The sequence below is a fragment of the Pongo pygmaeus genome, chromosome 19 (genome assembly GCF_028885625.2).
Source record: "Pongo pygmaeus isolate AG05252 chromosome 19, NHGRI_mPonPyg2-v2.0_pri, whole genome shotgun sequence".
Lineage (NCBI taxonomy): Eukaryota > Metazoa > Chordata > Mammalia > Primates > Hominidae > Pongo > Pongo pygmaeus.
The window spans coordinates 25,155,284-25,442,076 of record NC_072392.2 but is presented as its reverse complement, the minus strand read 5'-3'; the positions used below and the strand labels follow the sequence as shown (position 1 = coordinate 25,442,076).

Here is a 286,793-nt window from a genome sequence, read left to right as displayed (position 1 = left end):
GCAAAGCAGGAGCCCTCCGTGGCAGGGCTTCGGTGTCGGGGCTCCGAGGCTCCGGCCTGACTTCTCCACGGGGTCCACAGGAACGTCTCCGGATGCCAGGACTTGAAATGGGCCAACCAGGATGGCGAAACCACAGGCAGAGTCCGGGGAAGCAGAGCGGCATCCCATCCTCAGGCCTGACCGGATGGTGTTCGGGTGAGTCTCCCCAAAAGTCATTCCCCCGTAATCTGGATGACAGGTCTGCCTGTGTGTCCGTGGGCTGCTCTCTCACCCGAGGGTCATTCGCGTGGAGAGCAGAACCCGGCAGCCTCAGGGGTTGCCTGAGGGCTGAGGTGGGGGTGTTTCCGTGACACCGCTGTATGACTGTGTGTGTGTGTGTGTGTGTGTGTGTGTCCCATTCTCTCCTCTCTCGCTGTCACTCTCTGTCTACTTCTTTCCGTCTCTCTGTCAGTTTGTGTGTGTGTGTATGTGTGTGTGTGTGCCATTGTGCGTGTGTGTGTTTGGACGAATGTGCCCTGTGCGCCAGAAAGCGATTTCTTGCATGTCGGCCGGTCTTTGGTGAGCCTCTTTCTGCATCTCTGCCTGGGTCATGTGGCCGGTTGTCAATCATTTTCCTGGCGGTTCCACTTTGGGTTTGTGAAGGCCTCTACAACGTGAGGAGATGCGTGGGTCCTGGAGCAATTGAAATCTCATCCCCATCCTGAGTGGCCTCTTTTCTAGGATCAAGATGACCACACTCCAGCCAAGGATAAAAGCCCCACAGGAGCTCACTCTCCTGCAGGAGAGGAGCAGACCCACGTCCAAGAAGATGGCTGTATCTTTTCACCGCTCTTCTCTGAGAAATGAAGCCACACCATGATACAGTCTTGAAGAGGAAGCTGAGAATGGGAGATGGCAACAATCTCTGTCATGGTGGCCTCTCTGGACAAGTTACCCGTTTGGCACCCCTCCCCTTATGCCCGTGGCAGTGGCACAGTGCTGTATCCTGCCTGGGCTCTGGCCCCTGCTCTGTCCTCCCTCTTACTCTGTCTCCCTTGTTTCTGAGAGGCCTAGAAGCTTCTAGGTCTGGCTGAATGTCTTCAACAAAGATCACTTCCCAGTCCATCATGGAGTCAGTTGGTGGACATCCATTTCATGATTGTGTCTCTCTCCAAACCTGTTTCTGCTTGATTGGGCAGGTTTGATGACCCTGGGCTCTTAGCTTCCATATGTGTCTCAGACAGGGAAGCTACCTTGGTCTCCATGTTTCACCTCATGGGTGGGTGGATTGCCTAGAAGCAACGGTAAACGACCATGGCTGGCCTTGTCTTCTGTGACAGCTGTGGTGTCGCATTTCCTCTGCATCTCCTGTCTCATTCTTGAGGGACGTCCTCTCCTCTGCTCCTGGGTAGACTGACTCCCTGAATCTTTTGGCCTCCTGCTGGATCCCAGGTGTTCTTTGATTTTGCTTGGCATTGATGGAAAGGTCACTTGTACCCCCCTTCAGCTGGGTACATGCCTGGACACCATTGGTTGTTTCGCCATCGCCCCATATGCCCTCAGTGACACACATCCACACCATCTGCTCTGGGATACGCCACTGCCATGCGTGGTCGCCTTGGTTCCACCTCGGAATAGCCCCGTCCCTGTTTGCCTGTGTCCTGGAAAGTGGTATCAGCTTGCAGGAGCCCCTGGGCTTTTAGAAGCGGGGCAGGCCACTGCTCTTTCAAAGGAGGAGGGAGGCAGAGGGCTCATGGGTCAGTGAATTTTCAGCTGACACTACAGTCTTCAGGCCCATGGGAACATTCTGTGCTGCAGCGAGGCCCTGCCTGGTCAGCGGATGTGGTGAGCCCATCCTTTCTCACCCAGAGGGGTCCAAGATCCGATCCAAAGAGGAGTCCTGAGACTCCAGCAGGAGCCCTAGAGCTCTCTCTTCACTAGTGGAAGTTGGCTCAAGGAGGTCCTGAAGACAGGACTCCTGAGGGTTTGGCCCTAGGTCACCCGCGGACCCCTCTCCCACGATGCCCCCTACTGGATCCCGGATCCAGCCGCGGCCGAGGTTACACCAGGAGCGCGCCTGCCGCCGCGCAGCCTCCATTGTTTCAAGGGGGCGCAGCCTGACTGCCAGGAGCCCAGCGCGAGTCGGCCCCACCAATGCGCATGCGCGAGGCGCCAGCAGCTTCTACCTTCAGTGATTCCCACGGTTGTCTTAGAAACCAGTCCCCCAGGCTTGGCAAAGCCGGATCCCTCCGTGGCAGTGCTTGGGTGTCGGGGCTCCGAGGCTGCGGCCTGACCTCTCCACGCGGTCGACAGGAACATCTCCAGATGCCAGGAGTCGCAAAGGGCCGACCATGATGACGAAACCACAGGCAGAGACCTGGGGAACCAGCGCGGCATCCCAGCCTCAGGCCTGCCAGGACGGTGTTCGGGTGAGTCTCCCCAAAAGTCCTGTCCCCGTGATCTCGAGGACAGGTCGGCCTGCGTGTCGCTAGGCTGCTTTCTCATCCAAGGGTCGTTCTCGCAGAGAGCAGAACCCCGCAGCCTCAGGAGTTGCGTGGGGGTGTATGCTTCTGTGCCACTGCTGTATGACTGTGTGTGTGTGTGTACGTGTGTGTGTGTGTGTGCGTGTCTCCCATTCTCTCTTCTCTCTGTCTCTCACTCTCTGTGGGCTTCTTTCTCTCTCTCTGTCATTGTGTGTGTGTGTGTTCCCATCTGCGAGTGACTTCGGAAGAATGTGCCCTGTGCGCCAAAAAGCGACTTCTTGATTTTTGGTCTGTCTTTCATGAGCCTCTTTTTAGGTCTCTGCCTGGGTCATGTGGCTGGTTGTCAATCGTTTTCGCCGCGGTTCCACTTTGGGTCTGTGAAGGCCTTGACCACGTGAGGAGATGCGTTGGTCCCGGAGCAATTGAAATCTCATCCCCATCCTAAGCGGCCTCTTTTCTAGGATCAAGATGACCACACTGCAGCCAAGGACAAAATCCCCACAGGAGCTCATTGTCCTGCGGCAGAGGAGCCGACCCACGTCAGAGAAGATGGTTGTATCTTTTCACAGCTCTTCTCTGAGAAATGAAGCCACATCACGATAGAGTCTGGAAGAGGAAGCCGTTAAAGGGAGATGGCAACAATCCCTGTCACTGGAACGCTGGCCTCTGTGGACAAGCCACCCTAGTGGCACCCCTCCCCTTATGCCCGTGGCGGTGGCACGGTGCTGTATCCTCCTGGGCTCTGGCCTCTGCTCTGGCCTCCCTCTTGCTCTGTCTCCCCTGTTTCTCAGGGGCCTGGATGCCTCTCACTCTGGCTGAATGTCTTCAACAAAGATGACTTCCCAGTCCGTCAGGAAGACACTTCCTGGAGACCTGTGTCGTGATTGTTTCTCTCTGCAAGCCTGTTTCTGCTTGACTGGGCAGGTCTGATGACCCTAGAGCTCTTGGCTTCCATATGTGTCTCAGACAAGGAAGCTTCCTTGCTCTGCATGTTTCCCCTCATGGGTGGGTGGATTGCCTAGAATGAGCGCTAGGCGACCATGACTGGCCTTGCCTTCTAGGACAGGTGGTGTCGCATTTCCTCTGCACTTCCTGTCTCATACTTGAGGGACATTCTCTCCTCTGCTCCTGGGTGGAAGGACTCCCTGGATCTTTTGGCCGTATTGAACGTCACGGAGCCAAAACGACTGGGCTGGGGCTGGGGCTGGGGCTGGGGATGGGGGCAGGGGAGGTTGCATCAGGGCTACCTGGACGGTGGAGGGTTGGGGGTGGGGTGAATGTTGCAGAAACCTCTTTGCTCCTCTGGCAGATGTTTCAAAATGTGGCTTGGACTCAGGCACAGGCCACCTCCTGGTTCCCAGGTGTTCTTTGATTTTCCTTGGCATTGATGGAAGGGTCACTTTTTCACCCCTTCCATTGGGCACATGCCTGGACACCACTGTTTGTTTCAACATCGCCCCAGATGACTCCGGTGACACACATTCACACCACCTGCACTGAGATACGCCAGTGCCACGCGTGGTCGCATTGTCTCCACCTCGGATTCCCCCCTGTCCGTGCTTGCACGGGTTCTGTAAAACGGTGTCGGCTTGCAGAAGCTGCAGGACTTTTAGATGCGGGGCAGGCCACTGCTCTTTCAAAGGAGAAGGGAGCCAGAGGGCTCACGGATCAGTGAATTTTCATCTGACACCACGCCTTGAGGCCCATGGGGTCATTCTGTGCTGCAGCGAGGCCCTGCCTGCCTCACCAGATGTGGTGAGCCCATCCTTTCTCACCCGGAGGGGGCCAAAATCGGATCTGAAGGATCCCCAGCAGGCGCCCTGAAGCTCCCCCTCCTTTCTCACCGGGTGGGTCCAAGATCAGACCTGAAGAGGAGTCCTGAGACCCCAGTAGGTGCCCTTGAGCTCCCTCTCCACTGGTGGAAGTCGGCTGAAGGAAGTCCTGAAGACAGGACTCCTGAGGGTTTGGCGCTATTCACTTGCGGCCTCCTCTCTCACGCCGCCCCCTACTGGATCCCGGATCCAGCGGTGGCTGAGGCTGCAGCAGGAGCGCCCCTGCAGTCGCACAGCCGCCATTGTTTCAAGGGGACGCAGCCTGATCCCCAGGAGCGGAGCCTCAGTCGGCCCCGCCAATGCGCATGTGTGAAGCACCAGCTGCTTCTGCTATCACAGTGATTCCCACGGTTGTCAGAAACCAGTCCCCGAGGCTTGGCAAAGCAGGAGACCTCCATGGCAGTGTTTGGGTGTTGGGGCTCCGAGGCTCCAGCCTGACCTCTCCACGGGGTCGACAGGAATGTCTCCGGATGCCAGGACTCGCAAAGGGCCGACCAGGATGAAGAAACCCTCGGCGGAGTCCAGGGGAAACACCGCGACAGACTAACCTCAGGCCTGCCCGGACGGTGTTCGGGTGAGTCTCCCCAAAAGTTGTGCCCCCATGATCTCTAGGACAAGTCGGACTGCGTGCTCTTGGGCTACTCTCTCACCCAACAGTCGTTCTCGTTGAGAGCAGAACCCCGCAGCCTCAGGGGCTGCCTGTGGGCTGAGGAGGAGGTGTTTCCGTGCCACTGCTCTGACTGTGTATGTGTCTGTGTGTGCGTGTGGGGGGGGTGACTCCCATTCTCTCCTCTCTCGCTGTCTGTCACTCTGTCAGTTTTTTTCCCTCTCTCTGTCGGTTTGTATGTGTGTGTGTGTGTGCCCTTGTGCGTGTGTGTCTTTGGACAAATGTGCCCTGTGTGCCAGAAAGCGATTTCTTCCATGTCGGCCGGTCTTTGGTGAACCTCTTTCTGCGTCTCTGCCTGGTTCATGTGACCGGTTGTCAATCATTTTCCTGGCCCTTCCACTTTAGGTTTGTGAAGGCCTGGACACATGAGGAGATGCATTTGTCCCGGAGCAATTGGACTATCATCCCCATCCTTAGCAGCTTCTTTTCCAGGATCAAGATGATGACACTCCAGCCTAGGACAAAGGCCCCACAGGAGCTCATTGTCCTGCAGGAGAGGAGCAGACCCACGTCAGAGAAGATGGCTGTATCTTTTCACGGCTCTTCTCTGAGAAATGAAGCCATACCACGATACAGTCTTGAAGAGGAAGCCGGGAATGGGAGATGGCAGCAATCCCTGTCCCTGTGACGCTGGCCTCTCTGGACAAGTCACCCATTTGGCACCTCTTCCCTTATGTCCATGGCAGTGGCATGGTGCTGTATCCTCCCTGGGCTCTGACCTCTGCTCTGGCCACCCTGTTACTCTGTCTCCCCTGTTTCTGAGAGGCCTAGATGCCTCTTGATCTGGCTGAATGTCTTCAACAAAGCTCACTTCCCTGTCCATCAGGGAGACAGTTGGTGGACATCCATGTCATGATTGTTTCTCTCTCCCAACCTGTTTATGCTGGATTGGGCTGGTTGGATGACCCTGGAGAGCCTGACTTCCATAGGTGTCTCAGACAGGCAAGCTACCTTGGTCTCCGTGTTTCACCTCATCAGTGGGTGGATTGCCTAGAATGAGCAGTAGGCCACTGTGACAGGCCTAGTCTTCTGGGACAGGTGGTGTTGCATTTCCTCTGCACTTCCAGTCTCATTCTCGAGAAACATTCTCTCCTCTGCTCCTGGGTGGACTGACTCCCTGAATGTTTTGGCCCCCTCCTGGATCCAGGTGTTCTTTGATTTTCCTTGGCATTGATGGGAAGGTCACTTGTGCCCCCCTTCCACCTGGCACATGCCTGAACACCATCTTGTGTTTTGCCATTGCCCCATATGACTTCAGTGACACACATTCACACCATCTACTCTGGGATACGGCAGTTCCACATGTGTTGGCATTGGCTCCACTTTGGAGTTGCCCTTGTCTCTGTTTGCATGTGTTCTGGAAAGAGGTATCAGCTTGCAAGGGCCCCAGAGCTTTTACAAGTGGGGCAGGCGACTGCTCTTTCAAAGGAGGAGGGAGAATGAGGGTTCATGGATCAGTGATTTTTCCACTGACACCACGCCTTGAGGCCCATGCGATCATTCTGTCCTGCAACAAGGCCCTTCCTTTGTCAGCAGATGTGGTGAGCCTAACCTTCTTCACCCGGAGGGGTCCAAAATGGGATCTGAAGAGGGGTCTTGAGACGCCAGCAGGTGCCCTGAAGCTCTCTCTCCACCGGTGGAAGTCAGCTCAAGGAAGTCTTTAAGACAGGACTCCTCGGCGTTTGGCCCTGGGACCCCCGCGGCCCTCTCTCCCCTGCCGCCCCCTACTGGAACCTGCATCCCACCATCGCCGCAGCTGCAGCAGGATTCCCCCTGCCACCGCCAGTCGCCATTGTTTAAAGGGGCCACAGCCTGACTTCCAGGAGTGGAGCGCGAGTCGGCCCAGCAAATGCATATCCACGAGGCTCTAGCTGATTTTCCCGTCACATTGATTTCCATGGTTGTCTTAGAATCCAGTCCCTGAGGCTTGGCAAAGCAGGAGTTCTCCGTGGCCCCGCTTCATTGTCGGGGATCTGAGCCTCCAGCCTGACTCGCAAGGGTTTCAATACCCTTCTCATCCTCAGCTGCCTCTTTGCTAGGATCAAGACGACCATACCCCAGCCAAGGACAAAGGCCTCACAGTTGCTCATTGTCCACCCGCAGGAGGGTGCCCACAGACCTTCAAGAAGATGGTTTCCACTCCTCTCGCACTTTGCCCTCCTTGAGAAATCTAGCCACAGCTAGACACAGGGACGGAGAAGGAAGCCGGCAACGGGATGCGGCAAGCATTTCTGTCACCCAAACGCTAGCCTTCCTGGCCAAGTCACCCGTTTGGCACTTGTTCCCGGATGCCCGTGATGGTGGCATTGTGCCGTATCCTGCCTGGGCGCTGGCCTCTGCTCTCTGCTCCTTATTTCTCTGTCTGCCCAGTTTCTTGGAATCCTAGAGGCTTCTTAGTCTGGCTCAACGTCTTCAACAAAGAACACATCCCAGTCTATCAGGGAGAAATTTCTTTGGGGTCCGTTTCATGATTCCTTCCCTCTCCAAACCTATTTCTGGATGATTGGGCAGGTGTGATGATCCTGGAGCTCTGGGCTGCCATACCTGTCTTGGACAGGAAGCTCCCTTGGTCTCCATGTCGGAATTGAGGGCTGCGTGGTCAGTCCAGGAAGAGCGGGAGGCGACCCCACCGTGGCTGACCTTTGCCTTCTAGGAAAGGCAGTGTTGCATCCCACCTGTGCTTCCTCTCTCATTCCTAAGGGCCATCCGGTTGCTCTGCTCCTGGGGAAAGTGCCTTCAAGCAGTGAATCTTTTGGCTGCCACTGATGTGAGGGAGCCAAAGGGACTGGGTTTTGCTGGGTTTAGGGGAGGTGGCGTCAGGGGTTCCTACCCGGTGGCGGGGTGTCAGTGTGGTGTCGTTTGTCGAAACCTCTGGGCCCCTCTGGCAGGCATCCCTGAATGTGGCTTGGACTGGGGCACAGGCCCTGCCTCGCATGTTTTCAGGTGTGCTTGGCTTTTCCTCAGCTTTGTGTGGAAGGTCCCAGTGGCCCACGGAGGCATGCCTGGACGTCACTATCTGTCTCGGCATTGCCCCATACGGCCTCAGAGACACACGCTCACTCCATCTGCTCTTGGGGGACGTCAGTACCACGTGTGGTCACATTGGCTCCATCTCGGACTCACCTCTGTCTCTCTTTGCACATGTGGCAGAAAGCAGTTTCGGGATGCCAGAGCTCCGGGCCTTGGAGATAAAGGCAGGCCACTGCTCCACCCAGGAAGAAGGGAGGCAGTGGGCTCATGGATTGGTGCATTTTCAGCCTACAGTATGCCTTGCGGCCCTTGGGATCTTTCTGTGTCCCACCGAGACCCTTCCCGCCTCACTACATTGTAACCCCATTCCTGATCACCCGTTCGGATCCATAATCAGATCCGAAGAGGAGTCTGGAATGCCCAGCCGGCACCCTGAAGCTCCTCCACCACTAGGAACTGAAACAAAAGACCGATCAAGAAGGTCCTGATGACAGGACTCCTATGGGTCCAACCCTGGGTCTCCTGCAGGCCCCCTCCTAGTACTCTTCCCACCCGCCATCTCGGACTTCGCCGCCGCCCCAGTCCCCGCAGCCCGTCGTGTCGCCGCCATTTTTTAAAGGGTCCGCAGCCTGACTGTAGGGAGCAAGGGGGGAGTCGGCCTCGCCAGTGCGCATGCAGGAGGCCCGAGCCACGGCTTTGGTAACAGTGACCGCCACTGTTGCCCAGAAGTGGGTCCCTGAGACTTGGCGATGTAGGAGCCCTGCGTGATAGTGCGTCAGAGTGGGGGCTGAGATCAGTCCTGGCCAGGGTGTTAACAGGATGGTCTCCGGAGACCGGTATTCTCGGAGGGTCAAAAACCAGGAAGAAACCTCAGGAGCAAGAAACCTCAGGCAGATCACAGGGGAGGCAGCGCGAGATCCCAGCCTCAGGCCAGGATTTGCCGAGGGTCGATGAGGCCCCTCTCCCAATCTTCACCTCACCAGCCACCGCCCCAGTCCCCGCAGCCGCCTCTCCACCATCATTTATTTTATTATTTTTTTTTAACAGTCCGAGTCTCGCTCTGTCACCCAGTCTGGAGTGCAGTGGCGGGATCTCAGCTCACTGCAAACTCTGCCACTTGGGTACAAATGATTCTCTTGCCTCCACCTCCCGAGTACCTGGGATTAGAGGATTAATCAGAATCGGGGCTAAGACCAGTCCTGGCCAGGGCATCAGCAGGATGGTCTCTGGAGGCCGGGATTCACGGAGGGTCGTCCAAGCGGAAGAAACCGCGGACAGAGGGCCGAAGAAGCAGCACGGGATCCCAGCCTCACGCCTGCACAGACGGTGTGCCAGTGAGTCTCTTCATAAAAGGAGAGGCTTGCTTGTGTGCCCGTGGGCTGTTCTCTCACCGGTGGGTCATAGTTGCGGAGAGCAGAACCCGGAAAATTCAGGGACTGCCTGGGGGTGGGTGTTACAGTGCCACTGCCCTACGTCTTTGTGCGTTTGTGTGTGTGCGTAAGTCTCTCTCTTATTTCTCTCTCTCTCCTTTCTCGCTCTTTCGCTCTGTGTCTGTCTGTGTGCGCGTGTGTGTGTGTTGGGACACATGTGCCCTGTGTGCCAGAGGGCAGTATCTTGTACGTCGGCCTTTCTTCTGGTCAGCCTGTCTCCGCCTCTCTGCCTGGGTCCTGTGGCCGGTTGTCAGTCATTTTTCTGGTGGTTCCAGTTTGGGTTTGTGAAGGTCTGGTGAGGTGGGGAGCTGCGTCTATCTCATAAGGATTTAAATCACCTCCCCACCCTGAGAGCCCTCTTTTCTAGGATTAAGGCCTCCACCCACCAGCCAAGGATAAAAGCCTCACCGGAGAGGTCATTGTCTACCTGCAGGAGCTGTGTAGAGCGACCTGAAAAAAGATGGTTCTCATTCCTCTCTCTCTTTCTTCTCGTTGAGAAATCTAGCCACAGGGTAACACAGGTTTTGAGAGGATGGGAACGGGACATGGCAAGGATCTATGAGTGTGCAGGCTGTGTTTCACATATCATTAAACGTAGTCTAGTGAGGGTTCTGCAGATAGCTGGCATTTAAGTTTGTTTTATTGAATCAAGGAAAAGAAAAAATGCTGAGAAAAAATGACACATCATGACTGCCAGCCCATCTGATTGTTACAAATTTAATAGTAATTTTAATTTATCTTCTCATGTAAAGGTCCTTGGCAGTGATACCTAATTTCCTAAGATAGCCTTGCTTTATTTCCTATGATTAAGATGTCATGCTTATCAGAGTATCTGGAAATTCTTCCCAATGCCCTTGACATATGTGATTAATCACATTCCCAAAATAACATACCAAAACAAACAACAGAAAATTATTTGTTACTTGGTTCCTTCAAATTTGTTTATCTAATTTGTGGTTCCTTCATACACAAAACATTTCTTGTGTGTCTGGCACTCTTCTGGTCACAAATTTCATCTTAAATAACCTAAGTATTGAAATGCTTGTGCCCTTTGATTAATTTTTACTAAATAAATACTTTGATAAAAAGCTACACTGAGGCTGGGTGCAGTGGCTCACACCTCTAATCCCAGCTCTTTGGGAGGCTGAGGCCAGCAGATCACGAGATCAGGTGATCAAGACCATTCTGGCCAAGATGGTGAAACCCCGTCTCTTCAGAAATACAAAGAATTAGCCAGGAGAGGCCAGGCACTGGCTCATGCCTGTAACCCCACACTTTGGGAGGCTGAGGTGGGTGGATCACCTAAGGTCAGGGGTTCAAGACCAGTCTGCCCAGCATGGTGAATCCCTGTTTCTACTAAAAATACAAAAAATTAGCCAGGTGTGGTGGCAGGTGCCTGTAATTCCCAGCTACCCAGCAAGCTGAGGCAGGAGAATCACTTGAACCCAGGATGCGAAGGTTGCACTGACCTGAGACCACGCCACTGCACTCCAGCCTGGGTGACAAGAGTGAAACTCTGTCTCAACAAAACAGAAAGAAAGAAAAGAAAAGAAAGAAAGAAAGAAAGAAGGAAAGAAGGAAAGAAAGAAAGAAAGAAAGAAAGAAAGAAAGAAAGAAAGAAAGAAAGAAAGAAAGAAATGAAACCTTGTCTAAAAATACAAAAATTAGACCCTGAAGGTCACATCTGAATGAGAAAGACATTGTTTGGCTCAAATTGTCTGACACTAAGGAATAGTGCAGACTGGACAAGTGAGGTGACTCACACCTATAATCCCAGCATTTTGGGAGGCCAAGGCAGGTGGATTACCTGAGGTCAGGAGGTTGAGACCAGCCTAGCCAAGATGGCAAAACTCTGTCTCTACTAAGAAGACAAAAATTAGCCAGGCGTGGTGGTGCACATCTGTAATCCCAGCTACTTGGGAGGCTGAGGTGGCAGAATCACTTGAACCTGGAAGGCAGAGGTTGTAGTGAGCTGAGATCATGCCACTGTACTCCAGCCTGGGCGACAGAGCGAGACTCCATCTCAGAAAAAAAAAAAAGAAAAGGTCACTAATGTATCAAATAAAACAGTCATTCATGTATTGCAAATAAATACTCAACCAAGACAAAAAGGCATGTCACATCTTATGGGAAAAGATTGAAATGATGGTGAGAAGAAAACTGTGACCCTTGAATGTAAGACAGAAAAAAATCAGGGCACGATGTTAAGGAATTGGAAATAATTCTCCATATTAAAGGGATACAAGAGACAGAGAGGAGAGAGGGACACGGTAGTCACAGACTGCAGGGGTGTGGGTTAGACGGGAATCAAGGAGGCAGAGAGAGCAGTGGGAATGTACATAAAATCACCCTCCAGAGCTGTGTTGTCCGATAAGGTTGCTGAACAGTTGAAAGATGTCTATTTCAATCTGAGAAATGCTGTAAGTGGAAAACACATTTTAAAAAAATTCTGAATACTCAGTATAAAAGAAAGAATGGGGTGGTGTGGGGGCTCACATTTGTAATCCCAGCATTTTGGAAGGCCCAGGTGGGAGGATTGCTTGAGCCCGGAGTTTGAGACCAGTCTGGGCAACACAGCAAGACCTCATCTCTTCAGAAAAAAAAAAAAAATTAGGCCAAGTGCAATGGCTCACACCTGTAATCCCAGCACTTTGGGAGGCCAAGGTAGGTGGATCACTTGAGCTCTGGAGTTCGAGACCAGCCTGGACAACATGCCAAAACCCTGTCTTAACAGGGTTTTTTGTATTTTAAAAATACAAATTTAGTCAGGCGTGGTGGCACATGTTTGTGGTCACAGCTACTTGGGCGGCTGAGGTGGGAGGATCATTTGAGCCCTGGAGGTTGAAGCTGCAGTGAGCTGACATTGTGCCACTGCACTCCAGCCTGAGTGACAGAGTGAGACCGTGTCTTTAAAAAAACATTAGCTGGGCATGGTGTTGGTCAGGACCAGCCTGACCAACATGGAAGAGCCCCGTTTCTACTAAAAATAGAAGTAGCCAGGTGTGGTGGGCCATGCCTATAATCCCAGCTACTCAGGAGGCTGAGGCAGGATAATCCTTTGAACCCGGGAGGTGGAGGTTGGAGAGAGCCGAGATTGCACCACTGCACTCCAGCCTGGCAACACAGTGAGACTCTGTCTCAAAAAAAAAAAAAAAAAACAATATATATATATATACACACACACACACACACACACACAATTTTGAAGCAAAGTTTCAAAATCAATCAGTAAGCACCCCCCGAGGTTTATCCTTACGTAAAGTGCCCCCTCTGCACATGCAGGATTAAATGAACCTTGAAAATATGCTAAGTGGAAGAAGCTAGTCACGAAATATCACATGTAATTCCATTTAAATAAAATGTCCAAAAAACACGAATGCATAGGACAGAAAGTAGATTAGTGGTGGCCCAGGGTTAGGGGAATTGGGGAAATGGAGGGATATGGGGTTTACTTTGGGGTAATGAAAATGATCTAAAATTTATTGTGGTGATGTTTGCACAATTGTGCAAATATACTGAAATCATTGAATTTTACACTTTAAATGGGTGGCTTCTGTGATATGTTAATATTTCTCAATAAAACTTCAAAGAAAAAGAGTACCTGTGTGCCTCCAGAGTCCACATTTTTACACTTGATGAAGAAATCAAGATATTGTTTCTTCTTCTTCTTTATTTTTATTTTATTTATTTTATTTTTTGAGGCAGAGTCTCCCTCTCTTTCCCAGGCTGGAGTGCAGTTGCACGATTTCAGCTCACTGCAACCTCCCAGCTAATTTTTGTATTTCTAGTAGAGACAGTGTTTCACTGTGTTGGCTAGGCTGGTCTTGAACTTCTGACCTCAAATGAGTCCACCACTTTGGCCTCCCAAAGTGCTGGGATTGCAGGCATGAGCCACTGCACCTGGCTCAAGATTTAGTTTCCATTGTTTCAGATGCCTTAGGACCATTTTATTCAACTTTAATTTCTGATGCATCACCTCAGTGGAAAGTTTACATTAGTTCCCAAAGTATTTTACTCTGTTTAAGATTTTATCAGCTGGGTACACTGGCTCACACCTCTAACTGCAACACTTTGGGAGGCCAAGGTGGGAGGATCAGTTGAGCCCAGGAATTCAAGACCAGTCTCTGCAACATAGTGAGACACCTATCGCTACAAAAAAAAAAAAAAAAAAGTTGTTTAATTAGGTGGGTGTATTGTTGCATGCCTGTGGTCTCAGCCAGTAGGTAGGCTGAGGTGGGAGGATCACTTGAGCCCAGGAGGTCGAGGCTGCAGTGGCCGTGATTATACCACTGCATTCCAGAAAAAATATTTTTAATTACATTTTTTTAAGAAAACAAAATATACGCTTAGTGACTTGATACAAATGAATGACTTTTGTAATCTACAGAAACCAAAAAATAACAATAATATAAACCCACAGCCATTCTTCTTATGTGAGTCTCTGGTGTCTCTGAGTTGTAAGAATTGTGAATTATGATTAATAACAAATATGCATGACGAGGACTCAATAAGGGATAGGCATTGATAAATTGCAAACCACACTTACTGAACTAAGCTCTTTAACGTTGTACAAGAAAAAGAAAAGGCATTGAAAAACTGCATTGGCTACCAAAATGCTAAAGTTCACCTAAGTCCATTAATCAGCACACACACACACACACACACACACACACACACACACACACACACAATGGATGTGTAAAATGGTCAACACAGTCTCCCGTGAATGTATCCTCTTATTAATAGGTCTGTGAGGATAAGAGATGAGGTTCTATAGATCCTGGAATCAGGGATGGGGAAATTGTGGGGTCCCTGGGGTGAGAGATGAGGGTCTGTAGATTAGTGATGGGTGGTCTTTTGGATAGTGATGAGGTCCATGGAATCAATTCTTGTGGATATATAGGGTCAGTGATGAGGGAATCTGGTGTCAGTGATGGGATGTGTGTGGAATCAATCTGTGAAGGCCAGATTTGTAGTGTCATCTCTCAGGCTGTTGCATCCTGATCTGTGTGTCAGTGGTGGAAATTCTATGGGGTCAGAGTGTGACAGTCAGGTCCCTGCCACTGGGTGTTCTGGGTCCAGTCAAGTGCACAGATTCCCTTACCTGATCCTGGCTGGAGAGGTCCTTCTCACGCACTCCTCATGTGAAAGGTGGGTTGTCGGCAGTTTTTGTTTTTGTTTTGTTTTGTTTTGTGATAGGGCTGGGTGGGTTGGCTTTTTCTTTAGGGTTTGGTTTTGCCTCTTAGAGACCACAGACACATGCAGCTTTTAGGAAGACATTTTTGTCTGGGCGATCTCTAGGTCCTTTGGGCCAAGCCATCTAATGGGAACGAAGCTGACCATTTCCTCAGAGCAGTTCAGATCTAGACGGTCGCTTAAAGGTGTCCACAAGGGGGCCTGCAAGTGGATTGTGGCTTTGAGTGGCAAGTGAGCGGAAAGAAACAACTAAGAAAGACACAGGAGCTGTCCTCAGGCTGCATCTGGCGTAGCTGGAAAAACAGCCTCCCTAACCCATCAGGCGCCAATAGGATGTGCCTCTGGGCTGTGTGAGGCTGCGGAGGCGGGACTTCCAGACCCAGAAAGTCTGGGCACAGAAGCCTATTACTGCCAGACACTGAGGCGTTGCCGTGGGAACCAAGGGCCTTTTGAGTCAGATCAGAGCCTTTCTCAGACAATTCTTTGGGTAACTGGAGAGCTACTGTCCAGCGCACGCCCCTGTGAATGCTTATGTGCCCTCTCGGGCAGAGTCTTCTTTGGTCTGAGAGCCACTTGTTTCTTAAATCCCTGCGCTGATCTTGCCGTCTGCTCCTACGTAGCCCAGGCATTTGCTGCATGCTGATCCTTTCTTTCCTGACAGGCGGGCCGCCTCTCCAGCTTCTGGGAGGACAGTTCAAATTATGGAGGAGGGAGAGGTGCAGGGCAGCAGTGCGGAGGGGAGTACGGAGGAGTTGGGGGAGCAGGGGCTCATTATTCTTTGTAGCTCAGATTCCCAAGCCTGTGACTTTGAGAATCTCTGTCTTCCTTGCAACGTTTCAATCTGAGGCTCTTGGGGAGAGGGCAGAGTTGGAGCCGGGTGGAAGAATGGTGGGGAGAGGAGTGGGTGGAGGGAACGTAGAGAATGTGTCAGGCGGTGTCTTTATTCCTGGCACCTTACTTTGCCTACTAGAGTTTCCCAGTCTGTTCCAGACGCACTCTCTGGACCCTGAGGGTGCCTGAGGAGGCCTGAGGAGGCTTGTTAGTTGCCAGTGTGTGCTCCCCTGGACTCGATTGGAATTGGTCCCACAAACTTTTTTTTGAGGGAGTCTCACACTGTCACCCAGGCTGGAGTGCAATGGGGTGATCTCGGCTCACTGCAACATCTGCCTCCTGGGTTCAAGCGATTCTCCTGCCTCAGCCTCCCTAGTAGCTGGGACTTCAGGTGTCCGCCACAACACCTGACTAATTTTTTTCTACTTTTAGCAGGGACAGGGTTTCACAATGTTGGTCAGGCTGGTCTCAAACTCCTGACTTCAGGTGATCCACTGGCCTTGGCCTCGCAAAGTGCTGGGATTACAGGTGGGAACCATCACGCCCCACCAATCCCACAAATTTAGACATTATGAGACATTGGAGCCACCACGCCCCACCAATTACACATATTTAGGCATTATGATATATTGCTACTTTTAGATCACTTGGTTTTTATATTGTGTTTTTTCCCCTCCATTTGTTTGTTTGTTTGTTTACTTATTTATTGAGACAGAGTCTCACTGTGCCAGCCAGCCTGGAGTGCAGTGCACGATCTAGGCTCACTGCAACCTCCACCTCACAGGTTCAAGCAATTCTCCTGCCTCAGACTTCCGAGTAGCTGGGATTACAGGTGCATGCCATCACCCCCGGCTAATTTTTGTATTTACAGTAGAGACAGGGATTCACCATGTTGGCCAAGGTGGTCTCAAACTTCTGACCGCAAGTGATCCACCTGCCTCGGCCTCCCAAAGTGCTGGGATTATAGGCATAAGCCACCGTGCACCGGCATCCCCTCTTTTTCATTCAGGGATTTTAAATGTTTTATTTGCTCCGTCGGTTATGTATGATTGCCTTGACGATTTCAGCTTGAATTAAAATTACATATTTTTGCCTGTGTTTATTAATATTTAAACATATTAAAATAATACATGTTCATAATGAAAATGAAACATTACAAATAAATGCACAGGAAAGGCAGTATTCCCCCTCCAGTTCCACTCTTGAAATAACCAGATAACAAGATGATGAACATCTTTCCATGATGTTCTCCAAGATTCATATAATTATTTGCGATCATCCAATGGCATATATGGGCCAGGTGCGGTGGCTCACACATGTAATCCCAGCACTTTGGGAGACTGAGCCGGGTGGATCATTTGAGGTCAGGAGTTCAAGACTAGGCTGTCCAACATGGTGAAAACCCATCGCTAAAAAAAACACAAAAATTATTTGGGCGTGGTGGCGGGCGCCTGTATTCCCAGCTACTTGGGAGGCAGAAGCATGAGAATCACTTGAACCTGGGAGATGAAGGTTACAGGGAGCCAATATCGCATTACTTAACTGCCACCTGGGTGAGAGAGTGAAATTCCATCTCAATAAATAAATAAATAAAGATAAAGAAAGAAAGATGAAAGAAACAAAGAAAAAAGAAAGAGAGAGAGAAAGAGTCAGAGAAAGGAAGCAAGGAAGCAAGAAAGCAAGCAAGCAAGCAAGCAAGCAAGCAAGAAAGAAAGAAAGAAAGAAAGAAAAAGAAAAATAGAAAGAAAGAGAGAAGTCGTGTGCTCAGGTTGCTAAGATCGATGGTAAGAACAAATCCTTTAATGGTGAAAGTGTAAGAAGGAAAAATAAATTTCTGTTAGTCTTGTTTGTTGCACCCCAAGCTCTAAAAAGTACAGCCATGTGTGTGATAAGTGCTTAGTTAAGATGAAAAAGGCATTAAATTTGTGCGTGGAAATCGTAAACAGAAATGCGCTCTGATTGACGGCAATTGGGTCAATGCGATCCAAGGTTCAGGCATCCACTGCGGGTCTTAGAACGTGTCTCCTGCAGATAAGGGAGGGCTACTATGTAACATTTCTTTCTTTTTTTCTTTAATTATAAAGCATTCTCTTTTTTTATACAACAATTTGCCATTGATATCACTTTAGGTATAAAGGTATTAGGATGTCTTTATAGTAGATAAAAAGCTAACTCATTATTTGTAAGAGTTAAAGTATCTTCAGCTTGACTCAGTTTTAAGAATCCTTCTAATCAATCACTGAAGTTTTGGGACCCCAAAACACAACGTTGTTTCTTCTTTAATTGAATTTTCCATGTTATGTAAGAAACCTATGTGCATAACTGAAAATCCCACACTAAGAAAGAGCTTTCCATGCAGTCTACTCCCCCACCGTTTCTCCAATGCTCCCAAGTCTACTTTCTGAATAATCAAATGTTTAAATTTTCTCAACTATTTATAATCTATATATCTGAGTGCTTATCTCTGTTATATAATAGGTAGATCCTCTTCCTTCTGTTTTTTATTTTTATTTTTTCTGAGACAGAGTCTTGCTATGTCACCCAGGCTGGAGTACAGTGGCGTGATCTCAGCTCACTGCAAGATCCGCCTCCCAGGTTCACTCCCTTCTGCTGCCTCAGTCTCCCCAGCAGCTGGGACTACAGGTGCCCGCCGCCACACCTGGCTAATTTTTTTGTATTTTTAGTAGAGACGGGGTTTCACTGTTTTAGCCAGGATGGTCTCGATCTCCTGACCTCGTGATCTGCCTGCCTCAGCCTCCCAAAGTGCTGGGATTACAGGTGTGAGCCACCATGCCTGGCCCCTCCTTCTTAATATATCAACTTGATATATTACCTGATGGCTTCCTGTTCTGATAGCTGATGACTTGGCTGACACTCACCCCTTAATCCAGTGCCTGAACCACTTTTCTTATGTGGTGCTCTCACTATTTTCTTTTTTCTTTTGTTTTTTTTTTTTTTTTTTGAGACAGAGTCTTGCTCTGTCACCCAGGCTAGAGTGCAGTGGTGCAATCTTGGCTCACTGCAACCTCTGCCTCCCAGGTTCAAGTGATTCTCCTGCCTCAGCCTCATGAGTAGCTGGGATTACAGGCATGAGCCACCAAGCCTGGCTAATTTTTGTATTTTTAGTAGAAGCGGAGTTTCACCATCTTGGCCAGTCTGGTCTCGAACTCCTGATCTCGTGATCCACCCACTTCAGCCTCCCAAAGTGTTGGGATTACAGGCGTGAGCCACCGACCCGGCCACTGTCACTATTTTCAATGGCTCTGTTGGTTACCATTCACAACATTCAACAATTAGACATACCTCATTTATTTATTTATTTTTAATTTTTCTATTTTTATGTTTAAGGGGTACATGTGCAGGCTTGTTACATGGGTAAATTGCATGTCACTGGTGTTTGGTGTACAAATGAGATCATCACCCAGGTAGTGACCACAATACCCAATAGTTTTTTGGCCCATAGCCTCATGCCACCCTCCCCACTCAAGCAGGCCCCAGTGTCTGTTGATCCCATCTATGTGTCCATGTGTACTCATTGTTTAGCTCCCACTTATAAGTGAGACCATGGGGTATTTGGTTACCTGATGCTGCATTAATTCGTTTAGGATAATGGTCTCCAGCTGCATCCATGTTGCTTCAAAGGACATGGTTTCTTTTTCTATGGCTATGTTGTGTTCCATGGTATATAATTACCACATTTTCGTTATCCAGTCCACTGCTAATGGGAATAATATATGCACCTTCAAACTATACTACTAGGCTACAGTAACCAAAATAGCATACTAGTGGTACAAAAACAGACACATAGACCAATGGAATAGGTTAGAGAACCCAGAAATAAAGTCACACACCTACAACCATCTGATCTTTGACAAAGTCAACAAAAGTGACCAATGGGGAAATGACTCCCTATTCAATAAATGATTCTGGGATAACTGGCTACCCACATGCAGAAGACTGAGTCTGGGCCCCCTAACCAGACACCATATACAAAAATTAACTCCAAATGGATTAAAGATTTAAATATAAGACCTCAAACTATAAAAATCCTGGAAGACAATAGTCTAGGAAATAGTCTTCTCAACATCGGCCTTGGCAAGGAATTTTTGGCTAAGATTCCAAAAAAGCAATCACAGCAAAAACAAAAATAGACAAGTGGTACTTAATTAAACCAAAAGCTGGAGGCCAGGTGGGGCGATCACAAAGTCAGGAGTCTGAGACCAGCCTGACCAACATGGTGAAATGCTGTCTCTAATAAAAATACAAAAATTAGGTGGTGGTGGTGCACACCTGTAATCCCAGCTATTCAGGAGGCTGAGGCAAGAGAATCCATTGAACCCATAAGGCAGAGGTTGCAGTGAGCTGAGATCACACCGCTGCACTCCAGCCTGGGTGACAGAGCGAGACTCTGCCTCAAAAAAAAAAAAAAAATTAAAGTAAAATAAAAGTGTAAACACAACAAGACAAACTATCAACAGAGCAAAACTACAGAATGGGAGAAGATACTCTCAAACGATGTATCCAACAAAGGCCTAATAATATTCAGAATCTATAAACAACTTAAACAAATGGAACTTAAACAGAACCCTTACTCTGTAGCAAGTTCTGTATGCATAAGCCTCTCTTTGTTCTTATTTTGGTGGCCTCTGTTTATTTACACAAAGAGAAAGGACTGCTATTCCTATAAATCATGGCTTTGAAAATGGTCACAGTTCACTGGGCATCCTTGCTCATGCCTGTAATCCCAGCATTTTGGGAGGCTGAGGCGGGTGGATCATGAGGTCAGGAGATCGAGGCCATCCTGGCCAACACGGTGAAACCCCATCTCTACCAAAAATACAAAAAAATTAGCCGGGATTGGTGGCATGCACCTATAATCGCAGCTACTCGGGAGGCTGAGGCAGAAGAATCACCTGAATCTGGGAGGCAGAGGATGCAGTGAGCCGAGATCATGAGACTGCACTCCAGCCTGGAAGACAGAGTAAGACTCTGTCTCCAAAAACCCAAACTGGTCAGGCTCGGTGGCTCACACCTGTAATCTCAGCACTTTGGCAGGCTGAGGCAGGTGGATCATGAGGTCAAGAATTCAACACCAGCCTGGCCAAGATGGCGAATCCCCAACTCTACTAAAAAATACAAAAATTAGCCAGGCACGGTGGCAGGCACCTGTGATCCTAGCTACTTGGGAGGCTGAGGCAGGAGAATCGCTTGAACCCAGGAGGCAGAGTTTGCAGTGAGCTGAAATCTCACCACCGCACTCCAGCCTGGGCAATAGAGTGAGAATCTGTCCCAAAAAAAAAAAGAATAAACATGGAGAAACTCCATCTCTACTAAAAATACAAAATTAGCCAGACATGGTGGCACATGCCTGTAATCCCAGCTACTTGGGAGGTTGAGGCAAGAGAATCACTTGAACCTGGGAGGCAGAGGTTTCAGGGAGGTGGAGGTTGAGGTGAGCCAAGATCGTGGCATTGCACTACAGCCTGGGCAACAAGAGTAAAACTCTCTCTAAAAAAACAAACAAACAAACAAAACAAAACAAAGAAAAATACACACAACTTATTTCCTGGTTTGTGATAATCTGTGAAATATATTTTGAAATGAATTGGAATTCAATACAGTACTATTCACACTCCAAATACTCCTAGTATTTCCTTTCCCAGATGATGACCTTGCACTCTTCCTAGCTCTTGGCTTCTCCCTACAGGTCCCCAGTACAAGTATTTGTGATTCTGAGTCAATTCATTGTCTACATGTGTGACAATGCAATGCTCTTGTTGTAGAGTACCAAGACGAGTCAGGTCCAAACTGCACATTTGTAGAGAACATAGTATATGTGCAATTGAACTTGTATGTGGTTGTGATACTGAAAACAATACGAACATAGGCCAGGAGCAATGGCTGATGCCTGTAATCTTAGCACTTTGGGAAGCTGAGGCATGGAGATCACCTGAGGTCAGGAGTTTGAGACCAGCCTGGCCAACCTGCTGAAACCCCATCTCTACTAAAAGTACAAAAAATTAGCTAGGCGTGGTGGCAGGCACCTGTAATTCTACCTACTTGGGAGGCTGAGGCAGGAGAATCGCTTGAACCCGGGAGGTGGAGGTTGCAGTGAGCCAAGATCACACCACTGCATTCCAGCCTGGGTGACAAGAGTGAAACTGCGTCAAGAAAAAAAAAAAAAAACCACTGGCCTTGGGTATTTCTTTAGGTTTGCTCCTGTGTTCTATTTATAGCATGCCTTTATCAGGGGGTTGGGGTGTGGGACTAAATCCCAACTTTCTGGCACCATAAAGTGTTTTGATTCATCTGGTATTTTCCCTGACCCAGATGTGGAATAAACCATTTATTAAAAATCCTTGGTTTCTTTTATGGAAAAGTATTATTTACAAAGCACCAAAATCTTGGGCTGGGTGAGGTGGCTCAGGTCTGTAATCTCATCACTTTTGGAGGCTGGGGCAGGAGGATCCCTTGAGGCCAAGGGTTTGAGACAAGATTGGGCAACACAGTGAGACCCCCATCTCTATTTTTAAAAACAAAACAAAAACAAAATCACCAAGATCGGGGTGACACGTGTGCTCATTGCTATGGGTGTGTCATTGCTTCTAGGCCCTCTTAGTGAGCAGAACTAGGAAATATATCGTACGTATACTAACACACATGCCACATGCCTAATTTGTATATTTATTTAGCCTTACTGGAAGCATTTTTTTTTTTTTTTTTTTTGTTTTTGAGACAGGGTCTCACTCTGTCACCTAGGCTGGAGAGCAGTGGCATAATCTCGGCTCAATGCAACCTCCACCTCCCAGGTTCAAGTGATTCTCCTGCCTCAACCTCCTGAGTAGTTGGGACTACAGGTGCATGCCACCATGCCTGGCTAATTTTTGAATTTTTAGTTGAGACAGGGTTTCACCATGTTGGCCAGGCTGGTCTGGATCTCCTGACTTCAGCGGATCTGCCCCCCTTGGACCCTCAAAGTGCTGGAATTACAGGCATGGGCCTCTGTGCCTGACCAAGCATTCTTAATGGGAGTGATATTGCCCCTAAGAGGGTGAACATTGGTTATTGAAGGTAAAATGAATTATAGTTGTTGCAATGGTTTGTGGCCTTCCACAGTTATTTTTTTCGGAGATGGAGGCTCACTCTGTCACCCAGGCTGGAGTGCGGTGTTGCAATCTCTGCTCACTGCAACCTCTGCCTCCTGGGTTCAAGCGATTCTCCTGCCTCAGTCTCCCAAGTAGCTGGAATTACTGGCATACACCACCACGCTCAGCTAATTTTTGTGTTTTTTGTAGAGATGGAGTTTCACCATGTTGGCCAGGCTGGTCTAGAACTACTGATCTCAAGTGATCTGCCTGCCTCAGCCTCCCAAAGTGCTGGGATTACAGGTATGAGCCACCGTGCCTGGCCTATTGCACAAAATTTTACTCCTTGGTATTTAATTTCTCTCAAATATTAATAATTAATATTTTATGGAAGCATTAATCATTTTATGGAAGATAAAAAATCCATGCAAGATCAGGCCATGCACAGTGGTTCACACCTGTAATCCCAGCACTTTGGGAGGCCAAGGAAGGTGGATCACTGAAACTCAGGAGTTCAAGACCAGCCTGGCCAACATAGTAAAACCCTGTGTCAACTAAAAATACAAAACAAATTACCCGGAAGTGGTGGCACCTGCCTGTAATCCCAGATACATGGGAGGCTGAAGCAGGAAAATCGCTGGAACCCAGGAGGCAGAGGTTGCAGTGAGTGGATCGTGCCACTGCCCTTCATCCTGGGTGACAGAGTGAGCCTCCACCTCAAAAAATAATCATTGCAAGATCAGTGCTACAAAATGATGGCAAATTGATGGCTATACCTGGAAGACTTTTTCTTAATTGAATGCTCTATCCCAAAGTTATATGAGAGGTGGTCTGTGTGTGTCTGTTGGCTGCCTTGTGGATAGTATTTATGATTGATCCTCAGTGCTTTGGGAATTATGTAAAATAGTTTATATTTTATATTGAAAGCATATATTATGAAATATATACTTTATTTCATATTATGAAATAATTTGAAATATTATTTTATTATGAAAGTAATTCAACCTAGCATTAATTGTTTTAAGTGTTGAAAATGAAAAGAGTTGACTACATCTGAATGAGTGAATATCTGGCCAGCTGGTTTTGTTTTTTGTTTGTTTGTTTGTTTTTGTTTTTAGAGATGGAGTCTCACTCTGTTGCCCAGGCTGGAATGCAGTGGCATGATCTTGGCTCACTGTAACCTCCACCTCCTGGGTTCTAGCAAGTCTCCTGTCTCAGCTTCCTGTGTAGCAGGGACTATAGGTACATGCCACCACAACCAGCTAATTTTTTGTATTTTAATAAAGACGGGGTTTCACCCTGTTGCCCAGGCTGGTCTTGAAATCCTGAGTTCAGGCAATCCACCCACCTCAGCCTCCCAAAGGGCTAGGATTACAGGCATGAGCCATGGTGCCTAGCGTAGCTTATGGTTGTATTGAAAACCCCATTTAACTCAAAACAGCTTGTTTCTTATGAATAATAGCTTTTATTTGTTTGTTTTTTGTTTGTTTTTACAAACAGGGCTATGAAATCATCAAGATTTGTGGATCATCAAAAAAAGAAACATCCTGATAAAGTCGAGAAACAGAATATTTAAAAAGTTTAAAATAGAATTTTGAACTGTAACACTGTTACTTCTTATTTAAGAAGGACATGCCGCGGGGTGTGGTGGCTCACACCTGTAATCCCAACACTTTCGGAGGCCAAAGTGGGTGTATCACATGAGTCCAGGTGTTGGAGACCAGCCTGGGTAATATGGTGAAATCCTGTCTCTACTAAAAACACAAAAACTAGCCGGGCATGGTGTGTGCACCTGTAATTCCAGGTAATCGGGAGGCTGAGGCAGGAGACTCGCTTCAACCTGAGAGGCGGAGGATGCAGTGAGCCGAGATGGCAGCACCATGCTCCAGCCTGGACTATACAGCAACACTCGATCTCAAAAAAAAAAAAAAAAAGGATAAGCAAACAAATTATGATGAAATAATTGCCTTATAAAATTGCAGAAATAGGCCAGGCGCGGTGACTCACACCTGTAATCCCAGCAATTTGGGAGGCCGAGGCAGGCGCATCACCTGAGTTTGGGAGTTTGAGACCAGTCTGGCCAACATGGTGAAACCCTGTCTCTACTAAAAATACAAAGTTAGCCGGGCGTGGTGGCACACGCCTGTAATCCCAGCTACTCGGGAGGCTGAGGCAGGAGAATCACTTGAGCCCCGGAGAAGGAGCTTGCAGTGAGCTGAGATCATGCCACTGCACTCCAGCCTGGCTAACAGAGCGAGACTCTGTCTCAAAAAAAAAAAGAAAAGATTACAGAAATCATTGTAAAACTCCATAGTGCTTTATACTTGCTGAAACTGTCATAAGACTCACATTAGAGAAGGTAACTTCAATAGTGATGTAACACATTGCCACTATTTCACAATCACTCCTATTGAGCAATAATTCAATTCAAAGATGCATTAATGAGATGTCAGGTAATACCAAAGAGTAGCTGATTAATCAAGTAAGTTTAGTATTCAGATCAATGAAATCAGTTACTGAGAGTAAGGCCTGACAATAGGATTATGTTTGTTATTTCAATAATGACTGCAAACTAGAAGAAGAGATATTGTTTGTAAAATCTTTAGACGCTGACCCTACCAGAACATCTATTCTTGCTGCTATAAAAACTTGGTTTGGGGCTGAGTGCAGTGGCTCACGCCTGTAATCTCAGCACTATCATTTTCTCATATGAATTGGAAAATGCCGACCTCTGCATCCTAAATCTAAACTAATTTCCCACTCATTTGCTAAGCTTCAGTCACACCAGGCTGCTTTCTGTTTCCGGAACGCTCCAAGTGCTCTCTGATTTTTCAGGGTCTTCAGTGTAACTGTGCCTCTGCTTGGAATACCCTTCCACACTGCTGGCTCCTCACCACCAAAGCTCGAGGGTTCTCTCTCAGACACCCGTCCTATCAATGCTACGGGAAGTATCCCTCAAGTTACTGCTTATACCACCTATTGATTTATTTCATAGTATTTATCACAATATAAAATTACTTCATTTTCCCCTTTTAATTTAAAATCTTTTTTTTTTCTCCAGACTAGAATGTAACCTTCACGTGGGCAGCAGACACGTCTGCTTACTTTTTTTTTGAGTCTCGCTCTGTCACCCAGGCTGGAGTGCAACGGCGCGATCTTGGCTCACTGCAACCTCCACCTCCCAGGTTCAAGCGATTCTCCTGCCCCAGCCTTCCAAGAAGCTGAGATTACAGGCGCCCAGCACCAGGCCCGGCTAATTTTTGTATTTTTTGTAAGGGAGCAGTCGGGCTCTGGACATTTCCCAGAGGATCCCGCAGGCCAACACCAAGTCTCGCGAGATTTCGGCTTCCTCTTAGCCAGGTGGCAGAATCTTTCGCTGGGCGCAATTAGCTGCTGCCGCGCCTTGGAGTCCGGAGTCACTTGGCCAGGCTGGCCCCGAGCGGAACTAGAGAAAGCTGAGGATGAGGAATCCAGCTCCGGTCCTTTTGTGTGTGGAGGGCTGAGGAGAGGAGTTTGCGTGTGTGATTGCGATGGTTGTCGTGGGTCTTCGTGGTCTGTGACTGTGGCTGTGTGGTGCTGACTCTGGGTGATCAGGTGGGCGCTTGTGACTGTGTGCGCTCGTAGTGGATGTGTGTGTCCTGGACGAGCCGCGTTGTGTATGCGGATTGGGACAACCGGTGACTGTATGGTTGGGGCTGCGTGTCCCAGGGTGGGTGTGTAACTTTGCGTGTGTGCAGTACTGTGTGTGCGTGAGTTGCAGGTCTGTGGCCGTGCAGGTGCAACTTGTGTGGCCCCGTGGTCTGTGTGAGAGAGGAGAGTGTGATTGGCTGTGAGGCAGAGGGTAAGTGGATGTGGGGAGGCATGTGTGCGATTGGAACTTTGTGTGTCCCCTTGAGAGAAAAAACCCTTTAGGGAGTTAGGGTGGGTCCTTGGTAAAACTCCTTTAAACAGAGAAACAGCCTGAAAAATCAGGCTGCAGGCACAGAGAAGGAAAACTAGCAAAGGGGGTTGTCCTAAAGACATTCTTCAGCTGCATTGATAAGGGACCGAGGCCCACCATAGAAATGCCTTTGTCCTTTGTGTGACCAGCGGGCTTCCAGGAAATAGTAGCTTTTTTGTGGGCATGTATACGGTGAGCTCTGTTAGATTTTGAAGGGAAGGTGAAGGTTAAAGAAAGAGAGAGTTGGCGGCTCTATGGAGGGAACCAACTAAATGCCAGAGCCCACTGCCGCTTACAGGCTGGAGTAATTATAGGCCTGGGCAGGAGGGGTCTGGGCAGTATGGCTTGTTGCCTGGGAGAATGTTGATAAGGATGTTTCTTGGGCCTTTTCCCAGCAGGATGTGATAAGGAAGTCAGGCGGTTGGGGAGGATGTTTCTCGCAACCCAAACCCCAGTGGAATGTTTCCCTCTGACCAGGGTCTGTGAAATGGTGGGGGCTTACAAAACGGTGCAGCTTGGATTAACAGGTTCCGGCGGCCACTTTCCTTTTCTGGACATGCTTTGGACTGTGAGCCGAACCTCAATGAATCATCACTTCAGCCCCTGATTGGTCCTGGGCCCAACTTTCACTTAAGCCCCTGATTGGTCCTGGGCCAAGCTTTCACTTCAGCCGCTGATTGGTCCCAGGCTAAGGTCCCGGGCCCAACGAAGTAGTGCTTTCTCCAAGACAGCCCACAGACCAATGAACACATTCTTCCCCTTCCCAGTTCACAAAACCCCCAGATTCAGCCTCTTAGTTGGCAACCCTCTTTCGGGTCCCCTCTCCGCTGGGGAGAGCTTTCTTCTTTTGCTTCTTAAACTTCTGTTCCAACCTCATCCTTTGTGTCCTCCTTCCTTAATATTCTTGGCTGTGAGAGAAAGAAGGCAAAGACAAGAGTCTTTATCCTAACAACTCAATTGCTGGAGAGAAGATTCGTGCATATTCTATGTGGCATCACACGCCATAGCCCTGGGATTGAAATCCATGCAGTTTATGGGATGGTGCTAATCTCAGTCCAAATAGGTAATAAGATCTTTCACTTTGCTGTATTTTAGGCGTAGGAATGAGATTAGGGGTTTGATCAATAGTTTGTACCCACAGGACCAGGGATTTGCCCAGTCATCTGTGAGTAAATGCTTGGGCCAGTTTCCATGTCTGTATTGAATTAAATACTCATACGGTTCTGTGATTTTGTCAAATACAGATTCGGTCTTTGTCCCAATTTCCTGGCATACAACTCCTAAAATCCTTGGAATGTCCTAAGGTCTTGCTTTTTTTGTTGTTTTTTGTTTTTTGTTTTTTTTGAAAACGGAGTCTTGCTCTGTCACCCAGGCTGGAGTGCAGTGGTGCAATCTCCACTCACTGCAACCTCTGCCTCCTGGGTTCAAGCAATTCTTCTGCCTCAGCCTCCCGAGTAGACTACAGGCATGTGCCACCACACCCGGCGAATTTTTGTCTTTGTTTTATTTTTTAGTAGAGACGGGGTTTCAACATATTGGCCAGTCTGATGTCAAACTCCTGACCTCAAGTGATCTGCCTGCCTCAGGCTCCCAGTGTTGGGATTACAGGCATGAGCCACTGCACCCAGGCTTTGGCTTTTTATATGTTAGTGATTGAGCAATAGCTTCAGGATGTGGGCTGGTCATCAGAAAGACCAAGTCAGGATTAGAGGGTTAGGACTTTCAGCCCCTACCCTCCCACCCCTGGGGAGTGGAGGGGACTGAGGATTGAGTTGATGGCAAGTGGTCAATGGTTTAATAAATCATGCCTACGTAATGAAGCCTCCTTACAAACCCAAAAGGAGTGGATTCGGAGAGCTTCCAGAGAGCTGAACACGAGGTTCCTGGAGGGTCATGCCCAGGGAGGGGATGGAAGCTCTGTGCCCCTTCTCCTATACCTCACGCTAGGCATCTCTTCATCTATATCCTTTGGAATGTCCTTATAATCAAACAGTAAATGTGTTTCCTTGAGGTTTGTGAGGCATTTTATTCTAGCAAATTAATCAAACCCAAAGAGGGGGTCATAGGAACTCCAAATTAAACCCATCAGTCATAATTTCCAGAGGCTGGGACTTGTGACTGGTGTCTGAAAGGGGGGCAGTTTTGGGGGCTGAGCCCTCAATCTGTGGGGTGACACTATCTCATGGTAGATAGTGTCAGAATCGAATTGGTAGACACCCAGCTGGTGTCTGCTGCAGAACTGATTCCTTGCTTGCTGATAGGGAGAAATCTCATATTTTGAGGCCACAGAAGTCTTCTGGGTTGATTGTTGTGGTTTTGGTGTGAAGCAGAGGAAGAACACAGGTTGAGTTTTTTCCAAACGGGTACACGTTGGGGGTCTTCAAACTCAAGTCCATCAACTCCATCGCTGAATTTTTATTCATGTATTTATTTTTATTTTTGAGGTAGGGTCTCACTCTGTCTCCCAGGCTGGAGTGCAGTGGCACGATCTCAGCTCATTGCAGCCTTGATCTCCTATGCTCAAATGATCCTTCTACCTCAGCCTGCCAAATAAGCTGAAACCAGAGGCACACACTAGCACTGTGGCGTAATTAAAAATAATTTTCAGTAGGGAAGAAGACTTACTATGTTGTCTGGGCTGGTCTTGAACTCCTGAGTTCAAGTGATCCTCCCCCTCTGCCTCCAAAGTGCTATGATTACATGCATGAGGTGACTCACCTATCACTGATTTTCTTTTTCTTTCTTTCTTTTTCTTCTTTCTTTCTTTCTTTATTTATTTATTTTTTATTTATTTTATTTTATTTTTTTGACAAAGTCTCACTCTGCCTTGTCCAGGCTGAACTGCAGTGGTGCAATCTCGGCTCACTGCAGCCTCCGCCTCCCAGGTTCAAGTAATTCTCCTGTCTCAGCCTCCTGAATAGTTGGGATTACAGGTACCTGCCACCACACCCAACCAATTTTTGTATTTTTAGTAGAGACAGGGTTTCACCATATTGGCCAGGCTGGTCACGAACTCCTGATCTCAGGTGATCCACCTGCCTTAGCCTCTAAAAGTGCAGTGGCAGGATCATGGAATACTGCAGCTTTGACTTCCAGGGCTGAAGGGATCCTCCCTCCTCAGCCTCCCAAGTAGCTGGATTGTAGGCGTATGGCACCATGCCGGGCTAATATTTGTAATGTTTGCACAGACGGGGTTTTGCCATGTTGCGCAGTCTGGTCTTGAACCCCTGAGCTCCAGCAATCTTCCCACCTGAGCCTCCCAAAGTGCTGGGATTACAGGGAAGAGCCACTGCACCCAGCCTATCACTGCATTTTTAAAGGGAAGGAGGACTATAGTGAGATTCACTAAGGCTTACAGAAAATGTAGAACCCTAGATAGATTTAAAGACAGAGATTTTAATATCCTTGAGATGATAATATCCAAATTTAGCTTTCATAGATAGGGAAATTTGAAGTACATCAGACTATAAGGTGGCATTTTGTGCAACTAATTAAAACTATGTTTGAAAGGGAGCAATTGCATTTTCATTACTAATATTAAGCAACAATGAAAAAAGTAGAAATAACCAAGAAATTGTTATATTTAAATCCTCCCTCCTTTTTTGGAAAGACAAGTATTGATATTTTTAGATTCTAATCAAAACTTCTCTTTTAAAAAAAAATTGATGATTCTATGGAGATGGGGAAGGAATAACCTATGTTTATTGAACACCTAATATTCCACTTACCCGAATGTCATTTATTCTATATTCTAGTTTTTTTGTTGAGACAGGGTCTTTCTCTGTTACACAGCCTAGAGTGCAGTGGGGTGGTCACAGCTCCCCGATGTATACCACCATGCCTGGCTTATTATTTTATTTTATTTTTGCAGAGACAGTGTTTCCCTATATTTCCCAGGCTTGACATGAACTTTTGGGCTCAAGCGATCCTCCTGCCTTGGCATCCCAAAGTGCTGGGATTATAGGCATAAGCCACTGTGCTCAGCCAATATTATAGTCTTGATAGTAGAAGTGTCTCAGTGTACTGGAAAACTTTGTCTAAATTTTGAAAAAATATTTAAAAACACGTTGGTTTTATTTAGCCAATAGTGATTTCTTTGTTCCATCATTATTTATTGGCTTTATGAGCCTGTTGACTTTCAATTTCCTTACATCTCTTTCACTCCATTTCTTTTACTTTGTCCCCCAAATAGAAATTCTTTTTTTTTTTTTAGATGGGTTCTCGCTCTTGGCTCTTGTGACCCAGGCTGGAGTGCAGTGGTGCAGTCTCAGCTCACTGTAATCTTCACCTTCCAGGTTCAGGTGATTCTCCTGCCTCAGCCTCCTAAGTAGCCTAGATTACAGGCATGTGCCACTACACCCCACTAATTTTTTGTATCCTTTTTTTTTTTGAGATGGAGTTTCACTCTTGTTGCCCAGGCTGCAGTGCAATGGCACGAACTCTGCTCACTACAACTTCCGCCTCCCAGGTTCAAGCGATTCTCCTGCCTCAGCCTCCCAAGTAGCTGGGGTTAGAGGGTGAGCCACCACATCTGACTAATTTTTGTATTTTTAGTAGAGACAGGGTTTTGCCATGTTGGCCAGGCTGGTCTGCAACTCTTGATCTCAAGTCATCCGCCTGCCTCGGCCTCCCAAAGTGCTGGGATTACAGGCATGAGCCACTGTGCCTGGCTTTTTTGTATTTTTATATTTATTTATATTTTGGTAGAGAGTCTCGCTCTGTTGCCCAGGCTGGAGTGCAGTGGCACAGTCTTGGCTCACTGCCACCTCCGCCTCCCAGGGTGAAACAATTCTCCTGCCTCTGACTCTCGAGTAGCTGGTATTACAGGCACCTGCCACAATGCCTGGCTACCTTTTGTATTTTAATTAGAGACAGGGTTTCACCATGTTGGCCAGGCTGGTCTTGAACTCCTGACCTCAGATGATCTGCCCACCTTAGCCTCCCAAAGTGGCCTTGCTTGAGGCCACGAGTTTGAGACCAGCCTGGCTAACATGGTGAAACCTGCTCTCTACCAAAAATACCAAAAAAAATTAGCGGGGTATGGTGGTGTGTGCCTGTATTCCAAGCTACTTTGATGGCTGAGTCACAAAAATCACTTGAACCCAGGAGGCAGAGGTTGCAGTGAGCTGTGATCACCTCACTGCACTGTAGCCTGGGTAACAGATTGAGACTTGTCTCAAAAAAAAAAAAAATCTTGGCAGGATGTGATGGCTCACACCTGTAATCCCAGCAATTTGGGAGGCCAAGGTGGGTGGATCACCTGAGGTCAGGAGTTTGAGACCAGCCTGACTAATATGGAGAAACCCCGTCTGTCCTACAAATACAAAATTAGCTGAGCGTGGTGGTGCGTGCCTGTAATCCCAGCTACTCGGGAGGGTGAGGCAGGAGAATCGCTTGAACCCAGGAGGCAGAGGTTGCAGTGAGCAAAGATCACACCACTGCACTCCAGCCTGGGCAACAAGGGAGAAACTCCGTCTCAAAAAAAGAAAAAAACTTCTTTACTTTGGATAAATACTTAGAAATGGAATTTCCAGGTCAGCCTTTAGATATTATTAATGGATTTAATATGAAAAACCTTTACTTGAGGATGTATAAAGCTTTAAAAGACAGGGTCCCTATTCTTAAGTTATAAATAAAGGAGCATTTGTAAGGTAATATTCAGAAAACATCAGATAATATCCTATAAAGTCCTCCTGTTCATGCTGATGACATTGGATGGCCAGTTAAGGATGACACTCCATTCTGTCCCCTGCAACCATGGTCCTGACATGTCTAAATGATACTGGCCCTATGAGAACACTGCGGATGTGAAAGCATTTCCTCAAGTTATCTTTTTGGCCTGTTGGTTTTAATCTAATGATGGGATATTGAAAGTGAATCTAATGGAGTGACATGATTGTGCATCTGTTAGGGGGAATGAGAGACAGCTAGAGCAAGGGCAGAGCTCTTGTCTTAAGAGCTGAAGCAAGCAGCAGTGTTACTAGCAGAGCTACTGCACATCTGTACACATGGCTCCAATGGCTCTGACCTGTTTTTTTCCCAGTATGAACCTGATACATGAGGCAAGTTAGAAAATCAGAGTTGGCCAGGCATGGTGGCTTATGCCTGTAACCCTAGTACTTTGGGAGCCAACGTGGGTGGATCACTTGAGGCCACGAGTTCGAGACCAGACTTGGCAACACAGTGAAACCCCATCTCTACTAAAAATACAAAAATTAGCTGGGTGTGGCGGCAGGCACCTGTAATCCCAGCTATGGGAGGCTGAGGTTGCAGTGAGCCAAGATCAGGCCACTGCACTTCAGCCTGGTTGACACAGCAAGACTGTCTCAAGAAAAAAAAAAGGGAAAGGAAAGAAAATCACAGCTTGTTAGCCACTGGCAGCTAAACACATATGCACAAAAATTATTCAGTAAAAGCAAAACAGTTTTGGTGTATTTTGAGATTTTGTTTTATATCCAAAGGAAGACAATATCTTTTATCTATGAACTACTGTTTGGAAAATGCCTTCTATATAACAAATGTTATGGTTTTCTTCTAATTGGATCTTGAGGTCTCTCAGGAGAATGGCTATAAACTCTACCTCACTCTAATGGAGCTCTAGGGGAGGGGCCTGTGGGTCTTTAGAGTAGCCTTTCACCAGAAATTTCTTTTTCCTGGCCCACAGCCTAATGCTCAAGTGTCTGACCCATGACCAGGTGTCTCACAGGAAGCTTGTTTATACTGGCAGAGGCCCTTGTAACTTTTGTCTGACCTGTGTGCAGTTTATTCCTACCATGATACCCACACTTTTTTTTTTTTTTTTTTTGAGATGCAGTCTCGATCTGTTACCAGGCTGGAGTGCAGTGGCATGACCTTGGCTCACTGCAACCTCCACCATCTGGGTTCAAGCAATTCTTCCTGCCTCAGCCTCCTGAGTAGCTGGGACTACAGGCACGCGCCACCATGCCAAACTAATTTTTGTATTTTTAGTACAGTCAGAGTTTCACCATGTTGGCCAGGATGGTTTTGAACCCTTGACCTCATGATGTGCCCTACTCAGCCTCTCATAGTTCTGGGATTACAGGCGTGAGCCACCGCGCCTGACTTTTTTTTTTTTTTTTTTGAGACAGGATCTTGCTCTGGTGCCTAGGCTGGAGTGCAGTGGCAGGATCACAGCTCACTGCAGCCTTGACCTCCTAGGCTCAAGCAATCCTCCCATCTCAGCCTCCCAAGTAGCTGGGACTAGAGGCATGTCCCACTACATCTGGCTAATTTGTATATGATATATATTTTTGTAGAGATAGGGATTTGCCATGTTGCCCAGGTTGATCTTGAACTCCTGAGCTCAAGCAGTTCACCTGCCTTGGCCTCCCAAAGTGCTGTGATTACACGTGTGGGTTACCACACCCAGCCAATGTACATTTAATTATCAAAGTACTATCTATACTATTTTATGGAAGTACTAATTATCAAAGTGCAATAGAGGTTTTGTTGTTGTTGTAATTGTTGTTTTTCTTTTGAGACAGAGTTTCACTCTTATTCCCAGGCTGGAGTGCAGTGGTGCGATCTCGGCTCACTGCAACCTCCACCTTCCAGGTTCAAGCGATTCTCTTGCCTCAGCCTCCCAAGTAGCTGGGATTACAGGCATGTGCCACCACACCCAGCTAATTTTGTATTTTTAGTAGAGACTAAAATGGTCTCTCCATGTTGGTCAGGCTGGTCTCGAACTCCTGACCTCAGGTGATCCATCCACCTTGCCCTCCCAAAGTGCTGGGTTTACAGGTGCAAGCCACTATGCCTGGCCAATAGAGGTTTTTAAACTTTTTGTAGATATTTTTGAAAGATCCTGTCTTCCTTTAAGAAAAGAGACAAGGCTGGGTGTGGTGGCTTATGCCTGTAATCCTAGCACTTTGGGAGGCCAAAGATGGATTGCTTGAGCTCGGGAGTTTGAGAGCAGCCTGGCCAAATGGCAAAACCTCGTTTCTACTAAAAATACAAAAAAAAAATTAGCTGGGCATGGTGGCGCATGCCTATAGTCAAAGCTAATACAGAGGTTGAGGTGGGAGGATCACCTGAGCCTGGGAGGTTGAGGCTGCAGTGAGCTGTGATTGTGCCACTGTACTCCAACCTGGGCAACAGAACGAGACCCTGTCTTAAAGTGAAAACAAAAACAAAAAAATGAAACGAGAAAAAAAAACAAGAAAGAAAATGGTAAGGGGGAAGTGCCTATTTATTAAGCTTTTGTTGTAAATAGTAACTTGCATATCAGATGTTTACTGTAATATTCTTGAAGCTTTGCCAGGCCTACAGCTTGCTGTGTGCTTTTCAACTCTATTTCATTTATTTGGGAAATAATATTATATATCAATGTACTTTATTCATTCTAAGCTCTAACCATGGAATACTGGGAATGTCCCATTCTATGAAGGAGGTTTGCTGGCCACAACAGGAATATTCATGAACACGGAGGTACTTTGTTGAAGTTACACTAATTTTTTTACTCTTCCCCACTCTCAGCCTAGCTGGTCCACTCACTATATTCTCTCCATCCTTCAGCACCTTTCCATCTCTTCCTTCATCTTAAAAACCTTTCCTTTAATTTCAACAGTGCTGCCTAGGTTTGTCATTTCAGGGGTTGGGCATGTTCCAGGATCTGTCTATAGACTTCTCTCAGGAGGAATGGGAGTGCCTGGACGCTGCTCAGAAGGACTTATACAGAGATGTAATGATGGAGAAGTATAGCAGCCTGGTCTCACTAGGTAAGGATGTCTATCCCCAAAGAACTCATGAATTTTGGGTGTAGCTTTCACTTCTCTGGGTGACTTTTCACCTGCTGCCTAGGGAATTGTTTTATGTTTTGTAGATTAATAGATGGGGAGCTCTTTGGGGTCACTCCATCTTCTCCATGCTTCAGAACTTTACACCTTTCTCTAGTCCTTCATGAGTACTAAGGGACTAACTGAATTCAGGTACAGCACGAGTATGTCTTACTTCTTTTCTTTCTTTCTTTTTTTTTTTTTTTTTTTTTTTTTGAGATGAAGTCTCACTCTGTCAGCCAGGCTGGAGTGCAATGGCGCGATCTCAGTTCACTCCAACATTCATCTCGGGTTCAAGAGATTCTCATGTCTCAGCCTCCTGAGTAGCTGGGATTACAGGCAACCGCCACTAGGCCTGGCTAATTTTTGTGTTTTTAGTAGAGACGGGGTTTCACCATGTTGGTCAGGCTGGTCTTGAACTCCTGACCTCAAGCAATCCACCTGTTTTGGCCTCCCAAAGTGCTGGGATTACAGGAGTGAGCCACTGTGCCTGGCCATCTTACTTCTTTTCTTATAAACAGGTCTCTCTGTCCAAAGCCTGAAGTGATTTCCTTACTGGAGCAAGGGAAAGAGCCCTGGAGGGTTTCAAGGGATGTACTGGGAGGATGGTGCCCAGGTGAGTAAGGACTGAGAAGATGGGGAAGGCACTGCTGTTTAGAACCCAGCCCATCAGGGAGGCAGCACCGTAAAGGTATTGGTTGAGGAATCTCTTCCACAAGGTACCATGTAAGAGTTGTGGCCTAAGACACATGGAGAAAATCAAGATACCCCCACCACACACACTTTTTAAAAAATTTTTTTAATTTGAGAGAGAGTCTTCCTCAGTCACTCAGCCTGGAGAACAGTGATGCTATCTCGGCTCACTGCAACCTCCGCCCCTGGGTTGAAGCAATTCTCCTGCCTCAGCCTCTAAAGGAACTGGCATTATAGGCACCCACCATGCCCAACTAATTTTTGTATTTTTAGTAGAGACGGGGTTTCACCATGTTGGCTAGGCTGGCCTCCAACTCCTGACCTCAGGTGATCCACCTGCCTTGGCCTCCGAAAGTGCTGGTATTACAGGTGTGAGCCACTGTGTCTGGCCAAGAACTCCCTTTTACCTCCATCTCTTCAGTCTGTGCTACCCTCTTGTCATAATTTCTTTCCATTTCAAAGAATAATGTTCCCTTTTCAGAAGCCATCCTGTTTCCTCTCTCTCAGAGCTACTTCTTTCCCTTTAAAATTTAAACCCGCGTTGTTGCTTTAAAAATAAATCTTTTAAAATATATTTATTTTTCATACTGATCCTTGACTTTTTTTTGCCTTGTCTTTTCTTGGCTAGTTTTCCTTTAATGCAGCCATTTCATGCGTCAATGGATATTCATTCACTATTTTTTTTTTTTTTTTATACAGAGTCTCACTCTGTAGCCCGGGCTGGAGTGCAGTGGCGCGATCTTGTCTCACTGCAAGCCAATAAGAAGCTCTTGGGGATGACCTGCCTACAAGCGCAGCAAAACCTTTCCTGCGCATTTCTGCTCTGGAACGCCTACCCGCCCCACCAAACCAAAACTTTACTATCACCCTTAGTGCCGTTTCCTGCACTTTCTTGCAGATTTGTACCAGGCACTGGAGACCTTCCCACCTGGTTCACGCCCACCGCCCGGTGAGCACCCAGACCAACCTTGAGCACCGCCAGTCTTGTTATCAACAAACAGGCTAGTAAATTATAAAAAATAAAATAAAGGAAATGTAGCTGGGCATGGTGGCATGCGCCTGTAATCCCAGCTACTCCGGAGGCTGATGCAGGAGAAGAGCTTGAACCCAGGAGGTGAAGGTTGCAGTGAGCCGAGATCGCGCCACTGCACTCCAGCCTGGATGGCAAGAGCGAAACTCCTTCTCGAAATAATAAATAAAATAAAGGAAATGGGGCTGGGTGTTGTGGCTCACGTCTGTAATTCCAGCAATTTTGGTGGCCGAGGTGGGCGGATCACTTGAGGTCAGAAGTTCGAGGCCAGTCTGGCCAACATGGTGAAACCCCGTCTGTACTAAAAATAAAGAATTAGCCAGGCATGGTGGCGGGCGCCTGTTATCCCAGCTATTTGTGAGGCGGAGGCACAAGAATCGCTTGAATCCCGGAGGCAGAGGTTGCAGTGAGCCGAGCTCGTGCCACTGCGCTCCAGCCTGGGCTACAGAGCAAGACTTCATCTTAAAATAAAATAGGCCGGCCGAGGGTGCTCATGCCTGTAATCACAGCTCTTTGGACGCCGAGGCGGGTGGATTGCCTGAGCTCAGGAGTTCAAGACCATCCTGGCCTACATGGTGAAACCCCATCTCTACTAAAAATGCAAAAATTAGCCGGGCATGGTGGCGCATGCCTGTAATCCCAGCTACTTGAGAGGCTGAGGCAGGAGAACGGTTTCAACCCAGGAGGCAGAAGTTTCAGTGAGCCGAGACCACCACATTGCACTCCAGCTTGGACAAGAGGATTGAAACTCCGTCTCAAAAAGACACAAGTAAACAAATATAAAAGAAATAGACAAAGCAGACCTTAATGCATGAACTCAAACAAATGCTTTCACTGCCAGACTCCATCTTTGCAAAACTGAACCTAGGACAATGTGCACGTTTCTAACTAGCAATTCTGGAGGACAGATCAGGGAGGCAGCGTGAGCTTGCTTTTCTGCAATTTAATTGAATGGTCAGTAAAGTCAGTGTTCGCAGGCATTTTCGATGTTCTGTAGTGGGCTTCAGTTACTATGGCAGTGTGGCACGCCAGGTTTCCAATAGCAACCGGAACAGTTTCTACTAACCCTTTACTATAATTTTGATGAATGCATAAGTTAACGTTAAAGAAATGAAGAAACTGGTGCCTGAGTATCAGGGATGGAATGTGAAAACCAACCCATTGAGACCCCACCTGGGTTTTCTCCGACCCTAAATTCTGAATAGAACAATGATAGCATTCTTACACATTCACCTGGGCCTGTCTTAAGATTCAGAAACTTACCAAGACTCTAGAGAAATCTTTCCAGACGCTAGACCCGAGTTAAAAATTAGCTGCTGATTGAATGAAACACTCCTGCTTGTAGGTGCAATCCCACATGGAGCTTAAGAAGTATATAAGCACTAGAAAAAAAAAAAACTTGTAACTTTGAGTTGATCTGGTGAGTTACCCGGTGCTTCTCCCTGTAAGTGGCTGCAGAAATAAACTTCCTTCTTTCCCAGTCTGTCTGTGTCTTGTTATTGAACCATTGCGATGGACCTGCCCAGCAAAGTCCTCTTTTGTGTGGTTATCTGGGACTCCTTTTGGAGGGAACATTTAAAATTTTCCATTTCAAAGCATTCTGTTGGCACTCTTCCACTGTTTTTCTCTGCCTACCCTGGGACCTGTGTTCTCCTGGACGCGAATCTCCAGCCACAGAGCCTAGAAGCCCATTCTTACACATTCTGTGACTGTTCCCCAAACACAGGGAGAATTTGCAGAAAATAAGCCTAAAAGTCTTGCCATTCTTTGCGATAAAACCCCACATTACAAACTGCTGAAAACAGGATTCTAGCCTGAATAGGTTTTTCCTCTATTTGAAACCAATCATTTCCCTTTAGAATTTTGGAGGGAAGTTTCCAAATCAATCAGTAAGCACCCCCCATCCCAGGTTTATCCTTATGTAATGTGCCCCCTCTGCACATGTAAGATTGAATAAACCTTGAAAATATTATGCTAAGTGAAAGAAGCCAGTCACAAAGGACCACATGTTATGTAATTCCATTTAAATAAAATGTCCAAAATAGACCAATACATAGAAACAGAAAGTAGATTAGTGGTGGCCCAGGGTTAGGGGAGTTGGGGGGAAATGGAGGGATATGGTGTTTACTTCAGGATAATGAAAATGATCTAAAATTTGTTGTGGTGATGTTTGCATAACGGCAAATATACTGAAAACCATTGAATTTTACACTTTAAATCAGTGGCTTCTGTGGTATGTTATCAATATTTCTCAATAAAACTTCAAAGAAAATAGTGCCTATGTGTGTTTTTGTGTATTATTCCTCCAGAGTCCAGTCCATATTTTTTACATTTGATGAAGAAATTAAGATTTTGTTTCTTCTTCTTTTTTTTTTTTTTTTTTTTGAGACAGAATCTCCCTCTATTGCCCAGACTGGAGTGCATTGGCACAATCTTGGCTCAGTGCAACCTCCAGGCTAATTTTTGTATTTTCAGTAGAGACAGTGTTTCACCATGGTGGCTAGATGGTCTCAAACTTCTGAGCTAAAATGAGTCCCCCACCTTGGTCTCCAAAATTGCTGGAATTAGAGGCATGAGCCACCGCACCCAGCCCAAGATTTAGTTTTTGTTGTTTTGGTGCCCTAGGGCCATCTTATTCTACCTTAATTTCTGACGCATCATCTCAGTGGAAATTTTACATTAGGCCCCAAAGTATTTTCCTCTTTTTAAGATTTTGTCAGCTGAGTATAGTGGCTCACACCTGTAATCTCAACACTTTGGGAGGCCAAGGTGGGAGGATCAGTTGAGCCCAGGAGTTCAAGACCAGTCTCTGCAACATAGTGTGACACATATACCTACAAAAAAAATTTTAGTTAGGTGGGCATATTGGTTCATGCCTGTAGTCTCAGCTACTATGTAAGCTGAGGAGGGAGGATCACTTGAGCCCAGGAGGTTGAGGCTACAGTGGCCATGATTATACCACTGCACTCCAGCCTGGGTGACAGAGTGATACCCTGTCTTAAAAAACATTAATTGGAATTTTTTTTTAGAAAACAAAGTATACGCTTAGTGACTTGATACAAATGAATGAATTTGATAATCTACAGAAACCAAAACAAATAAATAAATAAAAACCCAAAGCCATTCTTCTTATGTGAATCTCTGGTGTCTCTGAATTACAAGAATTGTGAATTATGATTAATAACAAATATGCATGACAAGGACTCAATAAGGGATAGGCATTAATAAACTGCAATGCACACTTACTAGAGTAAGGCCTTTAAAGATGTACAAGAAAAAGAAAGAAAAGGCATTGAAAAATTGCATTGCCTACCAAAACGCTAAAGTTTACCTAAGTCCATTAATCAGCACACACACACACACACACACATGCAATGGGTGTGCAAAATGGTCAACACAGTCTCCTATAAATGTATCCTTTTATTAATAGGCCTGTGGGGGCAAGAGATGAGGTTCTATAGATCCTGGAATCAGGGATGGGGAATCTGTGGGGTCCCTGGGGTGAGAGATGATGATCTCTAGTGATGGGTGGTCTTTGGGATAGTGATGAGGTCCATGGAATCAATTCTTGTGGGTATGTAGGGTCAGTGATGAGGGAATCTGGTGTCAGTGATGGGATGTGTGTGGAATCAATCTGTGAAAGCCACATTTGTGGTGTCATCTCTCAGGCTGACACATCCTGATCTGTGTGTCAGTGGTGGAAATTCTATGGGGTCAGAGTGTGACTGTCAGGTCCCTGACACTGTGTGTTCTGGGTCTGGCCAAGTGCACAGATTCCCTTGCCTGGTCCTGGCTGGAGAGGCCCTTCTCAAGGACTCCTCACATGAAAGGTGGGTTGGTGGTGGGTTTTGTTTTTGTTTTGTTTTGTGGTGGAGGTGGGGGTGGGTTGGCTTTTTCTTTAGGATGTAGTTTTGCCTCTTAGAGACCACAGACGCATGCAGCTTTTAGGAAGAATTTTTGTCTGGGTGGTCACTAGGTCCTTTGGGCCAAGCCATCTAATGGGAGTAAAGCTGACCATTCCCTCAGTGCAGTTCAGATCTAGACGGCCGTTTTAAGGTGTCCTCAAGGTGGCGTGCAAGTGGGTTGTGGCTTTGAGTGGCAGGTGTGTGGGAAGAAACAACTAAGAAGACCCGGGAGCGCTCCTTGGCTGGATCTGTCACAGCTGGAAGAACAGCCTCCCTAACCCATCGGGCGCCAATGGGGGGTACCTCTGGACTGTGAGAGGCTGGTGGAGGCAGGACCTCCAGACATAGAGATTCTGGGCACAGAAGCCTGTTACTGCCAGACGCTGAGGCATTGCCACGGGATTCAAGGGCATTTCGGGTCAGATCAGAGCCTTTCTCAGATAATTATTTCGGTAACTGGGGAGCTCCTGTCCAGCGCACGCCCCCGTGAAGGCCTAATGTGCGCTCTCCCGCAAAGTCTTCTTTGGTCTGAGAACCACTTGTTCCTTACATCCCTGTGCTAATCTCACCATCTGCTCCTACATACCCCAGGAATTTGCCACATGCTGGTCCTCTCTTTCCTGACAGGCGGGCCATGTGTCCAGCTTCTGTGAGGACAGTTCAAATTATGGAGGAGGGGGCAGGTGCACGGCAGCAGTGCTGAGGGGAGTACCGGGCAGTTGGGGGAGCAGGGGCTCATTTTTCTTTGTAGCTCAGATTCCTAAGCCTGTGACTTTGAGTATCGGTGTCTTCCTTGCAATGTTTCAATCTGAGGCTCTTGGGGAGAGTGCAGAATTGGAGCCCGATGGAAGCCTGGTGGGGAGAGGGCTGGGTGGAGGGAACATGGAGAATGTGTCAGGTGGTGTCTATTCCTGGCACCTTACTTTGCCTGCTGGAGTTTCCCAGTCTGTTCCAGATGCACTCTCTCGACCCTGAAGGGATCTGAGGGGGGATGTTGGTCGCCAGTTTGTGCTCCCCTGGACTCAATTGGAATTGGTCCCACAAAGTGTTATTTATTTATTTATTTATTTATTTGGAGGGAGTTTTGCTGTCACCCAGGCTGGAGTGCAGTGGGGCAATCTTAGCTCACTGCCACGTCTGATTCCCAGGTTCAAGTGATTCTCCTGCTTCAGCCTCCCTAGTAGCTAGGACTACAGGTGTCGACCACCACATCTTGCTAAATTTTTTATTTTTAGTAGAGACAGGGTTTCACAATGTTGGTCAGGCTGGTCTTGAACTCCTGACCAGGTGATCGACCCACCTTGGCCTCTCAAAGTGCTGGGATTACAGGCGGGAGCCATCACACCCTGCCAATCCCACAAATTTAGGCATTATGGTACATTGCTACTTTTGAATCACTTATTTTTTACTTGTGTTTTTCCCCCTCCTTTTATTGATTGATTGACACAGAGTCTCACTGTGTCACCCAGGCTGAACTGCAGTGGCACAATCTCAGTTCATTGCAACCTCTGCCTCCCGGGTTCAAGTGATTCTCCCGCCTCAACCTTCCAAGTAGCTGGGATTACAGGTGCATGCCATCATGCCTGGCTAATTTTTGTATTTTCAGTAGAGACAGGGTTTCACCATGTTGGCTAAACTGGTCTCGAACTTCTGACCCCAAGTGATCCACCTGCCTTGGCTTCTCAAAGTGCTGACATAGGCATAAGCCTCCTTGCCCGGACTTCCCTCCTTTTACTTCAGGTATTTTAAACGTTTTCTTTCCTCCATCTATTTAATTATATGTGATTGCCTTGAGGATTTCAGCTTGAATTAAAATTACATATATTTACCTCTCTTTATTAATATTTAAACATATTAAAATAATGCATGTTCATAATGAAAATGAAACATTACAAATAAATACACAGGAAAGGCAGTATTCCCCCTCCAGTTCCACTCTTGAAATAACCAGTTAACAAGATGATGAGTATCTTTCCATGATGTTCTCCAAGATTCATATAAGTATTGGCCAGCAAACAACAGAATATATAGGCCAGGTGTGGTGGCTCATGCCTGTAATCCCAACACTTTGGGAGACTGGAACGGGTGGATCTTTTGAGGTTAGGAGTTCGAGACTAACCTGGCCAATATGGTGAAACCCCATCACTATAAAAAGTACAAAAATTATTTGGGCACGGTGGCGAGCACCTTAATCCCAGCTACTTGGGAGGCAGAGGCACGAGAATCTCTTGAACCCAGGAGGAGAAGGTTGCAGTGAGCCAATATCACATTACTGCACTCCAACCTGGGTGACAGACTGAGATTCCATCTCAATAAATAAGTAAATACATAAAATAAAGAGAAAAAAAGAAAGATGAAAGAAAGAAAAAGAAAGAAAGAAGAAAGAAAGAAAGAAAGAGGAAGGGAGGAAGAAAGAAAGAAAAAGAGAGAAGTCATGTGCTCAGGTTGCTAAGATCAATGGTAAGAACAAATCCTCTGACGGTGAAAATGTAAGAAAGAAAAATAAATTTCTGTTAGTATTGTTTGTTGCAACCCAAGCTCTAAAAAGTACAGCCATGTGTGTGATAAGTGCTTAGTTAAGATGAAAAAGGCATTAAATTTGTGCTTGGAAATCATAAACAGAAATGTGTTCTGATTGACAGCAATTGGGTCAATGCTACCCAAGTTTCAGGCATCCACTGCGGGTCTTAGAACACATCTCCTGCAGATAAGGGAGGGCTACTATATAACGTTTCTTTCTTTTTTCTTTAATTATAAAGCATTCTCCTTTTTTAATATAACAATTGCCCACATATATCACTTTAGGTATAAAGATATTAGGATACCTTTATAGTAGATAAAAAGCTAACTCATTCTTTGTAAGAGTTAAAGTATCTTTCATTATATGAGCATTTTAAGATATTAAAGTACTTTTGCCACCAACAATAGCGCTTCTGTAAATATTCTTCTACTTATATCTTTATTAATTTTTACTTCTGCTGAAACAAATTGCATGAGGAAACAAGTGTATGTGTATAAAGTGTAATATAAGTATATATATTTAATATGTGTATATACAACTTAATATATACACATACATACAATAACATACAATTTTTTTGTTTTGTTTTTTTGAGATGGAGTTTTGCTCTCTCATCCAGGCTGGAGTGCAGTGGTGTGATCGGCTCACTGCAACTTCCACTGTTTGGTTCAAGTGATTCTCCTGCCTCAGCCTCCTGAGTAGCTGGGAATACAGGCATCTTCCACCATGTCCAGCTAACTTCGTTTTTTTAGTGGAGATAGGTTTTCACCATGTTGGCCAGGCTGCTCTCAAACTCCTGACCTCAAGTGATCAGCCCACCTTGGCCTCCCAAAATGCTGGAATTACAGGCATGAGCCACCGTGCCCGGCCTAACATATACAATTTAATGTATATACAAATATAGGTTGGGTGCAGTGGCTCACTCCTGTAATCCTAGCTCTTTGGGGAGCTGAAGTAGGGGATTGTTTGAACCCAGGAGTTTGAAATCAGCCTGGGCATCATGGTGAAACCCTATCTGTACAAAAAACACAAAAATTAGCTGGGTGTACTTGCAGGTGCCTGTGGTCCCAGCTACTCAGGAGACTGAGGTGGGAGGATAGCTGGAGCCTGGGAGGTCGAGGCTGCAGTGAGTTGTGATCATGCCACAGCACCCCAGTGTGGGTGACAGAGTGAGACCCTGTCTCAGACAAAAACAAAAACAAACCAAATATAATGTTTATGTGCTACACACTTGATTTCTTTCCAAAGGGTTATATAACACTGTACTTTCACCAGCAATATATGCGAGTAATCATTTCCTACATACTATCACTTGTGTGCATTCAAGGAAACTTAGTAGGCCTGAATTGCCCAAACCTGGCACACTCCAAAGAAAGGTTTGGCTCTAATCTAGCTCCAGGGAAATAACGTCTAAGTCCTTGGAATCTTCTGCCTATCTGGGAGTTAACAACGTGATTTATGATGGAGACCTTGGACCATGCAGTGTCAGCTTGACCTTGGGAAGGGTGGAGACAGAGAAACTAAGGTCATCCAAGTGGGTGCTCTTGTCCATGTGACCAACCTCCAGTAAAATGCTCAACACCAAGGCTCAGGTAAGCTTCTTGTTGGGGAGTATATTCTGTACTTTTTGCCACATATCACTGGGTGAATTAAGCACTGTCCACACGATGTCACTGGGAGAGGACAACTGGAAGCTTGTGTTTTGTCTCTCCTGGACTCTGCCCTGTGCACCTTTTTTTGCTGCTGATTTTAATTTGTATCTTTTTGTTGTAATAAACTATGAATATAACAGCTTCACTCGGTTTTGTGAGTCTTTCTAATTAATCACTAAACATTTGGGACCTCAGAACACAATGTTGTTTCTTCTTTAATTGAATTTTCCATGTTATGTAAGAAACCTATGTGCATAATTGAAAAATCACAAACTAAGAAAGAGGTTTCCATGCAGTCTACTCCCCCACCCTGTTTCTCCAATGCTCCCGGGTCTACTTCCTGAATAATCAAATGTTTAAATTTTCTAAACTATTTCTAATCTATATATCTGAGTGCTTATCTCTGTATTATATAATAGGCAGATCCTCCTTCTCAATATATCAACTTGATATATTACTTGATGTCTTCCTGACAGCTGATGACTTGGCTGACACTCACCCCTTACCCCAGTGCCTGGACCACTTTTTAAACATGGTGCTGTCACCATTTTCTTTTTCTTTTCTTTTCTTTTTTTTTTTTTTTTTTTTGAGGCAGAATATTGCTCTGTCACCCAGGCTAGAGTGCAGTGGCATGATCTGGGCTGACTGCAACCTCAACCTCCCATATTCAAGTGATTCTCCTGCCTCAGCCTCTGGAGTAGCTGGGATTACAGGGGCACACCACCACACCTGGCTAATTTTTGCATTTTTTGTAGAGACGAGGTTTCACACTCTCAGCCAGGCTGGTCTTGAACGCCTGACCTCATGATCCACCCATCTCAGCCTCCCAAAGTGCTGGGACCGCACCCGGCCACTCTCACTATTTTCAATGGCTCTCTTGGTCACCTTTCACTCGGGAGAGTAGCTGAGGCAGGAGAATCACTTGAACCCGGGAGGTGGAGGTTGCAGTGAGCTGAGATGGTGCCATTGCACTGCAGCCTGGGCAACAAGAATGAAACTCTGTCTAAAAAATGAATAAATAAATAAATAAATAAAACAGAAAAGGAAAGAAAAGTAGCTCTTCCTCCATATACCTGTAAGGATCTTTGTCTTAATTTTCTTCATGTCTTAATATCATTCTTGTCTTGTCAGAGATCATCCTATCTGAAATTGAAACTATTTACTGCTTCCCTTTTTTTCCATAGCACTTAAATTTTTTTTTTTTTTTTTTTTTTTTTTTGAGATGGAGTCTCGCTCTGTCACCCAGGCTGGAGTGCATTGGTGTGATCTTGGCTCACTGCAACCTCCGCCTCCCAGGTTCAAGTGATATCCTGCCTCAGCCTCCCAAGTAGGTGGGATTACAGGCATCAGCCACCATGCCTGGTTAACATTTTTTTTTTTTTTGTATTTTAGTAGAGACACAGTTTCATCATGTTGGCCAGGCTGGTCTTGAACCCCTTACCTCAGGTGATCCAAACCACCTCGGACTCCCAAAGTGTTGGGATTACAGGGGTGAGCCACCACACCCAGCCCTGGCTAATTTTTGTATTTTTAGTGGAGACAGGGTTTCACCATATTGGCCAGGCTGATCTCGAACTCCTGACCTCAAGTGATCTCCCTGCCTTGGCCTCCCAAAGTGTTGGGATTACATGCATGAGCCACTGTGCCTGGACTGATTTTTGACAAATCATCTCTGTTCTTCTATTATGTCCACTAGAATGTAAACTTGATGAGAGCAGGAGATATTGTCAGTTTTGTTCAATGCTATTTGTCCCTAGAGCATAGAACTGTACCATGCACATGGTAAGGAGACAAATATTTGTTGAATGAATATATTGAGCAGCTGTTCTCAGACTTTTTGGTCTCAGAAATTCTTTACTCTCTGTTTCTTTACTCCCGACGTCAGGTGATCTGCCCACCTTGGCCTCCCAAAGTGCTAGGATTATAGGAGTGAGCCACCACGCCAAGCCGCCCAACTAATTTTTGTATGGTAGTAGGCACCGGGTTTTGCCATGTTGGGCAGGCTGATCTTGAACTCCTGACCTCAAGTGATCACCCACCTCAGCCTCCAAAAGTGCTGAGATTACAGGCATGAGCCACCGCACACGACTAAATACACCAAAAACTTTAGATAAGTGAATTTGGAGGAAATATTTATAACAGATAAAATGGACAAACAGATAATTCTAATTTACTGTCTCTCTGACTTAATAAAATATTAGTCAATACCCTAAGAAGAAAGGAACAAAATCTAAAAATTCACCCTTCACAAACACAAATAGTCGGAAAACAAAGTCAAAACCTAAGAACTTGTTGACCACTTATCTCTCCGTTGAAAACAGCTCTTGAATGTTTTGAACTAGGATGGAATTCAGATTAGGAAATTTTTAAAATATTTTTTAAAGTTTCACTTTTTGGAATTTAAAATTAATCCAAATTATGTAATATACAACATTTGGAATTTACCAATCAGTACTCTATCATTTTATTTTTCACTCTTCAAATGATTTCTTGTTCAAGAGTTTAAAATGCTTTTAAAATTAATAGCTTCTGCAGGCTATAGTCTGTAGAGACTGTCTCTACAAAAAATAAAAATATATATACTTTTAAATATATATAAATTATATATTTATTTAAATGTATATGTTTTAAGTATATAAAATATATTTTTAAAATTTCATTTTTTTGCCAGATCGTATGGTAAGCATATGTTTAGACTGGCAGGAACTTGCAAAACTGCCTTCCACAATGGCTGTCCCACTTTGCATTCTCAGCAGAAATAGAGATGAGTTCCTGTCACTCCATATCTTCACCAGCATTTGGTGCTGGTATTTGCATTCAAGCCAGTCTAAGAGATGTGTAATGGTATCACATGGTTGTTTTAATTTGAATCCCCTTGTGATATATGGTGTTGAGCATCTTTTCAGAGGTCTAAGAAATGTGCTGGGCATGGTGGCACATGCCTGTGGTCCCAGCTACTCAAGAGGCTGAGGCGGGAGGGTTACTTGAGCCCTGGAGGTTGGGGCTGCATTGAGCCATGATTGCACCACTGCACTCCAGCCTGAGTGACAGAGATAAAACCTGTCTCAAAAAGATAAATAAGGCCAGGTGTGGTGACTTATGTCTGTAATCCAAGCACTTTGGAAGGCCAAGGTGGATGGATCACGAGGTCTGCAGATCAAGACCATCCTGGCTGACACAGTGAATCCCCATCTCAACTAAAAATACAAAAAATTAGCCAGGTATGGTGGCTGGTGCCCGTAATCCCAACTACTCAGGAGGCTGAGGCAGAAGAATCGCTTGAACCCGGGAAGCAGAGGTTGCCATGAGCCGAGATCAGGCCATTGCACTCCAGCCTGGGTGACAGAGTGAGACCATCTCAATAAATAAAAATAAATAAATAAATAAATGACTTAATTTTTAGAACAGTTGTAGGTGTACAGAAAAATAGAGCAGAAGGCATATTGAGCTCTAATATCTACCTCACACCATAGTACACACACTTCCTCTATTATCGTCTTGTTAGTGTGGTAATTTGTTATGCTTGATGAGCCAATATCGATATTATTAAGTTCATGGCCAATATTAAGATTCACTCTCTGTGTTCTACCATTTATGGGCTTTGACAAATGCTTAAGAACATATATCCACCATTATAGCATCACACAGAAAAGTTTCACTGCCCTAAAAATCTTCTGTGCTCCACCTATTCATCCTTCCCTCTGCTCAAGCCTCTGGCGACCACTGAACTTTTTATAATACCATCTGCCTGGTTTTGCCTTTTCTAGTATTCCATATAATTGGAACTCTATACTATGTGGCCTTTCTGTATTGGCTTATTTCACTTAGAAATATGTGTTTAAGATTCCTCCATGTCTTTTCATGCCTTGGTAGTTCATTTCTTTTTATTCATGAAGAATATTCCATTGTATGAACGTTTCAGAGTTAGTTTATCCATTTCTCTATTGTAGGATATGTTGGTTACTTCCAGTCTTTTTCAGTTGTGTATAAGCTACTGTAAACATTCACGTGCAGGATTTGAGTGGATATAAGTTTTCAAATATTTGGGTATATACCAAAGAATGCAATTGCCAGATTGTATTTAAACATACAAGGATGCAGATGCCATACACACAAATATGTATGTGTATGTCATACTCATATACAATTTTAAATACATATATATGTTCTATGGATATGTAAGTATTTCTCTATTTTCACAGAAATGTCACTCTAAATCAGTACCTAGGGAGGGTCATCATTTTCTTAATCTACAAATCAAGACACAGTATGAGTGGCTGCACCCTAGTTTAATAAGTCCTCTATTATTGAGGATGTTTTCCTGTTTCCTTTGTCATTGTTGTTGTTGTTTTGTTTTGAGACAGAATTTCACTCTTTTGAGTCAACTGGTGTGATCTCAGCTCACTGTAGCCCCCTGAGTAGCTGGGATTATAGGTGCCCACCACCACGACCAGCTAATTTTTGTATTTTTAGTAGAGACAGGGTTTTACCATGTTGGCCAGGCTGGTCTTAGCTCCTGACCACAGGTGATCCATCCACCTCAGCCTCCCAGAATGCTGAGATTACAGGCATGAGCCACCACGCTTGGCTGCTTTCACCATTTCAGACTGAGCTTGGAGAAGAACCTGAGGAAAAACATGACTTTAAAATTTTGATGAATGGAGAAATCTCTTTCCATTCACCTTCCTTTCCTCTATTTCACTCTTATTTTAAAATATACAAACAAAGATATGGATACATAGTTATTAAATAAACATCTGTGTGATACCTATCCTGGTGAAGAAATAGAGCACTATCACCACCGAGAAGTCCTCTGTATGCCCCTAACTGATCCTAAAGTCTTCCTTCCCCTTATTAGTAACAGATATAACAGATATCCACATTACCTGTGGATATCTGCCATCCTCTCCTTGGTTCTCTTTATAATTTTATTATGTATTTTATATCTTTTTTTTTTTTTGGAAATGGATCCTCACTTTGTCACCCAGGCTGGAGTGTAGTGGCATGATCTTGACTCACTGCAACCTCCACCTCCCAGATTCAAGCGATTCTCATGCCTCAACCTCCCAAGTAGCTGGGATTACAGGCATGGGCCATGTGCCACCATGCCTGGATAATTTTTGTATTTGTAGTAGAGATGGGGTTTTGCATGTTGGTCAGGCTGGTTTAGAACTCCTGACCTCAGTGCCTGGCCTTATTATGCATTTTTTATATGCCTAAAGTAAAGTCTGATTTTGCCTGGTTTTTCTCTTACATAATTGGAGTAAAAGTCTGTATCCTGGTGCATCTGGCCCCTTTTACTCAATATTAAGTATTTAAGATTCACACTTAGCATTGTTTCTGCATTCTATTAAAACAGTACACCAGCCAGGCATATGGCTCATGCCTATAATCCCAGAACTTTGGGAGGCCGAGGCAGGCAGATCACTTGAGGTCAGGAGTTCCAGACCACCCTAGCCATCATGGTGAAACTCCATCTCTACTAAAAATACAAAAATTAGGCCATGTGGTGGCTAATGACTGTAATCTCAGCACTTTGGGAGGCCAAGGCACGTGGATCACAAGGTCAGGAGAAGGAGGCAATCCTGGCGAACACGGTGAAACCACATCTCTACTAAAAATACCAAAAATTAGCCAGGCGTGATGGCACATGCCTGTAGTCTCAGCTACTCAGGAGGCTGAGGCTGGAGAATCACTTGAATCTGGGATGCAGAGGTTGCAGTGAGCCAAGTTTGCACCACTACACTCCAGCCTGGGTGACAGAACAAGACTCTGTTAAAAAAAAAAAAAAAAGATTAGACAGGTGTGGCGGTGTGTGCCTGTAATCCCAGTTATTTGAGAGGCTAAGGCAGGAGAATCAGTTGAACCTGGGAGGTGGTGGAGGTTGCAGTGAGCCAAGATGGCACCCTGTACTCCATCCTGGGCAATAGAGTGACAGTGTCAAAAAAAAAAAAAATACCCAGGCGCAGTGCCTGCCACCTGTAATCCCAGCACTTTGGGAGTCTGAGATAGGTGGATCACCTCAGGACAGGAGTTTGAGATCGGCCTTACCAACAAGGTGAAACCCCATCTCTAGTAAAAATATAAAAATTTACCAGGAGTGGCTGCATGCACCTGTAATCCCAGCTACTGGGGAGGCTGAGACAGGAGAATTGCTTGAACCCGGGAGGCAGAGGTTGCTGTGAGCCGAGATCGCACCACTGCACTCCAACCTGGGCGACTAAGTAAGACTCTGTCTCAAAAAATATATACAAATTTATATTTGTATACATAAAATAAATATAAAAAAATAAATAAAAATAGAGTACACCAGAGTGTATCCCTTCATTGTTGGTGGACATGTGGGTTGTGTTCATTTTTGTCAGTTACAAATGATGTTGTTGTGAACATGTTTGTATTTCTATTTGGTTACCATTAGTGAGTATTTATGTACAGTATAAAGCAAGAGGTGAAACCATAGGTTACAGGGTAAACATATCTTCAGTTTTACTAGGTATTATTGGTTTCATCCCAATGTTAACACACCAACGGACAGTCTTACAATGTCTGATAATTCCCAAATCTTTGCATTCTTCTTGACACTTAATTTTGTCAAAATTTTAATTTGAGTCTTTTGGTGGGTATGTGGCAATGATTGTGATATTAATTTACTTGGCCTTTTCTTCTCTGTAACAGGCCCTGTCAAGATACATGTGTGACGTGGCAGGGGTAGGAGCCCCTAGAGGTAGCATGGGCTCTGGAATCCTTAATCATCCTATGTGAAAAAGTTGGTGGGGCTGTGATTTTTTTTTTTTTTTCGAGACAGAGTTTAGCTCTTGTTGCCCAGGCTGGAGTGCAATGGCACTATCTCAGCTCACTGCAACCTCTGCCTCCCAAGTTCAAGTGATTCTCCTGCCTCAGCCTCCCAAGTAGCTGGGATTAGAAGCATTGCCACCACACCCAGCTAATTTTTTGCATTTAGTAGAGATGGGGTTTCACCATGTTTGTCAGGCTGGTCTTGAACTCCTGACCTCAGGTGATCCACCCACCTCAGCCTTCTAAAGTGCTGGGATTACAGGCATGCATCACTGCACCCCAATATTTCCTGTGTGCAATGGTGTAGCCAGGGTACAAAGCCAGTTCTTAATGATTCTGCCATCCAAATATTATATCTTCTCGATTCCCCTTGAGATATGCTCATTCCTCCATACAATTAAACAATCTCAATTACTCTTGAAGGAGCATAAAATCCTCCCTGTCTAATCATGGGTCCTTCCAAATTATTTGTTGGCTTGTGTTTAAAATATATAAAACAGAATGTAGATTTTGTTTTCTTCTTTCTGCTTAACCTGAACAAAATGTCATAGATACCTCTTAGCCTGTTGCTAAACCAAGAAGAGTCACTTGAATAATGAACAAGAGTGGAGGGAAACCACATGGATAATTTATCATTACACTATCATCACATACATGGAATGCATCAATGAAACTTATGAAAAAAATTGAGTCATTTGTGGAAAAGTGTAAAGAGAATATAGGAGATGTCTCAAGTGAAGAGAAAAAAGCTGCAGAAAATAATTACAAAAAAAGAGTGTTAAGATGTAAATACAAATTCAGAGATTCAGGAGCATGAAGGGCTAAGTTAAGGGAAAAAATAGTTATCAATATTTTCTTATTCATTATGGAGAGCAGGATGAATTCTTAAAAGGTCAAATAATTGTGAGTCTGATATATCTGATGATAATTTGTATTTTGTATTTCTAATGTTGTAAATGGTTATAAATTCACAGTCATTATTCCTATTTCCTTTAGACTAGTGACTATGGGTTTGATTGACAAAAACCCATTGGGTTAGTATCATTATCTATGTGTGTTCATCATGCTGTATGTTAAAATAAGTCCATCAATTTTTGTCTTGTGTTTGCTTTCATTTCATTTTAGTTTAGTTTCTTTGGACAGGGTCTCACTCTGTCACCCAGGCTGGAAGTGCAGTGGCATGACCAAAGCTCACTGCAGCCTGTATATCTCCAGGCTCAGGTGATCCTCCTACCTCAGCCTCCCAAGTAGCAGGGACTACAGGCATAAGCCACCACACTTGACTAATTTTTGTATTTTTTGTAGAGATGGGGTTTTGATATGTTGCTCATGCTGGTCTCAAACCCTTGGACTCAAGTGATCCCCAGCCTGTTTTTATTTTATTAATTGGCTGATTCATTCAGACACATAATTATCAAGTCAAATCTCACTCTCTCCTTAGCATTTCCCTTCAGTTTAGCTGAGAAAATCTATTCCTATTTTAAAACCTATAGGATTATTCGAGTGTGGTGGCACATGCCTGTAATCCCAGGTACTCAGGAGGCTGAGGCAGGAGTATCACTGGAACCCGGGAGTGATATAGTGATTATATATAGTATATAACTATATAGTGATTATAGTTTATAATTTTAACTATATCATGTCTTCTGCCTCATAAGTACCACTGGACAAGGTCCCTTTTATGTACTCAGCTTCTGTCAGAGGTAAGTGTATTTTGAAGTGGAGAGCAAAGATAAGTGCAAAATTGGCATGGGGAACTAAGGTAATTATGAAAGTTCCAGATACAAAGAGAGAGGGCTCAATATGCCAGCAGTTCTCTACCAATCCATCCTAGCATTCTTCTTTTAGGATTGCCTAAATAATGCAGGAGATGGGTGCAAGACACACAAGTGTTCCAGAAACATCTAAACAAGGTACAGAGAAGAGGATAAGATAAAATAAGATGAGATAAGAATATTAGGAATGTCTTGTTCAGAAGATTGCCTACAGAGGCAAAAGGGACAGTTTCATTTTGCTGAGGGAAACAAGGTGGTAAGAACCCTCCTGGGGAAGACCCCCGCTTACCCTGATACAGAAAGAAGGTGTAAAATATCATAATGGGAGAGCATCAGGCTGAGATAGCTCCCATGGCCTGGGTTTCTACATAGACAAAATGAAACAAGCTTAGCCCATCAACAAGTGGCCCACTGAGTATTAGCTGTGTAATGAGAGACCTACCACCAGGATAGTTCAAATAATGCAACTGCCCAAATTTTTGCCAATCAAATAATTTCTCTACTCTACTTCTATATTCACCCTATAAAAGCCTTCCTTACAAACACCTTCAGTAGATCCTCCAACCACTTTCAGTTTGGTGCTGCCTGATCCATGAATCTCTGTTTGCTCAAATAAACTCTTTAAAATTTTATAGGCTTAAGTTTATCTATTTTTTTTCTCATTTTTAAAAATTGAGATGGAATCTTCCTATGTTGTCCAGGCTGGTCTTAAACTCCTGATCTCAAAGGATACTTCTGCCTCAGCCTCCTGAGTAGCTGGAATTATAGATGTGTGCCTCCACACCCAGCTTACATTTATCTTTAAACAAGGGTTTGACCCCTTTCTGAAATATATTTCTGTGAAGACCTGTACCCTCAGTGACACGGCAGGCTCATTTTAGACCATCGAGCACTTTTGTCTCTGGACCACAATTTGCCCTTTGTGACCTGCTCTACTAAGAAATTCAAGTGTAATTCAAGTTAATTTACCCTCTGCTGATCAGGGGAGATTGCTCTGGGTGCAAGTTCAAGACAGGCACTCACATCTTCTTTGGTACCCAAATCTCAGCATCACACAATACACCCATGTAATAAACCTGCACAGATTCCCTCCGGAATCTAAAATGAAAGTGGAAATTCATTAAAATTTTAATTTCACTTTATTATAAAACAAAGATAAATTTACTTCTTTCCAATTTTGATATATATATTATACTGATGTACACTCTGTATTCTATGATGAATTATACTGATTGAATTTCACATTTTAAACTAACACTGAATTACTTTGAAAAACTCTATTGGGTCATAATGTATTATGTTTTTAATATATTTTAATACAATTTGCAAAAATTCTGTTTTAAAATTACATCTATGTTCCATAAATAAATAAATATGTAAAAAATAATAAATGTATTATTCAAGTAAAGATTATAGCAATATTTTTGAATATCTACTTAACCTCAACTAATTTTAATTCAGAAGTGGCAACTCCATAGAAATTCAACTTATTACTACCTTATTATTCATACTTGTCTCCTTGAAGAAGCTTCATTGCTATCATCCAGTTTAGACTGGGATGCCATAAATCTCTAGACTGAGTAGTATAATATTCACTGTTCAAATAAAGTCAAATTATTATTATAATGTTATGACACCTCCAAATACAAAAAGCAAGCCCATGGATGTCAGGTTAAGGTATAGAGACAAGTATTCCTACTTAATATCTTTTAGGGCAGACATATCCCAGCCAAGCTGATTGCAAAATGAAATGGACACCATATGGTGGAAGGGGACTTGGGACTCACACAGATTGGATTTTCATTCCAGCACTTACATACACAAGCTGCATGACTCTGGGTAGATTGCATATTCTCTCAGAGTTTTAATTTCCTCATTTGTGCAATGGCAGTTAATGCCTATGGGCTATGGCTGATGTGGGGATAAAAGAACCAACATGGATGCATGAGCAGGGCCTGGTCCATAGAGCAACTGGCATCAACAAATGGAAGACCCTTTCCCATCTTGTCTTTGCGTGCCCTACAAAATCCAGAATATGTGGGTATAAAAAGTACCCTTAAAAGAGACAGAATTGGAAACTCTTGCAAAAAGAGATTGGAAAGGTGTCACATCTTGTGGCATGAGGAGTTGTGGGCATACACTTGAACTTTGTGCTGTAAGGTATCCACAGAACTTCAGTAGCCTCAGAGAACAGTTTAGATGTCATTTTATTCATCTACCATAGAACTTCCTCTTCTTTTTTTTATTATTATTATACTTTAAGTTTTAGGGTACATGTGCACAATGTGCAGGTTAGTTACATATGTATACATGTGCCATGCTGGTGTGCTGCACCCATTAACTTGGCATTTAGCATTAGGTATATATCCTAATGCTATCCCTCCCCCCTCCCCCCACCCCACAACAGTCCCCAGAGTGTGATGTTTCCCTTTCTGTGTCCATGTGTTCTCATTGTTCAATTCCCATCTATGAGTGAGAACATGCGCTGTTTGGTTTTTTGTCCTTGTGATAGTTTACTGAGAATGATGATTGCCAATTCCACCCATGTCCCTACAAAGGACATGAACTCATCAATTTTTATGGCTGCATAGTATTCCATGGTGTATATGTGCCACATTTTCTTAATCCAGTCTATCATTGTTGGACATTTGGGTTTGTTCCAAGTCTTTGCTCTTGTGAATAGTGCCACAATAAACATGCGTGTGCATGTGTCTTTATAGCAGCATGATTTATAGTCCTTTGGGTATATACCCAGTAATGGGATGGCTGGGTCAAATGGTATTTCGAGTTCTAGATCTCTGAGGAATCGCCATACTGACTTCCACAATGGTTGAACTAGTTTAGAGTCCCACCAACAGTGTAAAAGTGTTCCTATTTCTCCACATCCTCTCCAGCACCTGTTGTTTCCTGACTTTTTAATGATCGCCATTCTAACTGGTGTGAGATGGTATCTCATTGTGGTTTTGATTTGCATTTCTTTGATGGCCAGTGATGATGAGCATTTTTTCATGTGTCTTTTGGCTGCATAAATGTCTTCTTTTGAGAAGTGTCTCTTCATATCCTTTGCCCACATTTTGATGGGGTTGTTTGTTTTCTTCTTGTAAATTTGTTTGAGTTCATTGTAGATTCTGGATATTAGCCCTTTGTCGGATGAGTAGGTTGAGAAAATTTTCTCCCAATTTGTGTTTAATTAGATCTCATTTGTCAATTTTGGCTTTTCTTGCCATTGCTTTTGGTGTTTTAGACATGAAGTCCTTGCCCATGCCTATGTCCTGAATGGTAATGCCTAGGTTTTCTTCTAGGGTTTTTATGGTTTTAGGTCTAACATTTAAGTCTTTAATCCATCCTGAATTAATTTTTGTATAAGGTGTAAGGAAGGGATCCAGTTTCAGCTTTCTACATCTGGCTAGCCAGTTTTCCAGCACCATTTATTAAATAGGGATTCCTTTCCCTATTGCTTGTTTTTCTCAGGTTTGTCAAAGATCAGATAGTTGTAGATATGTGGCATTATTTCTGAGGGATCTGTTCTGTTCCATTGATCTATATCTCTGTTTTGGTAACAGTACCATACTGTTTTGGTTACTGTAGCCTTGTAGTATAGTTTGAAGTCAGGTAGTGTGATGCCTCCAGCTTTGTTCTTTTGGCTTAGGATTGACTTGGTGATGCAGGCTGTTTTTTGCTTCCATATGAACTTTAAGGTAGTTTTTTCCAATTCTGTGAAGAAAGTCATTGGTAGCTTGATGGGGATGGCATTGAATCTATAAATTACCTTGGGCAGTATGGCCATTTTCACGATATTGATTCTTCCTACCCATGAGCATGGTATGTTCCTCCATTTGTTTGTATCCTCTTTTATTTCATTGAGCAGTGGTTTGTAGTTCTCCTTGAAGAGGTCCTCCACGTCCCTTGTAAGTTGTATTCCTAGGTATTTTATTCTCTTCGAAGCAATTGTGAATAGGAGTTCACTCATGATTTGGCTCTCTGTTTGTCTGTTATTGGTGTATAAGAATGCTTGTGATTTTTGTACATTGATTTTGTATCCTGAGACTTTGCTGAAGTTGCTTATCAGCTGAAGGAGATTTTGGGCTCAGACAATGGGGTTTTCTAGATATACAATCATGTCATCTGCAAACAGGGACAATTTGACTCCCTGTTTTTCTAATTGAATACCCTTTATTTAGACTCCCACACAATAATAATGGGAGATTTTAACACCCCACTGTCAACATTAGGCAGATCAACGAGACAGAAAGTTAACAAGGATACTCAGGAATGGAACTCAGCTCTGCACCAAGCGGACCTAATAGACATCTACAGAACTCTCCACCCCAAATCAACAGAATATATATTTTTTCAGCACCACACCACACCTATTCCAAAATTGACCACATAGTTGGAAGTAAAGCTCTCCTCAGCAAATGTAAAAGAACAGAAATTATAACAAACTGTCTCTCAGACCACAGTGCAATCAAACTAGAACTCTGGATTAAGAAACTCACTCAAAACCACTCAACTACATGGAAACTGAACAACCTGCTCCTGAATGACTACTGGGTACATAATGAAATGAAGGCAGAAATAAAGATGTTCTTTGAAACCAATGAGAACAAAGACACAACGTACCAGAATCTCTGGGACACATCAAAGCAGTGTGTAGAGGGAAATTTATATCACTAAATGCCCACAAGAGAAAGCAGGAAAGATCCAAAATTGACACCCTAACATCACAATTAAAAGAACTAGAAAAGCAAGAGCAAACACATTCAAAAGCTAGCAGAAGGCAAGAAATAACTAAAATCAGAGCAGAACTGAAGTAAAGAGAGACACAAAAAACCCTTCAAATAATTAATCCAGGAGCTGGTTTTTTGAAAGGATCAACAAAATTGATAGACCGCTAGCAAGACTAATAAAGAAAAAAAAGAAGAATCAAATAGATGCAATAAAAAATGATAAATGGGATATCACCACTGATCCCACAGATATACAAACTACCATCAGAGAATACTACAAACACCTCTACACAAATAAACTAGAAAATCTAGAGGAAATGGATAAATTCCTGGACACATACACTCTCCCAAGACTAAACCAGAAAGAAGTTGAATCTCTGAATAGACCAATAACAGGATCTGAAATTGAGGCAATAATCAATAGCTTACCAACCAAAAAGAGTCCAGGACCAGATGGATTCACAGCCGAATTCTACCAGAGGTACAAGGAGGAACTGCTACCATTCCTTCTGAAACTATTCCAATCAATAGAAAAAGAGGGAATCCTCCCTAACTCATTTTATGAGGCCAGCATCATCCTGATACCAAAGCCGGGCAGAGACACAACCAAAAAAGAGAATTTTAGACCAATATCCTTGATGAACATTAATGCAAAAATCCTCAATAAAATACTGGCAAACCGAATCCAGTAGCACATCAAAAAGCTTATCCACCATGATCAAGTGGGCTTCATCCCTGGGATGCAAGGCTGGTTCAATATATGCAAATCAATAAATGTAATCCAGCATATAAAGAGAACCAAAGACAAAAACCACATGATTATCTCAATAGATGCAGAAAAGGCCTTTGACAAAATTCAACAACCCTTCACCAAAGACAAAAACCACATGATTATCTCAATAGATGCAGAAAAGGCCTTTGACAAAATTCAACAACCCTTCATGCTAAAAACTCTCAATAAATTAGGTACTGATGGGACGTATCTCAAAATAATAAGAGCTATCTATGAGAAACCTGCAGCCAATATCATACTGAATGGGCAAAAACTGGAAGCCTTCCCTTTGAAAACTGGCACAAGACAGGGATGCCCTCTCTCACCACTCCTATTCAACATAGTGTTGGAAGTTCTGGCCAGGGCAATTAGGCAGGAGAAGGAAATAAATAACCTCCTCTTCTTTTCTGAGATTTCCAGACAGTAACTTTTACAGCTCTAATAAGGCAGTTCTTTCCCAATTGTTTGGACTATTCTAGTAGATACAAAGCAGTATTTCACCAGCAGATGCTACTGCAGTTCATATGATGATTTCAAACTGAGAATCCCTTTAAAGTTATGCAATACATTTTTTGGAAATAGGGTGAAAGTAGTTTAAGTTTAAAATCCTATAAAATAGATTTACAGTAAATAATTACTTGTTGCAATATCTATCATACTATCTTATATTCACACATGTATTGGTGTCCTAACACATATGTATGAGAGTGAAAGTTACCTGAGGTCAGAGACTGTGCCATATGTTCCCTGCACCACTGGTGCCTACCTCAGCACATGATATACAGTAGATGCTCAAAAAATACTTTCACTTAAAAAACGCACTAAGAATAAATCTTATTAGACATCAAAATATGTATGAGTACAATCTGGGGACATAGTCAGAAGCTCAAAATTCAATCTTATTTATTTTTTATTTGGAGACAGAGTCTCACTCTGTCGCCCAGGCTGGAGTTCAGTGGCATGATCTCAGCTTACTGCAACCTTCCTCTCCCAGGTTCAAGTGATTCTCCTGCCTCAGCCTCCAGAGTAGCTGGGATTACAGGTGCACACCAACAGCCCAGCTAATTTTTTTTGGAATTTTAGTAGACACAGGGTTTCACCATGTTGGCCAGGCTGGTCTCAAACTCCTGAGCTCAGGCAACCTGCCCACCTTGGTCTCCCAAAATGCTGGAATTACAGGTGTCAGCCACCACGCACAGCCACAAAATGTTTTAAAGTAGCTTCAAAACCCATTTGCAAATAGGTGTATTCATAACAAAATGAAAATAAGAAAACATTGAGCTTCATATAATAGAAGGGTTCTGCCTGGATTTGCATGTGGCCCCATCATTTGCTGTTGGGCCGTGGTCAGGTTACTTAGCTGCTCTCTGCCTCCACACAGGCTTTATGCCTGTGCATCCCTCATCTATAAAATGGGAATAATAAGAATATCTGACAATTAGAAGTGGAGAAAATATATGTAAAGGCCTTTGAAAAGAGCTTGTCAAAGCTCAATAATTGTCCTCAATAATTGCTCTCAATAAATGTCAGCTATTATTCAATAATAATCATAATCATAAAAATGTATGACTCAAAGAAAGATTCCTACCTCATATCCAGCTTCCCAAAAGAATATCAGACATTGGACCTGTGAAAGGAATGACACTGAGATGTATTTTCACATTGCTAAGTTGGTTTTTTCTCTTTGCCTTTCAATTTCTGCAGTCCCTACTCTAAGCCCATGGTCCACCTTTTTATTTTTCCTCCTAAAATGTCTTCCCTTCTTGTAAGATTTACTTTTCCTTAAAAAGGGCCCTTTTCATCTACCCACTCTTTTGCCCTTCCCAGAAGCTGGTTAATGGGCACAAAAATACAGTTAGATGGAAGGAACAGAAGAATTTCTAGTGTTCAATAGCACGGTAGGGTGATGATCATTAACAATAACTTATATATTTCAAAATGACTAGAGGAAAGATGGGGGATGTTCTCAACACAAATAAATGATAAATGTTTGAGGTGATGGATATGCAAATTATCCTGATTTGATCACTACACATTGTATGCATGTATCAAAATATCACATGTACCCTAGAAATATGTATAATTGTCATGTATCAATAAAAATAAAAAGGCCTATTTCTCTTTCCTTCCTCCCCACATTCCCTCCTGTCCCAGATATGTGTTGTTCCTGGTGCTCTCCTGCCTCATGTTCAGCCAGCACTGAGCCAGCAGGAAGGATCTCACAGGTCATATCCTGAGATCAACCCTCCACTCCTTCAAGTAACAATCCTCCTGCTTTTAGTCATTTATATCCTTTGGTTCACAGATATTTTGAGTCAAGTGCCTTCTAACTACTGACCTACATAACATCCCTTGGTTTTTAAAGATAATACAAAGGGGATTTTAGTAACAATATTGAGTCATCACAGAAGCTAATGAAGATGACAATGAAGTTTGCACATTGACTGACTCTTCTTTTCACAAAAGATTTCACTGTAGCATGCTATGCAGTTTGGTAGCACTTTACCCACAGTAGAATTTGTATCAAAATTGGAATCAAGCCTCTCAAACCCTGCCACTCCTCTATCAACTAAGTTTATGGAATATTCTAAGTCCTTTGTTGCTCTTTCCACAATGCTCACAACATTTTCACCAGTAGTGGATTCCATCCCAAGAAACTACTTTCTTTCCTCATTCATAATAAGCAACAATAATATATTATTTTATGTATATTATATATGTATTATTATATAATATAAATTCTATTATATATTAATTATATTAAATTATATATTGTAATCTATATTATGTTATTATATATTATAATATATTATATTACATTATTATATATTATAATATATTATATTACATTATTATATATTATAATATATTATATTACATTATAATATATAATGATAGTCTATATTATAATATAATATATAAGATTCTATATTATAATAAAATATGTAATAATATTCTATATTATAATATAATATATAATAATATTCGATATTATAATATAATAATATATTATTATATAATATAGAATAATATTCTATATTATAACATAATATATATTATAAGAGTCTATATTATAATATTCTATATTATATTATAATATTATATTATAATATTCTATATAATATTCTATATTATAATATAATGTATAATAATATTCTATATTATATTACAACATTCTATATCATAATAGAATATATATTACAATATTCTGTATCATAATAGAATATATATTACAACATTCTGTATCATAATAGAATATATATTACAACATTCTTTATCATAATAGAATATATATTACAACATTCTTTATCATAATAGAATATATATTACAACATTCTTTATCATAATAGAATATATATTACAACATTCTGTATCATAATAGAATATACATTACAATATTCTGTATCATAATAGAATATATATTACAACATTCTGTATCATAATAGAATATATATTACAATATTCTGTATCATAATAGAATATATGTTACAATATTCTGTATCATAATAGAATATATGTTACAATATTCTGTATCATAATAGAATATATGTTACAATATTCTGTATCATAATAGAATATATATTCTATATCATAAGATAATAGATATTACAATATTCTATATCATAAGATAACAAGTATTATAATATTCTATATCATAAGATAATAAGTATTATAATATTCTATATTATAATATAATATGTATTATAATATTCTATATTATAATATAATATGTATTATAATATTCTATATTATAATATAATATGTATTTTAATAGTTTATATCATAATATAATATATATTATAATATTCTATATAATATAATATGTATTATAATATTCTATATCATAATAGAATATGTATTATAATATTCTGTATCATAATAGAATATGTATTATAATATTCTGTATCATAATAGAATATGTATTATAATATTCTGTATCATAATAGAATATGTATTATAATATTCTGTATCATAATAGAATATGTATTATAATATTCTATATTTTATAAGCAAAAATGATATCTCTTGGTTTTTAAAGATAGTACAAAGTGGATTTTAGTAACAATCTTGAGTTGTCACAGAAGCTAAAGAAGTTGCAGATTCCATGAAGCCATCCAAGCATATAAAGCCCATTTACCTGAGTCCCTTTTCCTTAGCTCAAGGCCACAAAAAATCAGAACATGAATTCCAGACCTCATTTGCAGTATGTCTAAATAATTATGAGTTACAAATAAAGCTAACAAATAGTTAAATATGTTCCATTCTCCTACTTTGATAAATATACTGCCATAATAACCCACAAGGTCAAAGTCGAGTGTAGAAATCTCTGATTCCTTGGTGCCCTGCAAGCTAATGTGGTAGTAAAGGGAGAGCTGATCCTGAGCCCCAGGCTAAACTTTTTTCCATCTAATTCCATTTATTTCCATTAAGATTGCAGCAATTTGGCCGGGTGCAGTGGGTCATGTCTGTAATCCCAGCACTTTGGGAGGCTGAGTCAGACGGATCATCTGCGGTTGGGAGTTCGAGACCATCCTAACCAACGTGGTGAAACACCGTGTCTACTAAAGATACAAAATTAGCTGAATGAGGTGGCATATGCCTATAATGCCAGCTACTCAGGAGGCTGAGGCAGGAGAATCACTTGAACCCAGGAGGCGGAGGTTGTGGTGAGCCGAGATCGTGCCATTGCACTCCAGCCTGGGCAACAAAGAAAAACTCCATCTCCAAAAAACAAACAAACAAAAAGATTGCAGCAATTCACTCACATCTTCGGGCTCCACTTATAATTCTAGTTCTCTTGCTATCTTCACCACAACTGTGGTTCCTTCCTCTGCTAAGGTCTTGAACCCCTCAATGTCATTTATGAGGGTCGGAATCAACTTCTTCCAAACTCCTATTAATGCTGCTATTTTTACCTCCTCTGGTGAATCATGAATGTTCTTAGCGGCATCTATCATAGTGAATCCTTTCCAGAAGGTTTCCAATTGACTTTGCCCAGATCCATCAAAGGAATCATGACCTATGGCAGTAACAGCCTTATAAAATACATTTCTCAAATAATAAGACTTGAAAGTCAAAATGATGCCTCAATCCATGGAGGACAGAATAGATGGTGTGTTGGCAGGCATGAAACCAGCATGTGTTTCCCTGTACATCTCCATTAGAGCTCTTTAGTCACCAGGCACATTGTCAAAGAGCTGAAGTATTTGAAATGAATCTTTTTTTCTGAGCTGTAGGTCTCAACAGTGGGGTTAAAATACTCAGTAACCCATGCACTAAGCAGCTCTGATATCATCCAAGTGTTGTTGTTAAATTTTTAGAGTACGGTTAGAGTAGATTAAGCATAGTTCTTAAGAGGTGCCCTAGGATTTATGGAATAGCAAATGAACATTGGCTTGTAATAAGAAAGTCAGCTTGTCCTTTAAATCTTTTTTTTTTCTTGATATAAGGTCTCACTCCATTACCCAGGCTGGATTGCAGTGGCATGATCTTGGCCCACTCCATACTTGACCTCCTTGGCCCCACAATCCTCCCACCTCAGCCTCCTGAGTAGCTGGCACTAGTAGCATGCAACACCATACATGGCGTATTTTTATTTATTTATTTATTTATTTATTTATTTATTTTTTGTTAGAGACAGGGTTTCACCATATTGCCCAGGCTGGTCTCAAGCTCCTAAGCGCAAGCCATTCTCCCACTTCAGCCTCACAGAGTGCTGAGATTACGGGCGTGATCCACCCAGTCTGTCCTCTAAATTCGTGTTATGGAGACTCATTTTCATGGTTAAAATGTCCTGAATTGACTGTGGCCTGTTGAGAGGTGGGATGGAGGAAACTACTTATGGAAAATGAAGAAGAAAGGGAAGCACACCAGAAGCAAGAAAGTGTCATCAATTTTTACATCAAGGACTCCATGATAAAGAGAAAGTACAGGTGGCCTGTTATCATGGGTGACCATTGGACTGTGGACTGCAACTGCATGTACCAGGTTCTTCTGGATAGTCCCATTTTTAAATTTTTGACCTGATATTCATGAACACAGTGCTACTGGTCAGACCTTTGTCCAGGCTTAAGCTTCAGAACATAATGCCTTCATGCAGTGGGAGGCCCGGTTAGGGTTATGATTCTGCCCTAGGGCATCTGCCCCTTCTGACCTGGAGGTAAACTTGGCATCTACCACTTACCTCCACACTTGAACAGGCAAGGATGGGCTGAGCACAGAGGCTCACATCTGTAACTCCAGCACTTTGGGGGGCCAAGGCAGGAGGATCACTTATGGCCAGGAGTTCAAGACCAGCCTGGGCAATATAGTGAGACCTCTTCTCTGTAAAAACAAACAAACAAAACTGAGGATGGGTGGGTGACAGGGAACAGTTCAACATGGGAAACCATTAATCTGAGAGCTGGAAGGACCCTTAGACCAGCCCCCCCATTAACAGAGGAGACTCTGCCCTGAGATTATAGCCTAAGGTAATGCATTGAGCTTTTCTAGAGATTTGAAAATAATCAATCCTAAAACCCCCAAGCATACTGCTACTGTTTGCTATTGAATAATGTTTTCTAGTCTGGGTGTGGTGGCTCCTGCCTGTAATCCCAACACTTTAGAAGGTTGAGGCAAGTGGATCACCTGAGGTCAGGAGTTCGAGACCAGCCTGGCCAACATGGTGAATCCCCGTCTCTACAAAAATACAAAAAATTAGCAGGCCAACCTGTTGTACGCTGGTAATCCAAGCTGCTTGGGAGGGTGACACAGGAGAATCCTTTGATCCTGGGAGGCAGAGGTTACGGTGAGCCGAGATCACACCATCACACTCCAGCCTGGGCTGCAAGAGTCAAATTTCATCTCAAAAATAATGATAATAATAATGTTTTCTACAAGCAAGGAGTTACTTTGTACTGTGAACTAGTGTGAAATGATCCGCCATGTGTAAGCTTTTGGATTGATGACAGTTATTTCTAGATCACAGAGTTGGGAATGCTTGTTGATCATCTTCTATGTTGTTTGTTATATTGATTGATTTTTTTAAATTAGCATTTTTATAACAATAAGGTCATAAAAATAAGTAATTAAAATAAAGTAAAGTAACCTAAAAAGGTCAAGCGTGGTGGCTCACACCTGTAATCCCAGCACTTTGGCAGGCCGAGGTGGGTGGATCCCTTGAGGTCAGGAGTTCAGGACCAGCCTGGCCAACGTGGTGAAACCCCATCTCTACTGAAAATACAAAAATTAGTCGGGTGTGGTGGCAGGCACCTGTAATCCCAGCTACTCGGGAGGTTGAGGCAGGAGAATCGCTTGAACCCAGGAGAAGGTGCTTGCAGTGAGCTGAGATTGTGCCATTGCACTCCAGCCTGGGTGACAAGAGCTAAACTCTGTCTCAAAACAAAACAAAATGAAAATCTAAATGTAATTGAGTTGAATATTTACACTTTTAATCGACATTTCAAATTAGATTCTAATTCCATTTAAAAAAGCATGTCATAGAAGCAAATGTACTCAATTATATTAACTCTGTGGTTTCATTTAAGCAATTTGTTTTATGAAGGGACACAAATCCAACCAGATTTTAACAGTGTATAAATATGTGTTTATTAATTTAATTACAACGACAATACTCTCAACTCCCCATTTGAATAAAGGAGAGCATCTGATCTGTGTTCTGGGACAGTGTGCACTATAGGTGTGTGGAAATACCGATGCCCTCAGCTGTGTGGCAGGCTCAGGGGGACCTGGAGTGCAGGAGCCCCTGGGCCATTCACCTCTGGCCACAAAAGTCATTGTTCATTTACCCCCACCTGCTATAGAAATACTATTTTCAGTGGTTGTTATGATGCAAAAGAAAAGAAGCAGGGAGATTTATTAAACGTTTACATAAAAGATATGTTGGTAAATAAAGTCTACTTTCTTCTGGCTTGACTAAAAATCTATACTAGTATTTATGCCTTTTGGAAATTAGAGATGCCAATTTAAATATTATGAAGCAAAGCAACTGAGTATTAGGTAAGACAGCCAAGTACAACTGCAGAATTGTAGAGGTTATGGGTTACATGTATAAGAATATTTCATAGCAATAATCTTTTAGGACTCTGTGAAGACACTCCACAGTGAAGCAGAAATTAGAACAGAATTAATAATACTGTGTATGCTCTCAGTTCACCAATTTATCAAAACTAGCTTCATGATTCAGGAGGGTGTCTGCTCTTTTGCAATTGGAAGAAAAGAAAGAATATTTTATTTTTTGACTCTTTAGATTTTCTTCACTAACACTATTTCCAAGGCTAAGTAAGGGGGTTGCAAGTAACACCAAGGGAAAAAACCAGTCTTGAGCAGCTTTTTAAAAATGGTCTTTAAATATGGAAAATGAAGCCAGGTGTGGTGGCTCACTCTTGTGATCCCAGCACTTTGGGAGCCTGAGGTGGGAGGATTGCTTGAGGCCAAATGTTTGAGACCAGCCTGGGCAGCATAGCAAGATCCCCACCATTGCAAAAAATAATAATTTTTTAAAAAATTAGCTGGATGTGGTGGTGCATGCCTTAGAGTCCCAGTTACTTGGGAGGCTGAGGTAGGAGGAGCTCTTGATCCCAGGAGTTCAAGTCTGAAGTAAGCTGTGATTGCACCACTGGCCTCAAGCCTGGGCAACAAAGTGAGACCTCTCTCTTTCTCTCTCTCTCTCTCTCTCTCTCTAAATATACATATATATATATATATATATAAACACACATATGGAAAAGGGAAGGGCCAAGAATATCAAAGACATTGAAGAAGAGGAAAGATTTGTCCTGCCAAATATCAGAACTTTTATAAAGCTACAGCAATTAAGACAGGGTGGTCCTCACTGATAAACTGACTAATGAAACAGAATAGAGAGCTCCCAGGCAAATCTACACAAATTTAATCTTCGATATGTGTTGTAGGTGACATGGCAGATCAGCAAGGAAAGAAAGGACTTTTCAATAAATAGAATAGAAAAATAATGGTTATTGATATAAGAAACAAAGTGAAATTATATTCCTACTTCACTCTATATACAAACATTAAATTCCAAATGGACAAAGACTTACATGTCAGAAACAAAACTTTAAAACTTTTAGTAGAAAATGTAAGTGAATGAGACACAAAAAGCCCCTTAACCATTAAAAAAGATTAGACATTTTGACTATCACAAAATTAAGAATTTTTTACACCAAAAAGTGGAAAGATAGGCTGGGCACCATGTCTCAAGCCTGTAATCCCAACAGTACATCACCTGAGGTCAGGAGTTTGAGACCAGGCTGGCCAACATGGTGAAACCCCATCTCTACTAAAAATACAAGAAATTAGACTGGCATTAGTGGCAGACACCTGTAATCCCAGCTACTTGGGAAGCTGAGGCACGAGAATGGTCTGAACCCGGGAGATGGAGGTTGCAGTGAGCCACTGCACTCCAGCCTGAATGACAGAGTGAGACTCTGTCTCAAAAACAAAAAATAGAAATTAAAAAATAAAAGTAAAAAAGTCAAAAGATAAACTATAAATTATAGAAGATATTTGCAGTACCTATAAGCTACAAAAATTAATATCATATCAACTAAGTATAAGGAGCTCCTGTGAATTAATTTTAAAAATAGTAACCCAACACAAAATTGGGAAAAGACAGTAATACGGATTTCACGAAAGAGAAAGCCTGCAAAACATAAAAATTTTCTCAACCTCATTAGTAATCAGGGAAATGCACAAGATACTACCATCTATTCTCTCCAAAAATATTAAAAAGATTGGCAATACCAAATGTATTAGTCCACATTCACACTGCTGATAAAGACATACCCGAGACAGGGAAGAAAAAGAGGCTTAATTGGATTAAGGGATCCACATGGCTGAGGAGGCCTCAGAGTTATGGCGGTGGATGAACAGCAATTCTTACATGGCAGTGGCAAGAGAATATGAGAAGGAGGAAAAAGAAGCAAAAGACAAAGCCACTAACCCATCAGATCTTGTGAGATTTATTCACTATCATAAGAATAGCATGGGGAAGACCAGCCCCAAAGATTCAACTACCTCTCCTGGTTCCCTCCCTGAACATATGGGAATCCTGATCAATACAACTCAAGTTGAGATGTGGGTAGGGGCATAGACAAACCATGTTATTCTGCTCCTGGCCCCTCCAAATCTGATGTCCTCACATTTCAAAACCAATCATGCCTTCCCAACAGTCCCCCAAAGTCTTAACTCATTTCAGCATTAACCCAAATGCCCACTGTCCAAAGTCTCATCTGAGACAAGGCAAGTCTCTTCTGCTTATGACCCTGTAAAATCCAAATCAAGCTAGTTACTTCCTAGATACAATGGGGGTACAGGTAATTGAGTAAATACAGCTGTTCCAAATGGGAGTAATTGGCCAAAACAAAGGGGTTACAGGCCCCATGCAAGTCCAAAATCCAGCAAGGTAGTCCAATTTTTAAGCTCCAAAATGATCTCCTTTGACTCCATGTTTCACATCAAGGTCATGCTGATGCAAGACGTCAGCTCCCACAGCCTTGGGTAGTTCTGCCCCTGTGGTTTTAGAGGGTATAGCCCACCTCGTGGCTGTTTACATGGGCTGATGTTGAGTGTCCACAGCTTTTCCAGGCTCATGGTGCAAGCTGTAAGTCAATCTACCATTCTGGGGTCTGGAGGAGAGTGGCCCTCTCCTCACAGCTCCACTAGGAAGTGCCCCAGTAGGGACTCTGTGTAGGGGCTCTGACCCCACATTTCCCTTCTGCACAGCCCTAGCAGAGATTCTCCATCAGAGCACCACCCCTGCAGCAAACTTCTGCTTGGATATCCAGGTGTTTTCAAACATCCTCTGAAATCTAGGTGGAGGTTTCCAAACCTCAATTCTTGACTTCTATGCATGTGCAGGCTGAACACAACTTGGAAGCTGCCAAGGCTTGGTGCTTGCACTCTCAAGGTCATGGCCTGAGTTCTATGTTGTCCCCTTTCAGCCATGGCTGGAGGGGCTGAAATGCAGAGAATCCAGGCCCTAGACTACACACAGCACAGTGAACCTGGCCCAGCCCAGAAATCCATTTTATCCTCCTAGGCCCCGGGCTTGTGATGGGAGGGGCTGCTGTGATGACCTATGATATGTCCTGTAGACATATTCCCCATTGTTTTTGGGATTCACATTCAGCTTCTTGTTACTTATGCAAATTTCTGCAGACAGCTTGGATTTATCCTCAGAAAATGGGATTTTCTTCTCTACCACATTGTCAGGCTGCAAATTTTCCAAAACTGTATGCTCTGCTTCCTTTATAAAACTGAAGACCTTTAACATCACCCAAGTCACCTCTTGAATGCTTTACTGCTTAGAAATTTCTTCCAGCAGATACCCTAAATTATCACTCTCAAGTTCAAAGTTCCACAAATCTCTAGGACAGGGGCAAAATGCTGCCATTCTCTTTGCTAAAACGAGAGTTACATTTGCTCCAGTTCACTACAAGTTCCTCATCTCCATCTGAGACCACCTCAGCCTGGACCTTATTGTTCAAAACACTATCAGCATTTTTGTCAAAGTCATTCAGCAAGTCTCTAGGAGGTTCCAAATTTTCCCACCTTTTCTAGTGTCCTTCTGAGCCCTCCAAACTATTCCAACCTCTGCATGTTGCCAAGTTTCAAAGTCGCTTGCACATTTTTGGGTATCTTTTCAGGAGCACCCCACACCACTGGCATCAATTTACTGTGTTAGTCTGTTTTCACACTGCTGATAAAGACACTCAATTCTGAGAAGAAAAAGAGGTGTAAAGAAAAAGAACTGTAATTGGATTTACAGTCCCACATGGTGGGGGAGGCCTCTGAGTCATGGCAGGAGGTAAAAGGGACTTCTTACATGGCAGCAGCAAGAGAAAATGAGGAGGAAGCCAAAGCAGAATCCCCTGATAAACCCATCAGATCTCATAAGGCTTATTCACTATCATGAGAATAGCACAGGAAAGACTGGCCTCCGTGATTCAATTACCTCACCCTGGGTCCCTCCCATAACATGTGGGAATTCTGGGAGATAGAATTCAAGCTGAGATTTGGGTGTGGACACAGCCAGACCATATCACCAAATATGGAGAGACTGAATCAACAAGATCATCTCAAACTAATACAGGAGGTGAGAGTTTAAATTAGAACAACCACTTTGGAAAGCAATTTGGATTATCTTATAAATTTGAGCATTCTCATATGTTATGACAAAGTAATTCCTCTACCATAGGCCCTGGAGAAACTCTTGACAATATGTACCAGAAGTAGTTAAAAAAAAATGCTCATGTAATGCCATTCATAACAGCAAATATCTGCAAATAAGCCAAATGTTCATTAATAGGAGAATGGGTAAATTAATAGGAGAATGGGTAAATAAATTATACCCTTAAAAACTAAATAATATGTCATTTAGAGTAATCATATGTATGCAATAAAACAATGTTTTCTTTAAAGGAAGAGAATCCTAAACATAAATTCAGGGTAGTAGTTACCCTCGGGCTGAAGGGTGAAAATCAGGAAAAAGGACAGAGGAGGAGCAGATGTTAGGGTCAGAACCCTAGTTCTTTGGTTGTGTTGTGGGTTCACAAATGATTACCATATTGTTCAAATACATTTACACAGAGGCCCAGGCACAGACAAGGATGAAATAGGAGCCAAGGTGTGCTATGAGCCAAGGATTATGATTAATCCAATTTTGTGCACTTTAAGCCATTTGAAAAACAGAAAAGCAAAACAACAAAATAATTTTTAAGAAATTGAATATAGGGTGCTATGCTCTGAATGTGTCCCCCTAAAATTAATCACCAATGTCATAGGATTAGGAAGTAGGGCTTTTAGGTAGTGATTCAGTCATGAAGGGAGAGTCTTCACGAATGAGTTTAGGATCCTTACACAAGGACTGGAGGGAGTGGGCTTCCCCTGTTTTGCCCTTCCGCCTTCTGCCATGTGAGGACACAGTGCATCTCCTCCTGAAGACACAGTGCACAAGATACCATCTTGGATGCAGAGACCAGGCCCTCACCAGACACCAGTCCTGCTGGCACCCTGATCTTGGACTTCTAGCCTATGGAACTGTGAGAAATACATTTCTGTTCTTCAGAAATTACCCAGCCTAGTGTATTTTCTTATATAGTAGCACAAACTCATTAAGGCATAATGCCTGTTATCATTTTCTTCTACCATTTTCTTTGTTGCCTCTTTAGCACTGGGTCATTTTATATTTGATCCTTCATAATATCTCTTACTTTTGGTTTTTCACATTTCTGTTCCAAGTGTATTCTTAGATATATATTTTCCACGATTAGTATCCAGGTCAGAAAGTCCAGAATATGTTCTTTTAAGGGTTCCATTTCTGCAACAATAAAGTATTAATGCCTCCTGTAAACTGGGTATTTCCTTTCCAATTGTAACTGCCATCCGGAAGCAAAGTAGAATTACAGTCCATGAGTGTGGAGGTGATTTTTCAAGTATCTAGAGTATGGTTAAATGCTGGTTTTTAATGACACAGATACATTGATTGCTTGGCACACTAGGGTATCAGTTGCTAGTTATCTCTGTATTTATCCATATTGTTACAGAGGGAAAGTACAGACCATGAAGTTGGACCAGCTGTCATACCCACAACATTTGGGGAGCTTTGATTTTTTTTTAACCTTTAGCTGCTTAACTGTAACACGTAGCAGCTCAGGTGAAAAGCATCTTTATTGTGGGGACTTTCCCTTAGTGCTCTGTGGCACAAAAGTGCAGACCTATGTAGAAGCATTTAAGTATTTTGTGCATCAACAGGAAAATTAAAGGAACAAATTCTTATTGTATCCTTTAGTCCCTGAAGACAAAACCACAGTGACAGTAACTGGGTCATGGCATTGTATTCAGAGAGGGTCAGCCTTGGTCTTTGAGAGAGAAACCCCTTTACCCCACCATCAAGACTCACTGAGCAGATGGGAAAGTTCAGGTGGAACATGCAGTGAATAGCAAACATGGTGACAGGGGCTCACTGCCATGCACTGCCATGCCTGCCATGGTCAGCAGACCTGTCTTCTACTTGACAACAGGCAAGTGAGAAACATTTTCTTGGAGATTTTCTTGATTCTTCCCAGTTGTGGCAGGATGGACTGACTTAGAGGAGCTCAGGAAGGTTGTTAAACAACACAGAAACACAAGACGAATTGTACTCCTCATCACGCCTATGTTAGAGCAGCAGGTCCTTGAAGCCTCAGCCACTCCTGGACACAGCATAATGCCCCTAATGATTTGAAATTTGGCTGCTAATCCCTGTATCCAGGGACAAAAAGAGACATAAACAACAAAAAGTTATAAAATAAGTGTGCCTAACATCTGCTTATTGTGGGAGGTAGGGATTTAAGATATAAGAATTTAGCTGCATGTGGAAGCTCACACCTGTAATCTCAGCACTTTGGGAGGCCAACGCAGGAGGACGGCTTGAGCCCAGGTGTTTGACATGAGCCAGGCAACACAGTAAGTCCCCATTCGTACAAAAATATTTTTGAAGAAAAGTAGTTGAGTGTGCGGGCACATACCTGTAGTCCCAGGTACGTGGGACGCTGAGGCAAGAAAATTGCTTAAGCCTGGGAGATTGAGGCTGTAGTGAGCTATGATCACAACAATGCACGCCAGCCTGTGAGTCCGGAGACCCGAAACGGCACCCTCAAGCAGGGTCCACCTCCACCAGTAGAAATCGGCTCAAGGAGGTCCTGAGGACAGGACTCCCGGGGTCTTGCCCTGGGGGGCCGGAAGCCCCCACTCCCACAATGCCCCCTACTACATCCCCGCTCCAGCCACCACCGCGACTGCCACAGAAACCCCCGTCCACGCATCACAGAACCTGTTTAAAAGGGCTGCAGCCAGACCTTGAAGAGCAAACCAGGCGTTGCCCTGGGAAATGCGCATGCGCGAGGCGCGAGCCCATTATCCTGTCACAGTTACTCCAACGGTTGGCTGAGGACGACTCCCTGAACCTTATCAAAGCAGGAGCCCTTCGTGGCAGTGAGTTGGTGTTGAGGCTCCAGCCTGACCAATCCTGTGGGTCGACAAAACAGTTTCAGGACACCAGAATACACGGAGAGTCGACCACGATGCAGAAAGAGCAGAGGGAGTCCAGGGAAAACAGCTCAGCCTCACAGCCTCAGGCCTGCACGGACAGTGTTCAGGTGAGTGCCCCCAAAACAGCTGCCCCCCGCGATGTCGAGGACAGGTCAGCCTATGTGCCCGTGGGCTGCACTCCATCCTAGGGTCGTACTCCTGAAGAGCAGAACCCCGCAGCCTCAGGGATTGCCTGGGGGTGTGCGTTTCTCGGCCACTGCTCTATGTCTGTGGACCTGTGTCTCCCACTCTCTCTTCTATGTCTCTCACTCTCTGTCTGTGTCTCTTGCTTTCTCTGTCTCTGTGTGTGTGCCCGTGTGTGTGTGTGTGTGTGTGTGTGTGTGTGTGTGTGTTGGGAACAATGTGCCCAGTGAGCTACGAAGAGGTTTCTTGCATGTCAGCGTGTCTTCATGCAGCCTCTTTCTGCATTTCTGCTTGGCTCATGTTGTCAGTTGTCCATCGTTTCCGGGGCGGTTCCACATTGGTTTCTGAAGGCCTCGACGATGTGAGGAGATGCGTCTTCCACAAAGACATTGAAATTTCATACCGATCCTGAGCTACCTCTTTTCTACGATCAACATGACCACACTATAGGAAAACAACAACAACAACAAAAGCCTCACTGGAGCTACTTGTCTTGCAGGAGGGGAGCAGACCGACTTGAAAGGAGACGGTGCTATCTCCTTGTGGCTTTTCTCTGAGAAAAGAAGCCCCACACCGAAATCTGACAGAAGTTGAGAACGGGACATGGCAGGATTCCGGTCAACGGAATCCTGGCCTCTAAGGACAAGTAACCCCTTTGGCAGTCCTCCCCTTATGCGCGTGGCGGTGGTTTCCAGGTGTCCTTTGTCTTTCCCGTGGATTGATGGAAAGGTCACCTTTACCCCCCTTCCAAGGGGCACACGCGTGGACACCATTGTTGGTTTCGCCATCGCACCATATGCCCCGGTGACACACATTCACACCATCTGCTCTGGGATACACTAGTGCCACGCGTGATCGCATTGTCTCCACCTCGGATTCGCCCCGTCCCTGTTTGAACCTGTCCTGAAAGCGGTGTCGGCTTGCAGGAGCACCAGGGCTTTTAGAAGTGGGGCACGCCACTGCTCTTTCAAAGGAGGAGGGAGGCAGAGGGATCACGGTTCAGTGAACTTTCAGCTGACGCCATGCTTTGAGGGCCATGGGATCATTCTGTGATGCAGGGAGGCCCTGTCTGCCTCACCAGATATGCTGAGCCCATTCTTTCTCACACGGAGGGGTCCAAACTCGGATCTGAAGAGGAGTTCTCAGAACCCAGCAGCCGCCCTGAAGCTCCCCTTCCATCGGTGGAAGTCGGCTCAAGGAGTACCTGAAGAAGGGACTCCTTGGGGCTTGGCCCTGGGACATACGCGGCCCCCTCTCCAACGCCTCCCGAAACTGGACCCCGGATCCAGCCCCAGCCACAGCTGCAGCAGGAGCCCGCCTGCCGACGCGCAGCCGCCATTATTTAAAGGGGAGGCAGCCTGACTGCCAGGAGCTGAGCGCGGGTCGGCCCAGGCAGTGCGCATGCGCGAGGCGCGAGCGGCTTCTCCCGTCACAGTGCTTCCCACGGTTGTCTTAGAAACCAGTCCCTGAGGCTTGGCAAAGCAGGAGCCCTCCGTGGCAGTGCTTGGGTGTCGGGGCTCTGAGGCTCCGGCCTGACCTCTCTACGGGGTCGACGGGAACGTCTCCCGATGGCAGGAGTCGCAAAGGGCCGACCAGGATTAGGAAACCCCAGGCAGAGTCCGTGGGAAGCAGCACGGCATCTCAGCCTCAGGCCTGCCCTGACGGTGCTGTGGTGAGTCTCCCCAAAAGTCCTGCCGCCGTGATCTCGAGGACACGTCGGCCTGCGTGCCCCTGGGCTGCTCTCTCACCCGAGGGTCGTTCTGGTCGAGAGCAGAATCACGCAGCCTCAGGGGTTGCCTGCGGGTGTGTGTTTCAATGGCTCTGCTCTGTGACTCTGTGTGAGTGTCTGTGTGTGTGTGTGTCTGTGTGTGTGTGTCTGTGTGTGTGTGTGTCGTTTGTGTGTGTGTCTCCCATTCTTTCTTCTCTCTGTGTCTCTCAGTCTCTGTGTGTTTCTTTCCCTCTCTCTGTCGGTTTGTGTGTGTGTGCGCCCGTGTGCGTGCGTGTCTTTGGCCGAAAGTACCCTGTGCGCCACAAACCGATTTCCACCATGTCGGCCTGTCTTTGGTGAGCCTCTTTGTGCGTCTCTGCCTGGGTCATGGAGCCGATTGTCAATGGTCTTCGCCGCCGCGGATCCGCTTTGGGTGTGTGAAGACCTGGTCCACGTGAGGAGATACGTCGGTCCCGGAGCAATGGAAATCTCATCCCCGTCCTGAGCGGCCTCTTTTCTGGGATCAAGATGAACACACTGCAGCCAAGGACAAGATCCCCACAGGAGCTCTGAGAAATGAAGCCACACCACCATACAGTCTGGAAGAGGAAGCCGGGAATGGGAGATGGCAACTATCCCTGTCACTGGAACGCTGGCTTCTCTGGATAAGCCACCCTTTTGGGACCCCTCCCCTTATGCCCGTGGCGGTGGCACGGTTCTGTATCCTGCCTGGGCTCTGGGCTCTGGCCTCTGTTCTGTCCTCCCTCTTGCTCTGCCTCCCCTGTTTCTCAGGGGCCCGGATGCCTCTCGCTCTGGCCACATGTCTTCAACAAAGATGACTTCCCAGTCCGTCAGGGAGACACTTCCTGGGGATCCCTGTCATGATTCTTTCTCTCTCCAGACGTGTTTCTGCTTCATTGGTCAGGTCTCATGACCCTGAAGCTCTTGGCTTCCATACTTATCTCAGACGGGGAAGCTTCCTTCTTCTCCACGATTCCCCTCATGGGTGGGTGGATTGCCTAGAATGAGCGCTAGGCGACCGTGACTGGCCTTGACTTCTAGGACAGGTGGTGTCGCGTTTCCTCTGCACTTCCTGTCTCATTCTGGAGGCACATCCTCTCCTCTGCTCCTGGGTGGACTGACTTCCTTGATGTTCGGGCCGAAACGAATGTCAGGGAACCAAAGGGACTAGGCTGGGGCTGGGGCTGGGGCTGGGTGCAGGGGAGGTTTCGTCGGGGCTACCAGGACGGTAGAGGGTTGGGGATGGGGCGAATTTTGCAGAAACCTCTTTGCTCCTCTGGTAGGCATTTGAAAACGCGGCTTGGGTCAGGCACAGGCACCCCCACCCCCGCGGTTCCCATTCGTTCTTTGATTTTCCTCGGCATTGATGGAAAGTCCCTTGTTCCCCCCTTCCACCGGACCATGCCTGGACTCTACAGTTTGTTTCGCCGTCGCCCCGCCCCATATGCCTCCGGTGACACACGTTCACACCGTCTGCTGTGGGATCCGCCAGTGCCACGCGTGGTCACATGGTCTCCACCTCGGAATCGCCCCTGTTCCTGTTTGCACGTGTCCCGTAAGGCGCGGTCGGCTCTCCGGAGCCCCAGGGCTTTTAGAAGCGGGGCAGGCCACTGCTCTTTCAGAGGAGGAGGGAGGCAGAGGGCTGATGGATCAGTGAATTTTCAGCTGACACTACGCCTTGAGACCTATGGGATCATTCTGTGCTGCGGCGAGGCCCTGCCTGCCTCACCAGGTGTGGTGAGCCCATCCTATTTCACTCGGAGGGGGCCGAAATCGGATCTGAAGGGGAGTCCCGGGGACACAGCAGGCGTCCTCAAGCTCCCCGTCCCTCGGTGGAAGTCGGCTCAAGGAGATCCTGAGGACAGGACTCCTGGGGTTTGGCCCTGGGACAGGACACCCGCGGCCCCCTCTCCCACGCCGCCCCAAACTGGACCCCGGATCCAGCCGCCTCCGCGGCTGCAGCAGGAGCCTCGCTGCTGCCGCCGCCGCGCAGCGGTGGCCTAATTTAAAGGGGACGCAGCCTAACTGCCAGGAGCGGAGCGCGAGTCGGCCCAGCCAGTGCGCATGCGCGAGGCGCGAGCGGCTTCTCCCGTCACAGTGCTTCCCACGGTTGTCTTAGAAACCAGTCCCTGAGGCTTGGCAAAGCAGGAGCCCTCCGTGGCAGTGCTTTGGTGTCGGGGCTCTGAGGCTCCGGCCTGACCTCTCCACGGGGTCGACGGGAACGTCTCTGGATGGCAGGAGTCGCAAAGGGCCGACCAGGATGAGGAAACCCCGGGCGGAGTCCGCGGGAAGCAGCACGGCATCCCAGCCTCAGGCCTGCCCTGATGGTGTCGGGGTGAGTCTCCCTAAAAGTCCTGCCGCCGTGATCTCGAGGACAGGTCGGCCTGCGTGCCCCTGGGCTGTTCTCTCACCCGAGGGTCGTTCTGGTCGAGAGCAGAACCCCGCAGCCTCAGGGGTTGCCTGCGGGTGTGTGTTTCAATGCCTCTGCTGTATGACTCTGTGTGTGTGTGTGTGTCTGTGTGTGTGTGTGTGTGTCTCCCATTCTCTCTTCTCTCTCTTCCTTTCAGTCTGTGTGTCTTTCCTTCCCTCTCTCTGTCGGTTAGTGTGTGTGTGCCCTTGTGCGTGTGTGTCTTTGGCCGAATATGCCCTGCGCACCACAAAGCGATTTCTGGCATGTCGGCCTGTCTTTGCTGAGCCTCTTTCTGCGTCTCTGCCTGGGTCATGAGGCCGGTTGTCAATCGTTTTCGCCGCCGCAGATCCTCTTTGGGTGTGTGAAGGCCTGGCCCACGTGAAGAGATGCATCGGCCCCGGAGCATTTGAAATCTCATCCCCATCATGGACTGCCTCTTTTCTAAGATCAAGATGACCACACAGCCACCAAGGAAAAGAGCCCCAAAGGAGATCTTTGTCCTGCAGTAGGGGAGCAGAAGCACATCAGAGAAGATGGTTGTATCTTTTCACGGCTCTTCGCTGAGAAATGAAGCCACACCACGATACCGTGTAGAAGAAGAAGCCGGGAATGGGAGATGGCAACAATCCCTGTCACTGGAACGCTGGCCTCTCTGGACAAGCCACCCTTTTGGAACCCCTCTCCTTATGCCCCTGTCGGTGGCACGGCGCTGTATCCCGCCGGGGCTCTGGCCTCTGCTCTATCCTCCCTCTTGCTCTGCCTCACCTGTTTCTCAGGGGCCTGGATGCCTCTCACTCTGGCCAAATGTCTTCAACAAAGATGACTTCCCAGTGCGTGAGGGACACACTTCATGCAGATCCGTGTCATGACTGTATCTCTCTCCAAACGTCTTTCTGCTTCATTGGGCAGGTCTCATGACCCTGGACTTCTTGGCTTCCATACGTGTCTCAGACAGGGAAGCTTCCTTGTTCTCCATGTTTCCCCTCATGGGTGGGTGGGTTGCCTAGAATGAGCGCTAGGCGAGCGTGACTGGCCTTGTCTTCTAGGACAGGTGGTGTCGCATTTCCTCTGCACTTCCTGTCTCATTCTTGAGGGACATCCTCTCCTCTGCTCCTGGGTGCACTGACTCCCTTGATCTTGTGGCCGAAACGAATGTCAGGGAACCAGAGGGACTGGTCTGGCGCTGCCACAACCCTTCAGTTTGTTAAAAAAAAGTCTCAGTATCTGCAAAGTTCAATAAAGCAAAGCACAATAAAACAAGGTATGTCTGCCTGTTTGTGTCTTGTTGATTTCTGCAACGGAGGCAGAGAGTGATTTTTTGTTGTTATTTTTCTTCTTCTTTCTCCAGGCAAATTGTTTCTCGCCTTCACTCATGTGCCATGCTCTAAACGGCTTCCTGGCTTGGCAAGATTACTTTTAACGCATCTCTAAGCATCCCTTTTATTTGTCAAATCCCTGTTATTCTCTTAGAATCTATCTTGCAGCCAAAATAGCCTCAGGAGAAAAATAATGAAAAAAAGAAATGAATTAGGTGTGCCAGAAGAATGTGATGGTCGTGGGGAGGTTTATGCAGATAAATATGGTGGGTAAGAATGTCGCTCCTTTTCAATGTCTGTTTAAATGTTTCCATTTTCCTTGTAAAGGCACTCTAACAGAAGAAGTGCATTTGCAGAGAGGCCAAGGATCGGTCCCCGTGGACACATGATTTTGTAGCCTCCTTCCCCACCCCACCCCTGCCCCGCTCCAGTTGTGCCTTAGCAGATGTCATTCCCTGTTACTTCAGTCTCTGCAAGTGCAAGAATTTAGGGTGATAACAACCATACTTCCATTCCACGAATTTGCACACTTCTTACTCTCCACTCATCTAACACACATGTGCACAGTGTGAACCTTGGTCTGTTGACTTAACTTTGCCTGTGTGGGATGTTGTTTCTCTCCTGTCTGTGGACACTTATAGAGTTTAGATTCACAGGTGTGGAAAGAGCGAGGTCTGCAGTGCAAATGTTTTCGTAGTTCTCATTGTAGACTGTCCAATGACTTTTCAAAGTGCTCCTCAAGGCATGAATTATTCCACTGGGGGTCTCCTTGCCTGTAGTTTTGAACCCTGGCCTAGCCAAAGGCTCCCCTGCTCTTGGTGGCTATGCTGGAACTCTAGTTCCTTCCCTTTGGCCTGAGGTGGCCACACCCAGGGCTCCAGCCACATGACGTTTTGTGCCCTCACCCACCTCCTCCATGGTCTCCCCATTTGCTTAAGGAAACACCTGGATCGAGACAGAACCATCCAGTCCATGGCTTGGCCCCACTGGGCCTCCACCTTCAGGAAGTGCCCAGGGTCTAGCCACCTGCTCGTGCTCTGTTCCCGAGTCCAGCGGCAGGAAGTGGACACCAGGCCAGCCTTCTGCCCGGGAGCTCAGGTGCTAAAGCTTGTCTGCCCTCTGTGTGGCAGTGAGCCCAGCTTGCCCATTTGAGAAAGAAGCAGGGGCACTCCGAGGAAACGCTTCCTGAAGGAACCGGGTGTTTTAGGAAGATCTTCCTGGCGCTTCCCGCAGGTCTGGTGAATGGTATTCACCCAGGCTCCCAAGAGGCTGAGCCCCTCCTCACCTCTTTTCTGAGTGAGCTCATCTTCCTTGGCTGGGTGCAGACTTGGGAGATGTGCTCAGTCATTCCACAGCAAAATTCTGTCTCTTTGGGGTGGCGTGAATCCTCAGGAGTGGGATAAGACTGTTTAGGAATGACCAAAACTTAGGTTTGTTTTGTTTTGTAACTTTGTTAATATCCCATGGGTGTTTTCCGTATAAGTGAATATGGATGTGATTATTATTTTTAGTGACTTCATAGTATTTGAATCCCATTCTATGTTAGTACCATAAAATGACCAGAGCCCAGTTGCTGGCTATTAAAACTGCTTCCAGCTTTTTTTGTTGTGCATAATTCTGTAGCCTGCCCTTCCACGTAGATCTTTCCAGGCATGGTCATTGCCTTAGAACACATTCCTTGAAGGAGAATTGACCATTGTGATAAGTGTTTTAAATGAGATCATAGAGATTTTGTTTGCATGTGCCTTGCCCATTGAGACCCTGCTGCAAATGTGTCTTTGTGCTTCTGTCTCCTGGTCCTAGCTGTCTTGCTGTGGGACAACTAGGGACAGCATAGTTGGGAAGGTGAAGGTCAGAGGGGCAGCAAGTCAAGGTTACTGCCTTCCAGGACAGATCCTATGGTCTGGTTGCTCACCCATTTGTTCTACAAGTTTATCTTTTGCAAAGGGCTGTGCAGTTCACCAAGCCCTCTCCATACATCCAGGCTTACTGTGGACATTGCTGGCCATGGAACCATGGGGCTGTGTTTCTATTCCTATTTCCCTTCTTCCTTCCTTTATTAATTCAGCAAACAGGCATGGGCCCCTTCTCATGTCCGGGCCTTGGATAGATGAAGGGCAGGGTGAGGGTGCAGGGTTTCTCTGTGATGTAAGAACTTTTGTGGGGCCCTGAGGCCTGGGGCCAGAAGACCTTGCCTGATCCTCCCTGAGAAGGCCTTGCAAGGGAGACCTCAGTGTTGCATTTGGGGACCAATGCTCAGCTGAGTGGGGATGGGTGGGAGGGATGGAAGAGGGGAAAGGAGACCAAGGCATGGGTCTGGCACCCCTGTCAAGAGCCAGACAAAGTAACTAGGTTGTGGGGATGGGGGTGGGAGGGCAGGGACGTGGGTAGAGTTGATACGGCAGTGTTCTGGTCAGAGCATGAAAAACCTGGAATGGCCCAGTAGGCGGTCTGTGTGCCAGGGACCATCAGGAGTATCACTCATTCATTCAGCAAATCCTTAGCTGTGTTCTAGGCAGAGGGATCTCTGTGAACTGGGTGGACAGATGGACTAGAGTTTATGCCCTCTTAGAGGTGAGTTTTTCATACCCGATGACTATAAGACCAAGGTGGATGGACTTTTCCCTAGGGCCTCATGCAGGAGTGGCATAAACTGAGCAGGGATCTGGGGGAAGTGAGTCCCGTGTGCAAGGAACAGCAAGTGCTAATGTCCTGAGGCAGCACCTGGCTGAGGAAGTTGGAGAGCAGGCCAGAGATTGGCAGGGGCTAGATCGCGTTGGTCTGTGGGCTCATGAAAAGAACTTTTTTTTTTTGAGACGGAGTTTCCCTCTGTCGCCAGGCTGGAGTGCAATGGTGTGATCTCAGCTCACTGCAACCTCCGCCTCCTGGGTTTGAGTGATTCTCCTGCCTCAGCCTCCTGAGTAGCTGGGATTACAGGCACCCACCACCACACCTGGCTAAGTTTTTTTGGTATTTTTAGTAGAGACGGGGTTTCACCATGTTGGCCAGGATGGTCTCAATCTCCTGACCTCGTGACCTGCTCACCTTGGCCTCCTAAAGTGCTGGGATTACAGGTGTGAACCACCGCGCCTGGCCAAAAGAACTTTTATTTATTTATTTTTTAAGGGTATAGATTCTAAAAGCTGGGAGAGGGTTTTGTGCTACGTTGTCATGTCCTGATTCCTGTCTTAAGAAGCTCCATTTGGTTGGCCTGTGGATGCAGACAGATGGTCAGTTCAGTGGTGGATGGACCAGGATGGTGAGAGTGGAGACCGGGGAACTGGGCCTTTTTGGGGCTTTATTTTGCGGGGCTTGCTGACAGATTGGCTGTGTGCTGTAAGAGAAAGAGAAGGAGCCCGAAGGTTGAGACTTGACTGTGTGGGGAAGTGGGTGCTATTTGTGCAGACAGAGCAGCAGGGAGGACATGTTGGGGAGAAAACTGGGAGTTCTTATTTGGAGGGTTGAAGTGAGCAGTGCTTCAGGGATGGCCCAGTGAAGGTGGGAGCAGGTGGTGCTCAGGACTCAGCAGGTCAGGGGAGAAGAAGCCTGGAGCGGTCAGGACCGTCAGCCGGCAGACAGGTGGTGGGAAGGGTGACAGCCCGCCTAGGGGTGCATGCACACAGAGGACCTTTAGGTCAGAGCCCAGGCACCCTGAAACTTAGAAGTACCCAAGGGGATAAGACCCTCCAAAGGAGACAAAGGCAGGACCAGTGAGGTAGGGCATGGGGTCACAGCAACCAGGGAAGAAAATGCGTCAGGAGATGGTGTGTTCAAATGCGGCTGGGATTGGAATAAAGTGAGGGACAAGTGTCCCTTACTGGGTCTGACAGGCTATGGCTAGGTGGTGACTTATGGAAAGTTGCAGTGAGATGGGTTGAACATGGATTCTGGAGCCCATGAGCCTTTGGGTAAGGGGCAGTGACTATAGTCAGCCTTTGAGGAAGGCTTCCTGTAAGGGGAACAGCAGAGAAACAGGCCAGGTATGGGAAGGCTGGGTGGGCATCCAAGGAGGGTTGTGATTTCAAAGATGGGATGTGTTACAGCAGGCTGTATGCCACTGGGAAAGTTGGCACAGGCAAGAAAAACGTGAAGGTTAGGAGCTGGGGGGGCGGGGTGGGTGGTGACTCACCCCTATAATCCCAGCACTTTGGGAGGCCAAGGCGGGTGGATCACCTTAGGTCAGGAGTTCGAGGCCAGCCTGACCAACATGGTGAAACCTCAACTCTACTAAAAATACAAAATTAGCCGGGTGTGGTGGTGCATGCCAGTAGTCCCAGCTACTTGGGAGACTGACACAGGAGAAACGCCTGAACCTGGGAGGCAGAGGTTGCAGTGAACTGAGATCACGCCACTGCACTCCAGCTAGGGCGACAGAGTGAGACTCCATCAGGAGTTGGAGAATGAGAGCCAGGGTGGCTGGGGACAATGCTGGAGCCCACTGTGCATGTGCATCTGGGTTTGGCACCGGCAGCGATGCACATGAGCTGGTGAACTGCAGTGGTCTCCACTTTCTTCTGGGCTGAGGTTTGTTGGGAGGCTTTAGCTTGCGTGTCTTGCTGCACAGAGCAGCTATGCACTGATGAGTAAGGACTGTGGAGGGGTGGATGGCGGCGTAGACTCAGGGCCATGCTGAGGGCTCCTGGAATACGGTGACCTTGGCTTGCTGTCCCTCTGACCTTCATCTTCCCGACCTCATGCAGGGAAGATGCACAATGTGGACCTGGCCAGCTGATGGAACTATAGGATTGTCCCCAGTACCTTGTACTGGTGACTAACAGTGGACACCTAGAGGGCTGGGAGGAGCAGCTCCCGGAACCGCATTGATACAAGTGTCTTCGTGTCCAGTGTGTGCTGCTGTCCCCTGCAATTTCAGCAATTTCAGCAGAAGCATGCGTGCAAACCTAATGTCCCCAGGGCTCCACTGAGTGCTGGTTACTCCTTCAGGTCCCACCCACGCTTGCCCTCCACTCCCCGACACAGGCCCCTTATCTCTCTTAAATTCTTAGTCCAGTTGAAGTCAACACAATTCTTCGCTTTGCCCTCCACCCCACTCCACCCTTTGCTCCTGAGCCTCTGCTTACCTGTTTTGGGCAAGGCCCAGTCTACACTGGAGCCCGACACACACTGCCTCCCTCCCTCCTCACCCTGGAGGGTCCACCGCCTCCTTGGCTTTATCTTCTCTCTGCTCCTTTCTAGGCTAGAAACTCAGGAATGAATGAATGGACAGATGAACCCTGCCAGTATAATTGTAAACCATCTAATCAGAAACTCAAAGGGCAGCAGATAGGAGGCCACAGCTCAGGGTGTTCCAAAGGCCCAGCCCAGGGCATGACTGAGGGGTGTGGTAGTCAAGTGGGTGACCTTAAAACGTGGCGTCTGACTTTGTTGGTTTAGCCATTCCATCCGCAGCGCCTTTTGAGTACAGCCGTGTCTTACCAGGCGGGTGCTGAGCGCACACACTGAGAGACCATGGTCTTGGCACACGCGTAGTTTATAGTATGAGTGGGGTATGCCGCAAGGCCATGTCTGTTCCCTGCTAGCCTGGGTGGACAGTGATGGCTGTCACTGCAGGCACAGGATGAGAAGCTTCAGTGGTGAGGTGGGACTTGAACTGCCTTTTTCTTTGCTTGAATAACATTTAAAAACATTTTTTTTTTAACAAGGAGGATAAGAGGATTGTGAGTACTATGCTGTAAGTATACTTTAGTGATATTTAAAAAAAATTATGAGAGCAATACATCGAACCTTTTAGGAAGCTGAAAACAGATGTGTAGAAATTGCCACAGGCTCCCAGCCTCAACACCTCATTGTCCTGGGCCACCTGGCGGTGGGGGAGGGGGTTTCCTCAGGCTCTTATGCAGTAGATGTGCACAGGGCTGGGACGCAGGAAGACTGTAAGGAAGGAGCTCTCCTGCAGTGATGGCAGGTCCTGGGAGCTCAGTCCAGCTCCGGAACAGCAGTGCTGCTGTGCGGTGACTGTATGCGAGGCCAGGGGGTGCCCGACGTGGACGCCATGTGAGACAAGTGGCTCAGGTAAGATGCTTAAGGTCTGAGCCTCAGCCCCTCATTAGAAGCTTTTGAGGTCGGTTGCAATTTGATCATCCGCTTTAGCAGATGAAGAAACTGTGGCCCATAATAATTAATAATAAACCCGCAGGCAGTGAGTAGAGGAGTGGGGTCAGGGTCCGCCGCAGCTCTTGGCCCACCTCGGTCCAGGCCTCCTGGGGGAGGCTCCAGGCTACAGGAGAGCAGGGAACTGCCTCTATCCCCAAATCTCATGGCTCTGTGCTTCTTAACCCAACTACAAATCAGAGCCCCTGGGAAGACTGTGAAGAAATATCACTGCCTAGGGTTCCCCCAAGTCTGTGGTGTCCCCTCACAGTGGTGTAAGTGGTAGGGGTGGAGTTTGTGTGATGTTGGTATGTTTTTAACCAGCTCCTGCAGGGGATTTGAGGAGCAGTGTTGGCTGAGAACTGCTCAGGCTGCCCCCAGGTGGGATCCCCTAGGGCTTCATTACCCACAGTTCCAGATGTGGTCCAGTGGTCATTTTCTGATCTAAGTCAGGGAATGTTGGGGCATTTTCAGTCAGGAAGAAACCGGGGAGGTGTGAAAGGATGGGGGTCGATTAGAGAGGTTTCCGAAAGGACACTGGTAACTGAGATGGCTATCTGTGGGTGACCCGCCTCCCACTGCCCCAGCCTCCCCATGGGAGCCCCCCAAGGGAGGGAAGACCAGGCTGGGTCCTCTTGCCGCCAGCACCCTTTTTAAGGATCTGGCACAGGTTTTGAAGCTGAGCAGGTTGTTAAACTTGCTAGAGCCTTGGGCACCTTGTCCACATCAAACGGAGTAACAGAGATTTCTATGGGAGGGGAGTGTAGAAACCCCTCCCCTTTTGTGACCAGTGGCATGCACTACCATCTAGCTCTTCCTCAGTGTTCTAGAAGAGACCAGTCTGGCCAATATGGTGAAACCTGTCTCTACTAAAAATACAAAAATTAGCTGGGCATGGTGGTACATGCCTGTAGTCCCAGCTACTCGGGAGGCTGAGGCAGGAGAATCGCTTGAACCTGGGAGGTGGAGGTTGCAGTGAGCCGAGATTGCGCCACACTGCACTCCAGGTGACAGAGCGAGACTCCATCTCAAAAAAAAAAAAAAAGAAAAGAAAATGCCCTCTTATACATCTCAATGTATTATCACGGAAGAGTTTAAAAGGCCAGGCACAACACCAACAACTGCGTCCTTTTTCTCCACCCCCCTGGAGGAAGTGAACATACCTCTCTCTGATTTTAGTGTTCGAGGTGCTCAAAGTGGCAGAGTAAGTCCTAACACCGTGGATCTGGTCCAGGCTTTTCGTACAAACTAACTCAGCAGGGTTCTTCTGCTTGGAGTCAACTTGATGGTGAAGAAATGCTTGGCAAGGAGTGGAAAAGTAAAAAGTAAATCATGATGTCCTCAGCACAGGGCACCTCTTAACTAGACAGTTTCCTGTGTTCTCATTTTCGGTTAGAATAGGTGGGGCAGCTCATTTGACAGGAGGAAACTGGCCTGTCGGAAGTGCGGGGATGCTCTACTGATCCGTGCCTGGGTCCTGGGACACCCATTGGTAGCAGTAGGTCTGTAAGCTGGACCTGGGGACTTGGGCTTGTGGTTATTTAGCTCTGCGACCTCAGGCAGTTCTGGAAGCTATCACAGTTGGAGGCTGGAAGTCCAAGATCAAGGCTCTGGCAGATTGTCTGGTGAGGGCTGGCTCCTGGTTCATCCAAGGCACCTTCTGTCTGTGTCCTCCCATGGCAGAATGGGTGAAGGGTCTTGTGGGGTCCCTTTTTTAAAGGCATTAACCCCATTCATGCAGAGTCTCCCCTCATGACCTAAGCACCTCCCAAAGGCCTTACCTCCTAATATCATCACCTCGTGGGTGAGGATTTCAGTATATGGATTTTGGAGGCACACAGACAGCCCATTAGCTATGGGGGTCCGTTTTACCATGAGAAAGGCGTGCTCTGTGCTAGTGAGGGGTGGAGACAAATGGGCCCTTGTTTATCTCTCTGGCCGGGCACCCCCACCCCCGACCCATGGGTAGGTGAAGGAAGGAAGATGCTCCTCTTGGCACCAGCCCCTGACTCTTCCTGCTCCTCTGAAGGGAGGGAAGGGGGCAAGATCCTACCAGGGACTTAGCTGGAGGGGGCTGGGGAGCCACTTTAATTTAACACTTTTTTTTGCTCTCTTCTGCACAGTCTGTAATGAAACAGCTCTGTTTTGAGCAGAGAAGAGGGAAGAAGCACCCACTGGAGGTGAATTTTGTAAGGAAAGCATTTTTTATTTACTTCTCAAAGTCGGGGGAAGGAACTCTGTGATGAGTCAGAGCAGAGGGAAACGGAGAACAAATGCTAGTTTCCCCAGGGCAGGCAAAAACACCATGCAAAGGATGTCAGAAGTCACCATCTGTTTGTCAGAAGAAGCCCCGAAGTGTGGCAGTCGCAGAATGACATTTCATTGAGAGCCTGAGCCTGCACACCCCAGGGGACTCCCATGGGTGGGGACAGGCTGCGTGCCCGGGAACTTTGTAGCCAATGGAGATGTTTTGGTTAAACTGGTGGAATACATACACTCTCCTCTGTGGCCAGTGGACTCTCATTCATCACATATCTACTGAGTGTCTGTGTGATTTTCATGAGAAACAGTGTTGTGTAAAGGACAAAGCAGTACTGCTTTCAAGTGCTGCTTCCACCCGAGTGGATAACTCCGGCTTTGGACCATCTTGAGGGTCAGGCACTTCACAAATGGCATCTTTGATCATTAATACCACTCTGGGAGTTGGACTCCTCATCCCCTAGGATGTTGCTGGGTCAGTAAGAGCCTGGGCGAAAGCCCCCTCACCGCAGGGACTGGAAGCCAGCTCCCCAGCTCTCCAGTCTTTCAGGTGCCCCATGCACATATCCTGAGCCCCTGGGACCTCATGTACCCGAAAGTCCTCTGCTGGTCTTCCTCCTCCCGCATGGTCCTGGGGAACAGGTGGGAAGATGTTTGCTGGATAGGTGAGATGCAAGTGTGCCTGAACACTTCCTGAATGTCCCAGAGGGTGAGTGCCCTGGGAGGCACACTGTTACACTGTCCCTTCTGGATTTCGGATGGAGCACAAGCTGGCTGCACAAGGAAAGAGACAAGAGGGAGGATTTTCCCAAAGTCTGTGTTTGGACAGGGCCCAGGTACAAGACCTGCCCCTAGAGACAGAGTCTGGGACTCCTGCTGCCCAGGGACCAGTGTTCCCGCCTTTGGACAAGGAGAGAGGGCCAGGCTCAATTTCTGCAGATGAGAGCTGGCAACAACTTGCTGATGTCAGAAATTCCTTAAACTGAAGGCAGTCTTTTTCAATATCAGAGGCAAAGTGCTTTTTTTTTTTTTTTTTTGACAGTCTTACACTGTTCCCTGTGATTGGAGTGCAATGGCGTGATCTCGGCTCACTGCAATCTCTGCCTCCTGGGTTCACGTGATTCTCCTGCCTCAGCCTCCCAAGTAGCTGGGATTACAGATGCCCACCACCACACCTGGCTAATTTTTTGTATCTTTAGTAAAGACGTGATTTCATTATGTTGACCACACTCGTCTGGAACTCCTGACCTCATGATCTGCCCTCCTCAGCCTCCCAAAGTGTTGGGATTACAGGTGTGAGCCACCGTGCTCGGCCGTAAAGTGCTTTTAAATGTGCTTTAGGTGGCACATAGGAACTCCCTCACACTCGAACACCTTCAAGCCATGGAGCAGAGGGACTGGCCGTGTTAGATTTCGTGTCGACGCGCATGTAGTGGGTAGAGGAGAGCTGGGAGTCATCTGCCCAGAGTATCTGGTGGCCCCAACTGCAGAGCACTGAGGCTAGGAATCAGGAATCAGGGCTGGATCCTGCCAGGGCAGTGGCTCTGTGAGCACACATCAGAGGGACTAAGGATTTGGACTCTCCACCCCTCACTTGGGTTGTCTGGCCAAGGTGTGGTGAGGATTTGGTTTAGATGATGCCTCTCTGCAGAAACACCCAGTGGTAATGCATGTTCTCCTCTCTGAATCACAGGTGGTGCCAACCATGACTTGTCCCATCCAAGGTCATGGTCACCTTGACCCCTTGATTAGGTGGAGACTGAAGGCTTCTCTGTTGTTGACTTACTCTTTTCCCTTTAATAGTGAATAAAGGAAAATATTTAGAGACTATGTATTCTCTCTAAAGATCAACCAGTGACAGCCCATTAGATTCTGTCTCTCCACTGCACATAACTCCCGAGTCTCCCATCCCACGACGCATGGAAGCTGAGACCTTTACTCTTCCTAATAACCTGCTCTCAGGCCTCCCATTGCCTCTCGGAGACTGTCTCTGTGGTCATTTGCTTTTTTTTTTTGAGATGTAGTCTCGCTCTGTCACCCAGACTGGAGTGCAGTGGCGCAATTTCGGCTCACTGCAAGCTCCGCCTCCTGGGTTCACGCCATTCTCCTGCCTCACCCTCCCGAGTAGCTGGGACTACAGGCGCCCGCCACCACACCCAGCTAATTTTTTTTTTCTATTTTTAGTAGAGACGGGGTTTCACCCTGTTAGCCAGGATGGTCTCCATCTTCTGACCTCGTGATCCACCGCCTCAGCCTCACAAAGTGCTGGGATTACAGGCGTGAGTCACTGCACCCGGCCTTGGTCATTTGCTTCTATCAGTAGGGACTCAAAGAGTCTTGGATTCATATTGTATTCAATGGGTCGTAATCCAATATTATCACTATTTTGACGTCCAAGTCGTTTACAGTTTGCCTGGTGGGAGCCTCTTCAGGCTGGCCCCTGTGTCTTTTTGTTAAAAAACCCATTGCTCTGTGAGCGCTGTCTTACTTTCTGGCCAAAAAGAAGAGATTTCAGGCTCATTGGGGGTGACTGTTGCTATTGGAGCCTCCCCACCCTCCAAGGACAGATCTGGGAGTATCTCTGTGTGTGTGTGCATGTGCACTGGTGCGTATACACACATTCACATCTACTTTGATTTCTAGATGTATCTACGTCTCTAGATTGGAAACTCTGAGTCACACCAATACCTGATTCCTGTCTCCCAACACAGGGCTTAGTATAATGTTCCCCTTTCTAGACTAGCAAGCTCCTCCCCAATGGAAAGGAAGGTGGCTCCCATTTTTGTTCTCACAGATCCTTATGCTCAATCTTCCTGTGCATGACCAATCTCCCGTCACCTCTCCACTGCTATGGCCGTCCTCTCCCCTGTACATTTATCTGTGTTTCTAGGGCTGTTGCCCAAGGCTGAGGTTCTCTTACCTAGAGTTTCCATGTCCACTCCTGCTTTCTCCTGAGTGTCCTCCCAGGACTGCCAGGGGTCCTCCAGGATGAACATACACCTGTGATGCTTTTTCCTTTTTTCCAGTTATAGCTCCCTGTGACGTTGGAGTCCAGCCCAGCTCGGTACTGGGGCCTCCTTCCTTGTCACTGCTTTGTGCAATCCTGCTCACCACCCTGTCCTTGCTTCTTGAGCCCTGTCTACCCTCAGTGTCCCAACACAGCTGTGCATTAGCCACCCAGCCTTTGGCCAGTTCACCAAAAATATGGCGCTTTACCACCCTTGCCTCTCTTCACCTCTTTTCCTGTCTGGAAAGTGTCTGCTTCTGCTTCAAGTCACAGCCCATTCATGGAGTTCTTCCCATGATCTGTGGACTCCGTGCCCCCTCCTAATGCTGTGTGTAGATCGTCCCTCTGGAAGGGGCGGAGTGAGCCAGCCGCTGTATTTCCTCTGACATCGAGCACACACGTTGTTCACATATCTGTGGTTGAATACATGATCGTGTGAGGGAATGGACACATAGAAGCAGCCTCCAGTTTCCAGTGACAAAACAAGGGCACGAGTGGCCCCTCAGCTCTCCCCCAGGGAACCTTGTACTTGGTGTTAAAGTCTGACTCATGGAGGGGCTCATGTCCCTAGTTCCAGCGGGGTTTCCAACCCAGGTTGAGATGTAGCCTCTCTTCCTGATGGCTGGTTTGCTGATGTCTGCCTTAGCCGTCTGGAATTCATCCTCCCTGGGAAGAACCTCATTTTGTTCCTGGGAAGAACCTTGTTTTGTTCCTGGGAACCAAGTGCAGTCAGAAGCTAGGGGGAGACAACCCGGCGAGTATAAAGCACAAAGGATTGTGGCAAAGCACGAAGAAAATTGGAAGCTGGGCAGCAGCGCAGAGCTCACTGTGGCCTTAAGATGGAGTGAGGCCAGTCTGCCACCCAAGTTTTGAGGTGAGGGTCTGTGCCTGGAGGAGTCTGTGCCCTGGCTTCTGAGTCTCTTCGCATCCCCAGACCCTCAGCTACAGCTTACTTCTGGGAGGACTCAGAAGGGTGTGGTCTGAGACAGGCAGTGAACACCAGTGTTGATGTGGTGGAAATACAGCAAAGCAGAATGTTTTCATTCCTGCACCAGTGTTTATTGCTCCTGCTTGGTGCTGTGTGTAGAAAATCCCAGACAAGGTTAGGACTTCCTATTGGAGGCACAAGACTTATGACCACACTAGAGTGTCAGGGCCCCAACCATCCTTGGGTGGCTCAGCCATGGAGGATGATAAACCAGTCTGGGAGGTCCGATGGGAGGCAGATCTTCAACTGAGCCTAGGACAGCGGTTTTCAGCCAGAAAGGAGAATGGGAAACTGCCTTGGGAGAAACCCCAAGTGAGCCCAAGGGCGCAGAGCAGAAGGACCCTGGAGTGTAAGAGCCTAGATTGCAAGCCTGGCAGGAGGCGGTCAGAGTGGGGGGGCAGGGAGAGGGGCTGGAGAGGCGGCCTGCTGATGAACGCAGATTCGCCTTAGGATTGAGCACTGTTTCTTGCCAGTGAAAAATCAGTTTGTTGTCCTCACCGGGGAGGTTTATCACATGCATGTTATTTGTTACTAGTAATGAAGTGTGGGAGTTTTCTGAATGGCTACTCTTTTAAATAAGTAAGAGCAGATTCAGGGTATCCCTGTAATAAAAAGCCACCTTCAACCATTTGCCTTCCACTCTGGCTTGCATAGGCAGTGGGCTGGCCTGTGCTCCTGGCCATTGTTCCTGGGTGGACCCCAGAGAGTGTGAATCCTGGTACTCAGGTTGGAGGATTTTTATCCTGCTGGGGGCTATCTGTTCATTGCTGAATTCAGATTTCTTTGGCCGGTTCCTGTGGGCACCGTGGTAAGGGCGGTGGTAGATCCAGCTGACCTCTGGGCGTGTTTGCCCTGGGTAAACCATGACAGCAGCACATCTTGTTCTTAGCTGTTTGTAGGCACTGCTATGTACCTCGTATTGTGTCAGATGTGAAGGAATCTGGAATGAATACGATACAGATGTGTTCTCAGGGAAGGATGTTTGAAAAGACTAGAGTTTGGATATGCTATAGGAAAACAATGATGAACGAATACAGAAAAATAAATGAAGGAATGAATATAGAAAAAGGTGAATAATAGTGTCATTTGAAGGACAGGGGGAAATAAGAATGCCTGCTTGTCTGCCAGGTGATGATTTAGTGAGGAATTGGAACCCAGAATGGTGTGTTCTAGGAGGAGGTTTTTTGCTTTGTAGTTGAAAGTTGAAGAGCAGCTTTACTCTTCTACTGCAGAAGCAGAAAGATGGATATTTAGTGCCGGAACTTGAGAGGTTAACGTCGGCCAGTTGAATTGATGGCTGGAATTTGCACATATGTCAGCCATAAAGGCCACGACTTAGCCCACCCAGACTGCTCCCCACATCCAAGGCATGTGGAGTTGCAAGTGGAGCTGTAGATCTGAAGTTAGGGTGTTGGAGCCACAAAGGCTGAGCTCTGGGACACTTCCCCTAGGCTGGGCCTGGAGTGAAGGCCAGTGGTAGGAGTACAGGGTTAGCTGGCCTGAGACTAGAAGGCCCCCTATCCTGCTCTGAGGCAGGGGTCTCTTCCGCTGCCCCCCGTAGACCACAGGTAGTGGCTTCATCTTAAACATGTTCTTTTAGTTTTAGACTTGCCACAAAGCTTCTTGTAGACAGCCAAGATCCACTGCCCCGGGAAGGCTGGTGAAGTCCGACAGGCATTGAAAGGCGGGATCTGCCTGTGGATCTTGCCCGCCTCTCCTCCTGGCGTTTCTAAGTGACCCTTCCTTCAGGATCCTGGCTTGTCCATCTTCTGCCATCACCCTGTCATCTTCACCTCCTGAACTTCGGGTTTCTAATTTCCTTCTAAAATCGCAGACCCATAAAGGAAGAAGGCACTTCAGATGTGTTGTGAATTGTCCTGATTTGCCAGGAGCAGGATGGCGGGGGGTGGGGGTCGGGGGGGGGTGAGGGAGGGATAGGCTGGGAGATAGGGAGGGGGGCAGGGAGGTGCAGCCCAGCCCCGAGGTGTGCAAGGCCCCGGGCGGTCCTGTGCTTTGACCTTTGCTTGAAATCCTCACCTGGTTAGGCGTGTCCCTCTCTGCAAGGCCAGGCTCCTAGTTTTTCTTAGTTGAAGAGGCAAATTAGAAAAAAAGCCTTTCTGCCTCGGTGTTTCCCTGCTTTCCACTCCAAATGCCCTGTTTGCTAGTTAGATTATCAGGGTAGTGTAGATTACTGTTCATTACAGATGCAGAGTTGACTGGATAATAATCAAGATTTAGAAATTCCGAAAGCCAAAGAGCTTGCTCGGTTTTGATTCTTTTAAGCACCTAGCCAGCGTTCTCGGAGCGGTTTGAAATCCTAGTAAAGCTGAACCCTGCGCCAAGCGCGGCGCGTCGGTAATTCCAGTCAGATGGCGGCTGCAAGACCCCGCTCCCCCCGCCTGGAAGGCGTTTCTTCACCCACTTTCCCAGTGTTTGGCGGCTCAGCCTGTGCCTCCGCGCTTGTTCAGAGCTGCGGTTGGGGCGGGCGGGGGAGGGAGGGCTAATTCCTGTCAGATGGAGGGACGCCGTGCGGGACCGTGCGCTAGCGCCTGGCTTTTGTTCCCGGCGTCTGACTTCTGACGGGCAGGAGTGGCTGTGGAGGCGGCGGCGCGCGGCTGGGACCTGGGCCGGCGGCCACGGAGAGCCCTTGGCCCCTCCCGTGTTGGCCATTTCCTGGGACTTGTGTCCGCAGGGGACTCGGGAGGCATCCTCCCCCCACCGATAGCCGCTGGGGAGGGGTCAGCGGCCGTCCTCGCCTGGCCGGACCCGGCTTCCCGCGGGCGGCAGGGGCGGCCATGCGGCTGCGGGCCCTGACCCCCAGGCCACCGGGAGGGTTCGCGCGCGGAACCCGGTCGCGCCAGCGCCGGCGCCAGGTGAGTGCAGCCCGGAGCTGGTGTGCAGGGCCAGGGGCGCGAGGCACGGGCGCCTTCAGGGCTGCATGCACGTGGGCTGCGCCGGGTGTGCACTGGTGCCCGTGGACGCTGTGCCGGTGTGTACCCGCTTGTGCTCATGTGTATGCGTGTGCCCTTGTCAGTGCGCGTATGTCGGTGTGTGTTTGTGCACCCCGTCTGCACGTCCACGCGTGTGTGCTTGTGAGCGCGCGTCTGTGTGTGCAGGCATGTGTGCGCTGGTCCGTGCCTGAGTCCTGGTGGGTGCGTGTGTACCCTTGTGTGTGCGCGCGCAGGACAAGGAGCGAGAGGGCCAGTGGAGCTTTGCCTAATGGGGGAGTCTTCTGGTAAGCGTGGAAGAGGGTTGGGGCTTAGCTCTTTCTAACCCAACTGCCTCTTGAAAAGGCTTCTTGGGTTCCTTTCCCTGCAATGGAATTGGGATACTGGCCATTGCGCAGACCTGCTATCCCTCGCGTGTTTCTTGCAAAGGTAAAGGGCATTTGAGCTCTGCAATGACGTGGGGGATGCGCTGGGATGTAGGAATCCTTACAGGTTCCCTGGGGACCGCATGGGTTCCAGCGGTGCTCTGTGGTCCACAAGACGGCCCTTCACGGTGTTTGAATTAAACAGAGCAGTGCTAGTTGGCTCCCCGCTAGGTTCAGCCTCCCTTTCCCCAAGTCATTGCATTTGTTTTTCTGAAACTTTTATAAGGTTCTGTGGAGTGAAAAACTGTCAAAATTTCAGCTGGTTACTTGAGGTGTACTGCGTTCCCTTTTAAAGTGTAGTGGTCAAACGCTGCTGCCTGGAAGTGTGGGAACAATATGTGCTGGATGTGGAGGGTGTCCCTCTTGCCCCAGATACCGCCCCCCTGTGGGCTGGGAAATATCCCCGAGGCCTGGAAGTGTTCCTGGCTGTTTAACATCAGAGTGAAGTTGGGCTGGGAATGTGTTTTTGATCAGTGTCTGCCTCTCCAGAATGCCTCTGAAGGTTTCCCAGGTGCCTGAATGCCCACCTAAATCCTCTTACTATGGTGGAGCTGAATATTTCCTGAAAGGAAAACGTAGCTGGGATTGTGCTGATGCAGCTTTGCACTTTTGCGTGTGTAACCATTTTGCCAGGGCGACCTTTAGCCGGGAGAACCTATCCGAGAGGTCCCTGCGGTTTTGCATTTCGGCAGAGTGGAGCATTCATGTGGAGCACCTCCCTGTTCAATTTTGCAGAGATTTTTCTTTCTCAAAAGAGACCTCACAATCAAGACCAGCACTAATTACTGTGTCCCCCTCAGGGAGTCCTTGTGGAACCAGCAGCCTGCTCTCTACCCTTCCAACATTTTGTTCCTAACAATTAAGTGCAATTTAGATTCCTGAACTGAGCCTGCTAAATGCTTCAGCATTGCTGCCTCCTCTCCCCCTTTGGGAGAAATGAAAGCACAGTATCAGGTGAAAACAAGGGCAGTCTAATCCCGTCTGGTCTCATTTCACAATAGAGATGTTATGTACAGATGAAGCGTGAGCAGATGTTATTACACTATCTTAAATGAACTCCTCAGGGATCCAGCAATTCAAATGGCTGAGCCCTCGCAACAGTGCTTATGCTGTTTCCCTCTTTAAGTTTTCTAGCTGTGGACCACTGGGCAAGAAAGCTGCAGGAAAACAGTGCCTCTTTCTCCCTGGTTGGAATAAAGGTATTTGTAAGGAATAAAAGGTCACAGTATCTTTCCTTGGCCCACAGACTGTGGCTAATTCATTTGGTCAACAGGTATTAATTGAGGGTCCATGGTCCACTGTCTGCCAGGCGCTGGGCAGGGCCCTAAGAGGACAAAGGGGAAAGAGCCTGGTGTCCTGCATCTAGGAAACTGCAATCTAGCACAGGAGAGAAGGCATATAAACAAATAACTGCAATACGAGTGAAAAGTAAGTACCAGCTGCTGCATTGCAATAGAGAGATGTGTTTGTTAGGTGTTTGAATGCTACTCTTGTCTGAGCGTGAGACTGGGGCTTGAGGCATATGGGGCCTGAGTCCCATATGCCTCATCCATTGGCTGTGTGGTGCTGCATCTCGGTTTTGCATCTCACCATCACGGTTTGTAGACTAGTGGTGATTACAGTAATGACACAGAAGCACTTGGCTAGTGTTACCAACTGCATAATTAGCAGCATCATTATCCTTCTTTTGCAGAGCATTGAACACACAATCTCTGTTATCAGAAAGGATGCAATCTCTTTGAAAAAACCAGATACCGACATAGGAACAACTACATAATAACAGTGCCTTAAATGTATATAGATACTTATAATATAGTCTGTTATATACAGTGGTGATTCTGTCTTGGCCGCAAATTGGAATCACGGGATGGAGTTGGGGTGGGGGGTTTGACAACAGTCCAGTGTTCTGATTCAGCCTCCAGGTAATCTGATTTAATTGGTCTGGGGTGGAGCCTGGGTCAGCTGTTTTAAAAGCTGCCCCAGTGATTCTTATGAACTGATAGATGGTATAGCGTTTGGTCATTTACAATAGCTGTTAAGAGACAAGAGGGGGAGGATATCTTTTCTATTTAAGAGAGGTTGTGACTTGTCCTGGGCCACAGAGCTTGTAGTGTAGGTATCAGAACTTACATGAAGGCTTCTGCTTGGTTCAGGACCCTTTCCCTTAGTTTATTTATTTTTTCTTTTTTTTTTGAGATGGAGTCTCACTCTGTCAACTCAGGCTGGAGTGCAGTGCCATGATCTCAGCCTACTGCAGCCTCCGACTCCTGGGTTCAAGCGATTCTCCTGCCTCAGCCTCCCGAGTAGCTAGGATTACAGGTGCCCACCACCACACCCAGCTAATTTTTGTATTTTTAGTACAGGCGGGGTTTCACCATGTTGGCCAGGCTGGTCTTGAACTCCTGAGCTCAAGTGATCCACCCGCCTTGGCCTCCTAAAGTGCTGGGATTACAGGCATGAGCCACTGTGCCTGGCCATGAAGTTTTTTATTAGGTGATTGTATTAGTATATTTTCATGCTGCTGATGAAGACATCCCCAAAACTGGGCAATTTATACAGGAAAAAGGGCTTAATGGACTCACAGTTGCAAGTGCTGGGGAGGCCTCACAATCATTTTGGAAGGTGAAAGGCACATTTCACATGGCAGCAGGCAAAGAGAGAGAGCTTGTGCAGAGGAACTCCCTCTTATAAAACCATCAGATCTCATGATAATTATTCATTATCACGAGAACAGCACAGGAAAGACCTGCCCCCATGATTCGGTTACCTCCCACTGGATCCCTCTCACAACAGGTGGGAATTCAAGATGAGATTTGGATGGGGACACAGTCAAACCATATCAGTGATTAAATGTTTAGGATTGTTTTGTGTTCTTGATGAATCAGTCCTTTTATTGTTATGAGAGGACTTTCTATATCCTTGTTAATGTTCTTTGATCTGTAGCCTACTTTGTCTGATATAGCCACTCCAACTTCCCTTTGATTAACATCAGCAAGGTACTTCTTTTTTTTAGCCTTTGTCTTAAAAAAAAAAAAAAAAAGACCAGGTGTAGTGGCTCACACCTGTAATCCCAGCACTTTGGGAGGCCAAAGCGGATGGATCATGAGGTCAGGACTTTGAGACCAGCCTGACCAATATGGTGAAACCCTGTCTCTACTAAAAATACAAAAATTAGCGAGGTGTGGTGGCGGTTGCCTGTAATCCCAGCTACTTGGGAGGCTGAGGCAGAGAATTGCTCGAACTCGGGAGGCAGAGGTTGCAGTGAGCCAAGATTGCGCCACTGCACTCCAGTGTGGGTGACAGGGTGAGACTCCATCTCAAAAGAAAATATACTTATATAATCTGATGACTTTTGTTGCCTTATAATTGAGATATTTAGACTATTTACATAAATATGATTATTAATATGGCAAGGTTTGACTCTGTCATCCTGCTACTTGTTTTCTATTTCTCCTACCTATTATTTGTTCTGCTTTTCTTTTATTTCCTTTTGCCATTTAGATTAATTGAATAATTTTTATTTCATTTTATCTCTCTTGTTTGTTTATTACCTACAATTCATGATTTTAGTGGTTGCTCTAGGGTTTATACTATACCTCTGTAACATCACAGGCTACCTTCAAGTGATATTATATCCACTTCATGAATACTATGAGAGCCTTATAATAGTCTTATGGAATCTTTGGGATGTCCAATTTCTGACTGGAAACCTCTGTGGCCAGTGGCACCTTTGCCTGAGTTCTTGTCCTGTGTCCAGGAAGAATGAGATACGCAGACAGGGGAAGGGTGAAGAAGATGAAGATAAGCTTTATTAAGTGTTAAACAGCTCAGAGGAGACCCACAGTGTCCTCTCTGTAGGCAGGTCATCCCGAACTCTGCTGCTCTCAGCAGAGAGGAGGCCCTGGAGAGGGTGGTTCCGCTCTGCAGCTGGAAGTCCCAACATCTCTGCAGGTCTCTGAAGCTCTCGGCAGAGAGGGTAGGTCCTCTGTGCAGCTGGTCTCTTGTGGGCTCTCCATTCTCTCTGTCCTCTCTCTTGCTCTGGCTGAACATGGAAAAGCCCTTGGAGGGGAGGAAGTGCCTGCTGATTGGTCCATGGGCGGCCATGGGTGGGCTGGAAGAGGCACCATGAGTCCCCACTCCAGTCTGTGGGACTGGCAGCCCGTCCCCAGCCTACAGGCCCTCCCTTGCCTGAAGGTGGGACCTTACTGAGGACCCACCCCGTTCTGTCCAGGACTTTGCCTACTGCTGCCATTCAAGGCCCTGGAACTTGTCCCCAATCCCGCTCTGAGATCAGAGGTGGGGGGCCGGGAGAGGAGACAGGCCAGGCAGCCAGAACAGACACTCCTGAGCCAGCAGGGATGGTGGGGTGGGGGGGGCTTCCATGCCCCCGAGGGTGCAGGCCGCAGAGATGCCTGGGTCCTGTGCCTGGGAGGGTGGCTGCAGCTGCCTGCACTCAGGGAGCTCCTGCTTTTCCCCAGCTCCCGCCTGCTTGGAGTAGGAGGCCCAGGTCTGCAGCCGTGGATGGTGGCTGCAGCTGCACCCCGGGGGACAGATCCTGCCTGCTCCTGGCCCCACTCAAGAACACAGGGAGGATTGGATCTACAGCTGCAGTTTGGGCAGCTGCAGTGGCACCCAGGGAGTTCCCACCCCAACTCAGAAGAGGCGGAGCTCCCACCGGCTCCATGGAGAGTGCAGCCCCAGCCGCACCTCCCTGCTGCAGCCAGTGTGATGTAGCAACCACTGTCATCAATAGTATATTTCCTTTTCTTCTTTCCTGAACTTTGTGCTATTTTATCAGAAAATTTACTTTTAGATATGTCATATGTCACATTACACTATTGTTTAAACAGTTAATTATCTTTTGGTGAGCTTTAAATAATAAGAAAAACTCGTAAATTTACCTGTGTAATTAGCATTTCTGGTGCTCTTCATTTGTTGGTGTAAAGCCGTAATTCCATCTGCCATGTCCTTTTTGCCCAAGCACTGTCTTTAATATGTCATATGTGTCAGCTGGTGATGATTTTTTTTGGGCTTTAATTGTATATCTTTTTTTACATATTTTAAGAAGTTTTTGGTTCACTTTTATTTTTAAGAGCTATTTTTATTGGGTACAGGATTCTAGATTGACACATTTTCTTTCAGTTTTTTGTTTTATTTTATTTTGTTTATTTTTTTAACTTTTAGGTTCAGGGTACATGTGCGGGTTTATTATATAGGTAAATTTTGTGTCATGGGGGTTTGGTGTACAGATTATTTCCTCCCCCAGGTAATAAGCATAGTACTCGATAGGTAGTTTTTCAATTTTCACCCTCCTTCCACCCTCCACCCTCAAGTAGGCCCTGGTGTCTGTTCCCTTCTTTGTGTCCATCTTTCAGTATTTTCTATTATACTGCTGTCTTCTCACTTATATTTTTTAAAACAATGAGAAACCTGTTATCCTAATGGTTGGTTCCCTGCATGTAATGTGTCTTTTGGCCCTGTGGTTGTTTTTAAGGTCTTTCTCTTTGTTACTGGGTTTAAGCAATTTGATTATTGTATGCCTTGGGGGGTAGTTCCTGTCACATTTCTTGTGCTAGAAATACACACACATATATATATATATATATATATATATATATATATATAGATAGATAGATGGAGTTTCACTCTTGTTGCCCAGGCTGGAGTGCAATGGCACGATCTCGGCTCACTGCAACCTCCACCTCCTGGGTTCAAGCGATTTCCTGCCTTAGCCTCCCAAGTAGCTGGGATTACAGGCACCACCGCCATGCCCAGCTAATTTTTTGTATTTTTAGTTGACACGGGGTTTCACCGTGTTGTCCAGGCTGGTCTGGAACTCCTGACCTCAGGTGATCCACCCGCCTCTGCCTCCCAAAGTGCTCGGATTACAGGTTTGAGCCACCGTGCCTGGCCAAGAAATTTCTTGAGTTTCTTGGATCTGTGGGTTTATAGTTTTCCTCCTGGTTTGAAAAAGTTTCAGCCATTATTTTTTCAAATATCCCCCCTTCCCTGCCCTTCTCCGTCAGTCTCCATTACACATATGTTATGTTGTTTAAAGTTCTCCCGCAGCTTACTGATGCTTGTTTATTTATTTATTTAGGTTGTCTCATCTCTGTGTGCTTTGTGTTGGGAGGTTTGTACTGTGATGTCTTCAAGTTCATTCACCTGTGCTTCTGGCAGGCTCTAACCTGCCCGTAATCTCATCCAGTGTATCTTGCATCTCATATTCTTACATTTTCCTCAATGAATGTTTGATTTGGATCTTTTTATGTTTTTCAGGTCTCTACTTAACCTTCCAGCATATAGAATAGTTATTATGATGGACATTTGGGTTATATAAAGTTGTTATGACCATTCTTTCTCTTGTGGACATAGGTTTTTATTTCTCTTTAGTGTAAATAAGAATGGAATTGCTGAGTCATAAGACAGGTGTGTTTAAGTTTATAAGAAATTGTCAAACCATTTTCTAAAGAAGTTGTACCATTTATTCCACATTCTAAATACCATTTCATCTTTTCAAATAAATTTAATTATTCCAGTGGGTGAGTAATGGCCTCAATGAATCCATACACGGTCACATATCAGCAAATAGATATGATTAGTGCTTGACTCTAAAAGCAAATTGAATTCTTACAAGGTTATCATATAGCTGGGAGCCTTGGCTCTACAAACATGAATAGGTAGCCGAGTGGTTAGTTTTTCCAAGTGCTAATGCTTGTAATTGTGTTTGAAGAAGAACCACATGTGTGTCACAGGCTGGACTGTCTCTTCTTCTGCAGGAGAGCTCAGAGAGGCTCAAGAGCTTAGTGGTGATTCTGGAACACCTTTGAACCAGGAAAGCCAGTTGACTTCCTCATAACATAATTGTGCTGTTTAGCTAATTACTTTTTCCAGAAGAAAAAGGGTTGAGAGTCTAGAAGTGTATGTGGATTACTTTGTCACAGAAGTAGGTGGCTCTACGGCTCAAGTCTGGAAGGGAGTGCATTTTCACATAATGATGTTGGTTGATGTAATGTTTCTAGGCACCCCATGTGGTGATTGATGAGTTGGGTGAAAGTGAACGTCCGTCTAGGACTCTGGAATTGGGAATGCTAACAGGGTATCCGTGGGTCGTCTTGGGAATTTTAGCATCACCAAGATGGTTTCTTGTTCTGTGTTTGCTTGGTAATATTCCTGTTTTTGCTCTTTACAAATTCCACTAGATTTATTATCTCCCGAAAAGGAAAAAGAAACAAACTATGAGATGAAACGTTGACAATTTCTTCCTTTACTTTTTCAGCCAGAAGAATTAACCTCGAGTCTGCACACTTTTAAGAACAAGGCCTTTAAAAAATCCAAAGTGTGTGGAGTTTGCAAACAAATTATTGACGGTCAAGGTATTTTATGCCAAGGTAATTCTGTGTTTATGATTCTCTTCGCCGATTAATCCAAGGCAAAACAAACAAAAAACAAAACGAAAACTTTTTTTCGGGAGTTTCCGAAAGTTAAATCATGGAATTCCCCTTCTTAGTTTATATGTCCCCCAACCCCCCACCCCCTTACTTAGCAGGGGCCAACCGTATTTACACAGATAAGTGCTCTTGAGGACATTTTTACAGAAAGAGCAGAGTTCCCCGATGGGAGAGGAGGCAGCAATTTGTAAATTAATCATTTATTCTCGGGTCTGCTCTGAAGTGTCAGTAACTCAGGTAATTTAGTTTGACTTTCAGATCTCTTACTCAAGTTTGCGAATGAAATGTTTCTATCTTTAGAATTCAGGTTCATTTTGGTATGGCCCCTTTCAGATCCTGTCACTAAACTAAGCCACCAACTTGGGTACTAGATATTTAGACGTCAAGTAATGAATGGAACTTGCCAATTCTTTTGTGACTGCACATTAATAAATCTAGTAAGAGATGTGTGACTGTAATGAATGTGGGAATGGTCGGCGGGCAGGGACTGCTGGGCGGACCAGTGGGGTAACCACACAGAGGGAGTCACTAGGAGGACCAGGCCCTTGGAGAGTGCGGGGGCTGCTCTTTGGCATCATTTCATCTGCGGGGTTGGGGATTTCCTCTAGAAAATGTGCAGAGTCTCAGCCTGTGGGCTTCTGTGGTGTTAGGACCTCCCCCTCAGTGCCTCCTTCCCTGCAGACCCCCAGCAGGTGGTCCCTGATAGCCACTTTAGACTAGGGTGCCTATGATGGAAAGATGCATGCAGTCAAACCTTAATGGGTTGAGGATGTGACCAGGGGCCTCTAAGGGGCTCTTGGGATTCTTTTACAGTTCAAAGGCCTGAGTGTGGGTGAGAAGACTGGGGTGCCCCTCCTCTGATTCGGCCCCTTGGAGAAGTCAGTGCTAAAGAATGTGTTGGATGAGTGGTGGGTACCGGCCACCCTGGTCGCTAAGTAGAAGCCAGAGACCAGGGAGCCATTTGTGTAATTCATCTAGATCTGCATCCAAGGCAGAGAACATGGGCTATAGTGTACTCTGAGCCAACTGATAGGACATCCTGTGATTCAAAACTTTTTTTTTTTTTTGAGACAGGATGTCGCCCTGTCATCCAGGTAGGAGTGCGGTGGGATGATCAGGGCTCACTGCAGCCTTGACCTCCTGGGCCCAAGCCATCCTCCCACCTCAGCCTCTCCAGTAGCTGGACTATAGGCATGGGCCACAGGCCCAGCTAATTTTCTTACTTTTTTGGAGACAAAGTCTCATTCTGTTGTCCAGGCTGGTCTGGAACTCTTGGCCCCAAGTGATTTTCCTGCCTTAGCCTCCCAAAGTGCTGGGATTACAGGTGTGAGCCATTGTTATAAGCCCATATTTGCAAATGGCACTGCACTGGGTGATGTCTTGGTCATCTGTGAATGCTGTGGCCTGTCACTGGCCATTCCCCTGCATAGCTTGTCCAGTTCAGGAGGGCCATGTCAGCCAAATGTGGTGGCCCTTTGTGTTTGGGGCCTGCAGGTGTAAAGTGATGAGAAATTGCACTGATGCTCTTGGACAGGCGTCCTCCATCAAGCTTGCTCTAAAATGTCTGTGGGCAAACATAGCAGCCCCTCTGTGTCCCACATACCCTACAGGGTCCAGTAGGGGCTTTGTGCCTTTCCAGGAACATGGCAAAAATAGAAGCCCAAGGAGTCTCCCCATCTTTGAATGTCATTCTCATAGAAATGCTCATATTTTATTTATTTATTTATTTATTTATTTATTTATTTATTTATTTATTTATTTTTGAGATGGAATCTTGCTCTGTCACCCAGGCTGCAGTGCAGTGGCACGATCTCGGCTCACTGCAAGCTCTGCCTCCCAGGTTCACGCCATTCTCCTGCCTCAGCCTCCCCAGCAGCTGGGACTACAGGTGCCTGCCACCATGCCAGGCTAATTTTTTTTTTTTTTTGTATTTTTAGTAGAGATGGGATTTCACCATGTTAACCAGGATGGTCTCCATCTCCTGAACTTGTGATCCGCCTGCCTCGGCTTCCCAAAGTGCTGGGATTACAGGCGTGAGCCACGGCGCCCGGCCAGAAATGCTCATATTTTAAAATTTTGGTCTCTAACTTTGACTCTCAAGTGTGAAAAGAAGGAAAAGGAAAGTCGTGGTTGAATTGGAACCATGAAACCAGCAGCCCAGAGAGCCTGGGAATCAGAGCTATAAGGGCCTGGTGTTGATCCTAGAGCCCTGGTCCTGTGCCAGCGGAGCCACGGGGCGATACTGGGAGAGCTGTCATGAGCAGCATGGCACCAGCAGGGACACCCTGGGCTTGTTCTCGGCTTCCTCATCCTGTGATGACATCTCAGGCAAAGCTGCAAACCAAAGGTTCCCCATGAACTGACTTCTGCCTGTCAGGTGCTATGTGGGGACAGGTCTGATTTGGGAGCAAAGGCGGAGGTCAGACAGAGCTGGGTCCTGGCCCTGCCCCTGACATGGGCAAAGTCTCCTCACTCTGGGTCTAGGACTTAGGGCTGTTCCAAGGGCAGAAGTCAGGCTTAAAGTGCACAGCCAGCGTTGTGGCACTTAGTTTTGTTATTGGTGTTAGGATTGCTCTGAAGGGAACCCACTGTGGGTAGCTCCATATGGCTGATGCCGCATGTGTGTTTGGTTAGCCTCTGCACCACACATCCTTGAGCTGTAATCCAGTGGGGGAGCTGCTTAGACACAGAGGCCTTTTGCACAACTTACCACAGTGGCTTGGGCTGCACTAGGTTGGTTATACTGCTTGAGGAGTAATTTTTCCTTCTTTGTATAAATGAAAACTGAGTTTACTGAAGAGTTATCTCAGACATCCTTTTTAGTACTTCAGTATTCTGTTCCTGCCATTCAAGTAGCATTGACTATTTTCAAAGTAAATGTAACCAATGAAAGAGAAGAGCTTGAAGAAAGCACGGCCTCCAGCTGTGAAACACGCAAGCGTGTCTTGGACGGTGGGGAGCTGTCTTCTTTCTTTATCTGGAGGATCATCATCTTAGTGCCTTCCCTGGGTTGGGACTTGTGTCTCTTCCTCTGTCCTGCAGTTGCACACACTCAAAAGGGCCAGGGAAGGACCCCAGATTGATCATCTGGTTCCAAATGAACTCTGTTTTGTGGCATTTTAAATATGTGGTGTGTGAAATATTAGGGAGGGGTGAGGAGGCCTGCCAGAGTGGTGTGTATGTGCCTGAGTGTGTGGGTGCACATATGCATGGCTATGTGTGCGGTGCATGCATGCATGATTGAGTTCATGCATATGAGGACAAGCAGTGCACACACCTGTGATTGCATGTGTGTGCATGCGTGCATGCGTCTGAGTGAATGCATTTGCTTGAGCACACAGATATTCCACATTGTGAGGGAACATGTGAGAGCATCCCTTCTGTTCAGACCACTTTGTAGAGTTCAGCTGCTCTACGACGTCCATTATCTTATCTTGAGGGAGATAGAAACAGAAAATGTGCATGCGCACAGGAGCAGCTTTTGTTCTTGAAAGAGAAGAGAGGGAATAAATAGTGCCCTATCTGGACAAGATGTTCAACAGGCTTATCTTGCTGTGTGTCATCTGGTTGTTAAGGAAGATGAAGTAAGGCATGCTATCTCCAGATAATGGTTTAAATTTCACATGCTTCTGGCAACATCCAGGCACTCATGAGAACAAGGCCCAGTGTGGTGGCCCCACAGCCCGTCTACTGGTTTCTGTTGGTATTGATGCTTTCCCACCTCCTCTTGGAACTCTCTGGAGTTCTGCTTCAGTGTGAGGCAGCGAGACACCTAGAGCATCACCTCTGAGGATTCAAGGCCCACTTTGGCCTGGAGGACCCCACACGTACCCAACATGGACAAGCAATGGGGCTGCCAGCTCTGTCCTAGTGCAGCATTATCTTCTGTCCTGTTTGGCTAATGCTCCTCTACTCCAGGGAACCCAGTATAGCACTGGTTTTTCTCACTGGTGAAATAGATTCTTGGTCAGTGGAGGTAACAAGGGGAAAAAAAGCCATATACATTTTTTTATCCCTTGAAGAAAATCACTCATGGACAGGTATGCTGTTAGGTGACTTCACCCCTCTTCTCATGCCTGGTTTATCCCTTTCTTCTTTACCTCCTCCTCCCCCACAGCTTACTTTCCACCGCAGAGACACATTGCTGCTCCCATTGCCTTTTTAGGCTGGTTCCTTTCCAGGGGCAGCCAGGATGCAGGTATTATGGGCACACAGGCACCTGCTCCCGCTGTGTCCCTGTCTGTGGCTCTGGGCCCCTCAGCTAGGATAGGATATCTTGTCTAGAGGCAGTAGAAAGAGATCAGGATGTGGGGTCAAGTTCTGGCTGTGCCACTCTCACTCTGGGCAGTTTTAGACAGTAGGCTTTTATGAAGCCCATTTTCTCAACCCTAAAATGGGCATGAAAATGCAGATCCAGTGGTGCAGAGCTGGGACTCAGGGAGGGGTGTACGTGAAAGGGCCTGGTCTGCCAGGCCAGTGAGGTGCAGGGCAGGACCACCGCCTTCCCAGGGGACGGCTGCTTCGTGCTGGCAGGCAGTGCTGCACTGCATCCTGGATGTGCTGCCTTTCAGAGGGCGCTGGTTCAGCCTCTCCCCAAAGAGTTGCCATGAGCTTGGTGGCTGTGAATCCTGGGGATGGTGTGTTGAGTTGTGCACACCTTTCCAGCCTGGCTGCCTGCAGTGCATGCATGTGTGTTCTTGTGTGTGTGTGTGTGTGTGTCTGAATTCCTCCCTCACTCCTTGCTCTCCTCTTAGCGGTCCCATATGGTGAAGCTCTTCTGCCTTGAGCCCTCTGGGCTGGTGGGCTTCAGTAGGGTCTGTCCCCATGGTCCCTGGGTCCTTTCTTTGTGGTGGGTGATGGCAAGCACACAGCTGCTTTTTGCAGAGAGAACTGGCAGAAGCTGAGGATGTGGTAGGCTCAGGAAGCTGCATGTCCTGTTGAGTTCATGGCAGGAGGCCCATTATCAGGAGAAGGAACCAGGAACTGGCCCAGATGAAGGAAAACCTTTGCCTTCTGGAGAAAGGAGGGTCACTGCCCTTCAGGGAGCACTTGCAGGCTCCATCCCCGAGGAGGGACCCCCACTCAAGGCGCTTGGTGGAGGCATTGGGAGGAAAGAGCAGCCATGGGCACCGTTGGAGGCAGAGGCATTCTGACTCAAGGGACGGGCCCACCTCTGGTTTCTGGTGCTGTTGACTTAAGCACGTGGTGAGTGTTGTGCCCTTGGGCATGTGTGCACTGAGATCTTGAGGACTTCCGTTAGAGAAGTGTCTGTCTTCTTTCTGTGGGATAGTTTTTTGGAACTGCCTCACGTGTGCCCTGTGTTACCGTCAGAACGTTTGTGTCTCCCCAAAATTCCTATGTTGACATTCTAACCCTCCATGGGATGGTGGCATTATGAGGTGGGGCCTTGGGGAGGTGATTATGTTTTGTGAGTGGAGCCTCACGGGTGGGATTAGGGCCCTTATGAAGGGGACCCTAGAAAGCTCTCTCACCCCTTTGGCTAGGTGAGGATGCAGTAAGGAGGCGCCATCTATGAACCAGGAAGTGGGTCCTCCCCAGACACCGCATCTGTGGTGCCTTGACCTTGGACTTGCAGCCTCCAGAGCTGTGAGAAATAAGCAACTGTTTATAAGCCACCTAGTTTAGGGTAATTTTTAAATAGCCCAAACTGGGGGAGACATTATGTTTTTGTGCACATAGCTCTAGGAATTATGTTAATAAACAATAGAAACTCTTTTTTTTTTTTTTTTTTTTTTTTTTTGAGATGGAGTCTCACTCTGTCACCCAGGCTGGAGTGCAGTGGTGGGATCTCAGCTCACTGCAAGCTCCACCTCCCGGGTTCATGCCATTCTCCTGCCTCAGCCTCCCGAGTAGCTGGGACTACAGGCTCCTGCCACCACACCCGGCTAATTTTTTTGTATTTTTAGTAGAGACGGGGTTTCACTGTGTTAGCCAGGGTGGTCTCAATCTCCTGACCTTGTGATCTACCCACTTCGGCCTCTCAAAGTGCTGGGATTACAGGCGTGAGCCACTGCGCCCGGCCTAGAAACTCTTTTTAAAAAACATACAGGATTCCATGTTTCAGAAGTCTTTTAGGCATGATTGTTTTCATTAGCTTTTTCAGTTATGTTAAGTTAATGTGTGTGCTAGAGACCAGGAGGTGTTCGGGGATGCTCCCAAGCCTGAGGTGACAGGGGTGCTCCCAAGCCTGAGGTGCCATGGTCTGTTGAGGCCAAGGCGCCCTGTGGACAGGAGGTGTCATGGTGTAGGCTGAGGCGGCTGAGATAAGCCCCCATCATCAGAGCAGGAGTACTGGGGGATGGGAAGTTACGTGGAGGCCATGAGGCTGGCCTGGGGGTGTGGATGGGACTACCTTCCAGTGCAGAGGCTTGGGGCTTAGAGGTGGGCAGATCTGAAATGCCTTAGGGAGACACACCAGGGAATGTCACCCGTTGAGAGCCCTTGGCCTGCAAAAGCTGCTGCTGCACAGAGGCTTTAGTTTTCTAACTTAACGCAAGCAATAAATCTATGATCCTGCTTGCCTCTGAGGAGGCAGGGGGATATGGTGTACCCACTTTTGGGGGGCAGGCATCCCATCCCTGCTGATACCTGGGACCCAGATCCACTGAATGGGAGAGCCCCGGCCAGGCTCTGGCCCCCAGCCCTGCCTGCTGCTCCACCCTTGCTGGCCTTCTTCCTGGAGGCTGGGCCCCGGTCTCCATCACCCTGCAGACCTCCCATTCCTCCTTCCTAACCCAGCTTCCCTGGATCTGGCCCTTTGTCTGCCCAGGCTGGGATGCCCTTGAGATTCACTCTCCTGTTTGCCTCTCCGCTCCTGTCCTGTTTGTACTCAGAGAACGGCTCTGGGAAACTGTAAACCATCCAGCGGGAAGAACGTGTGCCTGCATCCTCATGGTGGCCCTTTGAGGCTGTGCCTGCCTTGTTTGGTCTCTCCTGAATCCCCCAGGTGCTTTGAGAGGCCGGCTGCACAGGGCTCATTTTTGACCTTTTGCTGGACTGTGCTGCTCTGCCTGCTGACCCTCATCCTTTAGGTTTCAGCTCAGCACCAGGTCCTCAGGAAGGTGCCTCCCTGCCCTGCCACTGTGTCCCCTAGCATCTGCCCTTTTCCCTCCAGAACTATCCATGGCCAGTGACTAGCCAGCCATCTGGATGTTCACTGGGGCAGTGATTCTCTGCCCTCAGCTGGAGCCCAGGAGGCATGAAGGGCTGGCTCTGTGTTGTTCACCAGGTGCCTGTGCACAGGGCAGACACCTCCGTCCCAAAGTGGAGTGCTGTCTTGTCTTGCAGGGTGAACCCTCACCAGCACACTTTTACTGAGCAGGTGCGGCGTCTGGTGCATTGCGATGCCCACGGTGACCAAGGCTTCGAAGGGCTCGGGGTCTAGTGGGCTGGAGCAGTGAGCACGAACAGGATCCCGTGTGAGGAGTGCTTTATCAGAGGTATTTGCAGCCGCCCTGGGAGCACAGAGGAGGGACAGGAAATTCTGGGGAGGTGGGTGGGCAGGGAGTGTGGGCATTGTCAGGACGATGGAGGAACTGCTGTATTCTGATCATTTGTTTATGAATGTATCTGCTCCCCTGGGCCGACTGCCCCCACTATGATGTGATGCACTGCTGTTACTTGGGTATCCTGAGTCTCAGCAAAGGGCCTAGAGCCCAGTAGGTGCACAGACAATGTAAGTTGCATGACAATCCAGATGAATTTGTGCAGATAAACACCTGGCTCATTGATCTGCTCTTGTCTGGCAAATCCATGTGAAATGGCTCCAGATGTTATTTCCAAAGTTCTTTCCAGAACAATTGGAGGTGGTGAGACTCCCACCCTGAGGCCAAGCCCAGCCCCACCGTGGGGTTGACTCCCACCGGGGAACTGAGCTCAGCCGTCCCATCAGACTTGCCCCATCCAGAGAAGTGGCAACACGACAGAATCTTCCAGAAGCTCCCAAAGGGGAAGGAGGCCCCCAGGTCAAATTTCATCTGAGTAATTTCTGGTCGGTGGTGGTTATCCGATGGGAAGCAGCACTTCCCTGCCTCTAAATTCTGCTCCTCTGTTGCAATACAAAGCCTTTCTCAGCCGCCTCCACACTGACTTTACTCTTGGATTTTGCCTGAAATCCTTCCTGTTTTCTAACTCTGTGGCTGGGAAGAAGGCCTGGACCCCTCCCAGATGTTTCTCAACGGTCTGGGTTGTCAGGATTTGGGGTTTCTGCATGCCAGGGACGTCTGGGATGTGTTAGTTGATTGTGCTGGTGGATTTTGATTCTTAATACTCACTGAGTAATGTAGCCAAGCTCATAAATCCAAGTATTTGTTTTGCAGTAACTGGATTCCAGTAACTGGAATTTTATGTTAAGTTGTGGGGTTGTTTTCTGTCGGTTTATTCAGATGGATATAATGCTGCTCTCTGGGTGTGCAAGGTCTGCCTAGGTGTGGCAGGGGGACAAGGCCAAGTGGCAACTTCTGATTCCACATCCTCGAAGCCAGGGAAGAGGCAGTGCTGTGCTTCACGGAGCGCACGGGGGTATCGGCTACCCTGGGACACTAGCAGGCCTGAAGTGTTTAGAAATGTGAGGAGCGGCCGGGCGCGGTGGCTCACGCCTGTAATCCCAGCACTTTGGGAGGCTGAGGTGGGCGGATCACTAGGTCGAGAGATCGAGACCATCCTGGATAACATGGTGAAACCCCATCTCTACTAAAAAAAAATACAAAAAATTAGCGGACGTGGTGGCAGGCGCCTGTAGTCCCAGCTACTCGGGAGGCTGAGGCAGGAGAATGGCATGAACCCGGGAGGCAGAGCTTGCAGTGAGCCGAGATTGCGCCACTGCACTCCAGCCTGGGCAACAGAGTGAGACACTGTCTCAAAAAAAAAAAAAAAAGAAATGTGAGGAGCTCTTTTCCAGAGGATGGGGTCAAAGCCTGGCCTCTGCATGAGTCAGCCAGATGGCCCCTAACCTAGGGTGAGCATGGACAGGCAGGCTCCCCTATCACCCTCGCCCCTCCAACCAGCTCACTGTGGCTAGCATGGGTCTAGGAGGTGCCTACCGTGTCAGGTGCTGGCCACCCACACACAGGTGGACATCTGCCACCAGGCTGCTGGGCTAGTGAGGGACAAAGAAGTCCTGGACAGTCACACCCATGTGTGTGGGGGACTGGGGTTCTTGGGAGGGTGCTCTTGGTTTACATGGTGATGAGTGGCCCCACCACTGGGGTCTGCTCACACACAGAGTGAGGTGGGGGACTTGTTTCCTTCCAAACGTGTATTTGAAGTAGACAATTACTAAGAGGGTTTCCTGAGTTAGACTTAAGATGTTTTTGAGGGATTGGTACCATCTTCTCTCTTTCCTTTCATTTTGCAGTATTCTATATTATGATCCCTTTGAATATCTGATGGAGATGCAGAGACATTCTCCTTTGCACCTGTGCCTTGTGTTGGGGGGGATATCTTAAATGGGGGGCAGGTTGACAACAAGGTAAAGAGACAACAAGGTACGTCCTATACATAGATTATGTAAGTAATGTTAGGGATGGGAGCTGGCGCCCCGAGACGAAGCAGCAGGTGGGGCCCCAGCGGGTCTCACTGACTCTGGGCTTGATTCTCTGGACTGTGAAGTGGGCAGTAAGGCCTGGCTGGCCCTACTCACAGGCTGTTCGGAGGAACATGTGAGTCAAGGGACGTAAAAGGACTCTGTCAGCTCCTGAGTGCCTCATCAACATTAGTCAGTGCCGCAGCTGATTCAGTGTCCTATTTGTGAAGATTAAGTCCACCTTGATTGATTTCTGAGAGGCTCAAAAGTTAAACCTGTGATCTCCAGAGCCAGGCTGATGTGAGTTCAGACCTCAGCTCCACTGCCTCTCTGTGCTTCAGTTTCCTGGTCTGCCACATGAGGACAATAACTGAAACTCATCAAGGGGTTGTGTGAGGATCAGATTCATATCTGAGCACGTGAATCATGCCCATACGATAAGAATCCCTTGAGGGAGATAATGATTTATTTATTTATTTATTTATTTATTTACTTACTTACTTACTTATTTATATTCTTTCTTGTAGAGATGGGGGTCTTACTGTTGCCCAGGCTGTTTTCCAACTCACAACCTCAAATAAGCCTGCCAACTTCGCCTCCCAAAGTGCTGGGAATTCAGGCGTCGGCCGCTGTGCCTGGCCCCAACGATAATTTTTCGAGAAAAGAAAATCATTACATGGAAAGAATGAGAGAGAAAGAGTAAAACTGAATATCTGGGGATGAAAACTTCAAGAGTTTTTAGGGGCTGTTGTCTTGAAGTGTGGTTCAGTGTTCTTGGGCAGATCTGGCGTGGGGAGGTGAGGATCTGTGAAGAGAGTGAGAACAGCAAATAGATAAGAGCATGGAGATGGCCGCCCTCTGACATCAGCGGAGGGACCATGCAGCGACATCGAATCCTACCTGTGCCACACGGGCACACAGAGACGGCTGCTCTGGCTCAAATGGGAGCATCTTGAGCCTTATCCCCATTCCTGAGTTCATGTTCAACAGAGGATGGTCTGGAGGGTTTAACTTCCCTTTTAGGAGGCACCTGGCTGAGGAAATGGTGCTGTGGGAGGCAGTCTGGGTGCAGCCAAGAGTCTTGGGGTCTCCGCAACCCCAGTCGACCTGCCACAAAGGCCTGTGCAAATACTGGAGTTTGTGAGAGTGACTATCTTGGTTGACTGATTCTTGATTGATTGATTATTGATTGTTGACTGATTCTTGATTGATTGATTATTGATTGGTTGATGCCCTCAACAATTAATTTTATAGCGCCTTTTGGGTGCTGGCCTCCCTGAGGCTGTTTGACCCAGCTCCCTGTCACCTTCTCACCCATTTGCTGCTATTTTTCTTCTTGTCTCTTCAGACTTTTCTTGACCCCTGATACAGAAATGAGTGTGGAACCCTCCCTCTGCCTTTAGGCTCCCTCTGCACCTTCCTGGAGTTACTTTCCTGTACCTCATGTCATCCTGATTGAATCTACGGTTCCTGTTGATTTTCCTTTCCTCTTGCACTGCAGTGTACATTCATGAATGTTTTCTGTGTTCCCAATTGTATCCAGGCCCAGATCAGTTTCTGCCCTGTTGTAGGTTTCCAGGACATATTTATAGGGTTACAAAATGTTTCCGCTCTGGGTATTAATGAATACCGGTGGAACTAATGAGGGAATAAAAGGCAGAAGTATTTAGTTTGGTGAGTATTAACTTGTGGTTAACTTTGCATCTTTACAAACATCTGGTTTGTTGGAGGTGGTGAAGATCCCTGCAGGTGAGCTCTTCCCCTTCCCTTTCCCGATGAGACTTATCTGAGGCTTGCCCTGTGGGTGGCTTTTGCGGGTAAAGATTGGTAATGACACCTTTCCTCTAGGTTTCTTTTGTCAAGCATGGGGCTGCAGGATGCTGTGGCTGGTAGCCCTGGTAAGATGAGTGTGATTTGAAACGGGGCTTGTGGAGACCATCCAGGAAAACAGCACAGCAGGGTTTCTATTGCAAGGTTGGACATTCTTGTCGTCAGTCAACATTGGCCAGGCTCCAGTAGGACCATAGAATTGGCACACCCCATGACACTGTGAAGGAAAAAGAGCCTGTGTAAGTACACCAGGCTGAACTGGGATACAATACATGAGCTAGATTTTTGTTTGTTTGTTTGTTTTTGAGATGGAGTTTTGCTCTTGTTGCCCAGGCTAGAGTGCAATGCTGTGGTCTCGGCTCACTGCAACCTCCGCCTCCCAGGTTCAAGTGATTCTCCTGCCTCAGCTTCCCAAGTAGCTGGGATTACAGGTGCCCACCACCACACCCGGCTAATTTTTGCAGTTTTAGTAGAGGTGGGGTCTCACCATGTTGGCCAGGCTGGTCTTGAACTCCTGACCTCAGATGATCCACCCACCTCGGCCTCCTAAAGTGCTGGGATTATAGCCGTGAGCCACTGCACCTGACCCACATGAGCTAGATTTTTATTTGTGTGTGTTTGTGTATCTTCACAGGAAATCATTTTAGCCATTGCTCTTGTCAGTGTAGTAGGAGGAGGATGGACCTGGCCCATCTCCTTAGGTGCTGCCGCATGTGTAGATGGGGCATTCGCAGGGTAGGGGATGCTGTTTACTGAGTTGGAGCCAGGAGCCGGGCACAGTCACTGTGGGTGTAGATGGGGTAGAGGCAGGATGTGGGGATGCTGCAGCTCACTGAGTTGAGATGGGGTCCTGATAGTCACTGCAGGTGTAGATAAGGCGGAGGCAGGATGGGAAGATGCTGCTCACTGAGTTGAGATGGGGTCCTGGCAGTCACTGCAAGTTTAGACGGGACAGAGGTAGGATGTGAGGACTCTGCTCACTGAGTTGAGATGGGGTCCTGGCAGTCACTGCAAGTGTAGATGGGAGCCTGGCAGAGTCAGGGATGGGCTGCTCCACAGGAAGCTGTGGCCCTGGACAGTTGCACCCTATTTCTGTTCCTCAGTGCCGTGATCTTTACAATTTGTACATTAGAGTAGTTAATCTCTAGGATTTTCTCTTTCTTAATAGACTATATAGAGACCACTCCACAAATAGACAATTTCATAGTGTTCTCTAGTAATAATTCACATATGTCATACACTTTTGCATTTTGATCCCTTTGTGTACATGCTACCTGGAGACAACAAGGTATTCCCTTTACATAGATTATGTAAGTAATCATGCATCACAGTGATGTGACGTTTTGGTAGAGGTGTTCTTTCTTTGGCTTATTTCTGGGGAAGCAGTAGAGCATGGTGGAGCTGAGGTGGATGGTGGAGACAGCCTGCCAGCATTCCTGCTCTGCCTCTTTCTGCTTAGAGTCATTGTGAGGAATAGCAGGGTAAATACACATGAAACACAAACACTGAGGAGCTCCAGAAAGTGTTCAATGGTGTCAGTAATGACGATGATGATGATGATGTTGTTAGTGATGGTGATGAGGGTGACAATGGTATGCCGATAATGATGTTGTAATTGATGGTGATGACGGTAACGATGATGGTGATGGTGGATGGTGGCGTAATTGATGATGATGGTATATTAGTGATGATGGTGTTGATGGGGATGGTGATGATGATGGTATGATGTTGGTGAAGATGGTGATGGTGAAGATGATCATGATGGTGATGGTGAGTGGTGATGGTGTAATTGATGGAGATGATGATGGTGATGGTGTGGTTGATGGTGACAGCGGCACTAGTGATTATGTAGACATGATGATGGTGATGGTGATGATGTTGATGAATGGTGACAATGATGGTGATGATGATGGTGATGACAGTAATGATAGTGCTGTGACTGGTGATGGTGATAGTGGTAGTGTAGTTGAGGGTGATAGTAACAATGGCAATGGTAACGATTGTGATGATGATGCTGATCATAATGATACTGATGGTGATGATAGATGGAGAAGGGTTAGGGGCATATTCTGTGATGCAGGCCAGTATTTCTACCATTCCTTTTCTGGCTCATCCTTGGACTTTCAGGTCCCTGACTTTCACATTTTAACCTCCTATTTACATGCAAATTTCATGTGTGGTTAAGTTGAAAGAAAACATTTCATGTTTTAAAAACTGTTATGTTAACATGTAAGGGCCCTGTTATCTCTACTCTTGGAACTTTAAGTAAGGGAAAGAAAAGATAGAAATGACATTGAGCAATGGGGTTAAGTGTCCAGTTGTGGTTTTTCTTACACTGCTCAAAACCTTGCTGGTGTGCTCATACCATCAGTTAGGACTCTGAGGCAATCCGTTCTCACTACATGTCACTGAGTTCCCTTGGGTGGCCTAACATGGTCCAGTTGCCACTGATATTTCAAACTGGTTGTATTTCACAGAGGACAGAGGAAGGCTCTGTTATGGGTGAGTCTCGGCATTCTGGAGTTGAGTAGATTCGGCCCCAAAAGTTACAAGTTTTGTGGGACTTGGTCCCTGGAAGAAGGAAGATCCAGGGAGGATCCAGGGTCAGGCCACGCATAAATGCTCCCCATTTGAGAGATGGTTTTCTGGGATCTAATAGTGGAATCAGCGAGACTATCATGGAATTAGACAGGATGGCACAGAATAAAGAAGCGCTGCAACAAGAGAGACAGCTGTAGGGAAGGCCTAAAGGAGATGAGAGTTGAGAAAGGAAGCAAGGAGAAAGGAGAAAAGAAGCAAGGAGAAAGCTGAGAAAGGAGAAAAGAAGCAAGGAGAAAGCTGAGAAAGGAGACCAGAGGGAAAATGGGATGAAGGGAGTTTTGTAAGAAAGATTTGGTAATGGGTTATTCCACACGGTTAACCCAACATTATTAAGCACCTGCTAGGAGAGAAAGATGAGAGTTTTGTGTCCTGTCTTTGAGTCTGACAGAGTCAGCAATACACTAAGTGATTACAGAAAAAAGTTTGGAGATAGACGGGCAGGTCGGTAGGTGTGTGTTTTTTGCTTTGGGCCAGATGCAGTATTAGGACTCCAGGAGAACATGGTAGTTATTTAAAACTAACAAGGCAACAATGGGATCATGGGGTCGAGCAGTGAATGTGACTGCCTTGTCTGGCGGTCCCCCGCTGTGGGTCAGTCACTCCCCTCCTGCCTTGTGGAGCCTGTTACTGGGACACAGAGAGGCTGGCAAACTTGACAATTGATGCTAGGAGAAGCAGAGGGTGACTCACAGGCTTGTTTATAACTTGGTCAATATGTGTCAAGTGTATAAAAGATTCTGACAACCCTGTAAGACAGTGGCCTGGATTCCCAAGGCTCGTGGAGATGTGAAGAATAGCAGTTCCAAGACAACATATAAAAATGTTGGGCGTTTGCAAGCCAGACAGCTCTGTGCTGTAACTGCTGTAGCGGGAGTCAGGATTCCTAAACATGAGTCTGGAAACCTCGTCTGACAAGGGAACTGATGTGTGGTTTGCAGACTGTCAGCTGTGGAGCTGAGTGTTCAGGCAAAGCCATGAGAAGGGGCCTGCCACACACCAGCTCAGATGCCGGAGGGTAAGCTGGGCTGGAGGAGGGACAGGCTCCTTACAGGAAAATGCTTTTGGTGGCGCCTACTTGCATGGAATGTCATTGACTCTCACTTGAGATATTTCAGCTTTTCAGTTTTGCAAGTTGATGGATGAAAAGTGATGTCTCCTTTTTATTATGTTTTTCATTCATCTGGTGATTACATGAGGTTGAACATCTAAAAAGATACAGAAAAGCTGCCTGCAGCATTTCTGTTTACTTAGCAAAGCAGCCTTTCAAATCCTTTGCTCATTGCTTATTTAATAATTAGATTATTTTAGGGCGTGGTGAGGTGGCTTATGCTTGTAATCCCAGCATTTTGGGACGCCGAGGCAGGAGAATCGATTGAAACCGGGAGTTCGAGACCAGCCTAGGCATCAAAACAAGACCCCATTTCTACAAAAAATTTAAAAATCGGCCTGCACAGTGGCACGCGCCAGTGGTCCCAGCTACTCTAGAGGCTGAGGCAGGAGGATTGCTTGCACCTGGAAATTTGAGGCTGCAGTGAGCTGTGATCATGCCACTGCACTCCAGCCTGGGTGACAGAGTGAGACCTCATCTCTAAAAAGAAAAAAAATAAATAAATAACATTTTGAAAATTAATAAATTTAAAAATCATTTTTTTAAATTTCTAAGACTTCACTATATTATGAATACTAAATCTTATCTGTGATATTAGGCAGAACTTTTGCCAATTTCTGATGACATTTGTCCTCAGAAAAGGTCAGTTTCTTATCTTTCCACTTTGTGCATTGCAAACATTCCAGTCAGTTGCTTGTCTAAGTTTGTTTGTGGCCTGTTTGTCACACAAAAGTTGTAATGTTTGGTTTGTTCACATCTACTCATCTTTTCATTTAGTTCATACTCTTGTTCCTTGTTTTAGAATGCCTGCCCTTCTCCAAGGTCACAAAGATGTTCTCTGATATTTATTCTAATATTCATTTCAGCTTTTCCAATTCCGAATCAGTTCCATGATTGATGCATCTAAAATTCATGGTATTTCTGTTATTATTATGATGATGTTTTTCATGGAGTAACCAGTGTTCCCAGTTTTATTGTCTGGCTCCTCCTTTCTTTCTGAGTTGTGATGTGTCTCTCCAGTGTCATTTTCTCTCCTATGGATGAGGACACCGCATATGTCCGTCTGTCACAAAGTTTATTTCATACAATACAGAGCGCTGTATATCTGTTAGTCTTGCCTTTTATAAGAACTCTCACATGTGAAATAGTTTAAGATCATAATTTTTCAATAGCTACCTAATATTTTGTTTGTATATATATGTTATTTTATCTTTTTATTGCTTAGGTAAACTTTTCTTTTCATGGCAGAGAGGAATCTTGGCTATCACCCTGTTCTACTCCTAATTACAGAAGGGGAAATGGGTGCCAGAGGGGACATGACTGGCATGGATCCTTGGAGAGGGGCTGGAGTGAGCATGTGAGTTCAGACTCCTGAGGTCCCTGGACACCTGCTCCTGGTCCTGGTGTGTAGCTCATGGTGGATGTTTGCTTTAGTGGGCTCATGCATGTGGAGCCCCAGTTTTTGCACCAGGCACAGAAGAGCCTTTGCACACCAGCTCACTGGCTGTTCCAGTCCAGCTCTGGGAGGTGGGCTCTGCCCACGTAGAGCTGGGCTGGCAGCTGGTGTCACTGCTTAACCTGCTCTGTCACCCAGGGCAGGCAGCTTCTGCTCTGTGCTGCAGTTTGCTATTCGTACAACGGAGTGAGAATGTGCCTTTCTCCCTGGTCCCCATGGGAACAGGTGGAACAAGGCGTCTAAAGTACATTTGAGCTTCGTGGAAGGCACCGTAGCAGCCAATAACGGGGCTGCATGGGTGGAGCCTCTCCCAGCCAGCAGGGCATGTGTCTTCTGCAGGGGGAGGTGCGGCGGCCGGCGGGCTCCGGGCAGTGTGCCTGGGCCCCGGTTCTGCAGCCCGAGTTCTACAGGTTCTTCCTGTGGGTCCAGCTCCATGCTCAGAGGGGGAGGTTCCAGAGGCTGAGGCATTTTCCTTCTCTTGCTTCGTTCACAGGAGTGGGAAGGTCTGCGCCAGAAGCCCCTGGGAGAATTCACTTACCTTTCTGTTGGTCAAAATTGGGTCCTTACCCCATTCTGAGAGCCTCAGGCAAGGAGAATGAACAGGGTTGCCCTCGGGCTGCGGGTCTCGGGCACCCACTGCTAGGGTCCTAGAAGACCCTAAAGGGCTCCTGTCAGTGTGGTTTGTATTCATCACGATTTACCCTATTAGAAATGGGAAACTGATGAGTATTTAAAATATTTAAGCCAGTTAAAAACAATGGTAATGAACCAATTATATGTTAAAATGAACATATGCTTAATAAAAAATAACTGTATGTTTCAAAACAACAAAATGAGAGGAGGGGCATTTTTTTTTGTGATTCTGTTACGCAGCCTTAATCAAGAGGCTGGTTCCCCCTGCGTGCAGTCTTCTGCAATGTTTGGTTTGAAGCATTGAAAACAATCTAGCACCATAAACATATCTACTTGGAAAAGGAAGCATTTTAATAGGCTTTTCAGGCCATTGTAGATAATCCATTTTGATTCTACACCAGAACTCAAGTGACAGTTGCTTGAAGTTCAATTTCACTGTGGAATCTGAAATTGTATCAGTAGAGTTTTTCCTACTCTGTTTTATTAAAATCCACTGGCCTGTCTTGCACACCAAGTGTATCTTTTACCCGGTGTGGAACACCATGCACTGGACATTTGGAAATTATTGGTTCACTGACAATTTCGCAGAACTTCTAATTGTTGACATATTTGTTATACAATCTCAGGAAAATCCCCACATTTGTTAATATTATTGTTGATTTTAACAGAAATATCCTAGGAGTTGTTAGGCCCTGGTGACGGGTACAAGTCTTTTTTTTTTTTTTAAGACAGGGTCTTACTCTGTCACCCAGGGCATGATCTCGGCTCACTGCTACCTCTGCCTCCTGGGTTCAGGAGATTCATGTGCCTCAGCCTCCCAAGTAGCTGGGATTACAGACATGCATCATCATGCCCAGCTAATTTTTTGTATTTTTAGTAGAGATGGGGTTTGACTATGTTGGCCAGGCTAGTCTCAAACTCCTGACCTCAAGTGATCTGCCCACCTCAGCCTCCCAAAGTGTTGAGATTACACGCGTGAGCCACCACATCTGGCCTGGGTACTAGTCTTCTAAAATTCTAATTTTCACTTGAAATCTCAAATTTTGACATTGGTTTATGATGACAGACTCACTTCATTTTTGAGAAAATGACAAGCACTTGAGTCTGAATAACCACATTTTGTCTGCTAGGAGTTCTTTCAAATAAAAATGACATTCCCTGAGAAGGTGGCTGGTTTAGCTGCCAGCTCACACAAGTGCTATTCCAAAAAGGAGGCAGGTCTGCGTGGCTGAGGGTCAAAGTGACCTGTGGCCTCTTCTGGGCCTGTGTGCTTCAGAGATGGATTTTGGTGTGAAGTTCTTCTGCTGTTTTGGAGCCTCCCTTGTGGCCAGCACCTTCACAGCCCCAAATCCCTAAGTGGTGATCAGGTAATGAGGTCTCCACAGCGTGTGGGCCTGCTGGCTATGGGCTTCTGAAAGCAGACCTGGAACAGGTCAGGATTGGGACACAGTTGTCCAGCACATGAATCCTCAGTCTCATCCACAAACCCCAGTCTCACATTAGTAAAACAGGTGAAGATAGGTAGCTTCTTTCCAGGGTGTGGTGGAAATTTGGTAATACCCATGCAGTGCAAGCTTTTAGGTGCTGAGTGTATCAGTTGCCTGTCACTCCTGTTAGCGCTGCTATTGTGAGACCCTGGTCATGCACCACAGAGACGCTGTCGCTTGATGAGCTTGCAGCCCATCGGGAGAGATGGACACAGGGAGATCATCATGATGTGACAAGCCATGATGACCTGCCATGATGGGTCAGTGGCACAGAAGGGTGTGAATTCAGGAATGGAGGCAGCTGAGCTGGGCCCAGGAGGTGGGTGCAGGATGGCGTGAATGAGGAGCTGAGGTTGGTATGGGCAGGGTTAGGGCAGGCAGGGAGCTGTCTCCTGTGGGTGGCAGGATAGGAAGCTGGGCCTGGGCACTGTTAGATTCATATTTTGTAATATGTCAGAAAGGCAGGGAGAGTATGGGTGGATGAAAACACTGAATTTGATGCGCAGACGGGCTGGAGTCCCACCTTCATGGACCACGGCTGCCCCCTTGGCTGAGTCACCCTTACAGTTTCTCCCTGAGAGGTGCTTATGAGGAGCAAGTGCAGTAACATACGGGAAAGTATCTCGTATACTGCCTGGTGCGGTGCTGACCAGAGCTGGGCCACAGATAGATTGACGGTGGACTTGCTACTCTGAGGATTACCCATGCTGCTGGCAATCGAATGTGAAGTCCTAGTCCAAACATATGTAAAACTTTGAGGGTCACTTTCTACGTACCAGAAACAATGGTCCTGCCTCTCAGGATTGTAGTCTTGGCTCATGGGCAGTTTATATGATTTCACTATGATAATTGAATTTAATGATTTTGTCCTACGGTGCCGATGGCTGTCTGGTGGCCGAGTAGGCCACCCACCATGGATGTATCATACCAGTGCCACCCTTGCACTGACCAGGGCCATTTTTTTGTGTTGAGTTGGAATGTTGCATGACAAATGATTCCCAAAGTTAGTACCTTAGCATAACAGTAAGCATCTGTTATCTCCCACTGTGTCAATGATCAGAAATTTGGGACATAGGTGACTGAGCAGTTCTGGCTCAGGGTCTCTGGAGAGGCTGCACCATCTGAAGGCTTGGTTGGGGTTGGAGACCAGCTTCCGAGGTGGTGCACTTCTGTGGCTGGGAAGCTGGGGCCAGCTGTTGGTGGGAAGCCTCAGCTCCTCTCCATGGGGGCCTCTCCATAGGGCTGCTTGAGTGTCCTCACAACATGGCGTCTGGCTGTCCTCAGAATGAGTGATCCTGGAGACCAGGACAGAAGCCATGATGCCTTTTAGCCACAAAAGTCACACACCGTCCCCTCTGCCAGGTTGCACTGTCACACAGCCCAGCTGATTCACTGTGGGAGGGGGCTATACACCGACATGGGGGCCAAGAGATGAGGTCACCCAGGCCATCTGGAAGGCTAACCGCTGCATGATGTCGTGGTCTTGTGACATGCTGCTAAACGTGTGTGGGCAGAATTCTTTGCCTGACTCTCACTCAGCCAGAGGCCAGAGGCCTGCCCACTGCCCTTCTCCTTATCTCAGTCCTTTGTGCTGGCCTCTGCCAGGGACGGTTTCTGTCTGAACTTTTAATCTTGTGTGGAAGCCCCTTGTTTCCCAATGGCAAGTCTCTCTTGATTTGAAAATCACTGATCACCTTTGTGTGTTTTGCCCATTAGAAGGTGTAGGATAAATACATGACTTTGTGAATAATCTTACAAACCTCAAGGTATAGAACGACAATTCAGCAATTCAAAAACATAGATCATACAAAGATAACAACCTAGCTGTAACTACTGGAGTTCTAATAATTGCCATGCATGGGCAAGTGACCTTATCTGTTTCATCCTCATTCAACCCTACACAAACCTTTTTGACTTTGATACGTCATTGAAAACAGAGTGCAGGAGGGGGAGTCACAGGGTGTCGACACGCAGAGCTGGGATGTGGGGCCCCTCTCCCTGACTTCTGAGGCCTTGGTCTTCAGGTCCCACACACTTCTGCATGTGGACATTGCTTTCTAGTTTCAAAACAGGGTCCCTTGAAGGATTCCATTTGACCCATGATAGCTCCGTGGGAGGAAACAAAGACCCAGCTAGAGGGGCAGAGCCTGGATAGGAGGCTTTGGTCACTGTTCCCCAACCCAAGTCTCTTTCCTTTCTCCCACAGCTGTCCCTGTGAGCTGGCAAACTTGGGGGAAGGGAGGGCATGTACCCGACACTCCCTTGGAGCTGGCACAGGAGGCTGTGTTGGGATTATTAGGTGTTGCTGGTTCATTTCTCTTTCCCTGTCCTGCAAGGCCTGACTGCAGCATGCTCATGGTGCTCGTGGGGAGGTTTATGCCTCATCATCACAGCTGCAGCCTCTGGGCAGAAGGGCCTGTGAAATCCACATTAGTTCCAGCTCCGCATTGCATTGTTAGGGCCTCCAAAGGGACACAGGACTCGAAGGGACACAGGACTCGAAGGGACACAGGACTTGCTCCGTTCTCACAGTGGCCCCTCTGGAAGGATTCTCCTATAGGAATTTAGACATGAATTTATTCTGACAGTCAGTTCTCAGGTTGGCAGGAAGTGGAAGCACTTCCAAAATCCAGATGCATGACTTTCTCACAAATTTAAAGGCTCCAATCCGGTCTTTCATGGACACTTTAAATTCTGATTCTTAAGGGGCATTTTCCGGTTTCTCTTCTTTTTTCAGGGATCAGTCATAATTTCTGGGCATACATGAATGCTTTCTGCTGCTGAAATTCACTATTCTTCTTTAGGGATCCAGTTTGGCTGGACGTACATACCCCTTGGAAAACCAATCTGCTCGTGACCCTGCTCCCAAGACATTCCTACCTGAGCCACCTGAGCTGTTGCTAACAGACAACAGTTGTAACTCTGCTCTTGCACACCACGTCCTCACTGCCTTCTGTCCACACTGCCGTGTGTCATATGTAAAAATCTCCCTCGTGCCAGAGAGAGGCCACCTATGGGATCTTCAAGCCAGAGATTTTGAAGGATTGAGAGGGTTTGAAGATGTAAGAATTCTTGCTAGAGAGACTGCTCGACACACATTCTTTCTCTCTTTTTTTTTCCAGCCTGCAAGTATTCCTGCCACAAGAAATGTGAAGCCAAGGTAAGCATTCCATTGCTTTCCCGTGGGACTTTTTAAAGCTGACTTGGCCTTCATTGAATGATATGTGTGGGGGGGGCCTCTTTGGACTGCAGCCACGGAAAGAAAACTCTTTAGGAAAGCCAGGGCTGGGATACGGTGTATACCTTTCATCTCAAGGATAAACCAAAGAGCTTTGAAATCCACGATTTTAATTATGGAAAATAATTCTTAAGAATTTGATTTCAGATAAGAATTCAACAGTTGTCCCCTGGCCACATCAACGGCTCCTTCTCAGTGGCGCACGGTCCCTGGTTTCTCACTGCCTTGTCATACTGCCTCTCAGCGGAGAGAGGGCAGGAGCAGGGATATCCAGGGCATTCCCCTGGCCTGGGGACTTTTCTGCTTCATTTTGGAGATAGTTGTGCATAGATGGATTGGGGTTTTCAGCTGCCACGGAAACCTGGGAACCCTGGAGTAAGGTTTAGTGATGTTCACTGAGGTTTGTGAGTCTCTGGAGAGGTTAAATTGCCCGAAGGCCCCTATGACCAAAGGAGGCCTGGCTATGTCCTGTTGGGCTTAGGGTTTTGGTGAGTGGGGAAGTGAGGTGGCCTGGAAGTGCCATGTGGGAAGTGACAGACACCCCAAGGAAGAAGCACATGGTTTTCTACCTTGTCTTGGTGCTCACACCTTCAGATCTCCTGGGGATGGTGGCTGTACTTACAGAATCCCCAGGTATGATTTGGGTTTGCAGTCAGGGTGTCAGCAGTGTTTTGCCCTATCTACTGTTTGGCCCTGCCTATGGGGGCTCCGTAGGTGTCCTGACAGGTTGTCTCCATGGCTGTAGGTCCAGGGAAGAGGAGTTTTAGAGTCTTGGGATTTTGCTACTGTTACAGACCTCATGGGTCAGCTGTTTTGATCATTTCCAGCCCTGCCTTGGGCTCCGAGTGGAAGGCTGTGCTGGAAGCTGACTTCACGTTACCATGAACTCACTGCGTGTGGGTCTGCTTTCCATGTGAGGACTAGGGGGGTTGGTTTCCCCGACACTCCCGATCTCAGGCATACACAAACACACACATGCATAAATACGCACATGTGTGTGCACATAAATACACATGCACACAAACACATTTGTGCTCACACGCACACATGCATATGTGTGCACACAAATACACACACACACACAAAGTTGGAAGAACTAGACTAGTATAGCTCTATTTCTTTTCTCCCAAGAGACTTTTTAAGTTTTCATTATGGAGAATGCTGAGCACATGCAGGAGCAGAGAGGATGGCACAGGGCCTTGCTGCCCGCTTCCTGAACCCCAGACCAGCAGCCCCTGTGACCTGGCCACACCTCCTTGCTGGCTGTCTCCTCCAGATGTCACGTGGGGTGCACTTCTCAGGACTCCTGGGGGCTGTGTGGAGTGCTTCTCCTCTTGCTTTCCACCCTGCTCTGGAGAGGGCTTCCCCTTTTCCAGAGGAGTAGGCGTTTCTTGTTCACACACTCTTAGGTGTAGCTGATTTCTGACCATGGTTTATTTGAGGTTTTTTGTCCACAGATAGGCTCCTTTCCTGGGGTGCTGTGCACCTTCAGTGGTGTGGGAGCAGTGCTTCTGAATGCAGTGGTGAGTGGAAAGATTGTACCTTTGGGGGAGCATTTCAGACTTGGAGAGCTTCCCCCTCCTCTAGGAGGACTGGGATGTGTTGTCCCTTAACCCTGTTGTGTGGTGCCTTTGTCCTCATTGCTTGCATCTCGGGTCAGCTGCAGAGTAGGAGGAGGGGGTGGGCTGCTTTTCCTGACTCTGTTGTGGGCCCAGCCACCTCTGAGCTGCAGCCGCAGAGATGAGCCTGCTGTTGTTCCTTCCATTTCTTAAATGAAGCCTGTCGCCGGCTGCTTAAGGGATTGAATTCTTTGGTTCAAAGTGTATTCCAAAATCCTTAACTATCACTGAATATGGAATTTCTAACGGCAACCATTGGCAGTTTGCTGAGGGATGGATAAGCTCCTATTCCTATCAGATCACAGTGCGGGGAAATATATCCATGTTCATTTTTTTTTATAATACAGCTTTGAACCGCAGGGGAGAAAGCCACTGGCAATAACAAAGCACCTTCTCATTCCAAAAATATAATGCCATCGTTGTTGGGGATATGAGGGCCATAACTCCCCAGCTGCTCCTGCAGGGTACTCGGCTAAGGGAGCGGCTCGGTCTTCCAGGAACTGAATATGGCTGTGGCTTCTCCCACATTATTGCACTCGGCTTTTGAGTCCTTGATTACTGTGTTTACATATATCGCCCAGTGGGCTCCTTAGATGCTGCACTCAGATTGCTCAGGCAAGTATGAAGCCTTGGTTCAGCTAATAGGCTTTGTCTGGCATCAGACCCGAGACTGGGTGGTAGTGTGTGCTGTGTTAAACCCCCTCGATGGTGTTCCCCTCTGTGTGGGAGCACTTGCGCCTGTGTCTACAGGCTCCGCACATGCCCTGGAGCATGTGGCTGGTGTGTGGTGGTGCTAAAGGCCACAGCTGTTGATCTGCTGCTGTCAGTGACATTGTCACAGGCTCCTCCTGTCCAGGCCCTCAGAGCCCCTTCTGTGGCACTGACGATGTGGAGGAACCATCCTGCAGAAATGGGGACCGAGACAGCAGCTGGGGGATCAGGCAGGGAGGCAGAGCTATTGTTGTGACATTTTGAGAAGCCCCAAAAGACTGCTGTCACTCTCTTCTTGAGCCATTGGACAGTATGTCCTCTCAGGCCAGGCCATGCAGCTCAGTGGGTAGATGGAGGCAGAGACCTGGACTTGGATCCCAGTGGGGCTTTTTGTCTCCCAAAGCCTTTCTAGTTCCCCTTGCTATGGTCTTGATGTTTGTGTCTCCCCCAGATTCCTGTGTTGAAACCTGATCCCCAAGGTGATGGTAGCTGGAAATGGAGGCCTTTGGGGAGATGATTAGGTCGTGAGGGTGGAGTGTCTATGAATGGGATTAGTGCCTTTATAAAAGGTACCCCAGAGAGATCCCTTACCTCTTCTGCTATGTGCATACATGGCAAGAAGGCATCCTCTATGAACCCTGAAAAGGGCCCACATCAGACACTGAATCTGCTGGTGCCTTGATCTTGTACTTCCCAACCCTAGAACCTTGGGAAGTATATTTCTGTTGTTTATAAGCCTTCCAATATTTTGTTTTAGCAGCCCACGTGGACTTAGATAGGTCCTGACCCTCACTTTCTTCTTGCATAAAAAAAGTGAATAATAGTTTTCTATAATAAACAGAAAAATAACTTTCTCTTAGCTGTTGGTTATGATAATACTTACTTAAGTTTCAGGGAAGTCAAATAATGTATGTACAATCACTTGAAAGTTTGGGATTTCAACTATTTTGCTTCCTGGAATGCAGTGCTTATTCATGTGAGCCACATGAGCTGTGTGGGCATCATGACTTGCTTTTTTCCTGGCTGTCACTTGACTTACCGGCAAGAGTGAAAAAAGAAGTACGAGAAATGAAGCAGTTGTAGGAAAGCAGATGTTGGGGAGGGGAGAAGAGGGAGGAAAGGGTGGCAGGTGGTGCCCCACTAAAGGAAATGAAAGGGAGGTTCTGTGGAGCTTAGGCAAGCAGATGGAGGCACGGGAATCCTATCCTTGAAACCTGCAGCCTGGCATCATGGTGAGATGCCTCTTCCGCCTCTGCCCACTTGCAGACACATTTGCTCCTTAGAGTTGCACTTTGTGTAGGGTATTGAGTATCATCTTGAATCATCAGAGGAGAATGTGTAGGGCATTGAGTATCATCTTGAATCATCAGAGGAGAAATAGACCAGCAGGTAATTTTTTGGTAAACTTAAGACCCCATGTAGGGACCACATGCAGGAGTTAGTGAGGGGAACATGTGCAGGAGTAATGTTGGGGAGACGCCCTGCAGAGGGTCCCGATGCACAGCTCCCCCTTTAATCCAGGAAAAACACAGAACCTCCTGCCCCCTGGGCTCCAATGCTCTCAGACCCCCTGGCTCATCCTCAGCCTTTGCAGCCTGGCTGTGAAGGTCCAGCTTGCTGTTTCTCTCTCTGCACGTGCCTCGGTTTGCACCCTTCTTGGATATAAAATACAGGAGTGCTGGTGTTGCCTCCTTGCTGAGTCTGTAGAAGGAGAATGCAGCAAGAGGAGAGAGGTCCCAGGCTCTGTCCAGCCTCTTGGCTCCTGCAGGTGGCCTCAGCGTCTTCTTCCACTGTCCCGGTGCTCCATCTGGGCAGTTGCCAAGCCAGGAGCCTTTCCCCTCTCTCCAGCTGGCTGCTTGAGGGAGAGAACTTTGTGATAGGCTTGCTGCTCTTTTTAAGCTGAGGCTACAGGAGGTCCTGGGGAAGTCAGCGGAACCTCCTGCTGCCCTCATTGCCTGCTGCCCTGGGGGCCTTTGCTGGGCTCTCCTATCAGGGATCCCCATGTCCTGGCTGCGGCTGATGCAGGAGCTTTGTCACTTCCACCAGACAGGCCCAGGGCAAAGACTTGGTCCTCTGCCATGGAAAACACGGGACCTAGAGTTTATGGCTTCTTCAGAAACTGTCCCTAGACATTCATCCTGGGCGTCAACAGACGCTCAGTGGCCTAACTGATAAGTTTCAACCACTAACTTCTGTCTGGCAGTTAACTTTCATCTTCAGATCACTCCTTTTCTCTGCATGCTAGAGCCGCAGCTGCCGTGCAGTAGGATACGGGCCTGCTGGGTCCCAGGGATTGACCTGTCCAGCCCCCTCTGAAAAACCTCAAGACCCCAGGGAGGTGAAACAACTTACCTATTGTCACCTAGCTTCTGAGGCCCAGAATTCATGGGTGTTGCATTTCAAAGCTCTGATTTTTGCTGTTCCATGTGTTCTTTTTGGTGCTTTGCCATCTTCATGTATCAGAAATGGAGCTGAGGTTTGTGTGGGTGACTTTAGCCCACCTTGCTCGTATGCCTACAAAACCTACTATGCCTCTTGTGAACTCCAGCTCCAGGGCCAACTTCTCTAAAACACAAGATGAGCGTCTCTCCCGCTTGGCTTGGGGCTCACTCCTCCTGGGCTGCATTTCTATTTCTCTTTCATGAAATGATGCCTGAGAATTCTCTGACTCCCGCATGGCTCAGGGCTCTTCTTCCCCGTGAAGGCTCTGCTCATACATCCGTGGCATCTTGTCCGAGACTCCCAGTCCTCCCACGAGACAGTGAGCAGGGGCAGTATCTCTCCCCAATTCCCATAGCTCTTTGCAACCCTGCAGGGGCCTCAGCTGTCGCAGCTGTGTGTTTCTGTTTTGGACCTTCTCACCCGTGCACAAGGAGGGAGGCTGTGGGAGCTGCTGTTTTGCTGACCCTGAGCTCTCGGTTACTGCATTCTCTGAGCCTGTCTCATCTTCCATGTCCAGACCTTACCCTGTCTATGGCCCCAGAGCCTCCACTCTCCAGCATCCCACCAGCCAGCTCTGCTCTGCTTAGGGCAGGGGCCTGTCTTTCCTGCCAGGACACAGGGCACGGAGGCTGCAGACTCTCGTCCCCACCTTCAGCAGGGTTGGTGCTCCCTGGGCTCTTGGTGGAGGACGGAATCTGGTTGAAGCTCATTGCCACAGCTTTTAAGGTTGGGGTGTCAGCTTTAACCTCCCCAAAAGGTTTAAGTAGTGGCCTTTTTTCATATGGTCTTCACTAGGAACGAATGATCTGAATTTGTTAGTAACAAGGCCTAATAAATTCTTTCTTTCTCTCTTTCTCTCTTCCTTTCTCCTTTCCTTCCTTCCTTCCTTCCTTCCTTTCCTCTCTTCCTCCCTTTCTTTCCTTCCTCCCTTTCTCCCTTCCTCTCTTCCTCCCTTTCTCCTCTTCTTTCTTCCTCCCTTTCTTTCCTTCCTCCCTTCCTCCCTTCCTCTCTTCCTCCCTTTCTCCTTTTCTTTCTTTCTCCCTTTCTCTCTTTCTCTCTTTCTGTCTTTGTTTCTTCCCTCCATCACCCGGGCTGAAATGCAGTGGTGCGATTTTTCACAGCAACGTCCACCTCTTGGATTCAAGGGATTCTTCTGCCTCAGCCTCCCAAGTAGCTGGGGTTATAGGCGTGTGCCACCACGCCTGGCTATTTTTTTTAGATTTTATTTTTAGTAGAGACGAGGTTTCACCATATTGGCCAGGCTGGTCTCAAACTCCTAACCTCAATTGATCCACCCACCTTGGCCTCCCAGAGTGCTGGGATTCTAGTGTGAGCCATTGAGCCCAGCCAGGACCAATACGTTTTTCATAACCAAAAGGAAAATCCCTGGTCCTGCGTGTAAAAGCTCTTTTGTTGTTTGTGAGTTCATCTCTTTCCTGCCCCTATTTGTACCCTTTACAATAGCTTCAGGAAGATGGTTACTCCCTCTGAACTCAGCTTCTTCATTTGAGCATAGGATTTTTAGGGATGTCATGAGATACATCTCTCCACGTCCAGCCTGTGCAGAAGGAATGCCATTCAGTCAGCGTTGTTGAGGGATCTGCAGGACCCTGCTGAGCGCTTTAGATATGCTCTGTCATTTACGCCTCACACTTCTCTCTGAGGAGGCTTGTTCTGCTCCCTCTTACAGGTGACAGGGCTGGGACCGAGCAGTTGCACCTCTTGCTAAAGCCTGCAATGGTCCTGCCCCAACTCACGCGGCCAGCACGGGCTCTTCCTCTCTCTGCCGTCTCAGTAAATGTTTACACGGGCGTCCCTTCTCCTCCCTCCCCACTTCTTGCTCTAAGGGTGGAGGCAGTTAATTTTTAAGCCAGCCAGCTCAGCAGACATTTCCTGAGTGTAGCTCTTGGCTGTGCACAGAGCTGGACCCAGATGCAGCATGCTGTCCACAGGGAGCTTCTGTCTGCAGCCCCACAGGGTGAAGTGAGAGTCCGATTCTGCCAGATGATTGCAGGTCTCCACCTATGTTTGCCAAGTGTGTGTGTGTGTGTGTGTTTTAATGCTTGACAGCTTTTAAAATGGTTTTTAAAATTAGAAGATGTTATTTTTAGAGCAGTTTCAGATTTGCCGCAAAATTGAGGGGAAAGAACCAAGGGCTCACACACACGTGCTTACATGTTCACACGCATGCATATTCACGCACAGAGACACACTCTCCTGCCGTCAGCATCGCCGCACCAGAACAGCACGTTTGTTAGAATTGATGAACCAGTATTGATGAGTCCACAGTCTACGTTAGGGCTCACTCTGGGTGTTGTACATTCCATGGGTTTGGACAGGTGCATCATAAGTCACATCCACCATGACAGTACCGTATGGAGTAGTTTTGCTGCCCTAGAAATCCTCTGTGCTGCGCTTCTCTCTCCTGCACCCTGGCAGCCGCTGACCTTTTCACTGTCTTCATAGTGTTGCCTTTTCCAGAATGCCATAGGGTTGGAATCATACATGTGTAGCCTTTTCAGATGGGCTTCCTTCACTTGATAATATGCATTTAAATTTCTTCCCTGTCATTTCTTGGCTTGATAGCTCATTTCTTTTCAGCTGAATAACACTCTGTCGTCTGGATGTGCCACAGTTTACCCTCTGTTCACCTACTGAAGGTGGGTACTGATCGGTGGCTTCCATATCTTTCTTTTTTGCTAGTTGTCACTACTGTCAGAAGAACCATGAAGCATCCTTAAATTCTGCTCTTTTTGAGGACACTTTTATTCCTTTTCCTGTAAGATCCCTTTTCTGGTAGGCTGTCCTCACCAATCTTTTTTGACTCATTTTAATTAGAAAGTCACTTTACACGTTAACACCTTACTAGAGGCATGTTTATACCTGTGTCTCTTTTTCTACTGGGAACTATTATTCCTGACTCCCAGAGTCTGAGGAGTGGCCCCACTGTGTGAATCCCACCAGCCAAAGCCACAGTGTGGGCTCTAGGCTCACTCTCAAAGTCAGCAAGCCATGTTTGGCTTTTCATGTCAGCACGGTTATACTTTGTACAAAAGAATTAAGGTTTCTAAATCCCTAATAATCTAAGCCTCAATCAGAGGCATTGATTGTGGACTTCTAGGCCTTTCTTGGACTCGAAGGTGGCCAGCAGGACCAAGCCACTGTCAACTAAGGAAGTGCGTCAGCCGGGCGACACCAGCTGCCAGCAGCTCGGGGCCTTGCCCTGTGGGGTTCTGCTCCTTGCACCGTCTCGGCATCTGCGGGGCTTTATGGTGACCCTGCTGGCATCCACAGGCTGGGAAGTCACTGGGTTCACCATTTTACACCAGAGGAAGCAGGTCTTTGAAACTGGTGGTGACCTTTGGCCGGGCTGACGGGACCATGTTGACTGTCTGGTTATGAGTGTAGTTCTCGCCCTGTGATGGCAGGTTTGTTTTTTAGTGTGGCATAAGTGTAAGCTATATTTGTGTAGGAAGTCCTAGCCCTGCCCCAAAAAGAGGCCAAAAGAGAATTATAATCTTTTGAAACAAGATATTTGTTTTAAATAAATAATATAATTTTAAAATGTATCCTGTGTTTTCTCTGAATCATCAGTTTTCATTCCATATTGTGTTGTAACAGATGAAACAACACATACCTGGAATGAATCTGCACCTATTTGCCACATCATTTTAACTACACGGCCAGTAACCTAATTAGCAGCCCTGCAGCCAGCATCTGTATCTGTCTCCTGGGCAGGAGGCTAGAAGGTGCAGCCGGAGGAAGAATGTGGGTCCCTGCGTCCTGCACGTGGCTCAGGCCAGGCCTGTCTGTCTTGACTCTCGGCATCTGTGAAATGAGGGTAACTTTCCATGGCACTGTGGTTACATGAGAGCATAAGAGGCTGTTGGCAAGGGCACCCCGTGGCTGCGAGTGTGTTTTATTGATTAAACTAGGGCTTTCGAGGTGCCCTGGAAATCTTCTTCTGAACCCCACCTCTGTGTCTTTTGACCAGTTCTAACCTGAGAAAGAAGCACTCCCTGCAGACCCTCCATTACTTGAGAAATAATTTGGGCAAGTGTGCTGTTGGTTAAGGTTCACTCCCCACCTCCACCCTGCGGGATGTTGTTGGGTGTCTGTTTACCAGGGGTGTCATGGAGGAGAGAAGGGCCAGCTGACCTCATGCAGCCAGGCTCTGATGACAGAGTGGGACACCCAGAGAAGATGAGGCCCCTGAATTCAAAACAGATGCCACTTTCATGGTGACAATAATGAATGTTTGAGTGACTGCCCTGACTGGGTCAGACAGACCACGGTGGGGAACCCGGTCCTGGAGGGAGCCCCATATAGCTTGAGGGGCAGGGGACAGAGCAGCAAGGCCAGGCATCCATGGGCACACGTCGCTCCAATGTAAACAAAAACAAAAGAAAAGAGCACGCGGTGAACATTTCCTGCTCCGTGTGTGTGTGTGTGCGCTCTATACGTGAAACTCTGTACTAGGTGATCACTTATTTTCTCTCGCCTGGCCTCTTTGGGAGAGCAGAAGAACGAAATGGAAATTTGCATGTGTAGCTCTCAGAAGCAGCTTCTGAAACTGTGAGGACTCATAAAAGAGAAGAATGAATAACAGACCTGGGTCTGGATCCTGACTCTGCTTTGTCTTACCCATGTGACCTTGGGCTTCAGTTTCTTCCTCTATAAAACAGGAATTAACCCCTACTAAGAGGACTGCTGAGAATTGAATTCAACAGCTCCCCAAGCACAGGGCCTGGTGGCTTCTGCAGGAGTGCTCTTTTCCCTTTTTAATACCTTAATCTGCATCATTGTATTAGGAATCACTGTAGATGTCTACAGTGTCAGTTGCTGGAAACTACTCTGTCTGCGGTTGTGGTACTGACACTAGTAGATTTATTTCATGAAATGTTGCCTACCGCTAGCATAAATCACTATGCATTTTATTTATTAACTGTTAAACGACAAGAAAGTATATATATTTCCTAAATTTTCTTCTGAGAATGGGATCTGCTCTTTTAAGCAAACAAATTCCATTTAGTAGGCTTAATTAGTGCCTCAGACTTAGCCTGGGCCCACCTGAAAGTGGTTCCATATGGCTAATGGCAGAGCCGTGGGCTTAATATTTTCTGACACGGGAATCCAAGTGCCTCTTGCTCAATGCTGCCTTGGTTCTGGCCAGCTCTGTGACCTTTCCCCTAACTGGCTGCCCTTCTTTCTACTCCCCCCAGCCTCCTGCATTTGCACAGGCTCACCCTGCCTTGGCTCACCCCACGGAGGACTTCTGTAGTCCTGGCCCAGATCGCTGCAGCCACGGTGTCTGGGCCTAGGGCAGAGCTGGGTGCTGCAGGTGTCCCTGCCTGCTTGGTCTTGGGCTTCTGATGTGATTTCCCACAAGCCCCTGATGAGCAGGTACAGATGCAACCCCAGCCCTCCGCCTCTCTCACCTGTGTCTGGCGTTCTGTACTGCGTGTGCGTGGACTCTCCCACTCAGCCTCTGTTTGCATTGGCCACCATCGCTTTTACTCTCGCTTCTCTTGAAACAGGTTCTGGCCAGTGGTGTGCAGATGAGGGTTTATACCCTGCTGGGGGTGCAGCGGGCTGATTGGCAGCCTCTGCTGATTCCTCTGGTGGAAATACACCCCCTCCCCCGGCCTGCTTCCAAGCTACCAGCCTGACATTAATCAGCTTGAAACACTCCTGCAAATGCCCTGTTCGGCTCCAGCACCTCCTGCCCATCAGCTCTGGTCACAGGCGAAACGTCCCTCCTTCCACACGTGTGGCCCCAGGCGCTCTTTCTGCTGACTCTGGCTGCCACCTGCAGGAGCCCTTGGCCCCTTTCTAGAAGACCCCAAACTCTGTATTCCCCTGTGTGAGCTCACATCCTGTTCAGTGATGTCCTTTTTCTGACGTGCTTTTCTTACTACCCCTTTTTTCAGACCACCATTCAGTTTGTGAACTGCTCAGAGTCTATAATGTATGCTTCCTCCCATTATCCTGTCACCCCACCTCCAGGCTCACTGGGGTCCTCTGCGCTCCTCAATCCAGGGCCTCTTCACCTCTGGGCTTCTGGGCTGGGCGGCATCGGGGCCTCTCCCCAGCCCTGTGGCACCGTGTGCTCCTTTTGAATCACAGCTCTTCTTCTCTGACCCTGACTCTGGCTCTGTCCAGGTTAGAAATCCACTTGTCATAATGTGTGTGGTTTGGTCCACTGCTCTCCTGAGTGGTCTGTCCTTACCCTTCCCTCTGCTGAGATGGAGGAGGAAGGTGTGCTGCAGTTGGGGAGCTGCAGAACAGCCTGTTCTCTTTTAATGTTTAGACACCATATGCAGTGCATCTTTTTAAAATTTCTACTACGGTCATTATTCCACATGGATGCCACCCACCCTGGCATCTAGCAATGTCATCTCTGCAGAAGCTTATCTCCGGGACTTTCTGGCAGTCCTGGGCCCTGGCTCTGGCTGGGAGACTGCATTCTGGCTCTGAGTGTAGGTTCTGGCTCTGAGTGTATGTTCCCAGTGGGATCTTGTTCCTGAGGCCTCTCTATGGCCCGTTCAGACTCAGGTCTTCCAGAGCCTGAGTTCAGGCTGGGAGAGGTGCTGGAAGCCCGCCCCTGTTGGGACATAATCATCCCTGTCAGGCAAGGGGAGACCTCTGCAGGCCTCGTCCTCAGGGTGGGGGCTGTGGCCCTGTGCGCACCATACTTCCAGACACCCCACTCTGTCTTGTGCAGCCCCTGCCCCAGACACTGCCCTCTCATGTTGTCAGCATGTGTGTCCGTGAGTCTCAGCCTCCTAGACCACAGGACAGGCACTTAGTTGATGTGCGGCACTGAAGCCTGTGCTCTCTGGCGACCGCAACAGTGTTGCTGTGCATGTGCCTTCACGCCTCTCGTTGAGACATGGCTTCATGTTCCATGGGGAGGAGAACGTTTCTCATCAAACCTCTGGCTTTATTTTTGTGGGGCTACTTCTGAAGGATAGGTTTCCTAGTAAAGCCCCCATTTCTTCTCTTTTTCAGCTACATTTTTATCAGCAGGGCCAAAACCCATAATGAAGTATTCAAATCCCCACCTCCAGATTTTGAATTGTAAAATAAAACTTGTTTCACCATGGGTTTCCCCTTCCCCCCTTTTGTAAAGCAGTTAATTTTAGGCAGGGATTCAGGAAGTGCCTGCTCCCATTTTCTGCCAGGCACAGAAATAGCTCGCGGGGTGCCCTCTCTCCGCCTCCCGGGAGCAGCTGGCGGAGTTCAGTTTTGTGTGTTTCTAGGCATTTCAACTCCTGCCTTTCTGCGCACTGTGTGTGTGTCCGTGCACCCTCAACTCCAAATTACCCTGGAACGTTCCGAAGCCCGCAGGCTTCCCTTCTGTTCTTAATAAAGCGGTGTGCAAGGATCTAGCTGTTAACCCTCCTTTATCACTGGAAACCGCCCCCTGTTCAGAAGGTCTTTAGAATAATAAACTCACAACTGCGTCTTTCAGGGGAGGTGGAGTGGATAGAATGGCTGAATGGTTGCAATACTGTGATGTGAGAAATTCTGCTTTCAGAATCTTTATCTAAAACCTTTTGATTTTTCAGAGGTTTCTTTACTTCTAAAAAGCATTTGGAGGGGAGTTGATTGAACCTTGGGAGGTTGGTTAGAAAGCTTAGCGCTGCCCAGCAAGAGCTGGGGTGGCCCAACCTTGAACAATAGGTGGGGTCAGTAGGAAGTAGACTTGTGGGCATTTTAAAGGTAGACCTGTTAGGATTGGCGTACCCACCCGGTGGGTCAGAGGCACGGCTCGTGAGTAATCCTTAGGTTTTGAATTTGAGACACCGGGCAGAGAGGAATGCCATTGGCAGGATTTTGTTAACATGGGTGGAAGTTTAGCTTTAGACCTGCAGGAACCAGTTTAGTTTTCATGGAATATGTTTATGTGGACATTAGAGTTAAATGGAATGCCATTATCAAGATTTTGTGAACAGGGGTGGCAGTTTAGCTTCAGACCAGCAGGAACTAATTTGGGTTTCATGGAATATGTTTATGTGGACATTAGAGTTGGCCAGTTGGCCATTTGCAGCCCAGTGCTTAATTTTAAAAGATTCGATAAGTTGTGAACTCTTAGGGTTTCTCACGTTTTCTTTTCTTGTCAGCTTTCTTTTTTGTTTTGTTTTGAGATGGAGTCTCCCTCTGCTGCCCAGGCTGGAGTGCAGTGGCTCGATCTCGGCCCACTGCAAGCTCTGCCTCCTGAGTTCACACCATTCTCCTGCCTCAGCCTCCCAATTAGCTGGGACTACAGGCGCCCACCACCACGCCCGGCTATTTTTTTTTTTTTTTTGTATTTTTAGTAGAGACAGGGTTTCAGCGTGTTAGCCAGGATGGTCTCAATCTCCTGACCTCGTGATCCACCCGCCTTGGCCTCCCAAAGTGCTGGGATTACAGGTGTGAGCCACCGCGCCCGGCCTCTTGTCAGCCTTCTTTAGATCAAAGGACAGTTGGTTAAACCCAAACTGTTCATCATGTGATTCTTAAACACTCTTGCCAAAATGTATTTCAGGGAAAATTTCTCTGGTGCCTACCTTTGTGGAATTTACCATTTTCTTCCCTGAATAACTGTTGTATGTTTGTACCTTTTCTTTCATTTTAAACTGAATTTCGAAGACAACTACTAATTCTTTCTCATCTCTGAGTGCCCTGAAGTGTGATATTTGATATGCCATTCTGCAATGAATGAATGAATAAGAGGTTGAGACAACTGACCCAAAGTTTGGAGAAGTGACCAGCTCATTTATTTGTGCTATTCCTTTTCTTTACGGATGACCACTGACCATTGACTGTCAGATCTCTGCGCTTCACTCTGGAGGGTGGTTTTATTCGAGATCCTGCGATCCCCTCCCTAGGGGTGACCACTTCCTCTGCCTTGTCATTAGCAACAGGTCAGTGGAAGCCAGGGCTTGATGTGAAGAGCCTGCTATTGATTTCATATGGAAACCTCAGATGCTACAGACCCCCAAGAAGTAGGAGCTGGGGGTGGCATTAGCTGATGTCATCGCCCGAGGCTCTGCTCCCTGTGAGCTCAGTGCCGTTCTGATGAACGGGCCTCGGCTCTCAGGGGCAGTGGGAGCTCCTCCTGCTCCAGAGCTCCGTGACCGGAACCCCGCCTTTCTCAGCATGAGGCTGGTGTGGTTGAAAATACAAACACCTGCTTGCCTGCTCCCTGGTGGATGTGGGGCCCACCCCTCATTTTAAAAGCCTCTGAAAACTGTGCTTTGTTTTAGTGTTACTGCCTCCTTGGACCTTTTCCTTTGAAATAAGAAGAGGGTATTACAAAATCACAGGAGGGAGGGTCATAACATTTCTGTGCTCGTCTCTTGAAGCAGAAATAAAAGCACATCTTACTTGTGTGTCTCCTGAAGAAGGGGCCTTGCCACTGGGCCTTGAAGCACAGGCACCTGCCCAGTAGGAGGTGGGCAGGTGGTTTTCCAGGCAGAGGGAGCAGCCTGGGCTGAGGCTCACAGGTGGGAGGTGGGGTTAGGCAAGGGAGTTGAGCCTGGGCTATGTTGTCTGCAGGTGAGGACAGAGGAGAAGAAGAGATCAGGTGTGGGGAGCTGACAGTGCCAGGCCCTGGAATCTACCATGCGGCAAGCGGGGCGGCCTGCCGACGTGCGGCTGTGTCCTCCATGAAGGCCTGCGCACCAGGCACATGGGCCCCAAACCCAGCCTTCCTGCTGCTGGCCAAACAGAGAGCTGTGGTGAGGGGCTGCCCCCACTATGGGGTGGCCAGAGCCACGACAGAAAGCCAGCATAGGGTGGACATGAGATGATGACTCCCTGTCATTCGTGAGTGGGATTAGGAGTCACTGGCACACAGTTGGAAAGGGAGCCAGTTCTGGTGCCAATAATTAAGGTCCCCATTCAGTAGGCTCATACAGCTTCTTCAGAGTCAGGTATTTTAACTTGTATGTTAAACATGAATAAATCAAAGCAAAATCAAAAAGCGTTCCTTCATTTGCTTAGACTACCAGTTGAGTGTTTTAGAATGTTCATGGTGTCAGGCATGGCATCCGGACCCGTCCTTCCAGGAGCCTGTAGGATCGCTCTCAGAACTGGCTGTGATTGATGGGGCCATGCACACATCAACATGAACCCGGGGCCATCTCTGTAGGACATGACTCTCGGGTTTCACCGTCCCAGTCAGGCCTATGGTCTTGGGCACTGGTTCCTTCCTGCCTTCCTTCAGGTGAACAGGGTGGGGCGAGGGACATGTCTGTTTTGCCCCTGGTTAAGTATTATCATGAATCAGTATCATTGCTGCAGCTTCATCATCAGAAAACTGTCCAGGAAATGCCTAGTCTGAACAATATGGAGTTTGTGTGTCAGGAGAGAGGCAAAGTCTGTATGGCCGAGATGGCCTTCGGTCACTATGTGTGGTCTGAGATGGCCTTCAGTCACTATGCTGCTGTCTTTGAAAGGCCGTGGGGTCCCTTTCACCCTCACTCCAATCTGACAGTGTATATTTGATATAGTCCCACTGTCAAGACTTTGCTAGGAGCTTGAGGTTCACATCCACCCCACGACGTCGTATTATCCCTATTTCACAGATGAGGAGGAAAATTGAGTTCACAGAGGACAGTCTCCGTAAATTCATCAGAGCCAGCTGGGAGAAGCGGAGGTCGTGCCCTAATTTCAGTCTCTGGATGCAAAGACAGAGCTTTTTCAGCTCTGTCCAGTCACTCTGGGGCTTGAAACAGTATATATATGGTTTAAAATACATGTTTGTTTAAACCCGAAGCTTACATTCAAGAACACCACATACCGTGCATGTTCAGCCTGATGCGTTTTTTGGTGAATCACAGTGTAGATGGACGAGAAGCTGCCCCTCTGCCTCTCCGCCCACTGGCTGGTGTCCTGGGTCATGTCTGCCCGCCTCGTGCTGAAGCCACAGCCGCGCTCTGTCAGCCTCTTGCTCCCACCATCGGTGGCTGAAATCTCCTCATCTGTGACAGCTCATGGCCTCATTGCTGCTGTTGGCTTTTTCAAGTGCTGATTTTGAGCCCCTTTCCTCCACTTCCTGACACACAGCACTGAAGGATGGCATTCTGGTGCCCAACACACTCATCTGGGCATGCTGGGGATGTGCGCATTGCTGGGCACACTATTTCTGTTCCCTGTTGTTGCCTAACAAATCCCCTGTACACTCAGTGGCTGAAACCAACAAGCTGTGATGGATTTGTGAGCTGGCTGGACAGTGCTTGCTTCATGTGGTGCTGACAGGGGGACAGGGGTGGCCAGAAGGTCACAAATGCCCTCATGCCCATTTCCAACGATTGGCACTGGACACCTCGGTGCCCCCTTGTAGGTGTCTCCGTGCGGCTCTTCAGGCTTCCCTTCATTATGGGGGCTGGGCCCAAGAATGGGATGCTCCGGGCGAAGGCGGCAACTGCAGCTGTCTAAGGCCAGGCTTCAGAGTTCTACCATATTCCACCACTCACAGCAGGCCACAGGGCAAACCCAGGACGAGCCCAGACTCAAGAGGAACAGGGACAGACTCTACCTCTTGATGGGGGAATGGCAGAGTTCCTTTACAGAAGACCCTGTGTGATGCCACCATCTTTGAAAACACAACCTACTAAACTTACTCAGGCAATAGCATGCAGGGATGTTATTGTAGAGGTAATCATCAATCTCTTCTGATGAATTAAAATGTAAATTACTCACAAATGTCAGTGTCAGTACTTTATTACTTTATTATTAATTATAGGTGGCCAGTGAGAATTATAGGCTGATCAGATGTAGCTAGTGAGGAGTACATGAGTTGGGACCTGGATTTTCCTTGTGGAAGTGGATCCAGTAATGTTGATGCAGTTAAATCTTGGTCCTTGGCATTATAATGCTCTAATAAAAAGACCATTCAACAACTCAATACTGCCTTTTAATCTTTCTGCAATTAGGTTGGATTTATGATTTATGAGTTTTTCTTCTTGTTTTTTTTGCAAGCCATTAGCATGTTATCAATCACCAGATGTCCTCTTTCTCTTTTTAAAAAGTTAAGGCGTAGGACTGTGGTAAGTGTTGGCCTTCAGGGGTCTGTGGACCCCGATTCTGCTTCTGCAGACCTCAGCTGCACCATGAGACGCTTGGCCTCCCTGCTCAGCCCTGGTCTTGTAAGACAGACTCACTGCAGGCAGGTGTTTGGGCCCTCGAGCGATCCTGTCCTGTGCCCTTTGCTGGGACTCGTGTATACAGCACGCAAGGGATCCTGAAAGTGCTTTTCAGCCACTTCGAGAATCCTCTGGACATTGTTCCAACAAGAGGTTCACATTTGATTTCTGATCTGAGACAAATAATGGTGACATAATGGATACAGGATACTATGCTTTTGCTTTAAATCTATTATATTCCCTACCAGTGGTAACTTGTTTGCCTGAGGCCAGGGAAGGCCTGGCCCTGCGTTGTGGGCCATAGGCCTCAACTGGGTAAAGGTAGCCAATGTCAAACAGCTACACAGCCTAAGTAAAGAATGAAAAAGAAGGTTCCAATAGGTTCAGCTAAGCCCATCTGGGATAGGGGCACAACTCTTTTGTCTAAAAATTATTAGATTCCATAGAGTTGGATTGAAAGGGGAAACTGAGGCCCCCAGAGGTGAGGAGAGCCGAGACCAAGCCAAGATCGAGGACTGGGAAAGCCTGAGCCTTTCTTTTTTTGTTTTACTATGCCACAGACATGATCTTCACTAGCTGCTTGTTAACTGTAAGGAAAAATATAATGACCTGATTCTGGGAATTTTCCTTCTCTTTCTCTTCCGCTCCTGTCCCGTTCTCAGCCCACAGGCTGAGAAGGTTTAATTGCGTCTGCCGGGCGGGTGTTTTCTCATGGGGATTAGAGCAGACTAAATTGGGCTTTTACGCTTAGTGGGATAACAGAGCTTCCTGAGGAATGTGAACCTAATTAGGGATTCCAGGGTCAAGCCTGACAAAGGAGACACAGAAGCAAAGTTAGGGCGAGCTCTTGAAGGCAGCAAAGAAAGTTAATAAAGTCTCAAATGTCCTCATTTTGTACTGCCATTCTTTGTATAGATCTGCTGTTGTTTGCAGGCTTGTGTTGAAAGTCTGACCCTGGGCCTCTCTTCAACCCTCTACGTAGCCCCCTGTCCCCAGGCACCATTGGAAGAGCAGGCTTGAATGATGAGTAAGGCCACCTTTGGCATGTCAGGAGCCCCCGGCCTCACCTGGGGGACCCAGCTCCTATTGGTGTGCCCAGAACGTTCTGTGTCGACCTGACGTCTCCACCCGTCCTATCAGACCTTTGTTAGTGCTGGGGGGTTGCATTTTGTTCCCGCAAATTCAAATGTTGAAGTCCAAATCCCCAGGACCCCAGAATGTGGCAGGATTTGGAGATAAGGTCTTTAAAGAGGTAATTAGGTTAAAATAGGGTCATTAGGGTGGGCCTAATCCAGTATGACTGGTGTCCTTAGAAAGACTGGGACACAGACACACACAAGGAATGGCCACGTGAGGACACTGGGAGAAGGTGGCCATCTGCAGGCCCGGGAGAGAGGCCTCAGGAGGAACCACCCTGCCCACATCTTCATCTCAGCCTCCTAGCCTCCAGGACTATGGGAGGATAAACGGCTGTGGTGTCAGCTGCCCATTCTGTGGTATGTTGTTACGGCAGCCGCCCCTCACTCAAGCTAAGACTGTTGGTTATTTAAGCAGATAAATACTTTGGTCAGTGTCAGCACTGGGAATGAGGGGACTTTCCTTCTGTGATTATTCTCCTTACCTTGCCCTTATAATAAATGATAATAATGGTAATACAAACACATGAACAGTGTATCCTTTTTCAATCTTAACTAATGGGTGAATTATAGATCTTGCTATTTTATTGATCAGTAAAATACAATGTAAGAAGTCAAAGCTGTGGTATAATAGAAGTGGTCCTTCGTAAAAGCTCCACCCTCCTTGCAACCAGGCTGCTACTCCGTGTAGAGATTAGAGAAGAGTCCCAACCCCCAATTGTATCGTAAGGTCCTGGTGGTCAGCAAATATTTGGTGTCCGTATCTGTTTTTCCCTGGCTAGTTCAGGGCCTCAGAGGTAGGTTACCTCTGACTGTTTTCATGACTTAGGAAAGAAAGTACTGCCATCTTGGCGTCATCACGAAGTTTCTTTTAAAAGAATTGTTTTTGTAAAGATAAAATAAAAGTAAACTTCATTTCTGAGTCTTTGCAACTTATCTTAGCGTTAAAACTATTATGATTAAAGTAATTTTATGTATGATAGAACTTGTGCATAAGGTGATGTCTCTGTACTTGGCTTAACTCAGTGAATTGCTTTCTCCCTTGTCTGCAAGGTTTGGCAAGGTCAGTGGCTGGCCCGTTTGTCTCTACTCAGTTTCCACTTGTTTTGCACCTGAATGCTGGCCCAAGGATTGGCATTCGGTGGTGTGTGGTGTGTGTGCATTTGTGGAACGCATTTCATTGCTGTGAGTTGGTAGTGTTGGGCTGATTCTCCCCTCCAGAATCCTGACATCAACAAGGTTTGTCCAGGCCTGCTTGTTACCAGAGTAGAGTAGAGACTTCACATGTGGGCAGAATGATCTGGAGAACTAGCAGGAAGAAACGGTTAGAGAAGCCAAGCATCCGGGCTTTCCCTGTAGCTGCCGGATGTGTAAAAGCATGCTTGATACTTGAGGGTGCTCGCTTCGGTTCTTTTTTTTTTTTTTTTCTTTTGAGACAGAATCTTGCTCTGTTGCCCAGGCTGGTGTGCAGTGGCACGATCCCAGCTCACTGCAACCTCCCAGGTTCAAGTAATTCTCCTGCCTCAGCCTCCCGAGTAGCTGGGATTACAGGCACACGCCACCATGCCCTGCTAAGTTTTGTATTTTTAGTAGAGACGGGGTTTTGCCTTTTTGACTAGGCTGGTCTCGAGCTCCTGACCTCAGGTGATCTGCCCATCTGGGCTTCCCAAAGTGCTGGGATTACAGGCTTGAGCCACTGTGCCCGGCCTCTCTTCAGTCCTTACTTCATGTTTCTGTGAGGTTCTAGGAAGCTGATTCACGTGACCCACCATGACTGGAATTTTTGATGATTTGGAAAAGATAGAATTGAAATTTACGTTTATTCTCTTTATACAGAATATGCATGTTTATAGAATATGTAGTGCATCAGTTATACCCACAGGATTTTAGAGAAACTGATGGAAAAATGTCACTTTCCATATGGCTGTTTACAAAGCGAAATTTAATAAGAAACAATAATAAAAGCTGAGTTTGGAGTTTTATTGTGTTCATCAAAAGGAAAGCAATGTCTGTCAAGCACGAGGAGAACTGAGTTGTCCTTTATTTCTCCCAGGACTTGGATCTCCCAGAAGTAAGCAGAGAGGGATTGGTTCAGGTTTGAAGAGTTGATCTCACTCCTTACTGAGGAAGATCTGCACCCAAGCCCTGTGTCTGTCAGCACTGGGGGTAATGGTGGCCGGGCCGGTACACCTTGGGTGAAAGCACTTTCTAAGGCAGAATGTGCTTGTTAGCTGAAGTGCTTTCATTCACCTTGGGGGATGGAACTGCAGGGCTAAGCTTTGTTGTGTGTGCACACACACAAACACACAGGGACACATACAGGTATATACACTCACACACGGAGACACACACAGACACGCTCTCACATCGATACACTCACATGAGGCAGGGTATACATAGAAACACACGCAGACACACTTAACAAAACTCAGTTTCAAATATGCACATTCATACATTCTCACAAGCACACACACTCACACTCCCCCTTTTCTCACAAGCACACACGCTCACACCCCCACTTTTACACTCCCATGCACATAACCACTGACTCACCCACTCATATGCAAACTCACAACACTCTCAAACTTAAACACATTCACACAAAAGAATACATTTGCAGATATCCACAGCAAAATATACCTAGTCAAACACAGACACCACCACATATAGTCACTCTCACACACACAGTCACCCACACTCACCAACACACCCACACTCACACACCCACACTCACACACCCACACTCACCCACACTCACACACCCACACTCACCCACACTCACACACCCACACTCACACTCACCCACATTCACACATATGCTCACTCACACACTCACATTCCCAAGGACACAGTCATGACTTGGTGGCAAGCCCTTGTCCCTCTGCCCCTCTCTCCTGTGGACCTGCTGGCTTGGAGACAAGGTTATTGATGCCAGCGTACCCAGGCACCCACGTAGCCAGGTGTGGGGCAGGCACAGCAGTGTGTGTTTGTGGTTTCCTTAGGAACAGTAGATTAGGATCCCAGGATAGCTGAAAGAAGGCAATAAAGAGGCTCCCAAACAGGCTTCTCAGAGGGGCCCTCGCCTCCACCAGGGGAGGGACGGATCCCGGGGATGCCACAGCCCATGGCTTTTGGCCCACAGCCCATGACCCACTGCCTTCTCTCCAGCCTTCAGTAGCTGCTAACGGGAGCTGCTCTGCCCCCTTCCTTGTCTCACTGTTGTCACCTCTTGTCACCCTAACCCCTGAGGGAGCTGCTCATTATGAGAGAGGGTGCAGCTCCTATCAGGAGAGGAGCCTGGAGCTGGGGCACCAGTTGGCGTCGTCTCTGTGAGAGTTCCCATGGCTGGCCTGGCCCTCTCTGAGATGCAGCTTCACATACACAGAGTGGGGGCTTGCTGGCCTTATTGTGAGGGCTACAGAGAAAGACCTGCAGACAGGGCACTGTTCCGTTTTTATCCAGCTGATTCGAGTCCACACATTGGATGAGCCGTGGGCCTCCCCAGGAGTGTGCCTTGATACAGGGAACGCTGCCTGGTTTTTGTCTCATCCTCTCACACCCCTGCAGCTCACTTAGCATCATGTTACAGAGCAGGCAAAGCGCAAGGCCAGTGGGTGCCCATCTAGACTCCTGGCCATGCCACCGCACACATCCCAGCCATGCTGGCTGTGCACTGATGGGGCCAGGCGCAGCTCAGAGGCTTCTGGTTGGTGTCTGCAGGACAGTCTCAGGGGATGCAGTGCACCGGGACCCTCCCAGCCCTGCAGCGTTGGGTGGCTGCTCTCTCTGTAAGTCAGACTGGCATGTGAAGAACATAAGTGCTAAAGAAGTGTCAGCTTCTTCGTGCCGAGGAAGGCCAAGCCCACCTGGAGTTGGCCCCAACCCACAGTGCTTCCCTCTGTCCAGTGAAAACAGTGAAAGAACCCCACAGTGCCGGGGAATATGTGATCAGAGCTGGAGTTTGAGGTGAGGAGAGCAAGCAGGTGTGCCCCACTCCCTTACCTGGCTCCATCCACAGGAGATACCCTCCTGATGCATGGGAGGCAGAGCAGCCTGTAGATCAGTGGAGAGCTGTGTGCGCTCTGGCAGGGATGCAGCTCTGTGCACGGAAGCACTGTGCTTCTGCTTCTGCTAAGGCTGAAGAACTGCAAGTGACACCTGACTGTCCAGCAAATGCAGCTGATCGCACCGTCGCACAGTCCCCATAGGTTCCTTGGTGCTGAGCAGGCCGGTGTGAGCATCCCTAGCCTGGCCGCCTCATCCTGTGGTTCTGTCTGTGGTCAGCTTACCTGCCTTAGTATAAGGGAGGAAAAGTGTGACAGAAATACAGTCTCTTTTCAGGGACTTCCTGTCCTGGAATCTGGTTTTAGCCACGTTGAAGGAACAAGTGCCCTCTGTGTTCACTTGGTCATGGTTTTTACTAAATAAGATGTTTGTACTTATATAAATGATGAGTTTTCTCTTTATCAACAAGTGACTCTTTGCCTCTAGAATGTCCCTTTTTCTCTGGTTGGTGCTCCATGTGCATTTTTATTTGCAAATCCACTCCCACAAAAGGTCTTTCCTGAGACATTTTTGTCTGCATTTTCAGACAGTAGGGCCTGTGACCGATTCTCTTGGAAGAGAGAAGCAAGTTCAGTAGGATGTGAATGTGGAGGCTCAGGGCCAGGCTGCCTGCCATTTGCTCTGCAGAACCTGGGAGCTGCTCACTCCCCACTGTTCCCCAGCTCGCTTTCTTAAAAATGATTCATTTTATGCAGTTTCTATTACGTGAGCCATAAGCTCTGTGGGGTTGGGGACCAGTCTGCTTCATTTCCAAGTGAAGTCCTGGCAGGAGAAGGCTGTCAGTGAAAATGTGCGGGACAAGTGATGGATGGAGTTCGACAAGATTGGGCGTGCCAACTTATCGGGCGAGCCCGTTAGCCATATAAGCCGTGGATGGTCTGGGGCGAGATGGGATTCGGGCAGTCACGGCTTACAGAGCTCACCTCTCCTTTTCTGTAGGACACCCTGGGGCCAAGCCAGGTGGTGGGCAGTTATTGCACCCCATCTGGCCACAGAGGGATGTGGGAACACACAGACCTGGCTTCTGGACCAAATCCTTAAGTGGCTGCCATCTTTAAAACTCAGGTTTCTGACATTGCACAGGGCTTTTCTTTTCATTGTCTCAACAAATGTGTGCTTCCAGACAGTGAATTTAAAAAACGTATTATAGACTCTATTTTTAAGACAGTTTTAGATTTATACAAAAATTGGACACACTCAGGCCCGGCGTGGTGGCTCACACCTGTAATCCTAGTACTTTGGTAGGCCGAGGCGGGTGGATCATGAGGTCAGGAGATCGAGACCATCCTGGCTCACACAGTGAAACCCCATCTCTACTAAAAATACAAAAAATTAGCCAGGCATGGTGGCGGGTGTCTGTAGTCCCAGCTACTCGAGAGGCTGAGGCGGGAGAATGGCATGAACCCGGGAGGCGGAGCTTGCAGTGAGCCAAGATGGCGCGACTACACTCTAGCCTGGGTGACAGAGTGAGACTTCGTCTCAAAAAAAAAAAAAAAAAAAAAAATTGGACACACTCTTCTTCCTCTTCATATATAAACATTTTCCATTCCTGCGGTACATTTGTTGCACTTGATTAGCCAATATTGATACAGTCTTAGTAACCAGAGCCCTTGGTTTACATTAGGATTCTCTCCTGGTGTTGTACATTCTGTGGGTTTAGACAAATGCAGAATGACATGCGTCCATCCTTATAGTATCAAGCAGAATAGCTTCATGACCCTAAAGAGTCTCTGTGCTCTGCCTGTTCCTCTCTCCCTCCTAATCCCTGGCTTTCACTGACCTTTTCACTGTCCCATAGTTTTGCCTTTTCCAGAATGTCACAGAGTTGAAATCATACAGTATGTGACCTTTTCAGAGTGGCTTCTTTCACTTAGTAATATGCATTTAAGTTTCCTCTTTTTGTTTTCCTGCCTTCATAGCTCATTTTTTTTTTCGTCATGCTTGACATGCCATTGCAGGAATGCTGGTAGTGAGTTTGAAAGGCAGGGGCCCTGATTCTTCGCACATTTCTTGCCTGCATGTCACATGTGGAGTGAGGCAACAAGATGCATGTGTGCATTGAGTAGATACCGTGCTCGGGCGGAGATAAGTCACACCGCTCTGTTAACCATGGGGTCTCCTTGTCCGGCTGTTTCCACCATCCTGTAAGGTTTTGTCTGTGACTCCTTCTGTTTCCAAAGCCGTTTTTGTTTTGTTTTGCTTTACATTTATTTGTTTACTTATTCTCTCATCCATTCATCAAACTTTAAAGGGGCCCTGAGAGAGGATCCCTGCCCCAGACATCCGTCTGAGTCAGAGCCATGGTGGAGTAATGATGTGTCCCAGACACAGGAACGGCCATGTGTCACATACTCCCTGAGGACTGGACTGCGTAAGATAAGCAAGAGGCTATAAATAGTTGTCCTGGTAAGGGCCAAGGTAACGCCGCCGCCCACCCCAAACCACAAGTACAATTAGTCAGATCTCTGAGATTCTCTACGATTCTCCTTCCTTTGCACATTTTCAGACAACTCTATGAGAAGGCAGGTGCCAGGGATCTGGAGGGGGTAGTGCCAGAAGAAAGCTAAGGAGTGAGGTCACTCACCAGGAACTGAATCCTGTTTGCTGGCGCCTGGCTCCTGAGCGGCCCCCCAGAGCAGCGCAATGCCTGTCTGGCTCCCTTAGCCCTTGACCTGTGCCACTCTTCTGAGCTCCTCACGTGCCATCTCTTAATTCTCACCGTGAACCTGCCTGGAAGGCACTGTTGTTACCTGCAGTTTTCAGATGTGGAAACTGAGGCACAGAGAGATTAAAGGCCAAGGTCTTGTGGCTAGTAAGTGGTGGAGATCCTGCCCAAGGTGAGGTCTTTGCCCTGCAGGACTGGTGGCTCCCTGTGCCTGTTACTAACTGCCTCTCCTGACTGTGTTTGAACCGCCTCGCCTTCGTTACTTTCTTTGTCTTTCCCAGGGAGCTCTCGGTCTTCAGAGACTATGGTGGAGTCAAAGTCTCCTCTCCCCGTCTCTTGTGCGGAATGGAATAACCACGTTGACATTGCCACATTCAGACTCTTCAGTTCTACTTGTAGAAATAGTTCTAGAAAAGGTGGCCCCTTGTGTAGAGAATGCATGCCCCTGGGTGAGGATGGGAGAAGTGGGGGCTTGAAGACCACCAGGCAGAGCCTTCCACCTCCTTCTCTGGGCCCTGCTCCCAAGCTCCCCAAGCACAGACCAACTCAGAGGTTTCCATCCTTGAGGTCTACCAGTTCTTTGTGAAAGTGGGGGCTAAATTTTGTATCTATGCGTGATTTGCATTTTTCTGGAAGGGGAGGCCCCATGGTTTCCATGACATTAGCAAAAAGGACAGGGACTTTCCAAAAGTGAACAAAACTCTGGACTCTCTTAACCCTAAATCTTGTCAGTCTTGATCTGCTACAGCTTTGTGGCCAGAGTGAGGTTAGAGACAGTTTCATGCCTTTGGGAGCCTGGCTTGATTATTATGCTAATTTTTTCCTGGAGAATCCATTTGCTTATCTGTTTCTTCTCTCTTTGAAAGGTGGTGATTCCCTGCGGTGTGCAAGTCCAACTGGAACAGGTAAGCCCTTTGCATTTCTTTGGCTCCATTGTTCCATCCTGTGGGACTAAGTCCTTTCTTGAAGCTGCGCCCTCTTTGGGGATCTTTTAGCTTCCTCTAAGATCCATGCCCTCCCTTTGACCCGTAGCTTGCATTCACAAGGCTCTCTCTGAGGACCTTTGACCATGCTGCACTGGCCATTTGCATGGTTTTTTAGAGAAGAGGATCCGCTGCGCCTTTGCGGGAGCTGCCTTTCTATCAGTAATAGTTACCTTCGGGGCGAATCTCCCTGAGCCGACTTTCCTTGGCTATAAAGTGAAGACAGCACAAGTCTGTTGTCTTAGTGATAAAAACCTGGACAGTGAGGGTGCCTGGGTCGCCAGGTGGCTGTGGACAATGTAGTGCAGTGGTTTGTAGACTGACATCCAGCTCTGACAAATACTGGGTGTGTGTGTGTGTTCAAATCAGATTGAAGGTAAACACAATAGCACTTTCTCTTTGGCTTGTGATTAGGCAAATTTAAATTGCTGTCTGCTTTTCAAATGCAGCTCCTTGGAAGGTCGTGGTACCTCCTGGTGTTTTCTTTGCTTCCACCCTTTGGAGCTGAGTGGGTGAAGCTTTGTTTCTGAGGGCTTATTAGCAGCTTGCAGGATAACTGAAAGGCTCACTGTGCCTAGACAGCAGGACACAGGACCCTCTTCTCTCACTGCAAGTCAGAAGCGACTCCCTGGGAGGCAAATGGGAAGCTGCCTCTTGCTGCTGGGGAAGTGTGTGCAGGTCTGGGCCTCCCCGGTGGGGTAAGGAAACAGGTGCACCCTGTGGTTCCTCCTGGGCATCTGTCAGGTGTGTTGTTCCCTGTACTTCTCAAGTAGGGCAGGGCTTTCTGCCCTTGACTCCCCCTAGCTTCACCATACACAGAATCTGGGGTGTTCTGCCGGAGATTTGGCAGTCTTTCTGGGTTGTGAGCCTGGTGGCCTCCAGACATGGAACTGGCTAACTGGCTCTATCTTGTGGTGCAGTAGGACATCCTTCCCTAGGCTCGGCCAGCGGCGCCCGTGTGGCAGCTTCCCTGCTTTGATGAAGTCAAGATCAGATCCTGGCTCCAGTGGCTGGGCCTTGCCCTTGCCCCCTGCCCACCTGAGCCTTGGTTTCCTCCTTTACCCAGTGGGTGTGGGGGTGGCTCTCTAACCTCATCACTTGAGTGGCTGGGCCATGCCCTCGCCCCTGCCCAGCTGAGCCTCGGTTTTCTCCTTTATGCGATGGCCATAGAGGTGCTCTCTAACCTAGCTGCAGATGAGAGAAGAGGGACTACGGGGTCAGGCCTGTCACAGAAGCCTGGCCACAGGTGGGGTGCCCTTATTATGCTCCTTTTAATGCTGTCGTGTGGTGTGGTCTCTTTGCTTATGGAAGAGCAAAGTATGCATTTGAGGTCATAGGAACTTTAAAAAAAAATCTCACCCAGAAACCTAAAATATTGACAAACTGTGAGAAACATGTTGCAGCATCAAGAGCTGAGGCCATCCGGGGCGGGCGCCTGCCCGGCCGTCCTTGCTGGCCTCAGCCGTGTCCCCAGGCCTGTGGTCCACTCTCACTCCATTCCTTCTGTGGCACTCACCGCCGACAAGGGGGTGGAGGAGTAGGGGGCGTGGGGGGACTTGGGGGCATGTGTTTGTAGTTGGTTTTGACAGGCTGCGGTTTGTGACTGATTTCCTCAGGCTTGTCATAGGCCCCAGGAGCCAGGGGCTGAGTAACTGGGATTATATGCATGTGCCACCATGCCTGGATGATTTTTGTATTTTTAGTAGAGACGGGGTTTCATCATGTTGGCCAGGCTGGTCTCGAACTCCTGACCTCAGGTAATTCTGCCTAACTCCTAAAGTGCTGGGATTACAAGTGTGAGCCACCATGCCCGGCCTAATTTTTGTATTTTTAGTAAAGATGGGGTTTCACTGTGTTAGCCAGGCTGGTCTTGAACTCCTGATCTCAAGTGATCTGCCTGCCTCAGCCTCTCAAAGTGCTGATTTTTTTTTTTAAATGTCTGCAGTTGGAGAGAAGTTGGCATGTGACAAGGAGGCGTTACAGATTCCAGGTCAGAGGAGGCATTTGATTGGTGCATTATTTATATTACCTGAGTGTATTTTACCTGCAAAAGGGATACTCATGTAGAAAACCACACACAACAACATCTCCAACCTACATCCACTTGCGGGACAGCCAGCGTGCTGTGGGAGGGAGCTGACTTGGTCCAGGAGCCAAGGTCTAGGCTCAGGCCTCTCCCGTTATATATGGCCTTGTTTTCTAACCTGTTTTCTTATCTTCAAATATGGGGGTTGCTTGGCTATGAATCTGTGGTCTCCTGTGGCTCAATTGTCCTGTTTTAGAGAAGCAGGTGCCATGGCGGTTTCCTCAGGTCACTGAAGGCATCTTGAGCTTTTTGGGCAGAAACTTGACTCATACTGTGTGTTGCTGGGGACTCAAGTCTGGGTGTCAGTCTGCCAGCATCAGGGCAACTGTTGGCTTCAAAATCTGAAACTTCATGGGCTCCTGGTCCTCATAGCTGCTGTGATAATTGTCTCATTCTCATAACAAGAAACTCATAACAAGTTTCTTTTGTGCACTTTCCCGAGAGTATCAGGAAACAATTTTTGTTAAAAAATTAAAAAAAAGTCCTCCTGGAAACCTTGTCATATTTGGAGGCTCAATTGTAAAGAAAGAATAAGGAGAAACATGTTTAATTGGATGAGTATTTTCTGCTTTAGTGGGAAGTTTTTCTCTATTTAACTAACACTTCGTTTCCCAGCATGATGACCACTAGCACTCCCCATCCCGTCCTCTCTGGCCCTCTGGCCCTCAGGCCCCGGGGTAGCCCCATGGCCTGTCTTTCCAGAAATTATAGAATTTGAAGAGAACCTGGGGTCATGGAAGATGAGGGACTTCACAGGGGCAGGCTGTGCTTGCATCCAGGTTGTAATAGCTGTTAGCTTTGTACTTTGGACACATATGTAATTTTCTAACGTATGCAACAGACTTTCAAAAGTACTACTTACACCATCACCACCACCATCATCACCACCATTACCACGGTCATCACCACAGCACTCACTAGTTAGTTACCTTTGGGGGATGCTAGGGAACCAACTCATTCTGATTTGGTAAATAAAGAGAAGCAATAGAGCATTTAACCTTTGGGAACTGTTCTTTGGAGTTTCCAAATAAAGGAAGAGGGAAAGTTGTATTGAAAGAGGAATTCCAGCTAATAAACCTTGAAAATATGATAGGGTTAACATAGTGCCCTTTCCAAACTCCTAATAAATGACTGTCTGGCTCTAGGCTCTGGTCCTCTGTAACCTGCACTATCACAAAAGGGGAGTTAGACCACGGGTCATAGGGTTGTAAGCCTCCTTGCAGGAAGTACACGGCTGAGTCCTCACCCTAGCCAAGTCCTCACCAGAATCAAACCAGAATCAGACCCAGCCTCAGATCCATCTGCAACTGACAGGAAGTCCAGGGGCCAGGACATCTGTGAAGCCGTACTGCAGGGCTCAGCGAAATCCAGGGCAGAGGGAATTCTACTGTGTAGAAACAACCCCAGTCTTTTTCAAATACATTGCAAAAAGAGGAGAAAGAAAAAGGAACTGGGTCGGGTGCTGTGGCTCACGCCTGTAATCCCAGCACTTTGGGAGGCCGAGGCAGGTGGATCATTTGAGGTCAGGAGACCAGCCTGGCCAACATGGTGAAACCCCGTCTCTACTAAAAATACAAAAATTAGCTGGTCTTGGTGGTGCGCGTCTGTGATCCCAGCTACTTGGGAGACTGAGGCAGGAGAATGGCTTGAACCCAGGAGGCAGAGATTGCAGTGAGCTGAGATTGTACCACTGCACTCCAGCCTGGGCGACAGAGACTCCGTATCAAAATAAAAAAGAAAGGAACTGAAGTGACATATTAAATAAACATCGTAAGACTTTATTCAGACTATAACTTAGACTATAAAAATAAATCCAGACAACCCCAAAACACTTATGGCAGAGAAATTTGAACATGAATTAGATATTTTAAGGAATTATTCTTCACAATTCTGGCAGTTTGTTCTACATTTTAAAATGTTCTTGACTTTCATTTTTTTAAAATTATTATTTATTTATTTATTTATTTTTAGGTGGAGTTTCGCTCTTGTTGCCCAGGCTGGAGGGCAATGGTGTGATCTCGGCTCACAGCAACCTCCGCCTCTTGGGTTCAAGCGATTCTCCTGCCTCAGCCTCCTGAGTAGCTGGGATTACAGGCATGCACCACCACACCCAGCTAGTTTTGTATTTTTAGTAGAGATGGGGTTTCTCCATGTTGGCCAGGCTTGTCTCGAACTCCTGACCTCAGGTGATCCTCCCACCTCAGCCTCCCAAAGTGCTGGGATTACAGACGTGAGCCATTGTGCCCGGCTTGACTTTTAAAGATATGTACTGAGATATTTATGGATGAAGTGATGTGATATCTAGGGTTAGCTTTAAGTGGCACAGTTGGGTGGGGGGTGTTGGTGTATGGATGCAGTTCATCTGGGGACAAGTTGGTGACTGGAAACAAAGTGGTGGGACCTGGGGCTCCTGATCCATATGTCTCTACTTCACAGGAGCATTGTGCAGGGCGCAGATGATGTGTTCAGGCACAGAGCTCAGGCTGGCTGGTCACTGTTTTTATCACATGACACACCAATGTTTTCCAAGCCAGCGTCCTTTCCCCATCTTGCTGTTAACTTCCATGACCTAATGGCTTATGACTTTCCCACAAGTCTCGTGTGTGGCATTGAGCCGTTGACATCTGGGTGATATCCCCTCAGCAGTGCTACAATGTGTCTTATTTGATGAAATGTTTCACTGAAAACCCACTGGGTTTGTCGACACATGGCGCAGAGTTCACAGGCTGCTTTGTAAAATAGTAACACTTGCTTTGTAAAGCCTCTAAAGAAATCATTCTGAATAAAGGGTTGTTTCACACTAGCCAGGTACATTTTTACTTTTTTTCCCCTGGGAAAATCGTACAACTCACTCACCGGGGAGATCAGCCTTGATAGGTTTTGTGCATGGAAGGAAATAGGGCCAAGGCGCAGGCATCCAGTGAGCACAGATTGTGATTCAAGAGAGCGAAGCACTTTGGAAAATTAGGGGAGTTAAACATGGACTTGGACTTGTATGAGGTCCTGAGCTCCCCATCATTGGTGCCATTTAAGAAGTGGCTGGAAGTTATGTTGCCGTATTCCTTCTTAGGGTGATTGGGAGACTGAGTGCGAATGATGGCAGAGGATGCAGTAATGTAGCCCGCATTGTACGTGGTGACAAGGTCGTTAGTATAAACCACACTGATGTACAAATATTTTAGGTCAGTGGATCACAGAGTGTCATCTAAGACCAGCAGCATCAACATAAACCTGGGAATTTAGAAATACAAACTCTTTGTGCCCACTCAGACCTGTTGAATCAGAAATTCTGGGATACGATCCCTAAATCTCTCTCCTAATGTGCCCTCCTGCTGGTTCTGATGCAAGCTGAAGTTTGTTCAGCCTGTTCTAGGAGATGACTTGCTGGGGTGGGGCTGCCACCCGGGACCACCTTGAGCAATCCTGGAGGTGTTGAGGGTGCTCGGGGCATAGGGTTACTGAGAACTCGGAAGCCTCTGGGGTTTGGGTGACCTGACGTTTATGATTTCCTTCCGTCTGGGAAACTTGCATTCTCTGATGCCTTTCTCCTTTCCATCCCGGGCAGATGACTATTGGCTTCTGTCATACGTGCTCCAGAAAATATTCTGATGCCAGATTCCTCAATGTGTTTGCCTAGAAAATACTTTAAGCTTCTCAAGGCAAGGCATTGCCAAATCAATAGAGGTCCTCAGGTAGGGAACATAAATCTGGAAGAGAAATGCACGTCTTTAGAAGGCATCCGCAGCATGAACTTGCCACCCTGGAGCTTCCTTGTCAGGAGGAAGGATTCCTCGAAGGCTTTGCTTTCTGTAGCAGCATGAGGCATCCTAAGAATAAAGAAGTAGAGTCAGGTAGATAAAAATTATGGGAGGACTAGGCTGTGATTATGGCCCTTTTAATAATGTTAGAGTAACAGTGTATTAAGTAGGGGCATTAGAATTAGAAACTGGCAAGTTTCTAGCAATTTTAAATCTACAAATTTAAAGATTAAATTATAGTTGATTTTCATTGCTTGTGGATTCCATATTTGCAAATTAGCCTCCTGGATACAATTTATTTGTAACCTCAAAATCAATACCAAGGACAATTTTGTGATCATTTGAAGACATGAGCAAAAAGACTCAAAATTCGGGTTGTCCACCTGCATGTTCCCGTCTGACACTGAAAAAGCAAAACTCTTCCTTGTTTCAACTCGTACTGCAGACAGGCATCCTTTCCACAGTCTATTTAGTGCCACATTTCCCCCTTTTTTGTGCTTCTGTTGTTGATTATGCTGTTTAAAATGCAAGTGCATTGCTGATGTGATGTCCATTGTCCCTAAGCACAAGAGGACTGTCCTGTGCCTGCTGGAGAAAGCACATGTGTTAGACAGTCCTTCCTTCAGGTGTGAGTTACAGCACCAATGGCTGAGAGTTTCATGTTAATGAATCCACAGTATTTATTAAATTAGGGTCTCTCTTTGTCACTCAGGCCAGAGTGCTGTGGCATGATCTCTGTTCACTGCAACCTCTGCCTCCCAGGTTCAAGCAATTCTCATGCCCCAGCTTCCCGAGTAACTGGGATTACAGGCATGCACGACCACTCCCGACAATTTTTCCATTTTTAGTAGAGACGAGGTTTCACCACATTGGCCAGGCTGGTCTGGAACTCCTGACCTCAGGTGATCCACCCGCCTAGGCCTCTCAAAGTGCTGAGATTACAGGTGTGAGCCACTGCACCCGGCCAAGGTTACGCGTTGAATCAGTTGGTGAAAATGCTGTGACTAGAGCTCGAAGGACCCTAACCCTGTATTTCTCCTAGAGACAGAAGCTCAGTGTTGGTCAAATCAGTGTTTGCAACGACTTTATAGAACACGACTACCTGCAATAACGAAAATCAACTGTAATTGATTAGGGTCCATAGTAGGACAGCCCCACTGTCAGGTTTTCACTTAATGGTTCTTTCCCTGAGCTTACTATCTGAGAGAACAGATCCAAGCCCACTTTCTGGCCGCCTTCTGTGAACCTATGATAGGCAATTTGCTTACAAACTGGAGAGGCAGGGAGAAGAGAGGCACAGTGGGGAAGAATCAGGGCAGAGGGCTAACTATTCTTGGCTGTGGAGTTCTAGGGAGGTAGGAAAGTCGGTGGTCTCTCGTGGTGGAGTGAAAGCTAAGACAGACCTGGCCTGTGTCCTAGCACTCCCCTCGCTGCAAATGGCCTCAGGTGGCCAAGCCTGGTCCTGGGTTTGAACTAGATGAAGTGACAACCTGACAATGGGGCTGTCTTACTATGGACCCCTAGTCAATACCTAATCAATTACAGTAGATTCTCATTATTGGTGGTAGTCGTGTTCGATAAAGTTGCTGCAAACACTGATTTAGCCAACACTGAGCTTCTGTCTCCAGGAGAAATAAAGGGTAGGGTCCTGCGAGCTCTAGTCACAGTGTTTTCACCAACTGATCAACACATAACCTCGGCCAGGTGCAGTGGCTTATGCCTGTTTGAAAGTGGGGATGATAAGGGTTCCTTGCTCAGCAGGCTGCTACAAGGATGGAGAGAGAATACAAGCAAATCATGTTGCATTATGTCAGGAATAGAGTGGATGTGGAATAACTTGCTGTGACAATGATCGTTACTGGTATTAATACAGGGGCAAAGAGGAGGGTAATTGCTGCTTGCATGTCACTTACTATGCATTTGGCTTCACATCCAGGCAGAACCTCTCATTTAAAGGGATCAGAATTTATAAGTGATTATTGAACTGAAATATCAGTTAACTTGCAGAATCCTGAACTTTTCAGTTTAGCATTCCATTGTGTCTGAAAACTGGTAAAAGTAGCCACCTGTCTTTGACGTACCATCCCACCCTGTCTTTGAGTTCTCTCCAGGGTCTGGGGTTCCCTGTCCTGTTTTTACATAGTGTACATCTACAATGAGCCATTGAAATTTCCCATTTGGGGTTCCTCAGAGTGTAAGAAAGCTTAAAGATACTTAGGAATAATCGGAGCATAGAAATCCTCTGGACTCTGCCCCAGCTGCCTTACAGAAACTTGATGAGTTTTACTGACTGCCTCACGCCAGGCTCTCAAAAACCTCAGTGTTTGCAGCAGTAACAAATCCTTTTTTGCTCACATTTCATTGATTTCTGCAGTATTTTATTAAACTCTGCAATTACAATAACTGGTACAACCGGCATTTGTAGGGTTGGGAGCAGACGCAGTGGTCATTTGGTCAGCTTTTGAGTTGACAGAAGAAACACAGTGCGGGACTGCAGAGCCCAGCCTGCTGGCTCCAGGCATGCAGTGGGCATGCAGTGCCCGGCTCCTCAGTAGTAATAATGATGTTCCTGGACAGGGGTGATGAGGAAGGCCCTGGGCCCCTTCGGTCTTCATCTAGTTCCTACTTCTGCACTGCTAGAGTCTTGGCTGACTGAGCCCCTCAGTGGGAGCGGGGACAGCCAATTCTCTAGTGCTCCATTGTGGAGCCCAGCCAGCTGGCTCAGGCCATGCATTCCATATTGTCTCACAGAACGAACAGGGAGACAGCAGATCCATGGCTGGTGGGAAGCCTGTAGAGGTGGTTTTGGAGTGACCTCATTTATGTGGTTCTTGGAGGGCAACATGCAGTTTCATTCTAAGCAGTAAGCAGAAAAGACTCACACGTGAATGTGGCTTTGCTCAGCCTGGTTCAGCTTCCAATGTACTTATTTCTCAACATACAGCACTTAATGCAGGGCTCACTGTCTTATGTTTACACCTGCCTGTGTCCCCTCATCTCACCGTAAGCTTCCCAAAGGCGAGAATATTCTCTTTCCCGTTTTTTTTCAACTCCAGCATTTTCAGTGAGGCTGGACACATTCTAACAGCTGGAAAATAAATTTTGAAGTTAATTGCTCAATAAACTTATTTTCTCATGGCGGGATCTATAGATCTGTAATATTAAGTTATATGATGCACATAAAACCTCTCTGGTTTAGAGCACATCCTCCTTCAGCTTTATTGGAAGTTACTAGGTAGAGGAAGCGCCGAAAGTAGTTGGATATCTTGTGTCTTGATGCTCCTGCTGTTCCTCCTCCTTCAATATTTTGGCACGTCCATCAAATTGTCCAATCTTCCTAGTTACGTTAACCAGTTTAACTTACTGGATTGTTTTCCCCACTGCCTCTCCCTTTTATTTAACACATTCAGAAGGAGGAGGCAATGTTTCCACGTGTGGCTAGGGGCCATTCCGGCCCCACACCTTACGCCACTCCTTGCTTTATTGCTGTTGTTCACAGTCAGCCTGGCTTCCTGCCGAGAGAGCGTGAAGTGAGGGGAGCGCAGGGTGGCAGGTGAGCATCTCCAGGCCACCTGCCCATCCTGGGAGCTGAAGGTTGCTCCTGGCAGCAGCATTTCCCAAACACCCACCAGACATCTCAGAGCTTTCAGATGGCGTCTTAGTCAGCTTAGGCTGCCAAGACAAAGCACCACCGTGTGGGGTGGCTGCAGCAATGGGCGGTTATCACCCTCAGTCCTGGAGGCTGGAAGGCTGAAATGAGGGTGTCTGCAGGGTTGGATTCTCCTGAGAGCTTTCTCATTGGCTTGTAGGTGGCTATTTTCTCCCTGTGCCCTCACATGGCTGCCCCTCTATGTGTGTCTGTGTCCTAATCTCCTCTTCTTTTTTTTTTTTTTTTGAGACGGACTCTCGTTCTGTCACCCGGGCTGGAGTGCAGTGGTGCGATCTTGGCTCACTGCAAGCTCCGCCTCCCAGGTTCACACCATTCTCCTGCCTCAGCCTCCCGAGTAGCTGGGACTACAGGCGCCCACCACCATGCACGGCTAATTTTTTGTATTTTTAGTAGAGACGGGGTTTCACCGCGTTAGCCAGGATAATCTCTTCTTTTTATAAAGACACCACTCATACTGGATTAGGGCCACCCTAATGGTGTCATTTTAACTTAATCGTTTCTTTAAAGATCCTGTTTCCAAACTGTCACCCTCTGAGGTCCTGGGCGCTAGGACTTCAACATATGGATGTTTGTGGGAATGCATTTCATTCATTAACAGATGACACCAGGCATTTTGTCAGTCTCCAATGGGGAGGAGGACGGTGCTACCTTTGCCAGATATGGTGGGTAATAAATCATAAACTTGAAGTTATGGTCTTGATTATGGAACAGATGAGTCCTCTCTTCCACTGCCCCTCCTTCATTAATCAATCAGTTTATAAATATTTATGTCCTGGGGAACCTCTGATGCACCAGGCACTGGGCCCTGTGTGGGGATGTGGAGGCCTGCCGTGGTTCTCTTGTGGGGGAATTTACATTCTAGGACACTCCAGTGGCATAGTCCACTTGGGGCCTGAGACTGACCTGGGAGGGGATGAAGGTGCTTGCAGAGAGGGTTGGAGGTGCCGTTTTCTGCTCTGCTCTGTTCTGTGGGACACTGGTTTCATAACTATCCAGACACTTCAAGTCCCTTTACCTTTGACAAGATAGTTTCTTTTTTGGAAAGGGGATAAAATATGCTTAAATAGAAAAAGATGGAATGGGTTTCATGTTTTGTATGTTTCCTCTTCTCTAGGATGATGCATGTGGTCCTGGAAGTCACAGCACTTTCTAGAGGAAGTCCTAGCGATGTGGACCCCAAGGCACATGGCATCTCTGGGTGTTTATCCCGAGGCAGCCACTAAGGATGTTAACATTTTAAACTATAGAATGTTTCTCATAGCCTCATTCATAAGAGTGGGAAATTGGAGACCAAAAAACATGCTGTTAAAGGGGGATTCGGTTCCATCTGGACAATTGAGTACTATGCCGCTGTTAAAAATTGCAGTGCAGAAGAAAATATAGTGATATGGACATAAAGCACCATTTGGCTTTTAAATAAGTATGGGCGGAAGAAAGTCGCCCATACTTATTTAGGGGTCCATCCTATTTGGCTAAAGTTGGTTATCTTGGGGTATGGGAGGGAGGGAGAGGCTGATTCTGTCTGCTTCTTTTTGTATATGTCTACTTTCTGAATTTTCTGTAACAAAGTAACTTTTATCATAAGAATGAAAGCAGGTGGTACTTGTTATTTAAAAAGCTGGTTCTCAGAGCTAGCCTCTCAAGGGCAGTGAGGCCCTGCTCTTCAGCCACAGGGGTCTACACAGGCTCCTCAGATGGCCTGGGGCCTGCATGCCTGGGGTCTGACTCCCAAGCTGCAAGCTTGAATCTGCGGGAAGGGACTGCTTGTTCCTCACGCAGAAGGCTTCGTCTGCGGTTGGCTTCTGCTCACAGGAGGCGGCTGGAGCAGCCCCATTTTTCACAGCTCATCCCAGCGCAGCCTGATTTTATTTCATCTTGTTTTATATTACATTTTATTATATTATCATTTTCAGATCCAATTTGTACAGGACATCTAATCTCTCTGAGATAGAAATGAGGGGGAAAAAAGCCTGGGGCATCCAGGAGGCACAGCCGTTCTAAACGTGAGCCACTGACTCATGAGGCACTTCCAGATGGAAGCCTCAGAGGTTAGAGGACACATCTGTCCCCGTCTTTAAAAGGGAAATGGATGCCCTGTGCTCAGCTAGTGAAGCTGCCCTTTGGCAGAGCCCCAGGTGACTGTCCCATGGCCTGTGTGTGGGAGTTGGGAGGAGCCGTGGGCCTTGGCCTAGAACACTGATCCTGGGCAGATGTGGCCTTAGCTGACTAACCAGATGACCTTGGACGGGCCAGTTAGATACCAAGGACGTTATTTCCTCACCTGTAAGAAATTGAGTAAGATGACCCATGTTTCTGTGTAGTGTAAACTTCATGTATGTGGCATATTGACATTATTTTGGCATGAGACATATTGTCTCAATAGATTTTAGAATTGACCTGAGCAGATATACTTCCTTTTTGGTGCCTCAGACTATGTCCTCTTCCCAGAGTCTCCTGATAGACTCAAGCTTCTGCTTGTGAGCTGCTAGGAACAAGTGCAGGGTGCACCTCAGGATAGTGCTGGGTCCCTGTCATTGTCCCCCTTTTTACAGATGAGGACACTGAGGCGACAGGGCTCACTGACTATCCGGAGTACCCTGTCTGTAGGGCAGAGCTAGGATTTGAGTCGGGCTCCCTGCCTCCAAGTCCTTTCCCATGGTCCTTCAACTGTAATACGCTCTGCGGATGGCGGAGGATGGATGGAGGGCACCATAGTGTGTAGTGGTTGGAGGGGACTGATTTGGAGCTCTATAGAAATAGGCAGCATTCTAGGTGCTTGAGTGGCAGGAAACCATGGTCGTGATGGGTTTTTGATAGCTTGGGTTTCAGAAGTGGTAACGAAGTTAATTTAGTGGAGAAAGTGGGAAGATGAAAGGGAGAGTGATTAGGAGGAGTGGCCTCTTGGAGGCTGTTGAAGCTATTCGGAGTGAGAAGGGCCTGTCTCTGAGATAGGTTGCCTATCCATGACATGTGTGTGGAAGTGGGGAGGAGCTGTAGGCCCTGGCCTAGAGCACTGATCCTGGCCATATGTGGCTTCTGCTGACTAACCAGATGACCTTGGACAGGTCAATTAGATATCAAGGACATCATTTCCACACCTGTAAAAAGAGAACATTTTAGTGAGGAATTGAGTAAGATCACTCACACATCCCCACTCCGTCTTCAGGGGAATTACCCAGCTAGCTTAGAATGAATCACGGCGGGAGTGTTTATACCACAGGAATGGACAGAGGATACATCGAGGTGGTTGCCTCTCCCCTCCCCTCCCCTCCCCTCCCCTCCCTTCCCCTCCCCTTTACCAGCACACCTCCAGGGAGAATGATATGGGAAGAATTGAGCCCACATTGAATATTTTAAAAGACATTTATAAAGAGAGGTTATCATTTTCTTAAAAGAAAGGGGTAAGGTAGGGAGGAAGTTACTATGATACTGAATTGTCCTACACAATGAGAGTCCTTGGAAGACAGTCTTGTTAATGTCATTCACTAATACTCATAACCTTCAAAAGGGCTGAGAAACACTCGAGGAAGAAGAGCTGAAAGCATCCTTAAGGAATGGGGACCTGTTGTTGCCCAGTTGGTTCTCACTCTTGGAGCTCCAGATGTGGAGGGAGTTGGCTGAGGTGAGCAGCAGGTGTGGGGCAGTGAATGTCTCATGGGCTGTGTTTTGTGTGTGCTTGCCGGGCCTGCACCTGTACGTGCTGGTCCTTGCACGTTCCCTGTTGCTGTCTCAGCATCATTTACCTCCTCAGCTTCAGGGGACCTGGTTCTGTTGGCCTTGTCTTCCTTCACCTCACATCCTGAATGGATGCCCTCCTGGCCTCCATTGACTGCCCCAATAGTAATGATGTAACATAGTAGTAAAAGCTGGCACGTGTCGAGCATGTGTGGTGTTCCAGGCACAGTATTAAGCATTTTGCATGCTCACCTTGCTTGATCTTCCTAGAACTCTGCATTATGTGCCATTTCCACCCCCATTCCCCAGGTAGGGAATCTGAGGCTTCTAGAGGACGAATATCAGGGGGTTGCTGGTGAATGTTTAATAGAGGCTTTCCAGGTAAAAGCTCGGTCGGCAGTGTTTGCTGATTTCTTTGGTATAAATACTCCCCCCATTGCTGATTTCAACCTCCAACCTGATGTCTGGGAAGTGCACCCTGGGCTCCTGGAGCCTGCTGGAGCCACTCCTGATGCCACTAACAGATGAGGTCCAGGTCAGCAGCTGTCTGCTCTTGGGCCTGACATTTCCACCTATCTCGTCACTGCCCAGTGTTCCCCTTATATTAATCTTGCTGCTGCTACCACTAAACCTTGTTAAAAACATTGGGATTGTGTCACTCCCCTATGCAGAAACTTCTGACACCTTTCATCGTCATGGATTTATCACCTGGCATTTGGGCTCCTTGAGCCCGGACTTAAGCCTCTTTCTCATGCATCCTGTGAGCATGGTGTGTGTCACTCCTGGCTGCCCCCACCCACTACATGCAGTGTGTCTCCATTTCTCTGCCCAGACTCTGTCCTCTGAAGGAATTTGCTCCTCCTGCCCCGCCTCTGCCACAGGCGCTCACTTTGTATCAGTTGCTTTCTAGCCATCCTGGCCTATCCCAAGAGCTGCCCTGATGGATCTGCAAAGTGGCCATGGTTTCTAGAGCTGGAGACGAGCTCTTCCTCTCCCAGGTGCCCATCACCGCCACCTCTGGCACTGCCTTCTCTCTCCTTTATGGGGTCTTAAATGTGTACTTATCCAGCACCTCCAGGACAGGATTCTCATCCATTCAGTTTTCAGTCCATCCTGGTCTTTCCCTTCTGTCACACCTGCATTCTCCCTGCAGTGCCTGAAATGGGCTGGCCCTCCTGCAAATACGTGTTTGCATTCGTGGATATGAAAGGGAAGCAGGGCTGCTCAGAGCCCTCTCTGCTTGCTCTTTCCCGGGTTATCCATGTGAATCTGATTATTGCAGGATAAACTCCAGATTAAGGCTGCTCTGTCAGTGTCAGTGCAATTCGTTAGCTCTTCATTCTAAAGCAAAAGCCCTACTGTGCCCTTCTGGGTGTGGAGGCAGGTATGGTCCTGGCCTGAGTTGGGGTGATCCTCTCAGCATTCTCTGGGCAGCCCCTTTGCCCATCAGAGTTTGCCAGGCTGGGGTGGGTGAATTAGGCCCTTCCCTCAGCCTTGCAAACATTGAGCTATTGTATAGAACCAGCTGGCTGCAGGGCCAGGGACCTATCTCTGTGGCCCATGGTGGCCAGCATCTGTGGGTCTTGCCCCCCTCAGCACCGCCGACGTCCCATGTGGACAGGACCAGGTGTCTGTATGCTGGGAGTTTGGTGGGGCTGTCCATGGGATGCCTGTGCTGTGCCCTGAGGGGCTGGTTTCCAGGCTCTCTGCAGGGGGATCTGTGTGAGTTTGGGTGGGACATCTAACAGGACAGAACACAGCTCTGCAGGGCACTCTCCAGAGTGGACTCAGCATACATAACCCCTCCCACCTGCTGCAGGGCACTTTCAGACTCCCGAGATGACTGACATTAACACGGGCTCATTAACAATGTTGTCACCTTCTAGAGAAGGCACTTCCCTCCCAGGCCGCCCTTGCTGACTTTCTCGCCTATGGATGGGAGCCCCTTGCCTGGCTCTGCCTGGCTGGCCGCTGCCTGCGGTTGAGGACACTCCCATTGGGGGTACTTTGGGAGAGCTGGCTCTCTAGGGCTCTGCCTGTTTTCTGTCACCATGAAGTAAGGAATAAACTGGCCTGTCCTCAGGGTGCCACACCCTGCCCAGCTGTTGCCCCCCAGAGCAGCCCCTCTCCATGACCTTTCCTCCATTGTAAAATGCGGGAGTGGGACTGGAAACAACACATGCAACCCTCCTCTCTCCCCCAGGGCTGATGATGAGTGCTGCTGGCTTGGGCTTGGTGCCTTGAGGCATCTTCTTAGTCCCCACAGAGATCCTGGGAGGCTGGTGGTGTTGTCAACTCGTTTGCTCGGAGGAGTTAAAGTCCTGTTTAGTGTCTCCGGGTCTGAGGACTGTGGCCAGTAAAGGGACAGGTGGTCCTATTTTGACCCCCTGCTGTCACTGCTCTGTCTGCCCCTGCCAAATGGTGGGCAGGTGGCAGGAAGCACAGGCTGCCCTGTGGAGCTGAGCCTGGTCTGAGCAGTGCACCCCTGGCTAGTTATAAACTGGGGCCCCCCATTTGTGTTCAGCCTGGAAGGAGACACCACGTGGTTTCCAGTGGAACGGGTGCCCCCAGAACACCCTGCCCACTGATAGGGTTATGCTGGGGGCCCAATGAGGCCCTCCCCACCTCCCCTCCCTTGGTCCACTTTTCTATGTGAAGAAATGTTTTCGTTATGAAATAACTGATAAAAATAAAAGAATGTAAGTGCATGTAAGATGTTACAAAAAAGCACACACAAATCTCCCTCAGTTAAAGGGACGTGACTGACCATGTAGTCATGAGATCAGTGAGATCAGTTTAAACAGCTGCCTGGGTGAGTCTAACAGCTGAGGACACGACGTGGCCTGGGCTGGCCACCCTTCCTCTTAGCTCTGAGTGCTAAGTGAGGTAATAAGCCCTCCTCAGGCAGGTCTGGGACTCTATGTCACCAAGATCTGCCGTGTATCCAGCCTCCATCTCCCGTTTTGTAACTCAGAACCTGTCTGGTGCCTCATTCCCATAATTGAGGTTTCGCTGCATACCTTTCCTTCTCTCTGGCCCGGCCACTCTGTCTTTAACCCTGTTTTTGTGCTTGTTTATTGGTTTGGTTTTTATTTTAAAAACTATTTAATTATGTTCAATTCATTCGATGAGTCATCTCAAATTCTATTTGGAATGAAGTGGAGCAAAAACAAACTAAGGAAGGAAGTGGTAAAGGAGAGAATGGGGTTGGGGGAGAGGAAGGAAAGAGGGAGGGAGGAAGGCCAGTGGGCATCAGGCATCTGTTACCTGGGATACAGAGGTGAGTAACCTGCCCTCTCAGCAACTCGAAGTAGGTTTTGTTTTTCCTGGGGGAACTTTTGAGAGGCGGTTCTCCCTAGTGGCTAGTCCCCAGGAAGGCACAGCCACTCAGATTCCTGGTCAGAGGGTTCTCCCGGAGAGTGCTGTTCTTGTTCCTGTCCCTCAGGCCCTTGGCAGGCTGGCCCTCAGCCCCGGGCGGACATTGTCCTGTGAGCTCCGTGCCTGCATGCTCACCGTGGGGCTGGGCACACCTGCCAGCTGCTCCTGGCTGTGGTCCTGGGGATTCCCACACTCACCAGGCTCTCCCACCTGGTGGGCTATTCCAGCTGCCTCCTTTATGCCCAGAGCTGCCGAGACATTAACATGAAGAGGGGTGTGCTTGACTAAAGCAGGGGAAGGAGCGAAACGTAGGAGGAGCTGTTTCTGGAAGGGAAAAGCAGCCCTGGCCGGTGGTCCCTGCCCAGGCCCAGCACAGTAAGTTCCCAACTCCCCAGGTGCCGCCTCTTGGCTGGGCTGGCACTGGGCACTTTGTCTGTCCCTGGCCACCCTCCTCTGTGGCCTCCGGTACTGGCTGCTTTGCAGTGAAGGGGCATTTCCAAGTCATTTTTCCCCTTTCACTTCAATGCTGCAGATGTTCGGTGGGATCTTGTGTCCTAAGAACTGTCCGCCCCATCTGCCCCTTCTTGGGAAACTTATCTGTGAGAAGAGCAAAGGGGAGCTTCCGACTTCTTTGGAAATGCTGACATCTCTGTGTCCTCCCCGAGCGTTGCTTACCTCTCCCTGCTGCCAGTCTTCCTGAGATGCCTCTTTCCATATGGTTCCAAACCAGCCTGAGCTCCTGGCCAGGGAGGCAGGATCCTGTGACTATTTGGTTACAAATAAATAGAGATACAATCTTAGTCTGTTGTTTCTCATAGTTGAATGTGAAGGTAAAATGACAAGATTACTTTATTTTAGTTTCCCACCCTCCATGGGGTGTACTTTCTCTGGCAGTTCTTAATGATTGCTGCTTATGTTTAAAAGCATTAAGCAGAAAATCAAGTTGGGCAATCCTGATAATTAATTGGTTCCTGGTATTCTTGTTCTGGAAGGGAAAAAATGTCTTATTAACCCTGTGGCTTTGGGAAAATCACTTACCCTCTCTGAGCGTTGTTTCTCCTACTGTTAAATGGGCATTGTGGTCACAGTTAGTTTTGTGATCTAAGGGGGATCCCACAATGCACTTGTGGATAAAGTGCATTTCCAGGGCCTCACACAGGCCAGACACAGAAATAAGATAATGGAATAAGTAGCTAATATTTCTTTGGCACTTATTACTGGCCAGGCACTGTTCTAAGCCCTATGTTTATGTTTCCTTATTTAATCCTTCCAAGAATGCTGTTTCTGTCTCCCTTTTCCAGATGAGGAAACTGAGTCACACAGAGGGCAAGTAAATTCCCAAGATCAGATGGCTTACTCGAGCAGTAGAGCTGGCTGCCTACCCAGGCATTAGTATTCCAAAGAGTGTGCGCTAAACCCCCAAATCGTATGTGCTGGATGGTGGAGGAATCAATGAAGGATGAACAAATAAATGCCTTGAAATTTGCCAACTGAATGTTGTTCAGGTTGTTGCCTTTGAAAAAGATTTTACATGTATTTATTCTCCATTTGCTTGGTGAAACAAAAACAGAATGTGCAGAGGTGTCTCAGCCCAACCTGTTTAATTGTCCCCACCTCACACATAGCCCGGCAGCTGTGATCTGTGTCTCTCGTCACCATGCCCTTCATAGTCCTGCTTCCTTGCGGATTTGTCCGTTGCTTTTGTTTCTTTTGATTTATTTATTTGTTGGAGATGGAGTCTCGCTCTGTTGCCCAAGCTGGAGTTCAGTGGCACCATCTCGGCTCACTGCAATCTCCACCTCCTGGGTTTGAGCGATTTTCCTGCCTTAGCCTCCGGAGTAACTGGGACTACAGCCACATACCACCACGCCTGGCTAATTTTTTGTATTTTTAGTAGAGACTGGGTTTCACCACGTTGGCCAGGCTGGTCTTGAACTCCTGACCTTGTGATCCCCTGCCTTGGCCTCTCAAAGTGCTGGGATTACAGGTGTGAGCCACCATGCCCTGCCAAGGGCTTCTTTTCTTTCCTCTTCACCAAAAGCCAGTGAGGACAAGGAGAGGCAGGGAACGGGGTGCCATGTTTAACCGACCCTGGCTCAAGGATCCTGGCACTGCCCTGCACCCATATTGGCCCGTGGGTAAGCAGGAGCGAGGGCCAGTGCTAGTCACTGCTTCTTTGGCCAGCCTGGGCTGTAGCTAGAGGCCTGGCAGATAGTGGAGACCTGCTTTCTGCCAGTGGTCAGAGCCCCCCTGGGAAGAGGGATGGTCACCTCCACTCCAGGGTCTTGGGTCTTAGGGAGGCAGAGATGCTAAGGGGACTGCTTCTTAAAGGGTAGTCTTGGGGAATTACATGAGAAAGCACTTAAAAAATATGTATTACCATTTTCAGTACTTGAGTAGGCACAGGATACTGAGCTCAGCTCAGTGGGTGAGAAAAATCCGTAGTTTATAGTCATGTGTATCCAAGTCACAATATTAGCTTTTACCCAGCTGTCAAGCTGATACTTAACCACATTGCTATTCTGTGGGCACTGTCTTCCTAAATAGGCCCCAGTTATTCCATGTTATAACCTTGGGAGGGAGCAGATGTCACTGCTTTTCATCCTACTCTTCTTTTAGATAAGCCTGTTAAAGTCAGTGGGTACATTTATTTTTGTTAACCCAAAACTAAAGCTAACTAGCTGTCTGTTATTGAAATCTAACAACAGCATCCTCATGCCTCTTCAGATGGCCAGATGACTCCACAGCCACTTTGGGATTAGTGGTTCATTTCTTCCTTTCTTCATTCTACAGACTGCTGTGCTGGGTGGCTATTGCGTGCAGAGTGCCACCCGAGAGGCTAGAGATACCTCTGGGAGCTAGACTGCCAGTGCCTCTGCTGGATCTGCATGGGAGGGGGCTGTAGAGCTCAGACGACAATTCACAGTTAGTTGTTTTCTTGTAGTTGTGGTCGACACAATAAAGTAGACCAGGGCTGGACGTGGTGGCTCACGCCTGTAATCCCAACATTTTGGGAGGCCGAGGAGGGCAGATCACCTGAGGTCAGGAGTTCAAGACCAGCCTGGCCAGCATGGTGAAACCCCATCTCTACTAAAAATACAAAAATTAGCCAGGTGTGGTGGCAGGCACCTGTAATCCCAACTACTGGAGGCTGAGGCAGGAGAATCACTTGAACCCGGCAGATGGAGGTTGCAGTGAGCCAAGATCACCCCACTGCACTCCAGCCTGGGCAACAGAGTGAGACCCTGTCTCAAACAAACAAACAAAAAAACAAACAAAAAAAAAAACAAAACAAAAAGGAGACCAAAGTAGAAAGAATATATTAATGGCATCCCGACTCAGGTCGGGTAGGGAGATCAGATTATGCTTTGCTGGAAGTTGCCATCTGAGCCAAGTGCTTTGAGAAATCACAGGAGTTAACCAGGTAAAACTGGGATACATGATGAGGAGCATTCTAAACTGTGTGTGGTATGTGCAAAGAACCTGGGGCAGGAGGAAGCAGAGCGGGTAAGGTAGGGACAGGGAGTGAGGGAGGCACACGAGGAGGCAGGGGCTGGCTCACCCAGGGCTCTGAGGACCAGGCTGAGCACCTGCCTTTCACCCCATGGCAATGGGACGTCAGTGAAGGATACTCCATTTGAAATGCCACACTAGCATTAATTGCATGACACAGGCTTGGTTTGCTGCAGCTGAGCTCTACTCTTCGGACTGCCTTCCACCTGCAGGATACGCACCCATGCCAGGTGCACAGTGCTGAACGTCGAGCAGTGACTTCCCTGGGCAATGGAGATTCTGTACAGTTTAACTGGATGCATCGGCAACATACAGTGCAAGGCTCAGGGACAATCTGCAGTGAGCAAGGCTAGCTTGTTAGTCTCAGGCAGGCATTGGACTTTTTTGTCTTTATTCTATGAACAGCCTGACAAGGCAGACATCATTATCCCGCTCCACAGATGGGGTCACTGAGGCTCATGAGTGCCCTGGCCCAAGATTCTGTAGCTGGCAGGTGGTGTGGGACTCACACCCAGGTCTGTCTGATGCCAGATTTCATTACTATACTGTGAGGTTTTGGAAACTTTTGATTTGTTCAAACAAGCAGTCGAAGGACACAGGTTAAAAAAGAACCAAATTCTGGCTGGGTACGGTGGCTCACGCCTGTAATCCCAGCATTGGAAGCCGAGGTGGGTGGATTGCCTGAGGTCAGGACTTCGAGAGCAGCCTGGCCAACATGGTGAAACCCTGTCTCTACTAAAAATACAAAATTTATCCAGGTGTGATGGTGGGTGCTTATAATCCTAGCTACTAGGGAGGCTGAAGCAGGACAATCGCTTGAACCCAGGAGGTGGAGGTTGCAGTGAGCTGAGATTGTGCCACTCCATTCCAGCCTGGGTGGCAGAGTGAGACTCTGTCTCAAAAAAAAAAAAAAAAAAAATCAAATCCCCACCAGAGTTGGGCTCTCATTGATTACAAGCTTGTCTCGAAATTAACCTTCCTGTCAGGTGGGGGCTCCCAGATCCTCACCTGTGGAGACAAACATCAAACCAACTGGAATCCCATCCCGCCTGGGGAGGATCCCATGTCTCCCTGGGACGTCGTGGACTTCAAGGAAGCTTTGTTGCAGAGGGAATGGGGCCTGTGTCTTTCACTCTTCCCTCCTCCCTGTGCTCCCCCTCTGCATGCCCCACATGGGTGAGTGCAGAGGAGGCTGCTGGCTTTCTGGTGAGTGTGCTTACTCCTGCCCGGGTGGTGGCCATGGTGTTGATGTGACAGCCAAGGGAGCAGCTCCAGGGTTGGCTGCTCTGGAAATGTGCTTTGGCAGTGGCCTTGGGGAATCTCCAGTGGCCTTTTCAGTCCCAGCAGTCCACGGCCTCGCCTCCTTCCGCCAGGGCCCCCGGCCTCCTGCTGTCTTCTCTGCCTTCGTTAGGTGGATTTGCTTGGCTCTTCCCTCGGTCTGCTCCCAGATGTGCAGAAAGACTCTTTGAAGCTCAGGTCTTCCTTCTGATCAGGCCTGTCCTCCTGAGCAAGAAGCCACAGTTCACAGTGGAAAGCATGGTTCTCATAGAGATACTAGAGCGAGCATCACCACATGTTCTAGAGTTGTCCGCTGGTCTTGGCAAATGGCACGTGGTGGGGTGGGGCGCTGTGGGATGAGATGAGGCTTTAGGGTAGGGTCTTTAGGGTGAAGCCTAGGGTGTGCTAGGATAGCGCACTGCAGGATGGCGCCCTGCAGGAGGGCACATTGGGACCGAGAACTGTAGGGTCACTGCAGGACCATGTGCCATAGGGCCACTGTGAAAAGCAGGTTTGCCCTAGTGTGCCATGCGTGGATTGCTAACTCCAAGGTGAGATCGGGACATGAGCACACAGTCCTGGCAAGAGGAGGGAGATGAGGCTGAGGCGAGTGGAGGACCTTTCCTAAGGCTGCAGGTGCCAAGCGGTGGACCCTTAACTTGGACCCAGACTGCCTGATGTGGAGCCTGTGTGCTTTGCCATGAGGCTAGGCTGCTTTCTCCCAAAAGAGGTGTTTTTGCCTTCCTGCCGCTTAGTCTGCTCTCACCCACTGCGTGTGACACACTAGGAAGTGCTCTGTCCTGGGCAACAGAGCGAGACTCCATCTCAAAACAAACAAACAAACATATGTGGAACCAGAATGACCCTCCAGGCAGTGCATCTAATTCTTTATCTGAGGAATGCCTCTCCTCCCTTTTCACTCACTGACTCAGGGAGTCCAGGGCTGGGATGACCTCCAAGTGTTTGATCCACAGCTGTCATTTTACCAGAAGAGAAAGGGAGTTTAGTGACCTCATTGAGTCCATGGGGCCAGTTTTTCACATGGCCAGGATGAGCTCCAGGACCTGTAGAAGGAAAATGCTTCTAAAGAGCAGTCTGGCCGGGCACGGAAGCTCACGCCTGTGATCCCAGCACTCTGGGAGACTGAGGCCAGTGGATTGCTTGAGCGTCAGAGCAACCTGGACAACATGGCGAGACTCCCATCTCTACAAAAAAAATACAAAAATTAGCCGTATTTGGTGATACATGCATGTAGTTCCAGCTTCTTGGGAGGATGAGGTGGGATGATCACTTGAGCCCAAGAAGTCACTGAGAGGCTGCAGTCAGCCGTGATCACGCCACTGCACTCCAGCCTGGGCGACAGTGAGAGCTTGACTCAAAAAAAAAAAGAAAAAAAAAAAAAGCAGCCTGGAACAGGGCGGTCTTTGCAGGCTTACCTTCTGCAGGTTTAACCTTAACCACAGATTCTACCTGGGCCCCCCTTTTCCCTTTCTCTTATTTGGGTGTTGAAGGCTGTGGTAAGAGCATGCCAACAGGGACACAGGTGAGGGAGGCATGGGCTGGGCAGAGGCTGGGTGGGAGGCTTTGCTGTCTGGGTTTTTTCACCCTGGAAAACAAGAGAAAAAAAGAAGCAACTTGTGTTTCTATCTAATGGGAACTCTAATCACGAAGGGCTTGGATTTGATCGCCATTGGTGCTAGGGTCCAGAAGGAAACCACAGCTTGGGAAGGCTTCTGAGGACGTGAGCGGGCAGCTCTCTTTTCAAAACACCTAGAGAGTGGAACCCCGTCTCTACTAAAAATACAAAAAAATTAGCTGGGCGTGGTAGCAGGCACCTGTAGTCCCAGCTACTTGGGAGGCTGAGGCAGGAGAATGGCAGGAACCTGGGAGGTGGAGCTTGCAGTGAGCTGAGATCATGCCGCTGCACTCCAGCCTGGGCGACAGTAAGACTCTGTCTCAAAAAAAACAAACAAACAAACAAACAAACAAAAAAAGCACCTAGAGATAGTGAGTTTGCAACACAGATTTGCAGGACTGGTGCCTACAAGTAGAGAGAGTTTTTTAAACCTTGTATGAGGTTAGGATTTCGGGTTTCTCAGGAGCCAGGTTTAATAAACCTATAGCAAGTTAGTTTCTCAGTCATCCTACAGTCATGAAATGCATTATTGTGCACACACAGGGTTTAGATTTGTGCAACCCAAGTGTAGGTATATTGTTTACTTTCAAATAAAGACTCAAAGGGACATCATATCCCTGAGTCTCCTCTTGACAAGCACAGTATTTTGGAAACTCTTGGCAGTAGTTCCAGTTCAGTATGGGGCTTGGTTCTCATTTTAGTCCAAGTCAAAGCAGCTGAGGGGGTTCTACCCCAGTGTGTCAGGGGGACCTGTCATAGGCATGTCCTCTACTTGATTCCAGATTTAACCCCTGAATGATTCAGGGGGATTTTAGTGCACATCAGATCTCAGATGCTGACTTGGAAGTGACGGAAGGGCCATAGTTTCTCTCCCCTTTTTGGCACAGGGCTAGAACAGCTCCCCCAAGCAAGAGTCTTTTATCCTCACTGATGTTCATGTGATTCAGGGGCAGCCTGTGCAGGAGAGGGTGTGGACCACCCAAAAGCCAGGAGATGGAAGGAGAACAGAGTTTCGGCATCAGAAGGTGCTACTGCAGCTTAACTGTGGGATTCCAACACGCCCGCCCACCAAATCCTCGTTTCCTCATCACCATCCGTATGTTACCATCCTGTAACATGTAACATAGGGATGGTGATGTCTGCTTACTGGGGTTTCTGCTGGGCTCCGTGCAATGCTCTTCAGGGTTGTGCTATGGAAGCTGCTGAGCACCACATGCCTTGGAGGTGGCCAGGCCTGGGTTTGCACATCTGGAGGCATGAGGTGGACAGATGCGGGTCTGGGGCTGGGGATTCGAGTGGGTGTTGAACTCTCTGTGTTCTTGGAGGGTGGCCCTGAGATGTGCTGGGTCTCGCCTCGATTTTAAGTGGATGTAGACTTACATAGAAAATTGGGCATGTTGGGGGATGGGCTGAGTTCCTCCTTCCTACCCCTCTTCCCAATACAGAGGTTAAGGAAGGAGTGTCTCTGGGCAATGCTGGGACACTTCACAGGAACCCTGCATTTCTGAACACTTCATGGAAGCAACTTTGTGCAATTCAACACTTTTTCTGACTTTTCACCAGCTCAGGTGCTGGGGCCTCCCTGTGGTGATAGCACAGATTACAGTTTCCTCCATTGGCCTTGACCTTAGAAATTATGTAACTATTGATTTAAAAGGTTTTTTTTGTTTCTTTTTTTGGCAGTGGTTGCAATTTGTATGGTTTCGGGTTTGAACATTGGAGTTACTGTATCAAGGCGTATAATGCTGAATTGGATTCAGAGATTATTGGATTGAGAAGATCCCGTGGGTCTGTCTGACCTGCCCTTCTCACTCTGCAGCTGAGGAAATGGGCCCTGGGTCCCGTCAGGGACAGCAGAGTCCTCATGCCTTCTGGGACCCTTCCCTCCTTCCCTCCTGCTGTCAGGGCCCTGCCTGAGGGACAGTGACACTCCTACCCCATCACGTTGGTGCCGGCAGTGAGCAGTCACGTATTTGTGTGGTTGTCATCTTGGAATGATGTGCCATGTGAAAGTTAAATAGCTTTGCCCAATGAGTTATATAATGCTGTTTGTATGTTAAGTTGCATGCCAGGCTTTCACGGTCAAATGATAAGCGTGACATAGGGTCTGAAGCGACAGCCCACTTGTAGGAACTGGGCCAGTGTACTCCAGCATGGCATTGCAATGGGAGTCACTGTATTTTGGATGTGTGGTCTGGTCAAGATGTGGGACACATATAGTCAGATCCTGGTGGGTTCATATAAGACCCAGGACCATGGTCGGTCAAACTCCTTGCTGTTCTCCCCTGAGATGTTGGCTTATTGAACACTTTTTTGAAGTAAATGGGACCCTGGTTAAGCTGAATTTCCCTTTGATGGGATTGGTTCTATTAGGATTGCATCTGAGCTGCTTGAATTTGAGTCTTACATGTACAGGTTGTATGAATTAACCTAAACGGGTTTTTGATGTATCATTTCCTTACTTTTCGGAGACTTCATTTTAGTGCATTCAGTTTGCTTCTGGGATTGCATTCTAAATACTTTTTTTTTGTTGTTTATTTGTTTGGGACAGGGTCTTGCTCTGTTGCCCAGGCTAGAGTGCGGTGGCACGATCTCGGCTCACTGCAACCTCCTCCTCCCAGGTTCAAGTGATTCTTGTGCCTCAGCCTCCTGAGTAGCTGGGATTACAGGTGTGCGCCACCACACAGGCTAATTTTTGTATTTTTAGTAGAGACGTCGTTTCACCATGTTGGCCAGGGTGGTCTTGAACTCCTGGCTTCAAGTGATCTGCCCACCTCGGCCTCTCAAAGTGCTGGGATTACAGGTGTGAGCCACTGTGCCCGGCCGTATTCTAAATACTTTTTATACACACTGACAAGTTGTCCTCTGAAATCTTGCATCTGTTTATATTTCACCAAAACTTTAAAAAATGTTTTCAAGATTTTTATTTTTGCTGCTCTACTAGGCAAAAGAGTAGTCTCCTGTTTTGTAGCTGTCTAGTCTGAGCTGTGAAAGGCTTTGGGTTAGGGCTTTGAGAAGATCAGAGGAACATGTTTAGAGCCTCCTGCAGCTTTGTGGGCACAGGGGATGAGCAGGGGGTGCACCTCAGAAGTCGGGGTGGGCGGGGTCTGGAGACCACGGGACTTCACTTGACCAGGTCTGCCCAGCACGGGCAGTGGCCATGCGGTGCCAGGCTGGGTTCCAAGCCATTGACAGAATTACCTCAGTGAATCCCTGGACAGCTCCATGAGACTGGCCCTGTCTGTTACTATTCTCACTTCAAAAGGCAGGAGACAAAGAAGTGGAGTGACCAAGGGGCTTGCCCAGGGAAAGCAATGAGGAGGTGGACCCAGGGCTGAGCTCACCAGCACCTTGGTGTAGAACTCAAGAGCACACCCCTAGATCCTGCCCCTGTCTTGGGAGGCTGAGACGATGATCTCTGCTGTTTTGGAATTGGTACTAGGCTTTGCATTGCTATGATTTCAGGAAAACATCTGTATTGTTGGTCTCCGAAATATACATAGAATTTGTTTTCTGTTCATTTCTTGCCAAAGGAGTCCAGGTGAGCTGCACCTGCCTGAGTGGGATCCCAGGTGTGATCGGGGGTGTTGATACCTCTGATGGTGGTGTCTGTGGGCCTGCTTTGATCGGGGAGCAGGAGGAGTGCTGGAGGCTCTGTGTCCCCCCAACTCGGGGGTCTCTGGGCTCATGTGTGCAGCATTACCTGGCTTGGGCCAGAAAGAGACTTCGAGGGAGCCCTGTAGGGGGTGTCTGGGTTTCCCCATTCACCTCTGCCATCTGACAAGATCGCTTCCCTCTTTGAGCCCCAATTTCCTCACTTCTGAAATATTGGAGAGCCTTCTTACTCATACAGTTGCTGGGCATTTTTCCTGAAATAGTAGATCTCTGTCACCATAGTATATAACAACCCTTATGCACAAGGAAGGGTTATATAACTGTAAAGTAATTATAACCCTAGTCTTTTCTCTCTGTTGAATAGGCTCTTTAAAAAAGAGTAGGTATGATTGACAATTCCTGAAAGTCACTCATTAATTGGTTCTTTCAAGTAAATAATAGCAGCCATGATAGTCATAGTGCTGGTGTCATCTGGCACCTCCCGTGTTGGATGGCAGGGCACTGTTTGCACGCCAAGTGATGCCTACCTTGCCCTGACTGGAGGGTGGCCTCACTGGCTCCTGTGGAAGCCCGTCCTGATGCTGGTTAGTGGCATTGCGTCCTCTGGTGAGCTGAAGCACACAACATGGTGTAGACCCTTCTGAGGTGATAAGGTGAGCTAGCAGTTATGATTGACTTGCAGTTTATAATTAAACTATGGGACAGCTGTCATTGTTCCCTCTCAGTGGTGTCTGTGTCATGTAGACTGGCAGGAAAGGAAACTTCAAAATGACCCTTGTTTTGTTATTTGCAGGCTCCAGGGAGTTCCACACTGTCCAGTTCTCTCTGCCATGATAAACCTCTGTGGTGAGTGTCTGTGTGGGTCATGCATTCCTCTGTCTCTGGCTGTAGGTCAGCTCTCCACAGAGGAAACTTGGGCACGGCATCATTTTATTCTGTAGAAATCATAATTTCTGTTTTGGTTGTAAACATTGCCAATCAAAGGTGATACAGGCCACGTTTTCTATCCGTTTCTAAATGCTGTGTCAGGGTCAGAAGCCCAGCTGGTAGAAACACCTGTGATTGTCTTTGAATAAATAATTGCACTGCTGAGGCCTGATTGTGCAAGTGTCACTTTTGGGGGAGACTCCAGGGTGTGCTGGCAAGAGCCCCTTTAGAGCAGATGATGGGGGCCCTGAGCCAGCATTTTCTGGAGAGGCACTCACTGTGGATCCTCATGACCGTAGGAAGCGCTTCATTTCTGTTCTAACAGTGTTCAATTTGACTTGGAATTAAATCCATGTCTGATAAATAAGGTAGAGAAAACAAAATCCTTGGGAATTGTTTGGATGCTGATTTGAACAAATCAACCTTAAAAAATAAATGTATGGGCCGGGCGCAGTAGCTCACGCTTGTAATCCCAGCACTTTGGGAGGCTGAGGTGAGGAGACCATAAGGTCAAGAGATCGAGACCATCCTGGCCAACATAGTGAAAACCCATCTCTACTAAAAATACAAAATTAGCCGGGTGTGGTAGTGCATGCCTGTAATCCCAGCTATTCGGGAGGCTGAGGCAGGAGAATCCCTTTAACCCGGGAGGCAGAGATTGCAGCAAGCCGAGATTGTGCCACTGCATTCCAGCCTGGCGACAGAGTGAGACTCTGTCTCGAAAAAGTAAAAATAAATAAAAATAAAAATAAATGTATGGTATTGGATGTTTGATGTTATTATTTCTTTTCAAGGTGTGATAATGGCATTGTAGACATTTTAATCAAAAAGTGCCCTTATCTTTTAGAAATCAATACTGCAAGATTTATAAATGAAATTACATAGTATCTGGGATTGCTTTAAAGCAATCAAAGTGGTGGAGGAGATTGCTGGGGGTATTGATGGACAAAGGTTAGCTGTGTGTCGGTAATTTTGAAGTTAGGTGATGTGGGTACATGGAGGTTTGTAAAACCATTTTATATGGTTTTGAATTTTTCTAAAATTAAAAGAAAGAGAGGAACACATAGGAGTAGTAAAAATGAAAACTCCAAAGCTGGTGGCAGCACTTTGGAGGGACTTAAGGACACGTCCTGTGGACCCATGCCTCTGGCTTTACCTCATGGGGGCACCGATTGGGTTTGACCTCATCCCCTCTCCCTGGAACCTTTTCCACCTCCTCCTGGATACCACCCTCAGCCCTAATGTTAGGAGCCCTCCTGGGAGGGGCTCAGGCCTCCCTGGGAACCACAGGGCTGGTGGAGAATCTGTGGTCTGTGGGAGGCCCTTGTCTCCAGTCACATTGGGTGCCTGGCTCCCACACTGCCAGTCCTGCCCACGTCCTCAGGCTGCTGGCCATGACATGACCATTTCTACCCTCTTCCCTCTTCCCTCCTCCACAGTCTTCATCTCACACTTGGGGACCTGCCCTGGCCACCTGGGCCCCTGGCTGGGTGGCCAGCCCCACATTCTACTCTGCATCCACCTGGCCTGTGGTTAGCTGGGTGGCGTCCCAGCGGGGCCCCATGGAGCTCTTAGCCTTCTGATAGGAGTCTGCTGAGTTGCTGCTCAGTAGATGAAAGGCCGCTTTGATTATGCCCCAGCTGGTCCCCTCTCCACGTGAGGTCCTGCCTCCTTCTTGGGCCTGCAGGGTCCTCCACGACCATAGCTGGCCACCTCACCAGCCTCATCCTTGGCCGCACCTGCCCCAGGATGCCACATACGGACACGAGGAGCTGCTTGCTGATGTTTGGCTTCTGCTCACACCATCTCCTCTTCCTCCCGGCCCCCTCCCGGTGTCCCCTCGTGCCGACCTTGATACCTCGGAGCAGGGTTGAGGCTCCCTCTCCAGGAGTCCCACCTGGAACCCTGTTCCTGCTCCCAGTGAAACCACAAAAAGTCCTTCCCGCCTTCGTGCTTTTGCATCTGAGCCCATGTGTCACTGCTCTGGGTTGCTTTCTCTTTGTGCGTTCCCTGGCTGCAGCTTGCGGTACCCTGTCATGCCCTGCTAGGAAAATTCAATCTTGTGCCCCTCCCCACACTGCCCACCGTTATGGGAACACAGCGCAGAGGCTGTGCACACTGTAAATTCCCGTAGCTGGCCGCCCAGGTGCTGGTGTGAACACCCAGGGGATGAGTGTCCGTCGTCTTCACCTTTTTCCTAGGGGATGTCTGTTGTCTCCTTACCCTGCTTCTGATCTGCCCACTGCTCTCTCGCAGGCTCGTCATCCTGAGTCCCACCATGGAGGAGGGCCATGGGCTGGACCTCACTTACATCACGGAGCGCATCATCGCCGTGTCCTTCCCCGCCGGCTGCTCCGAGGAATCCTACCTGCACAACCTGCAGGAGGTCACGCGCATGCTCAAGTCCAAGCATGGGGACAACTACCTGGTGAGAGGTGGGCAGCTCCGGGAGCCTTTGGGCAGGCTCTGCAACAGGCACTGTGTAGGGATGGGCACTCACAGAACACTGGTTTACACATGAGGGAGAAGCTCAAGGGCCTGGGCTCACACAGCTGTCCATGTCTTCCTCGTCCTGTGTCTCTCTGCTGCCACGCCTGGGGAGGAGCCTTATGTGTCTCTGTAGGTAGCTTTCAGGGACACACGACTGCTGACCACAGGGATGGCTGTTGCCTCGTCCTGCACTCATCAGTGAGGCTGGCTCCCCAGTGCCTTGGGACATGTCCCCGGCCAGCCACCCCTGCACTCCCATGCTGCATCCCTGGTATCAAAAGAAAAACTTGTGACTCTCCTCCTGAGCCAGAAATTAGGAAGACAAATTAGGTGGGCACCCAAGAAACCAGGGGCTGCCCTGGAGACAAGGAGACAGCTTGATTTTCAAAACACACGTGTCGAGTTGATGGTGGAGCCACATCTGAGGAATAAATAATACAGAACAGCTTCTCACCATCTCTCACCCTCTGACTGGCCCCTTGTTTTCTGTTCCCATGGTTGGTAGCCCAGGTGGAGGCTGACTTCCTTCTGCTGTCAACAGTCACTAATGGGATTGAATGACAGCTCCCTGGCACCCTCTCTCTACCTGCCTTCTTATCTCTAGTAAGGAGGCCTCCTTATCTGTGGTAAAGCTAATCTGCCCCGCAAGCCTACAAGGTGGTCATTGTCTTCCTTGTTGGTCTGCTCCAATGACTGGGGCACCAGTGGCTGGGAGAGGTGGACCCAAGTGGCAGAGTAGGATGTGGCCTCTGTCTGATGCCAGAGCAGCCCTGGCCCGGGTGCTTCCTGTGTCCTGACCCCTCCCCAATCCTTGATTCACTCAGGCTCCTGCCTCTTTCCGTCTTGAAGCCCATCTTGTCTGTGACCTGGCAGTGGACAGGAAGTGGTGGCCAAGCCCCATCTGATGGTGGTGCCTCTCACCAGGGGCCCTCTCCTCCCCAGGGCTTCCTCCTTCATCACTGAGGCAGTGTGCTCTGCAGGACCATGGCTCCTTCCTTTGGAAGCCACTCCCAGGCTGGTCAGCACATCCCGAGTCTCCTCTCTGGCCATCCTTCCCCTCTTCCCCAGTCCACCTTCCCCAAAGAGACCATGCAGAGGGCCTGGAGCCCTGGCCAGCACCTGTCTGTGAGGCCTTGTCAGGGCCAGAGCTCTCCCTGCAAAATGGCTATGGCAGGGATCTTTTTCTTGTGCAGGGTTAAGAAATGAACTGTGGGTCTCAAAGCAGCGCCCCCCCCTTGTCATAAACAGGGCTTGCTGGGTGACCAGGACAAGCCCCCACCCTTCACTTTCCTCACATCTCTGACTCTGAAGTGAGAGGGACGTTTAGTTAATTTTTAAGGCTCCTTGTTGCTGGAACATTATTGTTATTATTTTTTTCATTTTGAACTACTGGAGTATTTAGCAAGGTTCCACAAATGGCTGTGATTTTTTCAGTGAACTTAGGCCGTGGCTCTTGGCTGGGCATGAACTCAGCCCTTTCCAGGCCTGGGGCCACCAGGCCATAGAGGAGGGACTGCCTTCCCCACCATGTGCCACCTCTCTATTGGGTCAGTTTGTGTTGTCAGGAGCAAGACCATGGAATTTATTTTATATATATATGTATATATATTTTATATTATATATTTTTTTATGTGTGTGTGTGTGTATATATATGTGTACATATATATATCCTGTATGTTGGGATATTTTGTAGCCATGAGAATTAAAAAAAAAATAGTAACACGGTAAATTGCCTGGTTTAATACTAGTTAACGAAGTAGAATATAGACTTTATGTGTAAGGGTTCTGTATGCCATCCTTATCTTATTTATTTTATTTGTTTTGTATTCTGTGACCACACACGTCTATATTTTTCAATCTTTTCTGATCCTCAGTACCTGGAAGGGAAACATCATGTAAAAATGCAGTGTGTTTTCTCCTTTCATCTCTGATGTCAAGGATTTGTCTAAAAGCTTTTTATCCCCCAATTTGTGAGTGTGAAGATTTTAGATATTTTTTTAAAAAATTAGTATTAATTAAAATTAAATAAAAATTAAAGTATTAATTTTTTAAAATATTAAAATCTATTTTACGCAAGGCATTTTTTCTCTCTTTTATAGGTATTGAATCTTTCAGAAAAGAGATATGACCTTACAAAGCTTAACCCAAAGGTATGGAGTTCATCCCTTTATATTCTGCATTTTTGAAAAATGTAAACAATGCTTATTTTGTGCAAAAATAATTTGCTACTAGTCTTTGTGGAATGTGACTTGATAAGGAGTATTAGGAATTGTTCATATCAATTGTTTTAATTACTTTTTTTTTCAGTTTGAAATAGAGATTCATAGGAAGTTGTGAAAATAGTACAGAGATCTCCTGTACTTCTCACCCAGTCTTTCCAGTGGGAGACTCTTACAACACTAATAGTAAAATATCTAGGTCAGGAAGTTGGCATTGGTATAGTCCACGGACCTCACTCACATTTCCCTGGTTTTGCGTACATGTGTGTTTCTCGGCATCGTGTGTATAGATGATAAATACTACATATATATGTATAGAACAAATCTATACACGTGATGCTTCCTCCTCCCGCCTCCTGGGATCTTTCATATATACTGCATATATATATGCATGGAACAAATCTATAACAAATATATGTATAGAACAAATCTAAACTGCATCATGTGTATAGATTTGTTAAGCCACCACAAACAAGAGACAAAACATTTCCATCAGCATGGGGCTCTCTTCTCCTAGTATCTCTTTATGGTCATAGTAATCCACTCCTTTCATGATAATTTTCATTTTTTAAAAAATTGTTAAAATTTTTTCAAATTTTACTTTAAGTTCTGGGATACAGGTGCAGAACGTGCAGGTTTGTTATATAGATATACATGTGTCATGGTGATTTGCTGCACCTATCAACCTGTCATCTAGGTTTTAAGCTCCTCACGCATTAGGTATTTGTCCTAATGCTCTCATTCCCCTTGCCCCTCACCCTTCATGATCATTTTCAATAGCAAAGCTTGGGATAATTTTAAGACTCAGTCAACATAAGTTGTGGTAATATATGTATGTATATTCTATATGTTGAAATATTTTGCAGCCATTAGAGTAACAGAGCGGAAACATGATAAGTTGCCTATTTTAATACTAGTTATCAATAGTAGAGTATAGAATTTATGTATAATGGTATCTCAATTATGCTAAATGTATATGGAAAAGAGACTAAGGGATTCATGAAAACATTGCAGTGGTTATCTTTGAGTGGTGGCAGCGGTAGTGACTTTTCCTACTTCCTGGCAGTTTTCTGAAATTTCCAACAATCTTACACTATTTCTACGACTTTCATCATAAGATAGAGCCCCTTGTCCTCACCCTACTGACAAAAGGAAATCAAAGGAAAAGCAACACCCCCATGTGGCCACAGGCCACTGTGGACTTCTGTGTGCCTCAGGATGCTCAGAGCTGCAGTTCTGTACCGAGTCACTGTGTCTTTAGCACATGGTGGTGATTTTCTTTGTCCAAGCACCAAACTTAATCAGGGTTTTGAAGGTGCTTCCTCCTTAAGTCCTGCCTTTCCAGGAGATTGTCTCTGAGGTGTTGTCTGCACAGTGTGGGAGATGGCTGGCTGCACTCTCCAAACTGGGATTTTAACCCGAGTCGGGAGATTTTGGCAGCAGCTTGGGCCTAGGACTGCTGTTTGAGATCTCACTGGACTGCAGCCCTCTTCACACAACCTGCACCATCGGCAACTCAAAGACCTTTCTAGAATTGTCACCCCAGCTGCAGAAGAGCAGATGAGCCCCTAGAGGAAGAGGCATCACGTGGGCAGTATAATGCTTTATTTTTTCTTCCCAGTGAAGGAAGTTGGTCCTCGTGCTCACTGAGTTTTAGGAAAGGGTCACCCAGCATGTTCTTTACTCCCAAATGAAATGTATCGATGATGAAAGAAGTCATTGTGAGATGGCCTCAGAAGGTTTCAGGAAATGGAAACTGAGGGAGCTCCCCTCTCTTGTTGCACATCATGGATGTGGGCTGGCCGGAGCTCCACGCACTGCCCCTGGATAAGATGTGTACCATATGCAAGGCACAGGAGTCCTGGCTGAACAGCAACCCCCAGCATGTGGTCGTCATTCACTGCAGGGTGAGCGCACCCCCTCTCACATTTGGGGGTCTGGCTAGGCTTTAGCCTTTGGAGTTGAGATGGAGACAACTGCTGCATATGAGCACATTTCCGCTTTGAGCTGGTGTGATGCGCTCCTTATGGGTTTGTCTTTAGGTTTTCCTACTTGCTCTTAAAGAAGGAAACAAAGAGTTATCACACCTCCCCAAGTTTGGCCTTAGAATTTATAGGATTGTGGTCCCTGAATGTGTAGCTGGACATTTGAAACTATTGACCCCAAATTGACCACAGTTATGAGAGCAAATCGTTTCGTTTTTATTAAATTTTATTTTTCATGGAAAGCCCTCCTTTTCAAAACAGCTATGCTTTCCATGCCGTCTTGAGTTATGGTAATCAGTTGATAGACTAGATGATGGCATGATGCCATTGCAGTAAACATGTCGTCCTTTCCACGTGGAGCCATTGCAGTGCAGATGTGGCCTGTGCATCTTCACAGAGTGGCTGGGACTGTCTGTGTGTCAGCCCCAGCAGGCTTGGTGGATGCCGGCAGCCCAGGTGCATAGCTGGTGGGCACTCCTCCTCCTGGCTGCATCGGGTTCCTTCCATGCTTCCTCCTCCTACCTCCTGGGATCTTTCCTCTTAATTCCCAGTTTTCTCAGCTGCTTTGCACTGCTCCTCAAATGTGATTGGTGTTGAAAGGGGTTGGACTGAAAGCAAACTCACTGAGGGGTAAGCGTGTGAAGCTTAACCCTCCTGCCAGAAACTTACTATTAGAGAAAAGCTCTTATCCCAGTCACACCTTGAGTCAGGGAGGAATCCTTTGGGAAAGGATGTAGCCAGGGGGCTGGGGTCGCTGTTCATTAATGGGCAGCTCCCTGGTTTGTGTGTTTGACAAAGCATTCTTAGGACCATCAAAGTATCTAGGAAGTGTTGACGGTTCAAGATAGAAGTGTTTTTTTTTTCTTCCGGACTCTTTCACACTAAAAAACTGCACAGAAATCCATTGTATTATGGAATTTAGTTTGAAAGAAGCTTCCATTTGAGTTATGTTAGACTCTCAGTATATCTTTCCCGCAAAGGCACTAGGTAGGCCGGCCTGTGGATGCTGTTTACAGCTGTAAGGCATTTGATGACCATTCGATGTGCAGAAAACTTCCATCAGGGACACACAGATGTTATTTGCTTCTCTCTGGTATTGTCTCTTTCCTCACATCTAACTTGATCATATTTTCCCCCCAAATGGACAGGCACACCCATTAGGACCACCAAATTGTCTATGATGACCTGATCTTTTCAAGTATTATGTTAAATTATGGATCCTCCACCCAAATTGTGTTTTGGTGCAAACTAAGAGAGAGAAAAAGAGAGAGAGAGAGAGAGAGTCAGACAGACTTTTAAATCAATGTAATTCTTGTTAATTAAAACAACCTATGCTTTTCAGGCTTGGTGTGGTGATCTTGACACAGTGAGCCTGATATTGATGGATCATCATTGCCCAGGATCACGTAGCAAGCTGTTCTAAGCAGCATTCCTGACCTGTGAGCCTGGGCCCAGCAGCAGCACCTGTGGAAAGTGCAGGTTCTAGGGCACACCCAGACCTGCTGCCAGCTGCATTGTCAGAAGACTCTTGGAGTTGCTGGACTTGAAAAGTGCCATCCTTGGCCATTTATTCCATTTTAGTTGTTGTTCACTTCAATTTTTTAGATGAAATTGAAAGAAATGATAAGATTATTTAAAACATATGGGTCCTAGTGGGGACCACCTAGAGCTTTCTAAAATTCATCATTTTGCTAAGCAACTTTAGGCTTTCTGGACAGCTCTTGTTAGTGGAATTCATGGGAACATGTTGAAACTTCTCAGAAGTGATTTGCTAATCGCTTGCCCTCTTCTGGTGCCATGTAAATCATTTTTGAAAAGCTTAGAAATTGTGCCCTGAGAGATAAGCCCTCTTTTAATTTGAAATTGCTGATGTCGATGTTAACAGAAGTTCATCATCATCACTGCAGGGGTGAAATCGCTGACATTTGGCGAAATCCGCCTGCTTTGCAGAATGCGCGTATCCTTCCACATGTGCCAGGAATTTCTAGCATAGCTGGGCGTGTCTCAGCCTGGGCGGGAACAGAGTGAGGGTCAGTCCTGCTATGCTTCCCATTCTGCTGTGTGATGCAGAGGCTTGTGTTTGTGTGGGTGTGTGCAGTCTCCTCCTCACCCCTCCACATCCTGGTTATTGACTGACCAGAAATGGCCTGCAGTTCTTTTGGGAGATTTCATCCACACCATGCCTTTTGTTTCTGAGTCCATGGTGAAGAATACCCATGGAAAATTGTGCAATTAGTGATTCTGTGATTTTTGTTAAGAACAGTTCCAAGTCCAAAAGAATGCAGCTTGCACTAAAACGTAACAGTCCATGAGCCTATCGTGCCCTCTTGTGTTTTCTACATCCTGTGAGCTAAGAGCTTTATTTACATGAACATTACATGAAGATGTCCTACTTCAGTTCCATACGTTGTTTGAGTGGAACATGGCCACCTCCATCTGTTCACGTACATCCATGGCTGCTTCCACCCACAATGCAGGGGTAGGTTTGAATGGTTGAAACAAGACTTTGCAGCCTGCAAAACCTTAAATACTTACTATTGCATTAAGAAAGACCTCATATCAGGGTACTGCTGGCCTTGTAAAATGAGTTTGAAAGTGTTTGCATTTCTTCAGCTTTCTGGCAGAGTTTGCAGTAGTCTGTTTTCTGTTACTTATAACAGAATATGTGAAACTGGGTAATTTGTAAAGAAAAGGAATTTATTTCTTATATTAAAATTTATAGGAGCTGAGATGTCCAAGCTCAAGGGCCTGCGTCTGGTGAGCGCCTTCTTGCTCTTGGGGACTCTGCAGAGGTCCTGAGGCTGCACGGGGCATCACATGGCGAGGGGGCTGAGGGTGCTAGCTCAGGTCTCTCTTCCTCTTCTTAGAAAGCCACCAGTTCCGCTCCTGTGATAACTCGTTAACCCATTAGTTAATTAATCCGCAGATGTATTAACCCATTCATGAAGGCAAGGTTCCCCATGACCCAGTCATCTCTTAAAGGCCTCACCACTCAATACTGCCACATTGGAGATTAAATTTCAACATGAGTTTTGGAAGGGGCTAATATTTAAACCATAGCAAAGTTTTCTCTTTTTTTCGATGATGGAATTCATCAGTTAAGTGATCAGGTCCTGGGCTTTTCTTTGTCGGAGAGTTTATATTACTGATTCAATCTCCTTACTTGTTATTGTTTTGTTCAGATTCTCTGTTTCTTCATGATTCAGTCTTAGTAGGTGGTATGTGTCTAGGAATTTATGAGTTTGTTCCAGGTTATCCGATTTATTGCTATGTAATTGTTTGTAGTTTTTTGTGTTTCTTTGTGTCTAAATGGCATCAGTTATGATGACTGCTCTTTCATTTCTGATTTTGAGTTTTCTCTTTTTATGTTAGTCTAGGTAAAGATTTGTCAATTTTGTTAGTCTTCAGGAAACCCAACCCTTAGTTTTGTTGATCTTTTCTATTGTTTTTCTAGTCTCTCCTTTATTTGTTTCTGCTCCAACCTTTGTTTTTTCCTTCCTTTGCTAATTTGGGGTTTAGTTTGTTCTTTGTTCCTTCAGGTGCAACATTAGGTTTTTTGTTTTGTTTTGTTTTTTGAGACAGAGTCTCACTCTGTCACCAGGCTGGAGTGCAGTGGCGTGATCTCGGCTCACTGCAACCTCCAACTCCCTGGTTCAAGTGATTCTCCTACCTCAGCCTCCCTAGTAGCTGGGATTATAGGCACGTGCCACCACAATGAGCTAATTTTTGTATTTTTAATAGAGACGTGGTTTCACCATGTTGGCCAGGATGATCTTGATCTCCTGACCTCGTGATCCACCCACCTCGGCCTCCCAAAGTGCTGGGATTACAGGCGTGAGCCACCGCTCCCGGCCTAACATTAGGTTTTTTTATTTGAGAGTTTTTTCTTTTAACATAGGCATTTATTGCCATAAACTTTCCTCTTACAACTGCTTTTGCTGCATCCCATAAGTTTTGGTGTGTTGTGTTTCAATTTTTGTTTCTCCCAAGATATTTCTAAACCTCTCTTCTGACTTTTTTCTTTGACCCAGTAGTTATTTAGGAGTATGTTGTTTAATTTCCATAAACTTGTGAATTTTCCAAGATTCCTCCTGTTATTGATTTCTGGTTTCATACCACTGTGGTCAGAAATGATACTTGAGGCCAGGCGCGGTGGCTCATGCCTGTAATCCCAGCACTTTGGGAGGCCAAGGCGGGCAGATCACCTGAGGTCAGGAGTTCGAGACCAGCCTGGCCAACATGGTAAAACCCTGTCTCTACTAAAAATGCAAAAAAATTAGCTGGGCATGGTGGCATGCACCTGTATTCCCAGCTACTCGGGAGGCTGAGGCACGAGAATCGCTTGAACCCAGGCAGTGGAGGTTGTAGTGAGCTGAGATCTTGCCACTGCACTCTAGCCTGGACGACAGAGGGAGACTCCATTAAAAAAAAAAAAAGAAAAAAAGAAAAGATACTGGATATGATTTCAGTCTCCTTAAATTCGTTAAGGTTTGTTTTGTGGCCTAACGTGCCATCTATCCTGGAGAACCTTCTGTGTGCACTTCAGAAGAATGCATATTCTGATGCAGTGTTCTGTATATGTCTGTAAGGTCTGTTTGGTCTAAAGTGCAGGTTGAGTATCCTGTTTTCTTATTGGTTTAGGTGATCTGTCCATTGTTGAAAATGCGGTACTGAAGTCCCCTACGGTTGTGGTATTTCTATCTGTCCCTTCAGATCTTTTAATATTTGCTTTATAGGCCGGGCGCAGTGGCTCATGCCTGTAATCCCAGCACTTTGGGAGGCCAAGGTGGGGGGATCATCTGACATCGGGAGTTCGAGATCAGCCTGATCAACATGGAACAACCCTGTCTCTATTAAAAATACAAAAAATTAGCCGGGCATGGTGATGCATGCCTGTAATTCCAGCTACTTGGGAGGCTGAGGCAGGATAATCACTTGAACTTGGGAGGCGGAGGTTGCCGTGAGTCGAGATCGTTCCATTGCACTCCAGCCTGGGCAACAAAAGCGAAACTCTGTCTCAAAAAAAAAAAAAAAAAAGAAAAAAAATACTTGCTTTATATATCCATAAATAGTGCCACAAAAGCGATTGGTAATGGGGTAAATGTTACCGCCATGTGTGCCTGTTTTGGCTGAAGTGTTGTTTCTTTGTAGGTGAATTGCTGTCAAATACAGTTTTATGCAAGAGGCATACTAGTAGCCATACTGTTAATAATTTGCACGTGCCAGGATTCAGCTGCAAAGAGTGTATCAAGTGCCCGCATTGAGTACCTATAAGGCATGCTCTTGACTTTCACTGACAGAGAGGATGCTCCTGGGTGACATTCATGTGTGACTGGGCTTATCAGAATTGTGACTTGAATTTGATCAGTAGTTTCTTCTCAAGAAGTTAGGGAGCTACATATTAGAGGCCCTGCCTTTTTGGCTTTATATGATTCCAGATAAGGGGTTGGCAAATATTTTTAAAAACAGCCAGATTAGGCCGGGCGCGGTGGCTCACGCCTGTAATCCCAGCACTTTGGGAGGCTGAGGCGGGTGGATCACGAGGTCAGGAGATCGAGACCATCCTGGCTAACATGGTGAAACCCCGTCTCTACTAAAAACACAAAAAATTAGCCGGGCGTGGTGGCGGGCGCCTGTAGTCTCAGCTACCTGGGAAGCTGAGGCAGGAGAATGGCGTGAACCTGGGAGGCGGAGCTTACAGTGAGCCGAGATTGTGCCACTGCACTCCAGCCTGGGCGACAAAGCGTGAGACTCCGTCTCCAAAAAAAAAAAAAAGAGCCAGATTGTATTTTACGCTTTTCAGTCCCCGTGGTCTTGCTGCAAATACTCAAACCTACCCCTGCAGAGAGAGTGAAAGCAGCCCTGGATGTAGGTGAACAGATGGGAATGGCCATGTTCTAGTCAAACTTTGTATATGGACAACTGAAATCTGAACTTCAACACATTTTCACATGGCGTGGAATCTTCTCTTTTCAAAATTTTTTCTTAATAGTTAGAAAATGTAAAACTACTCTTAGCTCACAAGTTGTGGGAAAGTAGGTAATGGGCAGAAGTAGCTCCTGGGCTGTGGTTTGCAATCTGCTGTTGTAGGTTGTAAGAGTATGTTCTAGAAGGTGGCACTCTATGGCCCTGGGTGAGGGTGGCCTGTCCAATACTTTCTGCTTCTCCTGCTGGTATTGCTGGTCTGTGGGCTGGGCTGTTGGTGTCTGTGGTTATGGTTTGAGTGGGTCCTTTTCCAGAACTTCTGCCTGGGACAATGGTTCCTCTATGTGTAGTGAGGGCGGGCTACGGGGGTGTACGTGGAGCTCAGGTGCTGGCAGTGCTGCCAGTGAGCTGGAATCTGTGTCCCATCATGCTGAGCTGTGTTTGCAGCCCTGATCGTTGTCAGCCTGTTAGCAGGCAGGCGTTCACTTCTGTCTGACCTGGATAATTAAGTCATGCTAATTGCTGCAGCTCCTGGCACAGTTTCTTCCAGCCTAATTGGGTAAAATGACAGGCAGCTGCTGTGTTGGTCTGCCCTCCTGGGCTTCTACGGCTGCTCCAGTTAGCACCCGCTCTTACTGTTTGCACCCAGCATGCAGGTTCGGTTCCCTGTTGCAGAGACTCCAGTTGCACTGGGTACTGACTTTCCCAGACAGGAAGGCTGTGGGTAATGCTGGCCTTACCTCCAAGGCAGGCTCTCTATTATTTTGTCCACTAGTGAGTCTTTTCCTGTTCTAATTACATCTCTGCTGTGGGATTTCAGAGAAAATCAGCTGATCTTTTGTCTCCTGCAGGGCGGGAAAGGATGCATAGGAGTGGTCATATCATCCTACATGCATTTCACCAACATCTCAGCCAGGTAGGATGATGTCAGCTCGCTGTCTTCAGGTGCTAAAAGCTGAGCCTGCATGGGGCTGAAGGCTGTCTGCGCAGGAGCTGTTCTGGATACCAAGGGCTTGGCTGACCTGTGTTTCCCATCCCCCAGTGCTGGGGTGGTCAGTGCCTGGAAACCCAGTTTCCAGTTAAGCGTTTACACTTGTGAAAGTGGCATTTTCCAGGTTGGGTGACTGTGTATGATTGATTCTAAGTACTTCCATGGAGGCATTAAAAAAATAAGTGGCCCCACTGTCCCTTGTTCTTTAATAGAGAATTCTCTAATAAAAAATAACAGAGATAAAAGTCACGATTATGAAAAGAACAGAGTGGTCTCACTAAATCAGCTCATACCTTGTATATAATGATGGTGACAGCCACCTCTTTTGCAGGCACTGGGCCTCTGGGAAGTATACTGAATATTTTCCTTTTCTCCCTGAATTCTCCTAACTAACCCATGAGGCAGTTAGTGTCATTCCCATTGCATGGATGAGGGAGGTGAGGCTCAGAGGAGCCAGGCAGCTTGCTCATGATCCCACAGCCTAGGAGTGGAGAGCCAGGTCTGGGCTGGTTTCCATAAGATGGAACTGTAATCATGGAGACTTTGGAGGTGCCACTTGGGTCCCCTTAGCCAGACATGACACAAACACGGCAGGGCCACAAGGACCTCAGCCCTATGCCCATCCTCCTGGCCTTGGGCAGCTGTGGTGTACACCTGAACCCTTCCCAGAGTGCAGATCTTCACTCTCGCTGAAATGCAATGCAGAAAATATCATTATTTATGGGGTCTGCATTTGCATCTGCCCTGTCTTCTCAATGGCCTCTTTGTAAAGCCTGAGCTTTCCATTCTGAGGAAATAGAAGCCTATTCATATCAGCCGATAAACCTTTTCCTTTCTAGCACCAAGGAGTGAAATTTGACTTTCTGAATGTTTTCTCTGGAAACCAACTGGGGAGTTGGTGTCTGCCAGGGAGGAAACCAACCCCCAAGTGAAAATCAGATACCCTCTTGGTGAGAATAATCATCGGTGTGTGTGTGTGCCAGGAAAATCGAGATTCCTGGGCACATCCATCCCTCAATGATGCCAAAGACATTTGGTTGGTAACTATACATAGCCTGGCTGGTTCTGGACAGAGACCACCTGAGCACTTCTGTTTTTTTTTTTTTTTTTTTTTTTTGACAGACTCTTGCTCCGTTGCCCAGGTTGGAGTGCAGTGGTGCAATCTTGGCTCACTGCAACCTCTGCTTCCCGGGTTCAAGTGATTCTCCTGCCTCAGCCTCCTGAGTAGCTGGGATTATAGGTGTGTGCCACCATGCCCAGCTAATTTTTTGTATTTTTAGTAGAGACAGGGTTTCACCATGTTGGCCAGGCTGGTCTTGAACTCCTGACCTCAGGTGATTATTCGCCTCAGCCTGCCAAAGTGCTGGGATTACAGGTGTGAGCCATCACGCCCAGCTGCAACTGAGCATTTCTATCCCCAGCAAAGTAGTACTGCCTGAACCGAAGTTCCATGCACTGTGGGTAGTCCTGGATTTTTTGGGAAGGGTAGATGTCTTAGGGCTAAAAACACACCTTTGACCTCTTGCTACAAATTCTGTTTTCTCTCAGTAGTCAATATGTATTTCATCTGCATGTGTCAGGCAATTTACATGAATCTCTCTAAGCCTCAGCATCCTTACCTGGAAAATGATGGTAGTCCTACTTCCCGGAATGTTGTGACAGTTCAACATATGTTACACAAAAAGCACTTAGAACAGCATCAGTACTCAGGTATTGGCTACCATTAACGCTGTTGTGATTAGTAGGAGTAATAGTATTAAGTGCCTTTCAATTAAATGGGCTGATACCACATGCTCTTTGTGACTTGCTTTTCTACATTAATATCATTTTATACGCATCGTTTCCCGACATCATTTCAGTGGCAGCATAGCACTTTATTCAACGGATATGTTATGTATTTAAGCATTTGTTGATTTTGCCTATCCAAGTTGCTTCCAGTTTTGTCAGTTTTGTGTGTGTGTGTGTGTGTGTGTGTGTGTGTGTGTGTGTGTGTGTGTTTAAGACGAAGTCTCACTCTGTCACCGGGGCTGGAGTGCAATGGCGTGATCTTGGCTCGCTGTAACCTCCACCTCCCAGGTTCAAGTGATTCTCCTGCCTCAGCCTCTCAAGTAGCTGGGATTACTGGCACCCGCCACTATGCCCAGCTAATTTTTTGTATTTTTAGTAGAGACGTAGTTTCACCATGTTGGCCAGGCTGGTCTTGAACTCCTGACCTTGCGATTTGCCCACCTTGGCCTCCCAAGTGTTTTTTTTTTTTTTTTTTTTTTTTGGTAATTAAGGTTGCTTCCAGTTGTTTTCTACTGCAAAGCTTGCCATGATGAACACATTCTTATACATACATCTTTGATCATTTCTACAATGTTCCCTCTTAGATTATATTTCAGAAGTAGAGTAATCCCAGATAGCACAAGCACATGTTTGAGATCTTTATCACAAACTGCAAACAGAAGAAAACAGAAACTTCAAGTCACCAGAGTAGAAGAACAGTCTTGTATCAACACCATAAAAATAAGAGTTATAAAGACAAAACCAGTACTAATATTATTACTACTACTAATATTACTATGGAAAATAAACATTGGTCAAAATGTATTCTCAGCATTTAATAAAACAAGTAAATTTCAGAAAAAGGAATGCTTAAAAGTCACTGGGAGGCTATGGAGCTGCATTCTCCTGCTCAGTATGTGATGGACTCGGTGCTAAAGTGGGCCCTTCTGTTTGTAACTGCGCCACCAGCACAGCCCCTTGCCTAGTAAATGCACGTAGCAAGTTGTCCATTTTATAGCATTCTGTGAAAGTCAAATCACACTCAACTTACTTTTGAGTATGTTTCTTTCTCCTCCTGCCTGTCTCTCTACCGGTATTTTTATGAAGTCCACAGTGCTTATGTACATCATTTTTCTAGAGGGGCACAGACACGTTTTTCTAAGTAAGGGGCCCACTTTATCAGGTGTTGTTGTTGTTGTTGTTGTTGTTTTGAGATGGAATCTCACTCTGTCACCCAGGCTGGAGTGCAATGGTGTGATCTCTGCTCACTACAACCTCCGCCTCCCGGGTTCAAGTGATTCTCCCACCTCAGCCTCCCAAGTAGCTGGGATTATAGGCACCCACCATCATGCCCCGGTAATTTTTATTTTCGGTAGAGCCAGGATTTCACCCTGTTGACCAGGCTGGTCTTGAACTCCTGACCTCAGGTGATCCGCCTGCCTTGGCCTCCCAGAGTGCTGGGATTACATGTGTGAGCCACCACACCCGGCCTATCAGGGTTTTAAGGAAGCATTTGGCCCAAATGAGTTGGAATTGTTAAGACACTGCACTCATATTCCAGGATTTGTGCTGAAGTCATATCAAGAAATCCCACGAATGCCCTGCTGTGAGATTTCTGGAAGTTTCTGTCAGACACTAACTGTGAGCACTGTGGACCTGGCATTGAAGGTCAACTATATTGTTGAAAAGCAGGGTTACTTTCAATCACTTCAAAAACAATGCTGCAGCCCCGAGGCCTCAGATACATTTCCAACCCCGGTGCCCTGCAGTGTTCTCAAGCCCAGTCCTGGGAGTGACATACTGGTGGGGCACAGGCTGGCCCACTTGTGTCTTGAGGGTGCCTCTTGGGACTTCATGGGGGGGTCCATTGACTCTCCTGCCCTGGGTTGCTCCCTGCATCCTTGTGGTCCTGAGACTTGAGTCTGCCTGCTTTTCTTGCACAGAACCCACTTAAAATGGTCTTTATTTAGGACGTAGGGTGGCCAAGGGACAGTTTTGGACACCAGCCCTACCACTTGCCTGCTGAGATGCCTCAGTTGGTTCTTCTGCAAGCTGGGTATTCAGCACTCTTAAGAATCATATCTTTAGATAAGGAGCTGTTATTTCAGATGAGAATTCTGACCCTGCACTATGGCTCCCACTTTGAGCACAGTATATTCCTGCAGGGGAAATGAAGTCTAACAGGAGACAGGTGGATTGGGTGTGCATAGGTGCAGCAAAGGGTGAAGCCCCCTGTGGGAGCTGGTCGCTTTCAACAGCCATGAGACACATCCCCCATCACGCACCCACGTGGTGTGAGCTCCATTGAGTTATCTCTCTCTCTCTCTCTTTCCCCTCCAGCGCCGACCAGGCCCTTGACAGGATTGCAATGAAGAAGTTTTATGATGACAAAGTTTCAGCTTTAATGCAGCCTTCCCAAAAACGGTATGTATACATCCCCAAAGCCAGAGTGAAGAGGTGAATGAAATTTTACATATAAAAATGTGAAAACAGAAGAGGCATCTCTTCTGTCCCAATACCTAAATGGTATTCTTGGGTCATGCCAAAGACTGTGAAGGTGGTGGGGAGGCTTGTCCCTCCCGGAGGTTAAGGACCTAGCCATCCTGTGTGTCTGTGGTGAGAGAGAGCCCCCTATGCTGCTGGCTTGCACTGACAGGTAGAGGGAGGACTTGCTCCAGCTGGCATTTTCCTCTCTTGCAGTGAGTGTGTTTTGATTTCCATTATTATGTTGGAACTTGGTTCTATTGGCTAGACCAGGGGTCAGTGAACTCTCTCTGCAACAGACTAGAGAGTGGATATTTTAGGCTTTGCAGGCTACAGGATCTTTATCGCAACTGTTCTAACATGAAAGCAGCCCTGGGCAATATGGAAATCAGGAAATGTGGCTATATTCCAATAAAACTTTACTTACACAAACACATTAGCAGTTGCACTTGGCCAATTCTTGTAGCTCATCAGTTCCCTGAGGCCACGGAGTATTTTTCTGTCATGCTGCCCATCTCTCCCTTCTCTACTTCTGGGCATGGCCCCTGGAATGTGCTCAGTAAGTGGTGGGGAATAGCCATGGTGGGGTGCAGAACTTTCTCCTTTTGCTACCAGCCCCAGCAGGCTGAGGTCAAGAACCTGAGCAGGGCTGGCTGAGAGGCAGTGAGAAGGACCCACAGCTGGCTCCCCATCCAGGTGCACTTCCTCCACAGACGGTGACACCTAGAGCCAACCAGGTAGCTCCATGGCATATTTCAAAGCCCACAGCAGGGAATTTGTAGGAGAATTGCCAAGGTGATTGCCAAATGGTGTTCCGTTTTGGAGACAGGTAGTTGCACACCCGACCTTGTGTATGCAAGTTTTGATGCCTTGTATGTTTTCTCCAGTGCAACTGAGGGCTATGTCAGCAGACACGGGGGTAGACGGGCAGAAAGGGATTTCAAGCATCACCAGAGGCACCTTTTCCTTTTGTCTTGCTATTTCCAATGGCATGGCTCTGTTTCTCTTGAAACCGGGTGTGTTGGAGGAACATGGGCTAGGGTGTGGGACCGTGGTCAGCAACAGGGCCCACATGCGATGCAAGTTGCGTGCAGAAAACCTAGCATATTTTTTTTCAGAAAACCTAGCATTTTATAAAATATTTTAGTTAAACAGTCACTTCTGGGTTTTTTTTGGAACCATTAAATGTTATTTCTTTGTTGAACAGTTTCCAAAACTGTGACATTCATATGACCTCCTGCATGGAAAATGAGGTGTAAATAGGGAGTAACTCATGCAGAATGCTTGGCACACAGGAAGTCCAGCTGTCGTCTTTCCTTTTTTTTTGTTCTTATTTCTTACGGCACCAGCAGCTTGTTTATAACATTAAAAGAATATGGGTAAAGGGAGAAAATATCTCCTCATTTTCTTTTTTTTCTTTTTTTGAAACAGAGCCTTGCTCTGTCTCCCAGGCTGTAGTGCAGTGGTGCAATCTTGGCTCACAGCAGCCTCAACCTCCTGGGCTCAAGCAATCCTCCCACCTTAGCCTCTTGAGTAGCTGAGACTATAGGCACACATCACCATGCTCAGCTAATTTAAAAATTTTTGTGGAGACAGTGTCTCACTGTGTTGCCCAGGCTGGTCTTGAACCCCTGAGCTTGAATAATCCTTCTGCTGTGGCTTCCCAAAATGCTGGGATTGCAGGTGTGAGCCACCGTGCCCTGCTCTTCTCACATTCCCATGCCCAGGGATTTCATGCATCCTTCCCGTCATTACACATTTGAAGCCAGAGCATTTGCATTGTTTAATGTTTGCTGGATTCAATTTTACATACCATGGTTAATCCCTCTGCTCCTGAGATTAGGGAAATGCCCCTTATTCCTTGCTCTTTTCTTTTTATCTTGACCAGAGCCTGCATGAAAAGATGCTCACCAAATGGTAATCGAGAATGTAAACGAATGAATGCATAAGATAGATCTGGAGGAAAGTTTGAGACCAGAAGAACGTGTGAGGACAGCTTGTATGGGAATAGGCTCTGTGATGGGAGGTTTCTCTGTTGTCCTGAATGGCCTGGGAAGTGGGATGGGTGCGCTGCAGGCTGTTTTAGGACTGAGCTCAAGAAATCATTTTAAAGCCAAACTCGTAATAATCACTCTTGAGAATAATTAATTAGCAAGGAATTTGTGACTGGGAAGCTCAGAAGTCTCAACAGCAACTCTGATGGGAGGTCAATCTTTGTTACCTTGTTTGTTACACTAAAACACCATGGAGCAGTTGGCCCATGGAGCTGACCCATAAAACTTACACGTGCCCATGTAAGTTTTCTGTTTTTATACCTTCCTTGTCTTCAGCAAATCATGAGAAGCAGCTTGTTGACACCCCGGTGTGGCCTCCTGTTGGTGCTCATGACCACCATTGTGTTACTGAGGCACCCCTGAACTTCCTTCCCTAAACTTGGAAGCCTTCCTCTTTGAGAAGTAGTTAAAAAGAAATACTGGGTGTGGCACAGTGACTCTAGCCTGTAATCCCGATTCTTTGGGAGGCTGAGACAGGACAATCCCTTGAGTCTAGGAGTTTGAGACCTGCCTTAGCAACACAGGAAGACCCCATCTCTATCAGAAAAAAAAAAAAAAATTAGCTGGATGTGATGGCACACACCTGTAGTCCCAGCTACTCTGGAAGCTGAGGTGGGAGGATCCCTTGAGCCCAGGAGTTGGAGGTTACAGTGAGCTGTAATTGCCCCACTGCATGCCAGCCTGGATGACAGAGCTAGACCCTGTCTCCTCCTACCCCCCAAAAATCCGGGTATAGTTTTAGTTTATTATCAGCATCATGGAAAAATATTAAAATTATTAACGTTTCTGACATCTCTTTTCTTTTCCGCCTTTCCTTTCTTTCTGAGAGAGTTGAGACAGCAGCACACGTTTCTTGGCCCCATCACTGAGTTAATGGGGAAAATCACAGGTAGCCAGTTGTTTCTTTGGGGAGCTGATCTCTCCTGCGTGTTGTCTACCAAGGTGACCCTGGGAGGCCCCACATGGGAGTCAGACCTAAGGCCATCAGTCATGTTGTCTATGCACATTTGGGTGTCCCTTTGAGGTAAAGGGAAGACAGACCAAACAAATGTCTTGGCATGCAGAAATCAGGATGTCCTAGAAATTATCCTATATAGTGTTACTGGTGGAAGGTATCCGAGTTACCAGCAGTGAATCCATAATTGAGGTCTGCAGCAACCTCAATTCTTGCCTGCTCAGAAGAAAGAATTTGACTGAGGGGCATAAGGCAGAAAAAGGGACAGAGACAAGTTTCAGAGCTGGAGTGGAAGTTTATTTTATAAGGCTTTAGAACAAGAAAGAAAGGAAAGTACGCTTAGAAGAGACTCAAGTGGGCACATGAAGGTCAAGTGTGGTGTTTACCCTTGGTCTAGACTTCATAGGCTGGCCCACTTCCCATGTCTTGTGCCCCTTTCCCATGATTCTTCCCTTAGAGGGGGCTGCCCGCATGCATAGTGCCCTCCTTTTGCTTGGGAAGTGAGCACATGCAGTATGTTTAGGAAGTTGTATGCATGCCTATCTGAGGGTTTCTTCCCTTTTCTGGTGGTGTACCCTGAGAAGGTCATACTCTGCCATTTTTTTCTGTTAATGCATGTGCCTGAGAAGTTGTGTCTCCCTGGGGCCTGCATTCAATTAACAGTGCAATAGGCGTGGACCATCAGGAAATGGCCTCCTCCTGGCACCGGCTGCCAGTGTATCACTTTCAGAGAGGCAATGTGATAATTGCCGAACCATTACCCGACATTCTCCTAGTGGGTGCGGAAAGAGCCCACTGCTGCCCTGCTCATGCCTGTCTAACTACATGTAAAAATGGCATTATTTGATTTTTGATATTTCTGTCATTTTTGACACACTACCTCAGGTGCCTGAAAGAATACTTTAAAGATACAAAGGGAGTAGTTTTCCACATTCTCTAAAGGATGAGGCTCCTCAGGTAGTCTCTGTAACCGACAAATGGGTTCGTTATTCAGTGCCCAGATAGAACCGATTTACCAAGACGGGAATTGCAGTAGAGAAAGAGTTTAATTCATGCAGAGCTGGCTGAACAGGAGACCAGAGTTTTATTACTACCCAAATCAGCCCCCTGGAAAATTTGGAGGCTAGGGTTTTTCAAAGGTATTTTGGGGAGAAGGGGGTGGCTAGGGAATGGGTGCTGCTAAGTGGTTGGGGGTGCAATCATAGGGGAAAATGGCCCTCTTGCCTCTGAGTCCGCTTCTGGGTGGGTTGCCAGAGAACAGTTGGCAGGTCAGGTAGAGCTGTCAGTTGTCAGAAATGCAAAAGCCTGAACAGACATCTCAAAAGGCCAATCTTAGGTTCTACAATGGTGATGTTCTCTCTAGCAGTAATTGAGGAAGCTGCAAATCTTGTGATCCCCAGAGTAATCTTTTAAGTCTATACCTGGGCAGAATTCAAGCTGCGTTCATCCTCCCAATGTGGTAGTCTTGCATTAGTTTTACAAAGGTGGTTTAGTTCTGGGCTATTATCACTTAAACTATAAACTTCACTTTCTCCTAAAGTTAGTTTGGTCCAAGCCCAGGAATAGCCAAGGGCAGCTAGGAGGTTAAAGGCAAGATGGGGGTTGGTTACATTAGATCTCTTTCACTGTCATATTCTCTCACTGTTAAAATTTTTGCAAAGGCTATTTTACTTCATGCCCCTGTGGCCCTTCCCTGCACGTCCTCCTTGCTGCCCACAGCCTGCGGAAAAAGGGTGACCATTCCTCAGGGAGCCACACACTTTGCCTGGGCCCGGACATCCCCTCTGAGTCACCAACTCTGTGGGCCAAGCCACCTACACTCTGGCAGCATACCTCAGGAGAGCAGAGGCTGTGGCAGATGTGTTGTGGTCTACTCTGACCCTTATGTCCATGCAACTGACTCATCTTTGCAGCAATTCCAATGTGTAGGTCTCATTATTCTCCCCATTATATGAGAGGGAAGGGAATGCTCAGCAGAATGTTAAGAAACAGCCCAGTCTTGGCTGACACCAACAGGTGGCCCAGCTCACCTTTCCTGGCCGGTTGGTGCTGCCCCTGCAGCCATGGCTGACTCTGTGAGTGCTAGGAATGTAGAATGAGTAAGCTGTTGGGAAAGATGTCCTGTGATGATGGTTCCTGTTGCTTGGAAAAGTAACATTTGAATGCTGATTTTTATGCACCCACTTTTCAGACAGATTTAAGCTTACGTCTACTGCAACTCAAATGTTTAGGGAGATTTATGGAGATTCCAAATGGAAGTTTTTGCTGTTAGAAGTGACTGTGAATAATGCAAGGGACAACTGAAAATTTCAAGCTGCTTTTATGTTCGTTTGCTTACAAGTTAAAAACAATCCTTTAGTTTTTAAAATGTGCTCACTGGTTTGAGAAGAAGCATGGAAAACATCATCTCCAGGGAGTTATTGCCTAAAAAGAAAGAAAAGATAGCAATGGGAAAATAATGGAGCTGTTTTTATAAAGTAACTGGTTTCTACTCTTTCCAGCTCTGAAAACTGTGTTGACTAAGTAGGAACATTTTATTTTGGATAAGGCTGTTGGGATGGTCTTCAGAGAGCATCTGATACTCTACAATTGATTCATTTATATCTACCTTTAATGCCACAGATAAATACCATGTATACGAAGTTAAAGTTGATCCTTTCCATAGTCAGCTGGATGAACTAATTGTGCAATTCTGTCCTGTCATGTTCGTTTCCCCTTCTTTTCTTTTTTTACTTTGAGACAGGGTCTTGCTCTGTCACTCAGGCTGGAGTGCAGTGGTGCACTCTAGGCTCACTGCAACCTCTACCTCCTGGGTTCAAGCGATTCTCATGCCTCAGCTTCCTGTGTAGCTGGGATTACAGGCGCATGCCACCATGCCCAGCTAATTTTTAAAATTAATTAATTAATTTTTTTGGTAGAGACAGGATTTCAGCACGTTGGCTAGGCTGGTCTCAAACTCCTGACCTCAGGTGATCCGCCCACCTCAGCCTCTCAGAGTGCTGGGATTATAGGCGTGAGCCACCGTGCCTGGCCTCCCTTATTTTCATCCATACCTGAATGTTCTTTTCTTTGATACTGATGGTGGTTCTCTAGGAAGTCACTCACAAACTCGGTGCTATCACCTATGCTTGGCTATCTTTCTGCAATCTCATAGCATTCACTACAGCTTATATTTGCAGTGAACTTCGTTGTTTTTATAAGGCATTGCTATTTTTTAAATGTTTTTTAAAGGCATGCTTTTATTTGGGATTTTGAACAATATGTTGGGTTTTTTTGTTGTTGTTGTTGTTAATCTTATCTTATTAAGAAAGCATGTGAAGGAAGAAAAAAAATTACATTTACCTTAGCATTTTATGTCTTTAATTTACCTGAAAATATGATGCATAAAAAGTTGTTTTCTATAAAGGACAGATGAGAATTATATTCCAAGGGGTTACTTTTTGACTGGTTAAGCTATCACCTGAGCAGCCCTTTGTAGACTGACCTGGGAGGTGATGACTGTTGAGAACTGGTTTTGGGGAAAGGACTCTGGAGTCCTGGGTCCCAGGCAGTGACAGCCTCCTTCCCTTCCCCTCTGACCACCACTGGGCTTGTGGCCCTGGACTTTGGCCTTCTTTGGGAGCCCGTGGCAAAACAAAGTTCTTCTGCTGTCAGCTTGGCCCTCCTCATCTGAAGGAAATACTTCTTGTGCTTTGTCTGGTGTCAGGGGCAACAATTCCAGCGAGGCCACATCAGCAGAAATGAAGCTCTGTGACCACAGTATGGTACAAGACCTGGGTCAGGGAGAGGCTGTGGTTTCCCGGAGGATGGCTGTTTGCCCCTCATAGGACCTTGGCGCTAACTCTGGGCTTAGCTACTTGGACCCCTTATGCAGCCATGAACAGGAGCCCCTCAGGCCCAGCGCTCCAGAGCCTTCCATGTTTGCATGAAGTCATAAAACAAACATCGACTTCATCTAGATGCCTGGTCCGGGTGCACATGGGGCACTGAGAACACCCCCAGGGAACAGGGCCATCTCAGCCACATGGTCACTACAGAACCGCCCAAGCACATGGCCAGACGGTGTAGGACTCAGTGTGCCACTGACAAACCGGACAAGCTGAGCTGATTTCCCAGTGACCAGAGCTGCCCCGTGCTGGAGGAAGGGCGGAACTGCCCCAGAGGAGGTGACTCAGGCCTCTCAATCCGGGCATTTGTGGTTCCTCACTTTTACTCAAAACCAGGGAGCCAAAGGACCCATGAAATCCACAATGCATAAAATTTGCATGATTAAAATTACACAATTCATGCATTCCTCTGCGTACATACAACGGAGGGTGAGAAGTCTTGTTGCCAGGGTAGAAAGTACCCTGCAGGGGAGGCGTGTGGGAGCTGCCTGGAGGTCCACTGAAGTCTGATCATTGGCCTCACAGGGTCCCCATGTCTCCAGGCTGAGTGTCTCTGTCCTCTGAGACTCTTGTGAGGTTTTGCCCTGTTCTGAGAGAGCAGAAGAGAAGTTTGCTGCCAGGAAGATGAAAATACTGACATGCCCTGTTTCTCACTATGAATTGTAACTGAACTAAAAGCAAACTCGCTTTTCAAACATTTTCCTAGTGGGTGGACTATAAGTAGGGTTTTCCTTTTTTTGATAAGGTTTAACAGAAATCTCTTGTTTAGTTTGTTTGTATACAAATTTAACTGCTTGAATAAGGGACTGGGTGTGAATTGCCAGTGTAAGTGAGAGATTTTTTTCTTAACACAAGATCCGTGATGGCCGTTTCTGGCTTGGGGTAGTATGGTTGTAGGTGCTGGCAACACAGTCACCTGCCACTTCCTGCCTCAGTCTGCTGTGGCAATAGAGAGATGCACAGATTGTTAAATATTGCGGGGTTTTTGATTGTTTGGGTTTTTCTTGCAAAGAGTACAGTACTTTGGTGGAGACAGATATGGAAACACAGATTCCATGAGAGGTGTTGAGGCTACAGTGGAGGTTGTGTGGGTGCAGTGGCCACGGTGAGGGACCTCAGGGCAGGAGCCACGCCAGGCAGGGCACCAACAGGCAGGACGGGCCAGGGAAGCATCAGAGAGCTTGGCAAGCCTCCGGCTTGTCTTGTGGTCACTGCTGCCATGTCATGCCTCACGAGGACCTCAGCAGTCAGATGCTCCTAGTGTAGGAGCTTCCCTCTTGACCACCAAATGCTCATGGAAGTTGTGTGTGGTCGGTGTTGGAAGCATGAGGCTGATGCCTAGAATTCAGAAAGGCTGACGGCCCACATGGCCTTCACCTTTGGAGCTGGGCCCTGAAGAGAGAGGGACAGCAGGAAGGAGAGCCTCTTATCAGATGTGGTGTGGCAGGCTGCGAGATACGAGGGGAGTATGGACTCCAGCCTTTTCTTAGGGCTCTCGAGTATGAGCAGAAAGCAGCAGGTGCAGTGAGTGGTTCTGGGCCTGGGTCACGTGACCCTGCCATAGGTACAATGCTAGTGACAGAGCACACACCCACCGGTGTGCCAGGCCTCTGCTTCCTGCTGCTCACCAATGGGGATTGTGATGGCCTGTGGCCTGTGGCCTGGCTTTGCCTGGCGATAGGTTCAGTGGACAGGCACAGAGGCCTTTCAGGTGTGGGATGCTCAAGCCGAGAGGCCGGTTATGCCTTGGTGTCTCTGGTGCCTGGTGCCTGGTGCCTGGTGCGCTGGTGGGAAGCCCTCAGACCTGTGAGCGCAGCACCATGCTGAGAACAAACCCCAGGCTGTGAGCAGTGGACCGGTTCTCTCCCAGAGCCCCAGACCTAGCCAGGATGTTTCTCCTTGAGTTCCCTTCTCAGCAGGGGCTGAAGATACTTCTGGGAAGTCTAACCCAGCTGTCCGTTTTGCAGGTACGTTCAGTTCCTCAGTGGGCTCCCGTCCGGATCGGTGAAAATGAATGCCTCTCCCCTGTTCCTGCATTTTGTCATCCTCCACGGCACCCCCAACTTCGACACAGGTGGAGGTGAGTGTCCTTCATGATATGGCACCTGCGATTGGCTGGCCCAGACTTGGAGCTGGTCCTGGGCCCCTCAGTTTGGATAAGCCTCTGCTTTCCTTCCGAGAGGGCCCAGGGTCTGCTCCTCTGCCTCCCTGGCAATTGACTGTGTCCCCCTTCAGTGGTCAGAGCCCCATGTTTATGTGGTTGGGCCAAGTTATTTAATCAGGGGAGGGACTGGCAGCCAGCAAGGGGGATCAGAAATACCCCTGTGTATATGCACAGTGACTCGGGCAGACAAGCATTTTCTGGGCTGCAGCCCTGGTGGGTCAGCTGTGCAGTTGGCCTTGAGGTCACAAGCTATGGAAGAAGCCCAGTAAGAGAGGCATGAATGTGACCCAGTCTCCCCTGATGCATCTCATGAGCCCGTCTCCTCCTTCTCCTTTAAAATGACCCCACAGGAAAGCACACAGCATGTAGCTGAGGGTGAGGGCCCTGAGCCCTCCTCCCTGTCCCACTTAGATGAGCACAGCACGTGACTGGGGATCAGGGCCCTGTCCCCACATCCCCAGTTCCCCAACGGTGCACAGAGCATATGGCCGAGGGTCAGCAGGGCTCTATCCCTCCTCCCTTGTCCCATGCAGGAGCACATGGCACATGGCTGAGGGTCAGGGCCCTGTCCTCTCCTTCCCAATCCCGTGCAGGCACACACAGCACATGGCTGGGATTCAGGACCCTTGCCCCTCCTCGCCAGTCCCATGCAGGTACTTGCTCAGAGGTTTCTATTGTCTCTGAAGTACATCTATACCTTCAGGTCCCCCGGGTCATCATGGCCAGAGTGACCTTGCCAAGCTGCTAGTTGGTTTTGAAGCAGCCTGGCTTCAATTCAGGAGCCTTTGGCACCCTTTGGATAAAGGTCAAACTGTGTTGCTCTGCAGGCTTCTAGGACCGGGTCCGGCCTTTTCCTGCAGCAACCCTGTGGCTCCATGCACTGCCTTCCCAAACCTCAAAGGCCGCAGGTGCAGTCTTCTGGTCTCCTCGTCCCTTTCTGTCTTTCTGATTGCCAAATTCCTGTTCGTTCTGTACCGGTCATGCCTCTACAGACAGTTGTGCCTTTCTTTCAGTGTGCCGGCCCTTTCTGAAGCTCTACCAAGCCATGCAGCCTGTGTACACCTCCGGGATCTAGTGAGTGCTGCTGCTGCTGCTGCTGCTGCTGCTGCTGTGGGATCTGGATGGCTCAGGGAATTGCAGCTGAGCCTCAGGTGCCTGTCTAGTAGGAAGAGGGTGGGAGGGTTCAGGTCAAAGAATGCCAAGAAGCCAAAGAAGAGTCCAGTCGGGAAAACCCTCTTATGGCATGTGCTCCAGCATCACGCCTCGGCCCTCCCTCCTGCCCTGCACAAGTGTCTTTGGGCTGTCATACCAGTTGGATCCATTAAAGGACACAGGGGCTGGAATTTTGAGGGGAGAGAGGGCCATTTGCTTTTTGGAGTATGGTGGCACCTCGGTTTTCAAGGGGGATTGATTCCAGGAACCCCTTTGATTACCCAAATCCGAGGATGTTCAAGTGTGTTTTATAAAACAGCATTGTCTTGAACTCCTGACCTCAAGTGATCCACCTGTCTTGGCCTCCCAAAGTGCCAGGATTACAGGTGTGAGCCACCGAACCCCTGGCCATCATGGTGAAACCCCATCTCTACTAAAAATACAGAAATTAGCCAGTTGTGGGGTTGTGCACCTGTAAACCCAGCTACTCGAGGTGGAGGCAGGAGAATCACTTGTACCTGGGAGGCAGAGGTTGCAGTGAGCCGAGATCGCACCATTGCACTCCAGGCTAGGGGACAGAGCAAGAATAAAAAAAAAAAAAAAAAAGCCAGGCTTGGTGGCTCACGCCTATAATCCCAGCACTTTGGGAGGCCGAGGTGGGTGGATCACGAGGTCAAGAGATTGAGACCATCCTGGCCAACATGGTGAAATCCCATCTCTACTAAAAATACAAAAATTAGCTGGGCATGGTGGCATGTGCCTGTAGTCCCAGCTACTTGGGAGGCTGAGACAGGAGAATTGCTTGAACCTGAGACACAGAGGTTGCAGTGAGCTGAGATCGTGCCACGGCACTCTAGCCTGGCGACAGAGCGAGATTTTGTCTCAAAAAAAATAAAACAACAACAACAAAAAACTGGCATTGTATTTACATATAACCCATGAGCATTCTCCTGTATACTTTAAATCATCTCTAGATTACATAACAATACCTAATTCAATGTAAAGGCTGTGAAAATGGTTGTTACAATGTATTGTTTTTTAACTTCTATTATTTTTTATGGTTGCATTTTTGTTTTTTATTTATTTCCCACAATATTTTCTATCCCCAGTCAGTTGAGTCCATGAATGTGGAACCCAAGAATAGGGAAGGTTAACTGTGAGCATATTGGAGAGAGTCCTACGATAGGCTCTCACTACTGTGGTTTTTCTTTCTCGCTCCTTTCCATTTTGTTTTTTATTTTTATTTATTTATTTTTTTTGAGACAGCATCTCGCTCTGGCACGATCTCTGCTCACTGCAACCTCCACTTCCCAGATTCAAGCGATTCTCCTGCCTCAGCCTCCTGAGTAGCTGGGATTACAGGCAGCTGCCATCATGCCCAGCTAAATTTTGTATTTTTGTAGAGATGGGGTTTCACTGTGTTAGCCAGGCTGGTCTCAAATTCCTGACCTCAAGTGATCCGCCTGCCTTGGCTTCCCAAAGTGCTGGGATTACAGGCGTGAGCCATGTCCGGCCTCCTTTGCATTTTAAACAAAAGGTAGCCACACATCCCCCAAATTTGTATATATTTCTGAGCTTTCTTTGTCTTTTTGGATGTGGACAGGCATTTTATGAAAAGTCAGTAAAGGTAACAAATCTCACTACTCACAAAGAGCTGTTGTCACATTTCTGGGTTTGCTGTGGGCCCTGTGTGCACTGATGTCACTCTGGAATTGCACCCGCAGTTTGTAACTGAAACTGTGGCTGTGCCCACCCTGGGCCCCTTCGTCTAAGGCTGTATGGTCGTCTCCAAGCTTGGGCCTCTGGAGTTGGACCTTAGTCACTTCAAGTCAGTCACTGACCGTGATGATGCTATGAGGACCCTCCATGGCCTGGGAGCTTTCTTTACCTTTTTAGATTCATTTAGATTCTCAGGAATTAGATTCTGGGCGGATTGGGCATTCTGTGTAATTTCTGAGTTTTTGGTTGTAGGGTTGCTTTTCTCTACATGTATTCTTCCCACGAAATTATGAAGTTGCATAATGATCTGCCTTCTTCTTCATCCCAAAGCAACATTGGCCCAGAAAACCCCAGCAGGATCTGCATCATCATCGAGCCGGCCCAGCTTCTGAAGGGAGATGTCATGGTGAGTGCCCGCCGTGGCCGCAGATGTGTCTGTGTCCCCACTCTCCCAGTGGTGATGACTTGAAATCATGATTCTGTGTTAAAAAAGTAACCCCCACCCCCCAAAAAAAGTACCCTGTAGGAAGAATGAAAAGTAGCTTTTATCTTAACACTGGGGTCCCCCAGCCCCGGGCCGTGGACCTTATCGGTCCGTGGCCTGTTAGGAACTGGGCCTAGTGAGCGAGCAGGACCACCTGAGCCTCCCGTCAGATCAGCGGTGCCATGAGATTCTCATAGGAGTGCGAACCCTATTGTGAACTGTGTGTGCGAGCGATCTAGGTTGCACACTCCTTAGGAGAATGATGATCTGAGGTGGGTAAAAATATTGAGGCGCCGTTAGCATGGAGATGTGGATAATTCAGCCATAGTTTACATCTCAAGTGATGTGGGCGATTGATGAGAAGGCGGTTGAAGCGTCTGGTGAGTAGTGCATGGTTAGGAATAGCCCTGTAATAATTTGAGCAGGCGCCAAGAAGTGAGCGGAACAGTTTGATCCTGAAACCATCCTCCACCAGTCCATGGAAAAATTGTCTTCTGTGAAACCAGTCCCTGGTGCCAAAAAGATTGGTGACCACTGCCTTAAGGCATTTAATTAACTTTCTGAATAAAACTATTTTAATTAAAGGGACGGAACAAATCTTCATTCTTGATTCTCTTTCATTCTAGAGCCCCTTGAGATATATAACCTGGAAATTAATGTCCTAACTTGGCCACTCACTTCGGAGAACCCCTGTATTCTGACTATAATTTGCATTCTTCACATGATCACAGGCCTCCCAGAGTGTGGGTGCAGAAATAGAATATTTAAGTATCATTAATAGCCGAAGTGTGAAATACAGCTGGTGCAATTACAGCTTGATTAATGGTCAAAACAATGATTTCTCCAGATAATTTTGACTCTTGGGTGTGTTGGTTCTTGGAGGAGATTAGCCATTACATAATTACATTTTTGCCTTTTATCTTTCTTGAATACAGACAATTCATACATTTAAAATAATTTTACGAAAGTTTTTTATCTGAAATAAGGTAAGCTTTTAAGGCATATAATATGACTTTCAGCATGCATAGAATCATAGAATGTAAAGATTTCATGGCCTTGGAAGACCCACTTCTATAAGGCAGTAGGGTGAATTGAGAATTAGCTTTTCATTGTATTATAAATGCCCTGTACAATGTTTTTGAGGATATTCATTAATTTCCCCGTAACCCCTAGATTTTAAAATCTTAGCTTAGTGGGTGGTGAACTCCCTACCTTGCTGGTCCTGAATTCTTACAAAAATCAAATCAGCGAGGATCGAAAGTGGAGAGGATTGAAGATGGAGACCGTCTAAACCCATCCATGCCAGCGGGGTCCCTCTGGGGCCTCCAGTTCTGTCCTGTTTCACATGCTCACCACCTAATTGAGGGGTTCTTCAGGCCTGGAAGGCAGATCTGGAACAACAGCCGGGCCCAGCCCTTTTCAAGGCATTGAGTAAGCACTTTATAAACATCTTGCCTCCCATTTCATAGGCAAGAAAGCTGAGGTTTGGGGTGCGTCATACGTTTTTATAGACGCGTTTCCTTAGCTCTCTGTTCTACTGTCCTAAGGAGGAGGACCTGGGCTGGAAGTCTGTCCTCAGCGGTGCTGTGCTGCAGCGATGGTGCAGCATCCCTGTGGTTGGAAGTGAGAGGGAGGACCAGGAGGGGAGAGAGACATCCGCTCTGGTGTTCTCTCACATCCTGTGGTCCAGAAGGCAGCCCTGGGCTTGTTTCCTAGGAGACTTCACCCTGGAGGCTACTTCTCCCAGGACACTTCCTGGGATTGTTGGACAAAGGGCCTGAGTCTTTATTGAGCACCGGCTATGTTCAGCACTTTACTCCTCCACCCACTCTGGAACTGGGTCCAGTGTTCCAGCTTTAAAGAAGAGGCCGGGCTGGGTGCAGTGGCTCACGCCTGTAATTCCAGCACTTTGGGAGGCTGAGGTGGGTGGATCACGAGGTCAGGAGATCGAGACCATCCTGGCTGACACGGTGAAACCCCATGTCTACTAAAAATACAAAAAATTAGCCGGGCATGGTGGCGCGCGCCTGTAGTCCCAGCTACTCAGGAGGCTGAGGCAGGAGAATGGCATGAACCCAGGAGGCAGAGCTTGCAGTGAGCCAAAATTGCGCCACTGCACTCCAGCCTGGGCGACAGAGCGAGACTCCGTCTCAGAAAAAAAAAAAAAAATAGTAGGCCAAGAGAGGCTGGGGGCGATGCTGGTAGGATTTGCACCCGCCCTCATCTTGTTTGCATAGTGTTCTACCTGCCCTGGGAGGCAGCATCTCAAGGGCGGGTGCTCCCCAAACCAGATCTTCAGTGATGAGTAGTTATGGCCCCATGACCCAGTCCCTTTAAGATGACTCATGGGAGGCAGCTGAACAACTCAGTCATGGAGGGTGACCCTGTGGCTTCCCCCCTACCCTCCACCAAGAGCATGGGACAACCCTCTCCCCTGGGCTGTTTATGGGCTGGTAACTGCAGGGTCTTCCTGAGACCAGGCGGGTGGGGCAGTCTCCTGGGAAGTGCCTGGCTCCTCTCCTCTCTTCCAGCTACCTCCTCCTCCACCTGCCTCCTCCTCCTCCTTTCTCCCCTTTCTTCTCTCCCACCCCACCTTTACAAATTTCTCCCTCCTCCTCTTGCCCTTCTTCCTTTTCCTCCTCCCTGCTCCCTCCCTCCTTCCTCCTCATTATTTTCTGTGGCCCCTTCTTCCTACTGTCATTCATCCAGTAGTCTTTTTTTTGAATGTTTTGTGCTTTTTGAGTCCCTGTGCTTGGCTCTAGGCCCATGAGTGAAGTTTTTGCCCTAGGGATCCTGTTGGGGACATGGGCTTTCTGGCAGGAGGGAACCTGCTGCTACTGTGTAGCCCACAGAGGCCTTGATGAGACGGGGTGGGAGAGGTCACAGGAGGACTCAGATGGAAGTGTCCTGTGAGTTGGCTCCAGGTTGGAAGGGGTGTTATTATACAAACAGAGATGCAGCATCCCAGTCTTGAGGCACCCACAGAGGCTGATGCTGTTGTTAGGATGTCTGTCTTGCAAGGAAAGTCGTTGTCTTGGAAGGTTGAAACGAGATTTTGTAGGGCTTACATATTTGCATATTTTGTTTTGGGAAATGTTAGACCTCTTCCCAGTGAAGACCATACTTAGGGTTTGTGAGGATTAAATGTACTCAGTCGCATAAGTCTCCCAGGACAGCACCTGGCGGAGGATGAAACGGCATCGATGTGACCCTGCGGCATCACCAGGTCACTTTCCTCTATCAGACCAGACTGTGGCTTAGTCTTTGGGGCAGCCACTGCCTCTTCCCTCTGGAAGAACCCCCAGCACCCCACCCACCCCACAGGCCCTCTCCCCACGGTGCTGCGTCCTATCCTGTCCCACCCTGTAGTGGGCACCGCAGTCCAAGCGTGTGGTCTGAGTAGACATTACATGCATCTCTGTTGTAGCAGTTGGAATGAGGCTTTGAGTGGGTGGCATGGGTGGGACTTGGAAGGTGTGTGGTGGAGGTGTGGGTTTGGCACTTGATAACTGAGGCAGGCCCAGGAACAGGGTGGGGCGGGGTGGAGAGGGGCCATGAGTGGGTGAAGGAGGCGGTGGCCTCCTTTCCTCAGCGTCCCACCTGCAGCCCTTGGGAGTCTTCCCACTGGCCTCCAGGCCACCGTGGGCTGGCGTTCTCCAGCCTGACATCTCCTCCTGGTCCTCTACCTGTTGCTGGCTCTAACCTGCTTGGCATTCAGACTGTGTGTCCCTCAGGCCACTAGAACCCGCCAGCCGCCTCATGCTGCCCCAGCTGATCCCGCCATTCTGTCCCCAAGCCCTGCTGATCCAGCACTGTCCACCCACCCTGGCCCTGATCGCTCAACTCAGGCTTCACCGTTTGGTCTCAGCTTAAACAGCAGAGGTGATTCTCCCACAGTCCTGGAGGCTGGGAGCCTGAGATCCAGGTGTGGGCAGGGTGGTTTCTCCTGAGGCCTCTCTCCTTGACCTGGAGGTGGCTGTCTTCTCCCTGTGTCCTCACCTGGGCTTCCCTCTGTGTGTCTGTGTCCTCATCTCTTCTTCTTACAAGGACACCAGTTATCATTCATTCGAGCCCAGCCTAACGACCTCATTTTAATTTACCTTTGTGAAGACCCCATCTCCAAACACAGCCCTATGCTGAAGTGCTGAGACCTTCAACCTATGGATTTTAGAGGGACACCATTCAGCCTGTGACAACTCTGTTTATTAAATAAACCTCTCTTAGAAAGTTTAGTAAGATTACTAGTGCAGTCAGGTGCCATTGACAGCCCGGTCCATGTGGCTGTGGTTTGTCAACAGCCTTTATCCTGAGCACGTTCAGCGTGCGGCCTGCATGAGAGGATGTGGTGGACATGAGAGTGGGCAGTGCAGGGCTCCTGCTCCCGGGAGTCTGGGTCCTCCAGGGAGATGAGCATGCAGATAGCTAGGGCAGGTGGAACTGAGCATGGCAGAAGGTGTGCCGTGGCAAGAACTGAAGGTTAGGTGGGAGAGACGATTTCCAGCGTGTCAGAGAAGGCGTGGCTTCACAGCAGAGCTCACATCTGTGGTCGACCTGGAGAGTAGAAGCCCAGGGTGTCACTGCCAGTGCTCCCATCAGAGTCGGGAGTGCATCTTTTGCCAAAGCCCAGAAATCTCAGTGCTGTTGACTCCCTCTGAAAACGATCTAAGGGAACAACACAGGAAGAAAAAAATGTGGTTGCACGTTTCTCATTATTGGCAAAGCATCCCTAGAGAGGAGCGGGAGCCATCCCCTCCTCCTGTTCACGCTTCTTCTGGGTGTTCTGAGGGTGTGCAGTGCAGGAGTAGCACCGGATTCATCCTCTCCAGCCTCTTCCCACCTTCCAGTGACCCACTCTGCCATGCTCAGCACAGGATGCCCACGCCGCCTTCACTTTGCCCTTCATTCAGTTTTTCCCTGTGACTGCTTGACATGCCCTGCTGCAGGTTCACTGAGCACACCTTAAGTTGAGAAGGCTGCAGTGGGGGAAGAAGTTACAGGGCCTTTTCTGTGTAAAGTTCAGATACGCAGGTGGTTTTATTTCTTTTGGCAACAGTCATGGCTTGGAGAGGATCCTAAGGAGCAGAAAGCATGTGCATAGATTTATACCCTGAAGACTGCAGATGTCTTGGTGCTCTCAGTCTGGGTGTTTTCTGAGGCTGTCTGTGTACTTTTGAAGGCGGAAAGTGGCTTCCCAGGCGGGCTAGCCATCCTTCATCCTCCTCCTTCGAAAGGCCTCTTGTCCTCTTTGAGTTTTCCCCTCCGTGGTTCTGGTGTCTGCCTTGCCTGCGGGGACATCTGCCTGGCTTTCCTCATGAGGGCCTCTGCACTGGGACTTACTGGCAAAGATCACAGTCATCAAGTTCACAGAGAAGGAAGGGCCAGAGTCAAGTCTAACTGCAGAAAGTGACTTGGGAAAACAGAGCCCCACTTGCCACTCCCTGGACTCAGTTACTAGCAGGTGGAGCTGCTGCAGGCAACAGCAAAGCTGACCGTGACTCGCCGTCTGCCTTCGCCTCGACACAGCCAGCCCATCCCTGCTCAGCCCCTCCCAGTTGCACACCTGACCCGTCCCATCTTTGCAACGTGCTTTTCGCCAAAAGTCAGATTCTTAAGCCTGCTCCTTTCAAAAGGGCAGAACCTCAAGAGGTTTAGTAAATATGGCATTGTCGGGCAGTGCCATGGAGAGGGCAGCCGAGGCCTTGTGTAACCCTGTTCAGGAATTCATGCGGGCCCATCAGGAGTCTGGCAGGGCTCCAGGAGCCTGATCCGGCTTGCTCCCTCCCTGATCTCGGCTCTCAGGTCCAGAGTTTGTAAACACATGCTTCGTCTTGCTCCCCCTGCTTGGGCAAATCCACGGCCACTTGAATTTTGTGTTCATGGTTGCTGGCTCTAGAACCTTGCTCCGGTGACCCGACTTGTAAACAAAGGTGTTGCCTGCTCAAGAAGTTTTCACAAACAAACAGTGCTGTTCCTGGTTGTTTCTTACCAAGGGCACTTACATAAGGCCAGGGAAAATGAAAGTGTTCTCCTGAGACTCTGCCCCAGGAGAGGTTTCTACAGATCTCTGTTGGACACATCACAGCATTATTTTGTGATTATCTTTTCCTCTCGCTTTTAGACTGGGCTGCGTCTTAATCCATGCTGTCGTCTCAGCATAGTGGACTTGGTTGTGTTTTCACTTGCAGCCAGTATTTACCCACCTTTCAATTGCTTTAGGTCATGAATTACAATATTGCGAACATCTGAAATCATTTTCGGCTCCAAGCGAAGAAATCATGGTTTAGTGTTGGCCCTGCCTGACTTAAGTCTTTGACCTATGGGGCTTAGCTATCTAACTTTCTACCCTCCAAATATGTGGCTGTAACTCATTCTCTGAGTTCACAGATTCCTTGAGGCCTACGTAGACAGTTGCCTGGGCCACCAGTGGAGCGTTGAGTGAGAACGCTACTCTTTTCTGTTAGGGATGCTTTGAGGGTTCTGCTCTTTTGCTTAGTAAATTTAGGGGAAGCAGATCTGAATAGGAGCTGCCCAGCAACGGCTGGCATTGGGGGAGGATAGGAACCTGAGGGCTGACTTCTGAATTGGGGACTGGCATTCCTGGGGCTGATACCTTAAGCCTTGACCCTCTTGGTACAAGGTGCTTTTTCTCTTGTTGATGGAGAGTTTGAAATAAAAATACACTTATGTGGCCTAAAGTTAAGCAAGTCATCAGCGTCTTTAAACACTGGATTGATGGATAACTTCTTTGAGAATTCCACGTGTCTGCCTTCGACTTGGTGTACTCCAGGAGCAAATGAGGTCCAGGCAGGGCTCTGTTCCTGGTCACCAGCAACTTGTCCAGTCCAGTCAAGGGCACAGGCATATTTTTATTTTTATTTTTATTTTTTGAGACGGAGTCTCGCTCTGTCGCCCAGGCTGGAGTACAGTGGTGCAATCTTGGCTCACTGCAAGCTCCACCTCCCGGGTTCATGCCATTCTTCTGCCTCAGCCTCCCGAGTAGCTGGGACTACAGGCACCGGCCACCATGCCCGGCTAACTTTTTGTATTTTTTTAGTAAAGACGGGGTTTCACCATGTTAGCCAGGATGGTGTCGATCTCCTGACCTTGTGATCCGCCCGCCTCGGCCTCCCAAAGTGCTGGGATTACAGACGTGAGCCACCGCGCCCGGCCCGGCACAGGCATATTTTTACACCACTATTAGAAAATAAATTTTTGCGATGGTTTCTGAATTGCCTCATCAGACTAAAAGAAAGCAAGAGTGCTTACAGGCCTTCCCACTGAGATCATCATTCACCCTATATGTTTTTGAGTACCAAGTGCCCTCTCTCTAGAAGCTTATGCCCTTTAAATAATATATTCATATAAATATAGCATATCATTATTGGATTTATGAATTATATTAATATGTAGTGCAAATTTAATCTTTATAACAACATAGCCAGGTCAATATCATAATACTCATTTTGCAGTCAGAGAATTTAAAGTCTAAAGAGGCTACAACATTCTGAAGATCTGAGTGCTCCCAGTGATTTGTGATGTTGGCATCACACCCACGTACTTTTGTGGTTGGCTCTATGATAGCATGGTGACAGGCCATGCGCAGCCTTCGTTGCAGTGCTTGCTATTTCTTATTTCGTTTTTCTATGCTACCAAATCGTGACTGCACATCTTTGAGTTGTTATTTTAAATGCAGATATTCTAAAATCTGAAGGCAAAGGATCAACATATTCTAGAAACACTCTGGGGAGACCCAGGTAAATAAAGTTAAAGCCGGAGGGATGAAGAGAAAATTATAGACTTGAATCACTCTAATCTTTACGAAATGTTTGCATTACTATTATATCTTAAAGGGAGGCATTTGGGGGCCCTCGTACCAAGTACCATGTTGATTGTTCTTTCTGTTAAGTATTACAAGCATAATTCTGAGCTCTTGCCATCGGTCCTAAAAAGATTTGTTGGTGTAGATAACGCATAATTATTGCACACTATGGAGGGCTCCTGGTTGGTGAGTGGATTTTGTCTCAAGATCTGACCTGCTGTGTTGATGGTGGTTGCTGGGAGCCCCGAGTTAGGGAAAATCCTGTGATTTTCCGTGTCTTTCAGAAGAAGCCGGAGTCAGTTCATGATTTGGTCAGGGGGACTGGAGGGGGTGGTATTTACCTCCCTTAATCAAGAGGAAAGAGATTTAATATGAAACAGGGAGTGTGTATGATGAGGCCGTTAGGATCTCAAGCCAGCAAACAAAGTTAGCATTAAAATACACAGAGAAACCCCTGAAGGGAGGGCCACGTGATTTCAGGCAGCAGTTGTTCTCTGCCAGTGGGATAGACCGCTGTTTCTTTCACTGTGGAGCCTTAGGAGTATTTGAAAGCTTGTGCTGTGAAAAATAGGAATCTTACAGGAGAATCATATGGGGCCTGGAGAGGAACCTGTTTGGGACAGGCCGATTCCCATCTCCCGCCGCTCTGTACCTCCTGGGCACCATGGCCTGCCTTCTCCTCCCTTCTGGTATGTGGAGGGAGCTGGGATTGCTGCGGGAGGTGCAGTGTGTTTGTGTGTAGCTGCTATGAGGAGCAGTGGGGGGACCTGGGGGAGCATCCTGGATTCCTGAAGAGGGAGGGCAGGACCTGGCCTGGAAGGAGGCCCTGCGCTGGGCGGGGCGGTACTGACGGGAGGGGCACAGTGAGCTGCGGTTGGGGAGATTCCACTGTGCCCCTTATGCGGCCTGTACTGGAGCCCACAGCTCCCTCTGTTTTCACCCAGGACACTCCCTGCCTGCCAGGACCGAGCCCACAGCTGCCTCCTGAGGAATTTCCTGACTCCTGTGGGCAGATGTTGGTGCCCATGTCAGCACAGGCTGCGTGAGCTATCAGCTGACATCCTGTTGTTGTTTTTATTTTTTTAAATCTCTGGTTCCCTTAAATATTTATAAAATTTGAGAGCAAGACTGGCTTGAATTGGGGCCTCTCTTTTCCTTTTCCCTTCCCTAACCACTTTTCACTCCCCGTTTGCAAGGCACCAGTGGGAAGAAGGCAGACAGGGAGAGGTGGGTGCTATCATCCTTAGCAGTGGGGATGCATGTGTGGATTTACCCTTGGCCAGAAGGACCTCCCTCTGGGGATCTCTACAATATGCCCCAGGTTGAAGCATTTGAGGGGTGGTCAGTGTACTGAGTGTGGGGCATGCGGAGCTCAAAGGAGGGACCCAGATAGTCTCAGAACATCCTGGAAGGATCCCTGCAAGGGCAGCCTTTGATTGAGTCTTGCTGAGAAGTCAGACAGTCTCAGACAGAGGTGGTAGATTTGTGGCCAACGTGCCATTGGCTGTTGGAAAGCAAATTGAGGCAACATTTCTTCACAATGCCAGTTCTCTCTACTTGCAAACACCCTGGTTCCTGGGCCCCTGGAGGCCAGGCCTGAGTCTGAGCCCCATGTTTACGGCACCCCTGGCCAGCACCAGGCCGTACAAGGGAGACCCAGTCATGTTTGTCAACAGGGAACATCCTTCTACGGTCTTAATTATATTTTTTGGTTTGTTTACCCGTCCCTTTCCTTGTAGATAGCACAAGGGTAAACATCTTCTGGGTCTGCCTGGAGTCACAGCTCCCTGCCTCCTTGGCTGGGCTTCTGGGTCTTTTGTTCCTCTGGTGGACGTTCATCTGGTTAGGGAAGACAGAGCCCTCCCTGCCACGTTCTCCTGCGTGCTGGTCTGGATCATATCTGCTGCGGTGGCTTCTCATTTACTGTTGTGAGGCATGTGATATTTTAAAGCCATCTCTCTCCAAGAAAAGTCTCTTTTACGGGAACGTGGCTGTCTCTGCTAGTCACCACCCCTCAGCCTCGGGGTGGGGGAGGTGCCCGCCTGTGCACGGTTTGGTCTGAGAGCAGAATCTAGCCTGTCCAGGGCCTTCGACCTTCTGGGGATTTGGGAAAGTGCCACTACCTGGTGGTCCTGCCCCTGATCTCTGAGTGAGGGGTGTCCCTGTCCCTGCAGCTCTCCCAGCTGTGGCCTGAGAACCCTCCCAATGATGCCAGTGCTGCGCACGGTCACAAGAAGCAGGGGGGCCCCAGTTATAAAGGCAGGTCGGGACACTCAGGCGCCTGCTCTGCCCACCGTTCCCCACATGCCAGGCATCTGCAAGGAGGGGCTCTACCCTTTGGCTCATTGGCACAATCATTTAGGGTACTTGAGCTGCACCCTGGGGACCTCATGAACCCTAGCTTGAGTTCAAATCACATCAGGGTGATTCTGAACACTTGTGTCACACGACCCCTGACAGGACCTCTGGACAGTCAGGCATGGGAAGCTAAATGCCAACACCCTCTCTGTCTCCCTCTCTCCCTTCCTCCTTCTTTGTGTCTCTGTCTCTAAATTACAGCATGCACATAATCATTTAGGATAGTACACACAGTAATGACCAGCTGCTTCTTTTTGGAAAACAAAAAGCTTTAAGTTGCAACATGGAGCATTGAGATCAAAGAAAAGCTATCACAATCAGTTGTTAAAGTCTAGAAAAAAGAGACCATGGAATTCCATTTTTCAGATGTGTTCCAAAACAGGGCACATTCAGGTGGTCTGAAAGGGTTTAGGTGTGGCCTCTCTGAGGACTAGCGATAGTGGTGTTCAGAGCTGTGGTTCCACAGGAGCAGCACAGGGAACACATTGAAGCCTCCAGTGGAGCCCCGCACCCAGCAGCAGCAGTGTGGTGCCTCTGCCTGCACCCCAGCTGTCTGCAGGCGCCTGTCCCCCAGGGCTGAAGTTCCACTCCAAAGCGTGAACTCCCAGCCAGAGTCCAGAGGGGAGGCCCTGCTGTGCTGGCCTCCGCAGAGTGTGTTCCTTGCCGGGAGCATGTGTCCCCGCTGCAGCTGCTTTGTTTTGTTTTGTTTTGTCTCTCTAACCCAGGTGAAATGCTACCACAAGAAGTACCGCTCGGCCACCCGTGATGTCATTTTCCACCTGCAGTTTCACACTGGGGCTGTGCAGGGCTACGGGCTGGTGTTTGGGAAGGAGGATCTGGACAATGCCAGCAAAGGTGAGGCGCGGAGCTGGCAGCCCTGTGCTTGTGGGCAGCTGTGGTTGAATCTCCTTGGTTGATTCTTTCACTATCCTCTCTACCCTCTTTCCAAAATTCAGCCTACTGACAAAATTGTTCCCAAATCGGGAGAAAGTGATCATTGACCTTTGGGGGAAAAAAATTATGGATAACCAATGAAACTGCCTGTACTTTCTGTATCATGGGGCGTCTTTATTGCAGATTTGCGAGTGGTGCTGCACTGGTTGGAATAAAGGACAAAGTCAGCCCATCCTTTTCCAGTTAATCATCTCCACAAATGTGTTAAAACACATTGTTTTCTTCAGATGACCGTTTTCCTGACTATGGGAAGGTTGAATTAGTCTTCTCTGCCACGCCTGAGAAGATTCAAGGTGGGTAGCTTGGTGGAATACGGGGAGGTCCTTGTTGACACTGGTGAAAGGTGCATGATGGCTACACTGGGGCTGTAGTACTAGTCTCCTGCCTTTGTGCATATTTGGAGATTTCTGTGATTAATTTTATTTAAATTCAGGATATTGGATAGTGGAACAAGAAGGCCCACTTGTGTCAGTAAGCCCCAGAAGTGGCGTGACTTGCTCACAGCCACTCAGCCAGGAGAGCCTTGGGCATGACTGGCCGTTCTTGTAGGAGTAAGGTGGTATTGCATTGTGGTTTTAATTTGCATTTCCCTGGTGGTTAGTGATGTTTAGCATTTTTTCGTGTGTTTTGTTGGTCATTTGTATATCTTTTGAAAAATGTCTGTTCATATCTTTTGCCCACTTTTTGATGAGATTATTTATTTTTGTTGAGGATTTGTTCGAGTTCCTTGCAGATTTTGGATATTAGCTCTTTGTCAGATGCATAGTTTGCAAATATTCTCTCTCACTCCGTGGGTTCTGTTTACTCTGATGATTATTTCTTTTGTGGTACAGAAGATTTTTGGTTTAATTAGGTCCCATTTACTTATTTTTGTTCTGTTGCATTTGCTTTTGGGGTCTTAGTCATGGATTATTTGCCTAAGCAAATGCCCAGAAGAGTTTTTCCTAGGTTGTCTTCTAGACTTTTTATGGTTTCAGGTCTTAGATTTAAATCTTGGATCCATCTTGAGTTGATTTTTATAATATAAGGTGAGAAATGGGGATCCAGTCTTATTCTTCTACATGTGGCTAGCCAGTTTTCCCAGCACCGTTTGTTAAATAGGGTATTCTTTCCCCAGTTTATGTTTTTGTATGCTTTGTTGAAGATCAATCGGTTGTAGTCAGTTGTATTTCTGGATTCTCTATTCTGTTCCATTGATCTGTGTGTCTACTTTTATACCATGATGTTTTGGTAACTATAGCCTTTTAGTATAGTTTGAAATCCAATAATATGATGCCTCCAGATTTTTGTTTTGTTTTGTTTTTAGGATTGCTTTGGCCATTTGGGCCCCTTTTTGGTTCCATATGAATTTTAGGATTTTTTTTTCTAGTTTTGTGAAAAGTGATGTTAGTATTTTGATAGGAATTGCATTGAATCTGTAGATTGCTTTGGACAGTATGGTCATTTTCAGTATATTGATCCTTCCAATCCATGAGCATGGGATGTGTTTCCACTTGTTTGTGCCATTTCTGATTTCTTTCAGCAGTGTTTTGTAGTTCTCCTTGTATGGATCTTTCACCTTTTGATTAAGTATATTTCTAGTTTTTTTTTTTTTTTTTTAGCTGTCTTAAATAGAATTGAGTTCTTAATTTGATTGTCAGTTTGGTCATTGTTGGTGTATAGCAGTGCTACTGATATGTTTACATTGATTTTGAAACCTGATACTTTACTGAATTCGTTTATCAAATCTAGAAGTCTTTTGGAGGAGTCTTTAGTGTTTTCTAGGTATATGATCATATCATTGGCAAATAGCAACAGTTTTAATTCCTCTTTTCCAATTTAGGTGCCCTTTATTTCTTTCTCTTAGCTGATTGCTCTGGCAGTACTATTCCAGTACTATGTAGAATAGAAGTGGTGAAAGTAGGCATCCTTGTCTTGTTCCACTTCTCAGGGGGAATGCTTTCCACCTTTCCCCATTCAGCATGACATTGGCTGTGGGTTTGTCATATATGGCTTTTATTATTTTGAGGTAAGTCCCTTCTCTGCCTAGTTTGTTGAGTGTTTTTATCATAAAGGGATGCTAGATTTTATCGAATGCCTTTTTCGCATCTACTGAAATGACATATGGTTTTTGTTTTTAATTCTGTTTGTATGGTGTATCACATTTATTGACTTCTATATGTTAAATCATCCCTGCTTTCCTGGGATGAAATCCACTTGATCATGGTGTATTATCTTTTTAATGTGCTGTTAGATTCAGTTAGCTAGTATTTTGTTGAAGATTTTTGCATCTATGTTCATCAGGGATATTTGTCTGTGATTTCTTTTTGTGTTTGTGTGTGTGTTTTATATTCTTTCCCAGTTTTGGTATCAGGCTGATACTGGCTTCATAGAATGAGTTAGTTAGGGACAATTCCTCTTTCTCAGTCTTTGGAATTGTTCAGTAGGGTTGGCACCAATTCTTCTTTGAATGGATGGTAGAATTCAGCTGTGAACCCATCTGGCCCTGGGCTCTTTTTTATTGGCATTAAAAAAAATTATTGATTCATTTTCACTGCTTGTTACTAGTCTGTTCAGGGTTTCCGTTTCTTCCTGATTTAATCGAGGAGGGTTGTCTGTGTCCAGGAATTGACCAATTTTCTCTCAGTTTTCTAGTTCATATACATAAAGGTGTTCATAGTAGTCTTGAATGATCTTTCGTGCTGGTTGTAATGTTTCAAGTTTTATTTCTAATTGAATTTATTTGAATCTTCTCTCTTCTTGGTTAATCTAGCTAATGGTCTATCAATTTTGTTTATCTTTTAAAAATACCAGCTTTTTGTTTCATTGATCTTTTGTATTTTGTTTGAATTTCATTTAGTTCTGCACTGATTTTTGTTTTTTATTTTCTTCTACTAGCTTTGTGTTTAGTTTATTCTTACTTCTCTAGTTCCTTGAGGTTTGACGTTAGGTTGTCAATATGTAATCTTTCAGACTTTTTGATGTAGGCATTTAGTGCTATAAACTTTTCTCTTAGCACTGGCTTTGCTGTATCCCAGAGGTTTTGATAACTTGTGTCACTATTATCATTCATTTCAAGGAATTTTTAAATTTCCATCATGATTTCTTCATTAAGTAACCAGCATTTTAAAAAGAGAATTAGAAGTATAGTAGGCTGCAAGTATTATGTGCAAAACAAATTTTTTCCCTAAAAAATATATTTCAAAAGAAACCAGTCCCTTTATCATCAAGGTGAATTGTCCAGATCCATCACCAAGATCCACATCCATGGGAGTTTTGTTTCCCTTTTTAATAGCTATGTAAATAATCATGCTTTTTCTATGTTCATTGTCATAGATTTAGGCAAAAACCTTTAAATATATGGCTTGTGTGTTAAAAATCCCCTTGGTGTTCCTAAAAAGACTTGAAGGGAGGAGTGTGGATCTGAGAGCCTGGAGCCTGGATTCAAATCTGTGGGCTCTGAGGCTCAGAGACAGCTTATCGGGCCTCTGTGTCCTCATCAGTGAGGTGGTCTGAAGACTCCTGTTTTGCAGAAGTGTCCAAGCCTGGGACACAGTGGGCAAAAAATCAGTGCTTACTTATCCCTTTCCCCTCGTGGTTTTAACTATGGTTCTATCTGTGGAAAATCCTCCACAGTCTCTGATTAGTGTCATGGCTCCTGGCAGGAGGGTGGAGGATGGAGTGGCTTCTCTCTCCTGCTCAAGTCAGGCTGCTCACCTGTCCTTATGGTGGAGTCCGGTGGATGGAGGTGATGGGTTTCACTGGGACTAATGTTGCTGCCTGTGCCCTGTGCAGGGTCCGAACACTTGTACAACGACCACAGTGTGATTGTGGACTACAACACAACAGACCCACTGATATGCTGGGACTCGTACGAGAACCTCAGTGCAGATGGAGAAGGTGCGTGTGGTCATCTTGTGTGCAGTTATGGAGGTTAAGGGTGCAGGGAAGACAGCCCACTCAAAGATCTGAAGTGTTTTGCAGTCTGCTAAGAAGAAAAAAATCCCTGTTTTCTCAGAGGTCCAGAATCACACCTTTGTGTGACACTGTTGTGAGTTTTGAGGGTCTTCATGAGAATAAGTCATGGTGAGTTTGGGTCAGGGCTTTTCGTGAAGCTGTAACGGGTGGATGAGCTGTCCGTGAAGTTATATCGAGGAGCTCCTTGGCCTGAACTTGTGTGTATGTATAATGCCAGGGACCATTCCCCCTTCTTCCCTCCCTTCCTCTTTGCATATGGGGATGCCAAGCACTGGCCACAGCCAGCCTAGCTACTGTTATATGGCCCCAAATGCAACAGACATCTTGTTTTAATTTCTGTTTGCTTGTTAGTCTAGTGTTCCTGATTTATGGCTATATCATTTAAATCTCTGTTTTCATGAAACCATCTCACCCAAACATGTCCTCTGTTCACCTGTGGAATACGCACATTGGGTCATAGCTAGGAGCGTGATGGAGGAAAGGAAGGAAGGGGCAGCTGTGTGCTGGAATCTCCACAAGACACAACTGGAGGCTGATTTCAAAGGAGGGGAATTGAGGCTTTTCCTGGCATGTCATGCTGATCTCTTGTCTTTTTCAACCACCGACTGAGAATCAGACTTGCTTTGGGAAAGAAATTAAAACACTTTTTGTCAGATTAGTTACATCCAGATGTAAAATAGCTAAAAGCAAGTGTTGTGGAAAGAACTGCAGTAGCGCCCCATCTTTGTGGCTCGCTGAGCTTCCCATGACTCCAGGAAGGTGGTGTCTGTGGTTAGTGAGAAAGGACACCAATTGTGTGTCCCAGGGCAGCACACGGCTCCTCTCTGTTGCCCTGGGGAAAAGCTTGCTCCTTCGTAGGCCTTGTGGGATGGAATTTCAACTCAAGGAATTGTTGCAATGCAAATACACCTGGACCAGAGGTGGAGACCCACAGACGGAATGCTGATGGTAAGGACATTAAAACACAGATGAAATCTGGGGCTAGTGGGCAAGTTGTTGTGGATGGGGAGAGCCTTTCTCTGGCCTGTAAAGTAAACAGAGTATTCTTTGCTGGTGTGAATTATTCAGCACACCAGTCCTTCCAGATAACCAGCACGTTAAAAGAAATGTAGCTGAAAACTCTTGGAAAATGATACATTGTCTCTCAAAAGATCACAGTGCACACTGGAATCTTAAAGCTGTGAGAATAATTTCATAAGATTTATCAAACAACAATTATCAAACTTTTTGATCACAGAGCCCTTTTTCCAGTAACGTCTGTTTGCGTCTGCATAGCTATACTCTGTCTATCACATGGTGATGTTTTCCACTGGAGGAGAGAAGGGTGAAGCGGTGGCTGGTGAAGTGTGTAAATAATCAGCGCAAGGCAAGATGGGGAAAGGGGCTAATTTGGAGAGCTGGATGGGGACTCTGAGGACAGCTGACTTAGCATCCTAAATTCCAGACTGAGGCGAGTAGATTTTACCAGAGAGGTCCCTTGCTGCATGGGAGCCAGTGAACAGCGCTCTGTCCTGAGGTGAAGATTTGGTGGCTGTGCCGAGTCTCCTGGAGAACAGGGAAGCGAGTTGTGGAAAGGTCATTCTCGTGATGCTGGGAGGTTCCTTGCTTGCCAAGGGAGGGGCGAGCCTGGAGGGTTATTGACCATGTGGGAGGCAGGGGTTCTAAAACACAGGTGGGTGTTCTCTGTGCCAATGCCATAAGAGGGGAGCAGTGAAGTCCAGTGGACAGTGTGGAGGAGCCCCAGCTCCTGTGAGGAGCATGCTGTGGAGGGCGGCTCTGTGCTTAGTCCCGCTGTGGGTGCCCCGCTGTTGTCCCCAAGCTGGCTCCCAGCTGAGCCTGTGACCTGCCTGCGGGGCAGACTTTATCCTTCCCATGTCACAACCAGGGAACTGAAAGCTGGGCTCCTGCAGCACGTCACTCACAGGTGGTGAAGGACCTACGTTGATTTTATGTAGAAAACATATAGACAGAAAATCAGTTGAGTGTTCACCATCCTTTAGGGGTTACATGAAACTTTACAGAGAATCTGTGGAATTACATGTGTGAACGTGTGTGTATAGATCCATATGTTGTAGAGGACTTGCCGTTATCACTGGGTGAAATAGACAGAATTCAGTCTTAAAGACTCAGCCACCTCAGCGTCTCCTGAAGATGCAGAGGGAGATACTTCTTTACTTAGAGGCCCTCTCAGCCCATTCATGCTGCCTTAACAGATGACCATAACCTGGGTGTCTTAAACAACAAACGTGTATTTCTCCTACTTTGAGAGGCTGGGAAGTCCAAGATCAGGCAGCCAGCCTGGCGGATTCTGGTGAGAGCTGTCATCTGGTTGCCAACTCCTGCCTTCTTGTGTCTCCACGTGGTGGTGAGGAGAGGAAGCTCCTTGGGGCCTCCTTTCTGAGGGCATCAATCCCACTTATAGGGGCTCCACCCTTATGCTCTGAGCACTGCCAAAGGTCCTGCCTCCTAATACCATCACACTGGGGATTAGGTTTTGATGTATGAATCTTAGGGGACACAGATATTCAGTCCACAGCAGATACTCAATGCGTGTTTCTTGAATGAATGATTAGAGAAGCAATTTGAACTTTAAATATCTAAGGCCCTGAAATTACAAATCACAATTCTCATTGGTGTATTTTTCAGGCAGCATCTTCTGAGCCAGTGGTGTGAGCAGGCGGGAGACTGCTGTGGACTGTGTGGTTGGAGGTGGTGGAGCCATGCAGGTGATGGTCTGGGCATCCACTTGGGACTCTGTGTCACCAAGAGTTGGGTCTAGGGGCGAGTAGAGAAGGTCTGGCATTGCCATGCAAAGGGTGGAGCCAGTCGGGAGTGGGTGCATAGGAGTTCTGGAAAGAAACTGAGAAAGACAGGGCAGAGTGGGAAGGACACCCTGGAGAGAGTGGTTCCCAGACAGGAGGGTGAGGAGTCGGATAGGGCGCCAAGGCAGCCAGGTACACTTTGCAGCCAGATTCACAGCTTTGTCATCACTGCTTCCAGGCTTCATAAAGCAGCAGAGACCCCCTTTATGGGCAGAGTCACGCCCAGACTCCTCAGGGATATAGTGGGTGAGAGTGCAGCCTCCTCCCAGCGCCTGGTTCATCCCTTGCAGCCTCGATGATATCTGAAGCCCATGAGCACCCCCAGGGAGATGGAGGGACAGGGGAGGACTCAGAGCGAGCTCAGGACTGGTATCCGGATGCTTAGCCCAGAACCCACCACACGGAATCTGAGTCGTCTCCCAAAACTGGATCTCAGCAACCTTCCCTTGAACCACTGCCTGAGCATTCTTGAGAATTCCAGCTCCTGAGTTACAGACAAGCACGGAGCCTTTCCTCAAATCTGCATCCCCTCCTCCTGAATCCCCTCCATCCCCATGTGCTGTCTGGCGTGTCTGGGGTACCTGATTCAATGGAGTGAGTTTTATGCTTTTCTTTCTTTCTTTTACATACATTTAAGATTGTATCAATACTTTTTGAAGATGTAAATTATCAAAAAGAAGGAATAATTACCCCCATCTTACCGTCTAAAGATGAAGCACTCGTCACTGGTGTATTTTCGGCATGATTTCTAAATATCATGTGATTTGTCATAATAGGATCAGCCTGTGCATTGTTTTATAGCCTGAATTTTTCACTTAACCCACCTCCTTGAGCATCTTTGCACATCTTTAAACTTTTCTTCCCATGTCCTTCTCACTGAGCACACTGGATTCCCTTAGAGGGGCTTCCAAAGTGCGTTTGATGTTATTGCTGCACTCCTGCAGGGTTTCCAAGTTCTGCCTGGGAGACACGAGGCTGCCATCACCACCTCTGCCATCAAAGCTCTGCAGAATCCCCAGGCTTGGGTCCTTTTGAGAAGGTGTTCCTCAGAAAGAGTAGTCACCTGTGGATAGAAAACTCATCCTTGCTGAATTTCCCTCCTCTCTTCCACTCTGCAGCCCTCCTCAGCCTCTCTTTGGCGTGGCGGCCGGTATGCTTCATTGGTGAGCTGTTACTCCAGGCAGCCTTCGCTCTTGCCTGTGGTCAGCAGTGCCTGGCTCGGGTCCCTGGACTGGATGCCACCTGGCGGGTGAAAGGCGGAGTCTCAGCCGCATTCCCACCAGGGCTTTAGTCTTCAGAGCTGTCCAATGCTTTGAGGAGTTAAGGAAGGTTTGGCAGCCTCTGAAACATTCTCTTTTAGCTGGGAAAATGATGTATTGCGGCACTCTCTTTTCCACCCCTGCCCTTGCATTTTCTATCCCCACCCCTGCCTGGTTAAAAACCCCAAAAGTGTTGACTTAAGCCGCATTTATCTCTAGCAGTGGTTGCCGTCCTGGAATGGAGCCCTCTGCAGCTGCCTTCAATCTGGGCCTGTGTTAGGGGAGTGCCTGCTTTGATGTGTGAGCGTAACATTCTGCTTCTATACTCAGAAAAGAGCCGGCCTTGAATCCGTTCCAGTGTGGGCAAGTGATTACAAACGCCCCGTCTTCAGCACAGAGAGGAGCACATGGCCCTGGTCTCCCCGTGGGTCTGTGGTCCTGGCAGATGATGGCTGTGGGGGATGGCAGTCGTGTCAGTGTTCCCTGGGGTGGTTGCTGTCCCTGAGGAGAAGGAAAAATGTCTCACCGCACACAGTGTGGCAGCCTGCCGGAAGCCTCACTATGGTATTTTAATCCTCGAGAGAACTTGTGAGCCCATTTTAGAGATAAAGAGAGCAGATCCAAAGAGAAATCAGAAGCTAGGCCAGGGACCCTGGTAGCCTTCTGGAGTTGTACACTGTCGGCGATGGCAGCTGTGACTCAGAGTGTGTCTTGTGCTGGAGACCGTGCAGGACAGGGCTCATACCCTTGACTTTCCTCTTTGAGACTTTGAGACTCAGTGAGACTGGGCTGAGTCTCACTGGGTGCCCCACCTCCTTGTCACACAAGAGGGCTGTGGGTGGGGGAATTTCTTACCCTAGTAGGATGTACCAGCTTTTTCAGTATCAGACTTGCTGTGATGGTCTAAGGGAATGCCCACAGCAACATATGTGTCCCTGGATTTGTAATGTCACCACCAAGAACGCAGCGTGTAGACAGATCCCACTGCTCCCTCCTCTCCATGGCTGAGAGTGATGAAAGATGGCCTCACTTCCTTTTTCTCCCCACCATTGGGCCTCAGCCCCTCCAGACAGGATTCTCCCCACAGTACCCTTCAGGGAGGCTCTGCAAAGCCCTGGACCCCCATGTTGCTGAGCCCCATGGAGAACATCTCATTTTCCTCGCTGGACGTCTCTGGAGCATCCGTGTCAGTGGCCACACTCCCCATCGGGATGCTTTCTACTTGCTCTCATAAGCCACATTCTCTTTGACTTTCCCAGTCTGTAAAGTGGACTGTTGTAATTGGATGACTCTAAAGATACCTCCCTCCAACTCTGAGATTTTTGTTATCATACACACCATTTGTCATATTCACACATCTCGTATTTTCTCGGGAATTGCCATGGCTCTGATGTTGGGGTGGGCGCAGGAAGAAACACAGCAGACCCTCTAATTGGGAAGACACAGATATACATTAGTTGTTGCCACAGGGTGCACCGTGTACCATAATTGGGGTATACCAGGAATTAGGAAAGAATTGAAGAGAAACAACCACTTTGCCTGTACAATCCAAGGAGATTCACGAAGAGGACGGCCCTTGCAGGTAGGGAATGCAGACAGGGTATGCCTAGCCCTGGGCATGGGGCATAAGTGAGCAGCACATATTCATGGGGTGGAAGTGTGTTCCGCCTGGCTGGTGTGTGCAGGAGGAAGTAAGAGGTGCTGTGTGTGATGGATCATGAGATCGGGGAACGTCAGCTTCCTTTCCTGAGCCTGGCTCCTTTGCCAGGTGACAGTGAGGATCCCAGGAGCCACATGACTGGAGGATACAGAAAGATAACAAAGGGGCTGGAGGACTCCCTGGGGGAGGCAGAGTCTGGAGAGGAAGGAGAGTAGAGAATGGGTTTCTGGACTCCCCAGCTAAGAACTGACGGAGGCCTGGACTTGGGTGTGGCTCTGGCGATGGAGAGTAGGGGCCTTTAGATATTTAGGAGGTAGATGAGTAAGACTCTATGACAGATTTAGAGGAAGGGTTGAGCAGCAGGGAAGCTTCAAGAATGGCTGAGGGTTGGAGATGAAGGCCTGCTCTGTCACTCTTGTCCTTGGTTTCTTGCCTTGACCTAGGACTTTTTGAGTGCAGCTCAAACTCTTACCAATCCAAGAGTATGCAGGACGAGGGCTGTGGCATTGCCAGGCCTGGGCTCTGCCACTTTAAGTGGATACCTTGATGAACATTCCCAGAGTCCAGGCTTTGGGGCTCCCATGGGGCTGCTAAAGCAGGCAGACAGAGGAGATTCACATTTGTCTGCAGCCTTCGCAATAAGACACAGTCCTGAAGTGGCCATACCGTGTTCTCAGAATACTGTTCCGAGCTCCAGGAATGGGCTACGATGAGGACATGTTGGGTCAGGAAGCACTGGCTGCAGTGTGCAGAGCTGGCTGGGAAGTGCCGGATCAAGCTGAGACCATTCAAGTGTTGCCACTTTGAAAATGGATTTGAAAACTTTCCTCCCCAGACGTTGTTGGGTTTTAAGATTTGGAAATTGAAGTAAACTTTGACAATTTTAGTGGAGGAAGGGGCCGATGGCACCTGACAGATCCTTCAGTCCTGGCTCTGCTCTTTGCTGAGTGCTTGGGTATACACAGTGCCTTGTGTCTGCAGCCTGGTCCTTGTTGGCAAGATGCGGTGCTGCCCCCCAGCATCCAGAGCTGCTCCAGGGCACTTTGCATGGTGTTCAGCCACCCTGTGACATTTGACTCTGCACCAGGCAGAAGAATATTTCTTTGGGTCTTGCCCCCAAACCAGGCTTTTCTAGGCATTGCTTGCTTGGATAGCTCTAGTGAAAAGCAGCTGTCATCAGGCAACTGAAGTTGTATGAGACAGAAACGGGCCAGATGGGCGTGTAGTCCTGTTCTGAGCCTGAGATTTCCTCCCTCTGCATCTCTTGATTGTGAATTGAGGCTGCAAGCTTCCAACCCACAAACACCAAAGGACCCCCTTGCAGGTGTGATCGCAGACCAAACAGCAAATCTTCCTGAATCTCACCTGAGAGAGTGGCCTGGGGGTGCCGGCTTCCTCCTGTCTCAAGTGTGAGAGGCCTACCCTCTGTTAAAACCAGGATCAAGTCGTGTGGGTGTTACTTTCAAAAAATTGATACACTCCATCAGAAGAGTGAGGGTGGCATTGGGGGCAGTCAAAAGAGTTGTTCGAGTCCCTGAGCCGCCATCTCATTAAGTGTTCTTACTTTTCGGATCCGACAGTAATCAAAGGAATTGGCTCAAGTTCTATGTTGTCCTGTACAAGTTTGCAGAAATCAGTCCACGAGAGTGGCCTTAATAGTTAAGTAGCATCACCCCCTGGGACAGTGAAAGAGGTGCTGAGAGTTGGCTGGATTTGTCCTGGGTCCTCAGGGGCCCCCCAACCCCCAGTCGGCACACAAACCTTGGGCCTCCTCTGCTTCCTGGGAGGAAGGGTACCCCCGATATCCCACTGGATGGGGTGCCCTGTGCATGCATACAGGGGTCTACAAGGTGAATGGCTTGTTTGTATTTCTGCAGTTACTGTGTCTTCTCCTTCTTCTTCTTCTCCTTCTTCTTCCTCTCCTTCTCCTTCTCCTTCTCCTTCTCCTCCTCCTCCTCCTCCTTCTCCTCCTCCTTCTCCTTCTTTCTTTCTTCTTTCTTCTTTCTTCTTTCCTCTTCCTCCTCTTCCTCCTCTTCTTCTTCCTCTTCTTCCTTTGCTGCTGCTGCTGCTTCTGCTGCTGCTGCTGCTGCTGCTGCTGCTGTTGCTGCTTCTGCTGCTGCTTCTGCTGCTGTTTCTTCTGCTTCTTCTGCTTCTGCTTCTGCTTCTGCTTCTTCTGCTTCTTCTTCTTCTCTTCTCCTCCCTCTCTCTCCCCTTCTTCTTCTTCTTTTTCTTTTTTTTCTTTCTTTGAGAGAGAATCTCACTCTGTCATCCAGGCTGGAGTGCAGCGGCCCAATCTTGGCTCACTGCAACCTCCACCTCCTGGGTTCAAGCAGTTGTCCCTGCCTCAGCCTCCCAAGTATCTGGGACCACAGGTGCCTGCCACCATGCCCAGCTAATTTTTGTATTCTCAGTAGAGATGGGGTTTTCACTATGTTGGCCAGGCTAGTCTTGATCTCCTCACCTCAGGTGACCTGCCCACCTGGCCCTCCCAAAGTGCTGGGATTACAGGTGTGAGCTACCGCGCCTCGCCTACTATGTCTTCTTAGAGTCCAGAGGAGCTGTGCTTCTTAATCTCTTTTCACTTTCCTCTGCTATTTGTGGTCAGTATCTCCATTGCTCTTTGGTGACCCTGCCCACTTAACCAACATGCATGCAATGATTCATGCCCCTGTCCTGCATTCCTTCCCCAAAGCTGCAGATCTTTGGACTCTAATTCCCACCTATGGGGACTACAACCTTGACTGTTCTTCTGTTGGTGGATTCCCTGAGACGTGAACCTGGAAGAGGGCTCCATCCCCACAGTCTTCCTGGGACCCTGAGCCACAAAGCTTCCCACACCCAGCGTGAGCAGCAGTGTGTGTGTGTGTTTGTGTGTGTGTGTGTAGACCCTGGTGTAATGAGGGTTTGGTCCTTATTCTTCTTACAAGGCCCTTGCTGCCACCTCTTTCCAAGTCACATCTCAGTCAAGCCCCTCTTCCCAGATGTGCTCTTCTGCCCATCTCCTGGTAGGAGTAGGGGGCCAGAATGGCACTCGATCAAACCTGCTGAGTTTCCATCTGTGTCTTCCTTGGGTAAAACCTTTCTCTCCATTGCCTGGAAGAGTCAGGGCTGCAACTTCATTTTGCCTCTCTGTAAGAGCCTGCAATTGCACTTGTGCCAAGTCGGGGAAAGAGAGCACCTGCTGACTTTAAGTATTTGATAAACAGAACCAAAATGTGAGAGAGAACGAGGCTGGGACTGAAGAAAAGCAGAGTCTCTTCCTCACATGCACACGCTTCTGTGTGCCCGGCCCACAGGGTCATCCTCACCATCTTCCTCAGCCCTTGGCTGGAAGAGTAGAACTTGTGCGTGTTCTCGCTCTTCTCTTTCAGGCTTAAAGGAATGTCTGGCGAGGCCTTTTAGATTATGCATGCAAGACTGTCTCATCTACTCCTTTCTTTGGAAAGTTCTGCAAGACAGAGCTGCCAGTGCTTCCTAGGGGAGGGAAAGGTTGTGGATGACTTAGGGGAAAAGGGAAGTGTTCATACAAAAGAGGCAGCTGGGACAATCTCTTTGACTTGGGTTTTTTGTCCTTGTGGGGCCAGGGACCCTTACATGGAGGTGCACCCTCACGGCCTGCATCTCTGACCCCATTCGGCCATCTGGGCTAAGAGACCACCATCCACATGCACGCTCCCTTTAAGCAAATGATTCTCCTGCCTTTTACGGTGATGTTCTTGGTGCTGGCATTGACCTTAGGAGTAACAATATTCTTGGGCTCAACAGCTTTCAAACTCTATGCCTGTGGCTCCAGGATTCCAAGTTGGTTATTAAGGAGCAGCCCCAGCCTCTCTCCATCCACTCCTGTCAGAACCCTCCGCAGCCCCAGCCCCACCTTGATCTTTTTCTGTTTTTATATTGGGTTTCTGCATAAAGATTTGTTTGAAGATCAAGTTCTGCTATTGAAAGTTGGGAACTCTGGCCTTGTACTGTTGATTCTGGGACTTTAGATAGTTAAAGTTGTGTTTAAGTGTTGACAAACAAGCTACTTGATGTTAAACACGCATTCAGTTGCATGTAAATTGTCACTTAATCTCTCTGGAAGTCCAAGGACAGAGGGGATGCAGTTGTTGTATTCCATTACTATTATCTAAGATGCCATGGAGGGCAGGGCATGTGAGGTAGAAGGCATAGGTGTCAGAGACTAGTGGGTGTGTTCCTTACTTAAATTTTTTAACATAGCACAGACTGCAGAGGATATTTTATGTAAAACATCCAGCTATTTCTTGAAAAACAGGGTTGACATAATGGCAGCTTGTGCTGTTATGTAAGAAAAGCGAGCTTTAATGGATCTTCAGACTTGCTCAGTTTATCTTGCTGATAGGAGCAATTCTGACCTACTTTGGGGATGAAAGCTGGTTTCCACAGCACTCCTTTCCCCCTGCAGACGCTGTGCTGGGTGGGGACGCATGCCAGGCTGAGCAAAGCTGAGACTGCCTCAGCTTGTTGCCTCAGCACAGCCATATACCTAGAGCTTGGCTGTCTGTCGGGGAGACCTGGCATGGAGGTCCATGGATCAGGGTAAGAGACAGGGTAACCTCTTTGCTATGTGAGCCAGGAGTGTGATTAGAGCATGTCACAGAGAGGGAGCCAAGGTCAAGGCCTGTCAAGGGTGGACACCCAGTGACAGTTTCTCTGGCTGGAACTGGGAGCCCAGATTTAAATCCCTAGGGCCTGAGAGACTGACGCAAAGTGCAGGGAAAGCCATTGACCCCAGGAGCTGGGAAAACAGGTTTCTGTGGACAGGAGGAGGGCATCCCCAGCAAATGTCCTGTGTGTGCTCTGCCTGCACCTACCTGTTGTGGATGTGGGGGGACACCCTCCAGTTGATAGGGCCTAGGCGGAGAGTACAACTGTCCCCAGGAAGTTTTCTTCCACATAGCAAGAGCCAGAGATGTGTTTAGTGTTTCTTTATAAGTGCATAGTGGTGATTTCTTAACGAGGAAAATATACCCTTTGACATTGTGTTCTTTCAGACTTCACCATGGAAAGTTGAATTAATTTACGATTCATGATGGTGACAGTCTATGGAAAATTATACTATGAAAATTCAATAGTATTTGTTTTTGTCAGTGTGAATGTGAGCTAATTTGTGACCTGGGATATATTCTCACTGAAATTAGGCCAAATGGTTAGAGCAATAGCAAGATTTGGTGTTGATTGATTGAGGGAATTCTGCCAAGATCTCAACAGCTGTCCTTTGGTGGCAGCAGTAGCCGTACATTGCCCCTGAACTCATAGCAGTGAGTCTGGGATGCTGCTGGGACCCTGACTAGGATGAGGCAGAAGGAAAAGCAGCGGGGGAGCCACTGAGTGATGGGCACTATCGGTGCTTTCCCAAGGGTGGGCAGAGGCTGCGAGGAAACCATCTTTCTCGTAGTATTGGGAGTTCATTCTTTATTCCTGTACACGTAAGATATTGCTCTCTTGTTAATCATAAGTCGGAGGATTCCAATAGGTCACCTGGGAAGTGAAGACAGAGTGTCACCTTCTGGGAAGCTCATGAAAGAAAACCAGAGGCCACGTGTGCTTGTCAGGCAGGCTCTGTAGGATCCAGGATGCAGTCTCCATCTCCTCCCTGCCTCTCTGAACATCGGCAGTGCTGGATACTGCAGATACAGAGCTGAATTGGATGGCACAGCTCCGTGCAGAAGCCAGGATAGGGCTGGAATGGCTAATGGTTGTTGTTGTCAGAGCTCACCCTTGCTGAGTGCTGCTTATGAGCTGCACAACCTTCTGAGCATGCAGCCTGCATTAACATATCAAATCTTTACCACACTGAGGGGTCAGAGGGCTAGTTGGTGAAGCCAGGAGTGGGGGCTTGGTCGCCGGCTGTGAATCTCCTTCTGCTGATGTGCCGAGCTCATTTCAGTCAGGGACTGGATTGACAGAGGCAGGAGGCTGAGAGCACCATGAGTGTGTCCAAGGCAGGGTGCCTGGTGCAGAAGCCAGGATGCAGAGAAGGGTAGAGAGCAGACTGGGAATGAGTTCACTGGCTGTGGCATCACTTGACCTGTGCAAGGCAGGCGAGGTTGTCTGCTGGGAATGGACAACAGTCTGGGGAGTGGAGGTGTTGAGAGCTGGGACAGCTTGGAGGAGCTTTCCCTGGCAACAGGTGATTGTTGGGTGAGCAGTGTGGTGTGCTCAGTGATGTGTGGACACCACACTGGTATGGCCTCTGTGATTTCAGAGGCATGCACATCAGCAGGGGCATGGACATGGGCCACAGGTGAGGGAGACAGCAGGCCTTGTGGGTCTAGATGGGCTAGGAGAGGAAGCACCATGGATCTGTGTTGCCCTCAATGTCTTAAATTTGGTGCTGGAGTTAAACATACATTGGCTCTGACTCCACTGTGCTGAGGGAAGGGCTGGATACATGCAGAGAAGAGCAGGAGCCAGGGAGCTGTAGCAGCTGCTAGAGAAAGGAGAGGCCTGGCCACCACTCCTGAAGAGCTCAAGGCTTTCAACGTTTGGTGGAAGTTGAGGGTATGTCATGAGAAATTCTAAAGTCAAACCAAAGAAAGTTATCTAAAGTCCAAAGAGTCAAGGCCAGGGCCCCAATAAAATGTTGATGGTTTCCCAGGAGAAGCCACAGAAATGCCTGTGATGAGAGTGTTTGAACCTGGACCAAGGGAGGCATGGACGTTTGGGGGATGGGCTGGGAAGTGAGGGGCAATGGTAGCCCACAGGGCTGGAGAACGCTGTAGCCAGGGGTACCAGTTTCCAGAGAGAAATGAGTTTTGGGTGAAAGTGTTCTGAAGTGGAGTGCAGGAGGCACAGGCTGCCCCTTCCCGGCCTCTGGGCACACAGCTGCCCCTCCAGAGATCCCCTGGGACAGGCCTGTCTGCCTAGGTGGGTGGGGAGGGGCCTGACATTGGAGCAGGATCACACAGGCTCAGTGTGGTGGACAGGTAGGGATGTCAGCTCGGGAGGACGAGTCCTTGGAAAGAAAGTTGGGAGAGGAGCAAACGGTAGAGACAGTGAGGAGAGAATGGGTGGTCAAGGGCTGGAGGGACCTGCATTTGTTGAAAGTTGGTGGTGTCATGTTTTCAAATCAGAAATTTCTACCAGAAGCTATGTGAATTTAGATGTCACTTTCATGTGTCTCTCCTCATGAGGAGGAACTTCACGGGAGGCCCTGCGTGTCACTTTCTGACCTGCAGTCCAGGTAATGGCCTCCTCAGAAGCCACACACTGATCTGTCTAGGTGGGCAGCTTTCTTTCGGCCTGGAACCCTGCACTAGAGGGTGCAGTGTGTGATCACAGCATCGGTTTCATTCCAGTGACCAGCGCACAGAAGAGTGTCTTCTGTCTCCTTGAATGTTGTGTGCTCCAGGCTCTGTTGCAGAAATCCCCTGTCTACCTGGGGTCAGAGCCTGCCTCTGTCCCCAGACGCTTTGTATAAAACCTGAGTGCATGTGCGAGCCTCGGGCTGGTTGCCGTTGCTTTCTAAATATGCTCTTTTTACCATGTGGTTTCTAGCCTGAGAATGTTCTTACTTTTATTTATTGAGATCAGATTCATAGCACGTAAATTTACCATTCTAATCATTTTAAAGTATACGATGCATTGATTTTTAGTATGTTCACAAGGTTGTGGAACTGTCGCCATTATCTAATTCCGGAACATCTTCATCACCCCAAAAGAAGCCCTGTACTCATTAGCAGTCACTCCCAGTTCCTCCTTTCCTCAGCCCCTGGCAACCGCGAAGCTACTTTCCTTCTCTCTGTTTCCCATTCCAGACGTCTCACTCAGTGGAGTCGTGCAATGAGTGGCCTTCTGTGATTCGCTTCTTTCACTCAGCCTGTGTTCCAGCTTCATCCTTGTTATGCTCCATCCTTTCATGGCTGTGGTGTGCCGCTGTGTGGACACACCATGCTCTGCCTATTCATTTGTCAGCTGGTGTGCATTTGGGCTCTTAACACTTTTTGTCTAGTATGAATAACGCTGCCTGTGAACATTCTTGTCTGTGTTTTGGCCCTAGGATATTCTTATACCTCTAATCTTTCCCACTACTTTTTGAAATTTCCATGTGTTTTCTCATCCTTCTAATTGGTTTCCCATTCTGGAATTTTCTTCTGCCTTTAGGGAGTCCCAAACAGGAGTGGCACTAAACATACTGCCAACCTTCTGTCCCACTTGCTATTTTCAGAGATATTCGGGAAACTCAACAAGTCTTTTCTTCATTAGCTACACAGTGGTCCCTTGAATAATAATTGAACTGTGTGAGTCCACTTATATGCAGATTTTTTTCAGCCAACACACAGATGGAAAATACGGTGTATTTAGGATGAGAATTCTGTGTATATGGAGAGCCTACTTTTCCTATACTCAGGTTCCTCGAGGTCGACTGCAGGATTTGAGTATGTACAGATTTGGTATACTCACGGGGGGTGGTGGGGGACTGGGGGGTGCTGGTGTCTTGGAACCAATCCCCCGCATATACTAAGGGTTGATTGGCCAGCCTTCTGCACAAAATTACAACCCTTCAGGGTGAAAAGGCTTGGGGCCTTTCAAAACACTCTGAGCCACAGAACTGCCTTCTGGCCAAACATCAGCAAAGCTTCAAAAGACCGCGTTGTTTCAAGAAAAGTTAATACTAACAGCCTGAACAGGCTCCATGTAATCAAGACCCATTAGCAGGGAACGTGTAGAAAATGAGAGCGTTCTGAGCCTGCCTGCTCAGTGGCCGCCAGCTACATAAACAAGATCTGAAGACCAGTGGGTGCCTGTTGCCATATATTCACAAAGGCTTATGGCAGCCCGTTTACAAAGCTGTCATCCACATGAAGAAAATTTGCCCTCAGCCACCGAAAAACAAAACAACAAAAACCCCAGCCCCACCAAAATCAAGCCCAACCCAGAACAACATGAAAGGAGACACTCCTTTTGAACATACAACTAATCCTGCCACCTCTTTCCATTAGAAATGGATAAAGGTACCTTGGCCGTTGCTTTTCTTGCACAATTTTGTGATGCAATGGTCTGATTTTAAGATTTGTATCCTGTAGGAGGCTGGGACCCCCTAGCCATATCTAGACATACAGTTAGCTACAGTTTGGCAAGACCCCGGTGCTCAGGAGAGACTCGGACATACATTGCGTTGTATTCACTACTTCTAATCTCTTTTCTTTTGATGTGTATTCATTAAAGCAAACTATTTTGTGATAAATTAGTCACTGCCTTTATTGCAGCGATCACGTCATTTGCAGAATGGTAACAATAATTTCTGTTCTCTTGATAGGAAGGTGGGTTAGCCAATACCCTTTAAAGAATACAAAATTTAATAGAACTTTTTGCACAATAAGTGCATTATGTCTCATCATAAAAGAGATTGTTTCTCCCAAGGGTGCGCTGAGTTTTACCTTAACCTCCTGTAAGCGACATATGCCAATGTGGCCATCTCAGGTGATTTAAAAGACTTGTTACCCTCTGCGTGCACTTACAGCCCGGGTATGTCCTGTCTCCCCCGGATGGCTGATTGGTGATTTTTAAAAGGGTTTCCATTGTGCTGTGGGAACCTGAAGGCATCAGAATGGGCTTTTGCTTGTTTGCTGTGTCATATTCTGTTTATTTAAAGAGTAAAAGTGTGTGGTTGGTGTTGTGGCCCATGTTGAGCCAAAGCAAAGAGTAAGCCACTGGCTGAAGCCCACCTACACTGAATGTAAAGAGGCTGAGATGAAAAGGATCTGCTACACTGAACACAGAACGTGGAGGTCTGGGCTAACCACACAAAATATGCTGTGTGCAGTGAACATTCACACTGTACTCTTAGCCACATCCCACACAAAAGACAGAGAGACAGCTCCCGGGAGATGGAGCGTGTGTGGCAAAGATTTTCCACCTGGTTGCCTTGAGGAAAGCAAAAGGAGGCGGAAACTGTGCTTTGTAAGCTGCGTGGGTTGGTGCTGGCTCCTGGACATCAGTTCAGAATGCTCAGGAGTGAACACAGAAACCTGGTGAGGGACTCCCAGGAGGAGCTCCTTTCTCCACCTCCTCAGCCTCCGGAGTTCAAATTTCACTCAACCTGAGTGCACCAAACCCCACCCTCGTGTTTACATTGCCCTGGCCTTTTTGGTGGAATCAAAGTCCCCACATAGCCAAGGAGATCTTTTACCTTCTATGCTAGTGGGAGGCCAGGTGCCTGGGAGGGAGGTGGCATGCCCCCGCCCTCCCCTGGCATGCCACTGTCCTGCTGTGAAAGGCTGTGTCAAGGAAAACTGGGCTCAGAGGTGTAGACTGAGAGAGCCGCTGGGCTGTTTTGAAGGAAGGTAAGCAGAGAGCTTTTGTGTGTGCGTGTGTGTGTGCGTGCGTATGTGTGCATGTGTCTGTGCCTGTGTGGTGAGTGTGTGTGTGCATGTGTGCATGTGTATGGCTTCTGTAATGCTACAAAAACCTGAAACTGAGCTGTGTGCCTGCTGAGATTTACCAACTCGCCAAGATTTCCAGAGGGAAAGAGCTGGTGCTAGCCAGGAGGAGAGGGCGTAATGGAGTGGAATAATCAGCAGAACGGATGCTTTAACCCGGCAAGGAATGTCGCTCAGGATTTGTCCAGGAATGCCTTTATTGGTTTGCAAGCTGGAGGAGTCTTAACTTACCGACCTCTTTTTGAGGAAGAGCTCAGTGATGGTCTGACATGTTGTTAGCAAGCTCTCTGGCCGCCTCTGTGGCCAGCTGGCTTGGGTGGCCTCAGATAACGTCAACAGGACCTCCTCTTTTCCTCTGAGTTTGGGCCCCCGTGTTTTCAGTTAGAAGTGCCCAAAAGGGAACTGAGCTGCCCAGTCAGAGGCCTGAGATTGCCGACTGCTGAATGCTGAGCCTGCACCGGCGTGCTAGTGTGAGAGGTCTGCCCAGGGAGATGCCCTGGCCTGCCCTGCTGTCAGTGTGGATGTGGGGGCACGTTGGAGGCGTCTGGGACATGCCTGCCACAGCCCCACTCAGAGCAGAGCGCTCCTTTCTCGCCACATTCCAGAGCCTCACCCAGGAGACCACGGGAGCGCTTGGAATCTGGCCCAGCTCCTGAGTCGTTCCTGTTCTGCAGTGGGATGACTTCCCTTCCCAGAGAGGAAGTTTGTGGCTAGGCAGGCGTTTCCGGATGCCAGGAGTCGCAAAGGGCTGACCAGGATGAGGAAACCCCAGGTGGAGTCCGGGGAAAGCAGCACGGCATCCCAACTTCAGGCCTGCAAGGACGCTGTTGGGGTGAGTCTCCCCAAAAGTCGTGCCGCCGTCATCTCGAGGACAGGTCGGCCTGCGTGCCCCTGGGCTGTTCTCTCACCAGAGGGTCGTTCTCGTCGAGAGCAGAACCCCGCAGCCTCAGGGGTTGCCTGGAGGGGTGTGTTTCAATGCCTTTGCTGGATGACTCTGTGTGTGTGTGTGTGTGTGTGTGTGTGTGTGTGTGTGTCTCCCATTCTCTCTTCTCTCTCTGTTTCTGTGTCCCTGTGTCTTTCTTTCCCTCTCTCTGTTACTGTGTGTGTGCCCTTGTGCGTGTGTGTCTTTGGTCGAATGTGCCCTATGAACCACAAAGCGATTTCTGGCATGTCGGCCTGTCTTTGCTGAGCCTCTTTCTGCGTCTCTGCCTGGGTCATGAGGCCGGTTGTCAATCGTTTTCGCGGCCTCGGATCCGCTTTCGGTTTGTGAAGGCCTGGACCACGTGAGGAGATGCATCGGTCCCGGAGCAATTGAAATCTCATCCCCATCATGAGCTGCCTCTTTTCTAAGATCAAGATGACCACACAGCAACCAAGGAAAAGAGCCCCACAGGAGCTCTTTGCCCTGCAGTAGGGGAGCAGAATCACATCAGAGAAGATGGTTGTATCTTTTCACGGCTCTTCTCTGAGGAATGAAGCCACACCACGATACCATGTAGAAGAAGAAGCCGGGAATGGGAGATGGCGACAATCCCTGTCACTGGAACGCTGGCCTCTCTGGAAAAGCCACCCTTTTGGAACCCCTCCCCTTATGCCCGTGGCGGTGGCACTGCGCTGTATCCTGCTGGGGCTCTGGCCTCTGCTCTATCCTCCCTCTTGCTCTGCCTCACGTGTTTCTCAGGGGCCTGGATGCCTTTCGCTCTGGCCAAATGTCTTCAACAAAGATGACTTCCCAGTCCGTCAGGGACACACTTCCTGCAGATCCGTGTCATGATTGTATCTCTCTCCAAGCGTCTTTCTGCTTCATTGGGCAGGTCTCATGACCCTGGATTTCTTGGCTTCCATACGTGTCTCGAACAGGGAAGCTTCCTTGTTCTCCAGGTTTCTCCTCATGGGTAGGTGGATTGCCTAGAATGAGCGCTAGGCAACCGTGACTGGCCTTGTCTTCTAGGATAGGTGGTGTCGCATTTCCTCTGCACCTCCTGTCTCATTGTTGAGGGACATCCTCTCCTCTGCTCCTGTGCGGACTGACTCCCTTGATCTTGTGGCCGAAACGAATGTCAGGGAACCAGAGGGACTGGGCTGGGGCTGGGGCTGGGGCTGGGGCTGGGGCTGGGGCTGGGTGCAGGGGAAGTTGTGTCAGGGCTACCAGGGAGGAGGAGGGTTGCGGGTGGGGCGAATTCTGCAGAAACTTCTTTGCTCCTCTGATAGGCATTTGAAAACCTGGCTTGGGTCAGGCACAGGACCCCCACCCACCGAATCCCAGGTGTTCTTTGATTTCCCTTGGCATTGACCGAATGGTCACTTGTTCCCCCCTTCCACTGGCACATACCTGGACACCACCGTTTGTTTCGCCGTCTCCCGATATGCCTCCGGTGACACACATTCACACCATGTGCTGTGGGATACGCCAGTGCCATGCGTGGTCACATGGTCTCCACCTCGGATTCGCCCCTGTTCCTGCCCGCACGTGTCCTGTAAAGCGCGGTCGGCTTTCCGGAGCCCCAGGGCTTATAGAAGCGGGGCAGGCCATTGCTCTTTCGAAGGAGGAGGGAGGCAGAGGGCTGATGGATCAGTGAAGTTTCAGCTGACGCTGTGCCTTGAGACCTATGGGATCATTCTGTGCTGCAGCGAGGCCCTGCCTGCCTCACCAGATGTGATGAGCCCATCCTATCTCACTAGGAGGGGGCCAAAATCGGATCTGAACGGGAGTCCCCAGAACACAGCAGGCGTCCTGAAGCTCCCCTTCCCTCGGTGGAAGTCGGCTCAAGGGGATCCTGAGGGCGGGACTGCTGGGGGTTTGGCCCTGGGACAGGGTACCGGCGGCCCCCTCTCCCACGGCGTCCCAAGCTGGACCCCGTATCCACACGCCGCCGCGGCTGCAGCGGGAGCCTCGCTGCAGCCCTGCAGAGGGTTCATTATTTAAAGGGGACGCAGCCTGACTGCCAGGAGCGGAGCGCGATTCGATCCAGCCAATGCGCATGCGCGAGGCGCGAGCGGCTTCTGCCGTCACAGTGCTTCCCACGGTTGTCTTAGAAACCGGTCCCTGAGGCTCGGCAAAGCAGGAGCCCTCCGCGGCAGTGCTTGGGTGGCGGGGCTCTGAGGCTCCGGCCTGACATCTCTACGGGGTCCACGGGAACGTCTCCGGATACCAGGAGTCGCAAAGGGCCGACCAGGATGTGGAAACCCCAGGCGGAGTCCGGGGGAAGCAGCACGGCATCACAGCCACAGGCCTGCCCGGACGCTGTTGGGGTGAGTCTCCCCAAAAGTCGTGCCGCCGTCATCTCGAGGACAGGTCGGCCTGCGTGCCCCTGGGCTGTTCTCTCACCCGAGGGTCGTTCTCGTCGAGAGCAGAACCCCGCAGCCTCAGGGGTTGCCTGGAGGGGTGTGTTTCAATGCCTTTGCTGGATGACTCTGTGTGTGTGTGTGTGTGTGTGTGTGTGTGTTTGTGTGTGTGTGTGTGTATGTCCCATTCTCTCTTCTCTCTCTGTCTCTCAGTCTCTGTGTCTTTCTTTCCCTCTCTCTGTCGGTTAGTGTGTGTGTGCCCTTGTGCGTGTGTGTCTTTGGACGAATGTGCCCTGTGCACCACAAAGCGATTTCTGGCATGTCGGCCTGTCTTTGCTGAGCCTCTTTCTGCGTCTCTGCCTGGGTCATGGGGCCGGTTGTCAATCGTTTTCGCCGCCGCGGATCCGCTTTGGGTGTGTGAAGGCCTGGCCCACGTGAGGAGATGCATCGGTCCCGGAGCAATTGAAATCTCATGCCCATCATGAGCTGCCTCTTTTCTAAGATCAAGATGACCACACAGCAACCAAGGAAAAGAGCCCCACAGGAGCTCTTTGTCCTGCAGTAGGGGAGCAGAACCACATCAGAGAAGATGGTTGTATCTTTTCACGGCTCTTCTCTGAGGAATGAAGCCACACCACGATACCGTGTAGAAGAAGAAGCCGGGAATGGGAGATGGCAACAATCCCTGTCCCTGGAATGCTGGCCTCTCTGGACAAGCCACCCTTTTGGAACCCCTCCCCTTATGCCCCTGGCGGTGGCACGGCGCTGTATCCTGCCGGGGCTCTGGCCTCTGCTCTATCCTTCCTCTTGCTCTGCCTCACGTGTTTCTCAGGGGCCTGGATGCCTCTCGCTCTGGCCAAATGTCTTCAACAAAGATGACTTCAACAAAGATGACTGCCCAGTGCGTCAGGGACACACTTCCTGCAGATCCGTGTCATGATTGTATCTCTCTCCAAACATCTTTCTGCTTCATTGGGCAGGTCTCATGACCCTGGATTTCTTGGCTTCCATACGTGTCTCAGACCGGGAAGCTTCCTTGTTCTCCAGGTTTCTCCTTATGGGTGGGTGCATTGCCTAGAATGAGCGCTAGGCGAGCGTGACTGGCCTTGTCTTCTAGGTCAGGTGGTGTCGCATTTCCTCTGCACTTCCTGTCTCATTCTTGAGGGACCTCCTGTCCTCTGCTCCTCGGTGGACTGACTCCCTTGATCTTGTGGCCGAAACGAATGTCAGGGAACCAGAGCGACTGGGCTGGGGCTGGGGCTGGGGTGGGGGCGGGGGCTGGGCCTGGGGCTGGGGTTGGGGCTGGGTGCAGGGGAAGTTGCGTCAGGGCTACCAGGGAGGAGGAGGGTTGGGTGTGGGGCGAATTCTGCAGAAACTTCTTTGCTCCTCTGATAGGCATTTGAAAACCTGGCTTGGGTCAGGCACAGGACCCCCACCCACCGAATCCCAGGTGTTCTTTGATTTCCCTTGGCATTGACCGAAGGGTCACTTGTTCCCGCCTTCCACTGGCCCATACCTGGACACCACCGTTTGTTTCGCCGTCTCCCGATATGCCTCCGGTGACACACATTCACACCATGTGCTGTGGGATACGCCAGTGCCACGCGTGGTCTCATGGTCTCCACCTCGGATTCGCCCCTGTTCCTGCCCGCACGTGTCCTGTAAAGCGCGGTCGGCTTTCCGGAGCCCCAGGGCTTTTAGAAGCGGGGCAGGCCCCTGCTCTTTCGAAGGAGGAGGGAGGCAGAGGGCTGTTGGATCAGTGAAGGTTCAGTTGACGCTGCGCCTTGAGACCTATGGGATAATTCTGTGCTGCAGCGAGGCCCTGCCTGCCTCACCAGATGTGGTGAGCCCATCCTATCTCACTGGGAGGGGGCCAAAATCGGATCTGAACGGGAGTCCCCAGAACACAGCAGGCGTCCTGAAGCTCCCCTTCCCTCGGTGGAAGTCGGCTCAAGGGGATATTGAGGGCGGACTGCTGGGGCGTTTGTCCCTGGGACAGTGAACCGGCGGCCCCCTCTCCCACGGCGTCCCAAGCTGGACCCCGTATCCACACGGCGCCACGGCTGCAGCGGGAGCCTCGCTGCAGCCGCGCAGAGGGGTCATTATTTAAAGGGGATGCAGCCTGACTGCCAGGAGCGGAGCGCTAGTCGGTCCAGCCAATGCGCATGCGCGAGGCGCGAGCGGCTTCTGCCGTCACAGTGCTTCCCACGGTTGTCTTAGAAACCGGTCCCTGAGGCTCGGCAAAGCAGGAGCCCTCCGCGGCAGTGCTTGGGTGGCGGGGCTCTGAGGCTCCGGCCTGACATCTCTACGGGGTCGACGGGAACGTCTCCGGTTGGCAGGATTCGCAAAGGGCCGACCAGGATGAGGAAACCCCAGGCGGAGTCCGGGGGAAGCAGCACGGCATTCCAGCCTCAGGCCTGCCCGGACGCTGTTGGGGTGAGTCTCCCCAAAAGTCGTGCCGCCGTCATCTCGAGGACAGGTCGGCCTGCGTGCCCCTGGGCTGTTCTCTCACCCGAGGGTCGTTCTCGTCGACAGCAGAACCCCGCAGCCTCAGAGGTTGCCTGGAGGGGTGTGTTTCAATGCCTCTGCTGTATGACTCTGTGTGTGTGTGTGTGTGTGTGTGTGTGTGTGTGTGTGTGTGTGTGTGTGTGTGTCTCCCATTCTCTCTTCTCTCTCTGTCTCTCAGTCTCTGTGTCTTTCTTTCCCTCTCTCTGTCGGTTAGTGTGTGTGTGCCCTTGTGCAAAGATGACTTCCCAGTGCGTCAGGGACACACTTCCTGCAGATCCGTGTCATGATTGTATCTCTCTACAAGCGTCTTTCTGCTTCATTGGGCAGGTCTCATGACCCTCGATTCCTTGGCTTCCATACGTGTCTCAGACAGGGAAGCCTCTTTGTTCTCCAGGTTTCTCCTCATGGGTGGGTGGATTGCCTAGAATGAGCGCTAGGCGACCGTGACTGGCGTTGTCTTCTAGGATAGGTGGTGTCGCATTTCCTCCGCACTTTCTGTCTCATTGGTGAGGGACATCCTCTCCTCTGCTCCTGTTCGGACTGACTCCCTTGATCTTGTGGCCGAAACGAATGTCAGGGAACCAGAGGGACTGGGCTGGGGCTGGGGCTGGGGCTGGGGCTGGGGCTGGGGCTGGGGCTGGGGCTGGGGCTGGGTGCAGGGGAAGTTGTGTCAGGGCTACCAGGGAGGAGGAGGGTTGCGGGTGGGGCGAATTCTGCAGAAACTTCTTTGCTCCTCTGATAGGCATTTGAAAACCTGTCTTGGGTCAGGCACAGGGCCCCCACCCACCGAATCCCAGGTGTTTTTTGATTTCCCTTGGCACTGACCGAATGGTCACTTGTTCCCCCCTTCCACTGGCACATACCTGGACACCACCGTTTGTTTCGCCGTCTCCCGATATGCCCCCGGTGACACACATTCACACCATGTGCTGTGGGATACGCCAGTGCCACGCGTGGTCACATGGTCTCCACCTCGGATTCGCCCCTGTTCCTGCCCGCACGTGTCCTGTAAAGCGCGGTCGGCTTTCCGGAGCCCCAGGGCTTATAGAAGCGGGGCAGGCCATTGCTCTTTCGAAGGAGGGAGGCAGGCAGAGGGCTGATGGATCAGTGAAGTTTCAGCTGACGCTGCGCCTTGAGACCTATGGGATCATTCTGTGCTGCAGCGGGGCCCTGCCTGCCTCACCAGATGTGATGAGCCCATCCTATCTCACTGGGAGGGGGACAAAATCGGATCTGAACGGGAGTCCCCAGAACACAGCAGGCGTCCTGAAGCTCCCCTTCCCTCGGTGGAAGTCGGCTCAAGGGGATCCTGAGGGCGGGACTGCTGGGGGTTTGGCCCTGGGACAGGGAACCGGCGGCCCCCTCTCCCACGGCGTCCCAAGCTGGACCCCGTATCCACACGCCGCCGCGGCTGCAGCGGGAGCCTCGCTGCAGCCCTGCAGAGGGTTCATTATTTAAAGGGGACGCAGCCTGACTGGCAGGAGCGGAGCGCGATTCGATCCAGCCAATGCGCATGCGCGAGGCGCGAGCGGCTCCTGCCGTCACAGTGCTTCCCACGGTTGTCTTAGAAACCGGTCCCTGAGGCTCGGCAAAGCAGGAGCCCTCCGCGGCAGTGCTTGGGTGGCGGGGCTCTGAGGCTCCGGCCTGACATCTCTACGGGGTCCACGGGAACGTCTCCGGATACCAGGAGTCGCAAAGGGCCGACCAGGATGTGGAAACCCCAGGCGGAGTCCGGGGGAAGCAGCACGGCATCACAGCCTCAGGCCTGCCCGGACGCTGTTGGGGTGAGTCTCCCCAAAAGTCGTGCCGCCGTCATCTCGAGGACAGGTCGGCCTGCGTGCCCCTGGGCTGTTCTCTCACCCGAGGGTCGTTCTCGTCGAGAGCAGAACCCCGCAGCCTCAGGGGTTGCCTGGAGGGGTGTGTTTCAATGCCTTTGCTGGATGACTCTGTGTGTGTGTGTGTGTGTGTGTGTGTGTGTGTGTGTGTGTGTGTGTGTGTATGTCCCATTCTCTCTTCTCTCTCTGTCTCTCAGTCTCTGTGTCTTTCTTTCCCTCTCTCTGTCGGTTAGTGTGTGTGTGCCCTTGTGCGTGTGTGTCTTTGGACGAATGTGCCCTGTGCACCACAAAGCGATTTCTGGCATGTCGGCCTGTCTTTGCTGAGCCTCTTTCTGCGTCTCTGCCTGGGTCATGAGGCCGGTTGTCAATCGTTTTCGCCGCCGCGGATCCGCTTTGGGTGTGTGAAGGCCTGGCCCACGTGAGGAGATGCATCGGTCCCGGAGCAATTGAAATCTCATGCCCATCATGAGCTGCCTCTTTTCTAAGATCAAGATGACCACACAGCAACCAAGGAAAAGAGCCCCACAGGAGCTCTTTGTCCTGCAGTAGGGGAGCAGAACCACATCAGAGAAGATGGTTGTATCTTTTCACGGCTCTTCTCTGAGGAATGAAGCCACACCACGATACCGTGTAGAAGAAGAAGCCGGGAATGGGAGATGGCAACAATCCCTGTCCCTGGAATGCTGGCCTCTCTGGACAAGCCACCCTTTTGGAACCCCTCCCCTTATGCCCCTGGCGGTGGCACGGCGCTGTATCCTGCCGGGGCTCTGGCCTCTGCTCTATCCTTCCTCTTGCTCTGCCTCACGTGTTTCTCAGGGGCCTGGATGCCTCTCGCTCTGGCCAAATGTCTTCAACAAAGATGACTTCCCAGTGCGTCAGGGACACACTTCCTGCAGATCCGTGTCATGATTGTATCTCTCTCCAAACGTCTTTCTGCTTCATTGGGCAGGTCTCATGACCCTGGATTTCTTGGCTTCCATACGTGTCTCAGACCGGGAAGCTTCCTTGTTCTCCAGGTTTCTCCTCATGGGTGGGTGGATTGCCTAGAATGAGCGCTAGGCGAGCGTGACTGGCCTTGTCTTCTAGGACAGGTGGTGTCGCATTTCCTCTGCACTTCCTGTCTCATTCTTGAGGGACCTCCTGTCCTCTGCTCCTGGGTGGACTGACTCCCTTGATCTTGTGGCCGAAACGAATGTCAGGGAACCAGAGGGACTGGGCTGGGGCTGGGGCTGGGGCTGGGGCTGGGGCTGGGGCTGGGGCTGGGTGCAGGGGAAGTTGCGTCAGGGCTACCAGGGAGGAGGAGGGTTGGGTGTGGGGCGAATTCTGCAGAAACTTCTTTGCTCCTCTGATAGGCATTTGAAAACCTGGCTTGGGTCAGGCACAGGACCCCCACCCACCGAATCCCAGGTGTTCTTTGATTTCCCTTGGCATTGACCGAAGGGTCACTTGTTCCCGCCTTCCACTGGCCCATACCTGGACACCACCGTTTGTTTCGCCGTCTCCCGATATGCCTCCGGTGACACACATTCACACCATGTGCTGTGGGATACGCCAGTGCCACGCGTGGTCTCATGGTCTCCACCTCGGATTCGCCCCTGTTCCTGCCCGCACGTGTCCTGTAAAGCGCGGTCGGCTTTCCGGAGCCCCAGGGCTTTTAGAAGCGGGGTAGGCCCCTGCTCTTTCGAAGGAGGAGGGAGGCAGAGGGCTGTTGGATCAGTGAAGGTTCAGTTGACGCTGCGCCTTGAGACCTATGGGATCATTCTGTGCTGCAGCGAGGCCCTGCCTGCCTCACCAGATGTGGTGAGCCCATCCTATCTCACTGGGAGGGGGCCAAAATCGGATCTGAACGGGAGTCCCCAGAACACAGCACGCGTCCTGAAGCTCCCCTTCCCTCGGTGGAAGTCGGCTCAAGGGGATCCTGAGGGCGGACTGCTGGGGGGTTTGTCCCTGGGACAGTGAACCGGCGGCCCCCTCTGCCACGGCGTCCCAAGCTGGACCCCGTATCCACACGCCGCCACGTCTGCAGCGGGAGCCTCGCTGCAGCCACGCAGAGGGGGCATTATTTAAAGGGGACGCAGCCTGACTGCCAGGAGCGGAGCGCTAGTCGTTCCAGCCAATGCGCATGCGCGAGGCGCGAGCGGCTTCTGCCGTCACAGTGCTTCCCACGGTTGTCTTAGAAACCGGTCCCTGAGGCTCGGCAAAGCAGGAGCCCTCCGCGGCAGTGCTTGGGTGGCGGGGCTCTGAGGCTCCGGCCTGACATCTCTACGGGGTCGACGGGAACGTCTCCGGTTGGCAGGATTCGCAAAGGGCCGACCAGGATGAGGAAACCCCAGGCGGAGTCCGGGGGAAGCAGCACGGCATTCCAGCCTCAGGCCTGCCCGGACGCTTTTGGGGTGAGTCTCCCCAAAAGTCGTGCCACCGTCATCTCGAGGACAGGTCGGCCTGCGTGCCCCTGGGCTGTTCTCTCACCCGAGGGTCGTTCTCGTCGACAGCAGAACCCCGCAGCCTCAGAGGTTGCCTGGAGGGGTGTGTTTCAATGCCTCTGCTGTATGACTCTGTGTGTGTGTGTGTGTGTGTGTGTGTGTGTGTGTGTGTGTGTGTGTGTGTCTCCCATTCTCTCTTCTCTCTCTGTCTCTCAGTCTCTGTGTCTTTCTTTCCCTCTCTCTGTCGGTTAGTGTGTGTGTGCCCTTGTGCAAAGATGACTTCCCAGTGCGTCAGGGACACACTTCCTGCAGATCCGTGTCATGATTGTATCTCTCTACAAGCGTCTTTCTGCTTCATTGGGCAGGTCTCATGACCCTCGATTCCTTGGCTTCCATACGTGTCTCAGACAGGGAAGCTTCCTTGTTCTCCAGGTTTCTCCTCATGGGTGGGTGGATTGCCTAGAATGAGCGCTAGGCGACCGTGACTGGCGTTGTCTTCTAGGATAGGTGGTGTCGCATTTCCTCTGCACTTTCTGTCTCATTGGTGAGGGACATCCTCTCCTCTGCTCCTGTTCGGACTGACTCCCTTGATCTTGTGGCCGAAACGAATGTCAGGGAACCAGAGGGACTGGGCTGGGGCTGGGGCTGGGGCTGGGGCTGGGGCTGGGGCTGGGGCTGGGGCTGGGGCTGGGGCTGGGTGCAGGGGAAGTTGTGTCAGGGCTACCAGGGAGGAGGAGGGTTGCGGGTGGGGCGAATTCTGCAGAAACTTCTTTGCTCCTCTGATAGGCATTTGAAAACCTGTCTTGGGTCAGGCACAGGGCCCCCACCCACCGAATCCCAGGTGTTTTTTGATTTCCCTTGGCACTGACCGAATGGTCACTTTTTCCCCCCTTCCACTGGCACATACCTGGACACCACCGTTTGTTTCGCCGTCTCCCGATATGCCCCCGGTGACACACATTCACACCATGTGCTGTGGGATACGCCAGTGCCACGCGTGGTCACATGGTCTCCACCTCGGATTCGCCCCTGTTCCTGCCCGCACGTGTCCTGTAAAGCGCGGTCGGCTTTCCGGAGCCCCAGGGCTTATAGAAGCGGGGCAGGCCATTGCTCTTTCGAAGGAGGGAGGCAGGCAGAGGGCTGATGGATCAGTGAAGTTTCAGCTGACGCTGCGCCTTGAGACCTATGGGATCATTCTGTGCTGCAGCGGGGCCCTGCCTGCCTCACCAGATGTGATGAGCCCATCCTATCTCACTGGGAGGGGGACAAAATCGGATCTGAACGGGAGTCCCCAGAACACAGCAGGCGTCCTGAAGCTCCCCTTCCCTCGGTGGAAGTCGGCTCAAGGGGATCCTGAGGGCGGGACTGCTGGGGGTTTGGCCCTGGGACAGGGAACCGGCGGCCCCCTCTCCCACGGCGTCCCAAGCTGGACCCCGTATCCACACGCCGCCGCGGCTGCAGCGGGAGCCTCGCTGCAGCCCTGCAGAGGGTTCATTATTTAAAGGGGACGCAGCCTGACTGGCAGGAGCGGAGCGCGATTCGATCCAGCCAATGCGCATGCGCGAGGCGCGAGCGGCTCCTGCCGTCACAGTGCTTCCCACGGTTGTCTTAGAAACCGGTCCCTGAGGCTCGGCAAAGCAGGAGCCCTCCGCGGCAGTGCTTGGGTGGCGGGGCTCTGAGGCTCCGGCCTGACATCTCTACGGGGTCCACGGGAACGTCTCCGGATACCAGGAGTCGCAAAGGGCCGACCAGGATGTGGAAACCCCAGGCGGAGTCCGGGGGAAGCAGCACGGCATCACAGCCTCAGGCCTGCCCGGACGCTGTTGGGGTGAGTCTCCCCAAAAGTCGTGCCGCCGTCATCTCGAGGACAGGTCGGCCTGCGTGCCCCTGGGCTGTTCTCTCACCCGAGGGTCGTTCTCGTCGAGAGCAGAACCCCGCAGCCTCAGGGGTTGCCTGGAGGGGTGTGTTTCAATGCCTTTGCTGGATGACTCTGTGTGTGTGTGTGTGTGTGTGTGTGTGTGTGTGTGTGTGTGTGTGTGTGTGTGTATGTCCCATTCTCTCTTCTCTCTCTGTCTCTCAGTCTCTGTGTCTTTCTTTCCCTCTCTCTGTCGGTTAGTGTGTGTGTGCCCTTGTGCGTGTGTGTCTTTGGACGAATGTGCCCTGTGCACCACAAAGCGATTTCTGGCATGTCGGCCTGTCTTTGCTGAGCCTCTTTCTGCGTCTCTGCCTGGGTCATGAGGCCGGTTGTCAATCGTTTTCGCCGCCGCGGATCCGCTTTGGGTGTGTGAAGGCCTGGCCCACGTGAGGAGATGCATCGGTCCCGGAGCAATTGAAATCTCATGCCCATCATGAGCTGCCTCTTTTCTAAGATCAAGATGACCACACAGCAACCAAGGAAAAGAGCCCCACAGGAGCTCTTTGTCCTGCAGTAGGGGAGCAGAACCACATCAGAGAAGATGGTTGTATCTTTTCACGGCTCTTCTCTGAGGAATGAAGCCACACCACGATACCGTGTAGAAGAAGAAGCCGGGAATGGGAGATGGCAACAATCCCTGTCCCTGGAATGCTGGCCTCTCTGGACAAGCCACCCTTTTGGAACCCCTCCCCTTATGCCCCTGGCGGTGGCACGGCGCTGTATCCTGCCGGGGCTCTGGCCTCTGCTCTATCCTTCCTCTTGCTCTGCCTCACGTGTTTCTCAGGGGCCTGGATGCCTCTCGCTCTGGCCAAATGTCTTCAACAAAGATGACTTCCCAGTGCGTCAGGGACACACTTCCTGCAGATCCGTGTCATGATTGTATCTCTCTCCAAACGTCTTTCTGCTTCATTGGGCAGGTCTCATGACCCTGGATTTCTTGGCTTCCATACGTGTCTCAGACCGGGAAGCTTCCTTGTTCTCCAGGTTTCTCCTCATGGGTGGGTGGATTGCCTAGAATGAGCGCTAGGCGAGCGTGACTGGCCTTGTCTTCTAGGACAGGTGGTGTCGCATTTCCTCTGCACTTCCTGTCTCATTCTTGAGGGACCTCCTGTCCTCTGCTCCTGGGTGGACTGACTCCCTTGATCTTGTGGCCGAAACGAATGTCAGGGAACCAGAGGGACTGGGCTGGGGCTGGGGCTGGGGCTGGGGCTGGGGCTGGGGCTGGGGCTGGGTGCAGGGGAAGTTGCGTCAGGGCTACCAGGGAGGAGGAGGGTTGGGTGTGGGGCGAATTCTGCAGAAACTTCTTTGCTCCTCTGATAGGCATTTGAAAACCTGGCTTGGGTCAGGCACAGGACCCCCACCCACCGAATCCCAGGTGTTCTTTGATTTCCCTTGGCATTGACCGAAGGGTCACTTGTTCCCGCCTTCCACTGGCCCATACCTGGACACCACCGTTTGTTTCGCCGTCTCCCGATATGCCTCCGGTGACACACATTCACACCATGTGCTGTGGGATACGCCAGTGCCACGCGTGGTCTCATGGTCTCCACCTCGGATTCGCCCCTGTTCCTGCCCGCACGTGTCCTGTAAAGCGCGGTCGGCTTTCCGGAGCCCCAGGGCTTTTAGAAGCGGGGTAGGCCCCTGCTCTTTCGAAGGAGGAGGGAGGCAGAGGGCTGTTGGATCAGTGAAGGTTCAGTTGACGCTGCGCCTTGAGACCTATGGGATCATTCTGTGCTGCAGCGAGGCCCTGCCTGCCTCACCAGATGTGGTGAGCCCATCCTATCTCACTGGGAGGGGGCCAAAATCGGATCTGAACGGGAGTCCCCAGAACACAGCACGCGTCCTGAAGCTCCCCTTCCCTCGGTGGAAGTCGGCTCAAGGGGATCCTGAGGGCGGGACTGCTGGGGGGTTTGTCCCTGGGACAGTGAACCGGCGGCCCCCTCTGCCACGGCGTCCCAAGCTGGACCCCGTATCCACACGCCGCCACGTCTGCAGCGGGAGCCTCGCTGCAGCCACGCAGAGGGGGCATTATTTAAAGGGGACGCAGCCTGACTGCCAGGAGCGGAGCGCTAGTCGTTCCAGCCAATGCGCATGCGCGAGGCGCGAGCGGCTTCTGCCGTCACAGTGCTTCCCACGGTTGTCTTAGAAACCGGTCCCTGAGGCTCGGCAAAGCAGGAGCCCTCCGCGGCAGTGCTTGGGTGGCGGGGCTCTGAGGCTCCGGCCTGACATCTCTACGGGGTCGACGGGAACGTCTCCGGTTGGCAGGATTCGCAAAGGGCCGACCAGGATGAGGAAACCCCAGGCGGAGTCCGGGGGAAGCAGCACGGCATTCCAGCCTCAGGCCTGCCCGGACGCTGTTGGGGTGAGTCTCCCCAAAAGTCGTGCCACCGTCATCTCGAGGACAGGTCGGCCTGCGTGCCCCTGGGCTGTTCTCTCACCCGAGGGTCGTTCTCGTCGACAGCAGAACCCCGCAGCCTCAGAGGTTGCCTGGAGGGGTGTGTTTCAATGCCTCTGCTGTATGACTCTGTGTGTGTGTGTGTGTGTGTGTGTGTGTGTGTGTGTGTGTGTGTGTGTGTGTGTGTCTCCCATTCTCTCTTCTCTCTCTGTCTCTCAGTCTCTGTGTCTTTCTTTCCCTCTCTCTGTCGGTTAGTGTGTGTGTGCCCTTGTGCAAAGATGACTTCCCAGTGCGTCAGGGACACACTTCCTGCAGATCCGTGTCATGATTGTATCTCTCTACAAGCGTCTTTCTGCTTCATTGGGCAGGTCTCATGACCCTCGATTCCTTGGCTTCCATACGTGTCTCAGACAGGGAAGCTTCCTTGTTCTCCAGGTTTCTCCTCATGGGTGGGTGGATTGCCTAGAATGAGCGCTAGGCGACCGTGACTGGCGTTGTCTTCTAGGATAGGTGGTGTCGCATTTCCTCTGCACTTTCTGTCTCATTGGTGAGGGACATCCTCTCCTCTGCTCCTGTTCGGACTGACTCCCTTGATCTTGTGGCCGAAACGAATGTCAGGGAACCAGAGGGACTGGGCTGGGGCTGGGGCTGGGGCTGGGGCTGGGGCTGGGGCTGGGGCTGGGGCTGGGGCTGGGGCTGGGTGCAGGGGAAGTTGTGTCAGGGCTACCAGGGAGGAGGAGGGTTGCGGGTGGGGCGAATTCTGCAGAAACTTCTTTGCTCCTCTGATAGGCATTTGAAAACCTGGCTTGGGTCAGGCACAGGGCCCCCACCCACCGAATCCCAGGTGTTTTTTGATTTCCCTTGGCACTGACCGAATGGTCACTTGTTCCCCCCTTCCACTGGCACATACCTGGACACCACCGTTTGTTTCGCCGTCTCCCGATATGCCCCCGGTGACACACATTCACACCATGTGCTGTGGGATACGCCAGTGCCACGCGTGGTCACATGGTCTCCACCTCGGATTCGCCCCTGTTCCTGCCCGCACGTGTCCTGTAAAGCGCGGTCGGCTTTCCGGAGCCCCAGGGCTTATAGAAGCGGGGCAGGCCATTGCTCTTTCGAAGGAGGGAGGCAGGCAGAGGGCTGATGGATCAGTGAAGTTTCAGCTGACGCTGCGCCTTGAGACCTATGGGATCATTCTGTGCTGCAGCGGGGCCCTGCCTGCCTCACCAGATGTGATGAGCCCATCCTATCTCACTGGGAGGGGGACAAAATCGGATCTGAACGGGAGTCCCCAGAACACAGCAGGCGTCCTGAAGCTCCCCTTCCCTCGGTGGAAGTCGGCTCAAGGGGATCCTGAGGGCGGGACTGCTGGGGGTTTGGCCCTGGGACAGGGAACCGGCGGCCCCCTCTCCCACGGCGTCCCAAGCTGGACCCCGTATCCACACGCCGCCGCGGCTGCAGCGGGAGCCTCGCTGCAGCCCTGCAGAGGGTTCATTATTTAAAGGGGACGCAGCCTGACTGGCAGGAGCGGAGCGCGATTCGATCCAGCCAATGCGCATGCGCGAGGCGCGAGCGGCTCCTGCCGTCACAGTGCTTCCCACGGTTGTCTTAGAAACCGGTCCCTGAGGCTCGGCAAAGCAGGAGCCCTCCGCGGCAGTGCTTGGGTGGCGGGGCTCTGAGGCTCCGGCCTGACATCTCTACGGGGTCCACGGGAACGTCTCCGGATACCAGGAGTCGCAAAGGGCCGACCAGGATGTGGAAACCCCAGGCGGAGTCCGGGGGAAGCAGCACGGCATCACAGCCTCAGGCCTGCCCGGACGCTGTTGGGGTGAGTCTCCCCAAAAGTCGTGCCGCCGTCATCTCGAGGACAGGTCGGCCTGCGTGCCCCTGGGCTGTTCTCTCACCCGAGGGTCGTTCTCGTCGAGAGCAGAACCCCGCAGCCTCAGGGGTTGCCTGGAGGGGTGTGTTTCAATGCCTTTGCTGGATGACTCTGTGTGTGTGTGTGTGTGTGTGTGTGTGTGTGTGTGTGTGTGTGTGTGTATGTCCCATTCTCTCTTCTCTCTCTGTCTCTCAGTCTCTGTGTCTTTCTTTCCCTCTCTCTGTCGGTTAGTGTGTGTGTGCCCTTGTGCGTGTGTGTCTTTGGACGAATGTGCCCTGTGCACCACAAAGCGATTTCTGGCATGTCGGCCTGTCTTTGCTGAGCCTCTTTCTGCGTCTCTGCCTGGGTCATGAGGCCGGTTGTCAATCGTTTTCGCCGCCGCGGATCCGCTTTGGGTGTGTGAAGGCCTGGCCCACGTGAGGAGATGCATCGGTCCCGGAGCAATTGAAATCTCATGCCCATCATGAGCTGCCTCTTTTCTAAGATCAAGATGACCACACAGCAACCAAGGAAAAGAGCCCCACAGGAGCTCTTTGTCCTGCAGTAGGGGAGCAGAACCACATCAGAGAAGATGGTTGTATCTTTTCACGGCTCTTCTCTGAGGAATGAAGCCACACCACGATACCGTGTAGAAGAAGAAGCCGGGAATGGGAGATGGCAACAATCCCTGTCCCTGGAATGCTGGCCTCTCTGGACAAGCCACCCTTTTGGAACCCCTCCCCTTATGCCCCTGGCGGTGGCACGGCGCTGTATCCTGCCGGGGCTCTGGCCTCTGCTCTATCCTTCCTCTTGCTCTGCCTCACGTGTTTCTCAGGGGCCTGGATGCCTCTCGCTCTGGCCAAATGTCTTCAACAAAGATGACTTCCCAGTGCGTCAGGGACACACTTCCTGCAGATCCGTGTCATGATTGTATCTCTCTCCAAACGTCTTTCTGCTTCATTGGGCAGGTCTCATGACCCTGGATTTCTTGGCTTCCATACGTGTCTCAGACCGGGAAGCTTCCTTGTTCTCCAGGTTTCTCCTCATGGGTGGGTGGATTGCCTAGAATGAGCGCTAGGCGAGCGTGACTGGCCTTGTCTTCTAGGACAGGTGGTGTCGCATTTCCTCTGCACTTCCTGTCTCATTCTTGAGGGACCTCCTGTCCTCTGCTCCTGGGTGGACTGACTCCCTTGATCTTGTGGCCGAAACGAATGTCAGGGAACCAGAGGGACTGGGCTGGGGCTGGGGCTGGGGCTGGGGCTGGGGCTGGGGCTGGGGCTGGGTGCAGGGGAAGTTGCGTCAGGGCTACCAGGGAGGAGGAGGGTTGGGTGTGGGGCGAATTCTGCAGAAACTTCTTTGCTCCTCTGATAGGCATTTGAAAACCTGGCTTGGGTCAGGCACAGGACCCCCACCCACCGAATCCCAGGTGTTCTTTGATTTCCCTTGGCATTGACCGAAGGGTCACTTGTTCCCGCCTTCCACTGGCCCATACCTGGACACCACCGTTTGTTTCGCCGTCTCCCGATATGCCTCCGGTGACACACATTCACACCATGTGCTGTGGGATACGCCAGTGCCACGCGTGGTCTCATGGTCTCCACCTCGGATTCGCCCCTGTTCCTGCCCGCACGTGTCCTGTAAAGCGCGGTCGGCTTTCCGGAGCCCCAGGGCTTTTAGAAGCGGGGTAGGCCCCTGCTCTTTCGAAGGAGGAGGGAGGCAGAGGGCTGTTGGATCAGTGAAGGTTCAGTTGACGCTGCGCCTTGAGACCTATGGGATCATTCTGTGCTGCAGCGAGGCCCTGCCTGCCTCACCAGATGTGGTGAGCCCATCCTATCTCACTGGGAGGGGGCCAAAATCGGATCTGAACGGGAGTCCCCAGAACACAGCACGCGTCCTGAAGCTCCCCTTCCCTCGGTGGAAGTCGGCTCAAGGGGATCCTGAGGGCGGACTGCTGGGGGGTTTGTCCCTGGGACAGTGAACCGGCGGCCCCCTCTGCCACGGCGTCCCAAGCTGGACCCCGTATCCACACGCCGCCACGTCTGCAGCGGGAGCCTCGCTGCAGCCACGCAGAGGGGGCATTATTTAAAGGGGACGCAGCCTGACTGCCAGGAGCGGAGCGCTAGTCGTTCCAGCCAATGCGCATGCGCGAGGCGCGAGCGGCTTCTGCCGTCACAGTGCTTCCCACGGTTGTCTTAGAAACCGGTCCCTGAGGCTCGGCAAAGCAGGAGCCCTCCGCGGCAGTGCTTGGGTGGCGGGGCTCTGAGGCTCCGGCCTGACATCTCTACGGGGTCGACGGGAACGTCTCCGGTTGGCAGGATTCGCAAAGGGCCGACCAGGATGAGGAAACCCCAGGCGGAGTCCGGGGGAAGCAGCACGGCATTCCAGCCTCAGGCCTGCCCGGACGCTGTTGGGGTGAGTCTCCCCAAAAGTCGTGCCACCGTCATCTCGAGGACAGGTCGGCCTGCGTGCCCCTGGGCTGTTCTCTCACCCGAGGGTCGTTCTCGTCGACAGCAGAACCCCGCAGCCTCAGAGGTTGCCTGGAGGGGTGTGTTTCAATGCCTCTGCTGTATGACTCTGTGTGTGTGTGTGTGTGTGTGTGTGTGTGTGTGTGTGTGTGTGTGTGTGTGTCTCCCATTCTCTCTTCTCTCTCTGTCTCTCAGTCTCTGTGTCTTTCTTTCCCTCTCTCTGTCGGTTAGTGTGTGTGTGCCCTTGTGCAAAGATGACTTCCCAGTGCGTCAGGGACACACTTCCTGCAGATCCGTGTCATGATTGTATCTCTCTACAAGCGTCTTTCTGCTTCATTGGGCAGGTCTCATGACCCTCGATTCCTTGGCTTCCATACGTGTCTCAGACAGGGAAGCTTCCTTGTTCTCCAGGTTTCTCCTCATGGGTGGGTGGATTGCCTAGAATGAGCGCTAGGCGACCGTGACTGGCGTTGTCTTCTAGGATAGGTGCTGTCGCATTTCCTCTGCACTTTCTGTCTCATTGGTGAGGGACATCCTCTCCTCTGCTCCTGTTCGGACTGACTCCCTTGATCTTGTGGCCGAAACGAATGTCAGGGAACCAGAGGGACTGGGCTGGGGCTGGGGCTGGGGCTGGGGCTGGGGCTGGGGCTGGGGCTGGGGCTGGGGCTGGGGCTGGGTTCAGGGGAAGTTGTGTCAGGGCTACCAGGGAGGAGGAGGGTTGCGGGTGGGGCGAATTCTGCAGAAACTTCTTTGCTCCTCTGATAGGCATTTGAAAACCTGTCTTGGGTCAGGCACAGGGCCCCCACCCACCGAATCCCAGGTGTTTTTTGATTTCCCTTGGCACTGACCGAATGGTCACTTGTTCCCCCCTTCCACTGGCACATACCTGGACACCACCGTTTGTTTCGCCGTCTCCCGATATGCCCCCGGTGACACACATTCACACCATGTGCTGTGGGATACGCCAGTGCCACGCGTGGTCACATGGTCTCCACCTCGGATTCGCCCCTGTTCCTGCCCGCACGTGTCCTGTAAAGCGCGGTCGGCTTTCCGGAGCCCCAGGGCTTATAGAAGCGGGGCAGGCCATTGCTCTTTCGAAGGAGGGAGGCAGGCAGAGGGCTGATGGATCAGTGAAGTTTCAGCTGACGCTGCGCCTTGAGACCTATGGGATCATTCTGTGCTGCAGCGGGGCCCTGCCTGCCTCACCAGATGTGATGAGCCCATCCTATCTCACTGGGAGGGGGACAAAATCGGATCTGAACGGGAGTCCCCAGAACACAGCAGGCGTCCTGAAGCTCCCCTTCCCTCGGTGGAAGTCGGCTCAAGGGGATCCTGAGGGCGGGACTGCTGGGGGTTTGGCCCTGGGACAGGGAACCGGCGGCCCCCTCTCCCACGGCGTCCCAAGCTGGACCCCGTATCCACACGCCGCCGCGGCTGCAGCGGGAGCCTCGCTGCAGCCCTGCAGAGGGTTCATTATTTAAAGGGGACGCAGCCTGACTGGCAGGAGCGGAGCGCGATTCGATCCAGCCAATGCGCATGCGCGAGGCGCGAGCGGCTCCTGCCGTCACAGTGCTTCCCACGGTTGTCTTAGAAACCGGTCCCTGAGGCTCGGCAAAGCAGGAGCCCTCCGCGGCAGTGCTTGGGTGGCGGGGCTCTGAGGCTCCGGCCTGACATCTCTACGGGGTCCACGGGAACGTCTCCGGATACCAGGAGTCGCAAAGGGCCGACCAGGATGTGGAAACCCCAGGCGGAGTCCGGGGGAAGCAGCACGGCATCACAGCCTCAGGCCTGCCCGGACGCTGTTGGGGTGAGTCTCCCCAAAAGTCGTGCCGCCGTCATCTCGAGGACAGGTCGGCCTGCGTGCCCCTGGGCTGTTCTCTCACCCGAGGGTCGTTCTCGTCGAGAGCAGAACCCCGCAGCCTCAGGGGTTGCCTGGAGGGGTGTGTTTCAATGCCTTTGCTGGATGACTCTGTGTGTGTGTGTGTGTGTGTGTGTGTGTGTGTGTGTGTGTGTGTGTGTGTGTATGTCCCATTCTCTCTTCTCTCTCTGTCTCTCAGTCTCTGTGTCTTTCTTTCCCTCTCTCTGTCGGTTAGTGTGTGTGTGCCCTTGTGCGTGTGTGTCTTTGGACGAATGTGCCCTGTGCACCACAAAGCGATTTCTGGCATGTCGGCCTGTCTTTGCTGAGCCTCTTTCTGCGTCTCTGCCTGGGTCATGAGGCCGGTTGTCAATCGTTTTCGCCGCCGCGGATCCGCTTTGGGTGTGTGAAGGCCTGGCCCACGTGAGGAGATGCATCGGTCCCGGAGCAATTGAAATCTCATGCCCATCATGAGCTGCCTCTTTTCTAAGATCAAGATGACCACACAGCAACCAAGGAAAAGAGCCCCACAGGAGCTCTTTGTCCTGCAGTAGGGGAGCAGAACCACATCAGAGAAGATGGTTGTATCTTTTCACGGCTCTTCTCTGAGGAATGAAGCCACACCACGATACCGTGTAGAAGAAGAAGCCGGGAATGGGAGATGGCAACAATCCCTGTCCCTGGAATGCTGGCCTCTCTGGACAAGCCACCCTTTTGGAACCCCTCCCCTTATGCCCCTGGCGGTGGCACGGCGCTGTATCCTGCCGGGGCTCTGGCCTCTGCTCTATCCTTCCACTTGCTCTGCCTCACGTGTTTCTCAGGGGCCTGGATGCCTCTCGCTCTGGCCAAATGTCTTCAACAAAGATGACTTCAACAAAGATGACTGCCCAGTGCGTCAGGGACACACTTCCTGCAGATCCGTGTCATGATTGTATCTCTCTCCAAACATCTTTCTGCTTCATTGGGCAGGTCTCATGACCCTGGATTTCTTGGCTTCCATACGTGTCTCAGACCGGGAAGCTTCCTTGTTCTCCAGGTTTCTCCTTATGGGTGGGTGCATTGCCTAGAATGAGCGCTAGGCGAGCGTGACTGGCCTTGTCTTCTAGGTCAGGTGGTGTCGCATTTCCTCTGCACTTCCTGTCTCATTCTTGAGGGACCTCCTGTCCTCTGCTCCTCGGTGGACTGACTCCCTTGATCTTGTGGCCGAAACGAATGTCAGGGAACCAGAGCGACTGGGCTGGGGCTGGGGCTGGGGTGGGGGCGGGGGCTGGGGCTGGGGCTGGGGCTGGGGCTGGGTGCAGGGGAAGTTGCGTCAGGGCTACCAGGGAGGAGGAGGGTTGGGTGTGGGGCGAATTCTGCAGAAACTTCTTTGCTCCTCTGATAGGCATTTGAAAACCTGGCTTGGGTCAGGCACAGGACCCCCACCCACCGAATCCCAGGTGTTCTTTGATTTCCCTTGGCATTGACCGAAGGGTCACTTGTTCCCGCCTTCCACTGGCCCATACCTGGACACCACCGTTTGTTTCGCCGTCTCCCGATATGCCTCCGGTGACACACATTCACACCATGTGCTGTGGGATACGCCAGTGCCACGCGTGGTCTCATGGTCTCCACCTCGGATTCGCCCCTGTTCCTGCCCGCACGTGTCCTGTAAAGCGCGGTCGGCTTTCCGGAGCCCCAGGGCTTTTAGAAGCGGGGTAGGCCCCTGCTCTTTCGAAGGAGGAGGGAGGCAGAGGGCTGTTGGATCAGTGAAGGTTCAGTTGACGCTGCGCCTTGAGACCTATGGGATCATTCTGTGCTGCAGCGAGGCCCTGCCTGCCTCACCAGATGTGGTGAGCCCATCCTATCTCACTGGGAGGGGGCCAAAATCGGATCTGAACGGGAGTCCCCAGAACACAGCAGGCGTCCTGAAGCTCCCCTTCCCTCGGTGGAAGTCGGCTCAAGGGGATATTGAGGGCGGACTGCTGGGGGGTTTGTCCCTGGGACAGTGAACCGGCGGCCCCCTCTCCCACGGCGTCCCAAGCTGGACCCCGTATCCACACGGCGCCACGGCTGCAGCGGGAGCCTCGCTGCAGCCGCGCAGAGGGGTCATTATTTAAAGGGGATGCAGCCTGACTGCCAGGAGCGGAGCGCTAGTCGGTCCAGCCAATGCGCATGCGCGAGGCGCGAGCGGCTTCTGCCGTCACAGTGCTTCCCACGGTTGTCTTAGAAACCGGTCCCTGAGGCTCGGCAAAGCAGGAGCCCTCCGCGGCAGTGCTTGGGTGGCGGGGCTCTGAGGCTCCGGCCTGACATCTCTACGGGGTCGACGGGAACGTCTCCGGTTGGCAGGATTCGCAAAGGGCCGACCAGGATGAGGAAACCCCAGGCGGAGTCCGGGGGAAGCAGCACGGCATTCCAGCCTCAGGCCTGCCCGGACGCTGTTGGGGTGAGTCTCCCCAAAAGTCGTGCCGCCGTCATCTCGAGGACAGGTCGGCCTGCGTGCCCCTGGGCTGTTCTCTCACCCGAGGGTCGTTCTCGTCGACAGCAGAACCCCGCAGCCTCAGAGGTTGCCTGGAGGGGTGTGTTTCAATGCCTCTGCTGTATGACTCTGTGTGTGTCTGTGTGTGTGTGTGTGTGTGTGTGTGTGTGTGTGTCTCCCATTCTCTCTTCTCTCTCTGTCTCTCAGTCTCTGTGTCTTTCTTTCCCTCTCTCTGTCGGTTAGTGTGTGTGTGCCCTTGTGCAAAGATGACTTCCCAGTGCGTCAGGGACACACTTCCTGCAGATCCGTGTCATGATTGTATCTCTCTACAAGCGTCTTTCTGCTTCATTGGGCAGGTCTCATGACCCTCGATTCCTTGGCTTCCATACGTGTCTCAGACAGGGAAGCTTCCTTGTTCTCCAGGTTTCTCCTCATGGGTGGGTGGATTGCCTAGAATGAGCGCTAGGCGACCGTGACTGGCGTTGTCTTCTAGGATAGGTGCTGTCGCATTTCCTCTGCACTTTCTGTCTCATTGGTGAGGGACATCCTCTCCTCTGCTCCTGTTCGGACTGACTCCCTTGATCTTGTGGCCGAAACGAATGTCAGGGAACCAGAGGGACTGGGCTGGGGCTGGGGCTGGGGCTGGGGCTGGGGCTGGGGCTGGGGCTGGGGCTGGGTGCAGGGGAAGTTGTGTCAGGGCTACCAGGGAGGAGGAGGGTTGCGGGTGGGGCGAATTCTGCAGAAACTTCTTTGCTCCTCTGATAGGCATTTGAAAACCTGTCTTGGGTCAGGCACAGGGCCCCCACCCACCGAATCCCAGGTGTTTTTTGATTTCCCTTGGCACTGACCGAATGGTCACTTGTTCCCCCCTTCCACTGGCACATACCTGGACACCACCGTTTGTTTCGCCGTCTCCCGATATGCCCCCGGTGACACACATTCACACCATGTGCTGTGGGATACGCCAGTGCCACGCGTGGTCACATGGTCTCCACCTCGGATTTGCCCCTGTTCCTGCCCGCACGTGTCCTGTAAAGCGCGGTCGGCTTTCCGGAGCCCCAGGGCTTATAGAAGCGGGGCAGGCCATTGCTCTTTCGAAGGAGGGAGGCAGGCAGAGGGCTGATGGATCAGTGAAGTTTCAGCTGACGCTGCGCCTTGAGACCTATGGGATCATTCTGTGCTGCAGCGGGGCCCTGCCTGCCTCACCAGATGTGATGAGCCCATCCTATCTCACTGGGAGGGGGACAAAATCGGATCTGAACGGGAGTCCCCAGAACACAGCAGGCGTCCTGAAGCTCCCCTTCCCTCGGTGGAAGTCGGCTCAAGGGGATCCTGAGGGCGGGACTGCTGGGGGTTTGGCCCTGGGACAGGGAACCGGCGGCCCCCTCTCCCACGGCGTCCCAAGCTGGACCCCGTATCCACACGCCGCCGCGGCTGCAGCGGGAGCCTCGCTGCAGCCCTGCAGAGGGTTCATTATTTAAAGGGGACGCAGCCTGACTGGCAGGAGCGGAGCGCGATTCGATCCAGCCAATGCGCATGCGCGAGGCGCGAGCGGCTCCTGCCGTCACAGTGCTTCCCACGGTTGTCTTAGAAACCGGTCCCTGAGGCTCGGCAAAGCAGGAGCCCTCCGCGGCAGTGCTTGGGTGGCGGGGCTCTGAGGCTCCGGCCTGACATCTCTACGGGGTCCACGGGAACGTCTCCGGATACCAGGAGTCGCAAAGGGCCGACCAGGATGTGGAAACCCCAGGCGGAGTCCGGGGGAAGCAGCACGGCATCACAGCCTCAGGCCTGCCCGGACGCTGTTGGGGTGAGTCTCCCCAAAAGTCGTGCCGCCGTCATCTCGAGGACAGGTCGGCCTGCGTGCCCCTGGGCTGTTCTCTCACCCGAGGGTCGTTCTCGTCGAGAGCAGAACCCCGCAGCCTCAGGGGTTGCCTGGAGGGGTGTGTTTCAATGCCTTTGCTGGATGACTCTGTGTGTGTGTGTGTGTGTGTGTGTGTGTGTGTGTGTGTGTGTGTGTGTGTGTATGTCCCATTCTCTCTTCTCTCTCTGTCTCTCAGTCTCTGTGTCTTTCTTTCCCTCTCTCTGTCGGTTAGTGTGTGTGTGCCCTTGTGCGTGTGTGTCTTTGGACGAATGTGCCCTGTGCACCACAAAGCGATTTCTGGCATGTCGGCCTGTCTTTGCTGAGCCTCTTTCTGCGTCTCTGCCTGGGTCATGAGGCCGGTTGTCAATCGTTTTCGCCGCCGCGGATCCGCTTTGGGTGTGTGAAGGCCTGGCCCACGTGAGGAGATGCATCGGTCCCGGAGCAATTGAAATCTCATGCCCATCATGAGCTGCCTCTTTTCTAAGATCAAGATGACCACACAGCAACCAAGGAAAAGAGCCCCACAGGAGCTCTTTGTCCTGCAGTAGGGGAGCAGAACCACATCAGAGAAGATGGTTGTATCTTTTCACGGCTCTTCTCTGAGGAATGAAGCCACACCACGATACCGTGTAGAAGAAGAAGCCGGGAATGGGAGATGGCAACAATCCCTGTCCCTGGAATGCTGGCCTCTCTGGACAAGCCACCCTTTTGGAACCCCTCCCCTTATGCCCCTGGCGGTGGCACGGCGCTGTATCCTGCCGGGGCTCTGGCCTCTGCTCTATCCTTCCACTTGCTCTGCCTCACGTGTTTCTCAGGGGCCTGGATGCCTCTCGCTCTGGCCAAATGTCTTCAACAAAGATGACTTCAACAAAGATGACTGCCCAGTGCGTCAGGGACACACTTCCTGCAGATCCGTGTCATGATTGTATCTCTCTCCAAACATCTTTCTGCTTCATTGGGCAGGTCTCATGACCCTGGATTTCTTGGCTTCCATACGTGTCTCAGACCGGGAAGCTTCCTTGTTCTCCAGGTTTCTCCTTATGGGTGGGTGCATTGCCTAGAATGAGCGCTAGGCGAGCGTGACTGGCCTTGTCTTCTAGGTCAGGTGGTGTCGCATTTCCTCTGCACTTCCTGTCTCATTCTTGAGGGACCTCCTGTCCTCTGCTCCTCGGTGGACTGACTCCCTTGATCTTGTGGCCGAAACGAATGTCAGGGAACCAGAGCGACTGGGCTGGGGCTGGGGCTGGGGTGGGGGCGGGGGCTGGGGCTGGGGCTGGGGCTGGGGCTGGGTGCAGGGGAAGTTGCGTCAGGGCTACCAGGGAGGAGGAGGGTTGGGTGTGGGGCGAATTCTGCAGAAACTTCTTTGCTCCTCTGATAGGCATTTGAAAACCTGGCTTGGGTCAGGCACAGGACCCCCACCCACCGAATCCCAGGTGTTCTTTGATTTCCCTTGGCATTGACCGAAGGGTCACTTGTTCCCGCCTTCCACTGGCCCATACCTGGACACCACCGTTTGTTTCGCCGTCTCCCGATATGCCTCCGGTGACACACATTCACACCATGTGCTGTGGGATACGCCAGTGCCACGCGTGGTCTCATGGTCTCCACCTCGGATTCGCCCCTGTTCCTGCCCGCACGTGTCCTGTAAAGCGCGGTCGGCTTTCCGGAGCCCCAGGGCTTTTAGAAGCGGGGTAGGCCCCTGCTCTTTCGAAGGAGGAGGGAGGCAGAGGGCTGTTGGATCAGTGAAGGTTCAGTTGACGCTGCGCCTTGAGACCTATGGGATCATTCTGTGCTGCAGCGAGGCCCTGCCTGCCTCACCAGATGTGGTGAGCCCATCCTATCTCACTGGGAGGGGGCCAAAATCGGATCTGAACGGGAGTCCCCAGAACACAGCAGGCGTCCTGAAGCTCCCCTTCCCTCGGTGGAAGTCGGCTCAAGGGGATATTGAGGGCGGACTGCTGGGGGGTTTGTCCCTGGGACAGTGAACCGGCGGCCCCCTCTCCCACGGCGTCCCAAGCTGGACCCCGTATCCACACGGCGCCACGGCTGCAGCGGGAGCCTCGCTGCAGCCGCGCAGAGGGGTCATTATTTAAAGGGGATGCAGCCTGACTGCCAGGAGCGGAGCGCTAGTCGGTCCAGCCAATGCGCATGCGCGAGGCGCGAGCGGCTTCTGCCGTCACAGTGCTTCCCACGGTTGTCTTAGAAACCGGTCCCTGAGGCTCGGCAAAGCAGGAGCCCTCCGCGGCAGTGCTTGGGTGGCGGGGCTCTGAGGCTCCGGCCTGACATCTCTACGGGGTCGACGGGAACGTCTCCGGTTGGCAGGATTCGCAAAGGGCCGACCAGGATGAGGAAACCCCAGGCGGAGTCCGGGGGAAGCAGCACGGCATTCCAGCCTCAGGCCTGCCCGGACGCTGTTGGGGTGAGTCTCCCCAAAAGTCGTGCCGCCGTCATCTCGAGGACAGGTCGGCCTGCGTGCCCCTGGGCTGTTCTCTCACCCGAGGGTCGTTCTCGTCGACAGCAGAACCCCGCAGCCTCAGAGGTTGCCTGGAGGGGTGTGTTTCAATGCCTCTGCTGTATGACTCTGTGTGTGTCTGTGTGTGTGTGTGTGTGTGTGTGTGTGTGTGTCTCCCATTCTCTCTTCTCTCTCTGTCTCTCAGTCTCTGTGTCTTTCTTTCCCTCTCTCTGTCGGTTAGTGTGTGTGTGCCCTTGTGCAAAGATGACTTCCCAGTGCGTCAGGGACACACTTCCTGCAGATCCGTGTCATGATTGTATCTCTCTACAAGCGTCTTTCTGCTTCATTGGGCAGGTCTCATGACCCTCGATTCCTTGGCTTCCATACGTGTCTCAGACAGGGAAGCTTCCTTGTTCTCCAGGTTTCTCCTCATGGGTGGGTGGATTGCCTAGAATGAGCGCTAGGCGACCGTGACTGGCGTTGTCTTCTAGGATAGGTGCTGTCGCATTTCCTCTGCACTTTCTGTCTCATTGGTGAGGGACATCCTCTCCTCTGCTCCTGTTCGGACTGACTCCCTTGATCTTGTGGCCGAAACGAATGTCAGGGAACCAGAGGGACTGGGCTGGGGCTGGGGCTGGGGCTGGGGCTGGGGCTGGGGCTGGGGCTGGGGCTGGGTGCAGGGGAAGTTGTGTCAGGGCTACCAGGGAGGAGGAGGGTTGCGGGTGGGGCGAATTCTGCAGAAACTTCTTTGCTCCTCTGATAGGCATTTGAAAACCTGTCTTGGGTCAGGCACAGGGCCCCCACCCACCGAATCCCAGGTGTTTTTTGATTTCCCTTGGCACTGACCGAATGGTCACTTGTTCCCCCCTTCCACTGGCACATACCTGGACACCACCGTTTGTTTCGCCGTCTCCCGATATGCCCCCGGTGACACACATTCACACCATGTGCTGTGGGATACGCCAGTGCCACGCGTGGTCACATGGTCTCCACCTCGGATTTGCCCCTGTTCCTGCCCGCACGTGTCCTGTAAAGCGCGGTCGGCTTTCCGGAGCCCCAGGGCTTATAGAAGCGGGGCAGGCCATTGCTCTTTCGAAGGAGGGAGGCAGGCAGAGGGCTGATGGATCAGTGAAGTTTCAGCTGACGCTGCGCCTTGAGACCTATGGGATCATTCTGTGCTGCAGCGGGGCCCTGCCTGCCTCACCAGATGTGATGAGCCCATCCTATCTCACTGGGAGGGGGACAAAATCGGATCTGAACGGGAGTCCCCAGAACACAGCAGGCGTCCTGAAGCTCCCCTTCCCTCGGTGGAAGTCGGCTCAAGGGGATCCTGAGGGCGGGACTGCTGGGGGTTTGGCCCTGGGACAGGGAACCGGCGGCCCCCTCTCCCACGGCGTCCCAAGCTGGACCCCGTATCCACACGCCGCCGCGGCTGCAGCGGGAGCCTCGCTGCAGCCCTGCAGAGGGTTCATTATTTAAAGGGGACGCAGCCTGACTGGCAGGAGCGGAGCGCGATTCGATCCAGCCAATGCGCATGCGCGAGGCGCGAGCGGCTCCTGCCGTCACAGTGCTTCCCACGGTTGTCTTAGAAACCGGTCCCTGAGGCTCGGCAAAGCAGGAGCCCTCCGCGGCAGTGCTTGGGTGGCGGGGCTCTGAGGCTCCGGCCTGACATCTCTACGGGGTCCACGGGAACGTCTCCGGATACCAGGAGTCGCAAAGGGCCGACCAGGATGTGGAAACCCCAGGCGGAGTCCGGGGGAAGCAGCACGGCATCACAGCCTCAGGCCTGCCCGGACGCTGTTGGGGTGAGTCTCCCCAAAAGTCGTGCCGCCGTCATCTCGAGGACAGGTCGGCCTGCGTGCCCCTGGGCTGTTCTCTCACCCGAGGGTCGTTCTCGTCGAGAGCAGAACCCCGCAGCCTCAGGGGTTGCCTGGAGGGGTGTGTTTCAATGCCTTTGCTGGATGACTCTGTGTGTGTGTGTGTGTGTGTGTGTGTGTGTGTGTGTGTGTGTGTGTGTGTATGTCCCATTCTCTCTTCTCTCTCTGTCTCTCAGTCTCTGTGTCTTTCTTTCCCTCTCTCTGTCGGTTAGTGTGTGTGTGCCCTTGTGCGTGTGTGTCTTTGGACGAATGTGCCCTGTGCACCACAAAGCGATTTCTGGCATGTCGGCCTGTCTTTGCTGAGCCTCTTTCTGCGTCTCTGCCTGGGTCATGAGGCCGGTTGTCAATCGTTTTCGCCGCCGCGGATCCGCTTTGGGTGTGTGAAGGCCTGGCCCACGTGAGGAGATGCATCGGTCCCGGAGCAATTGAAATCTCATGCCCATCATGAGCTGCCTCTTTTCTAAGATCAAGATGACCACACAGCAACCAAGGAAAAGAGCCCCACAGGAGCTCTTTGTCCTGCAGTAGGGGAGCAGAACCACATCAGAGAAGATGGTTGTATCTTTTCACGGCTCTTCTCTGAGGAATGAAGCCACACCACGATACCGTGTAGAAGAAGAAGCCGGGAATGGGAGATGGCAACAATCCCTGTCCCTGGAATGCTGGCCTCTCTGGACAAGCCACCCTTTTGGAACCCCTCCCCTTATGCCCCTGGCGGTGGCACGGCGCTGTATCCTGCCGGGGCTCTGGCCTCTGCTCTATCCTTCCTCTTGCTCTGCCTCACGTGTTTCTCAGGGGCCTGGATGCCTCTCGCTCTGGCCAAATGTCTTCAACAAAGATGACTTCCCAGTGCGTCAGGGACACACTTCCTGCAGATCCGTGTCATGATTGTATCTCTCTCCAAACGTCTTTCTGCTTCATTGGGCAGGTCTCATGACCCTGGATTTCTTGGCTTCCATACGTGTCTCAGACCGGGAAGCTTCCTTGTTCTCCAGGTTTCTCCTCATGGGTGGGTGGATTGCCTAGAATGAGCGCTAGGCGAGCGTGACTGGCCTTGTCTTCTAGGACAGGTGGTGTCGCATTTCCTCTGCACTTCCTGTCTCATTCTTGAGGGACCTCCTCTCCTCTGCTCCTGTTCGGACTGACTCCCTTGATCTTGTGGCCGAAACGAATGTCAGGGAACCAGAGGGACTGGGCTGGGGCTGGGGCTGGGGCTGGGGCTGGGGCTGGGGCTGGGGCTGGGGCTGGGGCTGGGTGCAGGGGAAGTTGTGTCAGGGCTACCAGGGAGGAGGAGGGTTGCGGGTGGGGCGAATTCTGCAGAAACTTCTTTGCTCCTCTGATAGGCATTTGAAAACCTGGCTTGGGTCAGGCACAGGGCCCCCACCCACCGAATCCCAGGTGTTTTTTGATTTCCCTTGGCACTGACCGAATGGTCACTTGTTCCCCCCTTCCACTGGCACATACCTGGACACCACCGTTTGTTTCGCCGTCTCCCGATATGCCCCCGGTGACACACATTCACACCATGTGCTGTGGGATACGCCAGTGCCACGCGTGGTCACATGGTCTCCACCTCGGATTCGCCCCTGTTCCTGCCCGCACGTGTCCTGTAAAGCGCGGTCGGCTTTCCGGAGCCCCAGGGCTTATAGAAGCGGGGCAGGCCATTGCTCTTTCGAAGGAGGGAGGCAGGCAGAGGGCTGATGGATCAGTGAAGTTTCAGCTGACGCTGCGCCTTGAGACCTATGGGATCATTCTGTGCTGCAGCGGGGCCCTGCCTGCCTCACCAGATGTGATGAGCCCATCCTATCTCACTGGGAGGGGGACAAAATCGGATCTGAACGGGAGTCCCCAGAACACAGCAGGCGTCCTGAAGCTCCCCTTCCCTCGGTGGAAGTCGGCTCAAGGGGATCCTGAGGGCGGGACTGCTGGGGGTTTGGCCCTGGGACAGGGAACCGGCGGCCCCCTCTCCCACGGCGTCCCAAGCTGGACCCCGTATCCACACGCCGCCGCGGCTGCAGCGGGAGCCTCGCTGCAGCCCTGCAGAGGGTTCATTATTTAAAGGGGACGCAGCCTGACTGGCAGGAGCGGAGCGCGATTCGATCCAGCCAATGCGCATGCGCGAGGCGCGAGCGGCTCCTGCCGTCACAGTGCTTCCCACGGTTGTCTTAGAAACCGGTCCCTGAGGCTCGGCAAAGCAGGAGCCCTCCGCGGCAGTGCTTGGGTGGCGGGGCTCTGAGGCTCCGGCCTGACATCTCTACGGGGTCCACGGGAACGTCTCCGGATACCAGGAGTCGCAAAGGGCCGACCAGGATGTGGAAACCCCAGGCGGAGTCCGGGGGAAGCAGCACGGCATCACAGCCTCAGGCCTGCCCGGACGCTGTTGGGGTGAGTCTCCCCAAAAGTCGTGCCGCCGTCATCTCGAGGACAGGTCGGCCTGCGTGCCCCTGGGCTGTTCTCTCACCCGAGGGTCGTTCTCGTCGAGAGCAGAACCCCGCAGCCTCAGGGGTTGCCTGGAGGGGTGTGTTTCAATGCCTTTGCTGGATGACTCTGTGTGTGTGTGTGTGTGTGTGTGTGTGTGTGTGTGTGTGTGTGTATGTCCCATTCTCTCTTCTCTCTCTGTCTCTCAGTCTCTGTGTCTTTCTTTCCCTCTCTCTGTCGGTTAGTGTGTGTGTGCCCTTGTGCGTGTGTGTCTTTGGACGAATGTGCCCTGTGCACCACAAAGCGATTTCTGGCATGTCGGCCTGTCTTTGCTGAGCCTCTTTCTGCGTCTCTGCCTGGGTCATGAGGCCGGTTGTCAATCGTTTTCGCCGCCGCGGATCCGCTTTGGGTGTGTGAAGGCCTGGCCCACGTGAGGAGATGCATCGGTCCCGGAGCAATTGAAATCTCATGCCCATCATGAGCTGCCTCTTTTCTAAGATCAAGATGACCACACAGCAACCAAGGAAAAGAGCCCCACAGGAGCTCTTTGTCCTGCAGTAGGGGAGCAGAACCACATCAGAGAAGATGGTTGTATCTTTTCACGGCTCTTCTCTGAGGAATGAAGCCACACCACGATACCGTGTAGAAGAAGAAGCCGGGAATGGGAGATGGCAACAATCCCTGTCCCTGGAATGCTGGCCTCTCTGGACAAGCCACCCTTTTGGAACCCCTCCCCTTATGCCCCTGGCGGTGGCACGGCGCTGTATCCTGCCGGGGCTCTGGCCTCTGCTCTATCCTTCCTCTTGCTCTGCCTCACGTGTTTCTCAGGGGCCTGGATGCCTCTCGCTCTGGCCAAATGTCTTCAACAAAGATGACTTCCCAGTGCGTCAGGGACACACTTCCTGCAGATCCGTGTCATGATTGTATCTCTCTCCAAACGTCTTTCTGCTTCATTGGGCAGGTCTCATGACCCTGGATTTCTTGGCTTCCATACGTGTCTCAGACCGGGAAGCTTCCTTGTTCTCCAGGTTTCTCCTCATGGGTGGGTGGATTGCCTAGAATGAGCGCTAGGCGAGCGTGACTGGCCTTGTCTTCTAGGACAGGTGGTGTCGCATTTCCTCTGCACTTCCTGTCTCATTCTTGAGGGACCTCCTGTCCTCTGCTCCTGGGTGGACTGACTCCCTTGATCTTGTGGCCGAAACGAATGTCAGGGAACCAGAGGGACTGGGCTGGGGCTGGGGCTGGGGCTGGGGCTGGGGCTGGGGCTGGGGCTGGGTGCAGGGGAAGTTGCGTCAGGGCTACCAGGGAGGAGGAGGGTTGGGTGTGGGGCGAATTCTGCAGAAACTTCTTTGCTCCTCTGATAGGCATTTGAAAACCTGGCTTGGGTCAGGCACAGGACCCCCACCCACCGAATCCCAGGTGTTCTTTGATTTCCCTTGGCATTGACCGAAGGGTCACTTGTTCCCGCCTTCCACTGGCCCATACCTGGACACCACCGTTTGTTTCGCCGTCTCCCGATATGCCTCCGGTGACACACATTCACACCATGTGCTGTGGGATACGCCAGTGCCACGCGTGGTCTCATGGTCTCCACCTCGGATTCGCCCCTGTTCCTGCCCGCACGTGTCCTGCAAAGCGCGGTCGGCTTTCCGGATCCCCAGGGCTTTTAGAAGCGGGGCAGGCCCCTGCTCTTTCGAAGGAGGAGGGAGGCAGAGGGCTGTTGGATCAGTGAAGGTTCAGTTGACGCTGCGCCTTGAGACCTATGGGATCATTCTGTGCTGCAGCGAGGCCCTGCCTGCCTCACCAGATGTGGTGAGCCCATCCTATCTCACTGGGAGGGGGCCAAAATCGGATCTGAACGAGAGTCCCCAGAACACAGCACGCGTCCTGAAGCTCCCCTTCCCTCGGTGGAAGTCGGCTCAAGGGGATCCTGAGGGCGGACTGCTGGGGGGTTTGTCCCTGGGACAGTGAACCGGCGGCCCCCTCTGCCACGGCGTCCCAAGCTGGACCCCGTATCCACACGCCGCCACGGCTGCAGCGGCAGCCTCGCTGCAGCCGCGCAGAGGGGGCATTATTTAAAGGGGACGCAGCCTGACTGCCAGGAGCGGAGCGCTAGTCGGTCCAGCCAATGCGCATGCGCGAGGCGCGAGCGGCTTCTGCCGTCACAGTGCTTCCCACGGTTGTCTTAGAAACCGGTCCCTGAGGCTCGGCAAAGCAGGAGCCCTCCGCGGCAGTGCTTGGGTGGCGGGGCTCTGAGGGTCCGGCCTGACATCTCTACGGGGTCGACGGGAACGTCTCCGGTTGGCAGGATTCGCAAAGGGCCGACCAGGATGAGGAAACCCCAGGCGGAGTCCGGGGGAAGCAGCACGGCATTCCAGCCTCAGGCCTGCCCGGACGCTGTTGGGGTGAGTCTCCCCAAAAGTCGTGCCACCGTCATCTCGAGGACAGGTCGGCCTGCGTGCCCCTGGGCTGTTCTCTCACCCGAGGGTCGTTCTCGTCGACAGCAGAACCCCGCAGCCTCAGAGGTTGCCTGGAGGGGTGTGTTTCAATGCCTCTGCTGTATGACTCTGTGTGTGTGTGTGTGTGTGTGTGTGTGTGTGTGTGTGTGTGTGTGTGTGTGTCTCCCATTCTCTCTTCTCTCTCTGTCTCTCAGTCTCTGTGTCTTTCTTTCCCTCTCTCTGTCGGTTAGTGTGTGTGTGCCCTTGTGCAAAAATGACTTCCCAGTGCGTCAGGGACACACTTCCTGCAGATCCGTGTCATGATTGTATCTCTCTACAAGCGTCTTTCTGCTTCATTGGGCAGGTCTCATGACCCTCGATTCCTTGGCTTCCATACGTGTCTCAGACAGGGAAGCCTCTTTGTTCTCCAGGTTTCTCCTCATGGGTGGGTGGATTGCCTAGAATGAGCGCTAGGCGACCGTGACTGGCGTTGTCTTCTAGGATAGGTGGTGTCGCATTTCCTCTGCACTTTCTGTCTCATTGGTGAGGGACATCCTCTCCTCTGCTCCTGTTCGGACTGACTCCCTTGATCTTGTGGCCGAAACGAATGTCAGGGAACCAGAGGGACTGGGCTGGGGCTGGGGCTGGGGCTGGGGCTGGGGCTGGGGCTGGGGCTGGGGCTGGGTGCAGGGGAAGTTGTGTCAGGGCTACGAGGGAGGAGGAGGGTTGCGGGTGGGGCGAATTCTGCAGAAACTTCTTTGCTCCTCTGATAGGCATTTGAAAACCTGTCTTGGGTCAGGCACAGGGCCCCCACCCACCGAATCCCAGGTGTTTTTTGATTTCCCTTGGCACTGACCGAATGGTCACTTGTTCCCCCCTTCCACTGGCACATACCTGGACACCACCGTTTGTTTCGCCGTCTCCCGATATGCCCCCGGTGACACACATTCACACCATGTGCTGTGGGATACGCCAGTGCCACGCGTGGTCACATGGTCTCCACCTCGGATTCGCCCCAGTTCCTGCCCGCACGTGTCCTGTAAAGCGCGGTCGGCTTTCCGGAGCCCCAGGGCTTATAGAAGCGGGGCAGGCCATTGCTCTTTCGAAGGAGGGAGGCAGGCAGAGGGCTGATGGATCAGTGAAGTTTCAGCTGACGCTGAGCCTTGAGACCTATGGGATCATTCTGTGCTGCAGCGGGGCCCTGCCTGCCTCACCAGATGTGATGAGCCCATCCTATCTCACTGGGAGGGGGACAAAATCGGATCTGAACGGGAGGCCCCAGAACACAGCAGGCGTCCTGAAGCTCCCCTTCCCTCGGTGGAAGTCGGCTCAAGGGGATCCTGAGGGCGGGACTGCTGGGGGTTTGGCCCTGGGACAGGGAACCGGCGGCCCCCTCTCCCACGGCGTCCCAAGCTGGACCCCGTATCCACACGCCGCCGCGGCTGCAGCGGGAGCCTCGCTGCAGCCCTGCAGAGGGTTCATTATTTAAAGGGGACGCAGCCTGACTGGCAGGAGCGGAGCGCGATTCGATCCAGCCAATGCGCATGCGCGAGGCGCGAGCGGCTCCTGCCGTCACAGTGCTTCCCACGGTTGTCTTAGAAACCGGTCCCTGAGGCTCGGCAAAGCAGGAGCCCTCCGCGGCAGTGCTTGGGTGGCGGGGCTCTGAGGCTCCGGCCTGACATCTCTACGGGGTCCACGGGAACGTCTCCGGATACCAGGAGTCGCAAAGGGCCGACCAGGATGTGGAAACCCCAGGCGGAGTCCGGGGGAAGCAGCACGGCATCACAGCCTCAGGCCTGCCCAGACGCTGTTGGGGTGAGTCTCCCCAAAAGTCGTGCCGCCGTCATCTCGAGGACAGGTCGGCCTGCGTGCCCCTGGGCTGTTCTCTCACCCGAGGGTCGTTCTCGTCGAGAGCAGAACCCCGCAGCCTCAGGGGTTGCCTGGAGGGGTGTGTTTCAATGCCTTTGCTGGATGACTCTGTGTGTGTGTGTGTGTGTGTGTGTGTGTGTATGTCCCATTCTCTCTTCTCTCTCTGTCTCTCAGTCTCTGTGTCTTTCTTTCCCTCTCTCTGTCGGTTAGTGTGTGTGTGCCCTTGTGCGTGTGTGTCTTTGGACGAATGTGCCCTGTGCACCACAAAGCGATTTCTGGCATGTCGGCCTGTCTTTGCTGAGCCTCTTTCTGCGTCTCTGCCTGGGTCATGAGGCCGGTTGTCAATCGTTTTCGCCGCCGCGGATCCGCTTTGGGTGTGTGAAGGCCTGGCCCACGTGAGGAGATGCATCGGTCCCGGAGCAATTGAAATCTCATGCCCATCATGAGCTGCCTCTTTTCTAAGATCAAGATGACCACACAGCAACCAAGGAAAAGAGCCCCACAGGAGCTCTTTGTCCTGCAGTAGGGGAGCAGAACCACATCAGAGAAGATGGTTGTATCTTTTCACGGCTCTTCTCTGAGGAATGAAGCCACACCACGATACCGTGTAGAAGAAGAAGCCGGGAATGGGAGATGGCAACAATCCCTGTCCCTGGAATGCTGGCCTCTCTGGACAAGCCACCCTTTTGGAACCCCTCCCCTTATGCCCCTGGCGGTGGCACGGCGCTGTATCCTGCCGGGGCTCTGGCCTCTGCTCTATCCTTCCTCTTGCTCTGCCTCACGTGTTTCTCAGGGGCCTGGATGCCTCTCGCTCTGGCCAAATGTCTTCAACAAAGATGACTTCCCAGTGCGTCAGGGACACACTTCCTGCAGATCCGTGTCATGATTGTATCTCTCTCCAAACGTCTTTCTGCTTCATTGGGCAGGTCTCATGACCCTGGATTTCTTGGCTTCCATACGTGTCTCAGACCGGGAAGCTTCCTTGTTCTCCAGGTTTCTCCTCATGGGTGGGTGGATTGCCTAGAATGAGCGCTAGGCGAGCGTGACTGGCCTTGTCTTCTAGGACAGGTGGTGTCGCATTTCCTCTGCACTTCCTGTCTCATTCTTGAGGGACCTCCTGTCCTCTGCTCCTGGGTGGACTGACTCCCTTGATCTTGTGGCCGAAACGAATGTCAGGGAACCAGAGGGACTGGGCTGGGGCTGGGGCTGGGGCTGGGGCTGGGGCTGGGGCTGGGGCTGGGTGCAGGGGAAGTTGCGTCAGGGCTACCAGGGAGGAGGAGGGTTGGGTGTGGGGCGAATTCTGCAGAAACTTCTTTGCTCCTCTGATAGGCATTTGAAAACCTGGCTTGGGTCAGGCACAGGACCCCCACCCACCGAATCCCAGGTGTTCTTTGATTTCCCTTGGCATTGACCGAAGGGTCACTTGTTCCCCCCTTCCACTGGCCCATACCTGGACACCACCGTTTGTTTCGCCGTCTCCCGATATGCCTCCGGTGACACACATTCACACCATGTGCTGTGGGATACGCCAGTGCCACGCGTGGTCTCATGGTCTCCACCTCGGATTCGCCCCTGTTCCTGCCCGCACGTGTCCTGTAAAGCGCGGTCGGCTTTCCGGAGCCCCAGGGCTTTTAGAAGCGGGGCAGGCCCCTGCTCTTTCGAAGGAGGAGGGAGGCAGAGGGCTGTTGGATCAGTGAAGGTTCAGTTGACGCTGCGCCTTGAGACCTATGGGATCATTCTGTGCTGCAGCGAGGCCCTGCCTGCCTCACCAGATGTGGTGAGCCCATCCTATCTCACTGGGAGGGGGCCAAAATCGGATCTGAACGGGAGTCCCCAGAACACAGCACGCGTCCTGAAGCTCCCCTTCCCTCGGTGGAAGTCGGCTCAAGGGGATCCTGAGGGCGGACTGCTGGGGGGTTTGTCCCTGGGACAGTGAACCGGCGGCCCCCTCTGCCACGGCGTCCCAAGCTGGACCCCGTATCCACACGCCGCCACGGCTGCAGCGGGAGCCTCGCTGCAGCCGCGCAGAGGGGGCATTATTTAAAGGGGACGCAGCCTGACTGCCAGGAGCGGAGCGCTAGTCGGTCCAGCCAATGCGCATGCGCGAGGCGCGAGCGGCTTCTGCCGTCACAGTGCTTCCCACGGTTGTCTTAGAAACCGGTCCCTGAGGCTCGGCAAAGCAGGAGCCCTCCGCGGCAGTGCTTGGGTGGTGGGGCTCTGAGGCTCCGGCCTGACATCTCTACAGGGTCGACGGGAACGTCTCCGGTTGGCAGGATTCGCAAAGGGCCGACCAGGATGAGGAAACCCCAGGCGGAGTCCGGGGGAAGCAGCACGGCATTCCAGCCTCAGGCCTGCCCGGACGCTGTTGGGGTGAGTCTCCCCAAAAGTCGTGCCGCCGTCATCTCGAGGACAGGTCGGCCTGCGTGCCCCTGGGCTGTTCTCTCACCCGAGGGTCGTTCTCGTCGACAGCAGAACCCCGCAGCCTCAGAGGTTGCCTGGAGGGGTGTGTTTCAATGCCTCTGCTGTATGACTCTCTGTGTGTGTGTGTGTGTGTGTGTGTGTGTGTGTGTGTGTGTGTGTGTGTGTGTGTGTCTCCCATTCTCTCTTCTCTCTCTATCTCTCAGTCTCTGTGTCTTTCTTTCCCTCTCTCTGTCGGTTAGTGTGTGTGTGCCCTTGTGCAAAGATGACTTCCCAGTGCGTCAGGGACACACTTCCTGCAGATCCGTGTCATGATTGTATCTCTCTACAAGCGTCTTTCTGCTTCATTGGGCAGGTCTCATGACCCTCGATTCCTTGGCTTCCATACGTGTCTCAGACAGGGAAGCTTCCTTGTTCTCCAGGTTTCTCCTCATGGGTGGGTGGATTGCCTAGAATGAGCGCTAGGCGACCGTGACTGGCGTTGTCTTCTAGGATAGGTGGTGTCGCATTTCCTCTGCACTTTCTGTCTCATTGGTGAGGGACATCCTCTCCTCTGCTCCTGTTCGGACTGACTCCCTTGATCTTGTGGCCGAAACGAATGTCAGGGAACCAGAGGGACTGGGCTGGGGCTGGGGCTGGGGCTGGGGCTGGGGCTGGGGCTGGGGCTGGGGCTGGGGCTGGGTGCAGGGGAAGTTGTGTCAGGGCTACCAGGGAGGAGGAGGGTTGCGGGTGGGGCGAATTCTGCAGAAACTTCTTTGCTCCTCTGATAGGCATTTGAAAACCTGTCTTGGGTCAGGCACAGGGCCCCCACCCACCGAATCCCAGGTGTTTTTTGATTTCCCTTGGCACTGACCGAATGGTCACTTGTTCCCCCCTTCCACTGGCACATACCTGGACACCACCGTTTGTTTCGCCGTCTCCCGATATGCCCCCGGTGACACACATTCACACCATGTGCTGTGGGATACGCCAGTGCCACGCGTGGTCACATGGTCTCCACCTCGGATTCGCCCCTGTTCCTGCCCGCACGTGTCCTGTAAAGCGCGGTCGGCTTTCCGGAGCCCCAGGGCTTATAGAAGCGGGGCAGGCCATTGCTCTTTCGAAGGAGGGAGGCAGGCAGAGGGCTGATGGATCAATGAAGTTTCAGCTGACGCTGCGCCTTGAGACCTATGGGATCATTCTGTGCTGCAGCGGGGCCCTGCCTGCCTCACCAGATGTGATGAGCCCATCCTATCTCACTGGGAGGGGGACAAAATCGGATCTGAACGGGAGTCCCCAGAACACAGCAGGCGTCCTGAAGCTCCCCTTCCCTCGGTGGAAGTCGGCTCAAGGGGATCCTGAGGGCGGGACTGCTGGGGGTTTGGCCCTGGGACAGGGAACCGGCGGCCCCCTCTCCCACGGCGTCCCAAGCTGGACCCCGTATCCACACGCCGCCGCGGCTGCAGCGGGAGCCTCGCTGCAGCCCTGCAGAGGGTTCATTATTTAAAGGGGACGCAGCCTGACTGGCAGGAGCGGAGCGCGATTCGATCCAGCCAATGCGCATGCGCGAGGCGCGAGCGGCTCCTGCCGTCACAGTGCTTCCCACGGTTGTCTTAGAAACCGGTCCCTGAGGCTCGGCAAAGCAGGAGCCCTCCGCGGCAGTGCTTGGGTGGCGGGGCTCTGAGGCTCCGGCCTGACATCTCTACGGGGTCCACGGGAACGTCTCCGGATACCAGGAGTCGCAAAGGGCCGACCAGGATGTGGAAACCCCAGGCGGAGTCCGGGGGAAGCAGCACGGCATCACAGCCTCAGGCCTGCCCGGACGCTGTTGGGGTGAGTCTCCCCAAAAGTCGTGCCGCCGTCATCTCGAGGACAGGTCGGCCTGCGTGCCCCTGGGCTGTTCTCTCACCCGAGGGTCGTTCTCGTCGAGAGCAGAACCCCGCAGCCTCAGGGGTTGCCTGGAGGGGTGTGTTTCAATGCCTTTGCTGGATGACTCTGTTTGTGTGTGTGTGTGTGTGTGTGTGTGTGTGTATGTCCCATTCTCTCTTCTCTCTCTGTCTCTCAGTCTCTGTGTCTTTCTTTCCCTCTCTCTGTCGGTTAGTGTGTGTGTGCCCTTGTGCGTGTGTGTCTTTGGACGAATGTGCCCTGTGCACCACAAAGCGATTTCTGGCATGTCGGCCTGTCTTTGCTGAGCCTCTTTCTGCGTCTCTGCCTGGGTCATGAGGCCGGTTGTCAATCGTTTTCGCCGCCGCGGATCCGCTTTGGGTGTGTGAAGGCCTGGCCCACGTGAGGAGATGCATCGGTCCCGGAGCAATTGAAATCTCATGCCCATCATGAGCTGCCTCTTTTCTAAGATCAAGATGACCACACAGCAACCAAGGAAAAGAGCCCCACAGGAGCTCTTTGTCCTGCAGTAGGGGAGCAGAACCACATCAGAGAAGATGGTTGTATCTTTTCACGGCTCTTCTCTGAGGAATGAAGCCACACCACGATACCGTGTAGAAGAAGAAGCCGGGAATGGGAGATGGCAACAATCCCTGTCCCTGGAATGCTGGCCTCTCTGGACAAGCCACCCTTTTGGAACCCCTCCCCTTATGCCCCTGGCGGTGGCACGGCGCTGTATCCTGCCGGGGCTCTGGCCTCTGCTCTATCCTTCCTCTTGCTCTGCCTCACGTGTTTCTCAGGGGCCTGGATGCCTCTCGCTCTGGCCAAATGTCTTCCACAAAGATGACTTCCCAGTGCGTCAGGGACACACTTCCTGCAGATCCGTGTCATGATTGTATCTCTCTCCAAACGTCTTTCTGCTTCATTGGGCAGGTCTCATGACCCTGGATTTCTTGGCTTCCATACGTGTCTCAGACCGGGAAGCTTCCTTGTTCTCCAGGTTTCTCCTCATGGGTGGGTGGATTGCCTAGAATGAGCGCTAGGCGAGCGTGACTGGCCTTGTCTTCTAGGACAGGTGGTGTCGCATTTCCTCTGCACTTCCTGTCTCATTCTTGAGGGACCTCCTGTCCTCTGCTCCTGGGTGGACTGACTCCCTTGATCTTGTGGCCGAAACAAATGTCAGGGAACCAGAGGGACTGGGCTGGGGCTGGGGCTGGGGCTGGGGCTGGGGCTGGGGCTGGGGCTGGGTGCAGGGGAAGTTGCGTCAGGGCTACCAGGGAGGAGGAGGGTTGGGTGTGGGGCGAATTCTGCAGAAACTTCTTTGCTCCTCTGATAGGCATTTGAAAACCTGGCTTGGGTCAGGCACAGGACCCCCACCCACCGAATCCCAGGTGTTCTTTGATTTCCCTTGGCATTGACCGAAGGGTCACTTGTTCCCGCCTTCCACTGGCCCATACCTGGACACCACCGTTTGTTTCGCCGTCTCCCGATATGCCTCCGGTGACACACATTCACACCATGTGCTGTGGGATACGCCAGTGCCACGCGTGGTCTCATGGTCTCCACCTCGGATTCGCCCCTGTTCCTGCCCGCACGTGTCCTGTAAAGCGCGGTCGGCTTTCCGGAGCCCCAGGGCTTTTAGAAGCGGGGCAGGCCCCTGCTCTTTCGAAGGAGGAGGGAGGCAGAGGGCTGTTGGATCAGTGAAGGTTCAGTTGACGCTGCGCCTTGAGACCTATGGGATCATTCTGTGCTGCAGCGAGGCCCTGCCTGCCTCACCAGATGTGGTGAGCCCATCCTATCTCACTGGGAGGGGGCCAAAATCGGATCTGAACGGGAGTCCCCAGAACACAGCACGCGTCCTGAAGCTCCCCTTCCCTCGGTGGAAGTCGGCTCAAGGGGATCCTGAGGGCGGACTGCTGGGGGGTTTGTCCCTGGGACAGTGAACCGGCGGCCCCCTCTGCCACGGCGTCCCAAGCTGGACCCCGTATCCACACGCCGCCACGGCTGCAGCGGGAGCCTCGCTGCAGCCGCGCAGAGGGGGCATTATTTAAAGGGGACGCAGCCTGACTGCCAGGAGCGGAGCGCTAGTCGGTCCAGCCAATGCGCATGCGCGAGGCGCGAGCGGCTTCTGCCGTCACAGTGCTTCCCACGGTTGTCTTAGAAACCGGTCCCTGAGGCTCGGCAAAGCAGGAGCCCTCCGCGGCAGTGCTTGGGTGGCGGGGCTCTGAGGCTCCGGCCTGACATCTCTACGGGGTCGACGGGAACGTCTCCGGTTGGCAGGATTCGCAAAGGGCCGACCAGGATGAGGAAACCCCAGGCGGAGTCCGGGGGAAGCAGCACGGCATTCCAGCCTCAGGCCTGCCCGGACGCTGTTGGGGTGAGTCTCCCCAAAAGTCGTGCCGCCGTCATCTCGAGGACAGGTCGGCCTGCGTGCCCCTGGGCTGTTCTCTCACCCGAGGGTCGTTCTCGTCGACAGCAGAACCCCGCAGCCTCAGAGGTTGCCTGGAGGGGTGTGTTTCAATGCCTCTGCTGTATGACTCTGTGTGTGTGTGTGTGTGTGTGTGTGTGTGTGTGTGTGTGTGTGTGTGCGTGTGTCTCCCATTCTCTCTTCTCTCTCTGTCTCTCAGTCTCTGTGTCTTTCTTTCCCTCTCTCTGTCGGTTAGTGTGTGTGTGCCCTTGTGCAAAGATGACTTCCCAGTGCGTCAGGGACACACTTCCTGCAGATCCGTGTCATGATTGTATCTCTCTACAAGCGTCTTCCTGCTTCATTGGGCAGGTCTCATGACCCTCGATTCCTTGGCTTCCATACGTGTCTCAGACAGGGAAGCTTCCTTGTTCTCCAGGTTTCTCCTCATGGGTGGGTGGATTGCCTAGAATGAGCGCTAGGCGACCGTGACTGGCGTTGTCTTCTAGGATAGGTGGTGTCGCATTTCCTCTGCACTTTCTGTCTCATTGGTGAGGGACATCCTCTCCTCTGCTCCTGTTCGGACTGACTCCCTTGATCTTGTGGCCGAAACGAATGTCAGGGAACCAGAGGGACTGGGCTGGGGCTGGGGCTGGGGCTGGGGCTGGGGCTGGGGCTGGGGCTGGGGCTGGGGCTGGGTGCAGGGGAAGTTGTGTCAGGGCTACCAGGGAGGAGGAGGGTTGCGGGTGGGGCGAATTCTGCAGAAACTTCTTTGCTCCTCTGATAGGCATTTGAAAACCTGTCTTGGGTCAGGCACAGGGCCCCCACCCACCGAATCCCAGGTGTTTTTTGATTTCCCTTGGCACTGACCGAATGGTCACTTGTTCCCCCCTTCCACTGGCACATACCTGGACACCACCGTTTGTTTCGCCGTCTCCCGATATGCCCCCGGTGACACACATTCACACCATGTGCTGTGGGATACGCCAGTGCCACGCGTGGTCACATGGTCTCCACCTCGGATTCGCCCCTGTTCCTGCCCGCACGTGTCCTGTAAAGCGCGGTCGGCTTTCCGGAGCCCCAGGGCTTATAGAAGCGGGGCAGGCCATTGCTCTTTCGAAGGAGGGAGGCAGGCAGAGGGCTGATGGATCAGTGAAGTTTCAGCTGACGCTGCGCCTTGAGACCTATGGGATCATTCTGTGCTGCAGCGGGGCCCTGCCTGCCTCACCAGATGTGATGAGCCCATCCTATCTCACTGGGAGGGGGACAAAATCGGATCTGAACGGGAGTCCCCAGAACACAGCAGGCGTCCTGAAGCTCCCCTTCCCTCGGTGGAAGTCGGCTCAAGGGGATCCTGAGGGCGGGACTGCTGGGGGTTTGGCCCTGGGACAGGGAACCGGCGGCCCCCTCTCCCACGGCGTCCCAAGCTGGACCCCGTATCCACACGCCGCCGCGGCTGCAGCGGGAGCCTCGCTGCAGCCCTGCAGAGGGTTCATTATTTAAAGGGGACGCAGCCTGACTGGCAGGAGCGGAGCGCGATTCGATCCAGCCAATGCGCATGCGCGAGGCGCGAGCGGCTCCTGCCGTCACAGTGCTTCCCACGGTTGTCTTAGAAACCGGTCCCTGAGGCTCGGCAAAGCAGGAGCCCTCCGCGGCAGTGCTTGGGTGGCGGGGCTCTGAGGCTCCGGCCTGACATCTCTACGGGGTCCACGGGAACGTCTCCGGATACCAGGAGTCGCAAAGGGCCGACCAGGATGTGGAAACCCCAGGCGGAGTCCGGGGGAAGCAGCACGGCATCACAGCCTCAGGCCTGCCCGGACGCTGTTGGGGTGAGTCTCCCCAAAAGTCGTGCCGCCGTCATCTCGAGGACAGGTCGGCCTGCGTGCCCCTGGGCTGTTCTCTCACCCGAGGGTCGTTCTCGTCGAGAGCAGAACCCCGCAGCCTCAGGGGTTGCCTGGAGGGGTGTGTTTCAATGCCTTTGCTGGATGACTCTGTGTGTGTGTGTGTGTGTGTGTGTGTGTGTGTGTGTGTGTGTGTGTGTATGTCCCATTCTCTCTTCTCTCTCTGTCTCTCAGTCTCTGTGTCTTTCTTTCCCTCTCTCTGTCGGTTAGTGTGTGTGTGCCCTTGTGCGTGTGTGTCTTTGGACGAATGTGCCCTGTGCACCACAAAGCGATTTCTGGCATGTCGGCCTGTCTTTGCTGAGCCTCTTTCTGCGTCTCTGCCTGGGTCATGAGGCCGGTTGTCAATCGTTTTCGCCGCCGCGGATCCGCTTTGGGTGTGTGAAGGCCTGGCCCACGTGAGGAGATGCATCGGTCCCGGAGCAATTGAAATCTCGTGCCCATCATGAGCTGCCTCTTTTCTAAGATCAAGATGACCACACAGCAACCAAGGAAAAGAGCCCCACAGGAGCTCTTTGTCCTGCAGTAGGGGAGCAGAACCACATCAGAGAAGATGGTTGTATCTTTTCACGGCTCTTCTCTGAGGAATGAAGCCACACCACGATACCGTGTAGAAGAAGAAGCCGGGAATGGGAGATGGCAACAATCCCTGTCCCTGGAATGCTGGCCTCTCTGGACAAGCCACCCTTTTGGAACCCCTCCCCTTATGCCCCTGGCGGTGGCACGGCGCTGTATCCTGCCGGGGCTCTGGCCTCTGCTCTATCCTTCCTCTTGCTCTGCCTCACGTGTTTCTCAGGGGCCTGGATGCCTCTCGCTCTGGCCAAATGTCTTCAACAAAGATGACTTCCCAGTGCGTCAGGGACACACTTCCTGCAGATCCGTGTCATGATTGTATCTCTCTCCAAACGTCTTTCTGCTTCATTGGGCAGGTCTCATGACCCTGGATTTCTTGGCTTCCATACGTGTCTCAGACCGGGAAGCTTCCTTGTTCTCCAGGTTTCTCCTCATGGGTGGGTGGATTGCCTAGAATGAGCGCTAGGCGAGCGTGACTGGACTTGTCTTCTAGGACAGGTGGTGTCGCATTTCCTCTGCACTTCCTGTCTCATTCTTGAGGGACCTCCTGTCCTCTGCTCCTGGGTGGACTGACTCCCTTGATCTTGTGGCCGAAACGAATGTCAGGGAACCAGAGGGACTGGGCTGGGGCTGGGGCTGGGGCTGGGGCTGGGGCTGGGGCTGGGGCTGGGTGCAGGGGAAGTTGCGTCAGGGCTACCAGGGAGGAGGAGGGTTGGGTGTGGGGCGAATTCTGCAGAAACTTCTTTGCTCCTCTGATAGGCATTTGAAAACCTGGCTTGGGTCAGGCACAGGACCCCCACCCACCGAATCCCAGGTGTTCTTTGATTTCCCTTGGCATTGACCGAAGGGTCACTTGTTCCCGCCTTCCACTGGCCCATACCTGGACACCACCGTTTGTTTCGCCGTCTCCCGATATGCCTCCGGTGACACACATTCACACCATGTGCTGTGGGATACGCCAGTGCCACGCGTGGTCTCATGGTCTCCACCTCGGATTCGCCCCTGTTCCTGCCCGCACGTGTCCTGTAAAGCGCGGTCGGCTTTCCGGAGCCCCAGGGCTTTTAGAAGCGGGGCAGGCCCCTGCTCTTTCGAAGGAGGAGGGAGGCAGAGGGCTGTTGGATCAGTGAAGGTTCAGTTGACGCTGCGCCTTGAGACCTATGGGATCATTCTGTGCTGCAGCGAGGCCCTGCCTGCCTCACCAGATGTGGTGAGCCCATCCTATCTCACTGGGAGGGGGCCAAAATCGGATCTGAACGGGAGTCCCCAGAACACAGCACGCGTCCTGAAGCTCCCCTTCCCTCGGTGGAAGTCGGCTCAAGGGGATCCTGAGGGCGGACTGCTGGGGGGTTTGTCCCTGGGACAGTGAACCGGCGGCCCCCTCTGCCACGGCGTCCCAAGCTGGACCCCGTATCCACACGCCGCCACGGCTGCAGCGGGAGCCTCGCTGCAGCCGCGCAGAGGGGGCATTATTTAAAGGGGACGCAGCCTGACTGCCAGGAGCGGAGCGCTAGTCGGTCCAGCCAATGCGCATGCGCGAGGCGCGAGCGGCTTCTGCCGTCACAGTGCTTCCCACGGTTGTCTTAGAAACCGGTCCCTGAGGCTCGGCAAAGCAGGAGCCCTCCGCGGCAGTGCTTGGGTGGCGGGGCTCTGAGGCTCCGGCCTGACATCTCTACGGGGTCGACGGGAACGTCTCCGGTTGGCAGGATTCGCAAAGGGCCGACCAGGATGAGGAAACCCCAGGCGGAGTCCGGGGGAAGCAGCACGGCATTCCAGCCTCAGGCCTGCCCGGACGCTGTTGGGGTGAGTCTCCCCAAAAGTCGTGCCGCCGTCATCTCGAGGACAGGTCGGCCTGCGTGCCCCTGGGCTGTTCTCTCACCCGAGGGTCGTTCTCGTCGACAGCAGAACCCCGCAGCCTCAGAGGTTGCCTGGAGGGGTGTGTTTCAATGCCTCTGCTGTATGACTCTGTGTGTGTGTGTGTGTGTGTGTGTGTGTGTGTGTGTGTGTGTGTGTGCGTGTGTCTCCCATTCTCTCTTCTCTCTCTGTCTCTCAGTCTCTGTGTCTTTC

The 286,793-nt window shown here is 49.3% G+C and overlaps 1 protein-coding gene across 1 annotated transcript; it reads left to right on the top strand.

The window, feature by feature from the left end:
• Positions 1 to 74,051: 74,051 nt before the first annotated feature.
• LOC129016814 (tensin-3-like) lies at positions 74,052 to 227,105 on the top strand. Its single transcript, XM_063656953.1, has 18 exons — positions 74,052 to 74,239; positions 102,788 to 102,899; positions 124,741 to 124,778; positions 150,495 to 150,533; positions 178,014 to 178,066; positions 180,404 to 180,575; positions 182,737 to 182,787; positions 191,618 to 191,682; positions 195,865 to 195,948; positions 204,872 to 204,984; positions 206,082 to 206,142; positions 208,270 to 208,345; positions 219,326 to 219,455; positions 219,782 to 219,847; positions 223,329 to 223,433; positions 224,370 to 224,459; positions 226,158 to 226,237; positions 226,512 to 227,105. The coding sequence occupies exons 1-17, from the start codon at positions 74,165 to 74,167 to the stop codon at positions 226,169 to 226,171; spliced, it is 1,344 nt and encodes a 447-aa protein (XP_063513023.1). The 5' UTR covers positions 74,052 to 74,164; the 3' UTR covers positions 226,172 to 226,237; positions 226,512 to 227,105.
• Positions 227,106 to 286,793: the final 59,688 nt, after the last annotated feature.

Excerpts from the sequence above, each read along its gene's own strand:
- LOC129016814 (XM_063656953.1), top strand. The coding sequence starts at position 74,165 with ATGCAGAAAGAGCAGAGGGAGTCCAGGGAAAACAGCTCAGCCTCACAG. Across the intron at positions 124,779-150,494 it reads ACAAGAAATGTGAAGCCAAG|GTGGTGATTCCCTGCGGTGT; the intron begins GTAAGCATTCCA and ends TCTCTTTGAAAG. Across the intron at positions 180,576-182,736 it reads AGCATGGGGACAACTACCTG|GTATTGAATCTTTCAGAAAA; the intron begins GTGAGAGGTGGG and ends TCTCTTTTATAG.